Source organism: Hyla sarda, chromosome 7, assembly GCF_029499605.1.
Source record: "Hyla sarda isolate aHylSar1 chromosome 7, aHylSar1.hap1, whole genome shotgun sequence".
NCBI classification, from domain to species: Eukaryota; Metazoa; Chordata; class Amphibia; order Anura; family Hylidae; genus Hyla; species Hyla sarda.
In genome coordinates, this window is record NC_079195.1 from 8,634,567 (window position 1) to 8,914,566 (window position 280,000).

General features: G+C 44.4%; 4 protein-coding genes across 5 annotated transcripts in view; 2 read left to right on the forward strand and 2 right to left on the reverse strand.

Moving 5' to 3' along the window:
- Positions 1 to 24,010: 24,010 nt before the first annotated feature.
- Positions 24,011 to 149,896, reverse strand: SLC18A2 (solute carrier family 18 member A2). Of its 2 annotated transcripts, XM_056529777.1 has the most exons (16): positions 149,759 to 149,896; positions 104,837 to 104,977; positions 76,311 to 76,656; positions 72,723 to 72,781; positions 72,562 to 72,645; positions 70,262 to 70,354; positions 60,821 to 60,910; positions 60,650 to 60,693; positions 60,509 to 60,569; positions 41,659 to 41,754; positions 39,194 to 39,272; positions 28,468 to 28,519; positions 28,318 to 28,381; positions 27,435 to 27,554; positions 27,119 to 27,252; positions 24,011 to 24,731 (listed from the first exon to the last, which is right to left on the reverse strand). In XM_056529777.1, the coding sequence occupies exons 2-16, from the start codon at positions 104,955 to 104,957 to the stop codon at positions 24,627 to 24,629; spliced, it is 1,548 nt and encodes a 515-aa protein (XP_056385752.1). In that variant the 5' UTR covers positions 104,958 to 104,977; positions 149,759 to 149,896; the 3' UTR covers positions 24,011 to 24,626. The 2 variants fall into 2 exon arrangements, with proteins under 2 accessions (XP_056385752.1, XP_056385753.1); XM_056529778.1 differs by lacking the exons at positions 104,837 to 104,977; positions 149,759 to 149,896 and adding an exon at positions 79,081 to 80,124.
- Positions 149,897 to 200,557: 50,661 nt separating this feature from the next.
- On the reverse strand, positions 200,558 to 214,748 carry KCNK18 (potassium two pore domain channel subfamily K member 18). Its single transcript, XM_056532267.1, has 3 exons — positions 214,514 to 214,748; positions 206,413 to 206,523; positions 200,558 to 202,251 (listed from the first exon to the last, which is right to left on the reverse strand). The coding sequence occupies exons 1-3, from the start codon at positions 214,746 to 214,748 to the stop codon at positions 201,440 to 201,442; spliced, it is 1,158 nt and encodes a 385-aa protein (XP_056388242.1). The 3' UTR covers positions 200,558 to 201,439.
- Positions 214,749 to 232,495: 17,747 nt separating this feature from the next.
- Positions 232,496 to 260,450, forward strand: LOC130283078 (uncharacterized). The gene is made up of 3 exons (XM_056532268.1): positions 232,496 to 232,847; positions 233,513 to 233,699; positions 259,130 to 260,450. Exons 1-3 carry the CDS (start codon positions 232,496 to 232,498, stop codon positions 260,448 to 260,450), a joined length of 1,860 nt encoding a protein of 619 aa, XP_056388243.1.
- A 15,703-nt stretch (positions 260,451 to 276,153) lies between these two features.
- Positions 276,154 to 280,000, forward strand: part of VAX1 (ventral anterior homeobox 1) — a 33,767-nt gene continuing 29,920 nt past the window's right edge. Inside the window, exon 1 of the mRNA XM_056529375.1 lies at positions 276,154 to 277,850. Within this exon, the coding sequence (XP_056385350.1) occupies positions 277,622 to 277,850 (229 nt within the window). The 5' untranslated portion in view covers positions 276,154 to 277,621. The remainder of the gene's footprint in view (positions 277,851 to 280,000) is intronic.

The following is a 280,000-nucleotide window of genomic DNA, read 5'->3' on the forward strand; positions in this document are numbered from 1 at the left end:
AGTCATGACGGGCGCCCATATGATACCTATAATGTGTGTTCCCCCTGTTCTGCTTTCTGTGCTGTTTTTCATACACATTGACCTCATTTGCTGTTGTATTTACATATAAATTGTGGTGAAGGAAAGGTGGGAAAATGTTTCTCTATTTACATTGTAGGTCAAATATGCACCAAATTTTTCGAAAAGTTTTTTGCCTCCAGCTCTTTAACTTTTATTCTATTTCATTTTTTTTTACCATTTTTTGGTGTTTTACTCTACTTTTTTGGATTTACTTCATTGCACCAGAATTTCCCGACATTGGAAAATCATGTTCAGGAATATGAGGGAAAATACAATAGAAATTTAATATGGAAAAAATAAAAACCACAAAATAATGTTAAAAAGGTATTTCTTATCCAAGGGATAGGGGGATAATATGTATGATTGCAGGGATCCGCCCCTGGGACCCCCGCGATTTCGATGAACCCCCCCGGCATTCTGTGCCAGAGGCTGCCTCCAAAACCGAAACGTGATGTCATTGCCACGCCCCCACCATTCATGTCAGTGGGAGGGGACAAGATGGCCGTCACGCTCCCTCCCATAGACTTGAATGAAGGGGGCGTGGTGTGGCCGTGAGGTCACGTCTCGGAGGCAGTGCCCAGCACAGAATGCTAGGGGCTACATCGAGATCGTGGGGGTTCCAAGCAGCGGGATCCTGCGATCATACATCTTATCCCCTATCCCTTGGATTGGGGATATAATGTAGAGGGATACTCCAGGGGAATTTATTATTATTTTTTTTTAATCAACTGATGCCAGAAAGTTAAACTGATCTATAAATTACTCCTATTTAAACATCTTAATCCTTCCAGTACTTATAAGCTGCTTTATACTACAGAGGAAGTACTACAGAGGAAGTCCCGCTGCTCTCTGCTGACACCTCTGTCCATGTCAGAAACTGTCCAGAGCAGGAGAGGTTTGCTATAGGGATTTGCTCCTACTCTGGACAGTTCCTGACATGGACAGAGGTGTCAGCAGAGAGCACTGTGGTCAGACAGAAAGGAATTTCACAAAGAAAAGAACTTCCTGTGGATTATACAGCAGCTCCTAAGTACTGGATGGATTAAGATTTTTAAACAGAAATCATTTTCAAATCTGTTTAACTTTCTGGCACCAGTTGAATAAAAAAAAAAAATATATATATATATATATATATATGTGTGTTTTCCATTGGAGTACCCCTTTACACGAGGGTCATTGTATACCGGCACATGCCTGGAGGGGATGGAGCTTTGGACCTTGTGTTTCTGTGTCTTCCAGATTGTATTCGCTCACATTCCACCTTCACAGTCCTGCGTCCCTGATGTTGCGCCATTAATCCTATAAATGTGTCGTCGTCGGGGGGAGGAACCTGCGGTTGATTTGATGCTGCTAATTCCATTTCTCTTTTGTAAAGTGCAGAATATATGTAGTGCAATATTTTTCTATACCGGGGGGGGGGGGGGGCGGGGGGAGGATATTGGAGACGTAAGGGAAGGTTCACACGTGTGTCCAGCTGAGGTTCCTGGGATGAACTGGAAGAGTCTGTATAATGTAAACTTTGCAACAATGCTGTAATGTACATACTGTAGCTTCCATAATAAAAGCATTGCAGGATGGATTGTGCTGCGTGCGCTTATTAACCCCCCACTTGCAGGATACTGAGTCATAGCTGAGATCTAAGGCCAGCAACAAGGTTCTATACGATCTCCTACGCAAGCTAGCCTCCAACGTGAGACTGCCATGAGCACTGCTGAGAGTCCGTCCTTAGATAAGCTCCACTGTCCAAACGTCCATCTACGAGTATCAGAGGACAGAGGTTGCACCAAAAAAACATTTGCCACTAGTTATGCCTTAAAGGGGTACTCTGGCCCCAAGACATCTTATCCCCTATCCAAAGGGACCCCCGCAATCTAGGATGTAGCACCCACCTGTAAGCACTGCAGGAAGCGCTGGAGGCTCTCAGTGTTATGCCTCCCGACCATGGGGACGTAGTATCGTGATGTCACGCCCCGCCCCCACAATGCAAGTCTATGGGAGGGGGCGTGGTGGCAGCCACGCCCCCTCCCATAGACTTGCATTGAGGGGGTGGGGCGTGATGTCACACGGGGCAGAGTCGTGACGTCACGATACTCTGTCCCCGTGGTCGGGAGGCATAACACTGAGAGCTTCCAGCAGTGCTTACAGGTGCTTGCTAGATTGCGGGGGTCCCTTTGGATAGGGGATAAGATGTCTTTTTGCCGGAGTACCCCTTTTAACCGTCCTGAATTGTTCGTGCCGAATAGTAGAGTTCATCGACTCCTGCAGCTTGTGCCAGTTTCTGCTCTCCGCATCGGACTGCAGAGTGGTGTTCTAACCAAGTTATAAAATTATATGAAAGTGCATAGATACCAAAAAGGAACCGCGGATCATAGATAAGTTACCAGAACCAAGCTTACTGCACACATACTTATAAATATAAAACATAGATATAATGTCAAAACTAGAACCAAAACCAAGTTCACGGCATACATGCAATGCAAGAACAGAGTTAAGTTTAGTACGTTGATATGGTGCCAGAGCCAAGTTTACTACCTACATATGGTAACAGTACCAAGCTTAACACATACATACAATGCCAAAACAGATCTTGCTAGATATAGTACCAGAATCTACATATTACACTGCTCAAAAACATAAAGGGAACACTTAAACAACACACTGTAACTCCACGTCAATGACACTTGTGTGAAATCCCACTGTCCACTCAGGAAGAACACTGATTGACAATCAATTTCACATGGAACAGACAACAGGTGGAAATTAAAGGCAATTAGCAAGACACCCCCAATAAAGGAGTGGTTCTGCAGGTGATGACTACAGACTACTTCTCAGTTCCTATGCTTCCTGGCTGATGTTTCGGTCACTTTTGAATGCTGGCGGTGCTTTCACTCTAGTGGTAGTATGAGACGGAGTCTACAACCCACACAAGTGTCTCAGGTAGTGCAACTCATCCAGAATGGCACATAAATGCGAGCTGTGGCAAGAACGTTTGCTGTGTCTGTCAGCGTAGTGTCCAGAGCATGGAGGCGCTACCAGGAGAAAGGCCAGTACATCAGGAGACGTGGAGGAGGCCGTAGGAGGGCAAAAACCCAGCAGCAGGACCGCTACCTCTGCCTTTTTACAAGGAAGAGCAGGAGGAGCACTGCCAGAGCCCTGCAAAATGACCTCCAGCAGGCCACTAAAGTGCATGTGTCCACTCAAATGGTCAGAAACAGACTCCATAAGGGCCCAACGTCCACAGGTGGGGGTTGCGCTTACAGCCCAACACCGTGCAGAACGCTTGGCATTTGCCAGAGAACACCAAGATTGGCAAATTCGCCACTGGAGCCCTGTGCTCTTCACAGATGAAAGAAGGTTCACACTGAGCACATGTGACAGTCTGGAGATGCCGTGGTGAACGTTCTGCTGCCTGCAACATCCTCCAGCATGACTGGTTTGGCGGTGGGTCAGTAATGGTGTGGGTGGCATTTCTTTGGGGGGGGGGGGGGGCTGCACAGCCCTCAATGTGCTTCCCAGAGGTAGCCTGACTGCCATTAGGTACCGAGATGTGATCCTCAGACCCCTTGTGAGACCATATGCTGGTGTGGTTGGGTTCCTCCTAATACAAGACAATGCTAGACCTCATGTGGCTGGAGTGTGTCAGCAGTTCCTACAAGAGGAAGGCATTGATGCTATGGACTGGCCGCCCATTCCCCAGACCTGAATCCGATTGAGCACATCTGGGACGTCTCGCTCCATCCATCACAGACTGTCCAGGAGTTGGCGATGCTTTAGTCCAGGTCTGGGAGGACATCCCTCAGGAGACCATCCTCCACCTCATCAGGATCATGCCCAGGCGTTGTAGGGAGGTCATACGGGCACGTGGAGGCCACACACACTACTGAGCCTCATTGGGACTTGTATTAAGGACATAACATAAAGTTGGATCAGCCTGTAGTGCGGTTTTTCACTGTGATTTTGAGGGTGACTCCATATCCAGACCTCCAGGGGTTGACACATTTGATTTCCATTGATAATTTTTTTGTGATTTTGTTGTCAGCGCATTCAACTATGTAAAGACGAAAGTATTTCATATGATTAGTTCATTCAGATCTAGGATGTGTTATCTTAGCGTTCACTTTATTGTTTTGAGCAGTGTACATAAATATGGTACCAGAACCAAGCTTACCACATATGCACAGTGCAAAACTGAGTTAACTCTATAGACTGAATGCCAAGGCCAAGTTTTTTCTACAGGTATGGTACCAGATCCAAACCTACACCTTATATATAGTAAATGAAACAGGCTAACTACAAAGATACAATGCTAGAATTTCTGCCCCTCCATCAGCATGGGGCCACAGAGATATGAATCCTAGATGAGGTTTGCACTCTTCTGCCCCCTGGAGTCTGGTCTTTTTCTTTCCTTTAGGCACAGCGGCACTGAAGCTGGTCAGTTAAAGGGGTACTCTGGTGGAAAACACTTTATTTTTTTATCAACTGGTGCCAGACATTTAAACAGATTTGTAAACTACTTCTATTTAAAAATCTTAATCCTTCCAGTACTTATCAGCTGCTGTGTGCTCCACAGGAAGTTATTTTCCTTTTGAATTTATTTTCTGTCTGACCACAGTGCTCTCTGTTGACACCTCTGTCCATGTCAGGAACTGTCCAGAGTAGGAGCAAATCCCCATACGAAACCTCTCCTGCTCTGGACAGTTCCTGACATGGACAGAGGTGTCAGCAGAGAGCACTGTGGTCAGACTGAAAAGAACTGCCTGTGGAGCATACAGAACACAACGTCCTGTGGAGCATACAGCAGCTGATAAGTACTGGAAGGATTAATTGATTTTTTTAAAAAATCCACTGGAGTACCCCTTTAAAGGGGTACTCGAGTGGAAAACTTTTTTTTTTTTTTAAATCAACTCTTGCCAGAAAGTTAAACAGATTTGTAAATGATATCAAAAAAAGAAAAAAATGTGCAGCTCCCAAAAAAAATGAGTCGAGGCTATATGGAATGTCACAATTGAAGAAGTCAGAAAGTCGCACTCACCCAAGTCTTCAGCAACGTAGAAATCTTTATTGTATGTATTCGGAGCTGAACAATCAAAAGTCCATGGCGGGGAGCGAGAGTCAGCCGACTCTCCTGACGCGGGACACACCTGTGGGAGCGACTAGTTTCACGTCACGTGGGATGCCTCTTCCGGCTCAGGTACCTGAGCCGGAAGAAGCGTCCCACGTGACGTGAAACTAGTCGCTCCCACAGGTGTGTCCCGCGTCAGGAGAGTCGGCTGACTCTTGCTCCCCGCCATTGACTTTTGATTGTGGGAGCGACTAGTTTCACGTCACGTGGGACGCTTCTTCCGGCTCAGGTACCTGAGCCGGAAGAAGCGTCCCACGTAACGTGAAACTAGTCGCTCCGGAGAGTCGGCTGACTCTCGCTCCCCGCCATGGACTTTTGATTGTTCAGCTCCGAATACATACAATAAAGATTTCTACGTTGCTGAAGACTTGGGTGAGTGCGACTTTATTTCTGACTTCTTCAATTGTGATATTATCTATACCACTTGGACAATCATAAGTCAGCACCCTCAGATACAGCAATACTTCGGAAGATACTATTGAGTCTTGCCGCATGGTGTGAACTACACCTATACACTGTGTTAACTATCCGACAGCATAACGCCTATAGTGCAGTGCCTGGACTTTCTACCTTGCTATATGGAATGTACTTACGCCAAAAAGTACAAAGAATAAATAGATATTTGAAAAAAAAATGTAGATCCCAAAAGCCTCTAGACTAATACCAAAAATGGTACATGATGATTATAACATAATGTGAAATGAAATAGAACTGCGCTTCACTTTAATGATGAAAAAAGAGATTTATTATAAAATGATTATGTAAGATGAATATCATTAATAACAAACCTCCTTCCACAGGGCCCTTGTGGGGAGGGAATATAAAATAATATAATACAAAACAATCTCAAACAATAGAAAACAAAATAATCTCAAACAATAGAAAACAAAATAATCTCATACAATATTATACAAAATAATCTCATAGAGCCGCTATAAAGTTGGATCATCCGCTAATCCGATATTTGATAAACCGGAATAGTTCAATTTTTCACTCTGTAAATATATAGTTCAAATTATGATCAAGGACACCTGATATATTTACCAGCTCCTGCAGATGGAAACAGTTCATGGTATATAGCCGTATGGCTGGACGTCCGAGAGATAGATGGTGTCTGCTGTAGAGGCTGTATACAGTGCTGGCATGTGCTGCAGCCAGGGGCCCGGTTGCCACAGGCCTAAGAGACGTCGCTAGTCATGGAGATAGATGGATCTGCTCCAAGGACGAGGAAACAGCCTTGGAGGTAGATGGATCTGCTCCAGAAGTAAAAGCAGCTCGTGGACGGTCTCTCGGCGTCTGACGTCAGCCAGGTGAGTAGAATGCGGCAGGATGGCAAGGTGGAATACTGGATTTGCAGAGTAGTTCTACGGAGTGGATTTGTAGAAATGGTGTCCAGAATATGAGGATGCGGTTAATGGATGATTAGGAATCGGTTAATGGATAGCGGTAGTCGTGCGGCAATTTTTTCTAGACGTGTTTCAGGGTCCTCTGAGGAAAGGGTCGTTAAAGTACCCTGAAACACGTCTAGAAAAAAATTGCCGCACGACTACCGCTATCCATTAACTGATTCCTAATCATCCATTAACCGCATCCTCATATTCTGGACACCATTTCTACAAATCCACTCCGTAGAACTACTCTGCAAATCCAGTATTCCACCTTGCCATCCTGCCGCATTCTACTCACCTGGCTGACGTCAGACGCCGAGAGACCGTCCACGAGCTGCTTTTACTTCTGGAGCAGATCCATCTACCTCCAAGGCTGTTTCCTCGTCTCCGGAGCAGATCCATCTATCTCCATGACTAGCGACGTCTCTTAGGCCTGTGGCAACCGGGCCCCTGGCTGCAGCACATGCCAGCACTGTATACAGCCTCTACAGCAGACACCATCTATCTCTCGGACGTCCAGCCATACGGCTATATACCATGAACTGTTTCCATCTGCAGGAGCTGGTAAATATATCAGGTGTCCTTGATCATAATTTGAACTATATATTTACAGAGTGAAAAATTGAACTATTCCGGTTTATCAAATATCGGATTAGCGGATGATCCAACTTTATAGCGGCTCTATGAGATTATTTTGTATAATATTGTATGAGATTATTTTGTTTTATATTGTTTGAGATTATTTTGTTTTCTATTGTTTGAGATTATTTTGTATTATATTATTTTATATTCCCTCCCCACAAGGGCCCTGTGGAAGGAGGTTTGTTATTAATGATATTCATCTTACATAATCATTTTATAATAAATCTCTTTTTTCATCATTAAAGTGAAGCGCAGTTCTATTTCATTTCACATTATGTTATAATCATCATGTACCATTTTTGGTATTAGTCTAGAGGCTTTTGGTATCTACATTTTTTTCAGATTTGTAAATGACTTCTTTTAAAAAATCTTAATCCTTCCAGTACTTATTAGCTGCTGAATACTACAGAGGAAATTCTTTTCTTTTTGGAACACAGAGCTCTCTGCTGATATCATGAGCACAGTGCTCTCTGCTGACATCTCTGTCCATTTTAAGAACTGTCCAGAGTAGGAGAAAATCCCCATAGCAAACATATGCTGTTCTGGACAGTTCCTAAAATGGACAGAGATGTCAGCAGAGAGCACTGTGCTCCAAAAAGAAAATAATTTCCTCTGTAGTATTCAGCTAATAAGTACTGGAAGGATTAAGATTTTTTTATAGAAGTAATTTACAAATCTAACACTCAAGTAAAGAAAGACTCGGCACCACCTCTATTCGCACTTGGGATATAGCAATATACTCGGTTTTCCTGTGGCTTCCCTTGCAACTGCTGGAGGGACTTCAGTGGTGCTCTACGTTTAAGGCAAGTCCATTCATATGTGTATAACAGAGAAATAGAAAAACGGAGCAACTCCCCGCACCGCCCCGCCCCCGGTATTCTTATGCAAGTGGTTTCTTTATTCCGTGTCTTCAGCCATAGAAAACAAACGGGAGAGTGAACATAGGACGCGGGGGTATCCTCTCGGTGACGGGACCGTTTGGCGCTTCGTCAGACCGGGATAGTGAGGTCACAGGAAGGGGTGCGCTTTACAACAGGTAAGGCCCAGTGACGCTGCTGGTAAATTGTAGGTCATTGTCTCTCTACTCAGGTACAAAAATATATTACAAAAATTGTTGTCCAAACATTAAAAACAGCTTCGTATCATGCGAATAAACAGTACGGTATCATTACATATTATAATAACGCTCCATATTCCTGTTTTTCATTGAGCCCAAGCTCAGTGGTGTCCGTCCGGATGGTCCACCTGGCTTCGCTTCTCAGGAGTTGTTGGTGTCTATTCACACCTCTAGGGGCGCTGTCAACACCTTCTATCCCTGCAAATGTTATATCCTCAGGGTTATTATTATGATAAGCTCGCATGTGGGCGATTAGGCGGGGTGCCCCTATTCCGGAGGATAATGACTTGGGGTGTTCTCTAACTCTATGATAAAGGGGCCGGATAGTTTTCCCCACATAAAATCGCCCGCATGTGCAGACTAAACAATAAAATACTCATAAGTGTCTCAGGGCCAAACAATGAAAATTTAAATTTTAGGGACAAGTCCCCAAGGACTGCCCTAAACTAGAGACCACTTAACTAAATTATTAAAACTTAACTTTTATTCCAATTTCTCAAAAATTAATATGAATCGTGCTTATTGGTACCATAGTGAATAAATGTTAAAAGACCGGTCATCCACTATGTGACTACAACTAGAATGATCCTTCCAATGTGTTTTGTGAACAGTGTCACTGTGGGAACCTGAAGTTCCTCTAGACAGTGCGGCCACCACTGACCAGAGAGAACCCCCACACACTTGCAAATATTGCTATTGTGTCACTTGGATGCCGTTTTTAAAAACATTATAGCCCCTCCTGCTGACGTTTCGCCAGTGTACCCTGGCTTTGTCAAAGAAATGAGGACAGCTGTTAATTATCTCATTCATATTAGTATTTTTGAAAGTGAATGTAAACCTATTATTAACTTTTTTACTTTTCTGTGAGTTAGTAAGGGTTATGTCCAGGGATTCGGTCTACTGTCTGTCCAGCATCTTTGAGTACTTTCTCTGGATATCCTCTTTTCATTAGTCTGTCCTGTAGAGCATCTGCTTGTTCCTTGTATTTATCTGGATTATTATTGATTCTCTTGAGTCTAATAAATTGACTCTTTGGAATCGCATTTTTTGTATGTATGGGATGGGAGGAGGCATAAGTGTAATATAGAGTTTCTGGATGGAGATTTTCTAAATCCTGACGTGATAATACGATTATCAATGATGTATATTTGTACATCCAGGAACTCGACTTATTACCAAAAGTAGATGTGAATGTCATGTTCATGTCGTTTTCATGGTTAAGATACTGAACAAATGAATTGAGCTGTGCCTCTGTCCCATCCCATACTACGAAGATATCATCAACAAAACGAAGAAAAAGTTTAATGTATTTTACAGTTACATAGTTAGTACGGTTGAAAAAAGACATACGTCCATCAAGTTCAACCAGGGAATTAAGGGGTAGGGGTGCGGCGCGATATTGGGGGATGGGATTTTATATTTCTTCATAAGCATTAATGTTATTTTGTTCCAGGAATGTATCTAATCCTGTTTTAAAGCTGTTAATTGTTCCTGCTGTGACCAGTTCCTGAGGTAGACCGTTCCATAAATTCACAGTCCTCACGGTAAAGAAGGCGTGCCGCCCCTTGAGACTAAACCTTTTCTTCTCCAGACGGAGGGAGTGCCCCCTCGTCCTTTGGGGGGGGTTTAACCTGGAACAGTTTTTCTCCATATTTTTTGTATGGGCCATTAATATACTTATATACGTTTATCATATCCCCCCTTAAACGTCTCTTCTCAAGACTAAACAATTGTAACTCCTTTAATCGCTCCTCATAGCTAAGATGTTCCAGGCCCCATATTAGTTTAGTCGCGCGTCTCTGCACCCTTTCCAACTCCGCAGTGTCCCTTTTATGGACTGGTGCGTAAAAAACTGAACAGCATATTCCAAGTGAGGCCGTACCAATGATTTATAACAGTAAACACATAGTTTGACTCCAAGATGGCTAGATATATGTTCGCAAAAGAACAAGAGATGGGCGTACCCACTGTTCTCCATGTTGGAAGCAATTATTGTTTAAAATAAATGAGGTAGCTTCTGTAACAATATCTATAAGGGCTGGAGATTTGTCAGAGATGGCCAGGAATTGACGGAGAGCCTGCACACCCGCACCCTGTGGGATGCGGGTGTACAGGCTCTCTACGTCAATTGATGCCAGAGTGCAAGTTTCCTGCCAGTGAAAAGTATCCAATGCTAAAATGAGTTCTCCGGTATCTTTTAGGTATGATGGAATGTGAGGGAGAAGTGGAGATATAAGCCAATCTATATAACCAGACAGATATGAAGTGGGAGACCCTATTCCGGCTACTATGGGACGGCCGGGAGGAGGTGTTACGGCTTTGTGAGTTTTAGGTAGAATGTACCATTTGGGTTTGGATGGGGTTTCAGGTAAAAGCTTCTCTGCTTTCTTCTCTGTTAGAACATTGAGGCTAATATATTTGGGTAGTAAAGTGCGCAGATTATCCATGATTTTGCGAGTGGGATGACTCTTCAACTTTTCATAGACCGTTATGTTTCCAAGCTGGAGCTCAGCCTCGGAATCATAATCTTTTTTATACCAGAGGACAACGGAGCCCCCTTTGTCAGCTCGGGACAGAACTATGTCCTCTCTTTCAGCTAGTAAATTTAGGGCTTCTCTCTCTTTCTTAGAGATGTTATGTTTAATCGGGGAATATATCAGAGACTTGACATCTTGACACAGCGCTCTGTGAAAAAGATCCACAGTGCTACCTGGAAACACTGGTGGATTGAAATGGGAGGGGTTTCCCCCCCCCCTAAAAAGGGGTCCTCCTCTCCCACATCAATACCATCTACCTGTTTATTTTCCTCGGTTAGTGACAATAAAGTGTCCGGTTAACAGGTAGGTAGGTGGGGCGACAGTAGTCGCATGTGGCATGAGCCACATGCGACTACTGTCGCCCCACCTACCTACCTGTTAACCGGTTTTTGGATACCGTTTCTTCCTTAAAGGGGTATTCCAGGAAAAAACTTTTTTTTATATATCAACTGGTCCCAGAAAGTTAAACAGATTTGTAAATTACTTCTATTAAAAAATCTTAATCCTTTCAGTACTTATGAGCCTCTGAAGTTAAGGTTGTTCTTTTCTGTCTAAGGGCTCTCTGATGACACGTGTCTCGGGAAACGCCCAGTTTAGAAGCAAATTCCCATAGCAAACCTCTTCTAAACTGGGCGGTTTCCGAGACACGTGTCATCAGAGATTACTTAGACAGAAAAGAACAACCTAAACTTCAGAAGCTCATAAGTACTGAAAGGATTAAGATTTTTTAATAGAAGTAATTTACAAATCTGTTTAACTTTCTGGAGCCAGTTGATATATATATATAAAAAAAAGTTTTTTTCCTGGATAACCCCTTTAACTACTTCTTTCCCCACAGCAATCCGGTTTGAGCATAATTTTGGAATGCAAGAATAAAATTTACCCTTATCTTCACCGCAAGTGGAGTGCTATGTTTATCATTTCTTTGATTACTACATGGGTTGGGACTAGAGATGAGCGAACTTACAGTAAATTTAATTCGTCACAAACTTCTCGGCTCGGCAGTTGATGACTTTTCCTGCATAAATTAGTTCAGCTTTCCGGTGCTCCGGTGGGCTGGAAAAGGTGGATACAGTCCTAGGAAAGAGTCTCCTAGGACTGTATCCACCTTTTCCAGCCCATCGGAGCACCGGAAAGCTGAACTAATTTCTGCAGGATAAGTCATCAACTGCCGAGCCGAGAAGTTCGTGACGAATCAAATTTACTGTAAGTTCGCTCATCTCTAGTTGGGACCCTAACTGTGCACCCACGCCTTGACAGAGAGTGCCGTATCTTGAGATTACTCTACGACCTTATCATAATAATAACCCTGAGGATATAACATTTGCAGGGATAGAAGGTGTTGACAGCGCCCCTAGAGGTGTGAATAGACACCAACAACTCCTGAGAAGCGAAGCCAGGTGGACCATCCGGACGGACACCACTGAGCTTGGGCTCAATGAAAAACAGGAATATGGGGCGTTATTATAATATGTAATGATACTGTACTGTTTATTCGCATGATACGAAGCTGTTTTTAATGTTTGGACAACAATTTTTGTAATATATTTTTGTACCTGAGTAGAGAGACAATGACCTACAATTTACCAGCAGCGTCACTGGGCCTTACCTGTTGTAAAGCGCACCCCTTCCTGTGACCTCACTATCCCGGTCTGACGAAGCGCCAAACGGTCCCGTCACCGAGAGGATACCCCCGCGTCCTATGTTCACTCTCCTGTTTGTTTTCTATGGCTGAAGACACGGAATAAAGAAACCACTTGCATAAGAATACCGGGGGCGGTGCGGGGCGGTGCGGGGCGGTGCGGGGAGTTGCTCCGTTTTTCTATTTCTCTGTTATACGCATCATTTACAAATCTGTTTAACTTTCTGACACCAGTTGATTTAAAAAAAAAAAAAAAAAGAAAAGTTTTCCACTGGAGTACCCCTTTAAGCTATCGAACATGTTAGTTGGATACCAGATTTATACATTCTATACTGTGCACCCCCCGTTCATCAGAATCATTGTCTTTACACAGTTTTTTGCGCCTTTTGGTTTACACGTTTCTGCAGATTTTCAGTTGCGATCCACTGATTCTGGCAATACACATGATATGGACGGGTTTTATGAACTGCACCTTTTTGTGAAAAGCCGCAAAAAAGGCGCAAAACCACCGAAAAGTCTCTAAAACGACACCAGCCCAGACTTAGCTTTTTGGTGAATGTGAAGAGAGAAATTTTAGAAAATGTGACCTGAACAAAACGTATCAAGTGCTCTGCGACCTTTTAATAAATCTTCTCCTGCACATCACAGCACAAAAATGGTGTAAAAACGGCTTCACCTACAGTGATAGACGCCGGCCGCCGACCTTCTCCTCTCGCCCTTTTTGTTGACATCTATAAAATGCCCATTTAAAGGGGTACTCCGGCACTTAGACATCTTATCCCCTATACAAAGGTGCCCCCGTGATCTTGCACACCGCACCCCGTTTATAATCCCTGCCCGGAGGGTGTTCGCTCCAGGTCTAATTACTGTTGATCACAGGGCCGGTGGCGCTTGACGTCACGCTCCGCCCCTCAATGGAAGCCTATGGGAGGGGGCGTGATAGCTATCATGCCCCCTCCCATAGGCTTCCATTGAGGGGTGGAGGCGTGATGTCACACGGGGGCGGAGGAGTGATGTCACACGGGGCGGAGGCGTGATGTCACACGGGGTGGAGGCGTGATGTCACAAAGGGGCGGAGGCGTAATGTCACACGGGGCGGAGGCGTGATGTCACACGGGCACAGAGGAGTAATGTCACACGGGGGCGGAGGCGTAATGTCACACGGGGGCGGAGGAGTGATGTCACACGGGGCGGAGGCGTGGTGTCACACGGGGGCGGAGGAGTGATGTCACACGGGGCGGAGGCGTGGTGTCACACGGGGGCGGAGGAGTGATGTCACACGGGGCGGAGGCGTGGTGTCACACGGGGGCGGAGGCGTGATGTCACACGGGGGCGGAGGCGTGATGTCACAAAGGGGCGGAGGCGTAATGTCACATGGGGGCGGAGGCATGATGTCACAAAGGGGCGGAGGCGTAATGTCACACGGGGCCGGAGGCGTGATGTCACAAGGGGGGGCGGAGGCGTGATGTCACAAAGGGGCGGAGGCGTAATGTCACACGGGGGCGGAGGCGTGATGTCACGCGGGGGCGGAGGCGTGATGTCACGCGGGGGCGGAGGCGTGATGTCACACACCACCGGCCCTGTGATCGACAGTAATCAGACCCGAAGCGAACAAGCTCCGGGCACTGATTTTAACTGGGGTGCTGCATGCATGATCCCAGGGGTCCCCAGTGGTGGGACCCCCGCGATCAGGCATCTTATCCCCTATCCTTTGTATAGGGGATAAGATGTCTAAGCGCCGGAGTACCCCTTTAATGGGTGTTTTCCCTCAGTCTCCCCATTCTCTGTATACTCTCCAACCTATTGCACAAGACACCTAAGCGAGATCGACTGTTTCTCCAATTCCTGATTCATTCATCTAACAAACACTGGAATGGGCGAAGCTGCTGCAGAATATAGTCGGTGGCCCTTTAAATCCCTTCCTCCTAGAAAGTTATAGATTATTCTTCATCTTGAGGCTGACACGACTCCTGTTCATCAGTTACATCCAATGATCCTGAATCAATGAAATCCCGAATCCTACAGAAACAGCTGTCATAACTCTGTATGTCACAGCCGCAAAAGAAGAAAGCTCCCGGAGCAATTGTAGACCATCCAACCGGGGGGAATATGGAGGCCTAGAAGAAAGATCTCCGAGAGTAAAGAGAAGCGGGAGGAAGGGAACTGTCTAATGTTGTGGTCTCATATCCGTTACGGATGAACATCGAAATATCCGAGTCTTCTCCCATCAGATGTTCAGTGGGTTGGAAGCTTAAAGGGGTACTCTGGTGGAAAACTATATATATATATATTTTTTTTTCATATCAACTGGCTCCAGAAAGTTATACAGATTTGTAAATTACTTCTATTAAAAATGTTTTTATCCTTCCAGTACTTATCAGCAGCTGTATGATCCACAGGAAGTTGAGTTGTTCTTTTATGTCTGAGCACATTGCTCTCTGCTGACACCTCTGTCTGTCTCAGGAACTGTTCTGAGCAGGAGAGGTTTCCTATGGGGATATGCTGCTACTCTGGACAGTTCTTGACAGCAGAGAGCACTGTGGTCAGTCAGAAAGGAACAACTCAACTTCCTCTTTAGTATACAGCAGCTAATAAGTACTGGAAGGATTAATATTTTTTTAATTGGTGGAAAACTATTTTTTTTTTTTCATATCAACTGGCTCCAGAAAGTTATACAGATTTATAAATTACTTATATTAATCATTTTTTAATCCTTCCAGTACTTATCAGCAGCTGTATGATCCACAGGAAGTTGAGTTGTTCTTTTATGTCTGAGCACATTGCTCTCTGCTGACACCTCTGTCTGTCCCAGGAACTGTTCTGAGCAGGAGAGGTTTCCTATGGGGATATGCTGCTACTCTGGACAGTTCTTGACAGCAGAGAGCACTGTGGTCAGTCAGAAAGGAACAACTCAACTTCCTCTTTAGTATACAGCAGCTAATAAGTACTGGAAGGATTAATATTTTTTTAATTGGTGGAAAACTATTTTTTTTTTTTCATATCAACTGGCTCCAGAAAGTTATACAGATTTATAAATTACTTATATTAATCATTTTTTAATCCTTCCAGTACTTATCAGCAGCTGTATGATCCACAGGAAGTTGAGTTGTTCTTTTATGTCTGAGCACATTGCTCTCTGCTGACACCTCTGTCTGTCCCAGGAACTGTTCTGAGCAGGAGAGGTTTCCTATGGGGATATGCTGCTACTCTGGACAGTTCTTGACAGCAGAGAGCACTGTGGTAAGACAGAAAGGAACAACTCAACTTCCTCTTTAGTATACAGCAGCTAATAAGTACTGGAAGGATTAAGATTTTTTTAATTGGTGGAAAACTATTTTTTTTTTCATACCAGAAAGTTAAACAGATTTGTAATTTACTTCTATTAAAAAAATCTTAATCCTTCCTGTACTTATTAGCTGCTGAATACTACAGAGTAAATTATTTTCTTCTTGGAACACAGAGCTCTCTGCTGACATCATGAGCACAGTGCTCTCTGCTGACACCTCTGTCCATTTTAAGAACTGTCCAGAGTAGGAGAAAATCCCCATAGCAAACATATGCTGCTCTGGACAGTTCCTAAAATGGACAGAGATGTCAGCAGAGAGCACTGTGGTCATGATGTCAGCAGAGAGCTCTGTGTTCCAAAAAGAAAATAATTTCCTCTGTAGTATTCAGCAGCTAATAAGTACTGGAAGGATTAAGATTTTTTTTTAATAGAAGTAATTTACAAAACTGTTTAACTTTCTGGCACCAGTTGATAAAAAAAAAAATAATAATAATAGTTTTTCACCGGAGTACCCCTTTAAGGGAATTAATGGTGCGGTCCAGAATAGTGGAGAGGCGGAAAGCTCCTGGACCAAGAGAAGGTGGTCAGGACGAGAGTTGGGAAGCGTTTATGGGACAGCGACAATATGGAGGAAAAGTTCACGTAGAGAGAAGTTCTCGGAACAAGTAGTTATACTGTGGAATGTACCACGAGGAGCGGGGGTAATGGTAAACTCAACAATAATGGATTACCTACCGAACGTTCTTCATCTACCGTGAGGATGGGTAAAAGCCTTTTTTTTGTACCCTGTTGGGCAATGTTGCCCAGCGAAGGGTTATTTCTCCAACCTATACTATGGCCTAAACCCCGCAACAAAGCATAATACCAGGTCCAATGGATTATGACAGGTTAAAGTGGTTCCCATTCCCCGGCCTTCTAAACATCTGGTACAGAAGGCTTGGACAAGCGGTCGTGACGCCACGGCCACACCCCCTCCCACCATTAAGCCACGCCCCTCCATTGATGTCTATGGGAGGGGGCGTGACGTTGTCACACCCCCTCCCATAGACATCAATGGAGGGGGCATGGCCGTGACGTGGCGAAGGCCGTGGCCACGACGTTGCAGATGTTCAGAAGGCTATGGCATGGGAGTACCCCTTTTTGGGGGTCAATGTACATGGATATACTTGAGACCCCCCCACAAAGCACATTACTTCTCACTAAGGCTGGGTTCACTCTACGGTTTGTATTTACGGTTCCAGTATACGGCTGGGAGGAGGGGGCGGGGCTTAATCACGGCGCCCGCACTCAGCCGTATTCGGGAACTGTATTTAATGTATGTCTATGAGCCGACCGGTCGGCTGCTTTTTTGGCCGTATGTGGTTTCCCGACCGTAGACAAAAACGTGGTCGACCACCGCATACGGACGAAAAAGCAGCCAACCGGAGGCTCATAGACATACATTAAATACGGTTCCGGAATACGGCTGAGTGCGGGCTCCGATTAAGCCCCGCCCACCCCTCCTCACAGATGTATACGGGAACCGTAGTTACAAACCGTGGTGTGAACCCAGCCTAACACTGCCCAGACTGGCTTCTCCCATGAAACTGTCTATAATAACCATTTAAAGGGGTGCTCCGGTGGAAAACTTTTTTTTTTTTTTTTTTTTTTTAAATCAACTGGTGCCAGAAAGTTAAACAGACTAAACCATAAAAAAAAAAATCTTAATCCTTCCAGTACTTATTAGCTGCTGATTACTACAGAGGAAATTCTTTTCTTTTTGGAACACAGAGCTCTCTACTGACATCATGAGCACAGTGCTCTCTACTGACACCTCTGTTGATTTTAAGAACTGTCCAGAGTTGGAGAAAGTCCCCATAGAAAACATATGCTACTCTGGACAGTTCCTAAAACGGACAGAGGTGTCAGCAGAGAGCACTGTGCTCGTGATGTCAGCAGAGAGCTCTGTGTTCCAAAAAGAAAATAATTTCCTCTCCTCTGTAGTAATCAGCAGCTAATAAGTACTGGAAGGATTAAAGGGATATTCCCGGAAAAAAACGTATATATATTAATATATATATTAATATATATATATATAGTATATATATATATATATATATATATATATATCTCAACTGGCTCCAGAAAGTTAAACAGATTTGTAATTTACTTCTATTAAAAAATCTTAATCCTTTCAGTACTTATGAGCTTCTGAAGTTAAGGTTGTTCTTTTCTGTCTAAATCCTCTCTGATTACACGTGTCTTGGGAAACGCCCAGTTTAGAAGAGGTTTCCTATGGGGATTTGCTTCTAAACTGGGCGGTTCCCGAGACAGGTGTCATCAGAGAGGATTTAGACAGAAAAGAACAACTTTCTGGCACCAGTTGATTTAAAAAAAAAAGTTTTCCACCGGAGTACCCCTTTAAAGGCTAAAGAGACAAAACAAGCCTTAAAGGGGTAAACATCTTGTTTGATGCTAGATTGTGGGGGTTCCGTTGCTGGGGACCCCCGCGATCTCTGCTGCGGCACCCCATCATTCGGCGCACGGAGCGAACTCCGCTCCGTGCCCGATGACTAGCGATGCAAACCACCACGCCCCCTCACACCCCCACTTCTATGGGAGGGGGCGTAACGTCACGAACGCGGAAGCTGAAAGCTTCCGCCTTCTGAACACCGCCACTGCAGACCCGGAGATCGTGGGGGTCCCCAGCGGCAGGACCCCTGCGTTCTAACATCTTATCTAGTGAAGAGCGGCCATATTCGAATTTGCGATATTTCACGAATATATTGACAATTATTTGTCCTATGTTTGCGAAATTCGCATATTCGCTATGTTCATTCACTTTTTTTTCCCATGCGAAAATTTGCATAAAAATTTGCATGTGAAAAAAAAAAAAAAACGAATATTTGTCATTACGAATATATAGCACTATATTCAAGATTTGTAAATTATTTCTATTAAAAAATCTTAATCCTTCCAAGACTTATCAGTTGCTGTATGCTGCACAGGAAGTTGTGTAGTTATTTCCAGTCTGACCTCAGTGCTCTCTGCTGACACCTCTGTCTGTGTCAGGAACTGTCCAGAGCAGGAGAGGTTTGCTATGGGGATTTGCTTCTACCCTGGACAGTTCCTGACATGGACAGAGGTGTCAGCAAAGGAATGTAGTCAGACTGGAAAGGAATACACAACTTCCTGTGGAGCATACAGCAGCTGATAAGTATCGGCAGGATGAAGATTTTTAAATAGAAATAATTTACAAATCTGTTTAACTTCGTGGCACTAGTTGCTTTTAACAAAATTGTTTTCAATTGAAGCACCCCTTTAAACTTGCTACATAGATACAATGCCAAAACCACGTTTACATCATAGATATGGTACCAGAATCAAGCTTATTGTATAAATATGGGATCAGTACCAAGCTTATCACATAGACAATTCAAAAAACTATGCTTACTACATAGATATAATGCCAAAACCACGTTTACAACATAGATATGGTACCAGAACCAAGCTTATTGCATATACATGGGATCAGTACCAAGCTTACCACATAGACAATTCAAAAAACTATGCTTACTACATAGATATAATGCCAAAACCACGTTTACAACATAGCTATGGTACCCGAATATATATATATATATATATATATATATACAAAAAAAGAGGATTGCAGCAGCACACATTGGTCAAAAAAATTGAGGCTCTTAGCGCACTTTTTGATCAAAACGTGTCCCCCATCCACCACGGGGAGGTGGCCTCATTTAGGATGGGAACCTAGCACAAATTCTGAGCCTAACACTCAACTATCCACTCACCTCTGCTGGGCATATAGCCTCTGACTGGGTGACATGCTGGATCCATTTAAAACTCCACCTGTGAGAAAGGGGGAGGGGTGCACAGCTAAACAGGGTGCCATTACCCCCTGAATTGTACACACAAGAAAAAAGAAAGATAGCCGGCACAACAGCCTAATACACGGGTGCACACTGCCATGGTGGATGGGGGACACGTTTTGATCAAAAAGTGCGCTAAGAGCCTCAATTTTTTTGACCAATGTGTGCTGCTGCAATCCTCTTTTTTTGTATACTCTGATGCCATGGCAGTGTGCACCCGTGTATTAGGCTGTTGTGCCGGCTATCTTTCTTTTTTCTTATATATATATATATATATATATATATGGGATCAGTACCAAGCTTACACATAGACAATTCAAAAAACTATGCTTACTACATAGATATAATGCCAAAACCACGTTTACAACATAGCTATGGTACCCGAATATATATATATATATATATATATATATATATATATATATATATATTTATTTATTTATTTATTTATGGGATCAGTACCAAGCTTACCACATAGACAATTCAAAAAACTATGCTTACTACATAGATATAATGCCAAAACCACGTTTACAACATAGATATGGTACCAGAATATATATATATATATATATATATATATATATATAATGGTACCAGAACCAAGCTTATTGTGTATATATATGGGATCAGTACCAAGCATACCACATAGATAATTCAAAACTATGCTTACTACATGCCAAAACCAAGTTTACAACATAGATATGGTACCAGAATATATATATATATATATATATATATATATATATATATATATATATACATATATGGGATCAGCTTACTACATAGACAGAGTTAAAGGGATATTCCGGCCAAAGACATCTTATCCCCTATCACTCCGTCACGGGAGATGTAACCTCACGCCACGCCCCCTCGTGACCTCACGACCGCACGATGAAGAATTGGAGATACTGACCCAGAAGAGCATATTTTGATACCATCACCCAGCCAATGAGTCTTCTTCGTCATCAGCACCAGCCGAGGAACTGACCACCCTCACAGTCCTCACAGATCAGCCTTTAAAGGGGTACTCTGGTGGAAAACTATTTTTTTTTTTAATCAACTGGTGCCAGAATTGTAAATGATTTCTATTTAACTTATCAGCTGCTGTGTGCTCCACAGGAAGTTGTGTAGTTCTTTTCAGTCTGACCACAGTGCTCTCTGCTGACACCTCTGTCCATTTTAGGAACTGTCCAGAGTATTGCAAACCTCTCCTGCTCTGGACAGTTCCTGACATGGACATAGGTGTGGTATGACTGGAAAGAACTACACAACTTCCTGTGGAGCATACAGCAGCTGATAAGTACTGGAAGGATTGAGATTTTTACATAGAAGTAATTTACAAATCTGTTACATTTTCTGGCACCCCTTTAATTCTAAATAGGAACTAGCAACTACAAGCATTGTGCACCTAATACCCAGATCCGTCAATTGGTCATAATGAGCCTCCGTCTGTAAGGACCCGGCTCTGTGATTTGCATACAATTAGGGCTAAACGGACTTAATGGGCCGTGATAATTGCAGCTTGTATGAAGAGACGGCTCATTATCCCGCGTTGCGAGCCTCCTAGTTTTAGTGTAGTTGTTGTGTTCAGACGTGTGGCCCATTTACAAGCAATGACGTTGGTCCAGATATAACCCGGACGGCTGTGGCGCTTGTATCTGTGCGTTCAGACGTTCGCAACATTTCATGCAGCTCGGTTGGTCACGATTGGGACAGTCATTGCAAGGAAAACTATTGAAACATGTTGCAACTGTAAATACCCCACGTGCTAAGGGGAGAAGGGTGAGGGGCAATTATCAGAGTGAATCGTAATGGTTTCTAATGAATGATCTATACGATCAGACCTTCTCCACCAGCTTTGGGGGCCTCACTAAAGCTTATCTGAGCCGGAGTAGCAGAGTAGCGCGCAGTGGTTGACGTAGCAGTGGGGGGCAGCTTAAATGGGCACTGTCATTAAAAAAAATGTTGTCATTAAAACTAATTTTTGCTATTGTACTCCTTATGGTAAATAAAAAATCTTTCTAATGTAGTTTAAAAAAAAAAATATAATTATGTTTGATTTGTATTTAAAAAAAGCTGCCACTAGGTGTCTCCCTACTTGTCCAGAGCACATTTCCCCCCCTCTCCTGCACAGACTTTGGACTCCTGCTGGCGTGGCAGAAGTCCAAAATCAGCAAATGCTGAGGGGGGGGGGGGGTGCAGCCTTAGCCAGTCATAGCTCATCTCACACTGAACTGCTCTGGGCTGTGTGAAGCAGAGCGAGGGCGGAAGTTCTCCCCTGTATGGCTTCAGATGTTGTCGCATCTGCTGGGGAACGCCCTTTCCCAATCTGTGAATCTGACTGAGACTGAGCAGAAGATAGCCAATCGTGAGCCAATCCTAGCTCATCTCACACTGAACTGCTCTGGGCTAGCAGAGTGAGGGAGGAAGTTCTCCCCTGTATGGCTTCAGATGTTGTCACACCTGCTGGGGAACGCCCCTTTCCCAGTCTGTGAATCTGACTGAGACTGAGCAGAAAATACAGAGCAATATCAAGGTAGAAAACTAAAAAATAATAAAAATAAAGGCAGGGGGTGGTTTATCATGATGGGGGCAGGGAACTGGGAGGATTATAAAGGGGTACTCCGCTGCTTAGTGTTTGGAACAAAATGTTCAGAATGCTTAGAGCCGGCACCAGGAGCTCGTGATGTCATAGCCCCACCCCTCACAATGTCACACCCCGCCCCCTTAATGCAAGTCTATGGGAGGGGGCGTGATGACTGTCACGCCCCCTCCCATAGACTTGCATTGAGGGGGCAGGGCGTGATGTCATTAGGGGGTGGGGCTTTAACTTAACGAGCTCCTGGTGCCGACTCTAAGCGTTCTGAACATTTTGTTCCAAGCGCTGAGCAGAGGAGTACCCCTTTAAGGACAGCAGAGCCAATGGCAGAGTAGTGGGGCAGTTTTTGGCAGCGATGGCAGATCCAGATATATTTTGAGAAAGAGAAGGGTAGGGCATTCTGGATTTTAACCTAATCCTTACGTTGTCAGGGAATCTGGCCGCATCTTCTCCCCATACAGAACACATGCCGATCCAAGAATTCATGTGTACGTGGGAATCAGGGGAGACTGCTGTGTCCCGTATGAGTGTGAAAGAGCAGTCTGAAATGTATGGCTGGTAGTCTTGAGCGCGACTATTCGAAATTCACATTTTTACCGCGAATATCGGCACTTCGCAATATTTTGAATATAGTGATTTTTTTTATGTGAATATGCAAATATTTGAGAATATGCGAATATCGGCACTTCCAATCAGAGGACACTGATCCCTCCCTTCCTTTAGGTGAAAGATATAATCGCGCATGTGCATTATGCAAATTTCTGAAAGAACATAGCGAATATGCGAATTTTGTGAACATAGGATGAATATTCGTCCATATATACGCAAAATATTGCGAATTCGAATATGGCCCCGGCCGCTCATCACTAATGGCTAGCTACAGACACTTGATGACTTTGCAGAAGTAGCCGGGGCACTGACCAACTTGGAACCTAAGGCTAGGTTCACATTGCCGTCGGGCTTCGCAAGTCCGTCGTAATGACCGGGAGTTAATGGGTACTCCACCCCTAGAAATCTTATCCCCTAGCCAAAGGATCTCGGCTACGGCACCCCAGACATCCGGCGCACTAAACGAACTTCGCTCCATGCCGGATGAATGGCGATGCTGGGCAGAGACTCGTGACATCACGGCCACACTCCCTCAATGCAAGTCTATGGGAGGGGGTGTGATGGCCATCACACCCCCTCCAATAGACTTGCATTGAGCGGGCGTGGCTGTGACATCACGAGCTTAGCATGACCTTGACGTCATGAGCTTCCGATGGTGAACCCAACGCTCTAAACAAATGCCGGGTGCAACAGGGAGATTGCGGGGGTCTAACGGAGTGGGTATCCAAAGGATAGGGGATAAGATGTCTGATCGCGGGGTTCCAGCCGTTGGGGACCCCCGCAATCTCCCTGTTGCACCCGGCATTCGTTTAGAGCGTCGGGTGCAGCGCCGGAAGCTCTTGACGTCACGGTCATGCTCAGCACGTGATGTCACGGCCACGCCCCCTCAATGCAAGGGGCGGAGTACCCCTTTAAGCTGAGAAAAAATGAATACATGCTCTCTTGAAGTCAATAGGATCCGCGGGGACCCGTTGGTGATCCGGTAGAGTCAGTTGTGCTCCAACCCATTTTGGGGCCGTACCGATGGACCCAGAATAGGACTGAGCACAACGTCAGTGGGAACCGAGCCTAACGCGACAAACATCATCTCCCCGTATATATATATGCGAGATACCCACTATATAACAATCAGACGCGGCTCAGTGTTGGGTTTTTATGCCTTTTATACACATTTACATTACAATTACAGTAGTTAAAAATATATTGCATAATATGTAATAAAATGAAATACATAAAATAAAGTTTCTCAACAATATATTTATAGAAACGGGTCTATAAAAGCTCACGTGTTTGTTACCCGGTAAGGCGGTTGGTAAATGTGCGTAGAATACGTCACACCCTGGGGCAGAATGGGTGAGCGGAATCGGCACAGAGAGCGCGGGCCGCAGATAGGAGCGGAGTGATCTCCGGGGGGGGGGCCCCCCTCTTCAACCCAAAACTGGATAAATAGGACAAGATGGCGGACATTTAGCCGGGCCGCTCACAAGGACATGATGGTGGCGAACGGGATATATGTGTGATTCTCGGATTGTAGTGGTAAGACTGTAACGTGCACCGGCGGGGTGACACACATGCTTGATGTTTGCAGTCTTACCCCGGCTGAGGAGGATGGCAGCTCTCCGTGACGCGAACCGCCGCTCCGCTAGAACAGAACGAGAGACCTTTGGCTTGTTACTATGTCACTGTTAGACCAATGATACGACAATGAAATGTTAAGTACAACTAGCTGCGTCCGGCAGAGTCCCCGGCTTATTCGTCGCTCTCCGTCTCCTCGTCGGCAGCGAAATACGGCTGCTCGCTGTTCTGCGTGTACATGCGTTTCTTCACCGGGCAGTTGTGCTCCATGAGGATTGCCTGCAGGGTATAAGGAGATTATATTAGAGGAAGAGAGGATGGGTCTATGCTTAGGTCACACGAGGATCTGTGAAGATATCCTCTACAGCAGAAGATATCCTCTACCCAGTCCTTAAAGGGGTACAACTGTGCTCCGGCGTCCGGAACATTTTGTTCAGAACGCTCGGAGCTGGAGGCCGTGGACGCGACGTCATGGCCATGCCCCTTGTGATGTCACGGCACGCTCCCTCCATTCATGTCTATCGGAGGGGCGTGTCGGAAGACACGCCCCTCCCATAGACATGAATGGAGGGGGCGTGGCATGATGTCAAAAGGGGAGTGGCTGTGACATCATGACCACTGCCGCAGGTTTGTTTAGAATGCTCCAGTGGGACCCCCGTGATCAGACATCTAAGATGTCTAGGGGTGGAGTACCCCTTTAAGGACCAGTGCATTTTTTTGCACATCTGACCACTGTCACTTTAAGCATTAATAACTCGCTTTTACTTATGAATTTGATTCTGAGATAGGTTTTTCGTGACATATTCTACTTTATCATAGCGGTAAATTTTCGTTGGTAAATTTTCATCATTTCTTGGTGAAAAATTCCAAAATGTCATGAAAAATTAAAAAATTTACAATTTTTCTAACTTTGAAGCTCTCTGCTTGTAGGGGAAAATAGACATACCAAATAAATTATATATTGATTCACATATACAATATGTCTACTTTATATTTGCATCATAAAGTTGACAGGTTTTTACTTTTGGAAGACACCAGAGGGCTTCAAAGTTCAGCAGCAATTTTCTAATTTTTCACGAAATTTTCAAAATCTGAATTTTTCAGGGACCAGTTCAGGTTTGAAGTGGATTTGAGGGGCCTTCATATTATAAATACCCCATAAATGACCCCATTATAGAAACTGCACCCCTCAAAGTATCCAAAATGACATTCAGTAAGTTTGTTAACCCTTTAGGTGTTTCACAGGAATAGCAGCAAAGTGAAGGAGAAAATTCTAAATCTGCATTTTTTACATCCGCATGTTCTTGTTCAGTTTTTGAATTTTTACAAGGGGTAAAAGGAGAAAAAGCAGAGTTTGAGCTGCAGTGGAAAATTTGCTGCATCTCAAACTTACAGTGAGAAACTCACTGTAAACCCGCCTGTGTGAATGTACCCTGTTCCCTGTACATTCACATGGGGGGGGGACCTCCAGCTGTTGCAAATCTACAACTTCCAGCATGCCCTTTGGCTGTCTGTTCATGCTGGGGGTTGTAGTTATGCAACAGCTGGAGGTACACTGGTTGCAAAACACTGAGAGTTTGTTACTTAACTCAGTGTTTCGCAACCAGTGTGCCTTCAGCTGTTGCAAAACTACAACTCTCAGCATGCACTTACAACCGAAGGGCATGCTGGGACTTGTTGTTATGCAATAGCTGGAGGCACACTATGAGGAAAAGCCAAAGAAGAAAAAAAACAGCTACTGAGATGAGAAAAAAATCCCTAAAACTTAATGTTTAATAGTCTATATTAACATAAGTGAGATATAACATATAAGTGAGACATGTCACTCTAAAATGGGGAGTGAAGCGCGTTTCGAGCAGTTGCTCTTAGTCATGGAGCACTACTACAACTTTTCATAGAAAAAATGTGCATCCAGCTGTTGCATAACTACAACCCCCAGCATGCACAAACTATCAAAGGGCATGATGGGAGTTGTAGTTGTGGCTTCTGCTGTTGCATAGCAACAACTCCCAGCATGCCCTTTTGTGCATGCTGGGAGTTGTTGCTAAACAACAGCAGGAGGCCAGCCTTACCTCCTGCTGCTGCGCACACCGGATCCTCCTTCCACCTCACTCCTGCTGGTAAAGGATAATAGGGGGGGGGTTTGTATCAGGACTCCCCAGGGGTTTGCACATGGTACGCCCTGTGTCCTTAAGTGGTTAATGTCTACGGAGGGGGCGTGATCGCTCCGTGCAGCAGATTATTTTGGACCTGGGCCGGAGAAGGCAGGGAGTCCCAGCAGCCGGACCCCTCACGGTCAGACATCTTTTAAGATAAGATGTCTTGGGATGGAGTACCCCTTTAAGGGTCATCATATATTCCATATGGGTTCTGTTCGTTGGCTTCAGAAGGACATAATGGGGGAGATTTATCAAAACCCGTCCAGAGGAAAAGTTGCTGAGTTGCCCATAGCAACCAATCAGATCGCTGCTTTCCTTTTTCAGAGGCCTTGTTATAAATGAAAGAAATGATCTGATTGGTTGCTATGGGCAACCGTGCAGCTTTTCCTTTGGACGGGTTTTTATAAATCTCCCCCATGGAGTCTCGTTCGCGCTTGGATGATGATGGATACAGAAGACCCAATGGATGAATCGGTGATGCTGTAATGCGCGGTTCGTCTTTCTTACCATCTTCTCTTCTTTGGCCGGAGGACTTCGGAGGAACAGACAGAGTGGAGCAAAGACGATATCGACTATTCCGATAATTGTCATCAGCCAAGGAAACCCAATAGATTTAGCAATGGCCCCTCCGGCTGACGGCCCTGAAAAACATGAGGATGATGATGATGACAGCTCTGGACGTGGGAAGATCCATCTGTTGACGGTGAGGAGTGCTGCACGAGCTGTCTATTCTGGGACATCGGTGAGTAAACAGAGCGCTCCGCCAGAGACAATGCGGAGGTGACATCACCGGACGTCTCCGCAGTAACAACGTGACACTCACCTAATGCAAACCCCATACAGAAGGCCACGTCTGCAATGGCGTAAACGCTGCCGTAGACCGAGACGTGACGCAGATCTACCAGGTAACCCATAATGGGCATCATCGACGAATCCACCATCCCTGCCAGACACATGACAGATATTTACATTACAGTACATCTCAATATTATATATATATACTAGCTGACTGCCCCTGATAGGGGAAAAGCTACACTCTTCAGGAGACTGGGAAAGCTGGGTGGCACGCATAATGCGTGCCGCCCAGCTTTCCCAGTCTCCTGAAGCCCCAGCAGTAGTAGGCTCCTCGTCCTCTCTCCCTGTCCCCACACTGATGTTCTCTCTCCCCCACTCACTCTCTTTGCCCATGAAAAAATCTGACCATCCCAGGCCCCTGTACTAACTGTTCTCTGCACCTGCCTGCCGGACAGTTAAATCATAATTTACCATGATGTCAGCTCGGAATAATTTACCATGATGTCAGCTCGGAATAATTTACCGTGATGTCAGCTCGGCATAATTTACCATGACGCCGGCTCATACAAGTCCTGTACACTTGCATGATTCTCAGTACCTGGTAAAGTATGATTTAACTATCCGAGCTCCGTTGCGGACATTGTCGGTATCGGAAATCCCTAAACTCTACTATATTTTTAATGGACATACAAGGAAGATGTGTACCAAGTTCAATCGATATATCCGCAGCCGTTCAGTATGCTGGAACATACATACACATATATACCCACATATTTCGAGCTAGATATATACATATATATATATACACACACACATATATGCATATATATATATATATATATATATATATATATATATATATATTTATATATATATTCCAAAAATATAATTTCCACTTCTACAGAACTTACCAATAGCAAATCCAACTCCAAAATTTGGTGCTATTAACCCATAGATGTCCTTAGCAAATGGCACCTTAATATGAAAGGACAAAGTGAGAGACAAGTATGAAATCTATAGGGTTCATTATACAGTATTTACCGATACACTGATGTACTCACACATATAACGCTTAACCCCACCAGCATCATCCCGATGAACGCACAAAGCCACCTGCAACGGGAGAATAGCGTGAAACATATCACCCAGAGAGGGTAATAATAGTATTATAGTAATTAAATTCTTGTATATAGGAGCAGTATTATAGTAATTAAATTCTTGTATATAGGAGCAGTATTATAGTAATTATATTCTTGTATATAGGAGCAGTATTATAGTAGTTATATTCTTGTATATAGGAGTTAGTATTATAGTAGTTATATTCTTGTATATAGGAGTAGTATTATAGTAGTTATATTCTTGTATATAGGAGCAGTATTATAGTAGTTATTTTCTTGTATATAGGGGGCAGTATTATAGTAGTTATATTCTTTTATATAGGGGCAGTATTATAGGAGTTATATTCTTGTATATAGGAGCAGTATTATAGTAGTTATATTCTTGTATATAGGAGGCAGTATTATAGTAGTTATATTCTTATATATAGGAGGCAGTATTATAGTAGTTATATTCTTTTATATAGGAGCAGTATTATAGTAGTTATATTCTTGTATATAGGAGCAGTATTGTAGTAGTTATATTCTTGTATATAGGGGCAGTATTATAGTAGTTATATTCTTGTATATAGGGTCAGTGTTACGCCGAGCGCTCCGGGTCCCCGCTCCTCCCCGGAGCGCTCGCTTCACTCTCTCCGCTGCAGCGCTCCGGTCACGTCCTCTGACCCGGGGCGCTGCGATCCCGCTGCCAGCCGGGATGCGATTCGCGATGCGGGTAGCGCCCGCTCGCGATGCGCACCCCGGCTCCCCTACCTGACTCGCTCCCCGTCTGTTCTGTCCCGGCGCGCGCGGCCCCGCTCCCTAGGGCGCGCGCGCGCCGGGTCTCTGCGATTTAAAGGGCCACTGCGCCGCTGATTGGCGCAGTGGTTCCAATTAGGGTAATCACCTGTGCACTTCCCTATATTACCTCACTTCCCTTGCACTCCCTTGCCGGATCTTGTTGCCTTAGTGCCAGTGAAAGCGTTCCTTGTGTGTTCCTTGCCTGTGTTTCCAGACCTTCTGCCGTTGCCCCTGACTACGATCCTTGCTGCCTGCCCCGACCTTCTGCTACGTCCGACCTTGCTTCTGCCTACTCCCTTGTACCGCGCCTATCTTCAGCAGCCAGAGAGGTGAGCCGTTGCTAGTGGATACGACCTGGTCACTACCGCCGCAGCAAGACCATCCCGCTTTGCGGCGGGCTCTGGTGAAAACCAGTAGTGGCTTAGAACCGGTCCACTAGCACGGTCCACGCCAATCCCTCTCTGGCACAGAGGATCCACTACCTGCCAGCCGGCATCGTGACAGTAGATCCGGCCATGGATCCCGCTGAAGTTCCTCTGCCAGTTGTCGCTGACCTCACCACGGTGGTCGCCCAGCAGTCACAACAGATAGCGCAACAAGGCCAACAGCTGTCTCAACTGACCGTTATGCTACAACAGTTACTACCACAGCTTCAGCAGTCATCTCCGCCGCCAGCTCCTGCACCTCCTCCGCAGCGAGTGGCCGCTCCTGGGCTACGCCTATCCTTGCCGGATAAATTTGATGGGGACTCTAAGTTTTGCCGTGGCTTTCTTTCCCAATGTTCCCTGCATCTGGAGATGATGTCGGACCTGTTTCCCACTGAAAGGTCTAAGGTGGCTTTCGTAGTCAGCCTTCTGTCCGGAAAAGCCCTGTCATGGGCCACACCGCTCTGGGACCGCAATGACCCCGTCACTGCCTCTGTACACTCCTTCTTCTCGGAAATCCGAAGTGTCTTTGAGGAACCTGCCCGAGCCTCTTCTGCTGAGACTGCCCTGTTGAACCTGGTCCAGGGTAATTCTTCCGTTGGCGAGTATGCCGTACAATTCCGTACTCTTGCTTCAGAATTGTCCTGGAATAATGAGGCCCTCTGCGCGACCTTCAAAAAAGGCCTATCCAGCAACATTAAAGATGTTCTGGCCGCACGAGAAATTCCTGCTAATCTACATGAACTTATTCACCTAGCCACTCGCATTGACATGCGTTTTTCCGAAAGGCGTCAGGAACTCCGCCAAGATATGGACTCTGTTCGCACGAGGCGTTTCTCCTCCTCGGCTCCTCTCTCCTCTGGTCCCCTGCAATCTGTTCTTGTGCCTTCCGCCGTGGAGGCTATGCAGGTCGACCGGTCTCGCCTGACACCTCAAGAGAGGACACGACGCCGTATGGAGAACCTCTGCCTGTACTGTGCTAGTACCGAACACTTCCTGAGGGATTGTCCTATCCGTCCTCCCCGCCTGGAAAGACGTACGCTGACTCCGCACAAAGGTGAGACAGTCCTTGATGTCTACTCTGCTTCTCCACGTCTTACAGTGCCTGTGCGGATGTCTGCCTCTGCCTTCTCCTTCCCTGCTGTGGCCTTCTTGGACTCTGGATCTGCAGGAAATTTTATTTTGGCCTCTCTCGTCAACAGGTTCAACATCCCGGTGACCAGTCTCGCCAGACCCCTCTACATCAATTGTGTAAATAATGAAAGATTGGACTGTACCATACGTTTCCGCACGGAGCCCCTTCTTATGAGCATCGGATCTCATCATGAGAGGATTGTACTTTTGGTCCTCCCCAATTGCACCTCAGAAATTCTCCTTGGACTTCCCTGGCTTCAACTTCATTCCCCAACCCTGGATTGGTCCACTGGGGAGATCAAGAGTTGGGGGTCCTCTTGTTCCAAGAACTGTCTAAAACCGGTTCTCAGTAACCCTTGCCGTAACTCTGTGGTTCCTCCAGTAACCGGTCTCCCTAAGGCCTATATGGACTTCGCGGATGTTTTCTGCAAAAAACAAGCTGAGACTCTACCTCCTCACAGGCCTTATGATTGCCCTATCGACCTCCTCCCGGGCACTACTCCACCCCGGGGCAGAATTTATCCTCTCTCTGCCCCAGAGACTCTTGCCATGTCCGAATACGTCCAGGAGAATCTAAAAAAGGGCTTTATCCGTAAATCCTCCTCTCCTGCCGGAGCCGGATTTTTCTTTGTGTCCAAAAAAGATGGCTCCCTACGTCCTTGCATTGACTACCGCGGTCTTAATAAAATCACGGTTAAGAACCGCTACCCCTTACCCCTCATCTCTGAACTCTTTGATCGCCTCCAAGGTGCCCACATCTTCACTAAATTGGACTTAAGAGGCGCCTATAACCTCATCCGCATCAGAGAGGGGGACGAGTGGAAAACGGCATTTAACACCAGAGATGGACACTTTGAGTATCTGGTCATGCCCTTTGGACTGTGCAATGCCCCTGCCGTCTTCCAAGACTTTGTCAATGAAATTTTTCGTGATCTGTTATACTCCTGTGTTGTTGTATATCTGGACGATATCCTAATTTTTTCTGCCAATCTAGAAGAACACCGCCAGCATGTCCGTATGGTTCTTCAGAGACTTCGTGACAACCAACTCTATGCCAAAATTGAGAAATGTCTGTTTGAATGCCAATCTCTTCCTTTTCTAGGATATTTGGTCTCTGGCCAGGGACTACAGATGGATCCAGACAAACTCTCTGCCGTCTTAGATTGGCCACGCCCCTCCGGACTCCGTGCTATCCAACGCTTTTTGGGGTTCGCCAATTATTACAGGCAATTTATTTCACATTTTTCTACCATTGTGGCTCCTATCGTGGCTTTAACCAAAAAAAATGCTGATCCCAAGTCCTGGCCTCCTCAAGCAGAAGACGCCTTTAAACGACTCAAGTCTGCCTTTTCTTCGGCTCCCGTGCTCTCCAGACCTGACCCTTCCAAACCCTTCCTATTGGAGGTTGATGCCTCCTCAGTGGGAGCTGGAGCTGTTCTTCTACAAAAAAATTCTTCCGGGCATGCTGTCACTTGTGGTTTTTTCTCTAGGACCTTCTCTCCAGCGGAGAGGAACTACTCCATCGGGGATCGAGAGCTTCTAGCCATTAAATTAGCACTTGAGGAATGGAGGCATCTGCTGGAGGGATCAAGATTTCCTGTTATTATCTACACCGACCACAAGAACCTCTCCTACCTCCAGTCTGCCCAACGGCTGAATCCTCGCCAGGCCCGGTGGTCTCTGTTCTTTGCCCGATTTAATTTTGAGATTCACTTTCGTCCTGCCGATAAGAACATTAGGGCCGATGCTCTCTCTCGTTCCTCGGATGCCTCAGAAGTTGATCTCCCTCCGCAACACATCATTCCACCTGACTGCCTGATCTCCACTTCTCCTGCCTCCATCAGGCAGACTCCTCCAGGAAAGACCTTTGTTTCTCCACGCCAACGCCTCGGAATCCTCAAATGGGGTCACTCCTCCCATCTCGCAGGTCATGCGGGCATCAAGAAATCTGTGCAACTCATCTCCCGCTTCTACTGGTGGCCGACTCTGGAGACGGATGTTGGGGACTTTGTGCGAGCCTGCACTATCTGTGCCCGGGATAAGACTCCTCGCCAGAAGCCCGCTGGTTTTCTTCATCCTCTGCCTGTCCCCGAACAGCCTTGGTCTCTGATTGGTATGGATTTTATTACTGATTTACCCCCTTCCCGTGGCAACACTGTTATTTGGGTGGTCGTTGATCGATTCTCCAAAATGGCACATTTCATCCCTCTTCCTGGTCTTCCTTCTGCGCCTCAGTTGGCTAAACAATTTTTTGTACACATTTTTCGTCTTCACGGGTTGCCTACGCAGATTGTCTCGGATAGAGGTGTCCAATTCGTGTCTAAATTCTGGAGGGCTCTCTGTAAACAACTCAAGATTAAATTAAATTTTTCCTCTGCATATCATCCCCAGTCCAATGGACAAGTAGAAAGAATTAACCAGATCTTGGGTGATTATTTGCGACATTTTGTTTCCTCCCGCCAGGATGACTGGGCAGATCTCCTTCCATGGGCCGAATTCTCGTATAACTTCAGGGTCTCTGAATCTTCCTCCAAATCCCCATTTTTCGTGGTGTACGGCCGTCACCCTCTTCCCCCCCTCCCTACCCCCTTGCCCTCTGGTCTGCCCGCTGTGGATGAAATTTCTCGTGACCTTTCCATTATATGGAGAGAGACCCAAAATTCTCTCTTACAGGCTTCTTCACGCATGAAGAGGTTCGCGGATAAGAAAAGAAGAGCTCCCCCCGTTTTTTCCCCTGGAGACAAGGTATGGCTCTCCGCTAAATATGTCCGCTTCCGTGTCCCTAGCTACAAGTTGGGACCACGCTATCTTGGTCCTTTCAAAATTTTGTGTCAAATTAATCCTGTCTCTTATAAACTTCTTCTTCCTCCTTCTCTTCGTATCCCTAATGCCTTTCACGTCTCTCTTCTCAAACCACTCATCCTCAACCGTTTTTCTCCCAAATCTGTTCCTCCCACTCCTGTTTCCGGCTCCTCGGACGTCTTCTCGGTCAAGGAAATTTTGGCTGCCAAAAAGGTCAGAGGGAAAAATTTTTTTTTAGTAGACTGGGAGGGTTGTGGTCCTGAAGAGAGATCCTGGGAACCTGAGGACAACATCCTTGACAAAAGTCTGCTCCTCAGGTTCTCAGGCTCCAAGAAGAGGGGGAGACCCAAGGGGGGGGGTACTGTTACGCCGAGCGCTCCGGGTCCCCGCTCCTCCCCGGAGCGCTCGCTTCACTCTCTCCGCTGCAGCGCTCCGGTCACGTCCTCTGACCCGGGGCGCTGCGATCCCGCTGCCAGCCGGGATGCGATTCGCGATGCGGGTAGCGCCCGCTCGCGATGCGCACCCCGGCTCCCCTACCTGACTCGCTCCCCGTCTGTTCTGTCCCGGCGCGCGCGGCCCCGCTCCCTAGGGCGCGCGCGCGCCGGGTCTCTGCGATTTAAAGGGCCACTGCGCCGCTGATTGGCGCAGTGGTTCCAATTAGGGTAATCACCTGTGCACTTCCCTATATTACCTCACTTCCCTTGCACTCCCTTGCCGGATCTTGTTGCCTTAGTGCCAGTGAAAGCGTTCCTTGTGTGTTCCTTGCCTGTGTTTCCAGACCTTCTGCCGTTGCCCCTGACTACGATCCTTGCTGCCTGCCCCGACCTTCTGCTACGTCCGACCTTGCTTCTGCCTACTCCCTTGTACCGCGCCTATCTTCAGCAGCCAGAGAGGTGAGCCGTTGCTAGTGGATACGACCTGGTCACTACCGCCGCAGCAAGACCATCCCGCTTTGCGGCGGGCTCTGGTGAAAACCAGTAGTGGCTTAGAACCGGTCCACTAGCACGGTCCACGCCAATCCCTCTCTGGCACAGAGGATCCACTACCTGCCAGCCGGCATCGTGACAGTCAGTATTATAGTAGTTATATTCTTGTATATAGGAAGCATTATTATAGTAGTTATATTCTTGTATATAGGAGCAGTATTATAGTAGTTATATTCTTGTATATAGGAGCAGTATTATAAGAGTTATATTCTTGTATATAGGAGCAGTATTATAGTAGTTATATTCTTGTATATAGGAGCAGTATTATAGTAGTTATATTCTTGTATATAGAAGGCAGTATTATAATAGTTATATTCTTGTATATAAGAGCAGTATTATAATAGTTATATTCTTGTATACCGGAGCAGTATTATAGTAGTTATATTCTTGTATATAGGAGCAGTATTATAGTAGTTATATTCTTGTATATAGGGGCAGTATTATAGTAGTTATATTCTTGTATATAGGAGGCAGTATTATAGTAGTTATATTCTTGTATATAGGAGCAGTATTATAGTAGTTATATTCTTGTATATAGGAGCAGTATTATAGTAGTTATATTCTTGTATATAGGAGCAGTATTATAGTAGTTATATTCTTGTATATAGGGGCAGTATTATAGTAGTTATATTCTTGTATATAGGGGCAGTATTATAGTAGTTATATTCTTGTATATAGGAGCAGTATTATAGTAGTTATATTCTTGTATATAGGAGCAGTATTATAGTAGTTATATTCTTGTATATAGGAGCAGTATTATAGTAGTTATATTCTTGTATATAGGGGCAGTATTATAGTAGTTATATTCTTGTATATAGGGGCAGTATTATAGTAGTTATATTCTTGTATATAGGAGCAGTATTATAGTAGTTATATTCTTGTATATAGGAGCAGTGTTATAAGAGTTATATTCTTGTATATAGGAGCAGTATTATAGTAGTTATATTCTTGTATATAGGAGCAGTATTATAGTAGTTATATTATTGTATATAGAAGGCAGTATTATAATAGTTATATTCTTGTATATAAGAGCAATATTATAATAGTTATATTCTGGTATATAGGAGGCAGTATTATAGTAGTTATATTCGTGTATATAGGAGCAGTATTATAGTAGTTATATTCTTGTATATAGGAGCAGTATTATAGTAGTTATATTCTTGTATATAGGAGCAGTATTATAGTAGTTATATTATTGTATATAGAAGGCAGTATTATAATAGTTATATTCTTGTATATAAGAGCAGTATTATAATAGTTATATTCTTGTATACCGGAGCAGTATTATAGTAGTTATATTCTTGTATATAGGAGCAGTATTATAGTAGTTATATTCTTGTATATAGGGGCAGTATTATAGTAGTTATATTCTTGTATATAGGAGGCAGTATTATAGTAGTTATATTCTTGTATATAGGAGCAGTATTATAGTAGTTATATTCTTGTATATAGGAGCAGTATTATAGTAGTTATATTCTTGTATATAGGAGCAGTATTATAGTAGTTATATTCTTGTATATAGGGGCAGTATTATAGTAGTTATATTCTTGTATATAGGGGCAGTATTATAGTAGTTATATTCTTGTATATAGGAGCAGTGTTATAGTAGTTATATTCTTGTATATAGGAGCAGTGTTATAAGAGTTATATTCTTGTATATAGGAGCAGTATTATAGTAGTTATATTCTTGTATATAGGAGCAGTATTATAGTAGTTATATTATTGTATATAGAAGGCAGTATTATAATAGTTATATTCTTGTATATAAGAGCAGTATTATAATAGTTATATTCTTGTATATAGGAGGCAGTATTATAGTAGTTATATTCGTGTATATAGGAGCAGTATTATAGTAGTTATATTCTTGTATATAGGAGCAGTATTATAGTAGTTATATTCTTGTATATAGGAGGCAGTATTATAGTAGTTATATTCGTGTATATAGGAGCAGTATTATAGTAGTTATATTCTTGTATATAGGAGCAGTATTATAGTAGTTATATTCTTGTATATAGGGGCAGTATTATAGTAGATATATTCTTGTATATAGGAGCAATATTATAGTAGTTATATTCTTGTATATAGGAGCAGTATTATAGTAGTTATATTCTTGTATATAGGAGCAGTATTATAGTAGTTATATTCTTGTATATAGGAGGCAGTATTATAGTAGTTATATTCTTGTATATAGGGGCAGTATTATAGTAGTTATATTCTTGTACATAGGAACAGTATTATAGTAGATATATTTTTGTATATAGGAGCAATATTATAGTAGATATATTCTTGTATATAGGAGCATTTTTATAGTAGTGATATTCTTGTATATAGGAGCAGTATTATAGTAGTGATATTCGTGTATATAGGAGGTAGTATTATAGTAGTTATATTCTTGAATATAGGGGGCAGTATTATAGTAGTTATATTCTTGTATATAGGAGCAGTATTATAGTAGTTATATTCTTGTATATAGGAGGCAGTATTATAGTAGTTATATTCTTGTATATAGGAGCAGTATTATAGTAGTTATATTCTTGTATATAGGAGGCAGTATTATAGTAGATATATTCTTGTATATAGGAGGCAGTATTATAGTAGTTATATTCTTGTATATAGGAGCAGTATTATAGTAGTTATATTCTTGTATATAGGAGGCAGTATTATGGTAGTTATATTCTTGTATATAGGAGCAGTATTATAGTAGTTATATTCTTGTATATAGGAGCAGTGTTATAGTAGTTATAATCTTGCATATAGGAGCAGTATTATAGTAGTTATATTCTTGTATATATAAGCAGTATTATAGTAGTTATATTCTTGTATATAGGAGCAGTATTATAGTAGTTATATTCTTGTATATAGGAGCAGTATTATAGTAGTTATATTCTTGTATATAGGAGGCAGTATTATAGTAGATATATTCTTGTATATAGGAGCAGTATTATAGTAGTTATATTCTTGTATATAGGGAGCAGTATTATAGTAGTTATATTCTTGTATACAGGGGCAGTATTATAGTAGTTATATTCTTGAATATAGGAGCAGTATTATAGTAGTTATATTCTTGTATATAGGAGCAGTATTATAGTAGTTATATTCTTGTATATAGGAGCAGTATTATAGTAGTTATATTCTTGTATATAGGAGGCAGTATTATAGCAGTTATATCCTTGTATATAGGAGCAGTGTTATAGTAGTTATATTCTTGTATATAGGAGCAGTATTATAGTAGTTATATTCTTGTATATAGGAGCAGTATTATAGTAGTTATATTCTTGTATATAGAAGGCAGTATTATAGTAGTTATATTCTTGTATATAGGATCAGTATTATAGTAGTTATATTCTTGTATATATGAGCAGTATTATAGTAGTTATATTCTTGTATATAGGAGGCAGTATTATAGTAGTTATATTCTTGTATATAGGAGCAGTATTATAGTAGTTATATTCTTGTATATAGGAGCAGTATTATAGTAGTTATATTCTTGTATATAGGAGCAGTATTATAGTAGTTATATTCTTGTATATAGGAGCAGTATTATAGTAGTTATATTCTTGTATATAGGAGGCAGTATTATAGTAGTTATATTCTTGTATATAGGAGCAGTATTATTGTAGTTATATTCTTGTATATAGGAGCAGTATTATAGTAGTTATATTTTTGTATATAGGAGCAGTATTATAGTAGTTATATTCTTGCATATAGGAGCAGTATTATAGTAGTTATATTCTTGTACATAGATAGCAGTATTATAGTAGTTATATCCTTGTATATAGGAGGCAGTATTATAGTAGTTATATTCTTGTATATAGGAGCAGTATTATAGTAGTTATATTCTTGTATATAGGAGCAGTATTATAGTAGTTATATTTTGTATATAGGAGCAGTATTATAGTAGTTATATTCTTGTATATAGGAGCAGTATTATAGTAGTTATATTCTTGTATATAATAGCAGTATTATAGTAGTTATATTCTTGTATATAGGAGCAGTATTATAGTAGATATATTCTTGTATATAGGAGCAGTATTATAGTAGATATATTCCTGTATATAGGAGCAGTATTATAGTAGTTATATTTTTGTATATAGGAGCAGTATTATAGTAGTTATATCCTTGTATATAGGAGCAGGTTTATAGTAGTTATAGTCTTGTACATTAGGGGGCAGTATTATAGTAGTTGCTTTCTTGTCTGTCACCCGCTGTGTTGTTTTTCGTTTTTCGCTGATGTTTATTTCTACAGTAATTGATTCTTAGCATCTCCCGTCTGCAGACACTTCAATGTCTGATTGTTTATTTTGTGGGTTCAATCAATAAGACGGCGATTATAGGACATGAGTCTGACACGAGGAGCGGCTGGTATTCCTTACACTGTGTTAACCATTTGAGGCCCTGTAGTTAGTGTTATATATATATATATATATATATATATATATATATATATATAAGGTGGGACGGGTGTAATACAGAACAAAGTGACCTGACAATTCTCAGCCATGACTGATTAGATCTGGAGCAGGAAGCAATAAGTAACAGACCTACCTCCCCATCCTGTGGGCCAGGGGCCCGAAGATATTGGTTCCTATGAGATAAGAGATACTGGCGGGGAGGAAGGCCACACCTGCGGGAGACACAATGCCACTTATCAGCCAGGATGAAACATTCATGAGGAGGTTTAATATCCGGAGGAGGTTATCACGGGGAGGATCATTAGTGCTGTATTTTAGGACTAAGCCTATCAATCACGCCTGCCTCACAGCTCAGCTTTATCTAGTCACCGACCGAGTCAATCACTTTCAGCTGCGGGTGCGAAGCTCTGAACTAATTACTATTACTATTACTTACAGAGGTTTATTGGCGGCTGCGGAGTCCCACACGACCTACGGGAACTAGTCAGGTCCCAGGACGACTCTATGTAGACCACTGTGTGGTAGAGGGTGAGATGTGGGGCAGATGGAATTACTCTAGGGGCAGATGGCATTGAAGGGGTATTCCAGGAAAAAACTTTTTTTTACATATCAACTGGTTCCAGAAAGTTAAACAGATTTGTAAATTACTTCTATTAAAAAATCTTAATCCTTTCAGTACTTATGAGCTTCTGAAGTTAAGGTTGTTCTGTTCTGTCTAAGTAATCTCTGATGACACGTGTCTCGGGAAACACCCAGTTTAGAAGCAAATTCCCATAGCAAACCTCTTCTAAACTGGGCAGTTCCCGAGACACGTGTCATCGGAGATTACTTAGACAGAAAAGAACAACCTAAACTTCAGAAGCTCATAAGTACTGAAAGGATTAAGATTTTTTAATAGAAGTAATTTACAAATCTGTTTAACTTTCTAGAGCCAGTTGATATATATATATATATATAAAAAAAGTTTTTTCCTGGATAACCCCTTTTAACCTCCTTGTATTCGTGACGCCAGGGAGTGGTTTATCCCTCACCCAAAGGTATACCACTGTATCCTGGGCTAGGCACAGGGGCAATAATGAATCCGGTGCCAAGTTACGGAAACCGGTAGCTTTACTGAGTGACAGATGGAACAGTCTATACCAGTGGTCTTCAACCTGCGGACCTCCAGATGTTGCAAAACTACAACTCACAGAATGCCCGGACAGCCGTTGGCTGTCCGGGCATGCTGGGAGTTGTAGTTTTGCAACATCTGGAGGTCCGCAGGTTGAAGACCACTGGTCTATACAGGTCAGCCAGGGCCCACAGAGGTGACTTGGGACTCAGAACTTGCTAGGACTTGCTGGGACTTGTAGTGGTTTTGGACAATTTAGTGCAGGCCACTCTGACTTGACAATAGATGACAGTGACTGACTTGACTTGATACTGACTAAGCTGTGACTGTAGTTACTTGTAGATTGTGGCTGCAGGACGGACTTGAGGCCTCCTATGGACTCCAGACACACTCTAGGACTCTAGAGGCTCCACACAGGGCTTATATAGGGGAGACTCTGGTGGGGTCCCATAAGTTCACCCATAGGTCACATGGTCACTGATACCTCTCGGGGTTACACTCACATCTCACAACTCACATGACAATTGGTGATCACATGTTAAAATTTCTTAAAGCAATAACACTCTTATATACATTTTACAGTATAACACATGGCAGAAAATATGTATACACAAGGGGACAGGTGTCGGGGTCCCAGGGGACACTGCAGGGAGGCTACCTGACAGGACAGCAAGGGTACAGGGGTATAACTTCTGTACTGGGCCACCACAACTGTTTCCCAACCGGGGTACTGCCATCTGTTACAAAACTACAACTCCCAGCATGCACAGAGTTTATTTTTTATTTATTTATTTATTTATTTATTTATTTATAGAGTTGTAGTTTTGAAACAGCTGGAGGCACCCTGGTTGGGAAACACTGATGTAGACAAATCTTTATACTCCACAGGATTCCTCTGCTCGGACCAAAACTTAACAGTCCAGCAAAAATGGCGCACACAGCTCATCCAGGTGGGGTAGGTGGATATTGTTTAAATGGGCACTATCGTTAAAACTCATTTTTGCTGTCGCACTCCTTATGGTAAATAAAAAAAAATGTCTAATGTACTTTGTTTAACTATGTTTTATTTGTGTTTAAAAAAGCTGCCACTTGTTCAGAGCACATTTCCCCCTATGTCTTGCATAGACTTTGGACTCCTGCAGGCCTGGCAGAAGTCCAAAATCAGGAAATGCTGAGGGGGGTGTGTGCAGCCTTATCCAATCATAGCTCATCTCACACTGAACTGCTCTGGGCTGTGTGTAGCAGAGTGAGGGAGGAAGTTCTCCCCTGCATGGCTTCAGATGATGTCACGCCTGCTGGGGAACGCCCCTTCCCAGTCTGTGAATCTGACTGAGCAGAAAATACAGAAAAATATCAAGGTAGAAATCTAAAAAAATAATAAAAATAAAGGCCGGGGGTGGTTTATCATGATGGGACAGTGACCTAGGAGGATTATAACATTTATCAAGATCTTGACAGGTACTCTTTAAGGGTTAACGGCATCTTACCGAGCTGCCATTTTCTAGAGCACATGGTTTCCATCATCCAGATTGGCAGAGCTGGTTCCATCATGGCAATTGCCATATTGGCAAAACAGATGGATCCTGCAATAGAAAGAAAGCAAAATGTCTGATGTTCTAAGGACCAAGACGTTCTACCACAAATGTACAGTCCTCAACATGGAGACTGTAACAATGGGGGGAAAGGTCGTGGAACCAGGGAAATTACAGGGTCGATAGATGTGGTAACAATTTAAATCAATGCTATTCAGTATTGAGTATGAGCGCCACACAGGAATACACACATTTACACGCCTTGGTTGTTGTCAATGAGGATATTAAAGGGGTACTCTGCCCCTAGACATCTTATCCCCATCCAAAAGACCGCTGCGGGGGAACCCTGCGATCTTGGCTGTGGCACCCCAGACATCCGGTATATGGAGCGAACTTCGTTCCGTGCCTGATGACTAGCGATGCCGGGCAGAGGCTCAAAACGTCACGGTCACGCCCGCTCATGATGTCACAGCATCACCCCCTCAATGCAAGTCTATGGGAGGGGGCGTGATGGCCATCACGGCCCCACCTATAGACTTGTATTGAGGGGGCGTGGCCATGACATCACAAGCCGGGCGTGACCGTGAAGTCATGAGTCTCCGGTGCTGCACCTGATGCCCTAAACTAATGCCGGGTACAGCAGAGAGATCGTGGGGGTCCCCAGCGGTGGGACCCCCACGATCAGACATCTTATCCCCTATGTAAGGAATAAGATGTCTAGGGGCGGCATACCCCTTTAATGGTTGTCTGAGGAGTACTCTGCCACGCTGAAAGCACTTTCGCACCCATATCATCAGGATATCATATCACCCATATCATCAGGATCAGCTTTCTATCCGACACATTTATATGGGCCACACCCAAAAATACACATAGTATATATGACCCCTTCACAACACCCCCAAAGTGAATACAAACCACACCAGAGACCCCCAAAATAAATACAAAACACACCTCTGACCTCCTAAACAAACACAGACCCCATATCTATTAAAAAAAAATATATAAAGAAATTTAAATAGGTCTAGTCTGGGGTCTGATATTAAACTTGGTCTGATCTGGGGGCTGAAATGAATTTAAGGTCTAGTCTGGGGTCTGACATTCATATGTAGGGCTCTGGTATGATGCCTTATACTAATATAGGGGTCTGATATTCATATGTAGGGCCTAATGCATTTAAGGGCTCTGGTATGATGCCTTATATTTATATAGGGGTCTGGTCTGGGGTCTAATTAATATAAAGGGTCAAAATATATTCAGGAGGTCTGGTCTGGGGCCCGATTGTGAAAACAGGGGGGCTAGTTTGAGGTCTGATATTAATATATGTGGTCAAAATATATTTAGGGTCCTTAGTGGGATGTCTTATATTAAAATAGGGATCTGGTCTGGGGTCTGAATAATACAGAGGGTCTAAATATATTCAGGAGGTCTGGTCTGGGGCCTGATTGTGAAAATAGGGGGGCTGGTTTGAGGTCTGATATTAATACATGGGGTCAAAATATATTTAAGGGCCCTGGTGTGATACCTTATACTAATATAGGGGTGTGGCCTGGGGCCTGAGTAAAGCAGAGTGTCTAAATATAGTCAGAAAGAATATAGTCAGAAAGTCTGGTCTGGGGCCTGATACTAAAATAGGTCTGAATTGGAGTCCGATATTAATTAAAAAGTCTAATCCGGGGTCTGTATATGGGGCCTGATATATTTAAGGGACCTTATGTAATGCCTTATACTAAAATAGAGGTCTGATCTGGGGCCTGAATAAGATAGAGAATCTGAATATATTTAGGAGGTTTGGTCTGGGGCCTGTTTTAAAAATAAGGACTGATACAAATAAAGGGGTCTGGTGTCAGAAACTTATGTAGAGGTCAGGTCTAGGGTCAGAAATGAATATAGGGGTCAGGTCTGAGGTCTGATATAAGTATAGATAGTCTAAATATATGTATAAGGTCTGAGAACTGATATTTAAATAGGGGTTTTATATTAATATAAATATAATTAGGTCTGATCTGAGGTCTGAAATTAATTCAAGGGTCTAGTCTGGTGTCTGATATTAATATATGTGGTCTAAATATATTTAGGGTCCTCAGTGGGATGTCTTGCATTAAAATAGGGATCTGGTCTGGGGTCTGAATAATACAGACGGTCTAAATATATATAGGTGGTCTGGTCTGGGGCCTGTTATTAAAATAGGGGGCTGGTCTGATGTCTTAATATATTTAGCCACGTTTGGCCATAGACATTTTATCACCTGTACAAAGCATAGGGGATAAGAAGTCTGATTGCGGGGGGCACGCCACTGGGACCCCCCCCCCCCTCCCCGCGATCTCCGTGCAGCACCCGCGTTCTATGCCGTGCTGCTACTCCAGTCTCGGAAACCTCTTTGGATGTCACGCCATGCCCCCTCGTGACGTCATGCCCCCTCCATTCATGTCTATGGGAGGGGGCGTGACGCCCCCTCCCATAGACATGAATGGAGGGGGCGTGGCATGATGTCTCGTCTCCAGTCCCGGAGACTGGAGCAGCAGCCCGGCATAGAATGCGGGTGCTGCAAGGAGACCCCCGCGATTAGACATCTTCTCCCCTATCTTTTGGAAAGAGGATAAGATGTCTATGGCCAGAATACCCCTTTAAAGGGGTACTCCCGTGGAAAACTTTTTTTTTTTTTTAAATCAACTGGTGCCAGAAAGTTAAACAGATTTGTAAATTACTTCTATAAAAAAAAAATCTTAATCCTTCCAGTACTTTTTAGGGGCTGTATACTACAGAGGAAATGCTTTTCTTTTTGGATTTCTCTTCTGTCACAACCACAGTGCTCTCTGCTGACCTCTACTGTCCATTTAAGGAACTGTCCAGAGCAGCATATGTTTGCTATGGGGATTTTCTCCTGCTCTGGACAGTTCCTAAAATGGTCAGCAGAGGTCAGCAGAGAGCTCCGTGGTCGTGACAGAAGAGAAATCCAAAAACAAAAGCACTTCCTTTGTAGTATACAGCCCCTAAAAAGTACTGGAAGGATTAAGATTTTTTAATAGAAGTAATTTACAAATCTGTTTAAAGGGGTATTCCAGGAAAAAGCTTTTTTTTTTTTTTATATATCAACTGGCTCCAGAAAGTTAAACAGATTTGTAAATTACTTCTATTAAAAAAAGCTTAATCCTTTCAGTAGTTATGAGCTTCTGAAGTTAAGTTTGTTCTTTTCTGTCTAAGTGTTCTTTGATGACACGTGTCTCGGGAACCGCCCAGTTTAGAAGCAAATCCCCATAGCAAACCTCTTCTAAACTGGGCGTTTCCCGAGACACGTGTCATCAGAGAGCACTTAGACAGAAAAGAACAACTCAACTTCAGAAGCTCATAAGTACTGAAAGGATTAAGATTTGATTTACAAATCTGTTTAACTTTCTGAAGCCAGTTGATATATAAAAAAAAGTTTTTTTCCTGGAATACCCCTTTAAACAGATTTGTAAATTACTTCTATTAAAAAATCTTAATCCTTCCAGTACTTTTTAGGGGCTGTATACTACAAAGGAAGTGCTTTTATTTTGTTTTTTTAATTCTCTGGCACCAGTTGATTTAAAAAAAAAAAAAAAAAAAGGTTTCCACGGGAGTACCCCTTTAAATATAGGAGACCACTGCCCTTTTTGCCATGACCCGTTCTATCTACCTGACTGATATCTCCGTATATGGGGCCCCTGGTATAACCATATAGAGTCCACACTGCGCCATTCGGCACGTACAGTAATAAGATTCAGAGAAAACACCGATAGGAGATAAGACGGGACGTGAGGAAGATAAGAATTATTTCAGCTATTATTGATCCTGAGATTTTCATTAGACTTATTGTGTTAGTAGGAGCATCGTAGGGGCCACAGGTTGGGGGCCATGACAACAGGAAATTAAATTCTCATCCTAACCCTCTGGATTTCTAATTGAATCCTTTATTAAGTAAAAATCAATGAGGAATCGGCAATGAGACAATTGTCACCTCGAACAGGAGGTCATGTGACTGATGTGTCCAGCGGTGACTGTGAGACCCCATAACAGACCTGCTGCGCCCACTCTATATAATCACATATATTTATAGAGACTGACAACAATTTAAAGGGGTACTCCGGTGGAAATTTTTTTTTTCTCCTATCAACCGGCATGAGAAAGTTCTACAGATATGTAAATTACTGAATGAAATAAACCAACAACAGCCGTCACGCCCCCTCCCATAGACTTGCATTGAGGGGGCGGGGGCGTTGACATCATGAGAGGGTGTGGCTATGATGTCACAAGCTCCCGGCACCGACTCCAGCGTTTGGAACAATTTGTTCCAAACGCTGAGCAGCAGAGTACCCCTTTAATCTGCCAAATTGGGAATATTGTTTTATTTACTGTTTTATGAGCACTTTATGAGCATTTGTATACCGTATATACTCGAGTATAAGCCGAGGCCCCTAATTTTACCCCCAAAACCCAGGAAAAGTTATTGACTCGACTATAAGCCTAGGGTGGGAAATACATCATCCCCCCATGTAATCATCCAGACCCCCGTCATTATCCCTCCCCCTTCATCATCATCACCCCCTGTCAATCCATTCATCAGTGGTCTTCAACCTGCGGACCTCCAGGGGTTTCAAAACTACAACTCCCAGCATGCCCGGACAGCCAAAGACCTCTGTGGCCTTCGTCATCATCCAGACCCCCCCCCCCCTTTAGTTTTGTACTCACCTCCCCTCGGCGGGAAGTTAGGGTGAGCTGGTCCGGGCCATCTATGCTTCCGGGACCGTCCGGTGGGGATGGTTAGTCGTTGCGGGCTGTCCATTTTTACCGGGGGGGGGGCCTCTTCTCTGCGCTTCGGCCCCAGCCCCGGAGTAGTGATGTTGCCTTGACGACGCAACATCCCTGTGCATCGTCGTCAAGGCAACGTCACTACTCCGGGGCCAAAGCGCGGAGAAGAGGCCCCCCCCCGGTGAAAATGGACAGCTCGCAACGACTAACCTTCCCCACCGGACGGTCCCGGCAGCATAGATGGCCCGGACCAGCTCACCCTAACTTCCCGCCGAGGGGAGTACAAAACTAAAGGGGGGGGTCTGGATGATGATGAAGGCCCGCGCAGTGGTCTTCAACCTGCGGACCTCCAGAGGTTTCAAAACTACAACACCCAGCATGCCCGGACAGCCGATGGCTGTCCGGGCTTGCTGGGAGTTGTAGTTTTGCAACTTCTGGAGGTCCGCAGGTTGAAGACCACTGATGAAGGGATTGACAGTTCACTCGAGTATAAGCCGAAGGGGGCGTTTTCAGCAGGAAAAATCGTGCTGAAAAACTCGGCTTATACTCGAGTATATACGGTATATATTTTACCTTATTTTATTCATCTAATCCGTGGTACGTCTGATACAAGGGCCCTGCAGGAGACACCACAGGGAGCATCATACATTGAATAATTAATATTTTTAGAATAATCATTGGACACGTTCTTCTTTACGATCCCGTAACCTATTAGGACTATTACAATTGTTGGTTTGTTTCATTTTAGTATTTTGACTTACATTGGGTGATGTTTACCACAGTATCCTCGGTTTAGGATTTTTACTTTCCTGATTTATGTAGAGCAACCACAACTTTTATTCTTTAGATTTGTAAATTATTTCTATTAAAAAATCTTAATCCTTCCAATACTTATCAGCTGCTGTATGCTCCACAGGAAGTTGTGTAGTTCTTTCCAGTCTGACCACAGTGCTCTCTGCTGACACCTCTGCCCCGTGTCAGGAACTGTCCAGAGCAGGAGAAAATCCCCATAGCAAACCTCTCCTACTCTGGACACTGTGGTCAGTCTGGAAAGAACTACACAACTTCCTGTGGAGCATACAGCAGCTGATAAGTGCTGGAAGGATTAAGATTTTTTAATAGAAGAAATTTACAAATCTGTTACATTTTCTGCCACCAGTTGATTAGAATTTTTTCAACTGGAGTCCCCCTTTAAAGGAGTATTCTGACGACAGGTATGCTACAAACGCATATAGCATTGTTTACATATCTGCCCCAGTTCTGAAACCACCAAAAATCCATATGTTTGGGGGGTCCTGGTTGGGCAGCTGCTCAGTACAACAATTCCCAGAATGCATTGCTTTCCCTCAGCTCTTCATCACAGTTCTCCCACCCCATCGAGGTTGCAGCACCTGCTGTGCTCATTCCCTGTCTGCTCCTCTGCCTGTGGAATTGTTCAGCACAGGGCTGCATGCTGTAACCACACCTCATTATAAAAAATATATATGTATATGCGTATAGGACAGGGAGATGGTGATGTAGGCTGTAGGGGCCGGTCACATGTGGTGATATCATTTGGGGGCGGGGCTAGAGCTCAGAGACAAGATCCAGTCACACCACCTGAAACTTCTTGTCAGGAGAGAGGGAGGAGCCGGGGAGCTGGAGACAACACCACACTGACAATGAGAGGACTACACAACTTCCTGTCAGGGTAAATCAAGCAAAAGCATGCTGAAGCCAGTACAACATGTCATAATACTATATTAGTGCGTGATATATCTTGGGGTGATATAACTTTATTAGTTTTATTCAATAACAATTTTCTGATACCAAAATAGGCCTTACTAAAATAGAGATCTGGTACAGGTTCTCTTGAAGACAAATGGCGATGCCGAGGTGGGGCCAATAGTGGAATAATAATAATAACCGATACAGACAGTAAAGTGATAAATAAAAGACAGGACCTGATGAAGAGGGGGTCCCACCCCTTGAAATGCGTTGTCCAATTATTTTGTACATCTTCTGGCAATTTTAGCCGTCGTTTTGTGTTTTACTTTGATTTTTACGGATAATTTGATGCTAAATCAGACACCATTTTCCCACAATTGCATTTTCTAAACTGTCACACTGTTCCCCCACACTAAACCCAATACAGGAGTCCAATGAGGGGTCACTTACTTAAAGGGGCACTCCGCCGCTCAGCATTTGGAACAAATTGTTCCGAACACTGGAGCCAATGCTGGGAGCATGTGACGTCATAGCCCTGCCTCCTCATGACGTCACACCCCGCCCCCTCAATGAAAGTCTTTGGGAGGGGCTCCAGGAGCTCATTAAGTTAAAGCCCCACCCCTAATGACATAACACCCCGCCCCCTCAATGCAAGTCTATGGGAGGGGGCGTGGCAGCCGCCACGCCCCCTCCCATAGACTTGCATTGAGGGGCGGGGTGTGACGTCATGAGGGGCGGGGCTATGACGTCACACGCTACCAGCTCCAGTGTCCGGAACAATTCTTCCAAACGCTGAGCAGTGGAGTGCCCCTTTAAATATGTCCAGTAGTCTTGAAATATGTCCCCCAGAAGATCCTCTGCTGAATTCAGTGAATCGCGTGCAGGGGGCGGGGCTCAATTTACATATTCATTGTCGGTGACTCCACCTCCTAGTAGAGTCACAAGGCCCTGCCCCCTGTGAAGCCCCACCCCCTGTGCCTGATTCACTGAATTCCGCAGAGGATATTCTGGGGGACATATCTCAGGACCTACGGGACATATTTAAGTAAGTGACCCCCTCGTTGGACTCCTGTTCACCCACACTATAATCCAGGCTGACAGTTTAACCCCTTAACCCCTTAAGGACCGGGGGTTTTTCCGTTTTTGCATTTTCGTTTTTTGCTCCTTGCCTTTAAAAAATCTTAACTCTTTCAAATTTACACCTAAAAATCCATATGATGGCTTATTTTTTGCGCCACCAATTCTACTTTGTAATGACGTCAGTCATTTTGCCCAAAAATCTATGGTGAAGCGGGAAAAAAAATCATTGTGCGACAAAATTGAAAAAAACCCCGCTGTTTTGTAACTTTTGGGGGCTTCCGTTTCTACGTAGTACATTTTTCGGTAAAAATGACACCTTCTCTTTATTCTGTAGGTCCATACGATTAAAATGATCCCCTACTTATATAGGTGATTTTGTCGGACTTCTGGAAAAAATCATAACTACATGCAGGAAAATTAATACGTTTAAAATTGTCATCTTCTGACCTCTATAACTTTTTTATTTTTCCGTGTATGGGGCGGTATGAGGGCTAATTTTTTGCGCCGTGATCTGAAGTTTGTAACGGTACCATTTTTGCATTGATAGGACTTATTGATCACTTTTTATTCATTTTTAAATGATATAAAAAGTGACCAAAAATGCACTATTTTGTAGTTTGGAATTTTTTTGCGCGCACGCCATTGACCGAGCGGTTTAATTAATGGTATATTTTTATAATTCGGACATTTCCGCACACGGTGATACCACATATTTTTATTTTTATTTACACTGTGTTTTTTTTTTTATTGGAAAAGGGGGGTGATTCAAACTTTTAATAGGGGAGGAGTTAAATGATCTTTATTCACTTTTTTTTCAACTTTTTTTTTGCAGTGTTATAGGTCCCATAGGGACCTATAACACTGCACACACTGATCTCTTATACTGATCACTGTTATCCCATAGGGACCTATAACACTGCACACACTGATCTCTTATACTGATCACTGTTATCCCATAGGGACCTATAACACTGCACACACTGATCTTCTATGTTGATCACTGGTTTCTCATAAGAAACCAGTGATCAACGATTCTGCCGCATGACTGCTCAGGCCTGGATCTCAGGCACTGAGCAGTCATTCGGCGATCGGACAGCGAGGAGGCAGGTAGGGGCCCTCCCGCTGTCCTGTCAGCTGTTCGGGATGCCGCGATTAGCCGCGGCTATCCCGAACAGCTCGACTGAGCTAGCCGGGAACTTTCACTTTTAGCCGCGCGGCTCAGCTCTGAGCGCGCGGCTAAATGGTTAATAGCGCGCGGCGCCGCGATCGGCGCTGCGCGCTATTAGAGGCGGGTCCCGGCTTCACTATGACGCCGGGCCCGCCGTGATATGACGCGGGGTTACTGTGTAACCCCGCGTTATATCAGGAGAGCAGGACCAAGGGCGTACCTGTACGCCCTTGGTCCTTAAGGGGTTAAGGACTCAGGGTTTTTCCGTTTTTGCACTTTCGTTTTTTCCACCTCCCTTTCTAAAAATCAGAACACTTTCAGTTTTCCACCTACAGACCCATATGAGGCTTGTTTTTTGCGCTACCAATTGTACTTTGTAATGACATCAATCATTTCACCACAAAATCTACGGCGAAACCAAGAAAAAAATATTTTATTTTATTTTACTACTTAAAAAATATTATAACTACATGCACCAAAATTAGTATGTTTAAAATTGTCATCTTCTGACCCTTATAACTTTTTTATTTTTCCGCATACGGGACGGTATGAGGGCTCGCTTTTTGCGCTGAATTGGTACCATGTTGGTATTGATCCGATTTTTTGATCGCTTTTTACTTCATTTTTCTGGGGTACGAAATGATTTAAAAAAATAATTCTGGGGTTTGGATTTTTTTTTACGTTTACGAGTTCACCGTATGGGATAAATGATGTTATATTTTAATAGTTCGTACAATTACGCATGTGGCCACACCAATTTTTTTTTTTTATTATTTGTTATATGGAAAATGGGAAAAGGGGGGTGATTTTAACTTTTAATATGGAAGGGGTTAATAGGTGTTTTTTAAACTTTTATTTTTAAACTTTATTGGTCCCTTTAGGAGACTTTTAGGAGGAATCATTAGATTCCTCATACACATCAATGCCGTTCCATAGAACCACATTGATCTGTGTGCTCTGCGCTCCATTGATAAAGCCTGGTCCAGACAAGCTCTATCAATTACAGAGCCCCAGCCAGCACTGGAGGAGAGGTAAGCCCTCCCGAAACCTCAACAGCACTGCTTAAAGGGGGGGGGGGCGTCTTAAGGACCCAGGTGGTCTAGTATGGGTGTGACCCCCCCCAAACACCATCTTCATGGTGGACCTACCAAAAAGAAGATTTTACTGCACCAATGTCCCAAAAAAATGCATGACAACACCATGACGGCTCCCAGGTGTGAAGCATGGTGGGAGTCACTGATGTTTTGGGGGTGTGAAGCATTATGGGGGTCACTGATGTTTTGGGGATGTGTGAAGGATGGTGGGGGTCACTGATATTTTAGGGGGGTTGAAATATGGTGAGGTGACTAATATTTTGGGGGGGTGTGAAGCATTATGGGGGTCACTGATGTTTTGGGGGTGTGAAGCATGGTGAAGGTCACTGATGTTTTGGGGGTGTGAAGCATGGTGGGAGTCACTGATGTTTTGGGGATGTGTGAAGCATGGTGGGTTCACTGATGTTTTGGGGGTGAGAAGCACGGTGAAGGTCACTGATGTTTTGGGGGTGTGAAGCATGGTGAAGGTCACTGATGTTTTGGGGGTGTGAAGCATGGTGAAGGTCACTGATGTTTTGGGGGTGTGAAGTATGGTGAAGGTCACTGATGTTTTGGGGGTGTGAAGCATGGTGGGGGTCACTGATGTTTTGGGGGTGTGAAGCATGGTGAAGGTCACTGATGTTTTGAGGGTGTGAAGCATGGTGAAGGTCACTGATGTTTTGGGGGTGTGAAGCATGGTGGGAGTCACTGATGTTTTGGGGGTGTGAAGCATGGTGAAGGTCACTGATGTTTTTGGGGGGTGAAGCATAGTGAAGGTCACTGATGTTTTGGGGGTGTGAAGCATGGTGAAGGTCACTGATGTTTTGGGGGTGTGAAGCATGGTGAAGGTCACTGATGTTTTGGGGGTGTGAAGCATGGTGAAGGTCACTGATGTTTTGGGGGTGTGAAGCATGGTGGGAGTCACTGATGTTTTGGGGGTGTGAAGCATGGTGGGAGTCACTGATGTTTTGGGGGTGTGAAGCATTATGGGGGTCACTGATGTTTTGGGGATGTGTGAAGGATGGTGGGGGTCACTGATGTTTTAGGGGGGTTGAAATATGGTGAGGTGACTACTAATATTTGGGTGTGTGTGAAGCATTATGGGGGTCACTGATGTTTTGGGGTGTGAAGCATTATTTGAGGTCACTGATGTTTTGGGGTGTGAAGCATTATGGGGGTCACTGATGTTTTGGGGGTGTGAAGCATGGTGAAGGTCACTGATGTTTTGGGGGTGTGAAGCATGGTGGGTTCACTGATGTTTTGGGGGTGTGAAGCATGGTGGGTTCACTGATGTTTTGGGGGTGTGAAGCATGGTGAAGGTCACTGATGTTTTGGGGGTGTGAAGCATGGTGGGGGTCACTGATGTTTTGGGGGTGTGAAGCATGGTGAAGGTCACTGATGTTTTGGGGGTGTGAAGCATGGTGAAGGTCACTGATGTTTTGGGGGGTGAAGCATGGTGAAGGTCACTGATGTTTTGGGGGTGTGAAGCATGGTGGGAGTCACTGATGTTTTGGGGGTGTGAAGCATGGTGGGAGTCACTGATGTTTTGGGGGTGTGAAGCATTATGGGGGTCACTGATGTTTTGGGGGGGGTGTGAAGGATGGTGGGGGTCACTGATGTTTTAGGGGGGTTGAAATATGGTGAGGTGACTACTAATATTTGGGTGTGTGTGAAGCATTATGGGGGTCACTGATGTTTTGGGGTGTGAAGCATTATTTGGGGTCACTGATGTTTTGGGGGTGTGAAGCATTATGGGGGTCACTGATCTTTTGGGGGTGTGAATCATGGTGGGGGTCACTGATGTTTTGGGGGTGTGAATCATGGTGGGGGTCACTGATGTTTTGGGGGTGCGAAGCATTATGGGGGTCACTGATGTGGGCTGTGTGGTGCATGATGGGGTTAACAGAAGAAGGTGAAGGTTCTGGAGCAGCCATCACAGTCTCCTGACCGTAATATCATGGAGCCGCTCTGGGGAGATCTCACACGTGCGCGTCATGTAAGACGACCTAAGACTTTTATGACTTGGAAGCATTTTATACCAAGATGAACAGGGGGCGGGTAATGTCACCAAACTGTATATAATACACAGACCCCGCTGTATACTGTATACACTGTATATAATACACAGACCCCTCTGTACACTGGTATACACTGTATATAATACACAGACCCCGCTGTACACTGGTATACACTGTATATAATACACAGACCCCTCTGTACACTGTATACACTGTATATAATACACAGACCCCTCTGTACACTGTATACACTGTATATAATGCACAGACCCCACAGTATACTGTATACACTGTATATAATGCACAGACCCCGCTGTACACTGTATACACTGTATATAATGCACAGACCCCACAGTATACTGTATACACTGTATATAATACACAGACCCCTCTGTACACTGTATACACTGTATATAATACACAGACCCCTCTGTACACTGGTATACACTGTATATAATACACAGACCCCTCTGTACACTGTTTACACTGTATATAATACACAGACCCCTCTGTACACTGGTATACACTGTATATAATACACAGACCCCGCTGTACACTGTATACACTGTATATAATACACAGACCCCGCTGTATACTGTATACACTGTATATAATGCACAGACCCCGCAGTATACTGTATACACTGTATATAATGCACAGACCCCGCTGTACACTGGTATACACTGTATATAATACACAGACCCCTCTGTATACTGGTATACACTGTATATAATGCACAGACCCCTCTGTACACTGGTATACACTGTATATAATACACAGACCCCGCTGTACACTGTATATAATACACAGACCCCTCTGTACACTGGTATACACTGTATATAATACACAGACCCCTCTGTACACTGTTTACACTGTATATAATACACAGACCCCTCTGTACACTGGTATACACTGTATATAATACACAGACCCCGCTGTACACTGTATACACTGTATATAATACACAGACCCCGCTGTATACTGTATACACTGTATATAATGCACAGACCCCACAGTATACTGTATACACTGTATATAATACACAGACCCCTCTGTACACTGGTATACACTGTATATAATACACAGACCCCGCTGTACACTGGTATACACTGTATATAATGCACAGACCCCACAGTATACTGTATACACTGTATATAATACACAGACCCCTCTGTACACTGGTATACACTGTATATAATACACAGACCCCGCTGTACACTGTATACACTGTATATAATACACAGACCCCTCTGTACACTGGTATACACTGTATATAATACACAGACCCCTCTGTACACTGGTATACACTGTATATAATACACAGACCCCGCTGTACACTGGTATACACTGTATATAATACACAGACCCCTCTGTACACTGTATACACTGTATATAATACACAGACCCCGCTGTACACTGGTATACACTGTATATAATACACAGACCCCTCTGTACACTGTATACACTGTATATAATACACAGACCCCTCTGTACACTGTATATAATACACAGACCCCGCTGTACACTGGTATACACTGTATATAATACACAGACCCCGCCGTACACTGGTATACACTGTATATAATACACAGACCCCGCTGTACACTGGTATACACTGTATATAATACACAGACCCCTCTGTACACTGGTATACACTGTATATAATACACAGACCCCTCTATACACTGTATACACTGTATATAATATACAGACCCCTCTGTACACTGGTATACACTGTATATAATACACAGACCCCTCTGTACACTGTATATAATACACAGACCCCTCTGTACACTGTATATAATACACAGACCCCACTGTACACTGTATACACTGTATATAATACACAGACCCCGCTGTACACTGGTATACACTGTATATAATACACAGACCCCGCTGTACACTGGTATACACTGTATATAATACACAGACCCCTCTGTACACTGGTATACACTGTATATAATACACAGACCCCGCTGTACACTGGTATACACTGTAAATAATACACAGACCCCTCTGTACACTGGTATACACTGTATATAATACACAGACCCCGCTGTACACTGTATACACTGTATATAATACACAGACCCCTCTGTACACTGGTATACACTGTATATAATACACAGACCCCTCTGTACACTGTATACACTGTATATAATACACAGACCCCGCTGTACACTGTATACACTGTATATAATACACAGACCCCGCTGTACACTGGTATACACTGTATATAATACACAGACCCCTCTGTACACTGGTATACACTGTATATAATACACAGACCCCTCTGTATACTGGTATACACTGTATATAATGCACAGACCCCGCTGTACACTGGTATACACTGTATATAATACACAGACCCCACTGTACACTGTATACACTGTATATAATACACAGACCCCGCTGTACACTGGTATACACTGTATATAATACACAGACCCCGCTGTACACTGTATACACTGTATATAATACACAGACCCCGCTGTACACTGGTATACACTGTATATAATACACAGACCCCGCTGTACACTGGTATACACTGTATATAATACACAGACCCCTCTGTACACTGGTATACACTGTATATAATACACAGACCCCGCTGTACACTGGTATACACTGTATATAATACACAGACCCCTCTGTATACTGGTATACACTGTATATAATGCACAGACCCCGCTGTACACTGGTATACACTGTATATAATACACAGACCCCACTGTACACTGTATACACTGTATATAATACACAGACCCCGCTGTACACTGGTATACACTGTATATAATACACAGACCCCGCTGTACACTGTATACACTGTATATAATACACAGACCCCGCTGTACACTGGTATACACTGTATATAATACACAGACCCCGCTGTACACTGGTATACACTGTATATAATACACAGACCCCTCTGTACACTGGTATACACTGTATATAATACACAGACCCCTCTGTACACTGGTATACACTGTATATAATACACAGACCCCTCTGTATACTGGTATACACTGTATATAATGCACAGACCCCTCTGTACACTGGTATACACTGTATATAATATACAGACCCCTCTGTACACTGGTATACACTGTATATAATACACAGACCCCTCTGTACACTGTATACACTGTATATAATACACAGACCCCTCTGTACACTGTATACACTGTATATAATACACAGACCCCTCTGTACACTGGTATACACTGTATATAATACACAGACACCTCTGTATACACTGTATATAATACACAGACCCCGCTGTACACTGGTATACACTGTATATAATACACAGACCCCGCTGTACACTGTATATAATACACAGACCCCTCTGTACACTGGTATACACTGTATATAATACACAGACCCCGCTGTACACTGTATATAATACACAGACCCCGCTGTACACTGGTATACACTGTATATAATACACAGACCCCTCTGTACACTGGTATACACTGTATATAATACACAGACCCCTCTGTACACTGTATATAATACACAAACCCCGCTGTACACTGGTATACACTGTATATAATACACAGACCCCTCTGTACACTGGTATACACTGTATATAATACACAGACCCCTCTGTATACTGGTATACACTGTATATAATGCACAGACCCCGCTGTACACTGGTATACACTGTATATAATACACAGACCCCGCTGTACACTGTATACACTGTATATAATACACAGACCCCGCTGTACACTGGTATACACTGTATATAATACACAGACCCCGCTGTACACTGTATACACTGTATATAATACACAGACCCCTCTGTACACTGGTATACACTGTATATAATACACAGACCCCGCTGTACACTGGTATACACTGTATATAATACACAGACCCCTCTGTACAGTGGTATACACTGTATATAATACACAGACCCCTCTGTACACTGGTATACACTGTATATAATACACAGACCCCTCTGTACACTGTATACACTGTATATAATACACAGACCCCTCTGTACACTGTATACACTGTATATAATACACAGACCTCGCTGTACACTGGTATACACTGTATATAATACACAGACCCCTCTGTACACTGTATACACTGTATATAATACACAGACCCCTCTGTACACTGGTATACACTGTATATAATACACAGACCCCTCTGTACACTGGTATACACTGTATATAATACACAGACCCCGCTGTACACTGTATACACTGTATATAATACACAGACCCCTCTGTACACTGGTATACACTGTATATAATACACAGACCCCTCTGTACACTGGTATACACTGTATATAATACACAGACCCCTCTGTACAATGGTATACACTGTATATAATACACAGACCCCTCTGTACACTGGTATACACTGTATATAATACACAGACCCCTCTGTACACTGGTATACACTGTATATAATACACAGACCCCTCTGTATACTGGTATACACTGTATATAATGCACAGACCCCGCTGTACACTGGTATACACTGTATATAATACACAGACCCCGCTGTACACTGTATACACTGTATATAATACACAGACCCCTCTGTACACTGTATACACTGTATATAATACACAGACCCCGCAGTATACTGTATACACTGTATATAATACACAGACCCCTCTGTACACTGTATACACTGTATATAATACACAGACCCCTCTGTACACTGGTATACACTGTATATAATACACAGACACCTCTGTATACACTGTATATAATACACAGACCCCGCTGTACACTGGTATACACTGTATATAATACACAGACCCCTCTGTACACTGGTATACACTGTATATAATACACAGACCCCGCTGTACACTGTATATAATACACAGACCCCGCTGTACACTGGTATACACTGTATATAATATACAGACCCCTCTGTACACTGGTATACACTGTATATAATACACAGACCCCTCTGTACACTGGTATACACTGTATATAATACACAGACCCCTCTGTACACTGTATATAATACACAGACCCCGCTGTACACTGGTATACACTGTATATAATACACAGACCCCTCTGTACACTGGTATACACTGTATATAATACACAGACCCCTCTGTACACTGGTATACACTGTATATAATACACAGACCCCTCTGTACACTGGTATACACTGTATATAATACACAGACCCCGCTGTACACTGGTATACACTGTATATAATACACAGACCCCTCTGTACACTGGTATACACTGTATATAATACACAGACCCCACTGTACACTGTATACACTGTATATAATACACAGACCCCGCTGTACACTGGTATACACTGTATATAATACACAGACCCCGCTGTACACTGTATACACTGTATATAATACACAGACCCCGCTGTACACTGGTATACACTGTATATAATACACAGACCCCGCTGTACACTGTATACACTGTATATAATACACAGACCCCTCTGTACACTGTATACACTGTATATAATACACAGACCCCTCTGTACACTGTATATAATACACAGACCCCGCTGTACACTGGTATACACTGTATATAATACACAGACCCCGCTGTACACTGTATACACTGTATATAATACACAGACCCCGCTGTACACTGGTATACACTGTATATAATACACAGACCCCTCTGTACACTGGTATACACTGTATATAATACACAGACCCCTCTGTACACTGTATACACTGTATATAATGCACAGACCCCTCTGTATACTGGTATACACTGTATATAATACACAGACCCCGCTGTACACTGGTATACACTGTATATAATACACAGACCCCGCTGTACACTGGTATACACTGTATATAATACACAGACCCCTCTGTACACTGGTATACACTGTATATAATACACAGACCCCTCTGTACACTGGTATACACTGTATATAATACACAGACCCCTCTGTACACTGTATATAATACACAGACCCCGCTGTACACTGGTATACACTGTATATAATACACAGACCCCTCTGTACACTGGTGTACACTGTATATAATACACAGACCCCTCTGTACACTGTATACACTGTATATAATACACAGACCCCGCTGTACACTGGTATACACTGTATATAATGCACAGACCCCGCTGTACACTGGTATACACTGTATATAATACACAGACCCCGCTGTACACTGTATACACTGTATATAATACACAGACCCCGCTGTACACTGGTATACACTGTATATAATGCACAGACCCCGCTGTACACTGGTATACACTGTATATAATACACAGACCCCTCTGTACACTGGTATACACTGTATATAATACACAGACCCCGCTGTACACTGGTATACACTGTATATAATACACAGACCCCGCCGTACACTGGTATACACTGTATATAATACACAGACCCCGCTGTACACTGGTATACACTGTATATAATACACAGACCCCTCTGTACACTGTATACACTGTATATAATACACAGACCCCGCTGTACACTGGTATACACTGTATATAATACACAGACCCCGCTGTACACTGGTATACACTGTATATAATACACAGACCCCTCTGTACACTGGTATACACTGTATATAATACACAGACCCCTCTGTACACTGGTATACACTGTATATAATACACAGACCCCTCTGTACACTGGTATACACTGTATATAATACACAGACCCCTCTGTACACTGGTATACACTGTATATAATACACAGACCCTGCTGTACACTGGTATACACTGTATATAATACACAGACCCCTCTGTACACTGGTATACACTGTATATAATACACAGACCCTGCTGTACACTGGTATACACTGTATATAATACACAGACCCCTCTGTACACTGGTATACACTGTATATAATACACAGACCCCTCTGTACACTGGTATACACTGTATATAATACACAGACCCCGCTGTACACTGGTATACACTGTATATAATACACAGACCCCGCTGTACACTGGTATATATGCTATATATAGTGATATACGATGAAGTACCTGCAGCAATGATTATATACGGGTCTTTCAGGAGGGTAAATAGTGATGTCCCCGTCTGACTCTAAAATAAGAGGAAGATAATGAAGCTTCAGTTCACATTGCAGGTTCTGTGCGTCCAGACACTCGGCCCCGGGGACTCACCTCAGGCTGAACTCTAGAAGGCTGAAGGATGAAGAGCTGAAGAGCTGAAGACAGAAGGAAACAGAAAAATCCACAGGGGACATTATACGCATTGTTTTATATTACACGTTATCATTCACCTGATAAGAAGACAAGATAATCTAATATAACATAATACAATAATGCACCAACCTCCGTCAAATAGAACCAGGACTGCAAGAACAAGGAACGGCGCCGTCTTCCCTACAAACTCATACAAGATGCTTCCAAATGGAGGTCCCACTATGGATTGAGATGAAGAGGAGATTATAAGGTGAGGCAGATGGTTATAATATATCTCCAGTGTAAGGCGCTGTACACTGACTGTAGGGAGGAAGTCTACACCAACACAGAAAGAAACCTAGAACTCCTAGTTCTACCACCATTGGGATCCAATGATGCCTTTATGATGACTTCCCTAGCAATAGAAGAAACTAGAATGCCTCATAATACCCCCAGCAATAGAAAAACCTGGAACTGCCTAATAATACACCCCCAGCAATAGAGGAAACTAGAACTGCTTAAAAATACACTCCCCAGCAATAGAGAAACCTAGAACTGCCTAATAACCCCCCCCCCCCAGCAATAGAGAAACCTAGAACTGCCTAATACCCCCCAGCAATAGAGAAACCTGGAACTGCCTAATACCCCCCAGCAATAGAGAAACCTGGAACTGCCTAATAATACCCCCAGCAATAGAATAACCTAGAACTGTCTAATAATACACCCCCAGCAATAGAGGAAACTAGAACTGCCTAATAATACACCCCCAGCAATAGAGGAACCTAGAACTGCGTAAAAATACACCCCCCAGCAATAGAGGAACCTAGAACTGCCTAATAATACACCCCCAGCAATAGAGGAACCTAGAACTGCCTAATAATACACCCCCAGCAAAAGAGAAACCTAGAACTGCCTAATAATACCCACCAACAATAGAGAAACCTGGAACTGCCTAATAATACCCCCCAGCAATAGAGAAACCTAGAACTGCCTAAAAATACACCCCCAGCAATAGAGGAACCTAGAACTGCCTAATAGTACAGCGCCAGGAATGGAATAACCTAGAACTGCCTAATAATACACCCCCAGCAATAGCGGAACCTAGAACTGTCTAAAACATACACTCCGCAGCAATAGAGAAACCTAGAACTGCCTAATAATACACCCCCCAGCAATAGAGAAACCTAAAACTGCCTAATAATACACCCCCTAGCAATAGAGAAACCTAGAACTGCCTAATAATACATCCCCCTGTTACGCCGAGCGCTCCGGGTCCCTGCTCCTCCCCGGAGCGCTCGCGGCGTTTCTCTCTCTGCAGCACCCCGGTCAGACCCGCTGACCGGGAGCGCTGCACTGACACTGCCGGCGGGGATGCGATTCGCCTTGTGCCAGTGAAAGCGTTTAGTGTTGTCCAAAGCCTGTGTTCCAGACCTTCTGCTATTCCATTTGACTACGAACCTTGCTGCCTGCCCCGACCTTCTGCTACGTCTGACCTTGCCTCTGCCTAGTCCTTCTGTTCCACGCCTTCTCAGCAGTCAGCGAGGTTGAGCCGTTGCCGGTGGATACGACCTGGTTGCTACCGCCGCAGCAAGACCATCCCGCTTTGCGGCGGGCTCTGGTGAACCAGTAGCATCTTAGAACCGGTCCACCGATGCGGTCCACGCCAATCCCTCGCTGACACAGGGGATCCACATCCAGCCAGCCGAATCGTGAGAGTAGATCCGGCCATGGATCCCGCTGAGGTGCCGCTGCCGAGTCTCGCTGACCTATCCACGGTGGTCGCTCAGCAATCGCAGCAAATTGCCCAACAAGGACAGCAGCTGTCGCAGTTGACCGCCACGTTACAGCAACTTCTGCCACTGCTACAGCAGCAACCATCTCCTCCGCCAGCACCTGCACCTCCTCCGCAGCGACTGGCCGCTCCTAACCTCCGCTTGTCCCTGCCGGACAAATTTGATGGGGACTCTAGACTCTGCCGTGGCTTTATGTCTCAATGTTCCCTACAAATGGAGATGTTGTCGGACCAATTTCCCACAGAACGGTCTAAGGTGGCGTTCGTAGTGAGTCTTCTTTCTGGAAAGGCCTTGTCTTGGGCCACACCGCTCTGGGACCGCAATGATCCTGCCACAGCCACAGTCCTTCTTCGCTGAAGTCCGTAGTGTCTTCGAGAAACCAGCCCGAGCTTCTTCTGCCGAGACTGCCCTGCTGAACCTGGTCCAGGGTAATTCTTCAGTAGGCGAGTACGCCATCCAATTTCGTACTCTCGCTTCCAAATTATCTTGGAAAAACGAGGCTCTCTGCGCGACCTTTAAAAAAGGCCTATCCAGTAACATCAAGGATGTGCTGGCCGCACGAGAGATTCCTGCCAACCTGCAAGAACTTATCCATTTGGCAATCCGCATTGACATGCGTTTTTCTGAGAGACACCAGGAGCTCCGCCAGGAAAAAGACCTTGATCTCTGGGCCCCTCTCCCACAGTATCCTTTGCAATCTACGCCTGTGCCTCCCGCCGAGGAGGCTATGCAAGTGGATCGGTCTCGCCTGACCCAGGAAGAGAGGACTCGCCGTAGGGAAAAAAATCTTTGTCTGTATTGCGCCAGTACCGAACATTTCTTGGTGGATTGCCCTATTCGTCCTCCACGTCTGGGAAACGCACGCACGCACCCAGCTCACGTGGGTGTAGCGTCTCTTGGTACGAAGTCTGCTTCTCCACGTCTCACGGTGCCCGTGCGGATTCCTCCTTCTGCCAACTCCTCCCTCTCAGCCGTGGCCTGCTTGGACTCTGGTGCCTCTGGAAATTTTATTCTGGACTCTTTGGTGAATAAGTTCTGCATCCCGGTGACCCGTCTCGTCAAGCCACTCTACATTTCCTCGGTCAACGGAGTTAAATTGGACTGCACCGTGCGTTACCGCACAGAACCTCTCTTAATGTGCATTGGACCCCATCACGAAAAGATTGAATTGTTCGTCCTTCCCAACTGTACCTCTGAAGTCCTCCTCGGTCTGCCATGGATCCAGCATCATTCTCCCACCCTTGACTGGACCACAGGGGAGATCAAGAATTGGGGCCATGCTTGCCGCAAGAAATGCCTCACGTCTCCTCCTAGTCCCGTCAGGCAAGCCTCGGTGCCTCCTCCTACACCTGGTCTCCCCAAAGCCTATCAGGACTATGCTTTGCCTCCTCAAAGCCCATGTCCTGGTAACACTCTGCCCCGTGCCAAGCTTCACCCTCTGCCCTCCCTCCCCATTCCCACTCCTGCTGAACTGCCTGCATTTGATGAGGAAACCCTACAATCGCTCCCAGTGTCCTCGTCCCACATGAAGCAAATGCCGGACAAAAAAAGGGGGAGACCTAAGGGGGGGGGGGGGTACTGTTACGCCGAGCGCTCCGGGTCCCTGCTCCTCCCCGGAGCGCTCGCGGCATTTCTCTCTCTGCAGCGCCCCGGTCAGACCCGCTGACCGGGAGCGCTGCACTGACACTGCCGGCGGGGATGCGATTCGCATAGCGGGACGCGCCCGCTCGCGAATCGCATCCCAAGTCACTCATCTGTCCCAGCCCCCGGCTGTCATGTCCTGGCGTGCGCGGCTCCGCTCCTTAGGGCGCACGCGTGCCAGCTCTCTAAGATTTAAAGGGCCAGTGCACCAATGATTGGTGCCTGGCCCAATCAGCCTAATTAGCTTCCACCTGCTCCCTGGCTATATTACCTCACTTCCCCTGCACTTCCTTGCCGGATCTTGTTGCCTTCTGCCAGTGAAAGCATTTAGTGCTGTCCAAAGCCTGTGTTCCAGACCTTCTGCTATTCCATTTGACTACGAACCTTGCCGCCTGCCCCGACCTTCTGCTACGTCTGACCTTGCCTCTGCCTAGTCCTTCTATCCCACGCCTTCTCAGCAGTCAGCGAGGTTGAGCCGTTGCCGGTGGATACGACCTGGTTGCTACCGCCGCAGCAAGACCATCCCGCTTTGCGGCGTGCTCTGGTGAATACCAGTAGCATCATAGAACCGGTCCACCGACGCGGTCCACGCCAATCCCTCCACATCCACATCCAGCCAGCCGAATCGTGACACCCCCAGCAATAGAGAAACCTAGAACTGCCTAATTATACACTTCCCAGCAACAGAGAAACCTAGAACTGCCTAATAATACACCCCCCAGCAATAGAGGAACCTAGAACTGCCTAATAATACACCCCCCCCCAGCAACAGAGAAACCTAGAACTGCCTAATAATAATACACACCCCAGCAATAGAGGAACCTAGAACTGGCTAATAATACACCCCCAAGCAATATAGAAGCCTAGAACTGCCTAATAATACACCCTTCAGCATTAGAGAAACCTACAACTGCCTAATTATACACTTCCCAGCAACAGAGAAACCATGAACTGCCTAATAATACACCCCCCAGCAACAGAGGAACCTTGAACTGCCTAATAATACACCCCCCCAGCAACAGAGGAACCTAGAACTGCCTAATAATACACCCCCCAGCAATAGGGAAACCTGGAACTGCCTAATAATACACCCCCCAACAATAGAGGAACCTAGAACTGCCTGATAATACACCTCCCAGCAATAGAGAAACCTAGAACTGCCTAATAATACACCCCCAGCAAAAGAGAAACCTAGAACTGCCTAATAATACACCCCCCAGCAATAGAGAAACCTGGAACTGCCTAATAATACACCCCCCAACAATAGAGGAACCTAGAACTGCCTAATTATACACTTCCCAGCAATAGAGAAACCTAGAACTGCCTAATAATACACCCCCCAGCAATAGAGAAACCTAGAACTGCCTAATAATACACCCCCCAGCAATAGAGAAACCTAAAACTGCCTTATGTTAATGTGGTGTCCCAGTACAGGATATGCTCCTACAGTCCTGTCAGGTTGAGTCCCTGTACGTCCTCAGGGCTCTCCTGCAGTGTTTTCCCATAATGTGAATAGGTTGTCTATTAAGTGTAAAGGAACTTTGACGTTGGTCACATGATTGTTAGTTACACGATAATCTTTGTCACATGTTTAAGTCATATGCTTGTTACCCAGAGAACACCAGGTGACCCGCAGTTAGCATATGGGCTCCTTGCACAGCCCCCCTTTATAAGATAGGTAGGAGCTGCAATCGCTCTCTTATCTCTTCCTTCTAAGGTTCAGTCCAGACGTCTCAGGGTCAGTGTCCAGCACATCTGGAGACCTCAACCTAAATTGCAGCCACAAGTCAGTAAGTAAAGTCGTCTTTGTCATCATCTTCAGTCATGTCAAGTCAATTGTAGTCAGCGTGGCCTGCACCTATAGTCTGTCAAGTCCCAGCAAGCTGCGAGGTCCCTCGTGTTACTGGTCATCTCCTGGGATCCTGGCCAAATTGTACAGACTGTACCATCTGTCTACCTCAGTAAAAGCTAACCTTAACCTGGCCTTGGACTATTATTTAACCCTGCCTAACCTAGGACTAGTGGTGCTACCTTCAGGCGATTAAGGTTAAATCACGCCCTGTCGTCACAAACACAAAGGGGTTAATACCATCTACCCCTGGGCAACACCATCGGCCCCTTACACCTCACCTCACACTCCGTGGTTCACCACATTAAGTTCTTCCACAAATGAGGATCCTGTAATGCCTTCATGATGAATCCCCCCAGCAATGAAGGCACATTGAACTGTTTCATGATGGAATCACCCAGAACTACTTCATAATGACCCCCTACAATAGAGGAACCTAGAACAGTCTCTTGATGACAACCCACCAGTAATAGTTGAACATAGAACCTTCTTGATGATAACAACTCACCAGCAATAGAGGAACATAGAACCATCTCGTTTCCAGCAATAATGGAAACTAGGAATCTCTCATGGTGAAATACTCCAATAATATGGGAGTCTAAATAAAATTAAATGTTATCTACTTTTTAGGGGAACCTATAACCAACATATGGAGTAACTACTCCACATGCTATTGTGAAGGAAGCTGACACCAACATTTGAATAAACCTAGAACCGTCTTATGATGCAATATCCCTCCAATGGGTAAAAGTAGAACATGACGAACTCCACCTCTCCACACTCTTGTAGAGGAACCTATATCCAACACATGGAGGAATCTATAACTTTCTCAAACAACTCTTCCCCCCACAGTGGAGAAAACTATATCATAATGACATTTTCCATACTTTCTTGAAGACCCCGTTACCAACATATGGAGTAACTTAAAGTGTTTAATACTCTTACGAAGGAACCTGTCACCAATATATGGGGTAACCTAGTACATGTCCCTTATAAGAGTATGGAGGGAACCTACAGCCAACACATGGAGGATTCTCAAACTATCGCATCATAAAATCTCACCAACAATGAAGGAACCTAAAACATGATGGAATCTTCAATGGGGAAACTTAACACAACATTTTGAGGAACTTAGAACTGTCTCATGATAAAATACCCAGCAATCAAGAATGATGAAATCCTTTGTACTCTCTCGAGAGATTGTATCTCCAATATATTGAAGAACCTAGAACTCTGTCATATTGAACTCCTCCATACTATTATGAGGAAACCTCATACTAGTATCAACATACAGAGATGCTTAGAACTGTCTCATGATGAAATCCCCCCCCCCGTGACCTAGAACATGATGAGTTCTTCTACACACTTTTAAGGAACCCATTACCAACATATGGAGGAACTGAGAACTGTCTCATGATAAAATACCCAGCAATCAAGAATGATGAAATCCTTTGTACTCTCTCGAGAGATTGTATCTCCAATATATTGAAGAACCTAGAACTCTGTCATATTGAACTCCTCCATACTATTATGAGGAAACCTCATACTAGTATCAACATACAGAGATGCTTAGAACTGTCTCATGATGAAATCCCCCCCCCCCCCCCCCCCCCCCGTGACCTAGAACATGATGAGTTCTTCTACACACTTTTAAGGAACCCATTACCAACATATGGAGGAACTGAGAACTGTCTCATGATCAATTCCCCCAGTGACCTAGAACGCCATGATGTCTTCTGCATTCCTATAAGGAACCCATCACCAACATATGGAGCAACTGAGAATGTTCTCATGATAAAATACCCAGCAATAATGGAATTAAGAATAATTAAATCCTTTGTACTCTCTCAATGGACCAATATATTGAAGAACCTCTTAGAACTCTGTCATGATGTCATGATGAACTCCTCTATACTATTATAAGGAAACCTATTATCAACATACACAGAAACCTACAACTGTCTCATAAGGAAATCCCCCCCCCCCTAACCCATCACCAAAATATAAAGGAACTGAGAACTGTCTCATGATCGATTCTCCCCGTGACCTAAAACGCAATGATTTCTTCTACACTCTTATAAGGAACCCATCACCAACATATGGAGGCATTAACCACTGTCTCATGATGAATCCTCCATATTCTTATGAGGGAATTCATAGCCAATATATGAAGAAATCTAGAACGGTCTTATAATGAAATCCTCAAATTGTGGTCTGACAAATTGACCTTTCTAATGGCCATTAGTGTATGGGAACCAACAGGCAATGCAAATATAAAAACTGAACTGAATGACTCAAGAATTAAAGCGTTTTGTATGAAAATGATGCCATTTTGTACATGTAATAAGGAGACTTCATATGTCTCTGAGAAGCATATAGATGTTCCTGGAGATCCCTCTGGCTATGGAGGCACCTGGTGCCCCCTGCTCCAGTACGTCACCCCCCACAGGAGACACACTGACAACCAGCCCCGGCCCCTTCGCCTTCTCCGTCACCTCTATATGAAGACCCAGGCCAGAAAAATGAGTCATGAATCAGTGAAAACAACAAAAGGAGAAAAGTACTGACAAAGTCATAAATAATAATCACTTCAAACAAAGTCCTGGACACCGGCACCACCCTCTCTGTATGAACGCGGCTCACCCCGAGGTTTTTGGCCTCAGGAGATATGTGGTGCTGTAAACCCTCTAGCGATCCTTTAAACCTACAGTCATATGAAGAAATGGTAGAAAATGAGGGCAGCAACTCAGGGCCAGGTAGAGGGGTACTCCGCCCCTAGACATCTTATCCCCTATCCAAAGGATGTCTGATCGCAGGGTCCCGCCGCTGGGGACCCCCGTGATCTCGGCTGCGACAGCCCAGACATCCAGTGCACGGAGGGAACTTCGCTCCGTGCCGCATGACTGGCGATGAGGGGCGGAGGCTCGTGACGTAACGGTCACGCCCCGCTCATGATGTCTCTGCCACACCCCCTCAAAGCAAGTCTATGGGAGGGGGCGTGCCCGTGATGTCATGAGCCTCCGGCGCTGCACCCGACGTTCTAAATGAATGCCAGGTGCAGCAGGGAGATTGCGGGGGTACCCAGCGGCAGGACCCCAGTGATCAGACATCTTATGCCCTATCCTTTGGATTGGGGATAAGATGTCTAGATGTCTAGAGTGTCAAGTGCAGCACCTGAGGCTCATGACGTTACGTGCACGCCCCGCTCGTGACGTCATAGCCACTCCCCCTCAATGCAGGTCTTGCATTAAGGGGGCGTGGCCGTTACATCACGAGAAGGGCGTGGCTGTGACCTCATGAGCCTCCAGCGCTGCATCAGACGTTCTAAATGAAACTACGGGCATAGAAGAAACAGACTGTACAGCACTCACCAGGGAATTTCGCCGGGATGGCGACTTTATTTATTGCATTTAAGACGGGGTTACAGCAGCATGCTCGGAGGAAGAAGAACGCGAGCTCGGAGAGCTCGTGGGTAACCGGTTTCGCTTGGTCAAGCCCATGCCCAAGTGTTCTTTAGTTTAAGTTAAAGCACCCGTGGATAGCCGGGCAGTTGTCATCATCATCATCACTGCGGCTGTATTCCTATACTCCAATCCCGGAGTGCTGGACTCTGTTTTCTACATGTGTTTTCACAGACCTTCTAAATGAATGCCGGGTGCAGTAGGGAGATCGCCGGGGTCCCCAGCGACGGGACCCCCGCAATCAGACATATTATCCCCCATCCTTTGGATAGGGGATAAGATGTCTAGGGGCAGAGTACCCCCCATTTAGAGTGTCGGGTGCAGCGCTGTAGGCTCATGACGTCATGGCCACGCCCCCTCAATGCAAGTCTATGGGAGGGATGGGAACGTCTGTCACGCCCCTTCTATAGACTTGCATTGAGGGGGCGTGGCCGTGACATCACGAGGGGGCATAACCGTAACATCACGAGCCTCTGCCCCACATCGCCAGTCATCCGGGACAGAGAAAAGTTCACTCCATGCACCGGATGTCTGTGGTGACGCGGCCAAGATCTCAGGGGTCCCACCGCTGGGGATAGGGGATAAGATGTCTAGGGACGGAGTACCCCTTTCAAAGCACTGAGCTTCCTGGCCCTGAGCGTTGGTAAAGAAGCGTTGAAATAAAGAAGAACGTAAGGAACCTGCGAGTTGCTACCCTCATTTTTTATCATTTCTTGATATGACTGTATAAATAATAATGTCGGAAATATATAATAATAATTATAGGCAAAATTAGGAAATGTGGTTTTAATAATAATAATAATAATAATAATAATAAGTGAAATACAGATTGGGTTATTGAACTGACCCAGCACTCCCATGGCAAGTCCTCCCAGCGCGATCCCCATGGCGTTGCCTCGCTCCTCGTCGTCTGTGTACACACTGGCCAGCATCCCCATACCTGCAGAGCAAACACAGGGATTAATGGCCCCGCTGCCTCCGTCCGAAGCCCTAATCCCCCTTCACGAGGCCGGAGATACTCCGTGACCTTTAGGAGGAATGTGAGGAAATTAAAAACTCATGGAACAGTTATCACCACGGAAGATACAGAAGCGAAAAATCTTGAGAGCTACAAATCCCTTTGAATTTAAAGGGGTATTCTGACTTCAGGTAAAAAGATAAGTATGATGCAGGAACATAAAGCATTGCTTACCTGTCTGTCCCAGTCCTAAAACCACCATAAATCCATTTGTTTTGGGGGTCTTAGTCCTGTACATCCTGGTTCTACGTCTTGGTTAAGCTGTTTCTCAGTACATCAATTCCCAGAATGCATTGCTTTCCCTCAGCTCTCCATCATAGTTCTCCCACCCTGCCTACTTTGCTCCCACAGCACTCCTGACAGTTCCTTACCCAGACTTGCTGCAGATCATCTCAGAAGACTATCACACCATCAGTGAGGATGCAACACCTGCTGTATACATTCCCTGTCTGCTTCTCTACTTGTGACATTGTTCAGCTCAAGGCAGCATTCTGTATCCACACCTCACTCTCCATATATTTGCCAATAAAGGTATATATAACAGGGAGATGGTGATGTAGACTGTAGGGACTGGTCAAAAGTGATGACATCACTCAAGGGGTGGGGCTATTGCTCAGAGACAAGATCTATCCACGCCTCCTGAGACAGTAGAGAATGGTCTGTTGTCTCAGAAAAAAGGGAGGAGCCTGCTAAGACAACACCACACTGACAATGAGAGGACCACACAACTTTCTGTCAGGAGAAAGAGGGAGGAGCTGAGGAGATGAATTGAACACCACACTGTCATATGGAGGACTACACACCTTCCTGACAGGAGAGAGGTAGGAGTTGGGGATCTGCTAAGACAACACCACACTGACAATAAAAGAAGAACTACACAACTTCCTGTTAGGAGAGAAAGGAGCCAGGGAGCTGCTAAGACCACATCATATTGCAAATGAGAAGACTAGAAAACTTCCTATCAGGTGACAGGGAAGTGCTGAAACAATACCACACTGACAATGACAGGACTACACAACTTCCTGTCAGGGATAGGACAATCAAAAGCATGCTGAAGCCAGTACAACTATTGATAACACTATATTAGTAAGTTATATGTCTTGCCGTGATAGTCTTATTTAAATACATGACTCCACAAAAAAGAAAAAGAAAGCGGAGCGCTCACCAGTCCATAGCAGGCAGGCCAGGCAGATACGATAATCCAAGGACCGAGCACCGGTCCAAGCAGGGAGGCGTCGGATGGAAACAGGGGGGAGCTCATGCGTTGGGCCACGGACCGTTACACGCCCCTAGGCACTTCGTCAGGCCCCCGGTGCTCGGTACTTGGATTATCGTATCTGCCTGGCCTGCCTGCTATGGACTGGTGAGCGCTCCGCTTTCTTTTTCTTTTTTGTGGAGTCATATATGCTGCTGTTCATTTCTTAGCGTGTAGCGCTTACTTTCCTGCTGACATATACACCTGAGTCCGATACCCGAATCTTGTATGCACAGTAATTATATAATATGGGGGTGCTGGCTGAACTCGCTTTCTTTGTGAAAATATACTTATTTAAGTACAATTCTGTTACCGGAATGCCCCTTTAAGATGGACTTATACATCAACATGTCCATGACCAGTATCAGAAACACACAATGCTCCTCAATAAGATTCCAATTAACCAGATCCCCACTCACATGTATGGGGTGCACACCAAATTCACTCGAAATCCACATGAATAAAACAATGTGTGAGGCATAAACGTGTCCATACACATTGGTACAAAGTTAATGAAAACCAAAACCATATTTTTATGACAGGAGTCCCTGCTCCTCAACTTGTGAAGGAATGTAATGATACTCACCTCCTGTCTGTGACCAAACCTGAATGGGGGTTTCCCTCTGCTGTGCTCTAGTATAGTGTGCCATGGCTGAAAACTCCGCTCCAGGCCTGGCCGCAGACAGAAGCTGGGAGGGGGTGAGTATGTTTACACTTCACGGGTTCTAGCTTCACCACTGGTCAGGCATACAGCAAATGACTGGACAAATCACAAAAAATTCTGATTCAAACACATTTGAATTTTTTGTACAATTTAGAAAAAACCTAATTCATTCTGAACTAACCTTCCAAAAAATTGGGATATGTGACCTACCTGCCACAGAGGAGCAGGATGATCCGATTCCTTGCAGCGATCTTGCAATGAACAGTAAAGTGTAAGTCCCTGAGAAGGCGAACACTGCGGACAGAGGACGGAGAGGTAATAAAAATATATGAATATAATAGTGACCCCGAATCCACCCAGCAGCTACTTACTGATTGTGGAGAGAAACATAATGCAGAAGCCAGCGAACATTGGGATCTGATAACCAATCCTGTATGAAGAAATAAAAATAACATGTGATATGTATCAGGTGACAGATCTGAGGGATGTGATATGTATCGGGTGACAGATCTGAGGGATGTGATATGTATCAGGTGACAGATCTGAGAGATGTGATATGTATCGGGTGACAGATCGGAGAGATGTGATATGTATCAGGTGACAGATCTGAGGGATGTGATATGTATCAGGTGACAGATCTGAGGGATGTGATATGTATCAGGTGACAGATCTGAGGGATGTGATATGTATCAGGTGACAGATCTGAGGGATGTGATATGTATCGGGTGACAGATCTGAGGGATGTGATATGTATCGGGTGACAGATCTGAGGGATGTGATATGTATCGGGTGACAGATCTGAGTGATGTGATATGTATCAGGTGACAGATCGGAGGGATGTGATATGTATCGGGTGACAGATCGGAGGGATGTGATATGTATCGGGTGACAGATCGGAGGGATGTGATATGTATCGGGTGACAGACTGAGGGATGTGATATGTATCGGGTGACAGATCTGAGGGATGTGATATGTATCGGGTGGTAGATCTGAGGGATGTGATATGTATCGGGTGACAGATCGGAGGGATGTGATATGTATCGGGTGACAGATCGGAGGGATGTGATATGTATCGGGTGACAGATCGGAGGGATGTGATATGTATCGGGTGACAGACTGAGGGATGTGATATGTATCGGGTGACAGATCTGAGGGATGTGATATGTATCGGGTGACAGATCTGAGGGATGTGATATGTATCGGGTGACAGATCGGAGGGATGTGATATGTATCAGGTGACAGATCGGAGGGATGTGATATGTATCGGGTGACAGATCGGAGGGATGTGATATGTATCGGGTGACAGATCTGAGGGATGTGATATGTATCAGGTGACAGATCTGAGAGATGTGATATGTATCGGGTGACAGATCGGAGAGATGTGATATGTATCGGGTGACAAATCTGAGGGATGTGATATGTATCAGGTGACAGATCTGAGAGATGTGATATGTATCGGGTGACAGATCTGAGAGATGTGATATGTATCGGGTGACAAATCTGAGGGATGTGATATGTATCGGGTGACAGATCTGAGGGATGTGATATGTATCGGGTGACAAATCTGAGGGATGTGATATGCATCAGGTGACAGATCGGAGGGATGTGATATGTATCGGGTGACAGATCTGAGGGATGTGATATGTATCGGGTGACAAATCTGATGATGTGATATGTATCAGGTGACAGATCTGAGGGATGTGATATGTATCAGGTGACAGATCTGAGGGATGTGATATGTATCGGGTGACAAATCTGAGGGATGTGATATGTATCGGGTGACAGATCTGATTATGTGATATGTATCGGGTGACAGATCTGAGGGATTTGATATGTATCAGGTGACAGATCTGAGGGATGTGATATGTATCAGGTGACAGATCTGATTATCGGATATGTATCAGGTGACAGATCTGAGGGATGTGATATGTATCGGGTGACAGATCTGAGGGATGTGATATGTATCAGGTGACAGATCTAAGGGATGTGATATGTATTGGGTGACAGATCTGAGGGATGTGATATGTATCAGGGTCAGAGTTGGGGTCTATATTATGTATCAGGGGTCAGAGTTGGAGTTTATGACATGTATCAGGTGACAGAGTTTGGGTTTATGACATGTATCAGGGTCAGAGTTTGGGTTTATGACATGTATCAGGGTCAGAGTTTGGGTTTATGACATGTATCAGGGTCAGAGTTTGGGTTTATGACATGTATCAGGGTCAGAGTTTGGGTTTATGACATGCATCTGGGTCAGAGTTTGGATTTATGACATGTATCGGGGTCAGAGTTTTTAGTTTATGACGTATCGGGGTCAGAGTTTGGGTTTATGACATGTATCAGGGTCAGAGTTTGGGTTTATGACATGCATCAGGGTCAGAGTTTGGGTTTATGACATGTATCAGGGTCAGAGTTTGGGTTTATGACATGTATTGGGGTCAGAGTTTGGGTTTATGACATGTATCGGGGTCAGAGTTTGGGTTTATGATATGTATCGGGGTCAGAGTTTGGGTTTATGACATGTATCAGGATCAGAGTTTGGGTTTATGACATGCATCGGGGTCAGAGTTTGGGTTTATGACATGTATCGGGGTCAGAGTTTTTAGTTTATGACATGTATCGGGGTCAGAGTTTGGGTTTATGACATGTATCAGGGTCAGAGTTTGGGTTTATGACATGCATCAGGGTCAGAGTTTGGGTTTATGACATGTATCAGGGTCAGAGTTTGGGTTTATGACATGTATCAGGGTCAGAGTTTGGGTTTATGACATGTATCGGGGTCAGAGTTTGGGTTTATGACTAGTGTTGAGCGGCATAGGCCATATTCGAATTCGCGAATATTCGCGAATATATGGACGAATATTCGTCATATATTCGCGAATATTCGCATATTCGTTATATTCCCGTTTTATTTTCGCATATGCAAAGGTTCGCGTATGCGAAAATTAACACATGTGAAAATTCGCATATGCGAAACTTCGCATGTGCGAAAATGCGCATATGCGGGAATTAGCATACACTAATTTTCGCATATGCGAATATTCGCGCGCCAGTCTCACACAGTAGTATTAGAGCCTTCTTTACACCACACAAGCTGGAAGCAGAGAGGGGTGATCACTGTGATGTGTACTGTGAAGAAAAAAAAAAAAAAAAAAAATTAAAATTCGTAATTACGAATATATAGCGCTATATTCGCGAAATTCGCGAATTCGCGAATATGCGATATTCGCGAATAATATTCGAATTGCGAATATTCGTGAGCAACACTATTTATGACATGTATCAGGATCAGAGTTTGGGTTTATGACATGCATCGGGGTCAGAGTTTGGGTTTATGACATGTATCGGGGTCAGAGTTTTTAGTTTATGACATGTATCGGGGTCAGAGTTTGGGTTTATGACATGTATCGGGGTCAGAGTTTGGGTTTATGACATGTATCGGGGTCAGAGTTTGGGTTTATGACATGCATCAGGGTCAGAGTTTGGGTTTATGACATGTATCGGGGTCAGAGTTTGGGTTTATGACATGTATCGGGGTCAGAGTTTGGGTTTATGACATGTATCAGGGTCAGAGTTTTTAGTTTATGACATGTATCAGGGTCAGAGTTTGGGTTTATGACATGTATCAGGGTCAGAGTTTGGGTTTATGACATGTATCGGGGTCAGAGTTTGGGTTTATGACATGTATCAGGATCAGAGTTTGGGTTTATGACATGCATCGGGGTCAGAGTTTGGGTTTATGACATGTATCGGGGTCAGAGTTTTTAGTTTATGACATGTATCGGGGTCAGAGTTTGGGTTTATGACATGTATCGGGGTCAGAGTTTGGGTTTATGACATGTATCGGGGTCAGAGTTTGGGTTTATGACATGTATCAGGGTCAGAGTTTTTAGTTTATGACATGTATCAGGGTCAGAGTTGGAGTTTATGACATGTATCAGGTGACACCGCCTTTGTACCTGTTGGTCAGGGGCCCAATGAACGGATTGGTCAGCAGCTGAACAGTTGCCTTTGATGCAAACAATAATCCCACTTTGACGTTTTCATTCAGTAGGGTGGAGTCCGCCTTGGGGCAGTCATCGGGTGGAGTCGTGCTGAATGGGGCAGGTGTCTGGGTTGTTACCACGTCTGCCCCCTCCGGTCGTGACCTCTCTGTGACATTTGCCGTGACCAGGGTTGTGTTGTCGTAGTAGGAGAAGATAGCCTGGAAGCTGCCCGATGTTGGGGTCCCACTTGTTACCCCCTGAAAGTCACTGTTATTAGATTCATGGGTCATGGTGTAAAGGTAACTTGGGATAATGGGAACTAAGAAGAAGAGAGAAGGGGAAATATTAGCGGATTACAGTGATATAACAAGATGTCTCCGTTATCTCTCGGCGGTCCAGCCGGGGCTGATCATACTGGACATAGAAGGACTGGGACCTCCCATACGTCTATGGGACGTCCATGATGTTCACCACTCGTCATCACCCTGGACTGAAGAGGCTCGATAGCAGCTTCTGGACCACCTATTGTACCTACCTACTCTAACACATACAAGACTTTGTCGCCCATAAAACTTTAGTTACACATCTATAAATGGCAATGTAAACTTGGCGTGTACCGGACCAAACAAACACGCTACACCCAAAAAAGGAGGCACCAATGTTACACTTTGTAATCAAACATGAATAAACTTTATTGAAATAAATGCACATACATTTAAAATACATTTAAATTTTCTTTTTAAACCAACTGGTGCCAGAAAGTTAAACAGATTTGTAAATTACTTCTATAAAAAAAAAAAAATCCCAATCCTTCCAGTACTTATCAGCTGCTGTATAATACACAGGAAGTTCTTTTCTTTTTGAATTTCCTTTCTGCCTGACCACAAGTGCTCTCTGCTGACACCTCTGTCCAGGTCAGGAACTGTCCAGAGCAGGAGCAAATCCCCATAGCAAACCTCTCCTGCTCTGGACAGTTTCTGACGTGGACAGAGATGTCAGCAGAGAGAATCACCAGTTGATTTAAGAAAAAAAAAAAAAATGTTTTCCAGTGGAGTACCCCTTTAAAATCACTAAAAATAGAGTCATATAGGCACTTCAAGATGAAAGGTAAGAACAGCGTATGACAAAAGGATTTGTAATACAAAATCAAAGCTCCGCAATATACCTGCCATGTGCCCAAGTGGACACCAGAGCACCTACACCCCAACGCACGTTTCGCGTATGGGCTTCGTCAGGGGGCGTCAAATGACGCCCCCTGACGAAGCCCATACGCGAAACGTGCGTTGGGGTGTAGGTGCTCTGGATTTTGTTTTACCTATCCTTTTGTCATATGCTGTTACTTTGCACGTTCCCTGATTTTGCATTGTTTACTGGTTTGTGCAATTTGTATCTGTGGTAAGCTTGAGGGGTGTAGGGTGAACAGGGGTGTTGCAGAGTAGTGATGCAGGGTGTAGCATTAACCTTTGATTGTCGTGACGCCAGGGTGCGGGCTTCCTCTATGTATATGTCCTACCGCCACCCGTCCCATGAACGATAGGGACGAATAAAGGATTGTCCACAGCAGAGGTTGTAGTAAACCAAGAACGAACTTTACTGCAGATTTTATGCAAGTGCAGATAATACACAGTCTTCTGATACAGGCTCCTCACAGGTTTGCCGGGACTTTGTAGTGAAATGAGGTTTGACTTTGCTGTCCGCTATGCCACTGTATTTAGGGGTAGTTTTAGGTTCAGTAGTCCTGCAGGATTTGTAGGTTTTTTGAGCTGGATTAACTCACGCTTAGGTGACTGCTGAAGTGGAAGGCTTCAGGCCTAGCTAAGAAAGCGAATTAAGTGGCAGCAGCCCCTTATATATGAAGGGGGCAGGATCAAAGCTCATTGGTTTGGCAAACCTGTCAGTCCTGACCTAAAGCATTATGGGCATATCACATGACCCATCACATGACCCAAAGGTCCTTGAACCTTAGCATAACACAATTATTAAGGGTCACATGACCCAAGGTCCTGTACATTATTACGCTATGACAAAATATATTAAATATATACATTTTTTGGATAGCATTATGAGGCGACTAGGGGTTAACCCATCACGAGAGCCCCGAAAGCATGGAGGAACTCTGACTATGGGGGCTAGAGATGAGCGAACTTACAGTAAATTCGATTCGTCACGAACTTCTCGGCTCGGCAGTTGACGACTTATCCTGCATAAATTAGTTCAGCTTTCCGGTGCTCCGGTGGGCTGGAAAAGGTGGATACATTCCTAGGAAGGAGTCTTCTAGGACTGTATCCACCTTTTCCAGCCCACGGGAGCACCTGAAAGCTGAACTAATTTATGCAGGATAAATCATCAACTGTCGAGCCGTGAAGTTCGTGACGAATAGAATTTACTGTAAGTTCACTCATCTCTAATGGGAGCTTACGACCAAGTCCAGTACCGGGACACCACATATATTTTCTGCTCGGTTCTACTGCATTTTAACTGTACTTATTGATACCATCCCCTTATTCTCTGTACCTTTCCTCTTGAAGTGCCTATATTTTTTGTGATTTTAAATGTATGTGCATTAATTTCAATAAAGTTTATTCATGTTTGATTGGTACCTCCTTTTTGGGTGTAACCCATAAAACATTATTACCACCCCCTACCTCCCGCTGTTATATGGTCACTATCTCCTCCCTTACAATCTATGTGTAGGCGCAGGTGGGGGGTTATCTTATATTTATATTGCATTTTGTATCTGCACCTGGTAATCTTCCCTTGACTCTCACCACCTCCGTGCTCTCTCTGTAGAGTGTGCGCTTCATACACACGGACCCCCACCCCCGTTGTTTTATCAGTCGCCTCTTCCCATCACATAATGGAGACTTCTGTATTTGCTCAGGTTCTGCTCACAAGACGACACAATACACTTCTGAGAATTCAGCAACTGGAGATCGCGGCCGTGCGTCGTATCGGCTGAATGGGAAATGCTGTGAGCTCCATAGTAATCACCGACCCCATGAGGACACCTCCTATCTGCTACAAACTGGAGAAACATGACTAGAGAACAACCTGGAGTGATGACTGGAGACCACCCCAGGTTGTGCCCAGCATGGATCATATACCATCTAAGTCACACAAGGCAGCGTAGAGAGTAGATTTATGGAGACTGTGTCCTATAATAGAAATGATAGAGATTGTGCCCTACAGGGGAAAGTATAGAGACTATGTCAAACAAAGGAAAGTATAGAGACTGTGCCCTACATACAGAAAGTATAGAGGCTGTATCCTACATACAGAAAGTATAGAGAGTATGTCATACAAAGGAAAGTATAGAGACTGTGCCCTACATACAGAAAGTATAGAGGCTGTATCCTACATACAGAAAGTATAGAGAGTATGTCATACAAAGGAAAGTATAGAGACTGTGCCCTACAAGGCAATGTATGAAGATCATATTCTACAACAGAAATTATAGAGACTATGTCCTACAAGGGATGGTATGGAGACCATGTCCTACACGAGGAAGGTATAGAGGCTATGTCTTACACAAAGACGGTATAGAGACTATGTCCTACACAAGGGAGGTATAGAGACTATGTCTTACACAAAGACGGTATAGAGACTATGTCCTACACAAGGGAGGTATAGAGACTATGTCTTACACAAAGACGGTATAGAGACTATGTCCTACACAAGGAAGGTATAGAGACTATGTCCTACACAAAGACGGTATAGAGACTATGTCCTACACAAGGAAGCTATAGAGACTATGTCCTACACAAAGACGGTATAGAGACTATGTCCTACACAAGGAAGGTATAGAGACTATGAGGGAGATTTATCAAAACCTGTGCAGAGGAAAGTTGCCCAGTTGCCCATAGCAACTAATCAGATTTCTTCTTTCATTTTTAACAAGGCCTCTGCAAAATGAAAGAAGCGATCTGATTGGTTGCTAAGGGCAACTGGGAAACTTTTCCTCTGCACGGGTATTGATAAATCTCCCCCTATGTCCTACACAAGGGAGGTATAGAGATTATGTCCTACACAAGGAAGGTATAGAGACTATGTCCTACACAAGGAAGGTATAGAGACCATGTCCTACACAAGGAAGGTATAGAGACTATGTCCTACACAAGGAAGGTATAGAGACCATGTCCTACACAAGGAAGGTATAGAGACCATGTCCTACACAAGGAAGGTATAGAGACCATGTCCTACACGAGGAAGGTATAGAGACTATGTCCTACACAAGGAAGGTATAGAGACCATGTCCTACACAAGGAAGGTATAGAGACTATGTCCTACACAAGGAAGGTATAGAGACTATGTCCTACACAAGGAAGGTATAGAGACTATGTCCTACACGAGGAAGGTATAGAGACTATGTCCTACACGAGGAAGGTATAGAGACTATGTCCTACACGAGGAAGGTATAGAGACTATATCCTACACAGGAAGATATAGAGACTATATCCTACACGAGGAAGGTATAGAGACTATGTCCTACACGAGGAAGGTATAGAGACTATATCCTACACGAGGAAGGTATAGAGACTATGTCCTACACAGGAAGGCATAGAGACTATGTCCTACACAAGGAAGGTATAGAGACTATATCCTACACAGGAAGGTATAGAGACTATGTCCTACACAGGAAGGTATAGAGACCATGTCCTACACAAGGAAGGTATAGAGACCATGTCCTACACAGGAAGGTATAGAGACCATGTCCTACACAGGAAGGTATAGAGACTATGTCCTACACAGGAAGGTATGGAGACCATGTCCTACACAAGGAAGGTATAGAGACTATGTCCTACACGAGGAAGGTATAGAGACTATGTCCTACACGAGGAAGGTATAGAAACTATGTCCTACACAAGGAAGGTATAGAGACCATGTCCTGCACAAGGAAGGTATAGAGACTATATCCTACACAGGAAGATATAGAGACTATATCCTACACAAGGAAGGTATAGAGACTATGTCCTACACAGGAAGGTATAGAGACTATGTCCTACACAAGGAAGGTATAGAGAATGTAATCTAGAAAGGAACTTACTGTATATAGAGTGTGCACTACAAGAGAAAGTATAGAGACTGTATCCTACATACAGAAAGTATAGAGACTGTATCCTACATACAGAAATTATAGAGACTGTATCCTACATACAGAAAGTATAGAGACTGTATCCTACATACAGAAAGTATAGAGACTGTATCCTACATACAGAAAGTATAGAGACTGTATGCTGCATACACAAAGTATAGAGACCGTATCCTACATACAGAAAGTATAGAGACTGTATCCTACATACAGAAAGTATAGAGACTGTATCCTACATACAGAAAGTATAGAGACTGTATCCTACATACAGAAAGTATAGAGACTGTATCCTGCATACAGAAAGTAGAGACTGTATCCTGCATACAGAAAGTATAGAGACTGTATCCTACATACAGAAAGTATAGAGACTGTATCCTGCATACAGAAAGTATAGAGACCGTATCCTACATAGAGAAAGTATTGAGACTGTATCCTGCATACAGAAATTATAGAGACTGTATCCTGCATACAGAAAGTATAGAGACTGTATCCTGCATACAGAAAGTGTAAAGACTGTATCCTGCATACAGAAAGTATAGAGACTGTATCCTGCATACAAAAAGTATAGAGACTGTATCCTACATACAGAAAGTATTGAGACTGTATCCTGCATACAGAAAGTATAGAGACTGTATCCTACATACAGAAAGTATAGAGACCGTATCCTACATACAGAAAGTATAGAGACTGTATCCTGCATACAGAAAGTATAGAGACCGTATCCTGCATACAGAAAGTGTAAAGACTGTATCCTGCATACAGAAAGTATAGAGACTGTATCCTACATACAGAAAGTATAGAGACCGTATCCTACATACAGAAAGTATAGAGACTGTATCCTGCATACAGAAAGTATAGAGACCGTATCCTGCATACAGAAAGTATAGAGACTGTATCCTGCATACAGAAAGTATAGAGACTGTATCCTGCATACAGAAAGTATAGAGACTGTATCCTACATACAGAAAGTATAGAGACCGTATCCTACATACAGAAAGTATACAGACTGTATCCTGCATACAAAAAGTATAGAGACTGTATCCTGCATACAGAAAGTAGAGACTGTATCCTGCATACAGAAAGTATAGAGACTGTATCCTACATACAGAATGTATAGAAACTGTATCCTGCATACAGAAAGTATAGAGACTGTATCCTGCATACAGAAAGTATAGAGAATGTATCCTACATACAGAAAGTATAGAGACTGTATCCTACATACAGAATGTATAGAAACTGTATCCTGCATACAGAAAGTATACAGACTGTATCCTGCATACAGAATGTATAGAGACTGTATCCTGCATACAGAAAGTATAGAGACTGTATCCTGCATACAGAAAGTATAGAGACTGTATCCTACATACAGAACGTATAGAGACTGTATCCTGCATACAGAAAGTATAGAGACCGTATCCTGCATACAGAAAGTGTAGAGACTGTATCCTGCATGCAGAAAGTATAGAGACTGTATCCTGCATACAAAAAGTATAGAGACTGCATCCTACTTACAGAAAGTATAGAGACCGTATCCTACATACAGAAAGTATAGAGACCGTATCCTACATACAGAAAGTATAGAGACTGTATCCTGCATACAGAATGTATAGAGAATGTATCCTACATACAGAAAGTATAGAGACTGTATCCTACATACAGAAAGTATAGAGACCGTATCCTACATACAGAAAGTATAAAGACTGTATGCTACATATAGAAAGTATAGAGACTGTATCCTGCATACAGAAAGTATAGAGACCGTATCCTACATACAGAAAGTATAGAGACCGTATCCTACTTATAGAATGTATAGAGACTGCATCCTACATACAGAAAGTATTGAGACTGTATCCTGCATACAGAAAGTATAGAGACTGTATCCTGCATACAGAAAGTATAGAGACTATATCCTACATACAGAACGTATAGAGACTGTATCCTGCATACAGAAAGTATAGAGACCGTATCCTACATACAGAAAGTATAGAGACTGTATCCTACATACAGAATGTATAGAGACTGTATCCTGCATACAAAAAATATAGAGACTGTATCCTGCATACAGAAAGTATAGAGACCGTATCCTGCATACAGAAAGTATAGAGACTGTATCCTGCATACAGAAAGTATAGAGACGGTATCCTACATACAGAACGTATAGAGACTGTATCCTGCATACAGAAAGTATAGAGACTGTATCCTGCATACAGAAAGTATAGAGACCGTATCCTACAAACAGAAAGTATAGAGACCGTATCCTACATACAGAAAGTATAGAGACCGTATCCTACTTATAGAATGTATAGAGACTGCATCCTACATACAGAAAGTATTGAGACTGTATCCTGCATACAGAAAGTATAGAGACTGTATCCTGCATACAGAAAGTATAGAGACTATATCCTACATACAGAACGTATAGAGACTGTATCCTGCATACAGAAAGTATAGAGACCGTATCCTACATACAGAAAGTATAGAGACTGTATCCTACATACAGAAAGTATAGAGACTGTATCCTACATACAGAATGTATAGAGACTGTATCCTGCATACAAAAAATATAGAGACTGTATCCTGCATACAGAAAGTATAGAGACCGTATCCTGCATACAGAAAGTATAGAGACTGTATCCTGCATACAGAAAGTATAGAGACGGTATCCTACATACAGAACGTATAGAGACTGTATCCTGCATACAGAAAGTATAGAGACTGTATCCTGCATACAGAAAGTATAGAGACCGTATCCTACAAACAGAAAGTATAGAGACCGTATCCTACATACAGAAAGTATAGAGACCGTATCCTACATACAGAAAGTATAGAGACTGTATCCTACATACAGAATGTATAGAGACTGTATCCTACATATAGAAAGTATAGAGACCGTATCCTACATACAGAAAGTATAGAGACCGTATCCTGCATACAGAAAGTATAGAGACTGTATCCTACATACAGAAAGTATAGAGACTGTATCCTACATACAGAAAGTATAGAGACTGTATCCTACATACAGAAAGTATAGAGACTGTATCCTACATACAGAATGTATAGAGACCGTATCCTACATACAGAAAGTATAGAGACTGTATCCTACATACAGAAAGTATAGAGACTGTATCCTGCATACAGAAAGTATAGAGACTGTATCCTACATACAGAATGTATAGAGACCGTGAATTACAAGGGGAAGTATAAAAACTGTGCTTATTGGCCTAGATATATCTGTCTGAAACCAAAGCTGTCTAGTTTTGCCCATAGCGACCAATCACTGCTCACTTGAGGACGGATGGCGTACAGGTATGCCCTGGTCCTACTCCTGCAGTTTGAAGTGGGCTCACAAGCTGAGCGCGCTTCATACCCGGTGGGTCCCGATTGCTATCAGCAGCCAGAATCCACGGTGTATACCAGACATCCCTGATCGGGCCTAGACGTTGCAATCCATCCCCCTCGCCATCTGATCGGTGCTCTGATGTCAGCCATGGCAGGCCACCGATAACACTGATTAATTATCAGCACTGAACAGCGTCTGCAATCGCAAGATTGCGTGTTATATCCCCCTATGGGGACTAAAAAAAAAGTAATAAAGTGTAAAAAAAAAAAAAAAAAAAAGTTAATAAAAGTGAATTAACCCCTTCCCTAATAAAAAAAAATCCACCCTTTTCCCGTTTTTTAATTAAATATTGTAATAAAAAATAAACATAAACATATGTGGTACCGCTGCGGGTGTAAATGTCCGAACTCTTAAAATATAAGGTTACTTAAACCGCACGGTCATATGGCGTACACGTAAAAAAAAATACCAAATTCCAAAATTGTGCATTTTTGGTCACTTCATATACCATAAAAAAATAATAAAGTACCATCAAAACAAAAATGGTACCACTAAAAACTACAGACCACGGCGCAAACAATGAGCCCTCATATAGCCCCGAATGCGGAAAAATAAAAAAGTTATAGGGGTCAGATGAGGAAATTTTTTAGCATACAGATTTTGGTGCATGTACCGTATTTTTCGCCCTATAAGACGCACCGGCATATAAGACGCACCCAATTTAAAAGTACAAAATCTAGAAAAAAAAGATTCTGAACCCAACAGTGATCTTCAACCTGCGGACCTCCAGATGTAGCAAAACTGCAACTCCCAGCATGCCCGGACAGCCAACGGCTGTCCGGGCATGCTGGGAGTTGTAGTTTTGCAACATCTGGAGGTCCGCAGGTTGAAGACCACTGGTATAGGAGGTAATACTCACGTGTCCCCGCCGCTCAGGACCCGTCACCGCTGCCCTGGATGTCGCTCCCTCGCTGTCGCTGCGTCCCCGGGTGTCCCCGACGCTCCGGATGTCTTCTTCCCCGGGATCCACGCTCTCCCCGTCGCCGTCATAACGTCGCCGCCATCACGTCGCTACCCACGCCGCTCCTATTGGATGACGGGGCGGCGTGCGCCGCGACGTGATGAAGTCGAAGGAGAGCGCCGGCCATGCAGGGGATCCCGCCACGGAGTAGACACCGAGGAGGCAGGTAAGGTCCCTCCCGGTGTCCTGTAAGCTGTTCGGGACGCAGCGGTGAAAATTTCACAGCGGCGGTCCCGGACAGCCCGACTGAGCAGCCGGGTTAGTTTCACTTTCGCTTCAGACGCGACGGTCAGCTTTGATCGCCGCGTCTGAAGGGTTAATACAGGGCATCACCACGATCGGTGATGTCCTGTTTTAGCCGCGGGTCCCGGCCGTTGATGGCCGCAGGGACCGCCGCGATAGGTGTGTGTATTCACCGTATAAGACGCACCAACTTTTCCCCCCCAGTTTTGGGGAATAAAAAGTGCGTTTTATAAGGCGAAAAATACGGTAGTTATCATTTTTTATAGTAGTAAAATAAAACTTAATTTGGTATCCTTGTAAACGTATGGACCTACAGAATAAAGATAAGGTGTAAAAAAACGTAAGTGGAAAAATGAAAATTGGTCTCGTCCTTAAAGGGGTACTCCGGTGGAAAACTTTTTTTTTTTAAATCAACTGGTGCCAGAAAGTTAAACAGATTTGTAACTTACTTCTATTAAAAAATCTTAATCCTTCCTGTACTTATTAGCTGCTGAATACTACAGTGGAAATTCTTTTCTTTTTGGAACACAGAGCTCTCTGCTGACATCATGAGCACAGTGCTCTCTGCTGACATCTCTGTCCATTTTAAGAACTGTTCAGAGTAGGAGAAAATCCCCATAGCAAACACATGCTGCTCTGGACAGTTCCTAAAATGGACAGAGATGTCAGCAGAGAGCACTGTGGTCATGATGTCAGCAGAGAGCACAGTGCTCGTGATGTCAGCAGAAAGCATTGTGTTCCAAATAGAAAAGAATTTCCTCTTTAGTATTCAGCAGCTAATAAGTACTAGAAGGATTAAGATTTTTTTTAATAGAAGTAATTTACAAATCTGTTTTACTTTCTGGCACCAGTTGATTTAAAAAAAAAAAAAAAAAAAAAGTTTTCCACCGGAGTACCCCTTTAAGGGGTTAAAGGAGTTGTCACACAAGGCAAAGTTAAAGGGGTACTCCGCTGCTCATCGTTCCGAACGCTGGAGCAGGCGGCGGGAGCTCGTGATGTCATAGCCCTGCCCCCTCATGATGTCACGTCCTGCGCCCTCAATGCAAGTCTATGGGAGGGGGCGTGACGTCCGTCACGCCCCCTCCCATAGACTTGCATTGAGGAGGCGGGGCGTGACATCATGAGGGAGCGGGGCTATGACGTCACAAGCTCCCGGCACCAGCGTTCGGAACAGTTTGTTCCAAACGCTGATCAGCGGAGTACCCCTTTTTAATATATCAGAAGGGACCACATAAATATATGTAAGGAGAACAGTAAAGTAAATGACATCCCTGTACGGTTCTTCTCCCCATGGATCTGATCACTTCCTGCTTTTTTCTCTGACCATGTTGTTGCCAGGCAACAGAGCAGACACTTTCCCACAATCCCCCTTGCTCATATGCACAGTGGAGACCAGCAGCTGGAGACCTCAGGCGTACTGAGCATGTGCGATCACCTCTGGGGGTCGTCACCAAGGGCAACAGTTATCCAAACAATACAGATACATAGGGATAAGGAAGTCTATTGGGGAGATTTATCAACACCTGTGTAGTTACCCATAGCAACCAATCAGATCGCGTCTTGTATTTTTTTTTTTTTAAACAAAAGAAGCAATCTGATTGGTTGCTATGGGCAACTGCACCATTCTACCTCTACCTTTGATACATCCCCCATAGAGATCTAATATATTACACTGTTAGAAATGTTTGTACTTTTGAAATATGTTTCATTTCACAAAATGCGTCAGTTTAGACCTACTATTAATGGGGCCACCCCTATAACATTAATTACATCCTATAACAATCTCTGGTAAAATGAAAGCTGAGCTGTAATTGGTTGATATCGGCAAAACCAGACAGATATAATTTCAGGTAGATTGATAAATCTGTCCTCAAAGGGAAAGTATAGATACTGTGCCCTATAAGGAAAGGGATAGAGACTGTGCCCTATAAGGAAAGGCATAGAGACTGTGCCCTATAAGGAAAGGCATAGAGACTGTGCCCTATAAGGGATAGAGACTGTGCCCTATAAGGAAAGGGATAGAGACTGTGCCCTATAAGGAAAGGGATAGAGACTGTGCCCTATAAGGAAAGGGATAGAGACTGTGCCCTATAAGGAAAGGCATAGAGACTGTGCCCTATAAGGAAAGGGATAGAGACTGTGCCCTATAAGGAAAGGGATAGAGACTGTGCCCTATAAGGAAAGGGATAGAGACTGTGCCCTATAAGGAAAGGGATAGAGACTGTGCCCTATAAGGAAAGGGATAGAGACTGTGCCCTATAAGGAAAGGCATAGAGACTGTGCCCTATAAGGGAAGGGATAGAGACTGTGCCCTATAAGGAAAGGGATAGAGACTGTGCCCTATAAGGGATAGAGACTGTGCCCTATAAGGAAAGGGATAGAGACTGTGCCCTATAAGGAAAGGGATAGAGACTGTGCCCTGTAAGAAAAGGGATAGAGACTGTGCCCTATAAGGAAAGGGATAGAGACTGTGCCCTGTAAGAAAAGGGATAGAGACTGTGCCCTATAAGGGAAGGGATAGAGACTGTGCCCTATAAGGAAAGGGATAGAGACTGTTCCCTGTAAGAAACGGGATAGAGACTGTGCCCTGTAAGAAAAGGGATAGAGACTGTGCCCTATGAGGAAAGGGATAGAGACTGTGCCCTATAAGAAAATGGATAGAGACTGTGCCCTATAAGGGATAGAGACTGTGCCCTATAAGGGAAAGTATAAAGACTGTGCCCTATAAGGAAAAGGACAAAGACTGTGCCCTATAAGGAAAGGGATAGAGACTGTGCCCTATAAGGGAAAGTATAAAGACTGTGCCCTATAAGGAAAAGGGATAGAGACTATGCCCTATAAGAAAAGTGATAGAGACTGTACCCTATAAGGAAAGGGATAGAGACTGTGCCCTATAAGGAAAAGGACAGAGACTGTGCCCTATAAGGAAAGGGATAGAGACTGTGCCCTATAAGGGATAGAGACTGTGCCCTATAAGGAAAGGGAGAGAGACTGTGCCCTATAAGGGATAGAGACTGTGCCCTATAAGGAAAGGGATAGAGACTGTGCCCTATAAGGAAAGGGATAGAGACTGTGCCCTGTAAGAAAAGGGATAGAGACTGTGCCCTATAAGGAAAGGGATGGAGACTGTGCCCTGTAAGAAAAGGGATAGAGACTGTGCCCTATAAGGGAAGGGATAGAGACTGTGCCCTATAAGGAAAGGGATAGAGACTGTTCCCTGTAAGAAAAGGGATAGAGACTGTGCCCTGTAAGAAAAGGGATAGAGACTGTGCCCTATGAGGAAAGGGATAGAGACTGTGCCCTATAAGAAAATGGATAGAGACTGTGCCCTATAAGGGATAGAGACTGTGCCCTATAAGGGAAAGTATAAAGACTGTGCCCTATAAGGAAAAGGACAAAGACTGTGCCCTATAAGGAAAGGGATAGAGACTGTACCCTATAAGGAAAGGGATAGAGACTGTGCCCTATAAGGAAAAGGACAGAGACTGTGCCCTATAAGGAAAGGGATAGAGACTGTGCCCTATAAGGGAAAGTATAAAGACTGTGCCCTATAATGGAAAGTATAAAGACTGTGCCCTATAAGAAAAGGGATAGAGACTATGCCCTATAAGAAAAGGGATAGAGACTGTACCCTATAAGGAAAGGGATAGAGACTGTGCCCTATAAGGGAACATATAAAGACTGTGCCCTATAAGGAAAGGGATAGAGACTGTGCCCTATAAGGCAAGGGATAGAGACTGTGCCCTATAAGAAAAGGGATAGAGACTGTGCCCTATAAGGGGAAGTATAAAGACTGTGCCCTATAAGGAAAGGGATAGAGACTGTGCCCTATAAGAAAAGGGATAGAGACTGTGCCCTATAAGAAAAGGGATAGAGACTGTGCCCTATAAGGAAAGGGATAGAGACTGTGCCCTATAAGGGAAAGTAGAGATACTGTGTCCTATAAGGAAAGGTATAGATACTGTGCCCTATAAGGATAGGTATAGAGACGATGTCCTACAAGGGGAAGTATAGAGACTGTGCCCTATAAGGATAGGTATAGAGACTGTGCCCTACAAAGCAGAGTATAGAGAACATACCATACAAGGAAAGTGGGATAGTATTGCATATATACACTCACTGATATCCAGCTGTTCAATAGCTTATAATGTGCGGGAGCTCCACGTAAAATATAAGAGACCTAAACCGGGGAAACTGCGTTACACGTACCCGTGTGCCAAATATATACTGGTTTAAAAAATGGAAAACTAGCAGTCCTACTAGGCTTGGAAGAAAATGTAGAATAAGGCAGAATAAATAGAGATAAATAAAAAAGAAGGAAAGGAAGTGTCTGATAATAAGATATAAAATATAAGGACATTTATTGAATAATACTGTGAGGTCTGGGGCAGGGCTGCAGACAGATCAATAAAATAGAATGGTAAAAGTTACTTATAAACATTTAAAACATGACGTTATAATAGTATCGCACTGAAACGGTGGACAATGGGGGCGGATTATAGACAATGTCTGTAATAGGATATGTCCAATAAACAGTTTGTGCAGCGCTGGAGGCTCGCAGTTACGAGCCCACTGAGGATACTTGTATGTGCAGTAGCGCTAAAGATCTATCCTCTATACCCCGAGGGCGCGGGGAGAAGCTGAGAGGGCAGTAAAAGACCAATAGTGGTGGACAAATAATCCAAATAGTCCCGAACGTCTTGTGCAAAGGCAGACTTGGACCAGACGCGTTTCGGGGAGCAGCGTCCCCTGTTTCACACAATCTTTGCATATTCACCATTGAAAAAGGGGACGCTGCTCCCCGAAACGCGTCTGCTCCAAGTCTGCCTTTGCACAAGACGTTTGGGACTATTTGGATTATTTGTCCACCACTATTGGTCTTTTACTGCCCTCTCAGCTTCTCCCCGCGCCCTCGGGGTATAGAGGATAGATCTTTAGCGCTACTGCACATACAAGTATCCTCAGTGGGCTCGTAACTGCGAGCCTCCAGCGCTGCACAAACTGTTTATTGGACATATCCTATTACAGACATTGTCTATAATCCGCCCCCATTGTCCACCGTTTCAGTGCGATACTATTATAACGTCATGTTTTAAATGTTTATAAGTAACTTTTACCATTCTATTTTATTGATCTGTCTGCGGCCCTGCCCCCGACCTCACAGTATTATTCAATAAATGTCCTTATATTTTATATCTTATTATCAGACACTTCCTTTCCTTCTTTTTTATTTATCTCTATTTATTCTGCCTTATTCTACATTTTCCTCCAAGCCTAGTAAGACTGCTAGTTTTCCATATTTTAAACCTGTTCAATAGCTTGTTTACAGAAATTGCTAATCAGCCAATCACATGGCAGCAACTTAATTTATTTCGGCATGTAGATGTGGTCAAGACAACTTGCTCAGGTTAAACCCGAGCATCAAATGGGAGAAGAAAGGAGATTTAAAGGGGTACCCTGACCCTAGACATCTTATCCCCTATCCCCACGATCTCCCTGCTGCACCCACTTGTCATCAGCCTCACGGAGCGAAGATCAACAGGGGCCGCCCCCTGGTGACGTCACACTCTTCCCCCTCAATGTAAGCCTATTGGAGGGGGCTTGACGGCACAATACTCTGGCCCCTGTATTGTCAGTCATCAGACAGGGAGCGATCTTCGGTCCGTGAGGCTGATGACAAGTGGGTGCAGCAGGGTGTCCCCTCGATCAGTCATCTTATCCCCTATCCTTTGGATGGGGGATAAGATGTCTAGGGTTGGATTACCCCTTTAAGTGACTGTGAATGTAACATGGCTGTTGGCACAAACTGATGATCTACTGGGATTTTCTCACAGTTTGCAGAGAACGGTCTGAAAAAAGAGAAAATATACAGTGAGGAGGAAAATGTCTTGTTGATGACAGAGGAGAATGGGCAGACTGGTGTGAGATGACAGAAAGGGTAACAGTAATTCAAATAAACACCGGTTACACCCAAGGTCTGCAAAATACCATCTCTGACCGTCCAACCTTGAAGTAGATGGGCTACAGCAGCAGAAGACCCCACCATCACAATGTGACTATAGCAGCAGTATAGAGAATGTGACATACAGGGGGCGATAAAGAGCATATGTGCTGCAGGGGCAAAAAAAAAAGAATGACTGCTTCTCAGAGGACCTATAAGCAGGGCCCCGGGCCCCTTCCTATGGCGGCTCACATAGGGCTCTTGTAATTCTTTACCTGTCACCATTTCCGATCGGAAATGTGATGTTTGCCGAGATGGAAATTAAATGAAGGAAGATTAACCCCTCGAGGGCATGTCAGTCCAGAGACGTCAGAATCCATACAAATTCTCCAGATCTGCTGCGTCTTCTCCTCGTGTTATTAATGTCACCACGTCTCCAGGATCGGACTATCACTGTATATAAACCTAACGTGGCGGTAATATATCACTGCGACATTAACCCCTGAAGGACGCGGCACCATTCTCCAAATCGAAGCACCAACAACACAACAACAGTACTGGCACCAACAACACAACAACAGTACTGGCACCAACAACACAACAACAGTACTGGCACCAACAACACAACAACAGTACTGGCACCAACAAAAATATGTAGAAATCATGAGAAGAACAAGAAAAGCGCAAAAGCGCCTATATACGTGTAAAAAAGGTGAATAACTTATTACAAATAAATCAAGCAAAAAATATTAAAAACACAAAACACACCAGCACGTAGATACAGTAAGTATGAGCTAAATCCCATTATCACACCCTCCTAGGAGCCACAATAACAAAAAACTGTAATAGATGCAACAATAACAGGCGAGAAGTCAATTCTATATCAGAGCACAGCATAAATACTAAAAATACAGAAAATACTGTAAATACTATAAATACTTTAAATGCTGTAAATACTATAATACTATAAATACTATAAAACTGTAAATGTTATAAATACTATACTATAATTACTGTAAATACTGTAAATGCTATACATACTATAATACTATAATACTGTAAATGTTATAAATACTATAATACTATAAATACTATAATACTGTAAATGCTATAAATACTATAATACTATAAATACTGTAAATGCTATAAATGCTATAATACTATAAATACTGTAAATGCTATAAATACTATAATACTATAAATACTATAATACTGCAAATGCTAGAAATACTATAATACTATAAATACTGTAAATGCTATAAATGCTATAATACTATAAATACTGTAAATGCTATAAATATTATAATACTATAAATGCTATAAATACTATAATACTGTAAATACTATAAATACTATAATACTGTAAATGCTATTAATACTATAATACTATAAATACTGTAAATGCTATAAATGCTAAAATACTATAAATACTGTAAATGCTATAAATACTATAATACTATAAATACTGTAAATGCTATAAATACTATAATACTATAATACTGTAAATGCTATAAATACTATAATACTATAAATACTGTAAATGCTATAAATACTATAATACTATAAATGCTATAAATACTATAATACTATAAATACTGTAAATGCTATAAATGCTATAAAACTATAAATGCTGTAAATGCTATAAATGCTATAATACTATAAATACTATAATACTGTAAATGCTATAAATACTATAATACTGTAAATACTATAAATACTACAATACTGTAAATGCTATTAATACTATAATACTATAAATACTGTAAATGCTATAAATGCTAAATACTATAAATACTGTAAATGCTATAAATACTATAATACTATAAATACTGTAAATGCTATAAATACTATAATACTATAATACTGTAAATGCTATAAATACTATAATACTATAATACTGTAAATGCTATAAATACTATAATACTATAAATACTGTAAATGCTATAAATACTATAATACTATAAATACTGTAAATGCTATAAATACTATAATACTACAGACACTGTAAATACTTTAAATACTATGATACTATTATACTATAATACTATAAATACTATGATACTATAAATACTATGATACTATAAATACTATGATACTATAATACTCTAAATACTGTAAATATGAAGTGGATCATCGGTATAAATGATGACAATGATAACTGCTACTAAAGGGCCAGGTGGGTGGAGCAATAAAAGGGGCTAAATCACCTTTATGATGCAGAGATATAAACAATTACATATACAAAGTGCTCAAATAAAACCCAAACCACACTACTGGACCCACAAGACCCCATACAGGATCCACAGGACTCCATACTGAACCCCATAGGACCCCATACTGGCCCTAACAGAAATTTACACTGGACGCTACAGGGCCCTTTATTAGACCCCACAGGACACCATATTGAATCTCACAGGACATAATACTGGACCCCATACTAGACCCCACAAGACCCTATACTGGACCCCACAAGACTCAATACTGGACCCCACAATACCCCATACTGGACCAGGGCATCATACTGGACCCCAAAAGACTTTATACTGGACCCTACAGGACCCCATACTACATCCCACAAGACCTCATACTGTACCCTACTGGACCCAATACAGGACCTCATAGGACCCCATACTCTACCCCACAAGATTCCATACTGAACCCCACAATATCCAATAATGGACTCCACAATACCCCATACTGGACCAGGGCATCATACTGGACCCCAAAAGACTTTATACCGGACCCTACAAGACCCTATACTACACCCCACAAGACCTCATACTGGACCCACAGGACCCCATACGTTATTCCACAGGACCTCACACTGTACTCCATACTGGACTCCACACGTGACAGTAAACTGCTGTTCACTCTTAGGGCTCAGAAGGGGAGGAGCGCCATTTAGCTCTTGGAGCACCGATTTTTCTGGAATTATTTTGGGGTGCTGTGTCTCATTTGCAGAGCTCTCGGGGGTACCAGTACCATGGAAACCCCCAGGAGACTTATTCCCCTCAAGGAATTCATCTATAGAATTAACGGACTTACCAGAGAGGCACAGAAACCACACAGGACTCCATTCCAACTACCCAGCGTATAACACACAGCATCACTGGGAGCTGAAAGTGGACCTGAGGAAGGCATCAGTGGATGTTGAAACGTGTTGTCCCCAATACTTCAATAAAGCATTTTATTGTCCTGTGTCACTTGAGTCCTCTTTTATCGACCGCACACTGAGCAGCGCCTCCCCAAACCGCTTTTTTTCCTGTTCATACTCCCATTGATCACATATCGGACACCTATTTGGTACATCCGATTCCGGTAAGAGCGCAGCAGCCAGCAAACTCTGCACACCGCTACCCTCTCAAGCGCAGCCAAACCAAGCACAAGCATGACCAAGGTTGGTATATCACCTGGCGGTGGTGTAGTGTACACACCATTGGATACACCTCATCAGGGAGCGCCCCCTGTATTTTCTCATCCCTTCTCCTAAGCATCTATAGAAGTAGTGAGCACTTTGGCCCCACAGGAGTCTTACTGAAGTTACTGCGCATCAGAAGGTGCAATATAAAAACTTAGGAAAACAAAACTGTAGTAAAATTAAAGTAAAAAGTTACTGAAGAAAAAACGAGTCCAAACAATCTTTTCTATGTACACATATAGTATATAAGAAACTATAACCTAAAAAGTATCCATGCTAACAATATATAATAAGAAATAAACCTGTAGTAAAAAAAATGACTGCAGTAAATGTAGATTAAACTAAAGGATATTAAATAAAAGGTTTATACTAAATGATCTAAAAAATAAAATTAAAAACCTCATGCTGCACTGAAAATGTGATGATCTGCAACATAAAACAGTAATATAATGACATGTGATCACAGCCTCGCCCCCTGTATGACATCACTGATATAATATAATGGTAATATAATGACATGTGATCACAGCCCCGCCCCTGTATGACATCACTGATATAATATATTTGTAATATAATGACATGTGATCACAGCCCCGCCCCCTGTATGACATCACTGATATAATATAATAGTAATATAATGACATGTGATCACAGCCCTGCCCCCTGTATGACATCACTGATATAATATAATTGTAATATAATGACATGGGATCACAGCCTCGCCCCCTGTATGACATCACTGATATAATGTAATAGTAATATAATGATATGTGATCACAGCCTTGCCCCCTGTATGACATCACTGATATAACATAATGGTAATATAATGACATGTGATCACAGCCCCGCCCCCTGTATGACATCACTGATATAATAAATTTGTAATATAATGACATGTGATCACAGCCCCGCCCCCTGTATGACATCACTGATATAATATAATAGTAATATAATGACATGTGATCACAGCCACGCCCCCTGTATGACATCACTGATATAATATAATAGTAATATAATGATATGTGATCACAGCCCCGCCCCCTGTATGACATCACCAATATAATATAATAGTAATATAATGATATGTGATCACAGCCCTGCCCCCTGTATGACATCACTGATATAATAGTAATATAATGACATGTGATCACAGCCCCACCCCCTGTATGACATAATTCATATAATAGTAATATAATGACATGTTATCACAGCACCGCCCCCTGTATGACATCACTGATATAATATAATAGTAATATAATGACATGTGATCAGAGCCCCGCCCCCTGTATGACATCACTAATATAATATAATAGTAATATAATGACATGTGATCACAGCCCCGCCCCCTGTATGACATCACTGATATAATATAATAGTAATATAATGACATGGGATCACAGCCCTGCCCCCTGTATGACATCACTGATATAATAGTAATATAATGACATGTGATCACAGCCCCACCCCCTGTATGACATCACTGATATAATATAATAGTAATATAATGACACGTGATCACAGCACTGCCCCCTGTATGACATTACTGATATAATGGTAATATAATGGCATGTGATAACAGCCCCTCCCCCTGTATGACATCACTGATATGATAGTAATATAATGACATGTGATCACAGGCCCACCCCCTGAATGACATCACTGATATAATAGTAATATAATGACATGTGATCACAGCCCTGCCTCCTGTATGACATCACTGATATAAGATAATAGTAATATAATGACATGTGATAACAGCCCCGCCTCCTGTATGACATCACTGATATAATATAATAGTAATAAAATGACATGTGATCACAGCCCCGCCCCCTGTATAGCATCACTGATATAATATAATAGTCATATAATGACATGATCACAGCCCCGCCCCCTGTAAGACATCAGTGATATAATATAATGGTAATATAATGACATGTGATCACAGCCTCGCCCCCTGTATGACATCACTGATATAATATAATGGTAATATAATGACATGTGATCACAGCCCCGCCCCTGTATGACATCACTGATATAATATATTTGTAATATAATGACATGTGATCACAGCCCCGCCCCCTGTATGACATCACTGATATAATATAATAGTAATATAATGACATGTGATCACAGCCCTGCCCCCTGTATGACATCACTGATATAATATAATTGTAATATAATGACATGGGATCACAGCCTCGCCCCCTGTATGACATCACTGATATAATGTAATAGTAATATAATGATATGTGATCACAGCCTTGCCCCCTGTATGACATCACTGATATAACATAATGGTAATATAATGACATGTGATCACAGCCCCGCCCCCTGTATGACATCACTGATATAATAAATTTGTAATATAATGACATGTGATCACAGCCCCGCCCCCTGTATGACATCACTGATATAATATAATAGTAATATAATGACATGTGATCACAGCCACGCCCCCTGTATGACATCACTGATATAATATAATAGTAATATAATGATATGTGATCACAGCCCCGCCCCCTGTATGACATCACCAATATAATATAATAGTAATATAATGATATGTGATCACAGCCCTGCCCCCTGTATGACATCACTGATATAATAGTAATATAATGACATGTGATCACAGCCCCACCCCCTGTATGACATAATTCATATAATAGTAATATAATGACATGTTATCACAGCACCGCCCCCTGTATGACATCACTGATATAATATAATAGTAATATAATGACATGTGATCAGAGCCCCGCCCCCTGTATGACATCACTAATATAATATAATAGTAATATAATGACATGTGATCACAGCCCCGCCCCCTGTATGACATCACTGATATAATATAATAGTAATATAATGACATGGGATCACAGCCCTGCCCCCTGTATGACATCACTGATATAATAGTAATATAATGACATGTGATCACAGCCCCACCCCCTGTATGACATCACTGATATAATATAATAGTAATATAATGACACGTGATCACAGCACTGCCCCCTGTATGACATTACTGATATAATGGTAATATAATGGCATGTGATAACAGCCCCTCCCCCTGTATGACATCACTGATATGATAGTAATATAATGACATGTGATCACAGGCCCACCCCCTGAATGACATCACTGATATAATAGTAATATAATGACATGTGATCACAGCCCTGCCTCCTGTATGACATCACTGATATAAGATAATAGTAATATAATGACATGTGATAACAGCCCCGCCTCCTGTATGACATCACTGATATAATATAATAGTAATAAAATGACATGTGATCACAGCCCCGCCCCCTGTATAGCATCACTGATATAATATAATAGTCATATAATGACATGATCACAGCCCCGCCCCCTGTAAGACATCAGTGATATAATATAATACTAATATAATGACATGTGATCACAGCCCTGCCCCCTGTATGACATCACTTATATAATATAATAGTAATATAATGACATTTGATCACAGCCCCACCCCCTTGTGACATCACTGATATAATATAATAGTTATATAATGATATGTGATCACAGCCCCGCCCCCTGTATGACATCACTGATATAATATAATATCAATATAATGATATGTAATCACAGCCCCGCCCCCTGTATGACATCACTGATATAATATAATAGTGATATAATGACATGTGATCACAGCCCCTCCCCTGTATGACATCACTGATATAATAGTAGTATAATGACATGTGATCACAGCCCTGCCCCCTGTATGACATCAATGATATAACCCAATAGTAATATAATGACATGTGATCACAGCCACGCCCCCTGTGTGACATCACTCATATAATATAATAGTAATATAATGACGTGATCACAGTCCCACCCCCTTTATGACATCACTGATATAATAGTAATATAATGACAAGTGATCACAGCCACGCCCGCTATATGACATCACTGATATTATATAATGACATGTGATCACAGCCCCGCCCCCTGTATGATGTCACTGATATAAAATAATAGTAATATAATGACATGTGATCACAGCCCCGCCCCCTGTATGACATCACTGATATAATATAATAGTAATATAATGACATGTGATCACAGCCCCGCCCCTGTATGACATCATTGATATATATTAGCAATATAATGACATGTAATCACAGCCCCGCCCCCTGTATGACATTACTGATATAATATAATAATAATATAATGACATGTGATCACAGCCCCGCCCCTTGTATAACATCACTGATATAACAGTAAAATAATGACATGTGATCACAGCCCCACCCCTTTATGACATCTTTGATATACAATAGTAATATACTGACATGTGATCACAGCCCCGCCTCCTGTATGACATCACTGATATAATAATAATACAATGACATGTGATCACAGCCCCGCCCTCTGTATGACATCACTGATATAACAGTAATATAATGACATGTGATCACAGCCCCACCCCTTTATGACATCATTGATATACAATAGTAATATAATGACATGCGATCACAGCCCCGCCCCCTGTATGACATCACTGATATAATATAATAGTAATATTATAACATGTGATCACAGCCCCGCCCACTGTATGACATCACTGATATAATATAATAGTAATATAATGAAATGTGATCACAGCCCCGCCCCCTCTATGACATCACTGATATAACATAATAGTAATATAATGACATTTGATTACAGCCCCGCCCCCTGTATGACATCACTGATATAATATAATAGTAATATAATGACATGTGATCTCAGCCCCGCCCCCTGTATGACATCACTGATATAACATAATAGTAATATAATGACATGTGATTACAGCCCCGCCCCTGTATGACATCACTGATATAACATAATAGTAATATAATGACATGTGATCACAGCCCCGCCCCCTGTATGACATCACTGCTATAACATAATAGTGATAAAATGACATGTGATCACAGCCCCGCCCCCTGTATGACATCACTAATATAACATAATAGTAATATAATGACATGTGATCACAGCCCCGCCCCCTGTATGACATCACTGATATAATATAATAGTAATATAATGACATGTGATCACAGCCCTGCCCCCTGTATGACATCACTGATATAATATAATAGTAATATAATGACATGTGATCACAGCCCCTACCCTGTATGACATCACTGATATAATATATTAGTAATATAATGACATGTGATCACAGCCCCGCCCCCTGTATGACATCACTGATACAACATATTAGTAATATAATGACATGTGATCACAGCCCCGCCTCCTGTATGACATCACTGATATAACATAATAGTAATATAATGACATGTGATCACAGCCCCGCCCCCTGTATGACATCATTGATATAATATAATAGTAATATAATGACATGTGATCACAGCCCCGCCCCCTGTATGACATCACTGATATAACATAATAGTAATATGACATTTGATTACAGCCCCGCCCCCTGTATGACATCACTGATATAACATAATAGTAATATAATGACATGTAATCACAGCCCCGCCCCCTGTATGACATCACTGATATAATATAATAGTAATATAATGACATGTGATCACAGCCCCGCCCCCTGTATGACATCACTGATATAATATAATAGTAATATAATGACATGTGATCACAGCCCCACCCCCTGTATGACATCACTGATATAACATAATAGTAATATAATGACATGTGATCACAGCCCCGCCCCCTGTATGACATCACTGATATAATATAATGGTAATATAATGACATGTGATCACAGCCCCGCCCCCTGTATGACATCACTGATATAATATAATAGTAATATAATGACATGTGATCACAGCCCCGCCCCCTGTATGACATCACTGATATAATATAATAGTAATATAATGACATGTGATCACAGCCCGCCCCCTGTATGACATCACTGATATAATATAATAGTAATATAATGACATGTAATCACAGCCCTGCCCCCTGTATGACATCACTGATATAATATAATAGTAATATGACATTTGATTACAGCCCCGCCCCCTGTATGACATCACTGATATAAAAGTAATATAATGGCATGTGATCACAGCCCGCCCCCTGTATGACATCACTGATATAATATAATAGTAATATAATACATGTGATCACAGCCCCGCCCCCTGTATGACATCACTGATATAATATAAAAGTAATAGAATGACATGTAATCACAGCCCCGCCCCCTGTATAACATCACTGATATAATATAATAGTAATATGACATTTGATTACAGCCCCGCCCCCTGTATGACATCACTGATATAAAAGTAATATAATGGCATGTGATCACAGCCCACCCCCTGTATGACATCACTGATATAATATAATAGTAATATAATACATGTGATCACAGCCCCGCCCCCTGTATGGCATCACTGATATAATATAATAGTAATATAATACATGTGATCACAGCCCCGCCCCCTCTATGACATCACTGATATAATAAAATAGTAATATAATGACATGTGATCACAGCCCCGCCCCCTGTATGACATCACTGATATAATAAAATATGTATTCCATGTATTTGGTATCTCACCCTATGTATACGTCTGTCCTGCATTATACACCGCGGTGACGCCGGATTCTCCTCACACAGGAAATTGGCGCTGGGTTTAATATGGAGATGATGAGAGATAAAAGGAAAACTTCAAGGGATTTCTAGTGAACAAACACTGGAGCATTAACCCCCTCACTGCTGCTGACAGACAAGACAAGCTGCTATGTGAGGATCTGTCACTGCAGGAAGCGCTGGGTCCCCTCTCATTGTTATCAGTCTCACTATTATAATGTAAAATCATATTATGATGTCCAGAAATAAACACATTGATTGAAATGGAAACTACAAGAAACTTTTAAAGGGACAGTGACCCTATATCCATAGATTATATCACTGCTGGAGCCTTATAAAAGGAGCGGCTGATATCAGTCACATATGATGTAATATATGGAGATTATATCAGAACTGTTATCATATAATACACTGCTCAAAAATATAAAGGGAACACTGCGATAACACAGATCTGAATGAACTAATCGTATGAAATCCTTTCCTCTTTACATAGTTGAATGCGCTGACAACAAAATCCCACAAAAATTATCAATGGAAATCAAATGTATCAACCAATGGGGGTCTGGATATGGAGTCACACTCAACATCACAGTGGAAAACCCCACTACAGGCTGATCCAACTTTATGTAATGTCCTTAATACAAGTCCCAATGAGGCTCAGTAGTGTGTGTGGCCTCCACGTGCCCATATGACCTCCCTACAACGCCTGGGCATGCTCCTGATGAGGTGGAGGATGGTCTCCTGAGGGATGTCCTACCAGACCTGGACTAAAGCATCCGCCAACTCCTGGACAGTCTGTGGTGGATGGAGCGGGACGTCCCAGATGTGCTCAATCGGATTCAGGTCTGGGGGAACGGGCGGCCAGTCCATAGCATCAATGCCTTCCTCTTGCAGGAACTGCTGACACACTCCAGCCACATGAGGTCTAGCATTGTCTTGTATTAGGAGGAACCCAGGGCCAACCGCACCAGCATATGGTCTCACAAGGGGTCTGAGGATCTCATCTCGGTACCTAATGGCAGTCAGGCTACCTCTGGCAAGCACATGGAGGGCTGTGCGGCCCCCAAAAGAAATGCCACCGCACACCATTACTGACCCACCGCCAAACCGGTCATGCTGGAGGATGTTGCAGGTAGCAGAACGTTCTCCCCAGCATCTCCAGACTCTGACACGTGTGCTCAGTGTGAACCTGCTTTCATCTCTGAAGAGCACAGGGCGCCAGTGGAGAATTTGCCAATCTTGGTGTTCTCTGGCAAATGCCAAACGTCCTGCACGGTGTTGGGCTGTAAAGCACAACCCCCACCTGTGGACGTCGGGCCCTCATACCACCCTCATGGAGTCTGTTTCTGACACATTTGTGGCCTGCTGAAGGTCATTTTGCAGGGCTCTGGCAGTGCTCCTCCTGCTCCTCCTTGCACAAAGGCAGAGGTAGGGGTCCTGCTGCTGGGTTGTTGCCCTCCTACAGCCTCCACCACATCTCCTGATGTACTGGCCTGTCTCCTGGTAGCGCCTCCATGCTCTGCACAATCTTGCCACAGCTCGCATTGATGTGCCATCCTGGATGAGCTGCACTACCTGAGTCACTTGTGTGGCTTGTAGACTCCGTCTCATGCTACCACTAGAGTGAAAGCACCTCCAGCATTCAAAAGTGACCAAAATATCATCCAGGAAGCATGAAACTGAGAAGTGGTCTGTGGCCACCACCTGCAGAACTACTCCTTTATTGGGGGTGTCTTGCTAATTGCCTATAATTTCCACCTGTTGTCTGTTCCATGTGAAATTGATTGTCAATCAGTGTTCTTCCTGAGTGGACAGTGGGATCTCATAGAAGCGTCATTGACTTGGAGTTACATTGTGTTAAGTGTTCCCTTTATATTTTTGAGCAGTGTAGTAATATACTGATGCTGATCCCAGCCCCGCCATCATCATTACTTACGCCATTATTGATCCTCATCACAACATCTGCCAAACAGGCATAAAAAAAATATATATATATATCTGTACAGATTATGACCGGATTGTCACAGCAAAAGCAACCGCACCAACAAGAATACAAGGGCGCAAATATACTTGGACTGCCGGGGAAAAATTATAATTATAAGATGGTACACATAAAAAATAACTACAGAAACAAAAAACATATAGGCATAAAGAAAAAACAAATACACAAATAAAGGATCATAAAAATAATAATAATAATAATAAGAAGAAAACAACAACATTAAACATAAATAAAATGAATAACCAAAATTAAGGATAATAATAATAATAATAAGAAGAAATATAATGCAAAAATATATACATGAAATAAAGGATAATAATAATAATAATATAAAAGAGAAAACAGGTAAAACAACAAATAAAAATAACAACAGAATCAAATAATAAAGCATAAAAAGCAAATGAATACATAAAAAAGGATAAAAATAATAATGCTAACAAAATATAGAAAGTGAACCTTTAAATAAAATTATGAATAATAGACATTAAACACAAATGATAAAACATACATACATAAAATGAAGAAAAATAATAATAATGAAAATAATAATAATAATGATAAATACAAGATCAAACCTAAATTAAGCGATGAATATTAATCAAATAACACAAATGCTAATAAATAAATATATGAAATAAAGAATGACAATAATAATGATAAATACAAGATCAAACATAAAACGATTAATTATAATTTATTCTTATAAAATATTCATTCATTTATTCACACAAATTACAAGAAATAAAACGTGAAATAAAGAACAACATTATTATTACTATTATTATTTTAGTATTAATAATAATAATAAGAATGATGATGATAATAATAATAATCTAAAATATAAGGTTCTTACCGACTACAGTGAGAAGCATGTTATCCAGTAAGAGGGCGATGAAGACGATGAGCAGAATTAACTTCCGGGACTGTCTGCCCTCCCGGAGCCACCGCAGAAGGCCGAGCTCGGTGAGGGACATGGCGAGGACCCGACTTTAGTCTGTAAAGGAGAAGAGAGCAGAGTTAGAGGAGCGAAAAGGAGGGCACAGGGAGTCAACCAGATTACTCCTTATATTTGATGAACAGGAGATCTGCTGATGATTAGATGGTTTTGACCCTCTAAAAAGTGAGAGTAGTCATGAAACGGGGGGCAGCAGTAAACAGGGAATTGTGAGCCCTAACTGTCCCTACAACCGCTGTCCCTTTCTATTGCCCATCCACCCTAAACAATGGATCGACAACCACGAGGACGGACCCTATACTGCGCTAAAGTGCATAAGCGTAAAAGTCAAGCAAAATAAACCAACTGTACATGTCGGGAAATAAGTCAGAAACATAATGGGAATACTACAAAGCTACAAACAGATATACCAGGGAGGATATAGCATACTAACAGAGATATCAGGCAGGATATAGCATACTAACAGATATATCAGGCAGGATATAAGATACTAACAGTTATACCAGGCAGGATATAGCATACTAACAGATATACCAGGCAATATGTAACATACTAACAGATATATCAGGCAAGATATAGCATACTAACAGATATACCAGGCAGTATATAACATACTAACATATATACCAGGCAGGATATAACATACTAACAAACAGTTCAAAAACCAGGATTAAGATTAACGGCAGATATAATAATATGAACAAGACTAGACATGAGGATAAGTATACAGCAGACAAAACCAGGAGATGAAGGGGTTAACTGAATGTCAGAACACTAAACCTGTCAGGAAATCAAGAGCACTGTTCACTCTGGACTCAGAACAAGGAACACACTAGACATCCAACTCCAAGCATAGAGGGGCATCAAAAGCAAAGCCAATTAGGCTCCTAGCTAGCGGACACTCTCCATAGTGTGATCAGGATACTAGGCTAGGAGGAAACAGAAATCCTAAATACAAGCAAACACAGGTACAGACACAAGATTAACTCTCTCCTAGATAGACAAATTAGCACAAGGCTCAGAACAGGATTCTATGCTAAGAGATCCAGGATCAAACAAGGGTCAAAACAAGACTGACAAATGCACAGTGTGAACATGGACTAGGCAACACAAAGCAGAGCAAACAATACAAGAATACTAAAACCCGACAAAGGTACTAAAACAAAGCAAGGTAATAATAAATAAATAAATAATATATATATATATATATATATATATATATATATATTTTACCTTGCTTTGTATTAGTACCTTATATATATATATATATATATATATGTGTACACATATATATTTATCAGACAGGACAGATAACCATGGTTAAAACTCAGAATACATGTGCTCAGACAGACATAGACTAAGGTGCATGATGAAAACATTTGTCAGTAACAGGTGTATTACCAGCCCAGAGCCAACCACAGCAGAAAGGAACAGAATTGGCTCAGGTCCTGGAGGGTCCCAGCATTGCCAGAAGGACACATCCTGCAGGAGCCTTCGAAAGTGCCATGGGAGATGCCGCCAATGGTGTCATGGGAGATGCCGCCAATGGTGCTAGTTAGAGATGAGCAAACTTACAGTAAATTCGATTCGTCACGAACTTCTCGGCTCGGCAGTTGAAGACCTTTCCTGCATAAATTAGTTCTCCTAGGACTGTATCCACCTTTTCCAGCCCACGGGAGCACCTGAAAGTTGAACTAATTTATGCAGGATAAGTCATCAACTGCCAAGCCGAGAAGTTCGTGACGAATCAAATTTACTGTAAGTTCGCTCATCTCTAGTGCTAGTATCCAATGTGAACAGTGTAACAATGATGTCAGCTGATCGATAGCCCCTTTTTCCCAGGCCAATTATGGGGAACAAGCACTCTCCCAGGAACCTCATCCGCCTGATATCACAGGGTACAGAGGGGTCCTAGTGAGGATAACAGGACAGCGAGACTAATCTGGACATTTCTGTTATTTTTAGAAGCAGCGCCACCTAGTGTGACTGGAACCCCTACGTTTTTGGGCTTCACTTGAGAACTGCAACCAGGAAGACTGTGTGCCAAAAAAACTTCAGCAAACTTGTTTGTTTCTAAGTGGACATTGATAATTGATACACAGTGTTATATGTGAGGTATGCAACGTGTTAAAGGGCGGTAGAATCTGTTGCATCTTGGCTCTGAACTCGTCTTCATGTCCAGACCCCACTGAAGAGGGCGCCAAAGAATGTCCTGACATATCTGACTACTTAAGATCTCCGAGCAATTCACATACTGGTCCTGCTAAGGATCTGCATATTCTTCTTGAAAAGGGCCCCACATATTGTTCTAAGGGGTCCATATATTAATATCAGGGGCAAATATATTTGTTTTTAGGGCCCCATATATTATCAGGGGCCCATATATAGTTCTTAGGGGCCACTATATTGTTTACATGGTGCGCTATATTGTTCTCAGGGGCTCATATATTGTACTTAGGGCCACATATATTGTTATTAGGGGTCCATATATTGTACTTAGGGTCCATATATTGTTCTCAGGGGCCCATATACTGTACTTAGCGGCCCAAAGAGTCTTCTCAGGGCACCATTTATTGCTCTTAGGTGCCTATATTTTGTTCTCAGGGGCCCATATATTGCTCTTAGGGACCTATATATATTGTTCTTAAGGGCCCATCTATTGTTTTCAGGGTCCAATATAATCCAATAAGGAGCCTATATATTGTTCTCAGGATCCTATATATTGTTCTCAGGATCCTATATATTGTTCTTAAGGGCCCATATATTGTACTTAGGGGGCCATATATTGTTCTTAGAGGCCCATTTATTGTTCTTAGGGGCCCATATATTGTTCTAAGGGGCCCCTATATTGTTCTTAGGGGCCCATATATTGTTCTAAGGGGCCCATATATTGTTCTGAGGGGCCCATATATTGTTCTTAGGGGCCCATATATTGTTCTTAGGGGCCCATATATTGTTCTTAGGGGCCCATATATTGTTCTTAGGGGCCCATATATTGTTCTAAGGGGCCCATATATTGTTCTAAGGGGCCCATATATTGTTCTAAGGGGCCCATATATTGTTCTAAGGGGCCCATATATTGTTCTTAGGGGCCCATATATTGTTCTAAGGGGCCCATATATTGTTCTGAGGGGCCCAAATATTGTTCTTAGGGGCCCATGCATTGTCCTCTGTGGTTGATGCATCAATTTAGTGGTAGAAAATGTAGCAACAGATTCTCACTGAAAACCTCAGGATCAGCGGCGCCAACTCAGAGGGGAATCCTAAGAATTGCACCATAAGATCTAGTGGCACCACTGCCCATCCATACATCTCACATTCTAATCCATAAGTTACTTGACAGGAGACAAGCGTTCTATGAAATCTATTGCCGGAGATAAGCGGCGGACGGCTGCTCCAGGCAAAGGAATAATTCTAATAAAGTCAATTACAAAAGATAAAAGAATAAATAAATAATGTGGCCTGTGCCCGGTGTACACATAATGCATGCTTCATGGGCTGCGTAAATGTTAGCTTCTCTGTGCCCTCACCTGTGCCCACTATATGTTCTCTCCTGTATGTAACCAGTGCCCGGTATATGTTCTCTCCTGTATGTGCCCTGTGCCCAGTGTATGTTCTCTTCTGTATGTGCCCAGTGCCCGGTATATGTTCTCTACTGTATGTGCCCAGTGCCCGGTATATGTTCTCTCCTGTATGTACCCAGTGCCCGGTATATGTTCTCTACTGTATGTGCCCTGTGCCCAGTGTATGTTCTCTTCTGTATGTGCCCAGTGCCCAGTATATATTCTCTACTGTATGTGCCCTGTGCCCAGTGTATGTTCTCTTCTGTATGTGCCCAGTGCCCAGTATATGTTCTCTACTGTATGTGCCCTGTGCCCAGTGTATGTTCTCTTCTGTATGTGCCCAGTGCCCAGTATATGTTCTCTCCTGTATGTGCCCTGTGCCCAGTATATGTTCTCTCCTGTATGTGCCCTGTGCCCAGTATATGTTCTCTTCTGTATGTGCCCAGTGCCCAGTATATGTTCTCTCCTGTATGTGCCCTGTGCCCAGTGTATGTTCTCTTCTGTATGTGCCCAGTGCCCAGTATATGTTCTCTACTGTATGTGCCCTGTGCCCAGTGTATGTTCTCTTCTGTATGTGCCCAGTGCCCAGTATATGTTCTCTCCTGTATGTGCCCTGTGCCCAGTGTATGTTCTCTTCTGTATGTGCCCAGTGCCCGGTATATGTTCTCTCCTGTATGTGCCCTGTGCCCAGTGTATGTTCTCTTCTGTATGTGCCCAGTGCCCGGTATATGTTCTCTCCTGTATGTGCCCAGTGCCCGGTATATGTTCTCTCCTGTATGTGCCCAGTGCCTGGTATATGATCTCTACTGTATGTACCCCGTGCCCAGTATATGTTCTCTCCTGTATGTGCCCAGTGCCCGGTATATGTTCTCTCCTGTATGTGCCCAGTGCCTGGTATATGTTCTCTACTGTATGTGCCCCTTGCCCAGTATATGTTCTCTCCTGTATGTGCCCAATGCCCGGTATATGTCCTCTCCTGTATGTGCCCAGTGCCCGGTATATGTTCTCTCCTGTATGTGCCCTGTGCCCAGTGTATGTTCTCTCCTGTATATGCCCAGTGCCCAGTATATGTTCTCTCCTGTATGTGCCCAATGCCCAGTATATGTTCTCTCCTGTATGTGCCCAGTGCCCGGTATATGTTCTCTCCTGTATGTACCCAGTGCCCGGTATATGTTCTCTCCTGTATGTGCCCAGTGCCCGGTATATGTTCTCTCCTGTATGTACCCAGTGCCCGGTATATGTTCTCTTCTGTATGTGCCCAGTGCCCGGTATATGTTCCCTCCTGTATGTGCCCAGTGCCCGGTATATGTTCTCTACTGTAAGTGCCCTGTGCCCAGTGTATGTTCTCTCCTGTATGTGCCCCTTGCCCAGTATATGTTCTCTCCTGTATGTGCCCAGTGCCCGGTATATGTTCTCTCCTGTATGTACCCAGTGCCCGGTATATGTTCTCTCCTGTATGTGCCCAGTGCCCGGTATATGTTCTCTCCTGTATGTACCCAGTGCCCGGTATATGTTCTCTCCTGTATGTGCCCAGTGCCCGGTATATGTTCCCTCCTGTATGTGCCCAGTGCCCGGTATATGTTCTCTACTGTAAGTGCCCTGTGCCCAGTGTATGTTCTCTCCTGTATGTGCCCCTTGCCCAGTATATGTTCTCTCCTGTATGTGCCCAGTGCCCGGTATATGTTCTCTCCTGTATGTACCCAGTGCCCGGTATATGTTCTCTCCTGTATGTGCCCAGTGCCCGGTATATGTTCTCTCATGTATGTGCCCAGTGCCCGGTATATGTTCTCTCATGTATGTGCCCAGTGCCCGGTATATGTTCTCTCCTGTATGTGCCCAGTGCCCGGTATATGTTCTCTACTGTATGTACCCGGTGCCCGGTATATGTTCTCTCCTGTATGTGCCCAGTGCCCGGTATATGTTCTCTCCTGTATGTACCCAGTGCCCGGTATATGTTCTATCCTGTATGTGCCCGGTTTATGTTCTCTCCTGTATGTACCCAGTGCCCAGCATATGTTCTCTCCTGTATGTGCCCAGTGCCCGGTATATGTTCTCTCCTATATGTGCCCAGTGCCCGGTATATGTTCTCTCCTGTATGTACCCAGTGCCCGGTATATGTTCTCTCCTGTATGTGCCCGGTATATGTTCTCTCCTGTATGTACCCAGTGCCCATCATATGTTCTCTCCTGTATGTGCCCAGTGCCCGGTATATGTTCTCTCCTGTATGTGCCCGGTATATGTTCCCTCCTGTATGTACCCAGTGCCCAGCATATGTTCTCTCCTGTATGTGCCCAGTGCCCGGTATATGTTCTCTACTGTTTGTGCCCGGTATATGTTCTCTCCTGTATGTGCCCAGTGCCCGGTATATGTTCTCTCCTGTATGTGCCCAGTACCCGGTATATGTTCTCTCCTGTATGTGCCCAGTGCCCGATATATGTTCTCTCCTGTATGTGCCCAGTGCCCAGTATATGTTCTCTCCTGTATGTACCCAGTGCCCGGTACATGTTCTCTCCTGTATGTACCCAGTGCCCAGTATATGTTCTCTCCTGTATGTACCAAGTGCCCGGTATATGTTCTCTCCTGTATGTGCCCGGTATATGTTCTCTCCTATATGTGCCCAGTGCCCGGTATATGTTCTCTCCTGTATGTGCCCAGTGACCAGTATATGTTCTCTCCGGTATGTACCCAGTGCCCAGTATATGTTCTCTCCTGTATGTTCCCAGTGCCCGTTATATGTTCTCTACTGTATGTACCCAGTGCCCAGTATATGTTCTCTCCTGTATGTGCCCAGTGCCCTGTATATGTTCTCTCCTGTATGTGCCCAGTACCCAGTATATGTTCTCTCCTGTATGTGCCCAGTGCCCAGTGCCCAGTATATGTTCTCTCCTGTATGTGCCCAGTACCCAGTATATGTTCTCTCCTGTATGTGCCCAGTGCCCTGTATATGTTCTCTCCTGTATGTGCCCAGTACCCAGTATATGTTCTCTCCTGTATGTGCCCAGTGCCCGGTATATGTTCTCTCCTGTATGTGCCCAGTGCCCAGTATATGTTCTCTCCTTTATGTGCCCAGTAAATGTTCTCTCCTTTATGTGCCCAGTGCCCAGTATATGTTCTCTCCTGTATGTGCCCAGTGCCCGGTATATCTTCTCTCCTGTACGTGCCCAGTGCCCGGTATATGTTCTCTCCTGTATGTACCCAGTGCCCAGTATATGTTCTCTCCTGTATGTGCCCATTGCCCGGTATATGCTCTCTCCTGTATGTGCCCAGTACCCAGTATATGTTCTCTCCTGTATGTGCCCAGTGCCCGGTATATGTTCTCTCCTGTATGTGCCCAGTGCCCTGTATATGTTCTCTCCTGTATGTGCCCAGTGCCCGGTATATCTTCTCTCCTGTACGTGCCCAGTCCCGGTATATGTTCTCTACTGTATGTACCCAGTGCCCAGTATATGTTCTCTCCTGTATGTGCCCATTGCCCGGTATATGTTCTCTCCTGTATGTGCCCAGTCCCGGTATATGTTCTCTACTGTATGTACCCAGTGCCCAATATATGTTCTCTCCTGTATGTGCCCCTTGCCCAGTATATGTTCTCTCCTGTATGTGCCCATTGCCCGGTATATGTCCTCTCCTGTACGTGCCCAGTCCCGGTATATGTTCTCTACTGTATGTACCCAGTGCCCAATATATGTTCTCTCCTGTATGTGCCCCTTGCCCAGTATATGTTCTCTCCTGTATGTACCCAGTGCCCGGTATATGTTCTCTTCTGTATGTACCCAGTGCCCAATATATGTTGTCTCCTGTATGTGCCCCTTGCCCAGTATATGTTCTCTCCTGTATGTGCCCATTGCCCGGTATATGTCCTCTCCTGTACGTGCCCAGTCCCGGTATATGTTCTCTACTGTATGTACCCAGTGCCCAATATATGTTCTCTCCTGTATGTGCCCCTTGCCCAGTATATGTCCTCTCTTGTATGTGCCCAGTGCCCGGTATATGTTCTCTCCTGTATGTACCCAGTGCCCGGTATATGTTCTCTTCTGTATGTGCCCAGTGCCCGGTATATGTTCTCTCCTTTATGTCTCCAGTGCCCGGTATATGTTCTCTCCTGTATGTGCCCGGTATATGTTCTCTCCTGTATGTTCCCAGTGCCCGGTATATGTTCTCTACTGTATATACCCAGTGCCCAGTATATGTTTCTCCTGTATGTGCCCAGTGCCCGGTATATGTTCTCTCTTGTATGTGCCCCGTGCCCTGTATATGTTCTCTCCTGTATGTGCCCTGTATATGTTCTCTCCTGTATGTGCCCAGTGCCCGGTATATGTTCTCTCCTGTACGTGCCCAGTCCCGGTATATGTTCTCTACTGTATGTACCCAGTGCCCAGTATATGTTCTCTCCTGTATGTGCCCATTGCCCGGTATATGTTCTCTCCTGTATGTACCCAGTGCCCGGTATATGTCCTCTCCTGTACGTGCCCAGTCCCGGTATATGTTCTCTACTGTATGTACCCAGTGCCCAATATATGGTCTCTCCTGTATGTGCCCCTTGCCCAGTATATGTTCTCTCCTGTATGTGCCCAATGCCCGGTATATGTCCTCTCCTGTATGTGCCCAGTGCCCGGTATATGTTCTCTCCTGTATGTACCCGGTGCCCAGTATATGTTCTCTCCTGTATGTGCCCAGTGCCCGTTATATGTTCTCTCCTTTATGTCTCCAGTGCCCGGTATATGTTCTCTCCTGTATGTGCCCCGTATATGTTCTCTCCTGTATGTGCCCCGTATATGTTCTCTCCTGTATGTTCCCTGTGCCCGGTATATGTTCTCTACTGTATGTACCCAGTGCCCAGTATATGTTTCTCCTGTATGTGCCCAGTGCCCGGTATATGTTCTCTCTTGTATGTGCCCAGTGTATGTTCTCTCCTGTATGTGCCCAGTGCCCGGTATATGTTCTCTCCTGTATGTGCCCAGTACCCGGTATGTGTTCTCTCCTCTATGTGCCCAGTGCCCAGTATATGTTCTCTTCTGTATGTGCCCAGTGCCCGGTATATGTTCTCTCCTGTATGTGCCCAGTGCCCTGTATATGTTCTCTCCTGTATATGCCCAGTACCCGGTATGTGTTCTCTCCTCTATGTGCCCAGTGCCCAGTATATGTTCTCTTCTGTATGTGCCCAGTGCCCGGTATATGTCCTCCCCTGTATGTGCCCAGTGCCCGGTATATGTTCTCTCCTGTATGTACCCAGTGCCCAGTATATGTTCTCTCCTGTATGTGCCCAGTGCCCGGTATATGTTCTCTCCTTTATGTCTCCAGTGCCCGGTATATGTTCTCTCCTGTATGTGCCCCGTATATGTTCTCTCCTGTATGTTCCCTGTGCCCGGTATATGTTCTCTACTGTATGTACCCAGTGCCCAGTATATGTTTCTCCTGTATGTGCCCAGTGCCCGGTATATGTTCTCTCTTGTATGTGCCCATTGCCCGTTATATGTTCTCTCCTGTATGTGCCCAGTGTATGTTCTCTCCTGTATGTGCCCAGTGCCCGGTATATGTTCTCTCCTGTATGTGCCCAGTACCCGGTATGTGTTCTCTCCTCTATGTGCCCAGTGCCCAGTATATGTTCTCTTCTGTATGTGCCCAGTGCCCGGTATATGTTCTCTCCTGTATGTGCCCAGTGCCCTGTATATGTTCTCTCCTGTATATGCCCGGTACCCAGTATATATTCTCTCCTGTATGTACCCAGTGCCCGGTATATGTTCTCTCCTGTATGTACCCAGTGCCCATTATATGTTCTCTCCTGTATGTGCCCAGTATATGTTCTCTCCTTTATGTGTCCAGTGCCCGGTATATGTTCTCTCCTGTATGTGCCCAGTGCCCGGTATATGTTCTCTCCTGTACGTGCCCAGTCCCGGTATATGTTCTCTACTGTATGTACCCAGTGCCCAGTATATGTTCTCTCCTGTATGTACCCGTTATATGTTCTCTCCTGTATGTTCCCAGTGCCCGGTATATGTTCTGTACTGTATGTACCCAGTGCCCAGTAAATGTTTCTCCTGTATGTGCCCAGTGCCCGGTATATGTTCTCTCTTGTATGTGCCCAGTGCCCGGTATATGTTCTCTCCTGTATGTGCCCGGTATATGTTCTCTCCTGTATGTGCCCAGTGCCCAGTTTATGTTCTCTACTGTATGTACCCAGTGCCAAGTATATGTTCTCTCCTGTATGTGCCCAGTGCCCGGTATATGTTCTCTCCTGTATGTACCCAGTGCCCGGTATATGTTCTCTCCTGTATGTACCCAGTGCCCGGTATATGTTCTCTCCTGTATGTGCCCAGTGCCCAGTATATGTTCTCTCCTGTATGTGCCCAGTGCCCGGTATATGTTCTCTCCTGTATGTGCCCGGTATATGTTCTCTCCTGTATGTACCCAGTGCCCAGTATATGTTCTCTCCTGTATGTACCCAGTGCCCGGTATATGTTCTCTCCTGTATGTACCCAGTGCCCAGTATATGTTCTCTCCTGTATGTACCCAGTGCCCGGTATATGTTCTCTCCTGTATGTACCCAGTGCCCAGTATATGTTCTCTCCTGTATGTACCCAGTGCCCAGTATATGTTCTCTCCTGTATGTACCCAGTGCCCGGTATATGTTCTCTCCTGTATGTACCCAGTGTTCAGTATATGTTCTCTCCTGTATGTACCCAGTGCCCGGTATATGTTCTCTCCTGTATGTACCCAGTGCCCGGTATATGTTCTCTCCTGTATGTACCCAGTGCCCGGTATATGTTCTCTCTTGTATGTGCCCAGTGCCCGGTATATGTTCTCTCCTGTATGTGCCCGGTATATGTTCTCTCCTGTATGTGCCCAGTGCCCAGTTTATGTTCTCTACTGTATGTACCCAGTGCCCAGTATATGTTCTCTCCTGTATGTGCCCAGTGCCCGGTATATGTTCTCTCCTGTATGTACCCAGTGCCCAGTATATGTTCTCTCCTGTATGTACCCAGTGCCCGGTATATGTTCTCTCCTGTATGTACCCAGTGCCCAGTATATGTTCTCTCCTGTATGTACCCAGTGCCCGGTATATGTTCTCTCCTGTATGTACCCAGTGCCCAGTATATGTTCTCTCCTGTATGTACCCACTGCCCAGTATAGGTTCTCTCCTGTATGTGCCCAGTGCCCGGTATATGATCTCTCCTGTATGTACCCAGTGCCCAGTATATGTTCTCTCCTGTATGTACCCAGTGCCCGGTACATGTTCTCTCCTGTATGTGCCCAGTGCCCGGTATATGTTCTCTCCTCTATGTGCCCAGTGCCCGGTATATGTTCTCTCCTGTATGTGCCCAGTGCCCGGTATATGTTCTCTCCTCTATGTGCCCAGTGCCCAGTATATGTTCTCTCCTGTATGTGCCCTGTGCCTGATATATGTTCTCTCCTGTATGTGCCCAGTGCCCGGTATATGTTCTCTCCTGTATGTGCCCAGTATATATTCTCTCCTGTATGTGCCCAGTGCCCGGTATATGTTCTCTCCTGTATGTAACCAGTGCCCAGTATATGTTCTTTCCTGTATGTGCCCAGTGCCCGGTATATGTTCTCTACTGTATGTACCCATTGCCCAGTATATGTTCTCTCCTGTATGTGCCCAGTGCTCAGTTTATGTTCTCTCCTGTATGTACCCAGTGCCCAGTATATGTTCTCTCCTGTATGTACCCAGTGCCCGGTATATGTTCTCTCCTGTATGTGCCAAGTGCCCGCTATATGTTCTCTCCTGTATGTGCCCGGTATATGTTCTCTCCCGTATGTGCCCAGTGCCCGGTATATGTACTCTCCTGCATGTGCCCAGTGCCCAGTATATGTTCTCTCCTCTATGTGCCCAGTGCCCAGTATATGTTCTCTCCATTATGTGCCCAGTGCCCGGTATATGTTCTTTCCTGTATGTGCCCAGTTCCCGGTATATGTTCTCTCCTCTATGTGCCCAGTGCCCGGTATATATTCTCTCCTGTATGTGCCCAGTGCCCTGTATATGTTCTCTCCTGCATGTGCCCAGTGCCTGGTATATGTTCCCTCCTGTATGTACCCAGTGCCCAGTATATGTTCTCTCCTGTATGTGCCCAGTGCCTGGTATATGTTCTCTCCTGTATGTACCCAGTGCCAAGCATATGTTCTCTCCTGTATGTGCCCAGTGCCCGGTATATGTTCTCTCCTGTATGTGCCCGGTATATGTTCTCTCCTGTATGTGCCCAGTGCCCAGTATATGTTCTCTCCTGTATGTACCCAGTGCCCGGTATATGTTCTCTCCTGTATGTACCCAGTGCCCAGCATATGTTCTCTCCTGTATGTGCCCAGTGCCCGGTATATGTTCTCTCCTATGTGTGCCCAGTGCCCGGTATATGTTCTCTCCTGTATGTGCCCAGTGCCCGGTATATGTTCTCTCCTGTATGTGTCCAGTGCCCGGTATATGTTCTCTCCTCTATGTGCCCAGTGCCCGGTATGTGTTCTCTCCTTTATGTGCCCAGTGCCCGGTATATGTTCTCTCCTGTACGTGCCCGGTATATGTTCTCTCCTATATGTGCCCAGTGTCCGGTATATGTTCTCTCCTGTATGTTCCCAGTGTCCGGTATATGTTCTCTCCTGCAGTTGCCCAGTGCCTGGTATATGTTCTCTCCAGTATGTTCCCAGTGCCCGGTATACGTTCTCTCCTGCAGTTGCCCAGTGCCTGGTATATGTTCTCTCCTGTATGTGCCCAGTGCCCGGTATATGTTCTCTCCTGTATGTACCCAGTGCCCGGTATATGTTCTCTCCTGTATGTGCCCAGTGCCAGGTATATGTTCTCTTCTGTGTGTTCCCAGTGCCCGGTATATGTTCTCTCCTGTATGTACCCAGTGCCCAGTGTATGTTCTCTCCTGTATGTGCCCAGTGCCCGGTATATGTTCTCTCCTGTATGTGCCCAGTGCCTGGTATATGTTCTCTCCTGTATGTACCCAGTGCCAAGCATATGTTCTCTCCTGTATGTGCCCAGTGCCCGGTATATGTTCTCTCCTGTATGTGCCCGGTATATGTTCTCTCCTGTATGTGCCCAGTGCCCAGTATATGTTCTCTCCTGTATGTACCCAGTGCCCGGTATATGTTCTCTCCTGTATGTACCCAGTGCCCAGCATATGTTCTCTCCTGTATGTGCCCAGTGCCCGGTATATGTTCTCTCCTGTATGTGTCCAGTGCCCGGTATATGTTCTCTCCTCTATGTGCCCAGTGCCCGGTATATGTTCTTTCCTTTATGTGCCAAGTGCCCGGTATATGTTCTCTCTTCTATGTGCCCAGTGCCCGGTATATGTTCTTTCCTTTATGTGCCCAGTGCCCGGTATATGTTCTCTCCTGTATGTGCCCGGTATATGTTCTCTCCTATATGTGCCCAGCGTCCGGTATATGTTCTCTCCTGTATGTTCCCAGTGCCCAGTATATGTTCTCTCCTGTATGTACCCAGTGCCCGGTATATGTTCTCTCCTGCAGTTGCCCAGTATATGTTCTCTCCTGTATGTGCCCAGTGCCCGGTATATGTTCTCTCCTGTATGTACCCAGTGCCCAGTATATGTTCTCTTCTGCATGTTCCCAGTGCCCGGTATATGTTCTCTCCTGTATGTACCCAGTGCCCAGTGTATGTTCTCTCCTGTATGTGCCCAGTGCCCGGTATATGTTCTCTCCTGTATGTGCCCAGTGCCCGGTATATGTTCTCTTCTGCATGTTCCCAGTGCCCGGTATATGTTCTCTCCTGTATGTACCCAGTGCCCAGTGTATGTTCTCTCCTGTATGTGCCCGGTATATGTTCTCTCCTGTATGTGCCCAGTATATATTCTCTTCTGTATGTGCCCAGTGCCCGGTATATGTTCTCTCCTATATGTGCCCATTGTCCAGTATATGTTCTCTCCTGAATGTGCCCAGTGCCCGGTATATGTTCTCTCCTGTATGTGCCCAGTGTCCAGTATATGTTCTCTCCTGAATGTGCCCAGTGCCCGGTATATGTTCTCTCCTGTATGTGCCCAGTGCCCAGTATATGTTCTCTTCAGTATGTGCCCAGTGCCCGGTATATGTTCTCTCCTGTATGTGCACAGTGCCCGGTATATGTTCTCTTCTGTATGTTCCCAGTGCCCGGTATATGTTCTCTCCTGTATGTGCCCAGTGCCCAGTATATGTTCGCTCCTGCATGTAACCAATGTCCAGTATATGTTCTCTAGAGTATAGACCCAGTGCCCAGTATATGTTCTCTCCTGTATGTGCCCAGTGCCCAGTATATTTTCTCTCCTGTATGTGCCCATTGCCCGGTATATGTTCTCTCCTGTATGTACCCAGTGCCCGGTATATCTTCTCTCCTGTATGTGCCCAGTGCCCAGTATATGTTCTCTCCTGTATGTGCCCAATGCCCAGTATATGTTCTCTCCTGTATGTGCCCAGTGCCCGGTATATGTTCTCTCCTGTATGTGCCCAGTGCCCGGTATATGTTCTCTTCTGTATGTTCCCAGTGCCCGGTATATGTTCTCTCCTGTATGTGCCCAGTGCCCAGTATATGTTCTCTCCTGTATGTACCCAGTGCCCAGTATATGTTCTCTCCTGCATGTACCCAGTTCCCGGTATACGTTCTCTTCCTGTATGTGCCTAGTGCCCAGTATATGTTCGCTCCTGTATGTACCCAGTGTCCAGTATATGTTCTCTCCAGTATGTACCCAGTGCCCAGTATATGTTCTCTCCTGCATGTACCCAGTTCCCGGTATACGTTCTCTTCCTGTATGTGCCTAGTGCCCAGTATATGTTCGCTCCTGTATGTACCCAGTGTCCAGTATATGTTCTCTCCTGTATGTGCCCAGTGCCCAGTATATGTTCGCTCCTGTATGTACCCAGTGTCCAGTATATGTTCTCTCCAGTATGTACCCAGTGCCCAGTATATGTTCTCTCCTGTATGTGCCCAGTGCCCAGTATATGTTCTCTCCTGTATGTGCCCATTGCCCGGTATATGTTCTCTCCTGTATGTACCCAGTGCCCGGTATATGTTCTCTCCTGTATGTGCCCATTGCCCGATATATATTCTCTCCTGTATGTGCCCATTGCTCGGTATATGTTCTCTCCTGTATGTGCCCAGTGCCCGGTATATGTTCTCTCCTGTATGTGCCCAGTGCCCGGTATATGTTCTCTCCTGTATGTGCCCAGTGCCCGATATATGTTCTCTACTGTATGTGCCCGGTATATATTCTCTCCTGTATTTGCCCAGTGCCCTGTATATGTTCTCTCCTGTATGTGCCCAGTGCCCGGTATATGTTCTCTCCTGTATGTTCCCGGTATATATTCTCTCCTGTATGTGCCCAGTGCCCGTAATATGTTCTCTCCTGTATGTGCCCAGTGCCCTGTATATGTTCTCTCTTGTATGTGCCCAGTGCCTGGTATATGTTCTCTCCTGTATGTACCCAGTGCCCGGTATATGTTCTCTCCTGTATGTGCCCAGTGTCTGGTATATGTTCTCTCTTGTATGTGCCCAGTGCCCGGTATATGTTCTCCCCTGTATGTGCCCAATGCCCAGTATATGTTCTCTCCTGTATGTGCCCAGTGCCCGGTATATGTTCTCTCCTGTATGTGCCCGGTATATGTTCTCTCCTGTATGTACGCAGTGCCCGGTATATGTTCTCTCCTGTATGTGCCCAGTGCCCGGTATATGTTGTCTCCTGTATGTGCCCAGTGCACGGTATATGTTCTCTCCTGTATGTGCCCAGTGCACGGTATATGTTCTCTCCTGTATGTGCCCAGTGCCCGGTATATGTTCTCTCCTGTATGTACCCAGTGCTCGGTATAGGTTCTCTCCTGAATGGGCCCAGTGCCCGGTATATATGCTCTCTTGTATGTGCCCAGTGCCTGGTATATGTTCTCTCTTGTATGTGCCCAATGCCGAGTATATGTTCTCTCCTGTATGTGCCAGGTATATGTTCTCTACTGTATCTGCCCAGTGCCCAGTGTATGTTCTCTCCTGTATGTGCCCAGTGCCCAGTATATGTTCTCTCCTGTATGTGCCCAATGCCCTGTATATGTTCTCTCCTGTATGTGCCCAGTGCCCAGTATATGTTCTCTCCTGTTTTTACCCAGTGCCTGGTATATGTTCTCTCCTGTATGTGTCCAGTGCCCGGTATATGTTCTCTCCTGTATGTGCCCGGTATATGTTCTCTCCTGTATGTACCCAGTGCCCAGTATATGTTCTCTCTTGTATGTGCCCAGTGCCCGGTACATGTTCTCTCCTGTATGTGCCCGGTATATGTTCTCTCCTGTATGTGCCCAGTGCCCGGAATATGTTCTCTCCTGTATGTGCCCAGTGTCCGGTATATGTTCTCTCCTGTATGTGCCCAGTGCCCGGTATATGTTCTCTCCTGTATGTGCCCAGTGCCCGGTATATTTTCTCTCCTGTATGTGCCCAGTGCCCGGTAAATGTTCTCTCCTGTATGTGCCCAGTGCCCGGTATATGTTCTCTCCTGTCTGTGCCCAGTATATGTTCTCAATTGTATGTGCCCAGTGCCCGGTATATGTTCTCTCTTGTATGTGCCCAGTATATGTTCTCTCCTGTATGTACCAAGTGCCCGGTATATGTTCTCTCCTGTATGTGCCCAGTGTCTGGTATATGTTCTCTCTTGTATGTGCCCAGTGCCCGGTATATGTTCTCCCCTGTATGTGCCCAATGCCCAGTATATGTTCTCTCCTGTATGTGCCCAGTGCCCGGTATATTTTCTCTCCTGTATGTGCCCAGTGCCCGGTAAATGTTCTCTCCTGTATGTGCCCAGTGCCCATTATATGTTCTCTCCTGTATGTGCCCAGTGCCCGGTATATTTTCTCTCCTGTATGTGCCCAGTGCCCGGTATATGTTCTCTCCTGTATGTGCCCAGTGTCCGGTATATGTTCACTCTTGTATGTGCCCAGTGCCCGCTATATGTTCTCTCCTGTATGTACCCAGTGCCCAGTATATGTTCTCTCCTGTATGTACCCAGTGCCTGGTATATGTTCTCTCCTGTATGTGCCCGGTATATGTTCTCTCCTGTATGTTCCCAGTGCCCGGTATTTGTTCTCTCTTGTATGTGCCCAGTGCCCGGTATATGTTCTCTCTTGTATGTGCCCAGTGCCCGGTATATGTTCTCTCCTGTATGTGCCCAGTGCCCAGTATATGTTCTCTCCTGTATGTGCCCATTGCCCAGTATATGTTCTCTCTTGTATGTGCCCAGTGCCCGGTATATGTTCTCTCCTGTATGTGCCCAGTGCCCGGAATATGTTCTCTCCTGTATGTGCCCAGTGTCCGGTATATGTTCTCTCCTGTATGTGCCCAGTGCCCGGTATATGTTCTCTCCTGTATGTGCCCAGTGCCCGGTATATTTTCTGTCCTGTATGTGCCCAGTGCCCGGTAAATGTTCTCTCCTGTATGTGCCCAGTGCCCGGTATATGTTCTCTCCTGTCTGTGCCCAGTATATGTTCTCTATTGTATGTGCCCAGTGCCCGGTATATGTTCTCTCTTGTATGTGCCCAGTATATGTTCTCTCCTGTATGTACCAAGTGCCCGGTATATGTTCTCTCCTGTATGTGCCCAGTGTCTGGTATATGTTCTCTCTTGTATGTGCCCAGTGCCCGGTATATGTTCTCCCCTGTATGTGCCCAATGCCCAGTATATGTTCTCTCCTGTATGTGCCCAGTGCCCGGTAAATGTTCTCTCCTGTATGTGCCCAGTGCCCATTATATGTTCTCTCCTGTATGTGCCCAGTACCCGGTATATTTTCTCTCCTGTATGTGCCCAGTGCCCGGTATATGTTCTCTCCTGTATGTGCCCAGTGTCCGGTATATGTTCACTCTTGTATGTGCCCAGTGCCCGCTATATGTTCTCTCCTGTATGTACCCAGTGCCCAGTATATGTTCTCTCCTGTATGTACCCAGTGCCTGGTATATGTTCTCTCCTGTATGTGCCCCGTATATGTTCTCTCCTGTATGTTCCCAGTGCCCGGTATATGTTCTCTCTTGTATGTGCCCAGTGCCCGGTATATGTTCTCTCTTGTATGTGCCCAGTGCCCGGAATATGTTCTCTCCTGTATGTGCCCAGTGTCCGGTATATGTTCTCTCCTGTATGTGCCCAGTGCCCGGTATATGTTCTCTCCTGTATGTGCCCAGTGCCCGGTATATTTTCTCTCCTGTATGTGCCCAGTGCCCGGTAAATGTTCTCTCCTGTATGTGCCCAGTGCCCGGTATATGTTCTCTCCTGTCTGTGCCCAGTATATGTTCTCTATTGTATGTGCCCAGTGTCTGGTATTTGTTCTCTCCTGTATGTGCCCAGTGCCCGGTAAATGTTCTCTCCTGTATGTGCCCAGTGCCCATTATATGTTCTCTCCTGTATGTGCCCAGTGCCCAGTATATGTTCTCTCCTGTATGTGCCCAGTGCCCGGTATATGTTCTCTCCTGTATGTGCCCGGTATATGTTCTCTCCTGTATGTACCCAGTGCCCGGTATATGTTCTCTCCTGTATGTACCCAGTGCCCAGTATATGTTCTCTCCTGTATGTACCCAGTGCCCGGTATATGTTCTCTCCTGTATGTACCCAGTGCCCAGTATATGTTCTCTCCTGTATGTACCCAGTGCCCAGTATATGTTCTCTCCTGTATGTACCCAGTGCCCGGTATATGTTCTCTCCTGTATGTACCCAGTGCTCAGTATATGTTCTCTCCTGTATGTACCCAGTGCCCGGTATATGTTCTCTCCTGTATGTACCCAGTGCCCGGTATATGTTCTCTCCTGTATGTACCCAGTGCCCGGTATATGTTCTCTCTTGTATGTGCCCAGTGCCCGGTATATGTTCTCTCCTGTATGTGCCCGGTATATGTTCTCTCCTGTATGTGCCCAGTGCCCAGTTTATGTTCTCTACTGTATGTACCCAGTGCCCAGTATATGTTCTCTCCTGTATGTGCCCAGTGCCCGGTATATGTTCTCTCCTGTATGTACCCAGTGCCCAGTATATGTTCTCTCCTGTATGTACCCAGTGCCCGGTATATGTTCTCTCCTGTATGTACCCAGTGCCCAGTATATGTTCTCTCCTGTATGTACCCAGTGCCCGGTACATGTTCTCTCCTGTATGTGCCCAGTGCCCGGTATATGTTCTCTCCTCTATGTGCCCAGTGCCCGGTATATGTTCTCTCCTGTATGTGCCCAGTGCCCGGTATATGTTCTCTCCTCTATGTGCCCAGTGCCCAGTATATGTTCTCTCCTGTATGTGCCCATTGCCCGGTATATGTCCTCTCCTGTACGTGCCCAGTCCCGGTATATGTTCTCTACTGTATGTACCCAGTGCCCAATATATGTTCTCTCCTGTATGTGCCCCTTGCCCAGTATATGTCCTCTCTTGTATGTGCCCAGTGCCCGGTATATGTTCTCTCCTGTATGTACCCAGTGCCCGGTATATGTTCTCTTCTGTATGTGCCCAGTGCCCGGTATATGTTCTCTCCTTTATGTCTCCAGTGCCCGGTATATGTTCTCTCCTGTATGTGCCCGGTATATGTTCTCTCCTGTATGTTCCCAGTGCCCGGTATATGTTCTCTACTGTATATACCCAGTGCCCAGTATATGTTTCTCCTGTATGTGCCCAGTGCCCGGTATATGTTCTCTCTTGTATGTGCCCCGTGCCCTGTATATGTTCTCTCCTGTATGTGCCCTGTATATGTTCTCTCCTGTATGTGCCCAGTGCCCGGTATATGTTCTCTCCTGTACGTGCCCAGTCCCGGTATATGTTCTCTACTGTATGTACCCAGTGCCCAGTATATGTTCTCTCCTGTATGTGCCCATTGCCCGGTATATGTTCTCTCCTGTATGTACCCAGTGCCCGGTATATGTCCTCTCCTGTACGTGCCCAGTCCCGGTATATGTTCTCTACTGTATGTACCCAGTGCCCAATATATGGTCTCTCCTGTATGTGCCCCTTGCCCAGTATATGTTCTCTCCTGTATGTGCCCAATGCCCGGTATATGTCCTCTCCTGTATGTGCCCAGTGCCCGGTATATGTTCTCTCCTGTATGTACCCGGTGCCCAGTATATGTTCTCTCCTGTATGTGCCCAGTGCCCGTTATATGTTCTCTCCTTTATGTCTCCAGTGCCCGGTATATGTTCTCTCCTGTATGTGCCCCGTATATGTTCTCTCCTGTATGTGCCCCGTATATGTTCTCTCCTGTATGTTCCCTGTGCCCGGTATATGTTCTCTACTGTATGTACCCAGTGCCCAGTATATGTTTCTCCTGTATGTGCCCAGTGCCCGGTATATGTTCTCTCTTGTATGTGCCCAGTGTATGTTCTCTCCTGTATGTGCCCAGTGCCCGGTATATGTTCTCTCCTGTATGTGCCCAGTACCCGGTATGTGTTCTCTCCTCTATGTGCCCAGTGCCCAGTATATGTTCTCTTCTGTATGTGCCCAGTGCCCGGTATATGTTCTCTCCTGTATGTGCCCAGTGCCCTGTATATGTTCTCTCCTGTATATGCCCAGTACCCGGTATGTGTTCTCTCCTCTATGTGCCCAGTGCCCAGTATATGTTCTCTTCTGTATGTGCCCAGTGCCCGGTATATGTCCTCCCCTGTATGTGCCCAGTGCCCGGTATATGTTCTCTCCTGTATGTACCCAGTGCCCAGTATATGTTCTCTCCTGTATGTGCCCAGTGCCCGGTATATGTTCTCTCCTTTATGTCTCCAGTGCCCGGTATATGTTCTCTCCTGTATGTGCCCCGTATATGTTCTCTCCTGTATGTTCCCTGTGCCCGGTATATGTTCTCTACTGTATGTACCCAGTGCCCAGTATATGTTTCTCCTGTATGTGCCCAGTGCCCGGTATATGTTCTCTCTTGTATGTGCCCATTGCCCGTTATATGTTCTCTCCTGTATGTGCCCAGTGTATGTTCTCTCCTGTATGTGCCCAGTGCCCGGTATATGTTCTCTCCTGTATGTGCCCAGTACCCGGTATGTGTTCTCTCCTCTATGTGCCCAGTGCCCAGTATATGTTCTCTTCTGTATGTGCCCAGTGCCCGGTATATGTTCTCTCCTGTATGTGCCCAGTGCCCTGTATATGTTCTCTCCTGTATATGCCCGGTACCCAGTATATATTCTCTCCTGTATGTACCCAGTGCCCGGTATATGTTCTCTCCTGTATGTACCCAGTGCCCATTATATGTTCTCTCCTGTATGTGCCCAGTATATGTTCTCTCCTTTATGTGTCCAGTGCCCGGTATATGTTCTCTCCTGTATGTGCCCAGTGCCCGGTATATGTTCTCTCCTGTACGTGCCCAGTCCCGGTATATGTTCTCTACTGTATGTACCCAGTGCCCAGTATATGTTCTCTCCTGTATGTACCCGTTATATGTTCTCTCCTGTATGTTCCCAGTGCCCGGTATATGTTCTGTACTGTATGTACCCAGTGCCCAGTAAATGTTTCTCCTGTATGTGCCCAGTGCCCGGTATATGTTCTCTCTTGTATGTGCCCAGTGCCCGGTATATGTTCTCTCCTGTATGTGCCCGGTATATGTTCTCTCCTGTATGTGCCCAGTGCCCAGTTTATGTTCTCTACTGTATGTACCCAGTGCCAAGTATATGTTCTCTCCTGTATGTGCCCAGTGCCCGGTATATGTTCTCTCCTGTATGTACCCAGTGCCCGGTATATGTTCTCTCCTGTATGTACCCAGTGCCCGGTATATGTTCTCTCCTGTATGTGCCCAGTGCCCAGTATATGTTCTCTCCTGTATGTGCCCAGTGCCCGGTATATGTTCTCTCCTGTATGTGCCCGGTATATGTTCTCTCCTGTATGTACCCAGTGCCCAGTATATGTTCTCTCCTGTATGTACCCAGTGCCCGGTATATGTTCTCTCCTGTATGTACCCAGTGCCCAGTATATGTTCTCTCCTGTATGTACCCAGTGCCCGGTATATGTTCTCTCCTGTATGTACCCAGTGCCCAGTATATGTTCTCTCCTGTATGTACCCAGTGCCCAGTATATGTTCTCTCCTGTATGTACCCAGTGCCCGGTATATGTTCTCTCCTGTATGTACCCAGTGCTCAGTATATGTTCTCTCCTGTATGTACCCAGTGCCCGGTATATGTTCTCTCCTGTATGTACCCAGTGCCCGGTATATGTTCTCTCCTGTATGTACCCAGTGCCCGGTATATGTTCTCTCTTGTATGTGCCCAGTGCCCGGTATATGTTCTCTCCTGTATGTGCCCGGTATATGTTCTCTCCTGTATGTGCCCAGTGCCCAGTTTATGTTCTCTACTGTATGTACCCAGTGCCCAGTATATGTTCTCTCCTGTATGTGCCCAGTGCCCGGTATATGTTCTCTCCTGTATGTACCCAGTGCCCAGTATATGTTCTCTCCTGTATGTACCCAGTGCCCGGTATATGTTCTCTCCTGTATGTACCCAGTGCCCAGTATATGTTCTCTCCTGTATGTACCCAGTGCCCGGTATATGTTCTCTCCTGTATGTACCCAGTGCCCAGTATATGTTCTCTCCTGTATGTACCCACTGCCCAGTATAGGTTCTCTCCTGTATGTGCCCAGTGCCCGGTATATGATCTCTCCTGTATGTACCCAGTGCCCAGTATATGTTCTCTCCTGTATGTACCCAGTGCCCGGTACATGTTCTCTCCTGTATGTGCCCAGTGCCCGGTATATGTTCTCTCCTCTATGTGCCCAGTGCCCGGTATATGTTCTCTCCTGTATGTGCCCAGTGCCCGGTATATGTTCTCTCCTCTATGTGCCCAGTGCCCAGTATATGTTCTCTCCTGTATGTGCCCTGTGCCTGATATATGTTCTCTCCTGTATGTGCCCAGTGCCCGGTATATGTTCTCTCCTGTATGTGCCCAGTATATATTCTCTCCTGTATGTGCCCAGTGCCCGGTATATGTTCTCTCCTGTATGTAACCAGTGCCCAGTATATGTTCTTTCCTGTATGTGCCCAGTGCCCGGTATATGTTCTCTACTGTATGTACCCATTGCCCAGTATATGTTCTCTCCTGTATGTGCCCAGTGCTCAGTTTATGTTCTCTCCTGTATGTACCCAGTGCCCAGTATATGTTCTCTCCTGTATGTACCCAGTGCCCGGTATATGTTCTCTCCTGTATGTGCCAAGTGCCCGCTATATGTTCTCTCCTGTATGTGCCCGGTATATGTTCTCTCCCGTATGTGCCCAGTGCCCGGTATATGTACTCTCCTGCATGTGCCCAGTGCCCAGTATATGTTCTCTCCTCTATGTGCCCAGTGCCCAGTATATGTTCTCTCCATTATGTGCCCAGTGCCCGGTATATGTTCTTTCCTGTATGTGCCCAGTTCCCGGTATATGTTCTCTCCTCTATGTGCCCAGTGCCCGGTATATATTCTCTCCTGTATGTGCCCAGTGCCCTGTATATGTTCTCTCCTGCATGTGCCCAGTGCCTGGTATATGTTCCCTCCTGTATGTACCCAGTGCCCAGTATATGTTCTCTCCTGTATGTGCCCAGTGCCTGGTATATGTTCTCTCCTGTATGTACCCAGTGCCAAGCATATGTTCTCTCCTGTATGTGCCCAGTGCCCGGTATATGTTCTCTCCTGTATGTGCCCGGTATATGTTCTCTCCTGTATGTGCCCAGTGCCCAGTATATGTTCTCTCCTGTATGTACCCAGTGCCCGGTATATGTTCTCTCCTGTATGTACCCAGTGCCCAGCATATGTTCTCTCCTGTATGTGCCCAGTGCCCGGTATATGTTCTCTCCTATGTGTGCCCAGTGCCCGGTATATGTTCTCTCCTGTATGTGCCCAGTGCCCGGTATATGTTCTCTCCTGTATGTGTCCAGTGCCCGGTATATGTTCTCTCCTCTATGTGCCCAGTGCCCGGTATGTGTTCTCTCCTTTATGTGCCCAGTGCCCGGTATATGTTCTCTCCTGTACGTGCCCGGTATATGTTCTCTCCTATATGTGCCCAGTGTCCGGTATATGTTCTCTCCTGTATGTTCCCAGTGTCCGGTATATGTTCTCTCCTGCAGTTGCCCAGTGCCTGGTATATGTTCTCTCCAGTATGTTCCCAGTGCCCGGTATACGTTCTCTCCTGCAGTTGCCCAGTGCCTGGTATATGTTCTCTCCTGTATGTGCCCAGTGCCCGGTATATGTTCTCTCCTGTATGTACCCAGTGCCCGGTATATGTTCTCTCCTGTATGTGCCCAGTGCCAGGTATATGTTCTCTTCTGTGTGTTCCCAGTGCCCGGTATATGTTCTCTCCTGTATGTACCCAGTGCCCAGTGTATGTTCTCTCCTGTATGTGCCCAGTGCCCGGTATATGTTCTCTCCTGTATGTGCCCAGTGCCTGGTATATGTTCTCTCCTGTATGTACCCAGTGCCAAGCATATGTTCTCTCCTGTATGTGCCCAGTGCCCGGTATATGTTCTCTCCTGTATGTGCCCGGTATATGTTCTCTCCTGTATGTGCCCAGTGCCCAGTATATGTTCTCTCCTGTATGTACCCAGTGCCCGGTATATGTTCTCTCCTGTATGTACCCAGTGCCCAGCATATGTTCTCTCCTGTATGTGCCCAGTGCCCGGTATATGTTCTCTCCTGTATGTGTCCAGTGCCCGGTATATGTTCTCTCCTCTATGTGCCCAGTGCCCGGTATATGTTCTTTCCTTTATGTGCCAAGTGCCCGGTATATGTTCTCTCTTCTATGTGCCCAGTGCCCGGTATATGTTCTTTCCTTTATGTGCCCAGTGCCCGGTATATGTTCTCTCCTGTATGTGCCCGGTATATGTTCTCTCCTATATGTGCCCAGCGTCCGGTATATGTTCTCTCCTGTATGTTCCCAGTGCCCAGTATATGTTCTCTCCTGTATGTACCCAGTGCCCGGTATATGTTCTCTCCTGCAGTTGCCCAGTATATGTTCTCTCCTGTATGTGCCCAGTGCCCGGTATATGTTCTCTCCTGTATGTACCCAGTGCCCAGTATATGTTCTCTTCTGCATGTTCCCAGTGCCCGGTATATGTTCTCTCCTGTATGTACCCAGTGCCCAGTGTATGTTCTCTCCTGTATGTGCCCAGTGCCCGGTATATGTTCTCTCCTGTATGTGCCCAGTGCCCGGTATATGTTCTCTTCTGCATGTTCCCAGTGCCCGGTATATGTTCTCTCCTGTATGTACCCAGTGCCCAGTGTATGTTCTCTCCTGTATGTGCCCGGTATATGTTCTCTCCTGTATGTGCCCAGTATATATTCTCTTCTGTATGTGCCCAGTGCCCGGTATATGTTCTCTCCTATATGTGCCCATTGTCCAGTATATGTTCTCTCCTGAATGTGCCCAGTGCCCGGTATATGTTCTCTCCTGTATGTGCCCAGTGTCCAGTATATGTTCTCTCCTGAATGTGCCCAGTGCCCGGTATATGTTCTCTCCTGTATGTGCCCAGTGCCCAGTATATGTTCTCTTCAGTATGTGCCCAGTGCCCGGTATATGTTCTCTCCTGTATGTGCACAGTGCCCGGTATATGTTCTCTTCTGTATGTTCCCAGTGCCCGGTATATGTTCTCTCCTGTATGTGCCCAGTGCCCAGTATATGTTCGCTCCTGCATGTAACCAATGTCCAGTATATGTTCTCTAGAGTATAGACCCAGTGCCCAGTATATGTTCTCTCCTGTATGTGCCCAGTGCCCAGTATATTTTCTCTCCTGTATGTGCCCATTGCCCGGTATATGTTCTCTCCTGTATGTACCCAGTGCCCGGTATATCTTCTCTCCTGTATGTGCCCAGTGCCCAGTATATGTTCTCTCCTGTATGTGCCCAATGCCCAGTATATGTTCTCTCCTGTATGTGCCCAGTGCCCGGTATATGTTCTCTCCTGTATGTGCCCAGTGCCCGGTATATGTTCTCTTCTGTATGTTCCCAGTGCCCGGTATATGTTCTCTCCTGTATGTGCCCAGTGCCCAGTATATGTTCTCTCCTGTATGTACCCAGTGCCCAGTATATGTTCTCTCCTGCATGTACCCAGTTCCCGGTATACGTTCTCTTCCTGTATGTGCCTAGTGCCCAGTATATGTTCGCTCCTGTATGTACCCAGTGTCCAGTATATGTTCTCTCCAGTATGTACCCAGTGCCCAGTATATGTTCTCTCCTGCATGTACCCAGTTCCCGGTATACGTTCTCTTCCTGTATGTGCCTAGTGCCCAGTATATGTTCGCTCCTGTATGTACCCAGTGTCCAGTATATGTTCTCTCCTGTATGTGCCCAGTGCCCAGTATATGTTCGCTCCTGTATGTACCCAGTGTCCAGTATATGTTCTCTCCAGTATGTACCCAGTGCCCAGTATATGTTCTCTCCTGTATGTGCCCAGTGCCCAGTATATGTTCTCTCCTGTATGTGCCCATTGCCCGGTATATGTTCTCTCCTGTATGTACCCAGTGCCCGGTATATGTTCTCTCCTGTATGTGCCCATTGCCCGATATATATTCTCTCCTGTATGTGCCCATTGCTCGGTATATGTTCTCTCCTGTATGTGCCCAGTGCCCGGTATATGTTCTCTCCTGTATGTGCCCAGTGCCCGGTATATGTTCTCTCCTGTATGTGCCCAGTGCCCGATATATGTTCTCTACTGTATGTGCCCGGTATATATTCTCTCCTGTATTTGCCCAGTGCCCTGTATATGTTCTCTCCTGTATGTGCCCAGTGCCCGGTATATGTTCTCTCCTGTATGTTCCCGGTATATATTCTCTCCTGTATGTGCCCAGTGCCCGTAATATGTTCTCTCCTGTATGTGCCCAGTGCCCTGTATATGTTCTCTCTTGTATGTGCCCAGTGCCTGGTATATGTTCTCTCCTGTATGTACCCAGTGCCCGGTATATGTTCTCTCCTGTATGTGCCCAGTGTCTGGTATATGTTCTCTCTTGTATGTGCCCAGTGCCCGGTATATGTTCTCCCCTGTATGTGCCCAATGCCCAGTATATGTTCTCTCCTGTATGTGCCCAGTGCCCGGTATATGTTCTCTCCTGTATGTGCCCGGTATATGTTCTCTCCTGTATGTACGCAGTGCCCGGTATATGTTCTCTCCTGTATGTGCCCAGTGCCCGGTATATGTTGTCTCCTGTATGTGCCCAGTGCACGGTATATGTTCTCTCCTGTATGTGCCCAGTGCACGGTATATGTTCTCTCCTGTATGTGCCCAGTGCCCGGTATATGTTCTCTCCTCTATGTACCCAGTGCTCGGTATAGGTTCTCTCCTGAATGGGCCCAGTGCCCGGTATATATGCTCTCTTGTATGTGCCCAGTGCCTGGTATATGTTCTCTCTTGTATGTGCCCAATGCCCAGTATATGTTCTCTCCTGTATGTGCCAGGTATATGTTCTCTACTGTATCTGCCCAGTGCCCAGTGTATGTTCTCTCCTGTATGTGCCCAGTGCCCAGTATATGTTCTCTCCTGTATGTGCCCAATGCCCTGTATATGTTCTCTCCTGTATGTGCCCAGTGCCCAGTATATGTTCTCTCCTGTTTTTACCCAGTGCCTGGTATATGTTCTCTCCTGTATGTGTCCAGTGCCCGGTATATGTTCTCTCCTGTATGTGCCCGGTATATGTTCTCTCCTGTATGTACCCAGTGCCCAGTATATGTTCTCTCTTGTATGTGCCCAGTGCCCGGTACATGTTCTCTCCTGTATGTGCCCGGTATATGTTCTCTCCTGTATGTGCCCAGTGCCCGGAATATGTTCTCTCCTGTATGTGCCCAGTGTCCGGTATATGTTCTCTCCTGTATGTGCCCAGTGCCCGGTATATGTTCTCTCCTGTATGTGCCCAGTGCCCGGTATATTTTCTCTCCTGTATGTGCCCAGTGCCCGGTAAATGTTCTCTCCTGTATGTGCCCAGTGCCCGGTATATGTTCTCTCCTGTCTGTGCCCAGTATATGTTCTCAATTGTATGTGCCCAGTGCCCGGTATATGTTCTCTCTTGTATGTGCCCAGTATATGTTCTCTCCTGTATGTACCAAGTGCCCGGTATATGTTCTCTCCTGTATGTGCCCAGTGTCTGGTATATGTTCTCTCTTGTATGTGCCCAGTGCCCGGTATATGTTCTCCCCTGTATGTGCCCAATGCCCAGTATATGTTCTCTCCTGTATGTGCCCAGTGCCCGGTATATTTTCTCTCCTGTATGTGCCCAGTGCCCGGTAAATGTTCTCTCCTGTATGTGCCCAGTGCCCATTATATGTTCTCTCCTGTATGTGCCCAGTGCCCGGTATATTTTCTCTCCTGTATGTGCCCAGTGCCCGGTATATGTTCTCTCCTGTATGTGCCCAGTGTCCGGTATATGTTCACTCTTGTATGTGCCCAGTGCCCGCTATATGTTCTCTCCTGTATGTACCCAGTGCCCAGTATATGTTCTCTCCTGTATGTACCCAGTGCCTGGTATATGTTCTCTCCTGTATGTGCCCGGTATATGTTCTCTCCTGTATGTTCCCAGTGCCCGGTATTTGTTCTCTCTTGTATGTGCCCAGTGCCCGGTATATGTTCTCTCTTGTATGTGCCCAGTGCCCGGTATATGTTCTCTCCTGTATGTGCCCAGTGCCCAGTATATGTTCTCTCCTGTATGTGCCCATTGCCCAGTATATGTTCTCTCTTGTATGTGCCCAGTGCCCGGTATATGTTCTCTCCTGTATGTGCCCAGTGCCCGGAATATGTTCTCTCCTGTATGTGCCCAGTGTCCGGTATATGTTCTCTCCTGTATGTGCCCAGTGCCCGGTATATGTTCTCTCCTGTATGTGCCCAGTGCCCGGTATATTTTCTGTCCTGTATGTGCCCAGTGCCCGGTAAATGTTCTCTCCTGTATGTGCCCAGTGCCCGGTATATGTTCTCTCCTGTCTGTGCCCAGTATATGTTCTCTATTGTATGTGCCCAGTGCCCGGTATATGTTCTCTCTTGTATGTGCCCAGTATATGTTCTCTCCTGTATGTACCAAGTGCCCGGTATATGTTCTCTCCTGTATGTGCCCAGTGTCTGGTATATGTTCTCTCTTGTATGTGCCCAGTGCCCGGTATATGTTCTCCCCTGTATGTGCCCAATGCCCAGTATATGTTCTCTCCTGTATGTGCCCAGTGCCCGGTAAATGTTCTCTCCTGTATGTGCCCAGTGCCCATTATATGTTCTCTCCTGTATGTGCCCAGTACCCGGTATATTTTCTCTCCTGTATGTGCCCAGTGCCCGGTATATGTTCTCTCCTGTATGTGCCCAGTGTCCGGTATATGTTCACTCTTGTATGTGCCCAGTGCCCGCTATATGTTCTCTCCTGTATGTACCCAGTGCCCAGTATATGTTCTCTCCTGTATGTACCCAGTGCCTGGTATATGTTCTCTCCTGTATGTGCCCCGTATATGTTCTCTCCTGTATGTTCCCAGTGCCCGGTATATGTTCTCTCTTGTATGTGCCCAGTGCCCGGTATATGTTCTCTCTTGTATGTGCCCAGTGCCCGGAATATGTTCTCTCCTGTATGTGCCCAGTGTCCGGTATATGTTCTCTCCTGTATGTGCCCAGTGCCCGGTATATGTTCTCTCCTGTATGTGCCCAGTGCCCGGTATATTTTCTCTCCTGTATGTGCCCAGTGCCCGGTAAATGTTCTCTCCTGTATGTGCCCAGTGCCCGGTATATGTTCTCTCCTGTCTGTGCCCAGTATATGTTCTCTATTGTATGTGCCCAGTGTCTGGTATTTGTTCTCTCCTGTATGTGCCCAGTGCCCGGTAAATGTTCTCTCCTGTATGTGCCCAGTGCCCATTATATGTTCTCTCCTGTATGTGCCCAGTGCCCAGTATATGTTCTCTCCTGTATGTGCCCAGTGCCCGGTATATGTTCTCTCCTGTATGTGCCCGGTATATGTTCTCTCCTGTATGTACCCAGTGCCCGGTATATGTTCTCTCCTGTATGTACCCAGTGCCCAGTATATGTTCTCTCCTGTATGTACCCAGTGCCCGGTATATGTTCTCTCCTGTATGTACCCAGTGCCCAGTATATGTTCTCTCCTGTATGTACCCAGTGCCCAGTATATGTTCTCTCCTGTATGTACCCAGTGCCCGGTATATGTTCTCTCCTGTATGTACCCAGTGCTCAGTATATGTTCTCTCCTGTATGTACCCAGTGCCCGGTATATGTTCTCTCCTGTATGTACCCAGTGCCCGGTATATGTTCTCTCCTGTATGTACCCAGTGCCCGGTATATGTTCTCTCTTGTATGTGCCCAGTGCCCGGTATATGTTCTCTCCTGTATGTGCCCGGTATATGTTCTCTCCTGTATGTGCCCAGTGCCCAGTTTATGTTCTCTACTGTATGTACCCAGTGCCCAGTATATGTTCTCTCCTGTATGTGCCCAGTGCCCGGTATATGTTCTCTCCTGTATGTACCCAGTGCCCAGTATATGTTCTCTCCTGTATGTACCCAGTGCCCGGTATATGTTCTCTCCTGTATGTACCCAGTGCCCAGTATATGTTCTCTCCTGTATGTACCCAGTGCCCGGTACATGTTCTCTCCTGTATGTGCCCAGTGCCCGGTATATGTTCTCTCCTCTATGTGCCCAGTGCCCGGTATATGTTCTCTCCTGTATGTGCCCAGTGCCCGGTATATGTTCTCTCCTCTATGTGCCCAGTGCCCAGTATATGTTCTCTCCTGTATGTGCCAAGTGCCCGCTATATGTTCTCTCCTGTATGTGCCCGGTATATGTTCTCTCCCGTATGTGCCCAGTGCCCGGTATATGTACTCTCCTGCATGTGCCCAGTGCCCAGTATATGTTCTCTCCTCTATGTGCCCAGTGCCCAGTATATGTTCTCTCCATTATGTGCCCAGTGCCCGGTATATGTTCTTTCCTGTATGTGCCCAGTTCCCGGTATATGTTCTCTCCTCTATGTGCCCAGTGCCCGGTATATATTTTCTCCTGTATGTGCCCAGTGCCCTGTATATGTTCTCTCCTGCATGTGCCCAGTGCCTGGTATATGTTCCCTCCTGTATGTACCCAGTGCCCAGTATATGTTCTCTCCTGTATGTGCCCAGTGCCTGGTATATGTTCTCTCCTGTATGTACCCAGTGCCAAGCATATGTTCTCTCCTGTATGTGCCCAGTGCCCGGTATATGTTCTCTCCTGTATGTGCCCGGTATATGTTCTCTCCTGTATGTGCCCAGTGCCCAGTATATGTTCTCTCCTGTATGTACCCAGTGCCCGGTATATGTTCTCTCCTGTATGTACCCAGTGCCCAGCATATGTTCTCTCCTGTATGTGCCCAGTGCCCGGTATATGTTCTCTCCTATGTGTGCCCAGTGCCCGGTATATGTTCTCTCCTGTATGTGCCCAGTGCCCGGTATATGTTCTCTCCTGTATGTGTCCAGTGCCCGGTATATGTTCTCTCCTCTATGTGCCCAGTGCCCGGTATGTGTTCTCTCCTTTATGTGCCCAGTGCCCGGTATATGTTCTCTCCTGTACGTGCCCGGTATATGTTCTCTCCTATATGTGCCCAGTGTCCGGTATATGTTCTCTCCTGTATGTTCCCAGTGTCCGGTATATGTTCTCTCCTGCAGTTGCCCAGTGCCTGGTATATGTTCTCTCCAGTATGTTCCCAGTGCCCGGTATACGTTCTCTCCTGCAGTTGCCCAGTGCCTGGTATATGTTCTCTCCTGTATGTGCCCAGTGCCCGGTATATGTTCTCTCCTGTATGTACCCAGTGCCCGGTATATGTTCTCTCCTGTATGTGCCCAGTGCCAGGTATATGTTCTCTTCTGTGTGTTCCCAGTGCCCGGTATATGTTCTCTCCTGTATGTACCCAGTGCCCAGTGTATGTTCTCTCCTGTATGTGCCCAGTGCCCGGTATATGTTCTCTCCTGTATGTGCCCAGTGCCTGGTATATGTTCTCTCCTGTATGTACCCAGTGCCAAGCATATGTTCTCTCCTGTATGTGCCCAGTGCCCGGTATATGTTCTCTCCTGTATGTGCCCGGTATATGTTCTCTCCTGTATGTGCCCAGTGCCCAGTATATGTTCTCTCCTGTATGTACCCAGTGCCCGGTATATGTTCTCTCCTGTATGTACCCAGTGCCCAGCATATGTTCTCTCCTGTATGTGCCCAGTGCCCGGTATATGTTCTCTCCTGTATGTGTCCAGTGCCCGGTATATGTTCTCTCCTCTATGTGCCCAGTGCCCGGTATATGTTCTTTCCTTTATGTGCCAAGTGCCCGGTATATGTTCTCTCTTCTATGTGCCCAGTGCCCGGTATATGTTCTTTCCTTTATGTGCCCAGTGCCCAGTATATGTTCTCTCCTGTATGTACCCAGTGCCCGGTATATGTTCTCTCCTGTATGTACCCAGTGCCCAGCATATGTTCTCTCCTGTATGTGCCCAGTGCCCGGTATATGTTCTCTCCTGTATGTGTCCAGTGCCCGGTATATGTTCTCTCCTCTATGTGCCCAGTGCCCGGTATATGTTCTTTCCTTTATGTGCCAAGTGCCCGGTATATGTTCTCTCTTCTATGTGCCCAGTGCCCGGTATATGTTCTCTCTTCTATGTTCCCAGTGCCCGGTATTTGTTCTCTCTTGTATGTGCCCAGTGCCCGGTATATGTTCTCTCTTGTATGTGCCCAGTGCCCGGTATATGTTCTCTCCTGTATGTGCCCAGTGCCCGGAATATGTTCTCTCCTGTATGTGCCCAGTGTCCGGTATATGTTCTCTCCTGTATGTGCCCGGTATATGTTCTCTCCTATATGTGCCCAGCGTCCGGTATATGTTCTCTCCTGTATGTTCCCAGTGCCCAGTATATGTTCTCTCCTGTATGTACCCAGTGCCCGGTACATGTTCTCTCCTGTATGTACCCAGTGCCCAGTATATGTTCTCTTCTGCATGTTCCCAGTGCCCGGTATATGTTCTCTCCTGTATGTACCCAGTGCCCAGTGTATGTTCTCTCCTGTATGTGCCCAGTGCCCGGTATATGTTCTCTCCTGTATGTGCCCAGTGCCCGGTATATGTTCTCTTCTGCATGTTCCCAGTGCCCGGTATATGTTCTCTCCTGTATGTACCCAGTGCCCAGTGTATGTTCTCTCCTGTATGTGCCCGGTATATGTTCTCTCCTGTATGTGCCCAGTATATATTCTCTTCTGTATGTGCCCAGTGCCCGGTATATGTTCTCTCCTATATGTGCCCATTGTCCAGTATATGTTCTCTCCTGAATGTGCCCAGTGCCCGGTATATGTTCTCTCCTGTATGTGCCCAGTGTCCAGTATATGTTCTCTCCTGAATGTGCCCAGTGCCCGGTATATGTTCTCTCCTGTATGTGCCCAGTGCCCAGTATATGTTCTCTTCAGTATGTGCCCAGTGCCCGGTATATGTTCTCTCCTGTATGTGCACAGTGCCCGGTATATGTTCTCTTCTGTATGTTCCCAGTGCCCGGTATATGTTCTCTCCTGTATGTGCCCAGTGCCCAGTATATGTTCGCTCCTGCATGTAACCAATGTCCAGTATATGTTCTCTAGAGTATAGACCCAGTGCCCAGTATATGTTCTCTCCTGTATGTGCCCAGTGCCCAGTATATTTTCTCTCCTGTATGTGCCCATTGCCCGGTATATGTTCTCTCCTGTATGTACCCAGTGCCCGGTATATCTTCTCTCCTGTATGTGCCCAGTGCCCAGTATATGTTCTCTCCTGTATGTGCCCAATGCCCAGTATATGTTCTCTCCTGTATGTGCCCAGTGCCCGGTATATGTTCTCTCCTGTATGTGCCCAGTGCCCGGTATATGTTCTCTTCTGTATGTTCCCAGTGCCCGGTATATGTTCTCTCCTGTATGTGCCCAGTGCCCAGTATATGTTCTCTCCTGTATGTACCCAGTGCCCAGTATATGTTCTCTCCTGCATGTACCCAGTTCCCGGTATACGTTCTCTTCCTGTATGTGCCTAGTGCCAGGTATATGTTCTCTCCTGTATGTACCCTGTGCCCGGTATATGTTCTCTCCTGTATGTGCCCAGTGCCCAGTATATGTTCGCTCCTGTATGTACCCAGTGTCCAGTATATGTTCTCTCCAGTATGTACCCAGTGCCCAGTATATGTTCTCTCCTGTATGTGCCCAGTGCCCAGTATATGTTCTCTCCTGTATGTGCCCATTGCCCGGTATATGTTCTCTCCTGTATGTACCCAGTGCCCGGTATATGTTCTCTCCTGTATGTGCCCATTGCCCGATATATATTCTCTCCTGTATGTGCCCATTGCTCGGTATATGTTCTCTCCTGTATGTGCCCAGTGCCCTGTATATGTTCTCTCCTGTATGTGCCCAGTGCCCGGTATATGTTCTCTCCTGTATGTGCCCAGTGCCCGATATATGTTCTCTACTGTATGTGCCCGGTATATATTCTCTCCTGTATTTGCCCAGTGCCCTGTATATGTTCTCTCCTGTATGTGCCCAGTGCCCGGTATATGTTCTCTCCTGTATGTTCCCGGTATATATTCTCTCCTGTATGTGCCCAGTGCCCGTAATATGTTCTCTCCTGTATGTGCCCAGTGCCCTGTATATGTTCTCTCTTGTATGTGCCCAGTGCCTGGTATATGTTCTCTCCTGTATGTACCCAGTGCCCGGTATATGTTCTCTCCTGTATGTGCCCAGTGTCTGGTATATGTTCTCTCTTGTATGTGCCCAGTGCCCGGTATATGTTCTCCCCTGTATGTGCCCAATGCCCAGTATATGTTCTCTCCTGTATGTGCCCAGTGCCCGGTATATGTTCTCTCCTGTATGTGCCCGGTATATGTTCTCTCCTGTATGTACGCAGTGCCCGGTATATGTTCTCTCCTGTATGTGCCCAGTGCCCGGTATATGTTGTCTCCTGTATGTGCCCAGTGCACGGTATATGTTCTCTCCTGTATGTGCCCAGTGCACGGTATATGTTCTCTCCTGTATGTGCCCAGTGCCCGGTATATGTTCTCTCCTGTATGTACCCAGTGCTCGGTATAGGTTCTCTCCTGAATGGGCCCAGTGCCCGGTATATATGCTCTCTTGTATGTGCCCAGTGCCTGGTATATGTTCTCTCTTGTATGTGCCCAATGCCCAGTATATGTTCTCTCCTGTATGTGCCAGGTATATGTTCTCTACTGTATCTGCCCAGTGCCCAGTATATGTTCTCTCCTGTATGTGCCCAATATATGTTCTCTCCTGTATGTGCCCAGTGCCCAGTATATGTTCTCTCCTGTATGTGCCCAATGCCCTGTATATGTTCTCTCCTGTATGTGCCCAGTGCCCAGTATATGTTCTCTCCTGTTTTTACCCAGTGCCTGGTATATGTTCTCTCCTGTATGTGTCCAGTGCCCGGTATATGTTCTCTCCTGTATGTGCCCGGTATATGTTCTCTCCTGTATGTACCCAGTGCCCAGTATATGTTCTCTCTTGTATGTGCCCAGTGCCCGGTACATGTTCTCTCCTGTATGTGCCCGGTATATGTTCTCTCCTGTATGTGCCCAGTGCCCGGAATATGTTCTCTCCTGTATGTGCCCAGTGTCCGGTATATGTTCTCTCCTGTATGTGCCCAGTGCCCGGTATATGTTCTCTCCTGTATGTGCCCAGTGCCCGGTATATTTTCTCTCCTGTATGTGCCCAGTGCCCGGTAAATGTTCTCTCCTGTATGTGCCCAGTGCCCGGTATATGTTCTCTCCTGTCTGTGCCCAGTATATGTTCTCTATTGTATGTGCCCAGTGCCCGGTATATGTTCTCTCTTGTATGTGCCCAGTATATGTTCTCTCCTGTATGTACCAAGTGCCCGGTATATGTTCTCTCCTGTATGTGCCCAGTGTCTGGTATATGTTCTCTCTTGTATGTGCCCAGTGCCCGGTATATGTTCTCCCCTGTATGTGCCCAATGCCCAGTATATGTTCTCTCCTGTATGTGCCCAGTGCCCGGTATATTTTCTCTCCTGTATGTGCCCAGTGCCCGGTAAATGTTCTCTCCTGTATGTGCCCAGTGCCCATTATATGTTCTCTCCTGTATGTGCCCAGTGCCCGGTATATTTTCTCTCCTGTATGTGCCCAGTGCCCGGTATATGTTCTCTCCTGTATGTGCCCAGTGTCCGGTATATGTTCACTCTTGTATGTGCCCAGTGCCCGCTATATGTTCTCTCCTGTATGTACCCAGTGCCCAGTATATGTTCTCTCCTGTATGTACCCAGTGCCTGGTATATGTTCTCTCCTGTATGTGCCCGGTATATGTTCTCTCCTGTATGTTCCCAGTGCCCGGTATTTGTTCTCTCTTGTATGTGCCCAGTGCCCGGTATATGTTCTCTCTTGTATGTGCCCAGTGCCCGGTATATGTTCTCTCCTGTATGTGCCCAGTGCCCGGAATATGTTCTCTCCTGTATGTGCCCAGTGTCCGGTATATGTTCTCTCCTGTATGTGCCCAGTTCCCGGTATATGTTCTCTCCTGTATGTGCCCAGTGCCCGGTATATTTTCTCTCCTGTATATGCCCAGTGCCCGGTAAATGTTCTCTCCTGTATGTGCCCAGTGCCCGGTATATGTTCTCTCCTGTCTGTGCCCAGTATATGTTCTCTATTGTATGTGCCCAGTGCCCGGTATATGTTCTCTCTTGTATGTGCCCAGTATATGTTCTCTCCTGTATGTACCAAGTGCCCGGTATATGTTCTCTCCTGTATGTGCCCAGTGTCTGGTATATGTTCTCTCTTGTATGTGCCCAGTGCCCGGTATATGTTCTCCCCTGTATGTGCCCAATGCCCAGTATATGTTCTCTCCTGTATGTGCCCAGTGCCCGGTAAATGTTCTCTCCTGTATGTGCCCAGTGCCCATTATATGTTCTCTCCTGTATGTGCCCAGTACCCGGTATATTTTCTCTCCTGTATGTGCCCAGTGCCCGGTATATGTTCTCTCCTGTATGTGCCCAGTGTCCGGTATATGTTCACTCTTGTATGTGCCCAGTGCCCGCTATATGTTCTCTCCTGTATGTACCCAGTGCCCAGTATATGTTCTCTCCTGTATGTACCCAGTGCCTGGTATATGTTCTCTCCTGTATGTGCCCCGTATATGTTCTCTCCTGTATGTTCCCAGTGCCCGGTATATGTTCTCTCTTGTATGTGCCCAGTGCCCGGTATATGTTCTCTCTTGTATGTGCCCAGTGCCCGGAATATGTTCTCTCCTGTATGTGCCCAGTGTCCGGTATATGTTCTCTCCTGTATGTGCCCAGTGCCCGGTATATGTTCTCTCCTGTATGTGCCCAGTGCCCGGTATATTTTCTCTCCTGTATGTGCCCAGTGCCCGGTAAATGTTCTCTCCTGTATGTGCCCAGTGCCCGGTATATGTTCTCTCCTGTCTGTGCCCAGTATATGTTCTCTATTGTATGTGCCCAGTGCCCGGTATATGTTCTCTCTTGTATGTGCCCAGTATATGTTCTCTCCTGTATGTACCAAGTGCCCGGTATATGTTCTCTCCTGTATGTGCCCAGTGTCTGGTATTTGTTCTCTCTTGTATGTGCCCAGTGCCCGGTATATGTTCTCCCCTGTATGTGCCCAATGCCCAGTATATGTTCTCTCCTGTATGTGCCCAGTGCCCGGTATATTTTCTCTCCTGTATGTGCCCAGTGCCCGGTAAATGTTCTCTCCTGTATGTGCCCAGTGCCCGGTATATGTTCTCTCCTGTATGTGCCCAGTGCCCGGTATATTTTCTCTCCTGTATGTGCCCAGTGCCCGGTATATGTTCTCTCCTGTATGTGCCCAGTGTCCGGTATATGTTCACTCTTGTATGTGCCCAGTGCCCGCTATATGTTCTCTCCGGTATGTACCCAGTGCCCAGTATATGTTCTCTCCTGTATGTACCCAGTGCCCAGTATATGTTCTCTCCTGTATGTACCCGGTGCCCAGCATATGTTCTCTCCTGTATGTGCCCAGTGCCCAGTATATGTTCTTTCCTGTATGTGCCCGGTGCCCAGTACATGTTCTCTCCTTTATGTGCCCGGTGCCCAGTATATATTCTCTCCTGTATGTGCCCAGTGCCTGGTATATGTTCTCTTCTGTATGTGCCCAGTGTCCGGTACCTGTTCTATCCTGTATGTGCCCGGTGCCCAGTATATGTTCTCTCCTGTATGTGCCCAGTACCCGGTATATGTTCTCTCCTGTATGTGCCCAGTGCCCGGTATATGTTCTCTCCTGTATGTGCCCAGTGCCCGGTATATGTTCTCTCCTGTATGTGCCCAGTGCCCGGTATATGTTCTCTCCTGTCTGTGCCCAGCATATGTTCTCTATTGTATGTGCCCAGTGCCCGGTATATGTTCTCTCTTGTATGTGCCCAGTGCCCGGTATATGTTCTCTCCTGTATGTACCAAGTGCCCGGTATATGTTCTCTCCTGTATGTGCCCAGTGTCCGGTATATGTTCTCTCCTGTATGTGCCCAGTGCCAGGAATATGTTCTCTCCTGTATGTGCCCAGTGTCCGATATATGTTCTCTCCTGTATGTGCCCAGTGCCCGGTATATGTTCTCTCTTGTATGTGCCCAGTGCCCGGTATATGTTCTCTCCTGTATGTGCCCGGTATATGTTCTCTCCTGTATGTGCCCGGTATATGTTTCCTACTGTTAGTACCCAGTGCCCAGTATATGTTCTCTCCTGTATGTGCCCAGTACCCGGTATATGTTCTCTCCTGTATGTGCCCAGTACCCAATATATGTTCTCTCCTGTATGTGCCCAGTGCCCAGTATATGTTCTCTCCTGTATGTGCCCAGTGCCCGGTATATGTTCTCTCCTGTATGTGCCCAGTGCCCTGTATATGTTCTCTCCTGTATGTGCCCAGTGCCCAGTATATGTTCTCTCCTGTTTGTACCCAGTGCCTGGTATATGTTCTCTCCTGTATGTGCCCGGTATATGTTCTCTCCTCTATGTGCCCAGTGCCCAGTATATGTTCTCTCCTGTATGTGCCCGGTATATGTTCTCTCCTGTATGTGCCCAGTGCCCGGTACATGTTCTCTCCTGTATGTGCCCAGTGCCTGGTATATGTTCTCTCCTGTATGTGCCCGGTATATGTTCTCTCCTGTATGTGCCCAGTGCCCGGTATATGTTCTCTCTTGTATGTGCCCAGTGCCCGGTATATGTTCTCTCTTGTATGTGCCCAGTGCCCGGTATATGTTCTCTCCTGTATGTGACCGGTATATGTTCTCTCCTGTATGTGCCCGGTATATGTTCTCTACTGTTAGTACCCAGTGCCCAGTATATGTTCTCTCCTGTATGTGCCCAGTACCCGGTATATGTTCTCTCCTGTATGTGCCCAGTGCCCAATATATGTTCTCTCTTGTATGTGCCCAGTGCCCAGTATATGTTCTCTCCTGTATGTGCCCAGTGCCCTGTATATGTTCTCTCCTGTATGTGCCCAGTGCCCAGTATATGTTCTCTCCTGTATGTGCCCAGTGCCCGGTATATGTTCTCTCCTGTATGTGCCCGGTATATGTTCTCTCCTGTTTGTACCCAGTGCCCGGTATATGTTCTCTCCTGTATGTGCCCAGTGCCCAGTATATGTTCTCTCCTGTATGTACCCAGTGCCCGGTATATGTTCTCTCCTGTATGTGCCCAGTGCCCGGTATATGTTCTCTCCTGTATGTGCCCGGTATATGTTCTCTCCTGTATGTGCCCAGTGCCCAGTATATGTTCTCTCCTGTTTGTACCCAGTGCCCAGTATATGTTCTCTCCTGTATGTGCCCAGTGCCCAGTATATGTTCTCTCCTGTATGTGCCCAGTGCCCGGTATATGTTCTCTCCTGTATGTGCCCGGTATATGTTCTCTCCTGTATGTGCCCGGTATATGTTCTCTCCTGTATGTGCCCAGTGCCCAGTATATGTTCTCTCCTGTTTGTACCCAGTGCCCGGTATATGTTCTCTCCTGTATGTGCCCAGTGCCCAGTATATGTTCTCTCCTGTATGTGCCCAGTGCCCAGTATATGTTCTCTCCTGTATGTGCCCGGTATATGTTCTCTCCTGTATGTGCCCAGTGCCCGGTATATGTTCTCTCCTGTATGTGCCCAGTGCCTGGTATATGTTCTCTCCTGTTTGTACACAGTGCCCGGTATATGTTCTCTCCTGTATGTGCCCAGTGCCCAGTATATGTTCTCTCTTGTATGTGCCCAGTGCCCAGTATATGTTCTCTCCTGTATGTGCCCGGTATATGTTCTCTCCTGTATGTGCCCAGTGCCCGGTATATGTTCTCTCCTGTATGTGCCCAGTGCCCGGTATATGTTCTCTCCTGTTTGTACCCAGTGCCCGGTATATGTTCTCTCCTGTATGTGCCCAGTGCCCGGTATATGTTCTCTCCTGTTTGTACCCAGTGCCCAGTATATGTTCTCTCCTGTATGTGCCCAGTGTCCGGTATATGTTCTCTCCTGTATGTGCCCAGTGCCCAGTATATGTTCTCTCCTGAATGTGCCCAGTGCCCGGTATATGTTCTCTCCTGTATGTGCCCGGTATATGTTCTCTCCTGTATGTGCCCGGTATATGTTCTCTCCTGTATGTGCCCAGTGCCCAGTATATGTTCTCTCCTGTATGTGCCCAGTGCCCGGTATATGTCCCCTCCTGTATGTACCCAGTGCCCGGTATATGTTCTCTCCTGTATGTGTCCAGTGCCCGGTATATGTTCTCTCCTGTATGTGTCCAGTGGCCGGTACATGTTCTCTCCTGTATGTGCCCAGTGCCCAGTATATGTTCTCTCTTGTATGTGCCCAGTGCCCGGTATATGTTCTCTCCTGTATGTGCCCGGTATATGTTCTCTCCTGTATGTGCCCAGTGCCCAGTATATGTTCTCTCCTGTATGTGCCCAGTGCCCGGTATATGTTCTCTCCTGTATGTGCCCAGTGCCCGGTATATGTTCTCTCCTGTATGTGCCCAGTGCCCGGTATATGTTCTCTCCTTTATGTACCCAGTGCCCGGTATATGTTCTCTCCTGTATGTGCCCAGTGCCCCGTATATGTTCTCTCCTGTATGTGCCCGGTATATGTTCTCTCCTGTATGTGCCCGGTATATGTTCTCTCCTGTATGTGCCCAGTGCCCAGTATATATTCTCTCTTGTATGTGCCCAGTGCCTGGTATATGTTCTCTCCTGTATGTGCCCAGTGCCCAGTATATGTTCTCTCCTGTATGTGCCCAGTGCCCGGTATATGTTCTCTCCTGTATGTGCCCGGTATATGTTCTCTCCTGTTTGTACCCAGTGCCCGGTATATGTTCTCTCCTGTATGTGCCCAGTGCCCAGTATATGTTCTCTCCTGTTTGTACCCAGTGCCTGGTATATGTTCTCTCCTGTATGTACCCAGTGCCCGGTATATGTTCTCTCCTGTATGTGCCCAGTGCCCGGTATATGTTCTCTCCTGTATGTGCCCGGTATATGTTCTCTCCTGTATGTGCCCAGTGCCCAGTATATGTTCTCTCCTGTTTGTACCCAGTGCCCGGTATATGTTCTCTCCTGTATGTGCCCAGTGCCCAGTATATGTTCTCTCCTGTATGTGCCCGGTATATGTTCTCTCCTGTATGTGCCCGGTATATGTTCTCTCCTGTATGTGCCCGGTATATGTTCTCTCCTGTATGTGCCCAGTGCCCAGTATATGTTCTCTCCTGTTTGTACCCAGTGCCCGGTATATGTTCTCTCCTGTATGTGCCCAGTGCCCAGTATATGTTCTCTCCTGTATGTGCCCAGTGCCCAGTATACGTTCTCTCCTGTATGTGCCCGGTATATGTTCTCTCCTGTATGTGCCCAGTGCCCGGTATATGTTCTCTCCTGTATGTGCCCAGTGCCTGGTATATGTTCTCTCCTGTTTGTACACAGTGCCCGGTATATGTTCTCTCCTGTATGTGCCCAGTGCCCAGTATATGTTCTCTCTTGTATGTGCCCAGTGCCCAGTATATGTTCTCTCCTGTATGTGCCCGGTATATGTTCTCTCCTGTATGTGCCCAGTGCCCGGTATATGTTCTCTCCTGTATGTGCCCAGTGCCCGGTATATGTTCTCTCCTGTATGTGCCCAGTGCCCGGTATATGTTCTCTCCTGTATGTGCCCAGTGCCCGGTATATGTTCTCTCCTGTTTGTACCCAGTGCCCGGTATATGTTCTCTCCTGTATGTGCCCAGTGCCCGGTATATGTTCTCTCCTGTTTGTACCCAGTGCCCAGTATATGTTCTCTCCTGTATGTGCCCAGTGTCCGGTATATGTTCTCTCCTGTATGTGCCCAGTGCCCAGTATATGTTCTCTCCTGTATGTGCCCAGTGCCCGGTATATGTTCTCTCCTGTATGTGCCCGGTATATGTTCTCTCCTGTATGTGGCCAGTGCCCAGTATATGTTCTCTCCTGTATGTGCCCAGTGCCCGGTATATGTCCCCTCCTGTATGTACCCAGTGCCCGGTATATGTTCTCTCCTGTATGTGTCCAGTGCCCGGTATATGTCCCCTCCTGTATGTACCCAGTGCCCGGTATATGTTCTCTCCTGTATGTGCCCAGTGCCCAGTATATGTTCTCTCTTGTATGTGCCCAGTGCCCGATATATGTTCTCTCCTGTATGTGCCCAGTATATGTTCTCTCCTGTATGTGCCCAGTGCCCAGTATATGTTCTCTCCTGTATGTGCCCAGTGCCCGGTATATGTTCTCTCCTGTATGTGCCCAGTGCCCGGTATATGTTCTCTCCTGTATGTGCCCGGTATATGTTCTCTCCTGTAGGTGCCCAGTGCCCAGTATATGTTCTCTCCTGTATGTGCCCAGTATATGTTCTCTCCTGTATGTGCCCAGTGCCCGGTATATGTTCTCTCCTGTATGTGCCCAGTGCCCGGTATATGTCCCCTCCTGTATGTACCCAGTGCCCGGTATATGTTCTCTCCTGTATGTGTCCAGTGCCCGGTATATGTTCTCTCCTGTATGTGTCCAGTGCCCGGTACATGTTCTCTCCTGTATGTGCCCAGTGCCCAGTATATGTTCTCTCTTGTATGTGCCCAGTGCCCGGTATATGTTCTCTCCTGTATGTGCCCGGTATATGTTCTCTCCTGTATGTGCCCAGTGCCCAGTATATGTTCTCTCTTGTATGTGCCCAGTGCCCGGTATATGTTCTCTCCTGTATGTGCCCGGTATATGTTCTCTCCTGTATGTGCCCAGTGCCCGGTATATGTTCTCTCCTGTATGTGCCCAGTGCCCGGTATATGTTCTCTCCTGTATGTGCCCAGTGCCCGGTATATGTTCTCTCCTTTATGTACCCAGTGCCCGGTATATGTTCTCTCCTGTATGTGCCCAGTGCCCGGTATATGTTCTCTCCTGTATGTGCCCGGTATATGTTCTCTCCTGTATGTGCCCAGTGCCCAGTATATATTCTCTCCTGTATGTGCCCAGTGCCCGGTATATGTTCTCTCCTGTATGTGCCCAGTGCCCAGTATATGTTCTCTCCTGTATGTGCCCAGTGCCCGGTATATGTTCTCTCCTGTATGTGCCCGGTATATGTTCTCTCCTGTTTGTACCCAGTGCCCGGTATATGTTCTCTCCTGTATGTGCCCAGTGCCCAGTATATGTTCTCTCCTGTTTGTACCCAGTGCCCGGTATATGTTCTCTCCTGTATGTGCCCAGTATATGTTCTCTCCTGTTTGTACCCAGTGCCCGGTATATGTTCTCTCCTGTATGTGCCCAGTGCCCGGTATATGTTCTCTCCTGTATGTGCCCGGTATATGTTCTCTCCTGTATGTGCCCAGTGCCCAGTATATGTTCTCTCCTGTTTGTACCCAGTGCCCGGTATATGTTCTCTCCTGTATGTGCCCAGTGCCCAGTATATGTTCTCTCCTGTATGTGCCCGGTATATGTTCTCTCCTGTATGTGCCCGGTATATGTTCTCTCCTGTATGTGCCCGGTATATGTTCTCTCCTGTATGTGCCCAGTGCCCAGTATATGTTCTCTCCTGTTTGTACCCAGTGCCCGGTATATGTTCTCTCCTGTATGTGCCCAGTGCCCAGTATATGTTCTCTCCTGTATGTGCCCAGTGCCCAGTATATGTTCTCTCCTGTATGTGCCCGGTATATGTTCTCTCCTGTATGTGCCCAGTGCCCGGTATATGTTCTCTCCTGTATGTGCCCAGTGCCTGGTATATGTTCTCTCCTGTTTGTACACAGTGCCCGGTATATGTTCTCTCCTGTATGTGCCCAGTGCCCAGTATATGTTCTCTCTTGTATGTGCCCAGTGCCCGATATATGTTCTCTCCTGTATGTGCCCAGTATATGTTCTCTCCTGTATGTGCCCAGTGCCCAGTATATGTTCTCTCCTGTATGTGCCCGGTATATGTTCTCTCCTGTATGTGCCCGGTATATGTTCTCTCCTGTATGTGCCCGGTATATGTTTTCTCCTGTATGTGCCCAGTGCCCGATATATGTTCTCTCCTGTATGTGCCCAGTGCCCGGTATATGTTCTCTCCTGTATGTGCCCAGTGCCCGGTATATGTTCTCTCCTGTATGTGCCCAGTGCCCGGTATATGTTCTCTCCTGTTTGTACCCAGTGCCCGGTATATGTTCTCTCCTGTATGTGCCCAGTGCCCGGTATATGTTCTCTCCTGTTTGTACCCAGTGCCCAGTATATGTTCTCTCCTGTATGTGCCCAGTGCCCAGTATATGTTCTCTCCTGTATGTGCCCAGTGCCCGGTATATGTCCCCTCCGGTATGTACCCAGTGCCCGGTATATGTTCTCTCCTGTATGTACCCAGTGCCCGGTATATGTTCTCTCCTGTATGTACCCAGTGCCCGGTATATGTCCTCTCCTGTATGTGCCCAGTGCCCGGTATATGTTCTCTCCTGTATGTGCCCAGTGCCCGGTATATGTTCTCTCCTGTATGTGCCCAGTGCCCAGTATATGTCCCCTCCTGTATGTGCCCAGTGCCCGGTATATATTCTCTCCTGTATGTGCCCGGTATATATTCTCTCCTGTATGTGCCCGGTATATATTCTCTCCTGTATGTGCCCAGTGCCCGGTACATGTTCTCTCCTGTATGTGCCCGGTATATATCCCCCCTGTCCCACCCGGTATATGTCCCCCCGTCCTCCCAGTATATATCCCCCTTGTCCCCCGGTATATATCCCCCCTGTCCCACCCGGTATATATCCCCCCGTCCCTCCCGTATAAGTCCCCCCCGGTATCCGGGGAGCAGTATTGAGGTTAGTATATATATTAGTGTATATATTAGTGTATATAGGGCACCAGGCGCCGCTGCTGTAGATGTGCCGGAGATGCTGGGGGCTCCGCTCGGATGTGGGGCAGCAGCTCCGGGTCCCTCCTGTGGGGGGCGCTCACCTGGGCTCCTGAGTCCTGTCCGGCTGAGGCTGCGGATGAGAGGTGATTGCTGCTCTGAGGCTGAGAGCTGCGAGACCCGGAGAGGGGGCTGCACTGAGACCCTCCTGACGTCACACACTTCAGGCACTTAACCCCTCCACCGCCGGAACCCTCCTAACCTGCCGTGTATCTCATCCCGAACTGTGTGAGTATCTAATCTAGGTATCCTACTGTCCGCTAAATCCTTCTATGTTTCAGACTTTTGATCTAATTCCATCAAGTATGCAGAGCCATGTATCTAATCACATCGGGTGTGATATTCTGCTGTATCTAATCATATCGGGTTTGGGGTGTGATATTGTGATGTATCTAATCACATCGGGTGGGATATTCTTCTGTATCTAATCACATCAGGTTTGGGGTGTGATATTGTGATGTATCTAATCATATCAGGTGTTGGGTGTGATATTCTGCTGTATCTAATCATATCAGGTGTTGGGTGTGATATTCTGCTGTATCTAATCACATCGGGTGTGATAGTCTGCTGTATCTAATCATGTCGGGTGTGATATTCTGCTGTATCTAATCACATCAGGTGTTGGGTGTGATATTGTGATGTATCTAATCATATCAGGTGTTGGGGTGTGATATTCTGCTGTATCTAATCATATCAGGTGTTGGGTGTGATAGTCTGCTGTATCTAATCATGTCCGGTGTGATATTCTGCTGTATCTAATCACATCAGGTGTTGGGTGTGATATTGTGATGTATCTAATCATATCAGGTGTTGGGGTGTGATATTCTGCTGTATCTAATCATATCAGGTGTTGGGTGTGATAGTCTGTTGTATCTAATCATATCGGGTGTGATATTCTGCTGTATCTAATCATATCAGGTGTTGGGTGTGATATTCTGCTGTATCTAATCATATCAGGTGTTGGGGTGTGATATTCTGCTGTATCTAATCATATCAGGTGTTGGGTGTGATAGTCTGCTGTATCTAATCATATCGGGTGTGATATTCTGCTGTATCTAATCATATCAGGTGTCGGGTGTGATATTCTGCTGTATCTAATCATATCAGGTGTTGGATGTGATATTGTGATGTATCTAATCCTGTGTTGTGCGATACAGTCTGCTGAGCTGTGTATCGCACTGTGAGTGATGTTACAGGAGTGTCGGTGAGTGTTCGCTTCTTTGTGTCAGTAAAGTGTAGACAGTCGGCCCCCGCTCCACACACTGAGATGATGGGAGTGATATATAGAGACAAGTGATGGATGATACAATGTATGGGGGAGGGGGCTCCACGTTACTGTACACACTGTCCATTGGGGTCCGGGCAGGTAACCCTGTTGATTTGACACATGTCCCCTCCTCCATGACACCTGTCTCCTCCTCCATGACACCTGTCTCCTCCTCCATGACACCTGTCCCCTCCTCCATAACACCTGTCTCCTCCTCCATGACACCTGTCTCCTCCTCCATAACACCTGTCCCCTCCTCCATGACACCTGTCTCCTCCTCCATAACACCTGTCCCCTCCTCCATGACACCTGTCTCCTCCTCCATAACACCTGTCTCCTCCTCCATAACACCTGTCTCCTCCTCCATGACACCTGTCTCCTCCTCCATGACACCTGTCTCCTCCTCCATAACACCTGTCCCCTCCTCCATGACACCTGTCTTCTCCTCCATGACACCTGTCCCCTCCTCCATGACACCTGTCTCCTCCTCCATGACACCTGTCTCCTCCTCCATGACACCTGTCTCCTCCTCCATAACACCTGTCTCCTCCTCCATAACACCTGTCTCCTCCTCCATAGCACCTGTCTCCTCCTCCATAACACCTGTCCCCTCCTCCATAACACCTGTCTCCTCCTCCATAACACCTGTCTCCTCCTCCATAACACCTGTCTCCTCCTCCATAACACCTGTCTCCTCCTCCATGACACCTGTCTCCTCCTCCATGACACCTGTCTCCTTCTACATAACTCCTGTCTCCTCCTCCATGACACCTGTCTCCTCCTCCATTATACCTGTCTCCTCCTCCATGACACCTGTATCCACCTCCATGATACCTGTCTCCTCCTCCATAACACCTGTCTCCTCCTCCATGACACCTGTCTCCTCCTCCATAACACCTGTCCCCTCCTCCATAACACCTGTCTCCTCCTCCATAACACCTGTCTCCTCCTCCATGACACCTGTCTCCTCCTCCATAACACCTGTCTACTCCTCCATGACACCTGTCTCCTCCTCCATAACACCTGTCCCTTCCTCCATGACACCTGTCTCCTCCTCCATAACACCTGTCTCCTCCTCCATAACACCTGTCTCCTCCTCCATGTCACCTGTCTCCTTCTCCATAACTCCTGTCTCCTCCTCCATGAAACCTGTCTCCTCCTCCATGAAACCTGTCTCCTCCTCCATGACACCTGTCTCCTCCTTCATAACACCTGTCTCCTCCTCCATGACACCTGTCTCCTCCATGACACCTGTCTCCTCCTCCATAACACCTGTCTACTCCTCAATGACACCTGTCTCCTACTCCATAACACCTGTCCCCTCCTCCATGACACCTGTCTCCTCCTCCATAACACCTGTCTCCTCCTCCATAACACCTGTCTCCTCCTCCATAACACCTGTCCCCTCCTCCATGACACCTGTCCCCTCCTCCATGACACCTGTCCCCTCCTCCATGACACATGTCTCCTCCTCCATAACACCTGTCTCCTCCTCCATAACACCTGTCTCCTCCTCCATAACACCTGTCTCCTCCTCCATGACACCTGTCTCCTTCTCCATAACTCCTGTCTCCTCTTCCATGAAACCTGTCTCCTCCTCCATGACACCTGTCTCCTCCTCCATGACACCTGTCTCCTCCTCCTCCATGACACCTGTCTCCTCCTCCATGACACCTGTCCTCTTCTCCATGACACCTGTCCCTTACTCCATGACACCTGTCTCCTCCTCCATAACATCTGTCCCCTATTCCATGACACCTGTCCCCTCCTCCATAACACCTGTCCCCTCCTCCATAATACCTGTCTCCTCCTCCATAACACCTGTCTCCTCCTCCATAACACCTGTCCCCTACTACATAACACCTGTCTCCTCCTCCATGACACCTTTCCCTTCCTTATCCCTGTATCCAAGAATCTGTAGAGAGGTAAGCAAATAGTTAATGAGATATAGTGGAGGATCTTTTCAGTCTGACTGACAGACACCCCAATGTGGGTCACACTTTTTTGGGGTCACACGCACTCCATTTGGCCTAGTGGGTCATCCTCACTGCACCTTCATCACTTCTGGGGGGGAGATGTCACTCTTTCCCTCGGGGCACCTTTATCACTTCTAGGGGTCCCTCCCTCCCTGGGGTGGGGTTTGTGGCCACCGTGTGATCAGGGTCAGGATCTATTCTCAGCTTCCCCTCAGTCCTCACCAGTAATTAACTCTACCACGTCATTAGGAAATGTTCCAGAAACACAGCTGCTGCCATTAACCCTGACTGCTCCAGACGTCTGCCCCCTAAGGGTTAAATGATGAAGCGAACAATTCTGGGGAGTCCCCAATGTAAATGTCAGACTGAAAGCGACTGCAGCACAGAGTATGTCAGGAGAGGAGGTCATAGACTGAGAGTTACATAGCAGTAAGGGCTGATCCTGGGCAAGGTCTCCCAGCAGCACAGAGGATTTCAGGAGCAGCGTGTGATTGTCTGAGGGTCACATGTCCTATTTACACCCCAATGTGGGTCACATGCACTCTATTTGGCCTAGTGGGTCATCCTCACTGCACCTTCATGACACCTGTCTCCTCCTCCATGACACCTCTTACCTCCTCCATGACACCTGTCCCCTACTCATAACTCCTGTCCCCTTCTCCATTACACCTGTCATCTCCTCCATGACACCTGTCCCCTCCTTCATGACACCTGTCTCCTCCTCCATGACACCTGTCTCCTCCTCCATGACACCTGTCCCCTCCTCCAAAACATCTTTCCTCCTCCATAACACCTGTCCTCTCCTCCATAACACCTGTCCCCTCCTCCATAACATCTTTCCTCCTCCATAACACCTGTCCCCTCCTCCATAACACCTGTCTCGTCCTCCATAACACCTGTCCCCTCCTCCATAACACCGGTCTCCTCCTCTATGACACCTGTCCCCTCCTCCATTACGCCTGTCCCCTCCTCCATGACACCTGTCTTCTCCTCCATAACACCTGTCCCCTCCACCATATCACCTCTCCCCTCCTCCGTAACACCTGTCTCCTCCTCCATGACACCTCTCCCCTCCTCCATGACACCTGTCCCCTCCTCCATAACACCTGTCCCCTCCACCATATCACCTCTCCCCTCCTCCATAACACCTGTCTTCTCCTCTATGACACCTGTCCCCTCCTCCATTACGCCTGTCCCCTCCTCCATGACACCTGTCCCCTCCTCCATAACACCGGTCTCCTCCTCTATGACGCCTGTCCCCTCCTCCATGACACCTGTCCCCTCCTCCATAACACCTGTCTCCTCCTCCATAACACCTGTCCCTCCTCCATAACACCTGTCCCCTCCACCATAACACCTCTCTCCTCCTCCATAACACCTGTCTCCTCCTCCATGACACCTCTCCCCTCCTCCATGACACCTGTCCCCTCCTCCATAACACCTGTCTCCTCCTCCATAACACCTGTCTCCTCCTCAATAACACCTGTCCCCTCCTCCATAACACCTGTCTCCTCCTCCATAACACCTGTCTCCTCCTCCATAACACCTGTCCCCTCCTCCATAACACCTGTCTCCTCCTCCAGAACACCTGTCTCCTCCTCCATGACACCTTTCCCCTCCTTATCCCTGTATCCAAGAATCTGTAGAGAGGTAAGCGAATAGTTAATGAGATATAGTGGAGGATCATTTCAGTCTGACTGACAGACACCCTAATGTGGGTCACACTCTGTTGGAGTCACACGCACTCCATTTGGCCAAGTGGGTAATCCTCACTTCTGGGGGGGGGGGGTCACTTTTTCCCTTGGGGCACCTTTATCAATTCTAGGGGTTATTCTCTCCCTGGGGGGCACCTTTATCACTTCTAGGGGTCATTCTCACCCTGGGGGGCACCTTTACCACTTTTTGGGGGGGCACCTTTACCACTTTTGGGGGATCCCTCCCACCCCGTGTGATCAGGGTCAGGATCTATTCTCAGCTTTCCCTCCGTCCTCACCAGTAATTAACTCTTCCACGTCATTAGGAAATGTTCCAGAAAAACAGCTGATGCCATTAACCCTGACAGCTCCAGACGTCCGCCACCTAACATCACCGCAGGCAGTAGAGGGTTAAATGATGAAGCGAACAATTCTGGGGAGTCCCCAATGTACATGTCAGACTGAAAGCGACTGCAGCACAGAGTATGTCAGGAGAGGAGGTCATAGACTGAGAGTTACATAGCAGTAAGGGCTGATCCTGGGCAAGGTCTCCCAGCAGCACAGAGGATTTCAGGAGCAGCGTGTGATTGTCTGAGGGTCACATGTCCTATTTACACAGGATTCTCCTGGAGGGACAATGGAGCTTTTCAGCGGCTGGAACATCTCAGGATTCACTTTGTTAATAGGAGCGACTAGTGACAAGTTGAAATTATCTGTAATAAAACCCCGGACGCTGCACGTAAACCCCGTCACAACCTCCACACCGCCATGACGGCCTGCACGTAGAAGTGACACCCCACCTTATATAATTCACAGGTGATTATCTTATATAATGTAAAGGTGATTACACTATATAATGTACAGGTGATTACCCTATATAATGTCAGGTGATTACTCAATAAAATGTACAGGTGATTACACTATATAATGTACAGGTGATTACACTATATAATGTACAGGTGATTACTCTAAATAATGTACAGGTGATTACCCTATATAATGTACAGGTGATTACCCTATATAATGTGCAGGTGATTACCCTATATAATGTACAGGTGATTACACTATATAATGTACAGGTGATTACTCTATATAATGTACAGGTGATTACAATATATAATGTCAGGTAATTACTCAATAAAATGTACAGGTGATTACACTATATAATGTACAGGTGATTATCTTATATAATGTACAGGTGATTACCCTATATAATGTACAGGTGATTACTCTATATAATGTACAGGTGATTACCCTATATAATGTACAGGTGATTACCCTATATAATGTACAGGTGATTACCCTATATAATGTACAGGTGAATACACTATATAATGTACAGGTGATTATCTTATATAATGTAAAGGTGATTACCCTATATAATGTACAGGTGATTACTCTATATAATGTACAGGTGATTACCCTATATAATGTACAGGTGATTACCCTATATAATGTACAGGTGATTACTCTATATAATGTACAGGTGATTACCCTATATAATGTACAGGTGATTACCCTATATAATGTACAGGTGATTACCCTATATAATGTACAGGTGATTACACTATATAATGTACAGGTGATTATCTTATATAATGTAAAGGTGATTACCCTATATAATGTACAGGTGATTACTCTATATAATGTACAGGTGATTACCCTATATAATGTACAGGTGATTACTCTATATAATGTACAGGTGATTACACTATATAATGTACAGGTGATTACACTATATAACGTACAGGTGATTACTCTATATAATGTACAGGTGATTACACTATATAATGTACAGGTGATTACACTATATAATGTATAGGTGATTACACTATATAATGTACAGGTGATTACTCTATATAATGTACAGGTGATTACACTATATAATGTACAGGTGATTACTCTATATAATGTACAGGTGATTACACTATATAATGTAGAGGTGATTACTCTATATAATGTACAAGTGATTACACTATATAATGTACAGGTGATTACACTATATAATGTACAGGTGATTACACTATATAATGTACAGGTGATTACACTATATAATGTACAGGTGATTACACTATATAATGTACAGGTGATTACTCTATATAATGTACAGGTGATTACACTATATAATGTACAGGTGATTACTCTATAAAATGTACAGGTGATTACAATATATAATGTCAGGTGATTACTCAATAAAATGTACAGGTGATTACAATATATAATGTACAGGTGATTACACTATATAATGTACAGGTTATTACACTATATAATGTACAGGTGATTACTCTATATAATGTACAGGTGATTACTCTATATAATGTACAGGTGATTACTCTATATAATGAACAGGTGATTACACTATATAATGTACAGGTGATTACACTGTATAATGTACAGGTGATTACACTATATAATGTACAGGTGATTACCCTATATAATGTAAAGGTGATTACACTATATAATGTACAGATGATTACACTATATAATGTACAGGTTATTACTCTATATAATGTACAAGTGATTACACTATATAATGTACATGTTATTACCATATATAATGTACAGGTGATTACACTATATAATGTACAGGTGATTACACTATACAATGTACAGGTGATTACTCTATAAAATGTACAGGTGATTACACTATATAATGTACAGGTGATTACACTATATATTGTACAGGTGATTACACTATATAATGTACAGGTGATTACACTATATAATGTCAGGTGATTACTCAATAAAATGTACAGGTGATTACAATATATAATGTACAGGTGATTACACTATATAATGTACAGGTTATTACACTATATAATGTACAGGTGATTACTCTATATAATGTACAGGTGATTACTCTATATAATGTACAGGTGATTACTCTATATAATGAACAGGTGATTACACTATATAATGTACAGGTGATTACACTGTATAATGTACAGGTGATTACACTATATAATGTACAGGTGATTACCCTATATAATTTAAAGGTGATTACACTATATAATGTACAGATGATTACACTATATAATGTACAGGTTATTACTCTATATAATGTACAAGTGATTACACTATATGATGTACATGTTATTACCATATATAATGTACAGGTGATTACACTATATAATGTACAGGTGATTACACTATATAATGTACAGGTGATTACACTATACAATGTACAGGTGATTACTCTATAATGTACATGTGATTACACTATATAATGTACAGGTTATTACTCTATATAATGTACAGGTGATTACACTATATAATGTACAGGTTATTACGCTATATAATGTAGAGGTGATTACTCTATATAATGTACAGATGATTACACTATATAATGTACAGGTGATTACTCTATATAATGTACAGGTGATTACACTATATAATGTACAGGGTATTATTCTATATAATGTATAGGTGATTACACTATATAATGTACATGTGATTACTCTATGTAATGTACAGGTGATTACCCTATATAATGTAAAGGTGATGACACTATATAATGTACAGGTCATTACCCTATATAATCTACAGGTGATTACACTATATAATGTACAGGTGATTACAATATATAATCTACAGGTGATTACCCTATATAATCTACAGGTGATTACTCTATATAATGTACAGGTGATTACACTATATAATGTACAGGTGATTACACTATATAATCTACAGGTGATTACACTATATAATCTACAGGTGATTACCCTATATAATCTACAGGTGATTACACTATATAATGTACAGGTGATTACACTATGTAATGTATAGGTGATTGCTCTATATAATGTACAGGTGATTACACTATATAATGTACAGGTGATTACCCCATATAATGTACAGGTGATTACCCCATATAATGTACAGGTGATTACACTATATAATGTACAGGTGATTACACTATATAATGTACAGGTGATTACACTATATAATGTACAGGTGATTACTCTATATAATGTACAGGTGATTACACTATATAATGTACAGGGTATTATTCTATATAATGTATAGGTGATTACACTATATATTGTACATGTGATTACTCTATGTAATGTACAGGTGATTACCCTATATAATGTACAGGTGACGACACTATATAATGTACAGGCCATTACCCTATAAAATGTACAGGTGATTACCCTATATAATGTACAGGTGATGACACTATATAATGTACAGGCCATTACCCTATATAATGTACAGGTGATTACACTATGTAATGTATAGGTGATTGCTCTATATGATGTACAGGTGATTACACTATATAATGTACAGGTGATTGCTCTATATAATGTACAGGTGATTACCCTATATAATGTACAAGTGATTACTCTATATAATGTACAGGTGATTACACTATATAATGTACAGGTGATTGCCCTATATAATGTACAGGTCATTACCCTATATAATGTACAGGTGATTACCCTATATAATGTACAGGTGATTACTCTATGTAATGTACAGGTGATTACCCTATATAATGTACAGGTGATTACAGTATATAATGCACAGGTGATTACCCTATATAATGTACAGGTGATTACACTGTATAATGTACAGGTGATTACCCTATATAATGTACAGGTGATTACACTATATAATCTACAGGTGATTACCCTATATAATGTACAGGTGATTACTCTATATAATGTACAGGTGATTACTCTATATAATGTACAGGTGATTACACTTTATAATGTACAGGTAATTACTCTATTACTCTATATAATATACAGGTGATTACTCTATATGACGTATAGGTGATTACACTATATAATGTACAGGTTATTACTCTATATAATGTACAGGTGATTACACTATATAATGTACAGGTTATTACGCTATATAATGTAGAGGTGATTACTCTATATAATGTACAGGTGATTACACTATATAATGTACATGTGATTACTCTATGTAATGTACAGGTGATTACCCTATATAATGTACAAGTGATGACACTATATAATGTACAGGTCATTACCCTATAAAATATACAGATGATTACACTATATAATGTACAGGTGATTACACTATGAAATGTATAGGTGATTGCTCTATATAATGTACAGGTGATTACACTATATAATGTACAGGGTATTATTCTATATCATGTATAGGTGATTACACTATATAATGTACATGTGATTACTCTATATAATGTTCAGGTGATTATCTTATATAATGTACCGGTGATTACCCTATATAATGTACAGGTGATTACCCTATAAAATGTACATGTGATTACCCTATATAATGTACAGGTGATTACCCTATATAATGTACAGGTGATTACACTATATAATGTACAGGTGATTACCCTATATAATTTACAGGTGATTACACTATATAATCTACAGGTCATTACCCTATATAATATACAGGTGATTACCCTATATAATGTACAGGTGATTACAGTATATAATGTACAGGTGATTACCCTATATAATGTACAGGTGATTACACTATATAATGTACAGGTGATTACCCTATATAATATACAGGTGATTACACTATATAATGTACAGGTGATTACACTACATAATGTACAGGTTATTACACAATATAATGTACAGGTGATTACTCTATATAATGTACAGGTGATTACACTATATAATGTACAGGTAATTACACTGTATAATGTACAGGTGATTACACTATATAATGTATAGGTGATTACACTATATAATGTACAGGTGATTACACTATATAATGTACAGGGGATTACCCTATATAATGTACAGGTGATTACACAATATAATCTACAGGTGATTACCCTATATAATCTACAGGTGATTACACTATATAATCTACAGGTGATTACCCTATATAATCTACAGGTGATTACTCTATTACTCTATATAATATACAGGACATTACTCTATATGATGTACAGGTGATTACACTATATAATGTACAGGTGATTACACTATATATTGTACAGGTGATTACTCTATATAATGTACAGGTGATTACACTATATAATGTACAGGTTATTACTCTATATAATGTACAGATGATTACACTATATAATGTACATGTGATTACACTATATAATGTACAGGTTATTACGCTATATAATGTAGAGGTGATAACTCTATATAATGTACAGGTGATTACACTATATAATGTACAGGAGATTATTCTATATCATGTATAGGTGATTATACTATATAATGTACATGTGATTACTCTATGTAATGTACCGGTGATTACCCTGTATAATGTACATGTGATTACACTATATAATGTCAGGTGATTACACAATATAATGTACAGGTGATTACACTATATAATGTACAGGTGATTACACTATATAATGTACAGGTGATTACCCTATATAATGTACATGTGATTACACTATATAATGTACAGGTAATTACACTATATAATGTACAGGTCATTACCCTATAAAATGTACAGGTGATTACCCTATATAATGTACAGGTGATAACCCTATATAATGTACAGGTGATTACACTATATAATCTACAGGTGATTACCATATATAATGTACAGGTGATTACACTATATAATGTACAGGTGATTACCCTATATAATGTACAGGTGATTACACTATATAATCTACAGGTGATTACCCTATATAATCTACAGGTGATTACACTATATAATCTACAGGTCATTACCCTATATAATGTACAGGAAATCACACTATATAATGCACAGGTGATTACCCTATATAATGTACAGGTGATTGCTCTATGTAATGTACAGGTGATTACCCTATATAATGTACAGGTGATTGCTCTATGTAATGTACAGGTGATTACCCTATATAATGTACAGGTGATTACAGCATATAATGCACAGGTGATTACCCTATATAATGTACAGGCGATTACACTATATAATGTACAGGTGATTACCCTATATAATGTACAGGTGATTACACTATATAATCTACAGGTGATTACCCTATATAATGTACAGGTGATTACTCTATATAATGTACAGGTGATTACACTATATAATGTACAGGTGATTACACTATATAATGTACAGGTGATTACTCTATATAATGTACAGGTGATTACTCTATATAATGTACAGGTGATTACACTTTATAATGTACAGGTGATTACTCTATTACTCTATATAATATACAGGTGATTACTCTATATAATGTACAGGTGATTACACTATATATTGTACAAGTGATTATTCTATATAATGTACAGGTGATTACTCTATATAATGTACAGGTGATTACCCTATATAATGTACAGGTGATTACCCTATATAATGTACAGGTGATTACACTTTATAATGTACAGATGATTACTCAATATAATGTACAGATGATTACTCTATATAATGTAGAGGTGATAAATCTATATAATGTACAGGTGATTACATTATATAATGTACAGGTGATTACACTTTATAATGTACAGGTGATTACTCTATATAATGTACAGGTGATTACTCTATATAATGTACAGATGATTACCCTATATAATGTACAGGTGATTACTCTATATAATGTACAGGTGATTACTCTATATAATGTACAGGTGATTACTCTATATAATGAACAGGTGATTACACTATATGATGTACAGGTGATTACACTATATTATGTACAGGTGATTACAGTATATAATGTACAGGTGATTACCCTATATAATGTACAGGTAATTACACTACATAATGTACAGGTGATTACCCTATATAATGTACAGGTGATTACACTATATAATGTACAGGTGATTACTCTATATAATGTTCAGGTGATTACTCTATATAATGTTCAGGTGATTACACTTTATAATGTACAGGTGATTACTCTATATAATATACAGGTTATTACTCTGTATAATGTACAGTTGATTACACTATATAATGTCAGGTGATTACTCTATATAATGTACAGGTGATTACACTATATAATGTACAGGTGATTACACTTTATAATGTACAGATAATTACTCTATATAATGTACAGGTGATTACTCTATATAATATACAGGTGATTACACTATATAATGTACAGGTGATTACACTATATAATGTACAGATGATTACACTATATAATGTACAGGTGATTACACTATATAATGTACAGGTGATTACACTATATAATGTACAGGTGATTACTCTATATAATGTACAGGTGATTACCCCATATAATGTACAGGTGATTACCCCATATAATGTACAGGTGATTACACTATATAATGTCAGGTGATTACTCTATATAATGTACAGGTGATTACCCTATATAATGTACATGTGATTACACTATATAATGTACAGGTGATTACACTATATAATGTACAGATGATTACACTATATAATGTAGAGGTGATTACACTATATAATGTACAGGTGATTACTCTATATAATGTAGAGGTGATTACTCTATATAATATACAGGTGATTACACTATATAATGTACAGGTGATACATCTATATAATGTACAGGTGATTACACTAGATAATGTACAGGTGATTACCCTATATAATGTACAGATGATTACACTATATAATGTACAGATGATTACACTATATAATGTACAGGTAATTACACTATATAATGTACAGGTGATTACCCTATATAATGTACAGGTGATTACTCTATATAATGTACAGGTGATTACCCTATATAATGTACAGGTGATTACACTATATAATGTACAGGTGATTATACTACATAATGTACAGGTGATTACACTGTATAATGTACAGGTGATTACACTATATAATGTACAGGTGATTACTCAATAAAATGTACAGGTGATTACACTATATAATGTACAGGTGATTACTCAATAAAATGTACAGGTGATTACACTATATAATGTAGAGGTGATTACACTATATAATGTACAGGTGATTACACTATATAATGTAGAGGTGATTACACTACATAATGTACAGGTGATTACTCTATATAATGTACAGGTGATTACACTATATAATGTACAGGTGATTACACTATATAATGTAAAGGTGATTACACTATGTAATTTACAGGTGATTACACGACATAATGTACAGGTGATTACCCTATATAATGTACAGGTGATTACCCTATATAATGTACAGATGATTACACTATATAATGTACAGGTGATTAAACGATATAATGTACAGGTGATTACACTATATAATGTACAGGTGATTACACTATATAATGTACAGATGATTAAACGATATAATGTACAGGTGATTACACTATATAATGTACAGGTGATTACACTATATAATGTACAGGTGATTACCCTATATAATTTACATGTGATTACACTATATAATGTACAAGTGATTACTCTATATAATGTACAGGTGATTACACTATATAATGTATAGGTGATTACACTATATAATGTACAGGTGATTACCCTATATAATGTACAGGTGATTACTCTATATAATGTACAGGTGATAACTCTATATTATGTACAGGTGATTACACTATATAATGTACAGGTGATTACACTATATAATGTACAGGTGATAAATCTATATAATGTACAGGTGATTACCCTATATAATGTACATGTGATTACACTATATAATGTCAGGTGATTACACAATATAATGTACAGGTGATTACACTATATAATGTACAGGTGATTACACTATATAATGTACAGGTGATTACCCTATATAATGTACACATGATTATCTTATATAATGTAAAGGTGATTACACTACATAATCTACAGGTGATTACACTATATAATCTACAGGTGATTACTCTATATAATGTACATGTGATTACACTATATAATGTACAGGTGATTATACTATATAATGTACAGGTGATTACAGTATATAATGTACAGGTGATTACTCTATATAATGTACAGGTGATAGCAGTATTTAATGTACAGGTGATTACACTATATAATGTACAGATGATTACACTGTATAATGTACAGGTGATTACCCTATATAATATACAGGTGATTATCTTACATAATGTAAAGGTGGTTACACTATATAATGTACAGGTGATTACACTATATAATGTACAGGTGATTACTCTATATAATGTACAGGTGATTACACTATATAATGTACAGGTGATTACACTATATAATGTACAGGTAATTACACTATATAATGTACAGGTGATTACTCTATATAATGTACAGGTGATTATACTGTATAATGTACAGGTGATTACCCTATATAATGTACAGGTGATTATCTTATATAATGTAAAGGTGATTACACTATATAATGTACAGGTGATTACCCCATATAATGTTCAGGTGATTACCCTATATAATGTACAGGTGATTACACTATATAATGTACAGGTGATTACCCTATATAATATACAGGTGATTACACTATATAATGTACAGGTGATTACACTACATAATGTACAGGTTATTACACAATATAATGTACAGGTGATTACTCTATATAATGTACAGGTGATTACACTATATAATGTACAGGTAATTACACTGTATAATGTACAGGTGATTACACTATATAATGTATAGGTGATTACACTATATAATGTACAGGTGATTACACTATATAATGTACAGGGGATTACCCTATATAATGTACAGGTGATTACACAATATAATCTACAGGTGATTACCCTATATAATCTACAGGTGATTACACTATATAATCTACAGGTGATTACCCTATATAATCTACAGGTGATTACTCTATTACTCTATATAATATACAGGACATTACTCTATATGATGTACAGGTGATTACACTATATAATGTACAGGTGATTACACTATATATTGTACAGGTGATTACTCTATATAATGTACAGGTGATTACACTATATAATGTACAGGTTATTACTCTATATAATGTACAGATGATTACACTATATAATGTACATGTGATTACACTATATAATGTACAGGTTATTACGCTATATAATGTAGAGGTGATAACTCTATATAATGTACAGGTGATTACACTATATAATGTACAGGAGATTATTCTATATCATGTATAGGTGATTATACTATATAATGTACATGTGATTACTCTATGTAATGTACCGGTGATTACCCTGTATAATGTACATGTGATTACACTATATAATGTCAGGTGATTACACAATATAATGTACAGGTGATTACACTATATAATGTACAGGTGATTACACTATATAATGTACAGGTGATTACCCTATATAATGTACATGTGATTACACTATATAATGTACAGGTAATTACACTATATAATGTACAGGTCATTACCCTATAAAATGTACAGGTGATTACCCTATATAATGTACAGGTGATAACCCTATATAATGTACAGGTGATTACACTATATAATCTACAGGTGATTACCATATATAATGTACAGGTGATTACACTATATAATGTACAGGTGATTACCCTATATAATGTACAGGTGATTACACTATATAATCTACAGGTGATTACCCTATATAATCTACAGGTGATTACACTATATAATCTACAGGTCATTACCCTATATAATGTACAGGAAATCACACTATATAATGCACAGGTGATTACCCTATATAATGTACAGGTGATTGCTCTATGTAATGTACAGGTGATTACCCTATATAATGTACAGGTGATTGCTCTATGTAATGTACAGGTGATTACCCTATATAATGTACAGGTGATTACAGCATATAATGCACAGGTGATTACCCTATATAATGTACAGGCGATTACACTATATAATGTACAGGTGATTACCCTATATAATGTACAGGTGATTACACTATATAATCTACAGGTGATTACCCTATATAATGTACAGGTGATTACTCTATATAATGTACAGGTGATTACACTATATAATGTACAGGTGATTACACTATATAATGTACAGGTGATTACTCTATATAATGTACAGGTGATTACTCTATATAATGTACAGGTGATTACACTTTATAATGTACAGGTGATTACTCTATTACTCTATATAATATACAGGTGATTACTCTATATAATGTACAGGTGATTACACTATATATTGTACAAGTGATTATTCTATATAATGTACAGGTGATTACTCTATATAATGTACAGGTGATTACCCTATATAATGTACAGGTGATTACCCTATATAATGTACAGGTGATTACACTTTATAATGTACAGATGATTACTCAATATAATGTACAGATGATTACTCTATATAATGTAGAGGTGATAAATCTATATAATGTACAGGTGATTACATTATATAATGTACAGGTGATTACACTTTATAATGTACAGGTGATTACTCTATATAATGTACAGGTGATTACTCTATATAATGTACAGATGATTACCCTATATAATGTACAGGTGATTACTCTATATAATGTACAGGTGATTACTCTATATAATGTACAGGTGATTACTCTATATAATGAACAGGTGATTACACTATATGATGTACAGGTGATTACACTATATTATGTACAGGTGATTACAGTATATAATGTACAGGTGATTACCCTATATAATGTACAGGTAATTACACTACATAATGTACAGGTGATTACCCTATATAATGTACAGGTGATTACACTATATAATGTACAGGTGATTACTCTATATAATGTTCAGGTGATTACTCTATATAATGTTCAGGTGATTACACTTTATAATGTACAGGTGATTACTCTATATAATATACAGGTTATTACTCTGTATAATGTACAGTTGATTACACTATATAATGTCAGGTGATTACTCTATATAATGTACAGGTGATTACACTATATAATGTACAGGTGATTACACTTTATAATGTACAGATAATTACTCTATATAATGTACAGGTGATTACTCTATATAATATACAGGTGATTACACTATATAATGTACAGGTGATTACACTATATAATGTACAGATGATTACACTATATAATGTACAGGTGATTACACTATATAATGTACAGGTGATTACACTATATAATGTACAGGTGATTACTCTATATAATGTACAGGTGATTACCCCATATAATGTACAGGTGATTACCCCATATAATGTACAGGTGATTACACTATATAATGTCAGGTGATTACTCTATATAATGTACAGGTGATTACCCTATATAATGTACATGTGATTACACTATATAATGTACAGGTGATTACACTATATAATGTACAGATGATTACACTATATAATGTAGAGGTGATTACACTATATAATGTACAGGTGATTACTCTATATAATGTAGAGGTGATTACTCTATATAATATACAGGTGATTACACTATATAATGTACAGGTGATACATCTATATAATGTACAGGTGATTACACTAGATAATGTACAGGTGATTACCCTATATAATGTACAGATGATTACACTATATAATGTACAGATGATTACACTATATAATGTACAGGTAATTACACTATATAATGTACAGGTGATTACCCTATATAATGTACAGGTGATTACTCTATATAATGTACAGGTGATTACCCTATATAATGTACAGGTGATTACACTATATAATGTACAGGTGATTATACTACATAATGTACAGGTGATTACACTGTATAATGTACAGGTGATTACACTATATAATGTACAGGTGATTACTCAATAAAATGTACAGGTGATTACACTATATAATGTACAGGTGATTACTCAATAAAATGTACAGGTGATTACACTATATAATGTAGAGGTGATTACACTATATAATGTACAGGTGATTACACTATATAATGTAGAGGTGATTACACTACATAATGTACAGGTGATTACTCTATATAATGTACAGGTGATTACACTATATAATGTACAGGTGATTACACTATATAATGTAAAGGTGATTACACTATGTAATTTACAGGTGATTACACGACATAATGTACAGGTGATTACCCTATATAATGTACAGGTGATTACCCTATATAATGTACAGATGATTACACTATATAATGTACAGGTGATTAAACGATATAATGTACAGGTGATTACACTATATAATGTACAGGTGATTACACTATATAATGTACAGATGATTAAACGATATAATGTACAGGTGATTACACTATATAATGTACAGGTGATTACACTATATAATGTACAGGTGATTACCCTATATAATTTACATGTGATTACACTATATAATGTACAAGTGATTACTCTATATAATGTACAGGTGATTACACTATATAATGTATAGGTGATTACACTATATAATGTACAGGTGATTACCCTATATAATGTACAGGTGATTACTCTATATAATGTACAGGTGATAACTCTATATTATGTACAGGTGATTACACTATATAATGTACAGGTGATTACACTATATAATGTACAGGTGATAAATCTATATAATGTACAGGTGATTACCCTATATAATGTACATGTGATTACACTATATAATGTCAGGTGATTACACAATATAATGTACAGGTGATTACACTATATAATGTACAGGTGATTACACTATATAATGTACAGGTGATTACCCTATATAATGTACACATGATTATCTTATATAATGTAAAGGTGATTACACTACATAATCTACAGGTGATTACACTATATAATCTACAGGTGATTACTCTATATAATGTACATGTGATTACACTATATAATGTACAGGTGATTATACTATATAATGTACAGGTGATTACAGTATATAATGTACAGGTGATTACTCTATATAATGTACAGGTGATAGCAGTATTTAATGTACAGGTGATTACACTATATAATGTACAGATGATTACACTGTATAATGTACAGGTGATTACCCTATATAATATACAGGTGATTATCTTACATAATGTAAAGGTGGTTACACTATATAATGTACAGGTGATTACACTATATAATGTACAGGTGATTACTCTATATAATGTACAGGTGATTACACTATATAATGTACAGGTGATTACACTATATAATGTACAGGTAATTACACTATATAATGTACAGGTGATTACTCTATATAATGTACAGGTGATTATACTGTATAATGTACAGGTGATTACCCTATATAATGTACAGGTGATTATCTTATATAATGTAAAGGTGATTACACTATATAATGTACAGGTGATTACCCCATATAATGTTCAGGTGATTACCCTATATAATGTACAGGTGATTACACTATATAATGTACAGGTGATTACCCTATATAATATACAGGTGATTACACTATATAATGTACAGGTGATTACACTACATAATGTACAGGTTATTACACAATATAATGTACAGGTGATTACTCTATATAATGTACAGGTGATTACACTATATAATGTACAGGTAATTACACTGTATAATGTACAGGTGATTACACTATATAATGTATAGGTGATTACACTATATAATGTACAGGTGATTACACTATATAATGTACAGGTGATTACACTATATAATGTACAGGTGATTACACTATATAATGTACAGGTGATTACTCTATATAATGTACAGGTGATTACACTATATAATGTATAGGTGATTACACTATATAATGTACAGGTGATTACCCTATATAATGTACAGGTGATTACTCTATATAATGTACAGGTGATAACTCTATATTATGTACAGGTGATTACACTATATAATGTACAGGTGATTACCCTATATAATGTACATGTGATTACACTATATAATGTCAGGTGATTACACAATATAATGTACAGGTGATTACACTATATAATGTACAGGTGATTACACTATATCATGTACAGGTGATTACCCTATATAATGTACACATGATTATCTTATATAATGTAAAGGTGATTACACTACATAATCTACAGGTGATTACACTATATAATCTACAGGTGATTACTCTATATAATGTACATGTGATTACACTATATAATGTACAGGTGATTATACTATATAATGTACAGGTGATTACAGTATATAATGTACAGGTGATTACTCTATATAATGTACAGGTGATAGCAGTATTTAATGTACAGGTGATTACACTATATAATGTACAGATGATTACACTATATAATGTACAGGTGATTACACTGTATAATGTACAGGTGATTACCCTATATAATATACAGGTGATTATCTTACATAATGTAAAGGTGGTTACACTATATAATGTACAGGTGATTACACTATATAATGTACAGGTGATTACTCTATATAATGTACAGGTGATTACACTATATAATGTACAGGTGATTACACTATATAATGTACAGGTGATTACACTATATAATGTACAGGTAATTACACTATATAATGTACAGTTGATTACTCTATATAATGTACAGGTGATTACACTGTATAATGTACAGGTGATTACCCTATATAATGTACAGGTGATTATCTTATATAATGTAAAGGTGATTACACTATATAATGTACAGGTGATTACCCTATATAATGTACAGGTGATTACCCTATATAATGTACAGGTGATTACACTATATAATGTACAGGTGATTACCCTATATAATATACAGGTGATTACACTATATAATGTACAGGTGATTACACTACATAATGTACAGGTTATTACACTATATAATGTACAGGTGATTACTCTATATAATGTACAGGTGATTACACTATATAATGTACAGGTAATTACACTGTATAATGTACAGGTGATTACACTATATAATGTACAGGTGATTACACTATATAATGTACAGGTGATTACACTATATAATGTACAGGTGATTACTCTATATAATGTACAGGTGATTACACTATATAATGTACAGGTGATTACTCTATATTATGTACAGGTGATTAAACTATATAATGTACAGGTGATTAGACTATATAATGTACAGGTGATAAATCTATATAATGTACAGGTGATTAACCTATATAATATACATGTGATTACACTATATAATGTCAGGTGATTACACAATATAATGTACAGGTGATTACACTATATAATGTACAGGTGATTACACTATACAATGTACAGGTGATCACACTATATAATGTACAGGTGATTACCCTTTATTATGTACATGTGATTACACTATATAATGTACAAGTGATTACTCTATATAATGTACAGGTGATTACCCTATATAATGAACATGTGATTACACTATATAATGTACAAGTGATTACTCTATATAATGTTCAGGTGATTACTCTATATAATGTACAGGTGATTACACTATATAATGTACAGGTGATAAATCTATATAATGTACAGGTGATTACTCTATATAATGTACAGGTTATTACACTACATAATGTACAGGTGATTACACTATATAATGTACAGGTGATTACACTATATAATGTATAGGTGATTACTCTATATAATGTACAGGTGATTATTCTATATAATGTACAGGTGATTACACTATATAATGTACAGGTGATTACTCTATATAATGTACAGGTGATTACACTATATAATGTACAGGTGATTACTCTATATAATGTACAGGTGATTACACTATATAATGTACAGGTGATACATCTATATAATGTACAGGTGATACATCTATATAATGTACAGGTGATTACTCTATATAATGTACAGGTGATACATCTATATAATGTACAGGTGATTACCCTATATAATGTACAGTTGATTACACTATATAATGTACAGGTGATTACACTATATAATGTACAGGTGATTACTCAATATAAAATATATTTTTCATCTCTGGTCTAGAGAAAGATAGAGAGGTCTGGATGATGATAAAGGAGTCTGGGGGATGATAAAGGAGTGTGGAGGAGGACAGAGGGGTCTGGGGGAGGACAGAGGAGTCTGAGGGAGTACAGATTATGTACATGTGATTACACTATATAATGTACAAGTGATTACTCTATATAATGTACAGGTGATTACCCTATATAATGAACATGTGATTACACTATATAATGTACAAGTGATTACTCTATATAATGTTCAGGTGATTACTCTATATAATGTACAGGTGATTACACTATATAATGTACAGGTGATAAATCTATATAATGTACAGGTGATTACTCTATATAATGTACAGGTGATTACACTACATAATGTACAGGTGATTACACTATATAATGTACAGGTGATTACACTATATAATGTATAGGTGATTACTCTATATAATGTACAGGTGATTATTCTATATAATGTACAGGTGATTACACTATATAATGTACAGGTGATTACTCTATATAATGTACAGGTGATTACACTATATAATGTACAGGTGATTACTCTATATAATGTACAGGTGATTACACTATATAATGTACAGGTGATACATCTATATAATGTACAGGTGATACATCTATATAATGTACAGGTGATTACCCTATATAATGTACAGGTGATTACACTATATAATGTACAGGTGATTACACTATATAATGTACAGGTGATTACACTATATAATGTACAGGTGATTACTCAATATAAAATATATTTTTCATCTCTGGTCTAGAGAAAGATAGAGAGGTCTGGATGATGATAAAGGAGTCTGGGGGATGATAAAGGAGTGTGGAGGAGGACAGAGGGGTCTGGGGGAGGACAGAGGAGTCTGAGGGAGTACAGATGGGTCTGGTGAGGACAGAGGAGTCTGGAGAGGACAGAGGGGTCGGGGGAGGACAGAGGAGTCTGGAGAGGACAGAGGGTTCTGGAGGAGGACAGACGGGTCTGGAGGAGAACAGAGGGGTCTGGGGAGGACAGAGGGGTCTGGGGAGGACAGAGGAGTATGGGGAGGACAGAGGGGTCTGGGGGAGTCTGGGAAGGATAGAGGGGTCTGAGGAGGATAGAGGGGTCTGGAGAGGACAGAGGAGTCTGGGGAGGACTGAGGGGTCTGGGGGAGTCTTGGGAGCACTGAGGGGTCTGAGGAGGATAGAGGGGTCTGGAGGAGGGCAGAGGAGTCTGGAGGAGGGCAGAAGTGTGACAAGCGCATGGGCACCCTTTGAAGCAAAATGGAGAACCTCCCCCCCCCCCCCCCTTGTGAAGTTATTCTGTTACCATGGACTTGTGTAAAGTTAACAAGAACCTTTTGAAATCAATCTGAAGGAACCGGACATTGTGCGACCGATTGTGAGTAATTCTATTAGGTTGAAACTAAGTGGTCACAAATACCCATGGAGGTGCACCCAGTTTATACCAGGTGACCAGTGCCACCCCAAGAAATACAGGCAAGCTATGATAGGGCTTAACCCCAAAGACCTACAATGGTTTTGAGAAGGGAGGGGATCAGCAGCCATTTTGGTTCCACCGTGTTAACAGAAAGACAATACTCAGGGAGTACTGGGAGTATTGACCAAACCTTCTCCGATCACCCGCCTGTTGTTGGGGCCATCCATAATTTGGATGGGTTTTGACCGGTGTGGTAAATTTCATTGCGAATATGTAGGAAACTGTAATCACATGCGCATTTTACTACAGACATTACGGCTGCTCACCCCACTGCTCCCTCGCACACATCCTTTTGGCCCAGCTAAGGGACAGGCTTTATATAGATAGCGTTGTGTTATTGACAGAGGTAGCATAGAGCATAGTTTTACAGTGAGGGGACTACAACTTCCAGCCAAAGGCTGTCCAGGCAGGATGGCCTTTGTAGTTTTGCAACAGTAGCAGAGATGTACAGATATGTAGCAGAGAGGACTGCACTCTGCTATATTGATTTAGCACTTGTAATCTCTATAGATCATTGTTTTACTGTAAACCCTTGCTCTATGCTTAAGCCCAGCAAGGAAAGAGTTAACTAGCGACACTGAGCAGCGCTAGTTAATTCTTTGGAGGGTATACAGCCATCTATATAGATGGCTGTATACTGTGATCAGACGTTCACTTAGCTACCTCTGGAGATCACAGGAAGATTACATTGCTGGAATGGGGGTGTTAAGTCACGCTATGTTCACATTGTGCATTTTTAGCATGCCTTTTTGTAAAATAAAAAATAAATAAAAAAACATGTTAAAAATATAAACAGACCTTTTATGCCAGTGTTTCCCATACAGGGAGCCTTCAGCTGTTGCAAAACTACAACTTCCAAAGCTGGGGTGATGTAGTTTAGCAACGGCTCGAGGCTCCCTGTTAGGGAAACACTGCTTCATCCACTTTATGGGTGCTCTCCCCAGGGGGAGAACACCCTATATGTACTAACCCATTTTTTGTGTTTTTCTTCTTGTTTCAGGGAGGTAAACAAGTGGCTCAGAAGCTGGTGTAGGAAGGAAGGGTTTGGGTTCATGAAGAACTGGGCTGACTTCGCTGTCGGTTACCGGCTCTACCGTAGGGACGGGCTGCACCTAAATGGGGAGGGTGCAGCTTTGCTTGGGGAGAAGATGGCTAGAAGGGTGGAGGAGTGTTTAAACTAGGGACTTGGGGGGAGGGAACCTACAGCAAAGAGGGGGAAGATAGTGTAAATAGAGAGGTGGGAATTATAAATGTACCTGGGGGTGGAGCGGAGGGAGGGGTTAGAATAGTTAATAGGAATAGGCTTCATAGGAAAATAAAACTTACACCCTTGAATCCCATTAACCCCAATAACATAAAGGATGGAAATGTAAAGTGTATGTTCACAAATGCCAGAAGCCTAGCAAATAAAATGGGGGAGCTTGAGGCCTTGATACTGGAGGAACATATTGATATAGTTGGGGTCACTGAGACATGGCTGGTGATATAGTTGGGGTCACTGAGACATAGCTGGTGATATAGTTGGGGTCACTGAGACATGGCTGGTGATATAGTTGGGGTCACTGAGACTTGGCTGGTGATATAGTTGGGGTCACTGAGACATGGCTGGTGATATAGTTGGGGTCACTGAGACATGGCTTGTGATATAGTTGGGGTCACTGAGACATGGCTGGTGATATAGTTGGGGTCACTGAGACATGGCTGGACTCCTCACATGACTGGGCTGTCAATCTGCAGGGGTTTACATTGTTTCGCAAGGATAGAATGAACAGAAAAGGTGGTGGAGTCTGTCTGTATGTAAGAAGTGGTATGAAAGTCAGTGTGAACGATGCCATAGTGTGTGATGATTCTGAGGATGTGGAATCATTGTGGGTAGAATTACAAAAGGAGGGAAATACTGAAAAAATAATATTTGGGGTAATCTACAGACCCCCTAATATCACTGAAGAGATAGAAGTTCGGCTTCATAAACAAATAGAGAGGCCGCCCGGGCAGGTACAGTGGTAATAATGGGAGATTTTAACTATCCAGATATAGATTGGGGTCCGGGGTTGGCTAAAACTACAAAGGGGCGACAATTCCTAAATTTATTGCAGGATAATTTTATGGGCCAGTTTGTGGAGGACCCAACAAGAAGTGATGCCTTGTTGGATCTGATCATTTCCAACAACGCAGAGCTGGTTGGTAATGTAACTGTGCAGGAAAACCTTGGTAATAGCGACCGCAATATAGTTACTTTTCACTTAAAATGTAGAAAACAAAGACAGGCGGGGAAGGCAAAAACATATAACTTTAAAAAGGCAAATTTCCCTGGGCTGAGGGCTGCACTACAGGACATAGACTGGGGGGAGGGGTTCTCAAATACTGATACAGAAGGTAAATGGGACATCTTTAAATCAACTCTAAATAACTATACAGCTAAATATATACCAAAGGGGAACAAATATAAACGATTAAAACTAAATCCTACATGGCTGACAAATGATGTTAAAAGAGCAATAAACAACAAAAAAATAGCCTTCAAAAAATACAAATCTGATGGGTCAGCGATAACATTTAAACAGTACAAGGAGCTTAATAAAATCTGTAAAAATGTAATAAAAACAGCAAAAATTCAAAACGAGAGACAGGTGGCCAAAGAAAGCAAAACTAATCCTAAATATTTTTTTAGATATATAAATGCAAAAAAACCAAGGACAGAGCATGTAGGACTCCTTAATAATGATAATGGGGAGGTTGTCACAGGCGATCAAGAGAAGGCGGAGCTACTGAATGGGTTCTTTAGTTCTGTATATACTAAGGAAGAAGGAGCTGACATTGGCCAGGTCAGTGCTGGTAACACATCATGTACAGGTCAGTGCTGGTAACACATCATGTAATGTACTGAATTGGCTTAATGTAGAGATGGTACAAGGTAAGTTAAGTAATATAAATGTAAGCAAATCCCCAGGGCCGGATGGACTACACCCAAGAGTTCTTAGAGAGGTAAGTTCAGTAATATCTGTACCCTTGTTCATGATATTTAGAGATTCTCTGGTGTCTGGTATTGTGCCAAGGGACTGGCGCAAGGCGAATGTGGTGCCAATCTTCAAAAAGGGCTCTAGGTCTTCCCCAGGAAACTATAGACCGGTAAGTTTAACGTGCATTGTGGGTAAATTGTTTGAAGGATAATAGTATTATAAGTGATAACCAGCATGGGTTTACTAAGGATAGAAGTTGTCAAACCAATCTAATTTGCTTTTATGAAGAGGTGAGTAGAAGCCTTGACAGAGGAATGGCTGTGGATATAGAGGGGGGCTGTGGATATAGAGGGGGGCTGTGTATATACAGGGGGGCTCTGTATATAGAGGGGGGCTGTGGATATAGAGGGGGGCTGTGTATATAGAGGGGGGCTGTGTATACAGAGGAATGGCTGTGGATATAGTGTTTCTGGATTTTGCTAAAGCGTTTGATACTGTCCCTCACAGACGTCTGACAGGTAAGTTAAGGTCTTTGGGTTTGGAAATTTTAGTTTGTAACTGGATTGAACACTGGCTCATGGATCGTACCAAGAGAGTGGTGGTCAATGATTCGTACTCTGATTGGTCCCCGGTTATTAGTGGTGTACCCCGAGGTTCAGTACTGGGCCCACTGTTGTTTAATTTATTTATCAATGATATAGAGGATGGTATTAACAGCTCTGTTTCTATCTTTGCAGATGACACCAAGCTTTGTAGCACAGTACAGTCTATAGAGGATGTGTATATAGAGGGGGGCTGTGTATATAGAGGGGGGCTGTGTATATAGAGGGGGGGCTGTGTATATAGAGGGGGGCTGTGTATATAGAGGGGGGGCTGTGTATATATAGAGGATGGTAATAACAGCTCTGTTTCTATCTTTGCAGATGACACCAAGCTTTGTAGCACAGTACAGTCTATAGAGGATGTGTATATAGAGGGGGGCTGTGTATATAGAGGGGGGCTGTGTATATAGAGGGGGGGCTGTGTATATATAGAGGATGGTAATAACAGCTCTGTTTCTATCTTTGCAGATGACACCAAGCTTTGTAGCACGGTACAGTCTATAGAAGATGTGCATAAGTTACAAGATGACTTGGATAGACTAAGTGTCTGGGCCTCCACTTGGCAAATGAGGTTCAATGTGGATAAATGTAAAGTTATGCATCTGGGTACTAATAACCTGCATGCATCGTATGTCTTAGGGGGGATTAAACTGGCAGAGTCACTGGTAGAGAAGGATCTGGGTGACTTGTAGATCACAGACTACAGAATAGCATGCAATGTCAGGCTGCTGCTTCCAAAGCCGGCAGGATATTGTCATGTATAAAAAGAGGCATGGACTCAAGGGACAGGGACATAATACTCCCCCTTTATAAAGCATTGGTACGGCCTCACCTGGAATATGCTGTTCAGTTTTGGGCACCTGTCCATAAAAGGGACACTGTGGAGCTGGAAAGGGTGCAGAGACGCGCGACTAAACTAATATGGGGCATGGAACATCTTAGCTATGAGGAGCGATTAAAGGAGTTACAATTGTTTAGTCTTGAGAAGAGACGTTTAAGGGGGGATATGATAAACGTATATAAGTATATTAATGGCCCATACAAAAAATATGGAGAAAAACTGTTCCAGGTTAAACCCCCCCAAAGGATGAGGGGGCACTCCCTCCGTCTGGAGAAGAAAAAGTTTAGTCTCAAGGGGCGACACGCCTTCTTTACCGTGAGGACTGTGAATTTATGGAACGGTCTACCTCAGGAACTGGTCACAGCAGGAACAATTAACAGCTTTAAAACAGGATTAGATACATTCCTGGAACAAAATAAGATTAATGCTTATGAAGAAATATAAAATCCCATCCCTTCCCCAATATCGCGCCACACCCCTACCCCTTAATTCCCTGGTTGAACTTGATGGACATATGTCTTTTTTCGACCGTACTAACTATGTAACTATGTAAATGCGGAGGAATTCTTAGGATTCGGTGGACTACGTTGATGGTTATTGAGGGCTTTGGTGGAGTGTTTATTGTAATAAAATTTGTAATTTTTTTTTATCACTTAGGCTTAGTAGTGAAAGCTATCTTATTGATGGAACCCATTACTCAGCTGGGGCTTAGCTTTAGCCCCAAAAACAGCTAGCACTAACCCCCAATAATTACCCATGTACCCACTGCCACAATGGTATCAAGAAAAGCTACAGTAATACCAACAGGCTCGGAGCATCAAAAAAGGTGCTCCTAAGCCTAAGTGCTAACAGGCTTACGCTATTAACCCCTTAAAGGGGTACTCCACCCCTAGACATCTTATCCCCTATCCAGCGGGGCGTGACCGTGATGGCACGAGCCTCTGCCCCGCATTGATAGTCATCCAGCATGGAGCGAAGTTCGCTCCGTGCACCGGATGTCTTGGGGGGGCCGCAGCCGAGATCTGGGGACCCCCGCAATCAGACATCTTATCCTTTGGATAGGAGATAAGATGTCTAGGGGTGGAGTACCCCTTTAAGGACACAGCCCATAATAGCCTTGAGGACAGACAATTTGCACTTAGTAATGACTAATTTTATTTTACCATAAAATCTACAGTGTAACCAAAAAATTATTATTTGTGGTGGGAAATTGATAAGAAACCCGCAACTTTGCAACTTTTTTTCCCCCGCATCGTACTTTATAGTAAAACTGACACGTTCTATTTTTTCTGTGGGTCAATACCACTAAAATGACCCCCATCTTTACACGCTTTTCTATTATTTTTCTGCTTTTTAAAAAAATTTTAAAAATGTTTTTGAAACAAAATTACAAAATTATTATGTTTGAAATCATCTTATTCGGACCTCCTATAACTTTTTTATTTTTCCGTCATTATTTGCCCCGTGATCTGTAGTTTTTATCGGTATCTCTTTTGCGTATACAAGTGATGGCCGTAAATGTTGGCACCCCTGAAATTTTTCTATAAAATGAAGTATTTCTCACAGAAAAGGATTGCAGTAACACATGTTTTGCTATGTTTATTCCCTTTGTGTGTATTGGAACTAAACCAAAAAAGGGAGGAAAAAAAGCAAATTGGACATAATGTCACCAAACTCCAAAAATGGGCCGGACAATATTATTGGCACCCTTTCAAAATTGTGGAAACATAAGATTGTTTCAAGCATGTGATGTTCCTTTATACTCACCTGGGGCAAGTAACAGGTGTGGGCAATATAAAAATTACACCTGAAAGCAGATAAAAAGGAGAGAAGTTCACTTAGTCTTTGCATTGTGTGTCTGTGTGTGCCACACTAAGCATGGACAACAGAAAGAGGAGAAGAGAACTGTCTGAGGACTTGAGAACCAAACTTGTGGAAAAATATCAACAATCTCAAGGTTACAAGTCCATCTCCAGAGATCTAGATTTGCCTTTGTCCACAGTGCGCAACATCATCAAGAAGTTTGCAACCCATGGCACTGTAGCTAGTCTCCCTGGGCGTGGACGGAAGAGAAAAATAGATGAAAGGTGTCAACGCAGGATAGTCCGGATGGTGGATAAGCAGCCCCAAACAAGTTCCAAGATATTCAAGTTGTCCTGCAGGCTCAGGGAGCATCAGTGTCAGCGCGAACTATCCGTCCACATTTAAATGAAATGAAACGCTATGGAGGAGACCCAGGAGGACCCCACTATGGAGGAGACCCAGGAGGACCACACTATGGAGGAGACCCAGGAGGACCCCACTATGGAGGAGACCCAGGAGGACCCCACTATGGAGGAGACCCAGGAGGACCCCACTATGGAGGAGACCCAGGAGGACCCCACTATGGAGGAGACCCAGGAGGACCCCACTATGGGGGAGACCCAGGAGGACCCCACTATGGAGGAGACCCAGGAGGACCCCACTATGGAGGAGACCCAGGAGGACCCCACTATGGAGGAGACCCAGGAGGACCCCACTATGGAGGAGACCCAGGAGGACCCCACTATGGAGGAGACCCAGGAGGACCCCACTATGGAGGAGACCCGTGAGGACCCCACTATGGAGGAGATCCTTTTCTGTGAGAAATACTTCATTTTCTTGAAAAATCTCAGGGGCGCCAACATTTACGGCCAAGACTGTATGAGATATTTTTTTCTAGGATGTGATTAGCAGTTTTGGACTTTGGTATTTTTTTTTATTTTACCTTTACGCCGTTCACTTTAGGGGATCACTAACATAATTTTTTGATAGATCAGACATTTCCGCATGCGGTGAAACCAAGTATGTTGATTTATTTTAATTTTTTGCTTCTTTTTCTTTGGAAAATGGGAAAAGAGAGGAATTTTATTTTTTATTGGAAGAGGAGCTTATTCCCTTTTCTTAAAACTTTATTTTTTTACACTTTTTTAGTCCTTAAAGGGGACTATTTATAGTAATCATCGATCAGAACCTCCACATTGCTGCAGATGCCGTGATTAATATTGATCACGGCATCTGAAGAGTTAATGGCGGGCATCAGCGCCGTCTATGATGCCCATCACTACCGGCAAGTCCCTGGCTGCATCCAGGACCCACAATCTTTTGCACTCGCTTTGTGTCTGTTGATATCGGTACTGGGGTAATAATTGGGGGTTTGCACTAGCTATTTTTGGGGCTAACGCTAAGCCCTGATTTAGTAATGGACTTCGTCTATAAGACAGCTTCCACTACAAAGCGTGAAAAGTAATAAAAAAAATAAAACACAAGTTAAAGCGTACCTGTCATAGTGCAAAAAAGGGATATGTTACTCAGTACCTAATCCTGATCATGTACATATCATTTTTATGTGTCTAGGACCTATATATCCCTAACAAATAGCATTTATATGTTGCTCACTTGCTTTGTCTTCTTGCCTTGTGGAGGGGGCGTGTCCATCTCTCTCCCTCACTGTGATGACTCATCTGCTCTGAGTCTGGGAGCAGCCTGGCAGTCTGCAAATCACCGCACAGTAGTTTTTATTAGAGGTGCACCGAAATGGAAATTTCAGAACCGAAAAGAAACCGAAATAAAAAAAATGTCCGGCCGAAACCGATACCGATACCGAAAATGACTTCTCCCCGTCTTCTGGTAAAATGCAGCGCTCCGCTCATTATATTAGATTAGATTCCCCCACATTAGATTGCCAGCTCCCCCACATTAGGTCGGGAGTTCCCCTACATTAGTAGGCAGCTCCCCCACAATAGTAGGCAGCTCCCCCACAATAGTAGGCAGCTCCCCCACAATAGTAGGCAGCTCCCCCACAATAGTAGGCAGCTCCCCCACATTAGGTCAGCATTTCCCCCACAATAGTAGGCAGGTTGCCCACAATAGTAGGCAGCTCCCCCCAACAATAGTAGGCAGTTCCCACACAATATTAGGGTGCTCCCCCCAACAATATTAGGCAGCTCCCCCCACATTTGTAGGCAGCTCCCCCCCACATTAGGTCAGCAGTTCCCCCACAATAGTAGGCAGGTTCCCCACAATAGTAGGCAGTTCCCCCACAATATTAGGCAGCTCCCCCCACATTTGTAGGCAGTTCCCCCCCCCCACAATATTAGGCAGCTCCCCCCCCCACAATATCAGGCAGCTCCCCCCAACAATATTAGGCAGCTCCCCCCCAACAATATTAGGCAGTTCCCCCCCAACAATATTAGGCAGCTCCCCCCAACAATATTAGGCAGCTCCCCCCACAATATCAGGCAGCTCCCCCCAACAATATTAGGCAGCTCCCCCCCCCCACACACAATATTAGGCAGTCCCTCCCCCCCCCACAATATTAGTCAGCTCCCCCCCCACAATATCAGGCAGCTCCCCCCAACAATATTAGGCAGCTCCCCCCACATTTGTAGGCAGCTCCCCCCCCACATTAGGTCAGCAGTTCCCCCACAATAGTAGGCAGCTTCCCTCCACCCCACAGACATACAACTTCCAGCCATATACAGTGTATGGCTGGAGGCTGTATGTCTGTACTGCTGCCCCCACAGTGATCCGGTCACCGCTCCTCCGGCCCGGGGTCACATCTACTGCTATGGCCTATGGACCATAGCAGTAGGTGCCGGGACCGGAGGAGCTGTGACCGGAACACTGAACAAGATGACGCGGTCACTTACCAGGCCCCGGCCGGCGTGCGTTCTCCCGCGACGATCCTGCGGTCCTCCTGCGTCTCTATGGTTGTCAGTGACGTCCCGTGTGTACGACCATAGAGGCGGAGAAGCGAAGGACCGAAGGAGGATCGCGGGAGGACGCCGGGGAATGGTGAGTGACCGGCGGACATCCTTATGTCCCGAAAAGATTTTTCGGGACACAGGGATGTCCGGGATAGGAATACTTCTTTTTATGTGCCCGGGCCGGCTCCCGTGTGTGGCTGCAGGCGGGGGCCGACCAGAGCATATAAAACCTAATACTGTATACTAAAAACCAGGGGGCCTCCAGCTGTTATGAAACTACAACTCCCAGCATGCCCGGACAGACTTTGCCGGTCCAGGCATGCTGGGAGTTGTAGTTTCACAACAGCTGGAGGCCCCCTGGTTTTTAGTATACAGTATTAGGTTTTATATGCTCTGGCTGGCCCCCGCCTGCAGCCACACACGGGAGCCGGCCCGGGCACATAAAAAGAAGTATTTCTATCCCGGAGAGCGCACCCCCCCCCCCCCCCCCCGATGTTGCGCCCCGGCCCCCCCTGCACCCCCCACGAGTGTTTGTAACTTGTGCTGTGGGCGGGCAGGGGAGGTGGGTCATTATCGGCACATTTTTTGTTGTTTCGGCATTTTGCCGAAATAGCTATTTTCGGCCGATATGTATCGGCCGCCGATATATCGGTGCATCCCTAGTTTTTATGCCTACATTTTCTATCTGTTCCTAGTAAAGCTTTATGTTAATCAACATAGCTGTCACTATGTGTGTCATTCAGCTTTTACAGACTCCTGAATGTCTGATTAGCTTCTTTGTCATTCAAGAGTCAGAGAAAGCTTTGGCTGTTCAAGCATGCTGGGAGTTGTAGTTTTGCAACTGGAGCTGCAGTGTTTGTAAAGCGGTGTGTTTGAGCCTTTAGCTGTTGCAAAACTTACAACTCCCAGCATGCCCACACATTCTTTGTAGTTTTGCAAGAGCTGGAGGCACACAGCTGGAGAATACACAGCTCTAACACAGAGTTTTACAAAGATTGTACCCCCAGTTGTTGCAAAACTACAACTCCCATCATGGGAGTTGTAGTCTAGGAACAGCTGAAGGCTGTAGTGGTGAAATGGTGATCTCCTATACTGCATACCAACACACTTTATGGCTGGTATCCAGTATGCTGCAAAATACAGCGTAGTCTGTCTGCATAACGATAGATGACCCCTAGTGGCGGCTATTACATTTTTTTTTTTTATTATTAAAATTATTATTTTTTTTAAATAAATGTATATTTAAAATAGTCATCTTTTCAGTAATACTGCAAAATATAAAAAAAAATGTCATAGTGACAGTGCCTCTTTAAAGCATTTGTATTACAAAAGAAAACTCCACCACAGCCCTCGTCAACTATTTTATTAAAACAAAAGAAAATGCTGGTCATCAACATAGTTTACAGAATCCAAAGTAGTCCTCCGCATTCACGTATCTGAAATAACAAGAAAAACTGAAAAAACGGGAGCCTCCAGCTATTGCTAAACTACAACCCTCAGCTGGCATGAAGGGTCTGTTCACATTTTTAACATTCTTGTTTTTTTTTTTAACAAAAAGGTATCTAAAAACACACAGTGTGAACAGAGCCTGACTTACCACACCGATCCAGCTCTGTCACTTTCCTATGTAGCCCCACGTCTAATGATACGAATGTGGGTAAGTGGACTTCTGATCACAGTATACTGTTATCTACTGTATATAGATTGCTAAATATCCCCCAGTGACTTAGATAGTGAATTAGTTTGTTGTTTTACTGTAACCTCTTGCTGGGTCAAGCCCTATGCTCCGGCAAAGGAAGGTAAAAGTTAACTAGTGCTGCAGAGCAGCGCTAGTTGACTTTTTCCTTACTGAGCCAGAGCATAGGGCTCGACTACAGACTGGCAGTGAACTTAACCACTTTACCAGCGTCTACCTAGGTTCTTAGCTTTTGGTCCTTAAATTTTTTTGTCTATTTTTGGGAATCCCCTGATGAACCCTGCTTTACCATACCGAGGGTAAAAACACGTTGGGATGATAAACAGGGCAACATATGTTTATAATAGGTGTCAGTCACAGAGAAGTAGGGCCCCTCTTTATACGGAGAGCACAGCGCATATTATGTTTTCAGAACGCATACATATAGGCAGGGACAGACCAGTACCCTGTGGGATTTACTTTCTCTGCCCCTCTGGGTATTGTGTCTGGGTCCATTACTTGGTCCTTCAGCCCCAGGACAGGAGGGAAGAGTTAAGGAACTTGTAGCAGAGTGACCAACAACCATCAAGCTTACTGTACCCCTCCGAGTGTCTGTAACCATCAAGCATCTGAGCCATAGCCCATAATGCCATCTGATTACTGTGTACTGTGCCCTATGTTACTGCACAGTACTCGGCTGGAAGTATTCCTGGGCATTATTATGGCCATGTAACTGCACAGTACTGCGACTGGAAGTATTCCTGGGCATTATTATGGCCATGTAACTGCACAGTACTCTGGCTGGAAGTATTCCTGGGCATTATTATGGGCATGTAACTGCACAGTACTCCGGCTGGAAGTATTCCTGGGCATTATTATGGCCATGTAACTGCACAGTACTTGGCTGGAAGTATTCCTGGGCATTATTATGGCCATGTAACTGCACAGTACTCCGGCTGGAAGTATTCCTGGGCATTATTATGGGCATGCAACTGCACAGTACTCCGGCTGGAAGTATTCCTGGGCATTATTATGGGCATGTAACTGCACAGTACTCTGGCTGGAAGTATTCCTGGGCATTATTATGGGCATGTAACTGCACAGTACTCTGGCTGGAAGTATTCCTGGGCATTATTATGGGTGTGTAACTGCACAGTACTCTGGCTGGAAGTATTCCTGGGCATTATTATGGGTGTGTAACTGCACAGTACTCTGGCTGGAAGTATTCCTGGGCATTATTATGGCCATGTAACTGCACAGTACTCCGGCTGGAAGTATTCCTGGGCATTATAATAGCCATGTAACTGCACAGTACTCCGGCTGGAAGTATTCCTGGGCATTATAATGGCCATGTAACTGCACAGTACTCTAGCTGGAAGTATTCCTGGACATTATTATGGGCATGTAACTGCACAGTACTCCGGCTGGAAGTATTCCTGGGCATTATAATGGGCATGTAACTGCACAGTACTCTGGCTGGAAGTGTTCCTGGGCATTATTATGGCCATGTAACTGCACAGTACTCCGGCTGGAAGTATTCCTGGGCATTATGTATATGTAACTGCACAGTACTCTGGCTGGAAGTATTCCTGGGCATTATTATGGCCATGTAGCTGCACAGTACTCCAGCTGGAAGTATTCCTGGGCATTATTATGGCCATGTAACTGCACAGTACTCTGGCTGGAAGTATTCCTGGGCATTATTATGGCCATGTAACTGCACAGTACTCTGGCTGGAAGTATTCCTGGACATTATTATGGACAAGTAACTGCACAGTACTCTGGCTGGAAGTATTCCTGGGCATTATTATGGCCATGTAACTGCACAGTACTCTGGCTGGAAGTATTCCTGGGCATTATTATGGGCATGTAACTGCACAGTACTCTGGCTGGAAGTATTCCTGGGCATTATTATGGGTGTGTAACTGCACAGTACTCTGGCTGGAAGTATTCCTGGGCATTATTATGGCCATGTAACTGCACAGTACTCCGACTAGAAGTATTCCTGGGCATTATTATGGGTGTGTAACTGCACAGTACTTTGGCTGGAAGTGATACTGTGCATTATCAGGGCTACATATCTGCACAGTACTTCTGTTGGATGTTTTCCTGTGTACTATTATGGCTATGTTACTGTCGCACAGTACTCCATCTGGAAGTATTCTTGTGCATTACTACAAGTATGAAACCGCACAAGTGTTGAGAGTGAATATTCGAAATGCTAATTTTTACCGCGAATATCGGCGATTCACGATTTTACGAATATTTAGAATACAGCGCTGACGAACATTCGTTTTTCACATTACACGTCCCAACAATGATCATCCCTCCCGGCCTCCAACTTGTGGGCCAAAGAAGGCGCCAATATTATTTACTGTGTGGAGCGCGAATACTTCGTATATATGCGAATATGCAAATAGTGCAGGATGTAGTGTTAGTGGGCGTTGATGTCAATGGGATTTTTTTTTAACAATCCTTTCACATCTGTTTGCACCCGTCTGCGCTCATTTCCGTTTTTGTTTTTTTTACGGGAGAAAAAGACGGTGCATGCAGTATTTTTTCTCCCATCAAAAATATTAAAAAAACGGAAGAAAAAACAGATACAGTAAATTTATCATTAAAGTCTATGGAAAACGGAAGAGCCTTTAATGTCACCCGTTTGCATCCGTTTTTTCAATGCGTTTTTACTTCTGAGCATGCTCAGTCAGAACAAAAAAATTATTATTATTTTTTGGTTAATTAACTGAACAATAACGGATACAAACGGAGAACATCCTTCTGCATCCGTTATTGTCCGTTTTTATTTTTGACGGGAAAAGAACGGGACAGGTCTGGACGGCCGTGGGAACGCATGGAAAAAATACGAACATAGCGAATATGCGAATTTCGCAAACATAGGACGAATATTTGTTCATATATTCACCAAATATGGCGAATTCGAATATGGCCCCCCCTGCCGCTCATCACTAAACCGCCCAGTACTCCATCTGGAAGTTATACTGTGCATTATCAGGGCTATATAGCTGCACAGTTCTCCCGTTGAAAGTATTCCTGTGCCCTATGACGACCAGGTAACCGCCCAGTATTCCAGCTGGAAGTTATACTGTGCACTGTGATACCCATAGTTGCAAAATCCCTGATATATCATTATATGATCGGGTCTCCGTTTCTGTTCGTTAATCCGAGGGTTAAATAGATTGTGGGACTATTTGCTCCTAAAAATAAATTTGCATAATAGAAGTAAAAGTAAGTGAACCCCCCCCCCCCCCCCCCCCCCCCCCCCCGGCCTCGTGTTCTGAGGGACTTTGAAGCCACAATTGTATCTTTAATCTTCTCATTGAGATTTTGTTTGTTGTGGAGAATGAAAGGACCTGAGAGCGGCGAATGTCAGTGATTGTGGAGGATGAAGGGGCCCCGGGGGCCCTGAGATGGCGTATGGGGGCACTCCACTGTCATCATCATCATGTATAATCCTCCGCCTGTGAAGTATATATAGCAATTATTTATAGCAGTGGTCTCCAAACTGCATGCCTCCAGATGTTGCAAAACTACAACTCCCAGCATGCCCGGACAGCCGTTGGCTGTCCGGGCATGCTGGGAGTTGTAGTTTTGCAACATCTGGAGGTCTGCAGTTTGGAGACCGCTACTATAAGCAATAATTACTACTATAAGGAGCCATTCAGCTCTTATATATATATTTATTACTGTGAGCACAACGCCACCTGGTGGTCACAGGTCATTACTGCGGTATCAGGTATTTTGTTTTAAAGGGGTTATCCAGGGAAAAAACTTTATTTATTTATATATATATATATATATATATATATATATATATATATATATATATATATATATATATATATTAACTGGCTCCAAAAGTTAAACAGATTTGTAAATGACTTCTATTAAAAAAAAATAATAATAATCTTAACCCTTTTCAGTACTTATGAGCTGCTGAAGTTGAGTTGCTCTTTTCTGTCTAAGTGCTCTCTGATGACACGTGTCTCGGGAACTGTCCAGAGTAGAAGCAAATCCCCATAGCAAACCTCTTCTACTCTGTACGAGACAAGCAGAGATGTCAGCAGAGAGCACTGTTACCAGACACAAAAGAACAACTCAACTTCAGCAGCTGATAATTATTGGAAGAATTAAGGATGTTTTAATAGAAGTAATTTACAAATCTGTTTAACTTTCTGGAGCCAGTTGATTCATAAAAAAAAGTTGTTGATTTTTTTTCCTGGAATACCCCTTTAATCCACTAAGGCAGTGTTTCCCAACTATTTTAACTATTAAAGGGGTGATCCATGAAAAAAAAATGTCCTATCAATTGGCTCCAGAAAGTTAAACCGATTTGTAAATTACTTCTATTAAAAAAAATCTTAATCCTTCCAGTACTTATCAGCTGCTGAAGTTGAGTTGTTCTTTCCAGTCTGACCACAGTGCTCTCTGCTGACACCTCTGTCCATGTCAGGAACTGTCCAGAGTAGGAGCAAATCCCCATAGCAAACCTCTCCTGCTCCGGACAGTTCCAGAAAGTTAAACAGATTTGTAAATGACTTCTATTTAAAAAAAATCTTAACCCTTTCAGTACTTATGAGCTGCTGAAGTTGAGTTGTTCTTTTCTGTCTAAGTGCTCTCTGATGACACCTGTCTCAGGAACTGTCCAGAGTAGAAGCAACTCCCAATAGAAAATCTCTTCTACTCTGTGCAGTTCCCGAGACAAGCAGAGGTGTCAGCAGAGAGCACTGTTACCAGACACAAAAGAACAACTCAACTTCAGCAGCTGATAATTATTGGAAGGATTAAGATTTTTTAATAGAAGTAATTTACAAATCTGTTTAACTTTCTGGAGCCAGTTGAGCCAGTTTAATCCCCTAATGCAGTGTTTCCTAACCAGGGTACCTCCAGATGTTGCAAAACTACAACTCCCAGCATGCCCGGAGGTACCCTGGTTGGGAACCACTGCCCTAATGATAAGGTGATGACTCTGCTGACCCCGCCCTCTGAGGATCAGGTGACTCTGCTAATTGCGGGATTTATTTTGTGCGTAAATGTAGCCGGTCGTGGTCCCTGACGCCCCAACTCTTCGTTCCCATGTCTTTTCCGGTACTTTCTCTTGTACTTAAGGCCATGTTAACATGACGGAGATTCTGTAGCAGCAGAGTCCCACTGTATTTTACGGGATTCTGCGGCGTTGTGCACGCATCGGAAATTGCGCGCCACGTGTTTCTGGACTTTCCGTGTCCGCAGAAAGAATCAACCTGTCCACTCTTTCTGAGGACTCCGCACCAAATGCATAGCCCTCTATGAGACGCCTCAATCCTGTGCGGTCCTAGCGCCGGCGCTTCATGACGGCGTCCGCAGTCTGTTGAATGTCCGCACGGAGATTTTCTATGCAGACATTACTATTTTAACTATTAAAGGGGTAATCCATAAAAAATAATTTTTTCCTATCAACTGGCTCCAGAAAGTTAAACAGATTTGTAAATTACTTCTATAAAAAAAAAAAACTTAATCCTTCCTGTACTTATCAGCTGCTGAAGTTGAGTTGTTCTTTCCAGTCTGACCACAGTGCTCTCTACTGACACCTCTGTCTGTCTCAGGAACTGTCCAAAGTAGGAGCAAATCCCCTGAGCAAACCTCTTCTGCTCTGGACAGTTCCTGACTCGGACAGAGGTATCAGCAGAGAGCACTGTGGTCAGACAGAAAAGAAGAACTCAACTTCAGCAGCTGATAAGTATAGGAAGGATTAATATTATTATTTTTTTTTTTTTATAGAAGTAATTTACAAATCTGTTTAACTTTTTGGAGCCAGTTGAATACCCCTTTAACTTCCTGTGTCTTAAGTTACCTCGCTTAATGACGAGGGTCTTCACGCGGGGGGTAGGGTTATGTGAACAGTGGTAAATGTGTAGAACTTCCCACCACTTACTTCTTATGCTGAGACACGTCATTTTAGGGACATCCAGAAAAAAACAATTCTTCAATCTAACCCCTTAAGGAAGGCAGACGATTTTGGCCTTAAAGGGGTACTCCGCCTCTAGAAATCTTAGCCCCTATCCCTATCTGACTGCGGGGGTCCTGCTGCTGGGGACCCCCGCGATCTCCCTGCTGCACCCGGCGTTCGTTTAGAGCTTCGGGTGCAGCCCCTGAGGCTCGTGATGTCACGCCCTCTCCCATTGAGGGGGAGTGGCCGTGTTGTCACAAGTCTCCGCCCCTCATAGCCAGTCATCTGGCACGGAGCGAAGTTCTTGTGCTCCAGCCCCAGCTGAGATTGTGGGGTCCCCAGCGATCAGACATTTAATCCCCAGTCCTTTGGATACAGAATAAGATGTCTAGGGGCGGAGTACGGAAATGTTTTCATTTTCGCTTTTTTCCTCCTCGTAACTCTCTTCCCCCCCCCCCCTACAGACCCATATGAGGCTTGTATTTTGCACCACGACCAATTGTTCTTTGTAATGACATTTTTTTTTACCATAAAATGTACGGAACAAAAAAATAATAATAATAATAAAAAAAAAATATATATATATATACAGTGGTCCCTCAACATATGATGGTAATCCGTTCCAAATGGACCATCGTTTGTTGAAACCATCGTATGTTGAGGGATCCGTGCAATGTAAAGTATAGGACAGTGGTCTACAATCTGCGGACCTCCAGATGCTGCAAAACTACAACACCCAGCATGCCCGGACAGCCAACGGCTGTCCGGGCATGCTGGGTGTTGTAGTTTTGCAACATCTGGAGGTCCGCAGGTTGAAGACCACTGGTATTGGAGGTTATACTCACCTGTCCCCGCCGCTCCGGACCGTCACCGCTCGTCATCACTGCCCTGGTTGTCGCCTTCCATCGCTGTCGCCGCGTCCCCGAGGTGTCCCTGACGCTCCGGCAAGGCCTCTGTTTCCCCGGCATCCTCGCTCTCCGTCGCCGCCATCACGTCGCTAATGAGATGACTCTGTTGACCCCGCCCTCTAATGATAATGAGATGACTCTTCTAATCCTGCCCTCTAATGATAATGAGATGACTCTGATGACCCCGCCCTCTAATGATGAAGAGATTACTCTGTTGACACCGCCCTCTAATGATAATGAGATTACTCTCCTGACCCCACCCTCTAATGATAATGAGATGACTCTGTTGACACCGCCCTCTAATGATAATGAGATTACTCTCCTGACCCCACCCTCTAATGATAATGAGATGACTCTGTTGACCCTGCCCTCTAATGATAATGAGATGACTCTGTTGACCCTGCCCTCTAATGATAATGAGATGACTCTGCTGACTCCACCCTCTAATGATAATGAGATGAATCTGCTGATCCCACCCTCTAATGATAATGAGATGACTCTGCTGACCCCGCCCTCTTATGATAATGAGATTAATCTGCTGACCCGCCCTCTAATGATAATGATATGACTCTGCTGACCCTGGGCCCAGGCGTTCTGATTTTTGACTGTGGTCAGACAAAAAGGAAATTCAAAAAGAAAATAACTTCCTGTGGAACATACGGCAGTAGCTGATAAGTACTGGAAGGATTAAGATTTTTAAATAGAAGTAATTTATAAATCTGTTTAACTTTCTGGCATCAGTTGTTTAAAAAAAATGTTTTCCAGTGGAGTACCCCTTTAAGGGTTAGAATTAGGGTTAAGAATGTGAATAATATTGTGGATGAGCAGCTTTGATTTATTAGTGATAGTTAAGGTTAAGGTAAGAGTTAAGATCACAATTTATTTAAGGGTTAAGATTAGGTGAAGGGTTAAGGCTGAGGTTATTGTTAGAATATAAATTAAGGTTAAGATTAAGATAAGGATTAAGTTTAAGATTATTGTTAGAACAAAGGTTATGGTTAAGGTTACAATTACGATTACAGGAACATTTAGGGCTAATATTATGTGTGGGGATAGGATATAAATTAGGGGTATGGTTTATATTAAGATTTATGTTAAGGTTAAAGTTCAATTAAAGGTTATTAAAGTTAAGTTCTTTTAGGATAAGGTAAGGAAAAGGTTAGAGTAAACGTTAGGTTTAGGGTAAGAGCTGGGGTTAGAGTTAGATTAGAGTTAGGGTTAGAGTTAAAGTAAGGGTTGAGCAGCTGTGATGGATTAAGATTAATGTTCGGGTTAGGATTACTGTTTACTTTAGGGTTAAGATTAAGTTTTGGGTTATGGGTAGGGTTAATGTTAAAGTGCAAATTAGGGTTAGGGTTAAAATAAGGGTTAATGTTAGGATAAATGTTATGGTTAAGGTTAGAAATAAAATAACAGGTGAATCTTTTAAGATTATGCATAGGGTTCGGGTTAGAATATAAATTAGGGGTAAGGTTTATATTAAAGTTAAAATTTGGGTTAACGTTAGGGTAAGATGAGGGGAAGCTTAGAGTTTATGTTAGGGTAAGAGCTTAGAGTTTATATTAGGTAAGATGAAGGGAAGCTTAGAGTTTATGTTAGGGTAAGATGAAGGGAAGCTTAGAGTTTATGTTAGGGTAAGAGCTTAGAGTTTATATTAGGGTAAGATGAAGGGAAGCTTAGAGTTTATATTAGGCTAAGATGAAGGGAAGCTTAGAGTTTATGTAAGGGTAAAATGAAGGGAAGTTTAGAGTTTATGTTAGGGTAAGATGAAGGGAAGCTTAGAGTTTATGTTAGGGTAAGAGCTTAGAGTTTATGTTAGGGTAAGAGCTTAGAGTATATGTTAGGGTAAGATGAAGGGAAGCTTAGAGTTTATGTTAGGGTAAGATGAAGGGAAGCTTAGAGTTTATATTAGGGTAAGATGAAGGGAAGCTTAGAGTTTATATTAGGGTAAGAGCTTAGAGTTTATGTTAGGGTAAGAACTTAGAGTTTATGTTAGGGTAAGATGAAGGGAAGGTTAGAGTTTACGGTATGTAAGGGTAAGATGAGGGGAAGGTTAGAGTTTATGAAAGGGTAAGATGAGGGGAAGGTTAGAGTTTGTAGGTTAAGATGAGGGGAAGCTTAGAGTTTATGTAAGGGTAGGATGAGGGGAAGTATAGAGTTTATGTAAGGGTAACATGAGGGGAAGGTTAAAGTTTATGTAAGGGTAACACGAGGGGAAGCTTAGAAATAAGGTTAGGTTGAAGAGTTCCTGTCTCCAAATAAAACTTTTAATATAGTGTTCCTTGTGTAATTAGCAGACACTTTGCTATTCATTTGCTATTAAAATTATCAATAGAAATTTGTTTAAAATGTAATAGAACACTAGGCGGCTCTGTTCTGTTCCCTGCCACAATTAATACAGTGAGTTTGGTCTCCTCTTGGCCTGGCAGGAGTCTGAACTCAGGAGGTATTTCTCTGCACTGAGCTTGATTGACAGCTGCACAGAAAGTAAAAGCTCCACCGATTCTCACAGAAAGCTGCACAGACTGAAAGCAGGAGAGCCTCACTGAAAGCTGCACAGACTAAAAGCTGCATAGAACCTGCGATCTTCTATTCATCACAGCACTGCTGTAACGGGTCACGGCAGGTGTTGGATTCTCTGGGCCTGTGTGGATGATGACATGAGCCGTGCCAGGGAGTGGAGTCTAAGATGCCGCTGGTTTTCACCAGAGCCCGCCGCAAAGCGGGATGGTCTTGCTGCGGCAGGCGGCACCCAGGTCACCACCTCCGGCACAACTCGTCCACACAGGTTGCTTGGATGTGGCGCGACACAAAAGGAAACTGGCAAGACGTGGTCAAGGTAGCAGTAGGTCAGGGCAGGCGGCACAGGTGCAGGGTTAGGTAACGGAACAAGGATTTGGTACACAGATATCAAGAACACAGAAGCACAGTATGCTTTCTCTAGGGCACAAAGGCAACAAAGATTCGGCAGGGATACAAGGGAGGAGCAAGTACTTATAACAAGAGCACAGGTAAATACACTTAATTGAGTACTGGCCCTTTATATGTAAGAGCTCCAGCGCGTGCCCTAGGAGGCAGGGGTACACTGGCCGGGGCTGCTGGAACAGAAAGACCAGGGAGGTGAGTGACGGGCTAGGATTCGCATGCGGCAGCGGGGACGCGACAAGTGAACGTTAACAGGCAGTGTGTCTGGCCAGAGAACAGATGTTACAACTGCAACCATGTAAGGGCGGAAGTGGTCCCCCAGCAGGCTTTAGTGATTTCATGCCTGCTGGGAAACACACTACGTGAGCAAGAATAAAGCCTGAGTTAGTTTAGAACAGTTTATTTGGTGACAGGTACCTCTTAAGGGTTAGAACTGGGTTAGAACTAGAGATAGGATTAGTGGTAAAGCAATGAGCAACTCTGATGGATTAGGATTAAGGTTAGGCTTAAAATTTGTGTTTAAAATAAGAATTCCCAGGACAATCCCTGTAACATGGTTAAATATGGCCGGGGTAAGTAAAAACAAGCCCAACAAAAACATTTGCTCACCCCCCCCCCCTCCCCCGATCCGCTATTGCTGTCTTTCTGAAGGTGCCTGATCCCACGATGCAGAAACCCCTGCCCCCAGTCTCAATGCCGGTGGTCCCTTACCTCAGGAATTTTGTTGTGTTAACATATATGAGGTTTTTGGAACAAACGGCGACTTCATAGCCCCGCCCCTCATGACATCACACGAAAGTGAGGGAGGTATGTAGTGTTTTTTTTTTTTTTTGGAGTCTGAATCTTTATTAAAAAAAAAATCTCCAAAATACCTTTTAGGGTTAGAGTTAGTGTTAGAATTACATTTTAAGATTTGGGATAAGATTATAATCTCAGCCCCTTTTTGTTAATCTTTTTATTCACAATGATAAAAAATGATGTCTAGAATTTATTAAGCGATATGAAAAAGACAAAAGAATGTGTAAGAAAAGGCCAAGTCTATATGAGATTTACAATGGTCGAGACTAGAAGGTGACGCTCAGATTATCTGAAATAATTAAAGGGGTACTCCGGAGGAAAAAACTACATATTTCCAAAATCAGATTTGTAAATTACTTCTATTTAAAAATCTTAACCCTTCCAGTACTTATCAGCTGCTGTGTGCTCCACAGGAAGTTGTGTAGTTCTTTCCAATCTGACCACAGTGCTCTCTGCTGACACCTCTGTTTGTGTCAGGAAGTGTCCAGAGCAGGAGCAAATCCCCATAGCAAACCTCTCCTACTCTGGACAGTTCCCGACACGGACAAAGGTGGCAGCAGAGAACACTGTGGTCAGACTGGAAAGAACTACACAACTTCCTCTGTAGCATACAGCAGCTGATAAGTACTGGAAGGGTTAAGATTTTATATAGAAGTAATTTACAGATCTGTAGAACTTTTTGGCGCCAGTTATTTGAAAACATTTTGTTTTCTTTCGGATTAAGTGCATTTATATCTAGTTTTATATTTGCAGTAATGGAAATATTTTTTAGCCTTTAACCTCTTAAGAACAATAGAATTTTACATTTTTGCACTTTAGTTTTTTCCTCCTCGCCTTCTAATATCCATAACACTTTTAATTTACCACTTACAGACTCAACGTACTAAATGTACTTTGTAATGACATCACTTATTTTACCACCAAATCTACTTTTATTAAAAAATGTTGTTTTTTTTTGCGGGGGGGGGGGGGGGGGGGGGGGTCTTCCATTTCTACGCAGTGCACTTTTCGGTATAAATGACACATTATCTGTATTCATAACAGTAATACCCAATTTATATATATATATTTTTACTACTTTAAATTTTTTACTATGCTTAAAATCCTCCTTCTCTGACCCCTATAACGTTTTCATTTTTCCGTATACCAAATATACATATGTATGAGGGTCGTTTTGATCTGTATTTTTTATTGATATTATTTTTATTTTGTTAGGACTTTTTGATCGCTTTAAAAAAAAATTCTGGTATTTGAAATGACCAAAAATCAGCAAATCTCGACTTTTATATGTATAAACCATTGACCGTGCGGTTCAGTTACCCTTATATTTTAATCATTTGGACATTTACGCATGTGGCGACACCACTTATGTTTATGTCTATTTTTATTTACATTGTTATTTGAGAAATGGGAAAAGGGGGGGGGGGGTGTGATATAAATTTTAGTCGGGACTATTACATATAACCTTATCGGTGCTCTCTTATTACAGCCTGCCATAGAACAGCATTGATCAGTGTTATCGGTGCTCCATTATGACAGCCTGCCATAGCATTGATCAGTTATCGGCGCTCCATTACTATAGCCTGCCATAGCACAGCATTGATCAGTGTTATCAGTGCTCCATTACTACAGCCTGTCATAGCACAGCATTGATCAGTGTTATCGGCGCTCCATTACTACAGCCTGCCATAGCCCAGCATTGATCAGTGCTATCGGCACTCCATTACTACAGCCTGCCATAGCATAGAATTGATCAGTGTTATCAGTGCTCCATTACTACAGCCTGCCATAGCATTGGTCAGTGTTATCGGTGCCCCATTACTACAGTCTGTCATAGCACAGCATTGATCAGTGTTATCAGTGCTCCATTACGACAGCCTGCCATAGCACAGCATTGATCAGTGTTATCAGCGCTCAATTACTACAGCCTGCCATAGCATTTATCAGTGTTATCGACGCTCCATTACTACAGCCTGTCATAGCACAGCATTGATCAGTGTTATCAGCGCTCCATTATGACAGCCTGCCATAGCACAACATTGATCAGTGTTATCAGCGCTCCATTACTACAGCCTGCCATTGCATTGGTCAGTGTTATCGGTGCCCCATTACTACAGCCTGTCATAGCACAGCATTGATCAGTGTTATCAGCACTCCATTACGACAGCCTGCCATAGTACAGCATTCATCATTGTTATCGGCGCTCCATTACTACAGCCTGTCATAGCACAGCAGTGATCAGTGTTATCAGTGCTCCATTACTACAGCCTGCCATAGCACAGCATTGATCAGTGTTATCAGCAATCCATTACTACAGCCTGCCATAGCATTGGTCAGTGTTATCGGTGCCCCATTACTACAGCGTGTCATAGCACAGCATTGATCAGTGTTATCAGTGCTCCATTACGACAGCCTGCCATAGTACAGAATTCATCATTGTTATCGGCGCTCCATTACTACAGCCTGTCATAGCACAGCATTGATCAGTGTTATCAGCGCTCCATTATGACAGCCTGCCATAGCACAACATTGATCAGTGTTATCAGCGCTCCATTACTACAGCCTGCCACAGCACAGCATTGATCAGTGTTATTGGCGCCCCATTAGGACAGGAAGGAGTCAGGTAAGGACCCTCCGTCTGTCCTCTGAGCTAAACGGGACCCTAAAATTTAGCTGCAGAGGTCCCAATTAGCGACGCTGATCAGCTACTGGCAACCTAATTTTGGCACTTTAGAGGCCGCTATCAACTTTGATCATGGTGTTTAAAGTGTTAATGTCAGACATCGGCCCAATCAGCCATTTTCTGAGCACGCTTCATAGAGGACATACATTTACATCCTGTACAACTGTTTTCCAACCAGGGTGTCTTCACACTGTGGCTGTCACTGTTATGGGGTCACTGTGGCTGTCACTGTTATTTGGTCACTGTGGCTGTCACTGTTATTGGGGGTACTGTGGCTGTCACTGTTATGGGGTCACTGTGGCTGTCACTGTTATGGGGTCAATGAGGCTGTCACTGTTATGGAGGTCACTGTGGCTGTCACAGTTATGGAGGTCACTGTGGCTGTCACTGTTATGGGGTCACTGTGGCTGTTACTGTTATGGGGTCACTGTGGCTGTCACTGTTATTGGGGGTACTGTGTGGCTGTCACTGTTATGAGGTCACTGTGGCTGTCATTGTTAAAGGGGGAATTGTGTGGCTATCAATGTTTTGGGGGTCACTGTGTGGCTATCACTGTTTTGGGGGTCACTATGGCTGTCATTGTTAAAGGGGGAATTGTGTGGCTGTCACTGTTATGGGGGTATCTGTGGCTGTCACTGTTATGGGGGTCACTGTTGTGGGGTCACTGTGGTTGTCACTGTTATGTGGGTCACTGTGGCTGTCACTGTTATGGGGGTCACTGTCCTGGGCGCTGGTCTCCGATATAAGCAGTAGGACACGTTTCCAGGTCCAAAGTATATTTTATTGCACTAAAAACAACATGTTTCTGGTCCGAAAAGGACCCTTCCTCAGTTAAGGTAAGCACCTGAGGAAGGGTCCTTTTCAGACCAGAAACATGTTGTTTTTAGTGCAATAAAATATACTTTGGACCTGGAAAGGTGTTCTACTGCTTATATCGGAGACCAGCCCCCAGGAGAGCTCAATCTTTACATTTCAATTGTCCTTTTACCGGACCAGCAAAGCTAAACCCGGACGAGCTGAGGCTGCAGGCTCCAAATGGTTATCTTGATGTCTTCTTAGCGCAACACCATATGGTAAGTGGCTTTTCACCTACCTATTGCCAACTGCCCTTACATACTTCACCAGGGGTGCGTATCGCTCTTTTTCTTTCTCTTTTGGTTATGGGGGTCACTGGGGCTGTCACTGTTATTGGGGGAGCGGTGGATGTCATTGTTATTGGGGGTTACTGTGGCTGTCACTGTTATGGGGTCACTGTGGCTGTCACTGTTATGGAGGTCACTGTGGCTGTCACTCTTATGGGGTCACTGTGGCTGTCACTGTTATGGAGGTCACTGTGGCTGTCACTGTTATGGAGGTCACTGTGGCTGTCACTCTTATGGGGTCACTGTGGCTGTCACTGTTATGGGGTCACTGTGGCTGTCACTGTTATGGAGGTCACTGTGGCTGTCACTCTTATGGGGTCACTGTGGCTGTCACTGTTATGGAGGTCACTGTGGCTGTCACTGTTATGGAGGTCACTGTGGCTGTCACTCTTATGGGGTCACTGTGGCTGTCACTGTTATGGAGGTCACTGTGGCTGTCACTGTTATGGGGGTCACTGTGGCTGTCACTGTTATGGGGTCACTGTGGCTGTCACTGTTATGGGGTCACTGTGGCTGTCACTGTTATGGGGGTCACTGTGGCTGTCACTGTTATGGGGTCACTGTGGCTGTCACTGTTATGGGGTCACTGTGGCTGTCACTGTTATGGGGGTCACTGTGGCTGTCACTGTTGTGGGCACCGTTCATGGCTATGATATTGTTGCATTATCTCACACCAGTTATTTTCTAACATCTAGAACAAAGACAAAAAGTCACAAAAAGAAACGTTCCCAGTCAGCGGAGGACTGATACTGTGCTTTATTGTACAATGGAAAATCACTCAAGGACTGGCTTTTCTGGGTACCTAGGTCCCCTTATCCATATAGTACAGTGGTCTCAAACTGTGGCCCTTCAGATGTTGCAAAACTTCAACTCCCAGCATGCCCGGACAGCCAACGGAAAACATGTCACATGACCCCAATAGTATGTAATAATATGAGGGGAGATATAACGGAAGCTGCTGATATAATGTAACATTCATAAATAGATGAAGCCAAGCATGCGGCGGCCATTGCTGCTCCTGGACGGGCTATAATTATAATAATCACCACTTTTAACACCGCCCATAAATGTGGGGACCATCAACATCAACCTGAACAATGACCATACAAGTTGTGGTTATATTGGAGAATTATGGGACTTTGATCAGTGGTGGGGACTCAATCAGTAGGATATGGATATTGTGTAAAGGGATCATAGGAGGATCTGCCCCATGGATGATCCTTCCCAGGGCCGGCCCTACCATGGGACCCAGTGGGACAATTGTTCCCAGGCGGCACTTTTCAAGGGTGGCACTTTGCTGCCATTTCTATTGTTTTTTTGGGGCCTAGGTCCATGGTCAGGCCGGCCCTGCCGCTGCGCCGCCGCTGCTCACTGTTCAAAAGCGGCCGCAGCGCCGGCGCAGCCTGAGCTTCTTAATAGCGCAGCGGCCACTTTAAGATAGTAAGCCGGCCATCCCAGGTCTGACGAGGGACGTCACGCAGGAGGACGTCCATGACGTCACTAGACAGGCCGCCGGCGGAGAGAAGTGCTGTGCAGGCCAGGTGAGTGTGTCTGTGTGTCGGGGGGTTGGGGGGGGGGTGCGCTGCCTATCTACCTACCTAATGTGGGGAAACTATGCTGCGTATCTAACTATCTAATGTGGGAAAACTATGCTGCCTGCCAAAAGTGGGGGACTTATGCTGCCTATTTAATGCAGGAGAACTATGCTTCCTATCTAAAGTGGGGGACTTATGCTGCCTATTTAATGTGGGAAAACTATGCTGCCTATCTAATGTGGGGGACTTATGCTGCCTATTTAATGTGGGAGAACTATACTGCCTATCTAATGTGGGGGAACTATGCTGCTTATCTAATGTGGGGGAACTGCTGCCTACCTAATGTGGGGGATTTATGCTGCCTATCTAATGTGGGGAAACTATGCTGCCTACCCAATGTGGGGGACTTCTGCTGCCTATTTAATGTGGGGGAACTATGCTGCCTATCTAATGTGGGGAAACTATGCTGCCGACCTAATGTGGGGGAACTGCTGCCTACCTAATGCTGCAGATTAATTTTCACAAAAACCCAACATATTTACTAAGGTTTCCACAGAAACTGTGGTGGATTTGAGCTGAGGAAAACCCGACAGATCAGAGCATGTGTAAGAAAAGCAAAATGTAGGGAAACCTTAGTAAATACCGTGGAAAAAAATTGTAGGGAATTAAAATCCACAAAAAAACCTCACAACAATTTTTGTAAATCAGGGCCAATGTCTTAGTCCGGCCCTGATCTTTCCCAACCATACAGATATCAGGATTAGATGGGTCTTGGGTGGTGGCTTCACCTCTGAGTCTGCGCTCAATGCCATACTCAACAGATGTGAGTTGTGCTGAGACTTTAGGTCAAATTTATAATGGAAAAAGTCATCAGGACAACAATGTCACTTTTCCCAGTTGGTATGTGCCACCTAGTCATGGCAACATCTTGGCCCCAGTTATGACTGGTTATTACGTGGCACCCGGTAGACCTCCCCCCTACTCACATAGGTGATGCACTTCCTATACAATGACACCATTCGGTTTTGCATTAGTTTGAAGGCCATGCATATGATGGCCATGCCCAGCACTGTGTACACCGACAGCAACAGGAAGAAGTTTGGGTGCTCGGGAAAGATGTCACCAAATCCGATGGTGCTCAACGTGATAAAGCAGAAGTAGAAAGCTTCCAGGGTGTCCCATCTCTCCCACTGAGTTAAAATGAAGGCCCCCAGCATGATGAAGGCCATCACCACAAATATGATCATGAGGAACGGAACATCCAGCTGATCAAGTTCTTTTCCGAGGTTCTTGAAGTCTATAAGGGCCGGATGGGGGGTTTCTTTAATGTCGAGCTCGGGGCAGGAGTAGCACCGCATGTGGGGACCTTTCTTGGGTAGAAGTGTCTTACAGTCCTTTATTAGGAGGAGTTCGAATATCTTCAGGTTCTTCAGCTGTAGGTAGCTGGTCTTCACTAACTCCTGGTTCTTGATTATGTCGGTCAGGCTGAGCGGTTCCTTGATTGACACTTGGCTGTCCATAGAGGACACGGCCCTTGAGCTCTCCCGGCCACGTTTTAGACTGTTAATGCTTTTGGGCGAGCAACATCTGTGGCAAAAGTCTAGAATATAGTTATAAGCCCGAGACATGAAGACGGCCAAGATGTCACCAAGATCTGCCAGCAAAAGAAGCATTAAGGGAATGCCAATGGCCGCGTAGATCATAGTGACGATTCTCCCCACCGTGGTGATGGGGGCCATTCGGCCATAACCTGAAAAAGAAGAGAAGGAATGTAAAATCTGAAGGTTTTTCTCTGATATCTCTGGTGTGACCTGATGATGTCATACTGGTGGTCTTATGTGTGTGTGTGGTTATGACACCCCCAACATATATAACTCTGCTACACCCGGGTCACCACCAAATGACACCCCGCAATATGTATAAATCTGCTACACCCGGGTCACCACCCAATGACACCCCCGATATGTATAACTCTGCTACACCTTGTCACTGCCCAATGACACCCTCCAATATGTTTAACTCTGCTACACCTTGTCACTGCCCAATGACACCCCCGATATGTATAACTCTGCTACACCTTGTCACTGCCCAATGACACCCCTGATATGTATAACTCTGCTACACCTTGTCACTGCCCAATGACACCCCTGATATGTATAACTCTGCTACGCCTTGTCACTGCCCAATGACACCCCCTGATATTTATAACTCTGCTACACCTTGTCACTGCCCAATGACACCCCCGATATGTATAACTCTGCTACACCTTGTCACTGCCCAATGACACCCCTGATATGTATAACTCTGCTACACCTGGTCACTGCCCAATGACACCCCCGATATGTATAACTCTGCTACACTCGGGTCACCACCCAATGACACCACCCGATATGTATAACTGTGCTACACCCGGTCATCACCCAATGACACCATCCAATATGTATAACTCTGCTACACTAGGTCACTACCCAATGACACATCCCGATACATATAACTCTGCTACACCCGGTCACTGCCCAATGACACCACCCAATATGTATAACTCTGCTACACCTGGGTCACCACCCAATGACACCCCCCGATATGTATAACTCTGCTACAGCCGGTCACTGCCCAACGACACTTCCCAATATGTATAACTCTGCTACACCCGGGTCACCACCCAATGACACCCCCTGATATGTATAACTCTGCTCCACCCGGGTCACCACCCAATGACACCCCCCCCCCCCAATATGTATAACTCTGCTACACCCAGTCACTACCTGATGACACCCCCTGATATGTATAACTCTGCTACAACCGGGTCACCACCCATTGACACCGCCCGATATGTATAACTCTGCTACACCCAGTCACTGCCCAATGACACCCTCCAATATGTATAACTCTGATTAACCTGGTCACTGCCCAATGACACTGCCCAATATTTATAACTCTGCTACACCCGGTCACCACCCAATGACACCCCCTAATAAGTATAACTTTGCTACACCCAGTCACTACCTGATGACACCCTCAGATATGTATAACTTTGCTACTCCCGGGTCACCACCCAATGACATCTAACAATATTTATAACTCTGCTACATCCGGGTCACCACCCAGTGACACCCCTCAATATGTATAACTCTGCTACACCCGGTCAACACCCAATGACAACCCCTGATATGTATAACTCTGAAACACACGGTCACTGCCCAATGACACCCCCCAATATGTATAACTCTGCTACACCTGGTCACCACCCAATGACACCGCCCAATATGTATAACATTGCTAAACCCAGTCACTACCTGATGACACCCCCTGATAGGTATAACTCTGCTACTCCCGGGTCACCACCCAATGACACCCCTCAATATGTATAACTCTGCTACACCCGGTCAACACCCAATGACACCCCCCAATATGTATAACTCTGCTACACCCAGGTCACCATCCAATGACAACCCTTGATATGTATAACTCTGAAACACATGCTCACTGCCCAATGACACCCTCCAATGAGTATAACTTTGCTACACCCGGTCACTGCCCAATGACACTGCCCAATATGCATAACTCTGCTACACCCGGGTCACTGCCCAATGACACTGCCCAATATGTATAACTCTGCTACACCCGGTCACTGCCCAATGACACCCCTTAATATGTATAACTCTGCTACACCCAGGTCACCACCCAATGACACCGCTTGATATGAATAACTCTGCTACACCCAGGTCACCACCCAATGACACCCCCTGATATGTATAACTCTACTAAACAGTCACTGCCGAATGACACCCCCTGATATGTATAACTCTGCTACACCCGCTCACTGCCCAATGACACCCCTCAATATGTACAACTTTGCTACACCCGGTCACTGCTCAATCACACCACCCGATATGTATAACTCTGCTGCACCCGGGTCACTACCCAATGACACCCTCCAATATGTATAACTCTGCTACACCTGGGTCACCACCCAATGACACACCCGATATGTATAACTCTGCTACACCTGGGTCACTACCCAATGACACTGCCCAATATGTATAACTCTGCTACACCCGGGTCACCACCCAATGACACCCCCTTCTATGTATAACTCTACTACACCCGCGTCCCCACCCAATGACACCCTCCAATATGTATAACTCTACTACACCCGGGTTACCACTCATTGACACCCTCCAATATGTATAACTCTGATACACCCAGTCACTGCCCAATGACACCCTCCAATACGTATAACTCTACTACACCCGGGTCACCACCCAATGACACCCTCCAATATGTATAACTCTACTACACCCGGGTCACTACCCAATGACACCCCCCAATATGTATAACTCTACTACACCGGGGTTACCACTCAATGACACCCTCCAATATGTATAACTCTGCTACACCCGGGTCACCACCCAATGACACCCTCCAATATGTATAACTCTACTACACCCGGGTCACCACCCAATGACACCCTCCAATATGTATAACTCTGCTACACCCGGGTCACCACCCAATGACACCCTCCAATATGTATAACTCTACTACACCCGGGTCACTACCCAATGACACCCTCCAATATGTATAACTCTACTACACCCGGGTCACTACCCAATGACACCCTCCAATATGTAAAACTCTACTACACCCGGGTCACTACCCAATGACACCATCCAGTATGTATAACTCTGCTACACCCTGGTCACTACCCAATGACACCCTCTAATATGTATAACTCTGCTACACCCGGGTCACTACCCAATGACACCCTTCAATATGTATAACTCTGCTGCACCTGGGTCACCACCCAATGACACCCTCCAATATGTATAACTCTGCTACACCCGGGTCACCACCCAATGACACCCTTCAATATGTATAACTCTTCTACACCTGGGTCACCACCCAATGACACTCTCCAATATGTATAACTCTACTACACCCGGGTCACCACCCAATGATACCCTCCAATATGTATAACTCTACTACACCCGGGTCAATACCCAATGACACCCTCCAATATGTATAACTCTACTACACCCGGGTCAATACCCAATGACACCCTTCGATATGTATAACTCTACTACACCTGGGTCACTACCCAATGACACCCTCCAATATGTATAACTCTACTACCCCCGGGTCACTACCCAATGACACCCTCCATTATGTATAACTCTTCTACACCCGGTCACTACCCAATGACACCCTCCAATATGTATAACTCTACTATACCCGGGTCACTACCCAATGACACCATCCAATATGTATAACTCTGCTACACCCGGGTCACTACCCAATGACACCCTCCAATATGTATCACTCTGCTACACCTGGGTCACTACCCAATGACACCCTCCAATATGTATAACTCTGCTACACCCGGGTCACCACCCAATGACACCCTCCATTATGTATAACTCTTCTACACCCAGTCACTACCCAATGACACCGTCCAATATGTATAACTCTGCTACACCTGGGTCACCACCCAATGACACCCTCCAATATGTATAACTCTACTACACCCGGGTCACCACCCAATGACACCCTCCAATATGTATAACTCTACTACACCTGGGTCAATACCCAATGACACCCTTCAATATGTATAACTCTACTACACCCGGGTCACTACCCAATGGCACCCTCCAATATGTATAACTCTACTACACCCGGGTCACCACCCATTGACACCCTCCAATATGTATAACTCTACTACACCCGGGTCACTACCCAATGACACCCTCCAATATGTATAACTCTACTACACCCGGGTCACCACCCATTGACACCCTCCAATATGTATAACTCTACTACACCCGGGTCACTACCCAATGACACCCTCCAATATGTATAACTCTACTACACCCGGGTCACTACCCAATGACACCCTCCAATATGTATAACTTACCAATAGTACTGAACACAGTGAAACAGAAGAATAAGGAGCTCAGGAAGGTCCATTCAATAGTCGCATTGTTGTACCTGGAGATCAGATTCACTGCTTGTTCCTTGAAATCTCCTACAAACAATAAGAATAATGAAACATTAAAGGGGTAGTCCAGTGGTGAAAAACTTATCCCCTATCCTAAGGATAGGGGATAAGTTTGAGATCGCGGGGGGTCCGACCGCTGGGGCCCCCTGCGATCTCTCTGTACGGGGCCCCGGCTCTCCGCCGAGATAGCGGGTGTCGACCCCCGCACGAGGCGGCGGCCGACACGCCCCCTCAATACATCTCTATGGCAGAGCCGGAGATTGCCGAAGGCAGCGCTTCGGCTCTGCCATAGAGTTGTATTGAGGGGGCGTGTCGGCCGCCGCCTCATGCGGAGGTCGACACGCCCCCTTCCAGCGGGCTGTCGGGGCTCCGTACAGGAGATCGCAGGGGGCCCCAGCGGTCGGACCCCCCGCGATCTGCAACTTATCCCCTATCCTTATGATAGGGGATAAGTTGCTCACCACTGAATCACCACTGGACTACTCCTTTAACAGCATAGAGCAAAAGTGTAGAGAATGTGATGGAGACATAGAGGGTGAGATAAAAGGGTTAATGCAAATATAGAGCCTGAGGTAAAGGGTGTGATGGGACATATGTGGTGTCCTGTGGCTTCGGACTTCCTCGGGCGGACCTGCGGCACAGGTGTTTATTATGTCCCAGCACTTTACCAAGAATTAATATATTTGTTATAATTATTTTATGTTATTTCTATGTATGTTATTTATGTGTTGCTGTACCTTTAAGAGTGGAGTTGTGCACCCCATGTGACCCTGCCTGCCAATGGGAACCTCTAAATTCATGGCCATGTAGTGTAGTGGGGGTGGAGTTGCCCCAGTTCCAGTTCCTGTGTGTAGTAAAGGTGTGAGGAGAAGCTCTAAGGCCCAGAACAAATCTATCTGCAAGGATCCCCCGCACGGTGGAAGTTCATGTCCTGGCGAAGAAAGCTACAGGACCTTGACAGAACCCTAACTACCAGGATCAATCTTCAATTCCCTTAAGTCCGTATCATTTTATTGGGTGAAAGCACCACAAGATCCAGCAAGGCAACAGGGCTCCCAAGGGGTTACGCAGCATCCTTTCCCCTCTGCACCATACTCCGTGTAATAGCACCTTCACCCTGCTCAGTAAAGACAGTTATTCGTAACCTGACGTCGATGTGTTCCTTTACTCCCCGTGTCTGGCCCAGGAGAAACTGTCTCCAACCTCGGACCGTGTATAGGCTAATGGTGCCCTGGCAACACGATAAGGTATTTCCCAACACCACCCGTGGTACCACAACTTTTGGCATCCACTAACAGGATTCGGGTGTGTCCCTACAACCCCCCCCCCCCCCCCCCCAGTCTGAACTGTCTCCTAGAAGCCGCATGGAGCATGCGACAGATTGTGAGCCAAAAATACTGTATGGGACTTTGCTTATGCCGACCGGCACTACCGAAATAGAGGGGGGAGCACTTTATTAACAGTCGTACAGTGTGTGAAGATTGCGACCAGAGACTGTGTACTTCAAGTCAGACCTAGGGTTGCCACCTTTCTTGCCCAAAAATACCTGCCATTCTAATTTGCATAATTAATTATGTGTGACATCACATTAATCCCGCCACTCTGCCCTCCCGAGCCATACTCTTTAGCAGGACCAGGGCAGCAGGGCTAAGGGCGCATCATTTCATTCTGGCTGGGGGGCTCTTTCCTAAAAGATACCGACTTTTGCATATTTTTTCTACAAAATTACCGGCAGAGGCATTAAAATACCAGTTGGGTGGCAACCCTAGTCAGACCACAGGTATAAGCAGCTCACATAATTCATGCTGCACCACAAGTTCATGTCCACCCCAGGAGGGGATAATCCAGAAGGCACGAAGCACGCAAAGAATTCCCGCCAGAGAAAACGCCCCACCCCTGGGAACCAAGTTTCTGTGCCAAAGCCAAAATGCAACTCAAAGGACCGCCCCCTTGTTGCACAGGGGATGGTTGAAAAGGCTGCATGGATGACGCACTTCCTGTTGGCGGCCATTTTGGGGGATCCTGCTATAAAGAAAACAGCAGGACTCCACCCACCTACTTTGCCTCGTGCGATCAGAGCGGGGAAGATGGCGGAGAGTATTTTGTCTGAGAGCACCAAGATAGCGGTCTTCATCAAAAGCCCAGAGCGACAACACCGAGCTGGCTCAACTTCTTGCGGAGCAACTGGCGCTCCTGTCCCTCGAAGAGAGCTGGTTGTCTGTCCCGTTGCCAGAGGACAATGCCTGGTCAGACGCCCCAGCACCGCGGAAGGCAGAAGAGCCGGCGGCCTCACAGCTACCTACGTGGGGTTCTCACTTGGACCTGGCTGCGACTCCGGAAGGGGAACACTTGTCTAACAAGTCAGTGGTTGGACCAGGTAAGTGACCCAAGTCACCCCCACTGCCATAGTGGGTGTTTGGCAACGAGCCAGCGATCATCCGGGGCATGCACCAATTCCTGATGCCCCTTCCTAGGCTTGCAGCACTACCTCCTAGGACCCAGTCACCTCCTCCAGAGGAGGTAGTTAAAGGAGAAGCTGCTGCAGAACCTCCTGCCCCAGCGGTGCCAGCTACCTCCGTACAGATGGTGGTTACTATTAGTCCAACTGTCTCACATTCTAATCTTTCCAAAGGGTCCTGGACAAACACTATTAACCGGCCAGAGGATTCTCAAGGAAGAGCAGCAAGATTCCTGTCCCAGCCAAGAAGGGATGACGACCGCTGACACGAGGATGACAAATGTCCTACCTATTAAAGCAAGTCTCAATCAGCGGAGGAGGGGAGACACAATAATGCTCTCCCCTTCATAAACCTTTTGTTTCTCTGCTTTTGGCGCAAGAGCCTAAAGTTCCTGTGTTTGTCTTTTGCCTACCTTCCAGCCTGTGTAGGACATTTGTATAAATGCCCCTGGACTGATATTTGTTCTGTTACCAAGTTTTGCAACGGTTCAAGAGAAAGTGCCTGACCTTTGGTCAAGAAGAAACCAAAACGCTTTATGTGCCCGGTTATACTGTGAACTTTCTAAACTTTAATTTACCTTCCTGGTTGGTTGCCAAATTCTAAAAGTGCTTTCTCTGTCAAATTGTTCAGTCAGGATTGTCTAGAAAGGAAATGTTTATCCTAAGTAGTCTTACAATGTACTTATGTAGTATTATACTGTATTATTTAATCTTTTCCATGCTTTAATTAATGCTCTCATAGTGAAATGCGTAAAGCCAGACAGTGAACAAATGTCTTATTAAATATTCAGTCAGAAATGTATCTTGCGGTTAGGTTATATCCCTCTTTAAGTTCCATGTTGTCAGTCTTATTTGTCTCCTGAAGCGCATTAGGTTACCCCCAAAAGTCAAGGGGATACCTTGGCTGAAACTTAGTTGTAAAGGGAGGAGTATGTCTGTGTCCTTGTTGTGTCCCTTGGGTGTGGCCAATGAGGAGAACTCGACCTTCGTCGCGGGGAGAAGTTGCTTGAAGCCAATGGGCCTCGTGGCACAGGACCGGTAGCGAAGGATAGCCTACGGCAGTTCTGGTCCGCCTCCAGAGTTCTCTTTGTCGTAACTGCTGCAAACCGAGAAAAGCTCCAAGGCCTGTTATATGTTTGTCTTGTCTTTATGTCAGTTTGTGTGTTTACCGCAGTTACAATGCAAACAACACCCCACATGCCCAGATATCTAATTATGGCACTACTTTGTACATACTAGCAAGTGTTCGGTTACCAGTAAGACACCAACCACGTAAAGGAAGGGACTCTGGACTTTCTTTTCCCCTACCTCCAGCTGAACTGCCTTCATCACTCCTAAGCCGCCAGGACTGGACGTAGAGGACAGCTGCATTTTAGAGGGGAGTTTGTGGTGTCCCAGCATCAGAGGCTGTCTTGTGGCTTTGGACTGCCTCGGGTTGACCTGCAGCACAGGTGTTGGGCCCACTAACAGACTTCTTGCTGTGTTTATTATGTCCCAGCACTTTGCCAAGAGTTAATATATTTTTATAATCATTTTGTTATGTTATTTCTATGTATATTATTTATGTGTTGCTGTACCTTTAAGAGAGGAGCAGTGCACCCCATGTGACCCTGCCTGCCAATGGGAACCACTAAAGTCTAGTCCATATAGTGTAGTGGGGGGTGGTGGGGGGAGGAGTTGTCCCACTCTAAGTTCAGTTGTTCCTGAGCTCCAGTGTGTAGTAAAGGTGTGAGGTGTGAGGAGAAGATCTAAGGGAAGGCCCAGAACAAATCTATCTTATCCGCTCATTCTGCAAGGAACACCCGCACGATGGAAGTTCATTACCTGGTGGAGAAGGCTACAAGACCTTGACCGAACCCTAACTACCAGGATCAATCTTCAAGTCTCTCAAGTCAGTATCAATTTATTGGGTGAAAGCACCACAAGTCCCAGCAAGGCAACAGGGCTCTTAAGGGGTTACGCTGCATCCCCTCCACTCTGCACCATACTGTTGACGTGTAATGCCATCTGGACCTGCTCAGTAAAGACAGTTATCCGTAACCTGACGTTGATGTGTTCATTTACTCCCCGTGTCTGGCCTAGGAGAAGCTGTCTGACAGTGCATAGGCTAACAGTGCCCTGGCGTCACAAAGTCGTAAGGTATTTCCCTACACCACCCGTGGTACCACACATAGAGCCTGAGAGAGAGGGTGCGATGGGACATAGAGCCTGTGGTTGAGGGTGTGATAGGACATAGGGCCTGAGGTTGAGGGTGTGGCGGTACATAGAGCCTGAGGTTGAGGGTGTGACGGGACATAGAGCCTGAGGTTGAGGGTGTGATGGGACATAGAGCCTGAGGTTGAGGGTGTGACGGGACATAGAGCCTGAGATTGAGGGTGTGACGGGACATAGAGCCTGAGGTTGAGGGTGCGATGGGACATAGAGCCTGAGGTTGAAGGTGTGACGGGACATAGAGCCTGAGATAGAGGGTGCGATGGGACATAGAGCCTGAGGTTGTGGGTGCGATGGGACATAGAGCATGAGGTTGAGGGTGCAATGGGACATAGAGCATGAGGTTGAGGGTGCAATGGGACATAGAGCATGAGGTTGAGGGTGTGATGGGACATAGAGCATGAGGTTGAGGGTGTGATGGGACATAGAGTCTGAGGTTGAGGGTGCGATGGGACATAGAGCCTGAGGTTGAGGGTGTGATGGGGCATAGAGCCTGAGGTTGAGGGTGCGATGGGACATAGAGCCTGAGACAGAGGGTGTGATGGGACATAAAGCCTGAGATAGAGGGTGTGATGGGACATAGAGCCTGAGATAGAGGATGTGATGGTACATAGAGCCTGAGGTTGAGGGTGTGATGGGGCATACAGCCTGAGATAGAGGGTATGATGGGACAGAGAGCCTGAGGTTGAGGGTGCGATGGAACATAGAGCCTGAGATAGAGGGTGTGATGGGGCATACAGCCTGAGATAGAGGGTATGATGGGACATAGAGTCTGAGGTTGAGGGTGCGATGGGACATAGAGCCTGAGGTTGAAGGTGTGATGGGGTATAGAGCCTGAGATAGAGGGTGTGATGGGGCATAGAGTCTGAGGTTGAGGGTGCGATGGGACATAGAGCCTGAGATAGAGGGTGCGATGGGACATAGAGCCTGAGATAGAGGGTGTGATGGGATATAGAGCCTGAGGTTGAGGGTGCGATGGGATATATATGCTAACAGTGCCCTGGCGTCACAAAGTCGTAAGGTATTTCCTTACACCACCCGTAGTACCACACATAGAGCCTGAGAGAGAGGGTGCGATGGGACATAGAGCCTAAGATAGAGGGTGTGATGGCACATAGAGCCTGAGGTTGAGGGTGTGACAGGACATAGAGCCTGAGGTTGAGGGTGTGACGGGACATAGAGCCTGAGGTTGAGGGTGTGACGGGACATAGAGCCTGAGGTTGAGGGTGTGACGGGACATAGAGCCTGAGGTTGAGGGTGTGATGGGATATAGAGCATGAGGTTGAGGGTGTGATGGGACAAAAGCCTGAGATAGAGGGTGTGATGGGACATAGAGCCTGAGATGGAGGGTGTGATGGGACATAGAGCCTGAGATAGAGGGTGTGATGGGACATAGAGCCTGAGGTTGAGGGTGCGATGGGACATAGAGCCTGAGGTTGAGGGTGTAATGGGACACAGAGCCTGAGGTTGAGGGTGTGATGGGACATAGAGCCTGAGGTTGAGGGTGTGATGGGACATAGAGCCTGAGGTTGAGGGTGCGATGGGACATAGAGCCTGAGGTTGAGGGTGTGATGAGGCATAGAGCCTGAGGTTGAGGGTGCGATGGGACATAGAGCCTGAGATGCAGGGTGTGATGGGACCTTGAGCCTGAGGTTGAGGGTGCGACGGGACATAGAGCCTGAGGTTGAGGGTGCGATAGGACATAGAGCCTGAGGTTGAGGGTGCGATGGGACATAGAGCCTGAGATAGAGGTTGTGATGGGACATAGAGCCTGAGGTTGAGGGTGCGATGGGACATGGAGCCTGAGGTTGAGGGTGCGATGGGACATGGAGCCTGAGATAGAGGGTGCGATGGGACATAGAGCCTGAGATAGAGGGTGCGATGGGACATAGAGCCTGAGGTTGAGGGTGTGATGGGACACAGAGCCTGAGGTTGAGGGTGTGATGGGGCAAAGAGCCTGAGATTGAGGGTGCGATGAGGCATAGAGCCTGAGGTTGAGGGTGCGATGGGACATAGAGCCTGAGATACAGGGTGTGATGGGACCTTGAGCCTGAGATTGAGGGTGCGACGGGACATAGAGCCTGAGGTTGAGGGTGTGATGAGGCATAGAGCCTGAGGTTGAGGGTGTGATGAGGCATAGAGCCTGAGGTTGAGGGTGCGATGGAACATAGAGCCTGAGGTTGAGGGTGTGATGAGGCATAGAGCCTGAGATAGAGGTTGTGATGGGACATGGAGCCTGAGATAGAGGTTGTGATGGGACATGGAGCCTGAGGTTAGGGTGCGATGGGACATAGAGCCTGAGATAGAGGGTGCGATGGGACATAGAGCCTGAGGTTGAGGGTGCGATGGGACATAGAGCCTGAGGTTGAGGGTGTGATGGGACATGGAGCCTGAGATAGAGGGTGTGATGGGACATAGAGCCTGAGATAGAGGGTGCGATGGGACATAGAGCCTGAGGTTGAGGGTGCGATGGGACATAGAGCCTGAGGTTGAGGGTGCGATGGGACATAGAGCATGAGGTTGAGGGTGCGATGGGACATAGAGCCTGAGGTTGAGGGTGTGATGGGACATAGAGCCTGAGGTTGAGGGTGCGATGGGACATAGAGCATGAGGTTGAGGGTGCGATGGGACATGGAGCCTGAGGTTGAGGGTGCGATGGGACATAGAGCCTGAGGTTGAGGGTGCGATGGGACATAGAGCCTGAGGTTAGGGTGCGATGGGACATAGAGCCTGAGGTTGAGGGTGTTACATGTAAACAGTTCCTCCACCTGGAGTCTGGGGAGGCGGGGGGGTGGCGTGTTCTTAGGTTCTAGGTACAAGAACATTTGGAGAACATCTTCCTATATTGTGACCTGCTGTGACCCTTCCGATTAGTGGTCGCCAAATGGTGGTCCTCCAGAGGTTGCAAAACTACAACTCCTAGCAAGCCCGGACAGCCTACGGCTGTCCAGGTATGCTGGGAGTTGTAGTTTTACAACCTCTGGAGGAGCACCATTTGAAGACCCCCACTTTAGATGATCAACAATTACGAATGGATAACCGCCAGCCCATCCCCAGCCAGAGAGCGACAGATTCCCCTGGAATGATGGGAGTGATCATCGGAATGATGGGAGTTATCATCGGAATGATGGGAGTGATCATTGGAATGATGGGAGTGATCATCGGAATGATGGGAGTGATCATCGGAATGATGGGAGTGATCATCGGAATGATGGGAGTTATCATTGGAATGATGGGAGTGATCATCGGAATGATGGGAGTGATCATCGGAATGATGGGAGTGATCATCGGAATGATGGGAGTTATCATTGGAATGATGGGAGTGATCCTCCTCCGTCGCGCACTCACCGTACGTCAGGTTGGACCGGGATACGCTCCACAGAGATCTCAAGACGTCTTTCTTAAGTTCGGTTTCGTTGTGCCCCGACTGCTCCAGTTTGTAGAAGACAAAGGCCCCGAGGAGGCTGTACAGGACCAGGGAGAGGACCAGGCAGGCGTGGGGGAACAAGAGCCAGAAGAGCCGGATCAGCTGTCCGCGGCACCTGTGCTGCCTCCGCCCGCGGCACCTCTGCTCCTGGGACATGCTGCGGCCGGGAGGAGAGCGCAAGAAGGACTGGGAGTCAGGATGGGACTGAGTCAGGGCAGGACCAGGAGCTGTCAGGGAGCACTCCGCACCGCAGCCACCGCTGGAAGAAGACGCTGCCAGGAGCCAGCACTCAACTTAATGTAGATGGGAGCTGGTTATTGATCTGCGGAACAAAGTGCTGAGAGCAGCAGCACCCCCCGCTCTGCTGCTGTATCTAATCCTATCAAGTGTGATACTGTCTGCTGTATCTAATCCTATGAATGTGATACTGTCTGCTGTATCTAATCCTATGAGTGTGACACTGTCTGCTGTATCTAATCCTATCAAGTGTGATACTGTCTGCTGTATCTAATCCTATCAAGTGTGATACTGTCTGCTGTATCTAATCCTATCAAGTGTGATACTGTCTGCTGTATCTAATCCTATGAGTGTGATACTGTCTGCTGTATCTAATCCTATCAAGTGTGATACTGTCTGCTGTATCTAATCCTATCAAGTGTGATACTGTCTGCTGTTTCTAAACCTATCAAGTGTGATACTGTCTGCTGTATCTAATCCTATGAGTGTGATACTGTCTGCTGTATCTAAACCTATCAAGTGTGATACTGTCTGCTTTATCTAATCCTGAGTGTGATATCATGTATCTTATCCTATTAAGTGTGATACTGCCTGCTGTATCTAAACCTATCAAGTGTGATACTGTCTGCTGTATCTAATCCTATGAGTGTGATACTGTCTGCTGTATCTAAACCTATCAAGTGTGATACTGTCTGCTGTATCTAATCCTGAGTGTGATATCATGTATCTTATCCTATTAAGTGTGATACTGCCTGCTGTATCTAAACCTATCAAGTGTAAAACTGTCTGCTGTATCTAAACCTATCAAGTGTGATACTGTCTGCTGTATCTAAACCTATCAAGTGGGATACTGTCTGCTGTATGTAAACATGTCAAGTGTAATGCTGTCTGCTGTATCTAAATATATCTGGAGCGCTCCCATAATACCAGTCCGGAGCGCTCCCATAACACCAGCCCGGAGCGCTCCCATAACACCAGTCCGGAGAGCTCCCATAACACCAGTCCGGAGCGCTCCCATAGCACCAGTCCGGAGCGCTCCCATAACACCATTCCGAAGCCCTCCCATAACACCAGTCCGGAGCGCTCCCATAACACCAGTCCGGAGCCCTCCCATAACACCAGTCCGGAGCGCTCCCATAACACCAGTCCGGAGCGCTCCCGTAACACCAGTCCGGAGCGCTCCCATAGCACCAGTCCGGAGCCCTCCCATAGCACCAGTCCGGAGCGCTCCCGTAACACCAGTCCGGAGCGCTCCCATAGCACCAGTCCGGAGCCCTCCCATAACACCAGTCCGGAGCGCTCCCATAACACCAGTCCGGAGCGCTCCCATAACACCAGTCCGGAGCTCTCCCATAACACCAGTCCGGAGCCCTCCCATAACACCAGTCCGGAGCGCTCCCATTACACCAGCCGGAGCGCTCCCATAACACCAGTCCGGAGCGCTCCCATAACACCAGTCCGGAGCTCTCCCATAACACCTGTCCGGAGCGCTCCCATAACACCAGTCCGGAGCGCTCCCATAACACCAGTCCGGAGCGCTCCCATAACACCAGTCCGGAGCTCTCCCATAACACCAGTCCGGAGCCCTCCCATAACACCAGTCCGGAGCGCTCCCATTACACCAGTCCGGGGCGCTCCCATAACACCAGTCCGGAGCGCTCCCATAACACCAGTCCGGAGCGCTCCCATAACACCAGTCCGAAGTGCTCCCATAACACCAGTCCGGAACGCTCCCATAACACCAGTCCGGAGCGCTCCCATAACACCAGTCCGGAGTGCTCCCATAACACCAGTCCGGAGCCCTCCCATAACACCAGTCCGGAGCCCTCCCATAACACCAGTCCGGAGCGCTCCCATAACACCAGTCCGGAGCGCTCCCATAACACCAGTCCGGAGCCCTCCCATAACACCAGTCCGGAGCGCTCCCATTACACCAGTCCGGAGCGCTCCCATAACACCAGTCCGGAGCTCTCCCATAACACCAGTCCGGAGCGCTCCCATAACACCAGTCCGGAGCCCTCCCATAACACCAGTCTGGAGGTGCAGAGGGCTCTTACCGTACAGGTGCAGGGGGCTTCTACTGTACAGGTCATGTACACAGTGGAGGGGGGGGGGGTGCGGCTTGTCGAGCCTCCTGCCTACATCCTGACCCCAACACCAAACATAATGGCCCAGAGCCACACTGCTCATCTATACAGGAGACTGACCCCAACATGATGGCCCAGAGCCACACTGCTCATCTATACAGGAGACTGACCCCAACACCAAACATAATGGCCCAGAGCCACACTGCTCATCTATACAGGAGACTGACCCCAACATGATGGTCCAGAGCCACACTGCTCATCTATACAGGAGACTAACCCCAACACCAAACATAATGGCCCAGAGCCACACTGCTCATCTATACAGGAGACTGACCCCAACATGATGGTCCAGAGCCACACTGCTCATCTATACAGGAGACTGACCCCAACATGATGGTTTAGAGCCACACTGCTCATCTATACAGGAGACTGACCCCAACATGATGGTCCAGAGCCACACTGCTCATCTATACAGGAGACTGACCCCAACATGATGGTCCAGAGTCACACTGCTCATCTATACAGGAGACTGACCCCCAACACCAAACATAATGGCCCAGAGTCACACTGCTCATCTATACAGGAGACTGACCCCCAACACCAAACATGATGGTCCAGAGTCACACTGCTCATCTATACAGGAGACTGACCCCAACACCTAACATGATGGCCGAGAGCCACACTGCTCATCTATACAGGAGACTGACCCCAACATGATGGTCCAGAGCCACACTGCTCATCTATACAGGAGACTGACCCCAACATGATGGTCCAGAGCCACACTGCTCATCTATACAGGAGACTGACCCCAACACCAAACATGATGGCCGACAGCCACACTGCTCATCTATACAGGAGACTGACCCCAACATGATGGCCCAGAGCCACACTGCTCATCTATACAGGAGACTGACCCCAACATGATGGTCCAGAGCCACACTGCTCATCTATACAGGAGACTGACCCCAACATGATGGTCCAGAGCCACACTGCTCATCTATACAGGAGACTGACCCCAACATGATGGTCCAGAGCCACACTGCTCATCTATAGAGGAGACTGACCCCCAACATGATGGTCCAGAGCCACACTGCTCATCTATACAGGAGACTGACCCCAACATGATGGTCCAGAGCCACACTACTCATCTATACAGGAGACTGACCCCAACATGATGGTCCAGAGCCACACTGCTCATCTATACAGGAGACTGACCCCAACATGATGGTCCAGAGCCACACTGCTCATCTATACAGGAGACTGACCCCAACATGATGGTCCAGAGCCACACTGCTCATCTATACAGGAGACTGACCCCAACATGATGGTCCAGAGCCACACTGCTCATCTATACACGAGACTGACCCCCAACACCAAACATAATGGCCCAGAGCCACACTGCTCATCTATAGAAGAGACTGACCCCCAACATGATGGCCCAGAGTCACACTGCTGATCTATACAGGAGACTGACCCCCAACATGATGGCCCGGAGCCACACTACTCATCTATACAGGAGACTGACCCCAACATGATGGTCCAGAGCCACACTGCTGATCTATACAGGAGACTGACCCCAACATGATGGTCCAGAGCCACACTGCTCATCAATACAGGAGACTGACCCCAACATGATGGTCCAGAGCCACACTGCTCATCTATACAGGAGACTGACCCCAACATGATGGTCCAGAGCCACACTGCTCATCTATACAGGAGACTGACCCCAACATGATGGTCCAGAGCCACACTGCTCATCTATACAGGAGACTGACCCCCAACACCAAACATAATGGCCCAGAGCCACACTACTCATCTATAGAAGAGACTGACCCCCAACATAATGGCCCAGAGCCACACTGCTCATCTATACAGGAGACTGACCCCCAACATGATGGCCCAGAGCCACACTACTCATCTATACAGGAGACTGACCCAAACATGATGGTCCAGAGTCACACTTCTCATCTATACAGGAGACTGACCCCAACATGATGGTCCAGAGCCACACTACTCATCTATACAGGAGACTGACCCCAACATGATGGTCCAGAGTCACACTGCTCATCTATACAGGAGACTGACCCCCAACATGATGGTCCAGAGCCACACTACTCATCTATACAGGAGACTGACCCCCAACATGATGGTCCAGAGCCACACTACTCATCTATACAGGAGACTGACCCCCAACATGATGGCCCAGAGCCACACTACTCATCTATACAGGAGACTGACCCCCAACATGATGGCCCAGAGCCACACTACTCATCTATACAGGAGACTGACCCCCAACACCAAACATAATGGCCCAGAGCCACAATGCTCATTTATACAGGAGACTGACCCCAACATGATGGCCCAGAGCCACACTGCTCATCTATACAGGAGACTGACCCCAACACCAAACATAATGGCCCAGAGCCACACTGCTCATCTATACAGGAGACTGACCCCCAACACCAACATGATGGCCCAGAGCCACACTGCTCATCTATACAGGAGACTGACCCCCAACACCAACATGATGGCCCAGAGCCACACTGCTCATCTATACAGGAGACTGACCCCAACATGATGGTCCAGAGCCACACTGCTCATCTATACAGGAGACTGACCCCCAACACCTAACATAATGGCCCAGAGCCACACTGCTCATCTATACAGGAGACTGACCCCCAACACCAACATAATGGCCCAGAGCCACACTGCTCATCTATACAGGAGACTGACCCCAACACCTAACATGATGGTCCAGAGTCACACTGCTCATCTATACAGGAGACTGACCCCAACATGATGGCCCAGAGCCACACTGCTCATCTATACAGGAGACTGACCCCAACATGATGGTCCAGAGCCACACTGCTCATCTATACAGGAGACTAACCCCAACACCAAACATAATGGCCCAGAGCCACACTGCTCATCTATACAGGAGACTGACCCAAACAACAAGATGATGGCCCAGAGCCACAATGCTCATCTATATAGGAGACTGACCCCAACACCCAACTTGATGGCCCAGAGCCACACTGCTCATCTATACAGGAGACTGATCCCAACATGATGGCCGAGAGCCACACTGCTCATCTATACAGGAGACTGACCCCAACACCAAGCATAATGGCCCAGAGCCACACTGCTCATCTATACAGGAGACTGACCCCAACATGATGGTCCAGAGCCACACTGCTCATCTATACAGGAGACTGACCCCAACATGATGGTCCAGAGCCACACTGCTCATTTATACAGGAGACTGTCCCCAACACCAAACATGATGGCCGAGAGCCACACTGCTAATCTATACAGGAGACTGACCCCAACATGATGGTCCAGAGCCACACTGCTCATCTATACAGGAGACTGATCCCAACATGATGGTCCAGAGCCACACTACTCATCTATACAGGAGACTGACCTCAACATGATGGCCCGGAGCCACACTGCTCATCTATACAGGAGACTGACCCCAACATGATGGTCCAGAGCCACACTGCTCATCTATACAGGAGACTAACCCCAACACCAAACACAATGGCCCAGAGCCACACTGCTCATCTATACAGGAGACTGACCCCAACACCTACATGATGGCCCAGAGCTACACTGCTCATCTATATAGGGGACTGACCCCAACACCCAACTTGATGGCCCAGAGCCACACTCCTCATCTATACAGGAGACTGACCCCAACACCAAACATGATGGCCCAGAGCCACACTGCTCATCTATACAGGAGACTGACCCCCAACACCCAACATGATGGCCCAGAGCTACACTGCTCATCTATACAGGAGACTGATCCCAACATGATGGTCCAGAGCCACACTGCTCATCTATACAGGAGACTGACCTCAACACCAAACATGATGGCCCAGAGCCACACTGCTCATCTATACAGGAGACTGATCCCTACATGATGGTCCAGAGCCACACTGCTCATCTATACAGGAGACTGATCCCTACATGATGGCCCAGAGCCACACTGCTCATCTATACAGGAGACTGATCCCTACATGATGGCCCAGAGCCACACTGCTCATCTATACAGGAGACTGATCCCTACATGATGGCCCAGAGCCACACTGCTCATCTATACAGGAGACTGACCCCAACATGATGGTCCAGAGTCACACTGCTCATCTATACAGGAGACTGACCCCAACATGATGGTCCAGACTCATACTGCTCATCTATAGAGGAGACTGACCCTAACATGATGGTCCAGAGCCACACTGCTCATCTATACATGAGACTTAACACAACATGATGGTCCAGAGCCACACTGCTCATCTATACAGGAGACTGATCCCAACATGATGGTCCAGAGCCACACTGCTCATCTATACAGGAGACTGACCTCAACACCAAACATGATGGCCCAGAGCCACACTGCTCATCTATACAGGAGACTGACCTCAACACCAAACATGATGGCCCAGAGCCACACTGCTCATCTATACAGGAGACTGATCCCTACATGATGGCCCAGAGCCACACTGCTCATCTATACAGGAGACTGATCCCTACATGATGGCCCAGAGCCCCACTGCTCATCTATACAGGAGACTGACCCCAACATGATGGTCCAGAGCCACACTGCTCATCTATACAGGAGACTGACCCCAACATGATGGTCCAGAGCCACACTGCTCATCTATACAGGAGACTGACCCCAACATGATGGCCCAGAGCCACACTGCTCATCTTTACAGGAGACTGACCCCAACATGATGGCCCAGAGACACACTGCTGATCTATACAGGAGACTGACCCCAACATGATGGCCCAGAGCCACACTACTCATCTTTACAGGAGACTGACCCCAACATGATGGCCCAGAGCCACACTGCTCATCTATACAGGAGACTGACCCCAACATGATGGTCCAGAGTCACACTGCTCATCTATACAGGAGACTGATCCCTACATGATGGTCCAGAGCCACACTGCTCATCTATACAGGAGACTGATCCCTACATGATGGCCCAGAGCCACACTGCTCATCTATACAGGAGACTGATCCCTACATGATGGCCCAGAGCCACACTGCTCATCTATACAGGAGACTGACCCCAACATGATGGTCCAGAGCCACACTGCTCATCTATAGAGGAGACTGACCCCAACATGATGGTCCAGAGTCACACTGCTCATCTATACAGGAGACTGACCCCAACATGATGGTCCAGAGCCACACTGCTGATCTATACAGGAGACTGACCCCAACATGATGGCCCAGAGCCACACTGCTCATCTATAGAGGAGACTGACCCCAACATGATGGTCCAGAGCCACACTGCTCATCTATACAGGAGACTGACCCCAACATGATGGTCCAGAGCCACACTGCTCATCTATACAGGAGACTGACCCCAACATGATGGTCCAGAGCCACACTGCTCATCTATACAGGAGACTGACCCCAACATGATGGCCCAGAGCCACACTGCTCATCTTTACAGGAGACTGACCCCAACATGATGGCCCAGAGACACACTGCTGATCTATACAGGAGACTGACCCCAACATGATGGTCCAGAGCCACACTGCTCATCTATACAGGAGACTGACCCCCAACATGATGGTCCAGAGCCACACTGCTGATCTATACAGGAGACTGACCCCAACATGATGGCCCAGAGCCACACTACTCATCTTTACAGGAGACTGACCCCAACATGATGGCCCAGAGCCACACTGCTCATCTATACAGGAGACTGACCCCAACATGATGGCCCAGAGCCCCACTGCTCATCTATACAGGAGACTGACCCCAACATGATGGTCCAGAGCCACACTGCTCATCTATACAGGAGACTGACCCCAACATGATGGTCCAGAGCCACACTGCTCATCTATACAGGAGACTGACCCCAACATGATGGCCCAGAGCCACACTGCTCATCTTTACAGGAGACTGACCCCAACATGATGGCCCAGAGACACACTGCTGATCTATACAGGAGACTGACCCCAACATGATGGCCCAGAGCCACACTACTCATCTTTACAGGAGACTGACCCCAACATGATGGCCCAGAGCCACACTGCTCATCTATACAGGAGACTGACCCCAACATGATGGCCCAGAGCCCCACTGCTCATCTATACAGGAGACTGACCCCAACATGATGGTCCAGAGCCACACTGCTCATCTATACAGGAGACTGACCCCAACATGATGGTCCAGAGCCACACTGCTCATCTATACAGAAGACTGACCCCAACATGATGGCCCAGAGCCACACTGCTCATCTTTACAGGAGACTGACCCCAACATGATGGCCCAGAGACACACTGCTGATCTATACAGGAGACTGACCCCAACATGATGGCCCAGAGCCACACTACTCATCTTTACAGGAGACTGACCCCAACATGATGGCCCAGAGCCACACTGCTCATCTATACAGGAGACTGACCCCAACATGATGGCCCAGAGCCCCACTGCTCATCTATACAGGAGACTGACCCCAACATGATGGTCCAGAGCCACACTACTCATCTATACAGGAGACTGACCCCAACATGATGGCCCAGAGCCACACTGCTCATCTATACAGGAGACTGACCCCAACATGATGGTCCAGAGTGACACTGCTCATCTATACAGGAGACTGACCCCAACATGATGGTCCAGAGCCACACTGCTGATCTATACAGGAGACTGACCCCAACATGATGGTCCAGAGCCACACTGCTCATCTATACAGGAGACTGACCCCAACATTATGGTCCAGAGCCACACTGCTCATCTATACAGGAGACTGACCCCAACATGATGGCCCAGAGCCACACTGCTCATCTATACAGGAGACTGACCCCGACATGATGGCCCAGAGCCACACTGCTCATCTATACAGGAGACTGACCCCAACATGATGGCCCAGAGCCACACTACTCCTCTTTACAGGAGACTGACCCCAACATGATGGCCGAGAGCCACACTGCTCATCCATACAGGAGACTGACCCCAACATGATGGTCCAGAGCCACACTGCTCATCTATACAGGAGACTGACCCCGACATGATGGCCCAGAGCCACACTACTCATCTATACAGGAGACTGACCCCCAACATGATGGTCCAGAGCCACACTGCTCATCTATACAGGAGACTGACCCCAACATGATGGTCCAGAGCCACACTGCTCATCTATACAGGAGACTGACCCCAACATGATGGCCCAGAGCCACACTACTCATCTTTACAGGAGACTGACCCCAACATGATGGCCCAGAGCCACACTGCTCATTTATACAGGAGACTGACCCCAACATGATGGCCCAGAGCCTCAATGGACAGTCAGGCTTTACATAGCTATGGTTATGCTGTCATGGTGGGAATTGCTCTCACATTGAGAAGCCCAGAAGCTATATGATCCTGTCAGGTATTGGTGCCTGTGGAGCAGGGAATTGTGGGAGGATGTAGTTACTATAAAGGGAATATAATATATAAAAGCATGTGATTTCTATGATTTCCCAGCCCTTATATTCAGCCATCAGTGTGAATTATTCATGGCTGAGCCCTCCCTGGTGATTCACATACTGGGCGTCCATATTAACATTATGGAAAGATTATGCATTAACATCAATGATTCATGTCAGCGCCTGAGGCAACGGATCCCGGACCATGGTGGGGCCCAAGAGCTTACGATCTAGTAGGTCACAGGAGCAGTGGTGCATCTGTAACATCATCTCACTATCACCTCCGGAGCAGCACTCACTATTCTGCTGTTACATCAGGTCTTATCCTAAAGAGCTGCACTCACTATTCTGCTGTTACATCATGTATTATCATCCAGGGCTGCACTCACTATTCTGCTGTAACATTATGTCTTATCCTCCAGAGCTGCACTCACTATTCTGCTGTTACATCATGTCTTATCCTCCAGGGCTGCACTCACTATTCTGCTGTTACATTATGTCTTATCCTCCAGGGCTGCACTCACTATTCTGCTGTTACATTCTGCCTTATCCTCCAGAGCTGAACTCACTATTCTGCTGTTACATCATGTCTTATCCTCCAGAGCTGAACTCACTATTCTGCTGTTACATCATGTCTTATCCTCCAGGACTGCACTCACTATTCAGCTGTTACATCATGCTTTATCCTCCAGGGCTGCACTCACTATTCTGCTGTTACATCATGCCTTGTCCTCCAGGGCTGCACTCACTATTCTGCTGTTACATCATGCCTTATGCTCCAGAGCTGCACTCACTAATCTGCTGTTACATTATGTCTTATCCTCCAGGGCTGCACTCACTATTCTGCTGTTACATCATGCCTTATCCTCCAGAGCTGCACTCACTTTTCTGCTGTTACATCATGCCTTATCCTCCAGAGCTGCACTCACTATTCTGCTGTTACATCATGTCTTATCCTCCAGAGCTACATTCACTATTCTGCTGTTACATCATGTCTTTTCCTCCAGAGCTGCACTCACTATTCTGCTGTTACATCATGTCTTATCCTCCAGAGCTGCACTCACTATTCTGCTGTTACATCATGTCTTATCCTCCAGAGCTGCACTCACTATTCTGCTGTTACATCATGTCTTATCCTCCAGAGCTACATTCACTATTCTGCTGTTACATCATGCCTTATGCTCCAGAGCTGCACTCACTAATCTGCTGTTACATTATGTCTTATCCTCCAGGGCTGCACTCACTATTCTGCTGTTACATCATGCCTTATCCTCCAGAGCTGCACTCACTTTTCTGCTGTTACATCATGCCTTATCCTCCAGAGCTGCACTCACTATTCTGCTGTTACATCATGTCTTATCCTCCAGAGCTACATTCACTATTCTGCTGTTACATCATGTCTTTTCCTCCAGAGCTGCACTCACTATTCTGCTGTTACATCATGTCTTATCCTCCAGAGCTGCACTCACTATTCTGCTGTTACATCATGTCTTATCCTCCAGAGCTGCACTCACTATTCTGCTGTTACATCATGTCTTATCCTCCAGAGCTACATTCACTATTCTGCTGTTACATCATGCCTTATGCTCCAGAGCTGCACTCACTAATCTGCTGTTACATTATGTCTTATCCTCCAGGGCTGCACTCACTATTCTGCTGTTACATCATGCTTTATCCTCCAGAGCTGCACTCACTTTTCTGCTGTTACATCATGCCTTATCCTCCAGAGCTGCACTCACTATTCTGCTGTTACATCATGTCTTATCCTCCAGAGCTACATTCACTATTCTGCTGTTACATCATGTCTTTTCCTCCAGAGCTGCACTCACTATTCTGCTGTTACATCATGTCTTATCCTCCAGCGCTGCACTCACTATTCTGCTGTTACATCATGTCTTATCCTCCAGAGCTGCACTCACTATTCTGCTGTTACATCATGTCTTATCCTCCAGGGCTGCTATCACTTTTCTGCTGTTACATCATGTCTTATCCTCCAAGGCTGCACTCACTATTCTGCTGTTACTTCCTGCCTAAGGGTATGTTCACACTGAGGAATTGGAGGGGAATTTCCACGTGTAATTCTGCTCGCTTTTTCCTCTCCAAATCATTCAGCAGTGAAATCCCCCATAGAGCTGTGCAGCATTTCTGCCCCTCAGTTCACACTGAGGAATTTCCTCAAGCAGAATTCTGACGAGGAAGTCTGTTCCGCTTGTTCTTTCTTTCAGGCGGAATCAGCGTCTTACTCCCATAGAGATCAATGTTATTTTTTTTTGGGTCAGAAGCATTTCCACACGGAATCCGCACGGAATTGGTGCAGAATTGACGCGGAATTGGCGTGGAATTCACACGTATTATTCACATACTCCGCGCAAAATTCCGCATGAAATCTCTGTGAGTTCTTGAGGAAAAGTAACAATATTTTGAGGCCGAAAATTTCTGCTTGATTTCCGCCCCAATTCCTCAGTGGGAACATACTAATCCTTCAGAGCTGCATTCACTATTCTGCTGTTACATCAGGTCTTCTCCTCCAGAGCTGCACTCACTATTCTCCTGGTACATCCTGCCTTATCCTACAGAATTCTGCTCATTGTAAGAATTGTGTTGGTGTTGGATGTAACGTGGTAAATTCCACACAACTTGCTAGTTATGGTACCAAAGACAGATTCCTCCTTCTGCCACCTAATGGCCAAAAATCATTTTACGACAAGCATTTTATAATTTCCCTAAGAATATAAAACATGAGAGTGACACTTCTCATTATCATTTAGTACAAAGTTTTCCAACCAGCGTGCCTCCAGCTGTTGCAAAACCACAACTCCCAGCATGCCCGGACAGCCTTTGGCTGTCCGGCCATGCTGGTAGTTGCGGTTTTGCAACAGCTGTAGGCACCCCGCTTGGGAAACACTAGTATAGCCCTTAGTTGTGGAAGACTCCTTCTAGGATGCACCAGTGTCATACCACCAGCCACCACAAGAGGCCAGCCAAGTCTCATACATAGTGGAAGACCCTGGCTGTTCTTAATAACCCCCCCAGTATATTCGAACATTAGATCTTATTTTTCTCATCATGCCCCCTAGTGACAAAAAGGCAACATAATGTAGATTATATGTAAAAAGTATGTGAACCCCCCCCCCATACATAGATATCATGTTTATATTTTAAATCATCATTTTCATCATTTATGTGATGTCCCAGTATGGGATGATGTGGCCCCATACTGTCCTCCTGCCCTGTCAGGCAGAGTCCCTGCATGTCCACAGGGCTCCCCTGCAGCATACCCCCATTTTGTATATAGGTTTGCCTCATTTAATGAGTGTCTAACTACTGGAAGTCCCAGCAAGCCTGCGAGGTCCCCCTGTGTCATTGGTCACCTCCCTGGGATATTTGGCTGTACTGTAAAGACTATATCACCTGTCTACCCTCAGTAAAGCTGCCGTTATCCTTAATCTGGCGTTGGTGTCTTCTTTGCCCCTGCCTGACCCAGGATCAGCGGTATTACCTTTGTGTGGTTAAACCACGCCCTGGCGTCACGCTAAGAAGGGGTTAATACCATTTGCCCCTTGGGCCATAATATCTGCCCTGCGCTTCACATCCCGACACCACAACTTTTTTGACGTCCTACGAACAGGATACGGGTGTGCACCATTTACCACAAGCCACAAGTCCTCCCCCTAGTATGAACTGTGTCCGAGACTGTCTGTAATAGTCGCATATTGTTGCAACGGAATCTGCACCAGAAAAGTGTACGGGACTGTTGTCATTGCAAAATATTTATTAGTGGCGCCTGTGAAATAGAGGGGGAGCAGAAGGAAAGACTGTTAAGTGTCACTGTGCAGTGTGAGAAATCAGTACCTGAAAGAGTTAATCTGGTCTGGTGTTTCCCGCGCACGCGAGCGGTCGCAGCTCCACCCCGTCAGTCCCAGTGGTGACGCCTCTTCAGTGTTGCGAGGAGGAACTAAGGATTCGTCCTGTGTTGCACAGTGGAGGACTTTTCTCGACCGGACCAAAACAGGGAGTCCCCTGGGCACAGCCATATTGGAGGTTCGGGCGGCTGCGTCCGGCTCTGAAGTTTATAGTCAAGCACCCGCTGCGGCGCAGACTCTGCATAAACCAACTATGTCCCTCAGCAAGTCTCCGGTACCGGTGGTGAGTCATATTAACCCCCTAGTATCCAGTAGTGTTATTGGGTACTTGCCACAGGGGGTTCCAGTCAGTCAAGACTAAGTCGCTCCAGCATATCGCCAAGCATCTTAAAGCGATAGCGCACTCAAATCATCTTAAAGCGACAGCGCACTCAAATTATCTTAAAGGGCCAGTGCTCTCAAATCATCTTAAAGTCTGCAAGATGTCATCACCCAGCCCTCCAGATCAACCAGACGACAGTGCCCCTTCATCTCCAACAGCGGGATCAGCTGTGGCCCCAGTGGCCGGAATGCTGCCAGTCCTGCCTGCAGTCCACATCAACAACATGGGTGTTCCAGAATCAGCACCGGTATTCATGGAGAAACCTGTCCTCCCTACCTACAATGGAGACCCCTTCACCCTGAGGGATTTCAAAGAGAGGATCCGGTGGGGTTGTCTTTTACTTTTTCCCTCCTAACCAACAGGTGCCATTGCTCACAGGACAACTTCAGGGACCAGCGCTAGAGGAAGTCCGCACATGGCCAGCATCTGAGAAGGCGACTGTAGAGCAGATCTTTGAAGGACTGTACCAGGAATTTGAGTCACATTCTCCATCAGAGGTACATCTCCGGCTATATGAAAGGTGACAGAAGCCAGGTGAGACCTTGAGAGCATATGCTGTAGCCCTACAGAATGCCCTAGGGACTGTCCAAAAACTAGATGGTACAACTCTAGAGCAGGGCAACAAGGTGTTAATGGACAGATTTATTGATGGGGCTCATAATAAGTGGGATAAAGTCCAGGTGTGAATGTCAGCGGTCCAAAACCCCAACTTGTCATGCCCCACTTTTAAGAGACTGGCTATTCAAGTGATTGAGTCCGAGACTGAGTTAGAGGAAGTTTGCGCTCCTGTCCCTGAGACACCAGGTGTGGTAGCTAGGCCCGTACCACCATCATCGCCGCCCCCCGCCCCAGTGCCACCTACCTTGCCGGTTACTACAGCCTCAGAATTACAGTGTTAAGCAGGACCTTGAACATTTGACTAAGGCTGTGAAGGAGCTTGCCCCCCGGGCCACTTCACCCTACCATGAACTGCCCCTGCCTAGGAAACCTGCCCCTGCTCCCCTGCAATTTTAACCCCCGAAATCATCGTCCTAATAGGCCCTCGGGGACTCAAAGACCCTTTTGTACGTATTTCAATAAACTTGGACATTGGAAAATGCAGTGCTGGAATTTAAACGGATTTCCCCTGAGGTCGCGGACCGGCCCTAAGGAAAACAGTCACTAGTTCCAATCCCCAAACGACCTCAGTCAGCTCAGTCAGGACTCTCACTTTATATCGCCTCCTGTCCCTAAGTAAAAGTCATTGTAGAAGGAGTACAGTTGGAGGCATTGATAGATACAGGGTCACAAGTGTCTACTATACCTAAAAAAAAAAATTCTGTACGCACTGGAATGACTGACTGGTTTATTGTGTGAGCATGATGATGTTGATTTTAGAATAGTGGCGGGTAACAGGAAACCAGTCCCCAGACATGGATATTGGGAGCCAACCATCCAGTTGGGAGAGCATGTACTTAACGGGCAGGGAGTGATTGTAACTAATGCGTCAGATAAGAGGTCTGCTGAGTTTATAATGGGGATGAACATTAGGGAAAACTGTTTCACTGAAATAGTAGATGCCTTGCATGCCTCTCTTCCCCATATGTCCTCTTCGGGCCAGCAGGCTGTGCAGCACCACTTGAAAGTTCTACAGGCGGAGCAGAAGTTTTCAAACAAGAGAGGTGAAATCTGCAGAGTACGAGTACAAGACATCAGGTCCGTGACCTTACAACCCAACACAGAGACCATCATCTGGTGTCATGCACATCCTGGAGTAAGGAACAAGGACTATCAAGCACTGCTGGAACCTATGCAGCTAGAAGATCATCCCCTTGTATGAGCTGCAAGAAACCTTTTCACAGTTACCAACGGGAGAGTCCCTGTCTCCTTAGTCAATCTGTCTGACACTGCTACTGTGTTACCTAAATACACCCCAGTTGCCCAGCTGTATCTCATAGAGTCAAGGGACATCCTAACAGAACGCAAGGTGGCCCAACAGCGTGTAGCCCAAGTGGTTGAAGGATCCGGTGCCAGTACTCCTGAGCCCTGGTGGGCACAACTCCAAGTAGGAGATGATAATACCCCAAGGGATCAAGTCGAGGGAGTCATCAACGTCTCCGGAAGTTACCAAGAGGCTTTCAGTAAACACCCCACAGACTTTGGGCACATGTCTATGATCCAGCACAGAATCCTCACCAGCAACAGCCCACCTATTAAAAAGAGGCGGATGTCATTTAAGAGAGTCAGCGCCCCTCGTGTTGGTCAAGAGGAAAGATGGAACTATTCGCTTTTGTGTCGACTACAGGAAGTTGAACAATGTCACCCACATAGATGCTTGTCCTCTACCCAGAATTGAAGAGTCACTCACAGCCCTCGGGTCAGCTGCTTAGTTCTCCACCCTGGACTTAACCAGCGGATATCGGCAAGTGCCTATGGCCGTGGAGGACCGAGAGAAGACGGTGCCTGGGCCATCTGAATTTTCAAAGTGTCTTCTTGTACCTGGACGATGTCATCATGTCTTCTAAGTCCTACCAGGAACACCTTAGTCATCTGTCAGACGTCTTCCAAATCCTGATTAAGCATGGGCTGAAGATCAAACCATCAAAGTGTCATCTGCTTAAACCTCAAGTAAACTACCTAGTTCATGTTGTCAGCGCTGAGGGAGACCAGCCTAATCCTGAAAAGGTAGAGATTGCCAAGAACTGGCCTACCCCGCCCACGGTGAAAGAGGTCAGGAGCTTCCTGGGATTTGCCGGCTACTAATGCCACTTCATTCCCCCCTTCGTTCCGATTGCAGAACCCCTCACAGCTCTTCTAAGGGGTATGGCGAAGGAGAACTACAATGGAAAACTACCTGTTGAATAGGCAGAAGGGCAAGGGACAGCGTTCCGAGCTCTTAAACATCAGCTGACAGAACCACCCATCCTGGTGTATCCAGATCAGCCATTCCGGCTGTATACGCAAGGACGCAAGAGCACCCCTCCATTTCCTCCAGAGTGAAAGGCCTAGCCAGTTGGTCGTGCTAGACCATGTCAAGTTGTCTCCTACCCGATCCAGGTACACTTATGCTCTCACCATGGTGGATCACTACTCTAAGTGGGTTGTCGTAGTGCCTGTCAAAGACCTCACAGCAAAAACAGCGGGTCAGATGTTCTATTCCAATTGGGTGCAAACCCTTGGTTGCCCGGAGTCTGTCCAGACGGACCGAGGAACGGCCTTCGACGCCCAACTCTTCCAGGAGCTGTGTCAGTTTCACGCCTGTAAGAAGCTCCGGACTACTGCTTACCACTCCCAGGGGAATGGGCTCTGTGAATGCATCAATCAAGTTTTTACCCACATACTGCGAGCAGTGTCTGCGTCAAAACACGAAGAGTGACCTCGATTGTTGCCCGAGTTGCTGGAGATTTTTAACAATACGGTCCATTGCTCCACAGGATACACCCCTTTCTACCTGATGATGGGCGTCATGGGCAGCTGCCGAAGGACCGAATGTTTGGACTTCAAGCTCCCTTCAATAACTCTCCGCAAGCTTCCATGGAGTGGGGCTCTGACCACCAGAGAAGAATCAAGCAAAAGAGATTGTCAATAAAAAGATGGGCGAGGCTCAGCAAAAGCAACAGCAGGACTATAACCATCATGCCTCTGATAAAACCCCTTCAGTTAGGTGACAAGGTCTGGCTGCGGAAATTTCCGAGGCCCCACAAGCTAGATTCCATCTGGGAAATTGAGCCATACACAATACAGGCCATACCCTACCCAGACTCTGATGTGTACGATATCTAGAAACCTGGGTATGTCGACCACCGTAACCCGATAAAGTTATGTCTCAAGGAAGACCTGTCTGAACCTCCTGTACCTCCTCCACCAGCTGTCAGACCTGCGAGGGAGTATGTGCCAGGAGAGGGGATCCACCCATCCATGCATGTCCCCATGTTCTCTCCCAGCCAACCTGCAGTCTTCTGTATTGTGCCATCCCAGGGGCTGGTGCAACCAACCCTAGTCACCCCACCAGCTCCAGTTCTGTCACCATTGGCACCAATCTACACCCCGGTTTCCAGGTCTCCAGTGTCTCTTCTAGCCAGCCCGAGTCCTCATAGTCCAGAACCAGCTCCAACTTTGGAATTTGATCACCAAGAATCCCCTACAACTCCAATCATGAAAAGGGCTCCCGAAGAGGGAAGTGTTCCTGGTTCACAAGAAGTGGTGCTGCGTAGGTCCCAAAGGTCTACACAGGGCCAACTGCCAGCAAGATTCAAAGATTATGTGTCAAGTAACCGTTAGTATCAGATATAGAGTCGCTGAGTACATATATATATATATATATATTTATATATATATATATATATATATATATATATATATATATATACATATATTCATGTACACATATCCGTCATTTCACTAGTGCTATAGCACTAACCATAAAAGAGTCCACACAAATGTCTCTATAAATTGTCATATGTCTAATGTATTTTCTCTTGAGTCCTCGTGCTCAGGATACTTTCCTGGCCAGAAGGTATTCCTGTAACCTGCTATGCACGTATCAAACAGTCAAAGGTAACAAATGTCTAGAAATTTCTAGTCTAAATTATATATCTAGTGTTCTGGGGATAAGTGTGCTATGCCAAAGGACCCCAGTAGTCAAGGTATTAGGTAAAAAGCCTCCGGCAGCCCAATCCGTCTTATATTGTGTCAACAGTTGCATAAAGTGTGTTAGTCAAATGTAATGTTATCGAATCAGGTTCCTAAAATATTTAACCTTATGTCCTTTTAGTAGTTATTATTAAAAGTTACATTTTATTGGGGGTTATTTGGCTTTTGTGTGCCGTTTGGCACTTGAGTTTGTGATTTATAATTTGCCTTCCCTGATAAGGGTTTTTTTTTGTGGTTGTTGGATTATGTTCCTAAAATAGTCATAAAAGTTTATGTCTTCAGAGCGTGTATGGACATTATACAATAACTCTTTATTTTCATTGGTCATACAAAGGTTCAGCCTGGAAATGAATGTTAAGTGCAATGCTCCAGGATTGCACGTAGCCCCTGTGGCCATTTCGCTCCTCCGCCCTGCCGGACTGGGAGTCGAGGGCGACTTTATTCAAGTGGGGGAGTTTGTGATGTACCAGTATGGGATGATGTGGCCCCGTACTGTCCTCCTACCCTGTCAGGCAGAGTCCCTGCATGTCCCCAGGGCTCCCCTGCAGCATACCTTCATTATGTATATAGGTTTGCCTCTTTTAAAGTGCAACTGTCATGAGTTTTTAGCCCCCCAGACTACTACAATGTTGTTACAGATGTCCATAACGTGAGTGTAACCATACCTTTATCGCTTTTCCTCCTTCTTTTATGACTTATAAAATACATTTATCCAGCGGTCAGGCACAGTTGGATAGGTGTGGCTTGGGGTTCGCAAAGCCCCGCCGCCGCCACGCATATCCTCTCCTTTCAGTGCTGGGACCGCTGTGTAGTAAGACGCAGTGCATGTGCCCCTCCCTTCCTCTAGTACTGCACCTGCTCAGTGAGCGCATAGGCAGTGGGAGCGAGTGCTCGCTCAGTCAATGCAGGGCGGATGGCACGTGCATGTCAGGAGAGGCGCATGCGCTGTTGATGCGCTGTGTCTTACTACACAGCGATCCCAGCACTGAAAGGAAAGGGTAGGCGTGGCGGTGGCGGGGCTTTGCAAACCCCAAGCCACGCCTATCCGACTGTGCCTGACTGCTGGATAAATGTATTTTATAAGTTATAAAAGAAGGAGGAAAAGCGGTAAATGGTTACACTCACGTTATGGACGTCTGTAACAACATTGTTGTAGTCTGGGGGCTAAAATCTCATGACAGTTGCACTTTAATGTACTGTTGCTTTAACCCCTTAAGGACTCCGGGTTTTTCAGTTTTTGCACTTTCGTTTTTTCCTCCTTACCTTTTAAAAATCATAACTCTTTCAATTTTCCACCAAAAAATCCATATTATGGCTTATTTTTTGCGTCACCAATTCTACTTTGCAGTGACATTAGTCATTTTACCGAAAAATTCACGGCGCAACAGAGAAAAAATCATTGTGCGACAAAATCGAAGGAAAAACATCATTTTGTAATTTTGGGGGCTTCCGTTTCTATGCAGTGCATATTTCGGTAAAAATTACACCTTTTCTTTATTCTGTAGGTCCATACTGTCACGATTCGGCTAGCTGAGGTGGATCCTCTGTGCCAGAGAGGGATTGGCGTGGACCGTGTCGGTGGACCGGTTCTAAGTTGCTACTGGTATTCACCAGAGCCCGCCGCAAAGCGGGATGGTCTTGCAGCGGCGGTAGCAACCAGGTCGTATCCACCGGCAACGGCTCAACCTCTCTGACTGCTGAGATAAGCGCGGTACAAAGGGAGTAGACAAAAGCAAGGTCGGACGTAGCTGAAGGTAAGGGCAGGCAGCAAGGATCGTAGTCAGGGGCAACGGCAGGAGGTCTGGAACACAGGCTAGGAACACACAAGGAAACGCTTTCACTGGCACAATGGCAACAAGATCCGGCGAGGGAGTGCAGGGGAAGTGAGGTATAAGTAGGGAGTGCACAGGTGAGGATACTGATTAGGCCTGCTGCGCCAATCAGTGGCGCAGTGGCCCTTTAAATCGCAGAGACCCGGCGCGCGCGCGCCCTAAGGAGCGGGGGCGCACGCGCTGGGACAATACAGACGGGGAACGGGTCAGGTACGGGAGTCCCGCATCGCGAATCGCATCCCGGCTGGAAGTAATATCGCAGCGCTGCGAATGAGAGAACGCTGCGAGCGCTCCGGGGAGGAGCGGGGACCCGGGGCGTTCGGCGTAACAGTACCCCCCCCCCCCCCCTTGGGTCTCCCCCTCTTCTTGGAGCCTGAGAACCTGAGGATAAGACTTTTGTCCAGGATGTTGTCCTCAGGTTCCCAGGATCTCTCCTCAGGGCCGCAATTCTCCCCGTCAACCAAGAAGAATCTTTTACCTCTGACCGTCTTGGATGCTAGAATCTCCTTCACCGAAAAGACGTCAGATGAACCGGAAACTGGAGTGGGAGAAACAACTTTGGGAGAGAAGCGGTTAAGGATGAGTGGTTTAAGGAGAGAGACATGGAAGGCATTGGGAATACAGAGAGAAGGAGGAAGAAGGAGTTTGTAAGAGACAGGGTTGATCTGGCACTTGATTTTGAAAGGACCAAGATAGCGTGGTCCCAGTTTATAACTGGGGACACGAAAGCGGACATACTTAGCGGAGAGCCATACCTTGTCTCCGGGAGCAAAAATGGGGGGAGTTCTTCTTTTCTTATCAGCAAATTTTTTCATCCGGGATGAAGCCTGTAAAAGAGAATTTTGGGTTTCTTTCCATTTGGTGGAAAGATCACGAGTCACCTCATCCACAGCGGGCAAACCAGAGGGCAAGGGAGTAGGGAGGGGAGGAAGAGGGTGACGGCCGTACACCACGAAAAATGGGGATTTAGCAGAAGATTCGGAGACTCTGAAGTTGTATGAGAATTCGGCCCATGGTAGAAGATCTGCCCAGTCATCCTGGCGGGAGGAAACAAAATGTTGCAAATAGTCACCCAGGACCTGATTAATTCTTTCTACTTGCCCATTGGATTGGGGATGATAAGAAGAAGAGAAGTTTAATTTGATCTTGAGCTGCTTACAGAGGGCCCTCCAGAATTTAGACACAAATTGAACGCCTCTATCCGAGACGATATGCGTGGGCAGCCCGTGAAGGCGAAAAATGTGTATAAAAAATTGCTTTGCCAACTGAGGCGCCGAAGGAAGGCCTGGAAGAGGGATAAAATGTGCCATCTTGGAGAATCGATCAACGACCACCCAAACAACTGTGTTGCCACAGGATAAAGGCAAGTCAGTAATAAAGTCCATACCAATCTGTGACCAAGGTTGTTCAGGAACAGGCAGAGGATGAAGGAGACCAGCAGGCTTCTGGCGAGGAGTCTTATCCCAGGCACAGACAGTACAAGCCCGCACGAAATCAACAACATCAGTCTCCAGAGTAGGCCACCAATAAAATCGAGAGATGAGTTGAATGGACTTTTTGATGCCAGCATGGCCTGCGAGGTGGGAGGAGTGTCCCCATTTGAGAATCCCGAGGCGTTGGCGTGGAGAAACGAAGGTCTTCCCTGGAGGAGTTTGTCTGATGGAAGCTGGAGAAGTGGAGATCAGACAGTCCGGAGGAATGATGTGTTGCGGAGAGGCTTCCACTTCAGAGGCATCTGAAGAACGAGAGAGGGCATCGACCCTAATGTTCTTTTCAGCAGGGCGAAAATGGATTTCAAAGTTAAAACGGGCAAAGAACAACGACCACCTAGCCTGGCGAGGGTTCAGCCGTTGGGCAGACTGGAGATAAGAGAGATTCTTGTGGTCAGTGCATATAATAACTGGATATTTGGATCCCTCCAGCAGGTGCCTCCATTCCTCAAGCGACAATTTTATGGCCAGTAATTCTCGATCACCAATGGAGTAGTTTTTCTCCACCGGAGAGAAGGTCCTAGAAAAAAAACCACAAGTAACAGCATGCCCGGAAGAATTTTTTTGTAGAAGGACTGCTCCAGCTCCCACCGAGGAGGCGTCTACCTCCAATAGGAAGGGTTTAGATGGGTCAGGTCTGGAGAGTACGGGAGCAGAAGAAAAGGCAGACTTGAGATGTTTAAATGTGTCTTCCGCTTGAGGAGACCAGGACTTAGGATTGGCGTTTTTCTTGGTTAGAGCCACGATAGGAGCCACAATAGTGGTAAAGTGTGGAATAAATTGTCTGTAATAATTGGCAAACCCCAAAAAACGTTGGATAGCACGGAGTCCGGAGGGGCGTGGCCAATCCAATACGGCAGATAGTTTATCTGGGTCCATTTGTAGTCCCTGGCCAGAGACCAAGTATCCTAGGAAAGGAAGAGATTGACATTCAAAGAGACATTTTTCCATTTTGGCATAAAGTTGATTGTCCCGAAGTCTCTGAAGAACCATGCGGACATGCTGGCGGTGTTCTTCTAAGTTGGCAGAAAAAAATCACAATATCGTCCAGGTAAACCACAACACAGGTATGTAGAAGATCACGAAAAATTTCATTTACAAAGTCTTGGAAGATGGCAGGGGCGTTGCAAAGGCCAAAGGCCATAACCGGATACTCAAAGTGTCCATCTCTGGTGTTAAATGCAGTCTTCCATTCGTCCTCCTCCCTGATGCGGATGAGATTATAAGCACCTCTTAAATCCAATTTGGTAAAGATGTGGGCGCCTCGTAGGTGGTCAAAGAGTTCCGAGATAAGAGGTAGGGGGTAGCGTTTTTTTACAGTGATTTTATTAAGTCTGCGGTAATCAATGCAAGGGCGTAGGGAGCCGTCTTTTTTGGAGACAAAAAAAAATCCAGCTCCGGCAGGAGAGGAGGACTTGCGGATAAACCCCTTTTTTAAGTTCTCCTGGATGTACTCCGACATGGCTTGAGTTTCCGGAGCAGACAGAGGATAGATTCTGCCCCGGGGTGTAGTAGTACCCGGGAGGAGGTCAATAGGGCAGTCATAAGGCCTGTGAGGAGGCAAAGTCTCTGCTTGTTTTTTGCAAAAAACATCAGCATAATCCAGATAGGCCTTGGGAAGACCAGATACCGGGGGAACTACAGGGTCTTGACTGTGAGTACTGGGAGCAGGCTTAAGACAGTCCTTGTGGCAAGAAGTACCCCAGTTCTTGATTTCCCCTGTGGTCCAATCAAGGGTTGGGGAATGGCATTGAAGCCACGGTAATCCAAGAAGAATTTCTGAAGTGCAATTAGAGAGGACCAAAAATTCAATTTTTTCGTGATGGGGTCCGATGCACATTAGGAGAGGTTCCGTGCGGTAACGCACAGTACAGTCCAATCTTTCATTGTTAACAGAATTGATGTAGAGGGGTCTGGCGAGACTGGTCACCGAGATGTTGAACCTGTTGTTGAGAGAGGCCAAAATAAAATTTCCTGCAGATCCGGAATCCAAGAAGGCCATAGCTGAGAAGGAGAAGGTAGAAGAAGAAATCCGCACAGGCACAATAAGACGTGGAGAAGCAGAGTTCACATCAAGAACTGTCTCACCTTTGTGCGGAGTCAGCGTACGTCTTTCCTGGCGAGGAGGACGGATAGGACAATCTTTCAAGAAATGTTCGGTACCGGCACAGTACAGGCAAAGGTTCTCCATGCGGCGTCGTGTCCTCTCTTGAGGTGTCAAGCGAGACCGGTCAACTTGCATAGCCTCCACGGCGGGAGGCACAGGAACGGATTGCAGAGGACCAGAGGAGAGAGGAGCCGGGGAGAGAAACCGCCTCGTGCGAACAAAGTCCATATCCTGGCGGAGCTCCTGACGCCTTTCGGAAAAACGCATGTCAATGCGGGTGGCAAGATGAATAAGTTCATGCAGGTTAGCAGGAATTTCTCGTGCGGCCAGCACATCTTTAATGTTACTGGATAGGCCTTTTTTAAAGGTCGCGCAGAGGGCCTCGTTATTCCAGGATAATTCGGAGGCAAGAGTACGAAATTGGATGGCGTACTCGCCAACAGAAGAATTACCCTGGACCAGGTTCAGCAGGGCAGTCTCGGCAGAAGAGGATCGGGCAGGTTCCTCAAAGACACTTCGAATCTCCGTGAAGAAGGAGTGTACAGAGGCAGTGACAGGGTCATTGCGGTCCCAGAGCGGTGTGGCCCATGACAGGGCTTTCCCAGACAGAAGGCTGACTACGAAAGCCACCTTAGACCTTTCAGTTGGAAACTGGTCCGATATCATCTCCAAATGCAGGGAACATTGCGAAAGAAAACCACGGCAAAACTTAGAGTCCCCATCAAATTTATCCGGCAAGGATAATCGGAGGCTGGAAGCGGCCACTCGCTGCGGAGGAGGTGCAGGAGCTGGCGGAGGAGATGATTGCTGAAGCTGTGGTAGTAGCTGCTGTAGCATCACGATCAGTTGAGACAGCTGGTGGCCTTGTTGCGCTATCTGTTGCGACTGCTGGGTGACCACCGTGGTGAGGTCGGCGACAACTGGCAGCAGGACCTCAGCGGGATCCATGGCCGGATCTACTGTCACGATTCGGCTGGCTGGAGGTGGATCCTCTGTGCCAGAGAGGGATTGGCGTGGACCGTGTTGGTGGACCGGTTCTAAGTTGCTACTGGTATTCACCAGAGCCCGCCGCAAAGCGGGATGGTAGCAACCAGGTCCTATCCACCGGCAACAGCTCAACCTCTCTGACTGCTGAAGATAGGCGCGGTACAAGGGAGTAGACAAGAGCAAGGTCGGACGTAGCAGAAGGTCAGGGCAGGCAGCAAGGATCGTAGTCAGGGGCAACGGCAGGAGGTCTGGAACACAGGCTAGGAACACACAAGGAAACGCTTTCACTGGCACAATGGCAACAAGATCCGGCGAGGGAGTTCAGGGGAAGTGAGGTATACATAGGGAGTGCACAGGTGAGGATACTGATTAGGCCTGCTGCGCCAATCAGTGCGCGCGCCGGGACAACACAGACGGGGAACGGGTCAGGTACGGGAGCCGAGATGTGCATCGCGAGCGGGCGCGTCCCGCATCGCGAATCGCATCCTGGCTGGGAGTAATATCGCAGCGCACCCGGTCAGCAGGTCTGACCGGGGCGCTGCGAATGAGAGAACGCTGCGAGCGCTCCGGGGAGGAGCGGGGACCCGGAGCGCTCGGCGTAACACATACGGTTAAAATGATCCCCTACTTATATAGGTTTGATTTTGTTGCACTTCTGGAAAAAATCATAACTACTTGAAGGAAAATATATACGTTTAAAAATGTCATCTTCTGACCCCTATAACTTTTTTATTTTTCCACGTACGGGGCGGTATGAGGACTCATTTTTTGCGGCGTGATCTGAAGTTTTTATCGGTACAATTTTTGTTTTGATCAGACTTTTTGATCGCTTTTTATTCATTTTTTAATGGTATAAAAAGTGACCAAAATACGCTTTTTTTTTACTTTGGAATTTTTTTGTGCGTACGCCATTGACTGTGCGGTTTAATTAATGATATATTTTTATAGTTCGGACATTTACGTATGCGGCGATACCACATATGTTTATTTTTATTTACACTGTTTTACTTTTTTATGGGAAAAGGGGGGTGATTCAAACTTTTATTAGGGAAGGGGTTAAATGACCTTTATTAACACTTTTTTTTTTTGCAGTGTTATAGGTCCCATAGGGACCTATAACACTGCACACACTGATCTCTTATACTGATGATTGTTATCCCATAGGGACCTATAACACTGCACACACTGATCATTGTTATCCCATAGGGACCTATAGCACTGCACACACTGATCATTGTTATCCCATAGGGACCTATAGCACTGCACACACTGATCTCTTCTACTGATCATTGTTATCCCATAGGAACCTATAACACTGCACACACTGATCTCTTATACTGATGATTGTTATCCCATAGGGACCTATAACACTGCACACACTGATCTCTTATACTGATGATTGTTATCCCATAGGGACCTATAACACTGCACACACTGATCATTGTTATCCCATAGGGACCTATAGCACTGCACACACTGATCATTGTTATCCCATAGGGACCTATAGCACTGCACACACTGATCTCTTCTACTGATCATTGTTATCCCATAGGAACCTATAACACTGCACACACTGATCTCTCATGCTGATCACTGGCGTGTATTAACACGCCTGTGATCAGTGTTATCGGCGCTTGACTGCTCCTGCCTGGATCTCAGGCACGGAGTAGTCATTCGTCGATCGGACACCGAGGAGGCAGGTAAGGGCCCTCCCGGTGTCCTGCAAGCTGTTCGGGACGCCACGATTTCACAGCGGCGGTCCCGAACAGCCCGACTGACTAGCCGGGATAGTTTCACTTTCACTTTAGAAACGGCGGTCTAAAGGGTTAATACCGCACATTGCCGCGTTCGGCGATGTGTGGTATTAGCCGCAGGTCCCGGCCGTTGATGAGCGCCGGGACGGACGCGATGTGATGCGGGGTCGCAGCGTGACCCCGCTCCATATCGCGGTAGTCGGCGCAGGACGTAAATATACATCCTGCGTCGTTAAGGGGTTAATGTTTGTACCACATGATTGTTACCCATAGGGCTCCAGTGACTAGGTGACCCCCCCCTAGTGACCTATGGTCTCCTTGAACAGCCCCCTATATAACCAGGGGAGGGGCTGCAATCTCTCTTCTGCTGTATACTGAGGTCCAGTGCAGTCGTCTCGGTGTCTGTGTCCAGAGTATTGGAGGCCTCAAGCCTAAAGTTCTGCAGCCACAAGTCGGTCATCAGTCAGTCAAGTCATCTTATTGTCAGTCACCATCTCTGTCAAGTCCATCTGTAGTCACCGTGGCCTGCAATAAAGTCAGTCTAACTACTGCAAGTCCCAGCAAGCCTGCGGGGTCCCCCTGTGTCACTGGTCCCCTCCCTGGGATATTTGGCTGTACTGTAAAGACTGTGTCATCTGTCTACCCTCAGTAAAGCTGCTGTTATCATTGATCTGCCGTTGGTGTCTTCATTGCTCCTGCCTGACCCAGGATCAGCGGTATTACCTTTGGGTGGTTAAGGCTAAACCACACCCTGGCGTCACGAAAAGAAGGGGTTAATACCATCTGCCTTTTGGGCCATTACATCTGCCCTGCATCTACCCTGTATCTCACACCCCGAAACCACATGTTTATCCAGGGGGCGGCTCCATTCTCCTCATCTAGATTGGGGGTCCTCTAATTACAAGTCGTCATTGATGGGGGGGGGGGGGGTCATATAATACCCCGAGCCCCTCCTATTACCCACCATACAATGCTTATACATTTTAACTAACCCCCCAAAAAATACCAAGAGCAGTCACACTATGGAGTCTATACTGTAAGAGCGGTCACACTATGGAGTCTATACTGTAAGAGCAGTCACACTATGGAGTCTCTACTGTAAGAGCAGTAACACTATGGAGTCTATACTGTAAGAGCAGTCACACTATGGAGTCTCTACTGTAAGAGCGATCACACTATGGAGTATATACTGTAAGAGCAGTCACACTATGGAGTCTATACTGTAAGAGCAGTCACACTATGGAGTCTATACTGTAAGAGATGTCACACTATGGAGTCTATACTGTAAGAACAGTCACACTATGGAGTCTATACTGTAAGAGAGGTCACACTATGGAGTCTATACTGTAAGAGCAGTCACACTATGGAGTCTCTACTGTAAGAGCAGTCACACTATGGAGTCTATACTGTAAGAGCGGTCACACTATGGAGTCTATACTGTAAGAGCGGTCACACTATGGAGTCTATACTGTAAGAGCAGTCACACTATGGAGTCTCTACTGTAAGAGCGGTAACACTATGGAGTCCATACTGTAAGAGCAGTCTCACTATGGAGTCTCTACTGTAAGAGCAGTCACACTATGGAGTCTATACTGTAAGAGCAGTCACACTATGGAGTCTCTACTGTAAGAGCGGTCACACTATGGAGTCTATACTGTAAGAGAGGTCACACTATGGAGTCTCTACTGTAAGAGCAGTCACACTATGGAGTCTATACTGTAAGAGCAGTCACACTATGGAGTCTCTACTGTAAGAGCAGTCACACTATGGAGTCTATACTGTAAGACCAGTCACACTATGGAGTGTATACTGTAAGATCAGTCACACTATGGAGTCTTTACTGTAAGAGAAGTCACACTATGGAGTCTATACAGTAAGAGCAGTCACACTATGGAGTCTATACTGTAAGAGCGGTCACATTATGGAGTCTATACTGTAAGAGCAGTCACACTATGGAGTCTCTACTGTAAGAGCAGTCACACTATGGAGTCTATACTGTAAGAGCAGTCACACTATGGAGTCTCTACTGTAAGAGCAGTCACACTATGGAGTCTATACTGTAAGATCAGTCACACTATGGAGTCTATACTGTAAGAGCGGTCACATTATGGAGTCTATACTGTAAGAGCAGTCACACTATGGAGTCTATACTGTAAGAGCAGTCACACTATGGAGTCTATACTGTAGGAGCAGTCACACTATGGAGTCTCTACTGTAAGAGCAGTCACACTAAGGAGTCTATACTGTAAGATCAGTCACACTATGGAGTCTATACTGTAAGATCAGTCACACTATGGCGTCTTACCTGTAAGAGCAGTCACACTATGGAGTCAATGCTGTAAGATCAGTCACACTAAGGAGTCTATACTGTAAGATCAGTCACACTATGGCGTCTTACCTGTAAGAGCAGTCACACTATGGAGTCAATGCTGTAAGAGCGGTCACACTATGGAGTCTATACTGTAAGAGCGGTCACACTATGGAGTCTCTACTGTAAGAGCAGTCACACTATGGAGTCTATACTGTAAGAGCAGTCAAACTATGGAGTCTATACTGTAAGAGCGGTCACACTATGGAGTCTATACTGTAAGAGCAGTCACACTAGAAAGTCTATACTGTAAGAGCAGTCACACTATGGAGTCTCTACTGTAAGAGCGGTCACACTATGGAGTCTATACTGTAAGAGAGGTCACACTATGGAGTCTATACTGTAAGAGCGGTCACACTATGGAGTCTCTACTGTAAGAGCGGTCACACTATGGAGTCTATACTGTAAGATCAGTCACACTATGGAGTCTATACTGTAAGAGCAGTCACACTATGGAGTCTATACAGTAAGAGAGGTCACACTATGGAGTCTATACTGTAAGAGCGGTCACACTATGGAGTCTATACTGTAAGAGCGGTCACACTATGGAGTCTATACTGTAAGAGAGGTCACACTATGGAGTCTATACTGTAAGAGAGGTCACACTATGGAGTCTATACTGTAAGAGTGGTCACACTATGGAGTATATACTGTAAGAGCTGTCACACTGTGGAGTCTATACTGTAAGAACAGTCACACTGTGGAGTCTCTACTGTAAGAGCCGTCACACTATGGAGTCTATACTGTAAGAGCGGTCACATTATGGAGTCTATACTGTAAGAGAGGTCACACTATGGAGTCTATACTGTAAGAGCAGTCACACTATGGAGTCTCTACTGTAAGAGCGGTCACACTGTGGAGTCTATACTGTAAGAGCAGTCTGACTAGAGAGTCTATACTGTAAGAGCAATCACACCATGGAGTCTATACTGTAAGAGAGGTCACACTAGAGAGTCTATACTGTAAGAGCAGTCACACTATGGAGTCTATACTGTAAGAGAGGTCACACTATGGAGTCTATACTGTAAGAGCGGTAACACTATGGAGTCTATACTGTAAGAGCGGTCACACTATGGAGTCTATACTGTAAGATCAGTCACACTATGGAGTCTATACTGTAAGAGCAGTCACACTATGGAGTCTATACTGTAAGAGCTGTCACACTATGGAGTCTATACTGTAAGAGATATCACTGTGGAGTCTATACTGTAAGAGGGATCACACTATGGAGTCTATACTCTAAGAGGGATCACACTATGGAGTCTATACTGTAAGATCAGTCACACTATGGAGTCTATACTGTATGAGCAGTCACACTATGGAGTCTATACTGTAAGAGAGGTCACACTATGGAGTCTATACTGTAAGATCAGTCACACTATGGAGTCTATACTGTAAGAGCGGTCACACTATGGAGTCTCTACTGTAAGAGCAGTCACACTATGGAGTCTATACTGTAAGAGCGGTCACACTATGGAATCTTTACTGTAAGAGCGGTCACACTATGGAGTCTCTACTGTAAGAGCAGTCACACTATGGAGTCTATACTGTAAGAGCTGTCACACTATGGAGTCTATACTGTAAGAGCAGTCACACAATGGAGTCTATACTGTAAGAGCAGTCACACTATGGAGTCTATACTGTAAGAGGGGTCACACTATGGAGTCTATACTGTAAGAGCAGTCACACTATGGAGTCTCTACTGTAAGAGCTGTCACACTATGGAGTCTATACTGTAAGAGCTGTCACACTATGGAGTCTATGCTGTAAGAGCGGTCACACTATGGAGTCTCTACTGTAAGAGCAGTCACACTATGGAGTCTATACTGTAAGAGCAGTCACACTATGGAGTCTATACTGTAAGAGCGGTCACACTATGGAGTCTATACTGTAAGAGCGGTCACACTATGGAGTCTATACTGCAAGAGGGGTCACACTATGGAGTCTATACTGTAAGAGCAGTCACACTATGGAGTCTCTACTGTAAGAGCAGTCACACTATGGAGTCTATACTGTAAGAGCAGTCACACTATGGAGTCTATGCTGTAAGAGCAGTCACACTATGGAGTCTCTACTGTAAGAGCAGTCACACTATGGAGTCTATACTGTAAGAGGGGTCACACTATGGAGTCTATACTGTAAGAGCAGTCACACTATGGAGTCTATACTGTAAGAGCTGTCACACTATGGAGTCTATACTGTAAGAGCGGTCACACTATGGAGTCTATGCTGTAAGAGCGGTCACACTATGGAGTCTCTACTGTAAGAGCAGTCACACTATGGAGTCTATACTGTAAGAGCAGTCACACTATGGAGTCTATACTGTAAGAGGGGTCACACTATGGAGTCTATACTGTAAGAGCAGTCACACTATGGAGTCTCTACTGTAAGAGCAGTCACACTATGGAGTCTATACAGTAAAAGCAGTCACACTATGGAGTCTATGCTGTAAGAGCAGTCACACTATGGAGTCTCTACTATAAGAGCAGTCACACTATGGAGTCTATACTGTAAGAGAAGTCACACTATGGAGTCTATACTGTAAGAGAGGTCACACTATGGAGTCTATACTGTAAGAGCGGTCACGCTATGGAGTCTATACTGTAAGAGCGGTCACACTATGGAGTCTATACTGTAAGAGCGGTCACACTATGGAGTCTATACTGTAAGATCAGTCACACTATGGAGTCTATACTGTAAGAGCAGTCACACTATGGAGTCTATACTGTAAGAGCTGTCACACTATGGAGTCTATACTGTAAGAGCTATCACTGTGGAGTCTATACTGTAAGAGGGATCACACTATGGAGTCTATACTGTAAGAGGGATCACACTATGGAGTCTATACTGTAAGAGCAGTCACACTATGGAGTCTATGCTGTATGAGCAGTCACACTATGGAGTCTATACTGTAAGAGAGGTCACACTATGGAGTCTATACTGTAAGATCAGTCACACTATGGAGTCTATACTGTAAGAGCGGTCACACTATGGAGTCTATACTGTAAGATCAGTCCGACTATGGAGTCTATACTGTAAGAGAGGTCACACTATGGAGTCTATACTGTAAGAGCGGTCACACTATGGAGTCTATACTGTAGGAGCAGTCACACTATGGAGTCTATACTGTAAGATCAGTCACACTATGGAGTCTATACTGTAAGAGTGGTCACACTATGGAGTCTATATTGTAGGAGCAGTCACACTATGGAGTCTATACTGTAAGATCGGTCACACTATGGAGTCTATAATGTAAGAGCAGTCACACGATGGAGTCTATACTGTAAGAGCAGTCACACTATGGAGTCTATACTGTAAAAGCAGTCACATTATGGAGTCTATACTGTAAGAGAGGTCACACTATGGAGTCTATACTGTAAGAGCGATCACACTATGGAGTCTATACTGTAAGAGCAGTCACACTATGGAGTCTATACTGTAAGAGCGGTCACACTATTGAGTCTATACTGTAAGAGCAGTCACACTATGGAGTCTATACTGTAAGAGCAGTCACACTATGGAGTCTATACTGTAAGAGGAGTCACACTATGGAGTCTGTACTGTAAGAGCAGTCACACTATGGAGTCTATACTGTAAGATCAGTCACACTATGGAGTCTATACTGTAAGAGCAGTCACACTATGGAGTCTATACTATAAGAGCGGTCACACTATGGAGTCTATACTGTAAGAGGAGTCACACTATGGAGTCTATACTGTAAGAGAGGTCACACTATGGAGTCTATACTGTAAGAGCGGTCACACTATGGAGTCTATACTGTAAGAGGAGTCACACTATGGAGTCTATACTGTAAGAGGTCACATTATGGAGTCTATACTATAAGAGCAGTCACACTATGGAGTCTATACTGTAAGAGCAGTCACACTATGGAGTCTATACTGTAAGAGCGGTCACACTATGGAGTCTATACTGTAAGATCAGTCCGACTATGGAGTCTATACTGTAAGAGAGGTCACACTATGGAGTCTATACTGTAAGAGCGGTCACACTATGGAGTCTATACTGTAGGAGCAGTCACACTATGGAGTCTATACTGTAAGATCAGTCACACTATGGAGTCTATACTGTAAGAGTGGTCACACTATGGAGTCTATATTGTAGGAGCAGTCACACTATGGAGTCTATACTGTAAGATCGGTCACACTATGGAGTCTATACTGTAAGAGCAGTCACACTATGGAGTCTATACTGTAAGAGCGGTCACACTATGGAGTCTATACTGTAAAAGCAGTCACACTATGGAGTCTATACTGTAAGAGAGGTCACACTATGGAGTCTATACTGTAGGAGCGGTCACACTATGGAGTACATACTGTAAGAGTGGTCACACTATGGAGTCTATACTGTAAGAGCGGTCACACTATGAAGTCTATACTGTAAGAGCAGTCACACTATGGAGTCTATACTGTAAGAGCGGTCACACTATGGACTCTATACTGTAAGAGCGGTCACACTATGGAGTCTATACTGTAAGAGAGGTCACACTATGGAGTCTATACTGTAAGAGCGATCACACTATGGAGTCTATACTGTAAGAGCAGTCACACTATGGAGTCTATACTGTAAGAGCGGTCACACTATGGAGTCTATACTGTAAGAGCAGTCACACTATGGAGTCTATACTGTAAGAGCAGTCACACTATGGAGTCTATACTGTAAGATCAGTCACACTATGGAGTCTATACTGTAAGAGCAGTCACACTATGGAGTCTATACTGTAAGAGCAGTCACATTATGGAGTCTATACTATAAGAGAGGTCACACTATGGAGTCTATACTGTAAGAGCGATCACACTATGGAGTCTATACTGTAAGAGCAGTCACACTATGGAGTCTATACTGTAAGAGCGGTCACACTATGGAGTCTATACTGTAAGAGCAGTCACACTATGGAGTCTATACTGAAAAAGCAGTCACACTATGGAGTCTATACTGTAAGAGGAGTCACACTATGGAGTCTATACTGTAAGAGCAGTCACACTATGGAGTCTATACTGTAAGATCAGTCACACTATGGAGTCTATACTGTAAGAGCAGTCACACTATGGAGTCTATACTATAAGAGCCGTCACACTATGGAGTCTATACTGTAAGAGGAGTCACACTATGGAGTCTATACTGTAAGAGAGGTCACACTATGGAGTCTATACTGTAAGAGCGGTCACACTATGGAGTCTATACTGTAGGAGGAGTCACACTATGGAGTCTATACTGTAAGAGGTCACATTATGGAGTCTATACTATAAGAGCAGTCACACTATGGAGTCTATACTGTAAGAGCAGTCACACTATGGAGTCTATACTGTAAGAGCGGTCACACTATGGAGTCTATACTGTAAGAGAGATCACACTATGGAGTCTATACTGTAAGATCAGTCACACTATGGAGTCTATACTGTAAGATCAGTCACACTATGGAGTCTATACTGTAAGAGCAGTCACACTATGGAGTCTATACTGTAAGATCGGTCACACTATGGAGTCTATACTGTAAGATCAGTCACACTATGGAGTCTATACTGTAAGAGCAGTCACACTATGGAGTCTATACTGTAAGATCGGTCACACTATGGAGTCTATACTGTAAGATCGGTCACACTATGGAGTCTATACCGTAAGATCAATCACACTATGGAGTCTATACTGTAAGAGAGGTCACACTATGGAGCCTCCGCTTTTTTTATACCATGTTATCCAGTTGGGGTTTGCTTGTTTTGCATGATATGTTCTATGTCCCCTGTTGAAGCCTGAAGGTGAAAAACACGTCAGAGTTTTAAAATAAGTATTAAGAAAAGAAATAGTTTTGGGGTTACAATCATATTTTTTCACTTTGGTATCTAACAACTTACTTGTGTATGATGTGACGTTATGTGGTGTACACTCTGTGGCACTATTAGTTTAAAGTGTAACTTGTCCATAAAAAAATAATTAAAAAAACTTTTCATTTGTCCTAGATGTATCTCTACTACATATCAAAAGGCTTTTTTTTTTTTTTTAAATAACAGGTTTGCATTAACCCATGTCTTCCTGGAATGGATAGTTAACAGGGATCATTGTCACAAGTGTCCACTAGGGGTCAGTCTCTGACACATTGTCGGATCTCAGGTCTGATATTATCTGTTGCAAACAATTGTGACATTGTTGATTTATCCCAGTGGTCTCCAAACTGTGGCCCTCCAGCTGTGGCAAAACTACAACTCCCAGCATGCCCGGACAGCCAACGGCTGTCTGGGCATGCTGGGAGTTGTAGTTTTGCAAGAGGTGGCAGTGGAGAGCAAGCATGTTTCCTTCTGTTGCATTCTTTTCTCCTTAGAGCGGTTGTCTCCAAACTGTGGCCCTCCAGCTGTTGCAAAACTACAACTCCCAGCATGCTCGGTCAGCAAATGGCCACTCTCATATATTAAAGTTATAACAGCCACAATATTGGTCGCCACCCAGCTTTCACAGATTCCAGAATGGCAGGTTTGGCAAGCTCTGCATTTATACTCTTTCGCTCTAGTATTGCTGCAGGATTCTGGGAAAGTTGGATGACGACTTTTCTGGGAGCTACAATAGCAGTCATATTGGTTATCACCCAGCTTTCCCAGACATTTGAATGACAGATCTGCTAAGTTCTACATTGATACTCCCTTTTTCATATTGCTGCAGGAGTCTGGTAAAGTTTGGTCACTACTCCTATGAAAGTTACAATAGTTACAAAAGTCGCCCACCAGCTCTTTTTAATTCCTCATTTAAACTCTCTTTTTTTTTTTTTTTTTTTTTTATATTGCATCAGGATTCTGGGAAAGTTGGATGATTACTTTTCTGAGAGCTATAATAGCCACCATATTGATTGTCACCCAGCTTTCCGAGACTTCCGAATGGCAGCTCTTCTAAATTCTGCATTTATACTATCTTTAGTTTAATTATTGCAGCTGGATTCTGGGAAAGTTGGATGCCAACTTTCCTGTGACCTAAGATAGCAGCCATATTGGTTGTCACCCAGCTTTCCCAGACATTTGATTGACAGGTCTGCTAACTTCTGCATTTATACGAACACTTTTTTAAAAAATATTGTAGCAGGATTCTGGCAATTTTTCAGATTTCTGCAGGACTCTGGTAAAGTTTGGTCACAACTCCTATGAAAGTTACAAAAGCCGCCTGCCATATTGACTGTCACCCAGCTTTCCCCGACTTTTGAATGGCAGCTCTACTGTATTCTGCATTTATACAAACACTTTTTTAAAAATATTGTAGCAGGATTCTGGCAAAGTTGGATGATGACTTTTCTGAGAGCTATAATAGCCGCCATATTGGTTGTCACCCAGCTTTCCCAGACTTTTTGCATTTCCGAGATATGTCTCTATGACATATCAAAAGTTTTTTTTTTTAAATGACAGGTATGCATTAACCCATGTCTTTCTGGAATGAATAGGACTTGTGAATAACAGGGATCATTGTCACAAGTGTCCACTAGGGGTCAGTATTTGACAAATTGTTGCAAAAATTATCTGATGCAAAAAATTGTGACACATTTGGTTTATCCGAGTGGTCTCCAAACTGTGGACCTCTAGTTGGTGCAAAACTACTACTCCCAGCATGCCCAGACAGCCGTTGGCTGTCTGGGCATGCTGGGAGTTGTAGTTTAGCAACAGCTGGAGGCACCCCGGTTGGGAAACACTGCTTTATGGATTACTGACTATTACAGCATGGTGCGGATTATAGTGTATGCTCGGCGACGGGCATGCTGGGAGTTGTAGTTTAGCAACAGCTGGAGGCACCCCGGTTGGGAAACACTGCTTTATAGATTACTGACTATTACAGCATGGTGCGGATTATAGTGTATGCTCGGCGACGGGCATGCTGGGAGTTGTAGTTTTGCAACAGCTGGAGACCCCCTTGCTGGTAAACACTGCTTTTTCGTTTTAATGACTTTTGCAGTAAGTTGCAGATTATAGTGTATGCTCAGCCAACGGCTGTCCGGGCATGCTGGGAGTTGAAGTTTTGCAACAGCTGGAGGCACCCTGGTTGGTAAACACTGCTTTATAGATTACTGACTTTTACAGCATGGTGCGGACTATAGTGTATGCTCGGATGATAGTGTATGCTTTGCCAACAGGCATGCTGGGAATTGTAGTTTTTCAACAGCTGGAGGCACCCTGGTTGGTAAACACTGCTTTATAGATTACTGACTTTTACAGCATGGTGCGGACTATAGTGTATGCTCGGATGATAGTGTATGCTTGGCCAACAGGCATGCTGGGAGTTGTAGATTTGCAACAGCTGGAGGCACTCTGGTTGGTAAATACTGCTTTATAGATTGCTGACTTTTGAAGTATGGTGCGCATTATAGTGACGGCTGTGTGGGCATGCTGGGAGTTGAAGTTTTGCAACAGCTGGAGGCACTCTGGATGGTAATCACTGACTTATAGATTACTGACTTTTACAGCATGGTGCGGATTATAGTGTATGCTCGGATGATAGTGTATGCTCAGCCAACAGGCATGCTGGGAGTTGTAGTTTTTCAACAGCTGTCCGGGCATGCTGGGAGTTGTAGATTTGCAACAGCTGGAGGCACCCTGGTTGGTAAACACTGCTTTTTAGTTTAATGACTTTTGCAGTATTGTGCAGAATTATAGTATTACTGACTTTTACAGCATGGTGCGGATTATAGTGTATGCTCAGCCAACAGACATGCTGGGAGTTGTAGATTTGCAACAGCTGGAGGCACCCTGATTGGTAAACACTGCTTTTTAGATTGCTGACTTTTGCAGTATTGTGCAGGATAATAGTGTGTGCTCGGCCAACAGCTGTCCGGCCATGCTGGGAGTTGCAGTTTTGCAACAGCTGGAGGTCCACAGTTCGGAGACTGTCTCTGTGGCCGAATTTTGAGGACTACTTTGTTCTATCTCCATTTACATGCAGTATGGAATCTCCCATCATACCCTCACAACCTTATGGCATGATGGGAGTTGTAGTTTAGCGACAGCCGGGGAGCCACAGGTTGGGGACGGACGGACTCAGCTTTAACTCTTTCATCACTGATGTGCAGTGCTATATGAGAGCAGCGTGGACACGCCCCCCCCCCCCCCTTACTGTAATCAGTCTACAATGGTTAATTGGCTTAAACAAAGAGAAGAGACCACTAGACAATGAGGTTTAAATGGGAAAAGCAGGGGGGTGGGGGTCTCCCATAACCTGCCATTACTGCAGCTCCCAATTGTGCGCTGACCCCTGGGATGGGGTGAGAGTTAATAATCTAATAATAAGCCCAGGACCCCCTCTATGGGTAAACATGATGGACACAGCCATTGTTTTTTTGGGGGGAAGGGTCTATTTTGTGCTCATCCTCCCTGAGGCCGGGTGGTGAATGGGAGCCCCCCGGGGGTCCGGCTGCGCAGCCCCAGTGCTTAGGATCCCACCAGCCATTAATTAGCTCTAATTTGGTACAAAATGCTTCAGGGAGGTCTGGAGCCCCGCCCCGTCCTGCACCCTCCAGCTGTTCCTCAAAGGATGGGTTCACTTACTTTATTTTTTATAAGTCTATAGGCCAGTGGTCTTCAACCTGCGGACCTCCAGATGTTGCAAAACTACAACTCCCAGCATGCCCGGACAGCCAACGGCTGTCCGGGCATGCTGGGAGTTGTAGTTTTGCAACATCTGGAGGTCCGCAGGTTGGAGACCACTGCTATAGGCGATCCACTATTCTCACCGGTTACTTTATTCCTGTCTGGGAAAATTGGAGTAACAACCAATATGGCTGCTATTACCGTTTTCATAGACCTTGTCACCCAACTTTCCCAGACTCCTGAAAAAAAGGAGAGGCATGCTGGGAGTTGTAGTTTTGCAACAGCTGGAGGTCCGCAGTTTGGAGACCACACATTTGAGGTTTTGTCCCTGATTTTTATGCAGGTTCCAAACTTAACTCCTTGCAACATAAATAAATAAAATAATTAATTAATTATTTAATTAATTAATTAATTAATTCATTAATTAATGGAAAATAAATAAAAAGGGAAATTTTTCCCCAACAGAAAAACCCGTCATGTGATCATAGCCTAAGAGCGACGCCACCTACAGTGATTTCTCATATGTAAACACTTGAATGCTGATCCGGTCTGAGCACCTCTCAGGGTCATGGAGACGCTCCTTCCCTTTAAGAGCTTTGTTTTGTAGGGTTTTTCCTCCCTTGTTGAACTCTATGGCCGATTGTTGCCTTTCAAAGATGTGGCGCTGCTCAGCTCTGCTATTCCGTGTCTCTGGCTGCATTACCCATTATGAGCACTAGAGGGCCTCATTAGCTCCTATTAGAAAGTCACCTATTGTCACATTGGGGACATTTGAAACATTTCATTATGTTGTTGCCTTGGGCTAAAAAAAAAAAAAAAAAAAAAAAAACTGCACTCAATACCCCATCATAAAATGTTATCATTTTTAAAGAATTGATTAAAATCATAACAATAAAATGTGGCATGGGCATAAGTATTCATACCCTTTACTATGACCAGTGATATTTAGCTCTGGTTCCCCCCCATTTCTCTTGTTTATCTTAAAGATGTTTGTATAAGGTCTCACAGCTGTATATCAGAGCAAACACCAAGCCATGAGGGGAAAGAACTGCCTGTAGAGCTCAGACACAGCCCTGTCTATATAAGGTCTCACAGCTGACAATGTATATCAGAGCAAACACCAAGCCATGAGGTGGAAAGAACTGCCTGTAGAGATCAGACACAGCCATGTCTATATAAGGTCTCACAGCTGACAATGTATATCAGAGCAAACACCAAGACATGAGAGGGAAAGAACTGCCTGTAGAGCTCAGACACAGCCCTGTCTATATAAGGTCTCACAGCTGACAATGTATATCAGAGCAAACACCAAGACATGAGGAGGACAGAACTGCCTGTAGAGATCAGACACAGCCCTGTGTATATAAGGTCTCACAGCTGACAATGTATATCAGAGCAAACACCAAGACACGAGGGGGAAAGAACTGCCTGTAGAGCTCAGACACAGCCTTGTCTATATAAAGGTCTCACAGCTGACAATGTATATCAGAGCAAACACCAAGACACGAGGGGGAAAGAACTGCCTGTAGAGCTCAGACACAGCCCTGTCTATATAAGATCTCACAGCTGACAATGTATATCAGAGCAAACACCAAGCCATGAGGAGGAAAGAACAGCCTGTAGAGCTCAGACACAGCCCTGTCTATATAAGGCCTCACAGCTGACAATGTAGATCAGAGCAAACACCAAGACATGAGGAGGAAAGAACTGCCTGTAGAGCTCAGACACAGCCCTGTCCATATAAGGCCTCACAGCTGACAATGTAGATCAGAGCAAACACCAAGACATGAGGAGGAAAGAACTGCCTGTAGAGCTCAGACACAGCCCTGTCTATATAAGGTCTCACAGCTGACAATGTATATCAGAGCAAACACCAAGCCATGAGGAGGACAGAACTGCCTGTAGAGATCAGACACAGCCCTGTCTATATAAGGTCTCACAGCTGACAATGTAAATCAGAGCAAACACCAAGCCATGAGGGGGGAAAGAACTGCCTGTAGAGCTCAGACACAGCCCTGTCTATATAAGGTCTCACAGCTGACAATGTATATCAGGGAAAACACCAAGCCATGAGGGGGAAAGAACTGCCTGTAGAGCTCAGACGCAACCCTGTCTATATAAGGTCTCACAACTGACAATGTATATCAGAACAAACACCAAGCCATGAGGGGGAAAGAACTGCCTGTAGAGCTCAGACACAGCCCTGTCTATATAAGGTCTCACAGCTGACAATGTATATCAGAGCAAACACCAAGCCATGAGGGGGGAAAGAACTGCCTGTAGAGCTCAGACACAGCCCTGTATATATAAGATCTCACAGCTGTAAATAAGAGCAAACGCCAAGCCACGAGGAGGAAAGTACTGCTGTAGAGCTCAGACACAGTCATGTCTATATAAGGTCTCACAGTTGACAATGTATATCAGAGCAAACACCAAGACATGAGGAGGAAAGAACTGCCTGTAGACCTCAGAGGCAGGATTGTCTAGAGGTGCAGATGTGGAAAAGGGAATTAAAAATTTCTGCTGCACTTAAAGGGGAACTCTAGTACTTAAAGGGGTACTCACCTGCCCCAGTGTTCGGGTTGTGACATCACGACCACGACCCCTAGTGATGTCACACCACGCCCCCTCCCATATACTTGCATTGAGGGCTCATGGTGTGATGTCACAAGGGGCATGGCCATGACGTCACGGCCCTCGCCACCCGCACCCAGCGTTTGGGACAAAATGTTCTGAATGCTGGGGCAGTGGAGTACCCCTTTAACAACTTATCCCCTATCCACAGAATTGGGCATGAACATCTGATCACGCGCGGTACGACCACTGGGACTCGCCATGATTTCCTGCCCGTAAAAAAGACTGGAGGCTGAAATCACTGGCAAAGAGGCTTCACCTAAATCCTGTGTACAGGGTATGAATACTTATGTCACTGCAGGATTATACTTTTTCCTATTTAATAAATGATTATAGATTTGTAACATTCTGTGGTCACTTTGTCATTATGGGGGATTGAAGGCAGAATAATGGGGGAAACAAGGAGGAATGTAACAAAATGTAAGAAGTGACCGTGTCCTCACTGTGTAGTGAATATTATCAGTGAAATGTTCCCAATATTTAAGAACTCGTCGTCTACTCGTCTGGTGATCTTATTCCCTTTTTACATGGGGCTGCACATTCCCAATATTACCACCTTCTGATCGTCCTCTCACATGTTACACGTATGACCGCGCCGTCCCCTCCCCCCAGATGTCACGCTGCCGGTAACAGAAACAAAATTGTTGCAGAAGAGTCACATGACCCGTCTTTATGAAATGTTTCCGTGTGATTGTTCTATTGTCACTTGTAACCTGATCATAATCTCCGACCACTTGGCAGCCGCCCCAATATGTGTCACCTCGTGGCGCAGGTTACTATGGCGCCAGTCACTGTCAGCAGACAATCATGTAGTCCTGAAAATCTGCAGATACCGCAGGCTCTCTCCCTGGTGGTCAGAGGTTCATTCAGTATCTAGTCCCTGGTGGTCAGAGGATTATGCAGTATCTAGTCCCTGGTGGTCAGAGGATTATGCAGTATCTAGTCCCTGGTGGTCAGAGGATTATTCAGTATCTAGTCCCTGGTGGTCAGAGGATTATTCAGTATCTAGTCCCTGGTGGTCAGAGGTTCATTCAGTATCTAGTCCCTGGTGGTTAGAAGATCATTCAGTATCTGCTCCCTGGTGATCAGTGAATCATTAAGTATCCAGTCCCTGGTGGTCTGTGGATCATTAAGTATCCAGTCCCTGGTGGTCTGTGGATCATTCAGTATCTAGTCCCTGGTGGTCAGAGGATTATTCAGTATCTAGTCCCTGGTGGTCAGAGGTTCATTCAGTATCTAGTCCCTGGTTGTCTAGATTTACTCTTTAGTCCTTGATAAAGCCACAGCTTGTGGTGAAACGTCGGGGGGGTGATGTGTGTCAGGTTTTAATCTATAGTGGACACTCCAGAACATTGTTGTGGACTGCAGCCACAGCAAGATAAGCAAATTAGCATGTAGTGACGGGCAATACAAAAGATCAATACTGGCTGGAGATATGTCCATTAAATTTTAACTCTTATTTTTGGCAAGAATAAAAGTTAAGTTTTAGGTTTCAATTAATAGTGGGTGGTAAACCAGGGATTCAGTGATCACTCAGTGACCAATTGTAAATAAATCATTTATGGAAATTAATCCTCCACCCATAGGTCCAGTTTCTATAAATTATCATTCCATATATATAGTCCCTGGTGGTCAGAGGATCATTCAGTATCTAGTCTCTGGTGGTCAGTGAATCATTCAGTATCTAGTCCCTTGTGGTCAGAGGATCATTCAGTATCTAGTCCCTGGTGGTCAGAGGATCATTCAGTATCTAGTCCCTGGTGGTCAGAGGATCATTCAGTATCTAGCCTATACTAGTCCCTGGTGGTCAGAGGATCACTCAGTATCTAGTCCCTGGTGGTCAGAGGATCACTCAGTATCTAGCCCCTGGTGGTCAGAGGATCATTCAGTATCTAGTCTCTGGTGGGCAGTGAATCATTCAGTATTTAGTTCCTGGTGGGCAGAGGATCCTAGTCCATGGTGGTCTGAGGAGCATTCAGTATCTAGTCCCTAGTGGTCAGTGGATCAATCAGTGTCTAGTCTCTTGTGGTCAGAGGATAATTCGGCATCTAGTCCCTGATGGTCAGAGTATCATTCAGTATCTAGTCCCTGGTGGTCAGTGTATCATTCAGTATCCAGTCCCTAGTAGTCAGTGGATAATTCAATATCCAATCTGTGGTGATCAGTGGATTTTTCAGTATCCAGTCCCTGGTGGTCTGAGGATCATTCAGTATCTAGTCCCTGGTGGTCAGAGGATCATTCAGTATCTAGTCCCTGGTGGTCAGAGGATCATTCAGTATCTAGTCCCTGGTGGTCCGAGGATCATTCAGTATCTAGTCCCTGGTGGTCAGAGGAACATTCAGTATCTAGTCCCTGGTGGTCAGAGGATCATTCAGTATCCAGTCCCTGGTGGTCTGTGGACCATTCAATATCCAGTCCCTGGTGGTCAGAGGATCACTCAGTATCTAGTCCCCAGCGGTCAATGGATCATTCAATATCCAGTCCCTAGTAGTCAGTGGATAATTCAGTATCCAGTCCCTGGTGGTCAGAGGATCATTTAGTGTCTTGTCCCTGGTGGTCAGAGGATCATTCAGCATCTAGTCCCTAGTGGTCAGTGGATCATTCAGCATCCAGTCCCTGGTGGTCAGTGGATCATTCAGCATCCAGTCCTTGGTGGTCAGTGGATCATTCAGCATCCAGTCCCTGGTGGTCAGTGGATCATTCAGCATCCAGTCCCTGGTGGTCAGTGGATCATTCAGCATAAAGTCCCTGGTGCTCAGTGGATCATTCAGTATCTAGCCCCTGGTGCTCAGTGGATCATTCAGTATCTAGCCCCTGGTGGGGCATTTAGGCTATGTACACACTGCGGAATTTCAGCAGCTGAAGTTGCACTGTGAAAGAATGATCTGGGTTATGCTTTTGGTGGAGCAGTATACATTGCCGTCTATGGAGAGGACAATGTCAGCATCGGCCATAGATTCCGTAGTGTGACCATATAGAGAAACAGAACATGGCCGCACATCCACAACGTGTACAATGATCTTATGGCTTCTCAGCATCATTCCAAAAACTAACAGGTTGTTATTGTACATTTTGATCAAAACGTGTGATCCCACCGCCACATCGAGCCCACCGCCACATCAAGCCCACTGCTACATCAAGCCCACCACCACATAAAGCCCACCGCCACATCAAGCCCACTGCTACATCGAGCCCACCGCCACATCGAGCCCACCGCCACATCGAGCCCACCGCCACATCAAGCCCACTGCTACATCAAGCTCACTGCCACATCAAGCCCACCGCTACATCAAGCCCACTGCTACGTCAAGCCCACCGCCACATCAAGCCCACCGCCACATCAAGCCCACCACCACGTCAAGCCCACCGCCACATCAAGCCCACTGCTACGTCAAGCCCACCGCCACATCAAGCCCACCGCCACATCAAGCCCACCACCACGTCAAGCCCACCGCCACATCAAGCCCACTGCCACGTCAAGCCCACCGCCATGTCAAGCCCACCGCCATGTCAAGCCCACCGCCACGTCAAGCCCACCGCCATGTCAAGCCCACCGCCATGTCAAGCCCACCGCCATGTCAAGCCCACCGCCACGTCAAGCCCACCGCCACGTCAAGCCCACCGCCACATCAAGCCCACCGCCACGTCAAGCCCACCGCTACGTCAAGCCCACCGCCACGTCAAGCCCACCGCCACGTCAAGCCCACCGCCACGTCAAGCCCACCGCCACATCAAGCCCACCGCCACATCAAGCCCACCGCCACGTCAAGCCCACTGCCACGTCAAGCCCACGCCACATTAAGCCCACCGCCACATCAAGCCCACCGCCACATCAAGCCCACCGCCACATCAAGCCCACCGCCACGTCAAGCCCACCGCCACGTCAAGCCCACCGCCACATCAAGCCCACCGCCACGTCAAGCCCACGCCACATTAAGCCCACCACCACGTCAAGCCCACTGCCACGTCAAGCCCACCGCCACATCAAGCCCACCGCCACATCAAGCCCACGCCACATTAAGCCCACCGCCACATCAAGCCCACCGCCACATCAAGCCCACTGCTACATCAAGCCCACCGCCACATCAAGCCCACCGCCACATCAAGCCCACAGCCACGTCAAGCCCACAGCCACGTCAAGCCCACAGCCACATCAAGCTCACCGCCACATCAAGCCCACCGCCACATCAAGCCCACTGCTACATCAAGCCCACCGCCACATTAAGCCCACCGCCACATCAAGCCCACCGCCACATCAAGCCCACCGCCACATCAAGCCCACTGCTACATCAAGCCCACCGCCACATTAAGCCCACCGCCACATTAAGCCCACCGCCACGTCAAGCCCACCGCCACATCAAGCCCACCGCCACATTAAGCCCACCGCCACATCAAGCCCACCGCCACGTCAAGCCCACCGCCACATCAAGCCCACTGCTACATCAAGCCCACCGCCACATCAAGCCCACCACCACATAAAGCCCACCGCCACAGCAAGCCCACCGCCACATCAAGCCCACTGCTACATCAAGCCCACCGCCACGTCAAGCCCACCGCCACATCAAGCCCACTGCCACGTCAAGCCCACGCCACATCAAGCCCACCGCCACATCAAGCCCACCGCCACGTCAAGCCCACTGCCACGTCAAGCCCACGCCACATTAAGCCCACCGCCACATCAAGCCCACTGCCACATCAAGCCCACCGCCACATCAAGCCCACCGCCACATCAAGCCCACCGCCACATCAAGCCCACCGCCACGTCAAGCCCACCGCCACATCAAGCCCACCGCCACGTCAAGCCCACCGCCACATCAAGCCCACCGCCACATCAAGCCCACCGCCACGTCAAGCCCACCGCCACATGAAGCCCACCGCCAAGTTCAAACAGGAGCCATTAATACAGGTAATGAGTGGAGGACAGAGGAGACTCTTACAGAAGAAGTTACAGGTCTGTGAGAGCCAGAAATCTTCTTGTCTGTAGGCGACCAAATACTTATTTTCCACCATAATTTGCAAATAAATTCTTTAATAATCAGACAATGTGATTTAATGGAGCCATGTTTACCCCATTTCCCAGTGTGTATTCCTAATCCCGCTGCGTGGAATTTACTAACCACGGACACCCTCTTCGTGAATCATATAGAATATACCACATCTGATCTACAGTGCGCCGAACTCTTCTTCCTGTGTACGCATCCTCAATATCCGAATATCCTCAGAGGACATTTCTCCACCGGCAGAAAATGTGGAGAATTTAAATTCAAGAAAAAAAAAATGACAAAAAAAAAAAAAAGGGCAATTTACCATAATTACATCTACACGGGGCCAACAAATATATATATATAAATAAGTAATGTGTCCTTATCGAAATCTTACAGCACCTGCAATGTGTCTACAAACTGGTTGATGGTGCGGTACGCTCTAACTGCCTCATTATATTTGACTATAGATGGTGGGCGCAATTTGCATAATAACAAAGATTGTAAGTAGAGATGAGCGAACTTACAGTAAATTCGATTCGTCACAAACTTCTCGGCTCGGCAGTTGATGACTTATTCTGCGTAAATTAGTTCAGCCTTCAGGTGCTCTGGTGGGCTGGGAAAGGTGTATACAGTCCTAGGAAAGAGTCTCCTAGGACTGTATCCACCTTTTCCAGCCCACCGGAGCACCTGAAGGCTGAACTAATTTACGCAGGAAAAGTCATCAACTGCCGAGCCGAGAAGTTCGTGACGAATCGAATTTACTGTAAGTTCGCTCATCTCTAATTGTAAGGTAAGTATTGTCAGACCTTAGTGCCATTAAACAGATTTCAACTTCAAAATTTATTTTCATTTTTGTTTTAATTTTGACACCCAGACAACATACATTCCTTTATTTGGTTAGTATTGTACAAATATGTCAAGTATTAAAGGGGTATTCCAGGATTTTTTTTTATTTGACTATGCTTCAGGGGCTGTAAAGTTAGTGTAGTCCATAATATAGTGTCTGTACCTGTGTGTGACGGTTTTCTCACAATTCTTCTGTGATTTTCACCCCAATATTTATTTTTACCAGCATACAAAATGACTGTTGTCTCAGATTTTTCCCAGGTTGCAATGCGGCCGAGACCCGACATCACTAGTCAGCTGATGACAGGGAGCCTGTCTGCTCCAATGGGTGGAGCGATCGCTTGATGGGACAGAGATCAAATTACAACTAATGCAACAGCTGTAGGCACCCTGATTGAAAACCACAGGTCTTTTGAATGGATGCAGCTCATTTATGTTTTAATGGGTGGGGTGACTGATGTGTGGGAGGGAGGAAAATGGAATTGTGGGATTTGTAGTAAAAAAAAGAAAAGTCAAACAGGAAATACCAGATCACAGAAAGCTAGCCAGTGTTATGGTAATCTCACAACATAGCCATTTATCTCCAAGACAAGCGCAGACCCTTCCTAAGCATGTCCATTACTGTCTGCCAGGTACGTACTAAAATCACCTTATGGTGGAGAACCCCTTTAACTGTCCAAAAATCTGACAACATTAGGTAATGTTTTGCTTTTCCGAAGTTCCAAAGCACACCTAAAAGCAAATTAAGTGGCCAGAAATGAGAACATCATGATCTCGGCTGACATTTAGACACCTCGGTACGTGTCCTCCTAGCTAGTGTATATTTGTGCAAAAAAAAACAAAACAAAAAAACACTTGCGCATTTTATTTGCGGAAAAAATTCAACGCTGCAGATGATAAATCGAGGTATAAACGAGAAAGTGCTCTACAGTAAACCAGCACATAGAAATGAGGAAGAAATGTTCCACCAAAACCGCAAAAAAAAAAAAATACTGCGCAAAAAAAAAGGGAAAAAAATACACATAAAAATGCTCTACCGACAATGATAAATTCCCCCCGATGTGTATACCATATAAGTGAATATATACAGGACCATATGGCAGTAGATATCAGCTGTACACAGGATGTGTATACCATATAAGTGATTATATACAGGACCATATGGCAGTAGATATCAGCTGTACACAGGATGTGTATACCATATAAGTGATTATATACAGGACCATTTGGCAGTAGATATCAGCTGTACACAGGATGTGTATACCATATAAGTGATTATATACAGGACCATATGGCAGTAGATATCAGCTGTACACAGGATGTGTATACCATATAAGTGATTACAGTACATTTTTGGGACTCACAATTACGTCTTTTCTGATCAGCAGCGTCCTCTTTCCTTTTCCGTCCGGATAAGACCGCCATGTGGATCTCTTAACATCTGCAGGAAAAACATGTCAGACTCTGCATATATTCAGTGTCCCCCCCCCCCCCTCCTCTACACAATCTTCCCATCTATAGGCCCACAAACTGTGATAATGCCCTCCTTGGTGCCCTGCACAGTAAAAGGGCGGGTAGGTAAGTAGCCAGGTAAATAGGTAACTAGGTAGGTAGATCAGGAAGCCAGATATATAAATAGGTGACTAGCCAGGTAGGTAGGTAGGGGGCTAGCTAGGTAGTTAGGCAGCTATGTATGAAGGTCAGGTATGTACATAGTCAGGTAGCCAGGTATGTAGGTAAGTAGTCAGGCATCCAGGTATAAAATTAGGTAGCCCCCCCCCCTTCCTTGTAGGTATAGGCAGCAGAGTTAACACCCCCCTTCCTCGTAGGTATAGGCAGCAGAATTAACCCCTCCTTCCCCATAGGTATAGGCAGCAGAGTTAACCCCTCTCCCCTGTAGGTATAGGAACAGAGTTAATCCCCCCCCCCCTTTTTCCCCATAGGTATAGGCAGTAGTTAACCCCCCCTTTCCCCATAGGTATAGACAGCAGTTAATCCCCCCCCCTTCCCCCATAGGTATAGACAGCAGTTAACCCCCTTTCCCCCATAGGTATAGGCAGCAGTTAACACCCCCCCTTCCCCCATAGGTATAGGCAGCAGTTAACCCCCCTCCCCCCATAGGTATAGGCAGCAGTTAACCCCCCCCCCCCCAATTTCCCCATAGGTATAGGCAGCAGTTAATCCCCCCTTTCCCCATAGGTATAGGCAGCAGTTAATTCCCCCCGCCTTTCCCAATAGGTATAGGCAGCAGTTAATCCCCCCCCCCCATTTCCCCATAGGTATAGGCAGCAGTTAACCCCCCCTCCCCCTATTTCACCATAGGTATAGGCAGCAGTTAATCCCCCCTTTCCCCATAGGTGTAGGCAGCAGTTAACAGCCCCCCCCCTTCCCCATAGGTATAGGCAGCAGTTAACCCCCCCCCCTTTTCCCATAGGTATAGGCAGCAGTTAATCCCCCCCTTCCCCCATAGGTGTAGGCAGCAGTTAACCCCCCCTTTCCCCATAGATATAGGCAGCAGTTATCCCCCCTCCCCCATAGGTGTAGGCAGCAGTTAACACCCCCCCCCCTTTCCCCATAGGTATGTGCAGCAGTTAACACCCCCCCTTTCCCCATAGGTATAGGCCGCAGTTAATCCTCCCCCTTCCTCCATTGGTGCAGGCAGCAGTTAACACCCCCCCCCCCTTCCCCATAGGTATAGGCAGCAGTTAGCCCCCCTCCCCCCATAGGTGTAGGCAGCAGTTAACACCCCCTCCCTTTCCCCATAGGTATAGGCAGCAGTAAATCCCCCGCTCCCCTATAGGGATAGGCAGCAGTTAACCCCCCTCCCCCGTAGGTATATGCAGCAGTTAACACCCCCCCCCCCTCTTCCCATAGGTATAGGCAGCAGTAAATCCCCCCGTTCCCCTATAGGGATAGGCAGCAGTTAATCCCCCCTTAACCCCTAATGTGTAGGCAGCAGTTAACCCCCCTCCCCCATAGGTATATGCAGCAGTTAACACCCCCCCCCCCCTCTTCCCATAGGTATAGGCAGCAGTTAACCCCCCTCCCCCCAGAGGTATAGGCAGCAGTTATCCCCCCTTTCCCCATAGGTATAGGCAGCATTTAACAACCACCCCCCTCCCCCCATAGGTATATGCAGCAGTTAATCACCCCCTCACTTCCCCCATAGGTATATGCAGCAGTTAATCACCCCCTCACTTCCCCCATAGGTATATGCAGCAGTTAATCACCCCCTCACTTCCCCCATAGGTATAGGCAGCAGTTAATTCCCGATCCCCCCCCTCCTTCCCCCATAGGTATAGGCAGCAGTTAACCCCCCCTTCCCCCATAGGTATAGGCAGCAGTTAACACACACACACACCCCTTCCCCATAGGTATAGGCAGAAGTTAATCCTCCTCCCCCATAGGTGTAGGCAGCAGTTAACCCCCCCCTCCCCCCATAGGTGTAGACAGCAGTTAAGCCCCCCACCCCTTGGATGGTTAAAAGAAAAAAAAGAAATGATGCTCACCTGATGTCCCACGCAGCGATCTCCTCAGCAGCAGGGCCCCCGTCTTCTCCCCTCCACAGTGCAGGCGCTGATGAGTGACGTCATCGGCGCCTGCGTGGGGGTGGAGGTCACGTCTCCTCTGTGCAAGCTGCATATGCAGCTCAGACAGAGGGGATGCCTTCTCCTGTATGTGCGTGTATCGCACATACCGGAGAACGCAGCGCTGTCTGCTGGAGATACGGGACAAGTGTCCTCAGTAGCAGCGGGCCCTTTACCGCCCCTGCCAACCAGTGTTCTCCAGCTGTTCCAGAACTACAAGTCCAAACTAACGGCTGTCCAAGAATGCTGGGAGTTGTAGTTTTGCAACAACTAAAGGCACCCTGGTCGGGAAAGTGATCTGCACTATAACTATACAGATCTTCTCTCACCATCTGGCAGTCAAATAAATGTAAAGATCTTATCAGGACATCTATCCCTCATTCTATTCCACATTCTATTCCTCATTCTATTCCTCATTCCATTCCTCATTCCATTCCTCATTCTATTCCTCATTCTATTCCACATTTTATTCCTCATTCTATTCCACATTTTATTCCACATTCTATTCCACATTTTATTCCTCATTCTATTCCTCATTCTATTCCACATTTTATTCCTCATTCTATTCCACATTCTATTCCACATTCTATTCCTCGTTCCATTCCTCATTCTATTCCACATTATATTCCACATTCTATTCCTCATTCTATTCCACATTATATTCCTCATTCTATTCCACATTCTATTCCACATTCTATTCCACATTCTATACCACATTCTATTCCACATTATATTCCTCATTCTATTCCACATTCTATACCACATTCTATTCCTCATTCTATTCCACATTATATTCCTCATTCTATTCCTCATTCTATTCCTCATTCAATTCCTCATTCTATTCCACATTCTATTCCTCATTCTATTCCACATTCTATTCCACATTATATTCCACATTCTATTCCACATTCTATACCACATTCTATTCCTCATTCTATTCCACATTATATTCCTCATTCTATTCCTCATTCTATTCCTCATTCTATTCCACATTCTATTCCACATTCTATTCCTCATTCTATTCCACATTCTATTCCTCATTCTATTCCTCATTCAATTCCTCATTCTATTCCACATTCTATTCCTCATTCTATTCCTCATTCTATTCCACATTCTATTCCACATTCTATTCCACATTCTATTCCTCATTCTATTCCACATTCTATTCCTCATTCAATTCCTCATTCTATTCCTCATTCTATTCCTCATTCTATTCCACATTCTATTCCATATTCTATTCCTCATTCTATTCATCTTTCTATATCTCATTCTACTCCTCATTATATTCCTTATTATATTCCACATTTTATTCCTCATTCTATTTCTCATCCTATATCTTTTTATATTCCCCATTTATTGTTCTATCCTTCGCTATTTCTCTTTATTCCTCTATTTCTCTCTCTAGCCATCATTCTATTTTTCTCTATTCTGCACTCTATTTCTCTCTTCCTCATTCTATTTCTCTCTATTCCTCACTTTATTTTTCTCTATTCTGCTCTCTATTTCTCTCTATTCTGCTCTCTATTTCTCTCTATTCTGCACTCTGTTTCTCTCTATTCTTCACTGTTTCTCATTATTCTGCATCCTGTTTCTCTCTATTCCTCTTTCTATTTCTCTTTATTCCTCATTTTATTTCTCTCTATTCTGCACTCTATTTCTCTCTATTGTGCACTCTATTTCTCTCTCTATTCCTCATTCTATTTCTCTCTATTGTGCACTCTATTTCTCTCTCTATTCCTCATTCTATTTCTCTCTATTCTGCACTCTATTTCTCTCTCTATTCTGCACTCTATCTTTCTCTATTTTGCACTCTATTTCTCATTCTATTTCTTTCTATTCTTCACTCTATTTCTCTCTATTCGGAACTCCATTTCTCTCTCTATTCCTCATTCTATTTCTCTCTATTCTGCACTCTATTTCTCTCTATTCTGCACTCTATTTCTCATTCTATTTCTCTCTATTCTGCACTCTATTTCTCTCTCTATTCTGCACTCTATTTCTCTCTGTTCTGCACTCTATTTCTCTCTATTCCTCATTCTATTTCTCTCTATTCTGCACTCTATTTCTCTCTATTCTGCACTCTATTTCTCGCTATTCTGCACTCTATTTCTCTCTAGTCCTCACTCTATTTTTCTCTATTCTGCTCTCTATTCTGCACTCGGTTTCTCTCTATTCTGCACTCTGTTTCTCTCTATTCTGCACTCTATTTCTCTCTCTATTCTGCACTCTATTTCTCTCTCTATTCTGAACTCTGTTTCTCATTATTCTGCATCCTGTTTCTCTCTATTCCTCTTTCTATTTCTCTTTATTCCTCATTCTATTTCTCTCTATTCTGCACTCTATTTCTCTCTCTCTATTCCTCATTCAATTTTTCTCTATTCTGCATTCTATTTCTCTCTATTTTGAACTCTATTACTCTCTCTATTCCTCATTCTATTTCTCATTCTATTTCTCTCTATTCTGCACTCTATTTTTCTCTATTTTGCACTCTGTTTCTCTCTATTTTTCACTCTATTTCTCTATCTATTCCTCATTCTATTTCTATTCTGCACTCTATTTCTCTCCCAATTCTGCCACTATTTCTCTCTATTCTGCACTCTATTTCTCTCTATTCTGCACTCTATTTCTTTCTATTCTGCACTCTATTTCTCTCTATTCTGTACTCTATTTCTCTCTATTCTGCACTCTATTTCTCTCTATTCTGCACTCTATTTCTCTCTCTATTCCTCATTCTATTTCTCTATTTTGCACTCTATTTCTCTCTCTATTCTGCACTCTATTTCTCTCTCTATTCTGCACTCTATCTTTCTCTATTCTGCACTCTATTTCCCATTCTATTTCTTTCTACTCTTCACTCTATTTCTCTCTATTCCTCATTCTGTTTCTCTCTCTCTATTCCTCATTCTATTTCTCTCTATTCTGCACTCTATTTCTCTCTATTCTGCACTCTATTGCTCTATTCCCCATTCTATTTCTCTCTATTCTGCACTCTATTCCTCTCTATTCTGCACTATATTTCTCTCTATTCTGCACTCTATTTCTCTCTATTCCTCATTCTATTTCTCTCTATTCTGCATTCTATTTCTCTCTATTCTGCATTCTATTTCTCTCTATTCTGCACTCTATTTTTCTCTATTTTGCACTCTATTTCTCTCAATTTTGCCCTCTATTTCTCTATCCTGCACTCTATTTCTCTCTATTCTGCACTCTATTTCTCTCTATTTTGCACTCTATTTCTCTCTATTTTGCCCTCTATTTCTCTACCCTGCACTCTATTTCTCTCTATTCTGCACTCTATTTCTCTCTATCCTGCACTCTATTTTCTCTATTCTGCATTCTATTTCTCTCTATCCTGCACTCTATTTCTCTCTATTCTGCACTCTATTTCTCTGTATTCCTCATTCTATTTCTCTCTATTCTGCACTCTATTTCTCTCTATTCTGCACTCTATTTCTCTCTAGTCATTCTATTTCTCTCTTGTCTGCATTCTATTTCTCTCTATTTTGCACTATATTACTCTCTCTATTTCTCATTCTATTTCTCTCTATTCTGCACTCTATTTCTCTATCCTACACTCTATTTCTCTCTATTCTGCACTCTATTTCTCTCTATTCTGCACTCAATTTCTCTCTATTCTGCACTCAATTTCTCTCTCTATTCTGCACTCTATTTCTCTCTATTCTGCACTCTATTTCTCTCTATTCTGCACTCTATTTCTTTCTAGTCTGCACTCTATTTCTCTCTATTCTGCACTCTATCTCTCTATTCTGCTCTCTATTTCTCTCTGTATTCTGCACCCTATTTCTCTCTATTCTGCAGTCTATTTCTCTGTCTATTCCTCATTCAATTTCTCTCTATTCCTCTTTCTATTTCACTCTATTTTGCACTCTATTTCTCTCTCTCTATTCTGCACTCTATTTCACTCTATTCTGCACTCTTTCTCTCTATTCTGCACTCTATTTCTCTATTCTGCCCTCTATTTCTCTCTATTCTGCACTCTTTCTCTCTATTCTGCACTCAATTTCTCTCTATTCTGCACTCTATTTCTCTCTATTCTGCACTCTATTTCTCTCTATTCCTCATTCTATTTCTCTCTATTCTGCATTCCATTTCTCTCTATCCTGCACTCTAATTCTCACTAGTCCTCATTCTATTTCTCTCTATTTTGCAGTCTATTACTCTATTCCTCATTCTATTTCTCTATTCCTCATTCTATTTCTCTCTATTTTGCACTCTATTTTTCTCTATTTTGCACTCTAGTTCTCTCTATTCTGCACTCTATTTCTCTCTATTCTGCACTCTATTTCTCTCTATTATGCACTCTATTTCTCTCTATTATGCACTCTATTTCTCTCTATATTCCTCATTCTATTTCTCTCTATTCTGCACTCTGTTTCTCTCTCTATTCTGCACTCTATCTTTCTCTATTCTGCACTCTATTTCTCATTCTATTTCTTTCTATTCTGCATTCTATTTCTCTCTATCCTGCACTCTATTTCTCTCTATTCTGCACTCTATTTCTCTGTATTCCTCATTCTATTTCTCTCTATTCTGCACTCTATTTCTCTCTATTCTGCACTCTATTTCTCTCTAGTCATTCTATTTCTCTCTTGTCTGCATTCTATTTCTCTCTATTTTGCACTATATTACTCTCTCTATTTCTCATTCTATTTCTCTCTATTCTGCACTCTATTTCTCTATCCTACACTCTATTTCTCTCTATTCTGCACTCTATTTCTCTCTATTCTGCACTCAATTTCTCTCTATTCTGCACTCAATTTCTCTCTCTATTCTGCACTCTATTTCTCTCTATTCTGCACTCTATTTCTTTCTAGTCTGCACTCTATTTCTCTCTATTCTGCACTCTATCTCTCTATTCTGCTCTCTATTTCTCTCTGTATTCTGCACCCTATTTCTCTCTATTCTGCAGTCTATTTCTCTGTCTATTCCTCATTCAATTTCTCTCTATTCCTCTTTCTATTTCACTCTATTTTGCACTCTATTTCTCTCTCTCTATTCTGCACTCTATTTCACTCTATTCTGCACTCTTTCTCTCTATTCTGCACTCTATTTCTCTATTCTGCCCTCTATTTCTCTATATTCTGCACTCTTTCTCTCTATTCTGCACTCAATTTCTCTCTATTCTGCACTCTATTTCTCTCTATTCTGCACTCTATTTCTCTCTATTCCTCATTCTATTTCTCTCTATTCTGCATTCCATTTCTCTCTATCCTGCACTCTAATTCTCACTAGTCCTCATTCTATTTCTCTCTATTTTGCAGTCTATTACTCTATTCCTCATTCTATTTCTCTATTCCTCATTCTATTTCTCTCTATTTTGCACTCTATTTTTCTCTATTTTGCACTCTAGTTCTCTCTATTCTGCACTCTATTTCTCTCTATTCTGCACTCTATTTCTCTCTATTATGCACTCTATTTCTCTCTATTATGCACTCTATTTCTCTCTATATTCCTCATTCTATTTCTCTCTATTCTGCACTCTGTTTCTCTCTCTATTCTGCACTCTATCTTTCTCTATTCTGCACTCTATCTTTCTCTATTCTGCACTCTATTTCTCATTCTATTTCTTTCTATTTTTCACTCTATTTCTCTCTATTCTGAACTCTATTTCTCTCTCTTTTCTGAACTCTATTTCTCTCTTCTGCACTCTATTTCTCTCTATTCTGAACTCTATTTCTCTATTCCTCATTCTATTTCTCTCTATTCCTCACTCTATTTTTCTCTATTCTGCACTCTATTTCTCTCTATTCTGCACTATATTTCTCTCTATTCCTCATTCTATTTCTCTCTATTCTGCATTCTATTTCTCTCTATTCTGCACTCTATTTCTCTCTATTCTGTACTCTATTTCTCTCTATTTTGCACTCTATTACTCTCTCTATTCCTCATTCTATTTCGCTCTATTTCTCATTCTATTTCTCTCTATTCTGCACTCTATTTTTCTCTATTTTGCACTCTATTTCTCTCTATTTTGCACTCTATTTCTCTATTCTGCACTTTATTTCTCTCTATTCTGCACTCTATTTTTCTCTATTTTGCACTCTATTTCTCTCTATTTTGCACTCTATTTCTCTATTCTGCACTTTATTTCTCTCTATTCTGCACTCTATTTCTCTCTGTATTCTGCACTCTATTTCTCTCTCGATTCTGCACTCTATTTTTCTCTATTCTGCACTTTATTTCTCTCTATTCTGCACTCTATTTCTCTCTCGATTCTGCACTCTATTTCTCTCTATTCTGCACTCTATTTATCTCTATTCCTCATTCTATTTCTCTCTATGCTGCAATCTATTTCTCTCTATTTTGCACTCTATTACTCCCTCTATTCCTCATTCTATTTCTCTCTATTCTGCACTCTATTTTTCTCTATTTTACACTCTATTACTCTCTATTCCTCATTCTATTTCTCTCTCTATTCCTTGTTCTAATTCTCTCTATTCTGCACTCTTTTTTTCTGTCTCTATTCCTTGTTCTATTTCTCTCTATTCTGCACTCTATTTCTCTCTCTATTCTGCACTCTATTTCTTTCTATTCTGCACTCTCTTTCTATTCTGCACTCTATTTCTCTCTATTCGGCACTCTATCTCTCTATTCTGCACTGTATTTCTCTCTGTATTCTGCACCCTATTTCTCTTTATTCTGCACTCTATTTCTCTGTCTATTCCTCATTCGATTTCTCTCTATTCCTCTTTCTATTTCACTCTATTCTGCACTCTATTTCTCTCTATATTCTGCACTCTATTTCTCTCTATATTCTGCACTCTATTTCTCTCTCTATTCTGCACTCTATTTCTCTCTATTCTGCACTCTATTTCTCTCTCTCTTCTGCACTCTATTTCTATCTATTCTGCACTCTATTTCTCTCTATTCCTCATTCTATTTCTCTCTATTCTGCATTCTATTTCTCTATATCCTGTACTCTATTTCTCTCTAGTCCTCATTCTATTTCTCTCTATTCTGCATTCTATTTCTCTCTATTTTGCACTCTATTACTCTCTCTATTCCTCTTTCTATTTCTCTCTATTCCTCATTCTATTTCTCTCTATTCTGTACTCTATTTTTCTCTATTTTGCACTCTATTTCTCTCTATTCTGCACTCTATTTCTCTCTATTCTGCACTATATTTCTCTCTATTTTGCACTCTATTTGTCTCTATTCTGCACTCTATTTCTCTCTATTCTGTACTCTATTTCTCTCTTCCTCATTCTATTTCTCTCCATTCTGCACTCTATTTCTCTCTATTCCTCATTCTATTTCTTTCTATTCTGCACTCTATTTCTCTCTATTCTGCACTCTATTTCTCTCTTCCTCATTCTATTTCTCTCCATTCTGCACTCTATTTCTCTCTATTCCTCATTCTATTTCTCTCTATTCTGCATTCTATTTCTCTCTATTTTGCACTCTATTACTCTCTCTATTCCTCATTCTATTTCTCTCTATTCCTCATTCTATTTCTCTCTATTCTGCACTCTATTTTGCACTCTATTTCTCTCTCTATTCCTCATCCTATTTCTATTCTGCACTCTATTTGGCACTCTATCTCTCTCTATTCTGCACTCTATTTCTTTCTATTCTGCACTCTATTTTTCTCTATCCTGCACTTTATTTCTTTATATTCTGCACTCTATTTCTCTCTATTCTGCACTCTGTTTCTCTCTATTCTGCACTCTGCTTCTCATTACTCTGCACCGTTTCTCTCTATTCCTCAATCTATTTATCTTTATTCCTCTTTCTAGTTCTCTCTATTCTGCATTCTATTTCTCTCTATTATGCACTCTATTTCTCTCTATTATGCACTCTATTTCTCTCGCTATTCCTCATTCTATTTCTCTCTATTATGCACTCTATTTCTCTCTCTATTCTGCACTCTATCTTTCTCTATTCCGCTCTCTATTTCTCTCTCTATTCTGCACTCTATCTTTCTCTATTCTGCACTCTATTTCTCATTCTATTTCTTTCTATTCTGAACTCTATTTCTCTCTATTCTGAACTCTATTTCTCTCTCTATTCCTCATTCTATTTCTCTCTATTCTGCACTCTATTTCTCTCTATTCTGCACTCTATTTCTCTCTATTCTGCACTCTTTTTCTCTCTATTCCTCATTCTATTTCTCTCTATTCCTCATTCTATTTCTCTCTATTCTGCACTCTATTTTTCTCTATTTTGCACTCTATTTCTCTCTACTTTGCACTCTATTTCTCTCTATTTTGCACTCATTTCTCTATTCTGCACTCTATTTCTCCCTATTCTGCACTCTATTTCTCTCTATTCCTCATTCTATTTCTCTCTATTTTGCACTCTATTTTCTCTCTATTCTGCACTCTATTTCTCTCTATTCTGCACTCTATTTCTCTCTATTCCTCATTCTATTTCTCTCTATTCTGCACTCTATTTCTCTCTATTCTGCACTCTATCTCTCTATTCTGCACTCTATTTCTCTCTATTCTGCACTCTATTTCTCTCTATTCCTCATTCTAGTTCTCTCTATTTCTCATTCTAATTCTCTTTATTCTGCACTCTATTTCTCTCTATTCCTCATTCTATTTCTCTCTATTTTGCACTCTATTTCACTCTATTCTGCACTATATTTCTCTCTATTATGCACTCTATTTCTCTCTATTCTGCACTCTATTTCTCTCTATTCCTCATTCTATTTCTCTCTATTTCTCATTCTAATTCTCTTTATTCTGCACTCTATTTCTCTCTATTCCTCATTCTATTTCTCTCTATTTTGCACTCTATTTCACTCTATTCTGCACTCTATTTCTCTCTATTATGCACTCTATTTCTCTCTATTATGCACTCTATTTCTCTCTATTCCTCATTCTATTTCTCTCTATTATGCACTCTATTTCTCTCTATTCCTCATTCTATTTCTCTCTATTATGCACTCTATTTCTCTCTATTATGCACTCTATTTCTCTCTATTCCTCATTCTATTTCTCTCTATTGTGCACTCTATTTCTCTCTATATTCCTCATTCTATTTCTCTCTATTCTGCACTCTATTTCTCTCTATTCTGCACTCTATCTTTCTCTATTCTGTACTCTATTTCTCATTCTATTTCTTTCTATTCTGCACTCTATTTCTCTCTATTTTGCACTCTACTTCTCTCTCTATTCCTCATTCTATTTCTCTCTATTCCGCAATCTATTTCTCTCTATTCTGCACTCTATTTCTCTCTATTCTGAACTCTATTTCTCTCTCTATTCTTCATTCTATTTCTCTCTATTCTGCACTATATTTCTCTCTATTCTGCACTCTATCTTTCTCTATTCTGCACTCTATTTCTCATTCTATTTCTTTCTATTCTGCTCTCTATTTCTCTCTATTCTGCACTCTATTTCTCTCTATTCTGCACTCTTTTTCTCTCTATTCCTCATTTTATTTCTCTATTCCGCATTTTATTTCTCTCTAATATGCACTTTATTTTTCTCTATTTTGCACTCTATTTCTCTCTATTTTGCACTCATTTCTCTATTCTGCACTCTATTTCTCCCTATTCTGCACTCTATTTCTCTCTGTTCTGCACTCTATTTCTCTCTATTCTGCACTCTATTTCTCTCTATTCCTCATTCTATTTCTCTCTATTCTGCACTCTATTTTCTCTCTATTCTGCACTCTATTTCTCTGTATTCTGCACTCTATTTCTCTGTATTCTACACTCTATTTCTCTCTATTCCTCATTCTATTTCTCTCTATTATGCACTCTATTTTTCTCTATTATGCACTCTATTTCTCTCTATTCCTCATTCTATTTCTCTCTATTGTGCACTCTATTTCTCTCTATATTCCTCATTCTATTTCTCTCTATTCTGCACTATATTTCTCTCTATTCTGCACTCTATCTTTCTCTATTCTGCAATTTATTTCTCATTCTATTACTTTCTATTCTGCTCTCTATTTCTCTCTATTTTGCACTCTATTTCTCTTTCTATTCCTCATTCTATTTCTCTCTATTCCTCATTCTATTTCTCTTTATTCTGCACTCTATTTCTCTCTCTATTCCTCATTCTATTTCTTTCTATTCCGCACTCTATTTCTCTTTATTCTGCACTCTATTTCTCTCTCTATTCCTCATTCTATTTCTTTCTATTCCGCACTCTATTTCTCTTTATTCTGCACTCTATCTCTCTCTCTATTCCTCATTCTATTTCTCTCTCTATTCCTCATTCTATTTCTCTCTATTCCTCATTCTATTTCTCTCTCTTCCTCATTCTATTTCTCCCTATTCTGCACTCTATTTCTCTCTCTATTCTGCACTCTATTTCTCTCTATTCTGCACTCTATTTCTCTTTATTCTGCACTCTATTTCTCTCTATACTGCACTCTATTTTTCACCTCTGTCTTTAGGGTTTGACCTTGAACACCATCACATAACAAAAAATCTTTTGCAGTTTGATCTCTGGGAGTGGTGTGGCCATCCAGGGGTTAATGGCGGGCCCCTGGTAGGAGCCAAGTTTGTTGGGTTGTGTTTCTTCTCCTGATTTGGGCTCCTCATTCAGCCGGCTGGAGTTTGTCTCCGTTCCCCTTGGCAGGAGCCATTGGCCGCCCCCAACCCTACCAGTCCTGAGGGTTAATCCCGGCCCCATTAGATAATTCCCATCTCTCAGCCCATTCTCCGCTCTTCATAAAGAAGCTGAATGAGCGGGTCTGTGAGGAGGGGTCCTGTGTGAGGTGACAGGGAGCGCTCCATCCTCTCTCCACCGCCACATTCATTTCAATTGAGCTATTGTGGCCTAATCAATGGTTTATTGGATTACTGGGACTAGGACAATAGGCGGCTTCTGCCTGGAGAAACTTTCTGCTGTTACCCTGAGGACTGTGCGCCGGTCCCAGCAGAACCTCACTCACCTCCTGGATGGACAGTAATGTGCCGGCTGCTCAGACCCCCCATATCTGGACGTGAAGAGTGGAGGGCAAGGACAGGAGGTGACCGCAGTCCCCAGGACTATCTCCCAAAGGCTTCAATGAGCGGCTGATCTGCTCCTGAGCTGCACATTCCAACAAAAGAGAATAATTTGGTGTCATCAGAAGAGTGGAGGGCTGGATAAATACTGGGCACAGGGGCTGACACTCTGCAATGAAGACTCGCATGGTCACTGCTCGCTGAGAGTGGTGTCCCCTCACACCTCTCATCAGTCACTGGGGCCCCCATCATCTCTTTATAGTCACCTGGACCCCATCATCTCTCTATAGTCACTGAGACCCCCATCATCTCTCATCAGTCACTGAGACCCCCATCATCTCTTTACAGTCACCTGGACCCCCATCATCTCTTTACATTCAACGGGACCCCCATCATCTCTTTACAGTCACCGGACCCCCATCATCTCTTTACAGTCACCGGACCCCCATCATCTCTTTACAGTCACCTGGACCCCCATCATCTCTTTACAGTCACCGGACCCCCAACATCTCTTTACAGTCACTGGACCCCCACATCTCTTTACAGTCACCGGACCCCCACATCTCTTTACAGTCACCGGACCCCCACATCTCTTTACAGTCACCGGACCCCCATCATCTCTTTACAGTCACCGGACCCCCATCATCTCTTTACAGTCACCGGACCCCCACATCTCTTTACAGTCACTGGACCCCCATCATCTCTTTGCAGTCACCGGACCCCCAACATCTCTTTACAGTCACCGAACCCCCAACATCTCTTTACAGTCACCGGACCGCCATCATCTCTTTACAGTCACCGGGACCCCCATCATCTCTTTACAGTCACCTGGACCCCCATCATCTCTTTACAGTCACTGGGACCCCCATTATCTCTCCATGACCCCTGCGGACTAGGGTCTCCTCACTTCCTCAATGATTGGGGTCCCTAATTCTTTTTCGTCCTTAGTGACTAGGGTCTCGCTCCTTAGTCAAAGGGAACAGTCAACCCTCCCCTTAGTAATTAGAGCCCCTCTCCCCTTTTTGACTGGGGCCCTTCATATGCTCCTGTCAGTGATTCAGGCCCCTCTTACACATCCTTAGTAATTAGGGCCCCTCATCATCTCTTGGCATTGATTGGGGCCACTTGACATCTCATCCATCTGTAGAAGCCTCTGATGAGGAGACCTCAGTGTGGAGGCTGAAGACTCCCTGCACTCCGCGCAGCCTCCACATCATGTAGCGCAGTCACCTCGTGCGCTCAGTGCTGGACACCTTCAGGAGGCAGCAGCACTGCGCTGGATTAGCGCCGGATCAGCCATCTATGTTCGAGAAGGTGCGCAGCATGGACCTGAGGGAGGAGAACACCCGGGGTTCAAAGCTCGGGCACAAGGAGGGCAAGGACCCCAGGGACCCCCAGCCGGGCATCCCTAGCCCTTATCTAAAGGAGCAACAGGCGCAGGGCACCTACCCCCCAGCACCGGGAGCCTCCGACCACTGCTCCAAGAGCAAGAGCACAGACCCCGACTACTGCAGGAGGATCCTGGTGCGAGGTAACATGTGCCCCCTATGTGTACCTAACCCTATATATAGCCCCATATAGATATAAATAGGATATATAGTGTTACCTAAAATTATTGTGCACCCTAAATATCCCCAATAACTTCATATACACAACCTCACAGTAATAAACCTATATATATATATATATATATATATATATATAACCCCAGATACATATAAATAGGATATATAATGCTACCTAAAATTCTTGTGCACCCTATATATCCCCAATAACTTTATATACACAACCTCATAGTAATAACCCTATATATATATATATATATATATATATATATATATAACCCCAGATACATATAAATAGGATATATAGTGCTACCTAAAATTATTGTGCACCCTAAATATCCCCAATAACTTCATATACAACCTCACAGTAATAAACCTATATGTATATATATAACCCCAGATACATATAAATAGTATATATATATATATATATATATATATATAACCCCAGATACATATAAATAGGATATATAATGCTACCTAAAATTATTGTGCACCCTATATATCCCCAATAACTTCATATACACAACCTCACAGTAATAACCATATATATATAACCCCAGATACATATAAATAGGATATATAGTGCTACCTAAAATTATTGTGCACCCTAAATATCTCAAATAACTTTATATACACAACCTCATAGTAATAAACCTATATGTATATATATAACCCCAGATACATATAAATAGTATATATATATATATATATATATATATATATATATATATATATATAACCCCAGATACATATAAATAGGATATATATATATATATATATATATATATATATATAACCCCAGATACATATAAATAGTATATATATATATATATATATATATATATATATATATATAACCCCAGATACATATAAATAGGATATATATATATATATATATATATATATATATATATATATAACCCCAGATACATATAAATAGGATAAATAGTGCTATTTAAAATTATTGTGCATCCTAAATATCCCCAATAACTTCATATACACAACCTCATAGTAATAAACCTATATGTATATATATAACCCCAGATACATATAAATAGGATATATAATGCTAAGTAAAATTATTGTGCACCCTATATATCCCCAATAACTTCATATACAACCTCACAGTAATAAAACTATATACATATAAATAGGATATCTAGTGCTACCTAAAATTATTGTGCATCCTAAATATCCCCAATAACTTCATATACACAACCTCACAGTAATAAACCTATATATATATATATATATATATATATATATATATATATATATATATCCTATTTATATGTATCTGGGGTTATATATATATATATCCTATTTATATGTATCTGTGTTTTTATATATATATATATATATATATATATATATATATATATATATACATACATATAGGTTTATTACTGTGAGGTTGTATATGAAGTTATTGGGGATATATAGGGTGCACAATTATTTTACTTAGCATTATATATCCTATTTATATGTATCTGGGGTTATATATATATACATATAGGTTTATTACTATGAGGTTGTGTATATGAAGTTATTGGGGATATTTAGGATGCACAATAATTTTAGGTAGCATTATATATCCTATTTATATGTATCTGGGGTTATATATATATATATAACCCCAGATACATATAAATAGGATATATAGTGCTACCTAAAATTATTGTGCACCCTAAATATCCCCAATAACTTCATATATAAACTACCTCACAGTAATAAACATCTATATATATATATATATATATATATATATATATATATATATATATATATAACCCCAAACTGAAGAGGGAAGCAGCACTCAGGCAAAAAAGGTAAAGTTGGTGCCCACAGACACAGTCCTTGGTCAGGGGTCCAGATGTAGATACATTTTTTTAATTCTTTAAATGGACTTGTGTGCTGCGGATTTATTCTAATTTTGTTATATATAACCCCAGATACATATAAATAGGATATATATATATATATATATATAACCCCAGATACATATAAATAGGATGTATATATATATATATAACCCCAGATACATATAAATAGGATGTATATATATATATATATATAACCCCAGATACATATAAATAGGATATATATTTATATA

Coding starts and splice junctions, on each gene's coding strand:
- LOC130283078 (XM_056532268.1), top strand. CDS start 232,496: ATGCATGTCCCCATGTTCTCTCCCAGCCAACCTGCAGTCTTCTGTATT. Junction 232,848..233,512: donor ATTCAAAGATTATGTGTCAA/GTAACCGTTAGT, acceptor TTATGTCTTCAG/AGCGTGTATGGACATTATAC. Junction 233,700..259,129: donor GGGGAGTTTGTGATGTACCA/GTATGGGATGAT, acceptor CACCACATAAAG/CCCACCGCCACATCAAGCCC.
- KCNK18 (XM_056532267.1), bottom strand. CDS start 214,748: ATGTCCCAGGAGCAGAGGTGCCGCGGGCGGAGGCAGCACAGGTGCCGC. Junction 206,524..214,513: donor CCGGTCCAACCTGACGTACG/GTGAGTGCGCGA, acceptor TATTGTTTGTAG/GAGATTTCAAGGAACAAGCA. Junction 202,252..206,412: donor CACTGTGTTCAGTACTATTG/GTAAGTTATACA, acceptor CTTCTTTTTCAG/GTTATGGCCGAATGGCCCCC.
- SLC18A2 (XM_056529777.1), bottom strand. CDS start 104,957: ATGTCCCTCACCGAGCTCGGCCTTCTGCGGTGGCTCCGGGAGGGCAGA. Junction 60,911..70,261: donor ACTTGCCATGGGAGTGCTGG/GTCAGTTCAATA, acceptor CTCAATCCATAG/TGGGACCTCCATTTGGAAGC. Junction 39,273..41,658: donor CTCTAGAAAATGGCAGCTCG/GTAAGATGCCGT, acceptor TGTCTCCCGCAG/GTGTGGCCTTCCTCCCCGCC.